This window comes from Heterodontus francisci, chromosome 33, assembly GCF_036365525.1.
Source record: "Heterodontus francisci isolate sHetFra1 chromosome 33, sHetFra1.hap1, whole genome shotgun sequence".
Classification (NCBI taxonomy): Eukaryota; Metazoa; Chordata; class Chondrichthyes; order Heterodontiformes; family Heterodontidae; genus Heterodontus; species Heterodontus francisci.
In genome coordinates, this window is record NC_090403.1 from 56,763,352 (window position 1) to 57,051,709 (window position 288,358).

A 288,358-nucleotide genomic window follows, 5' to 3' on the forward strand; every position below is an offset into this window, starting at 1 on the left:
ACTCTCACTCCCTCCATCCAGCAACACACCCTCCCTCCATTCAGTAACACTCACTCCCTCCATCCAGTAACACTCACTCCCTCCATCCAGCAACACTCATTCCCTCCATCCATCAAAACTCCCTCCCTCCATCCAGGAACACTCACTCCCTCCATCCAGCAACACTCACTCCCTCCATCCAGCAACAATCGCTTCCTCCTTCCAGCAAAATCCCCTCCCTCCATCCAGCAATACTCGCTCCCTCCATCCAGTAACACTCACTCCCTCCATCCAGCAACACTCACTCGCTCCATCCAGCAACACTCATTCCCTCCATCCATCAAAACTCCCTCCCTCCATCCAGCAACACTCACTCCCTCCATCCAGCAACACTCACTCCCTCCATCCAGCAACACTCACTCCCTCCATCCAGCAACACTCGCTTCCTCCTTCCAGCAAAACCCCCTCCCTCCATCCAGCAACACTCGCTCCCTCCATCCAGTAACACTCCCTCCCTCCATCCAGCAACACTCGCTTCCTCCATCCAGCAACACTCGCTTCCTCCTTCCAGCAAAACCCCCTCCCTCCATCCAGCAACACTCGCTCGCTCCATCCAGTAACACTCCCTCCCTCCATCCAGCAACACTCACTCACTCCATTCAGTAACACTCCCTCCCTCCATCCAGTAACACTCACTCCCTCCATCCAGAAACACTCCCTCCCTCATCCAGCAACACTCACTCCCTCCATCCAGTAACACTCGCTCCCTCCATCCAGTAACACTCCCTCCCTCCATCCAGCAACACTCACTCCCTCCATCCAGTAACACTCCCTCCCTCCATCCAGCAACACTCCCTCCCACCATTCAGTAACACTCCCTCCCTCCATCCAGTTATAATCACTCCCTCCATCCAGTAACACTCACTCCCTCCATCCAGTAACACTCACTCCCTCCATCCAGCAACACTCACTCCCTCCATCCAGAAACACTCCCTCCCTCCATCCAGGAACACTCACTCCCTCCATCCAGTAACACTCACTCCCTCCATCCAGCAACACTCACACCCTCCATCCAGCAACACTCCCTCCCTCCATCCAGTAACACTCGCTCCCTCCATCCAGTAACACTCACTCCCTCCATCCAGCAACACTCACTCACTCCATGCAGAAACACTCCGTCCCTCCATCCAGTAACACTCACTCCCTCCATCCAGAAACACTCCCTCCCTCATCTAGCAACACTCACTCCCTCCATCCAGTAACACTCACTCCCTCCATCCAGCAACACTCGCTCCCTCCATCCAGCAACACTCACTCCCTCCATCCAGTAACACTCGCTCCCTCCATCCAGTAACACTCGCTCCCTCCATCCAGCAACACTCACTCCCTCCATCCAGCAAAACACGCTCCCTCCTTCCAGCAAAACTCCCTCCCTCCATCCAGCAACACACCCTCCCTCCATTCAGTAACACTCACTCATTCCATCCAGTAACACTCACTCCCTCCATCCAGTAACTCTCACTCCCTACATCCAGCAACACACCCTCCCTCCATTCAGTAACACTCACTCCCTCCATCCAGTAACACTCACTCCCTCCATCCAGCAACACTCATTCCCTCCATCCAGAAAAACTCGCTCCCTCCATCCAGCAAAACACCCTCCCTCCATCCAGCAACACACCCTCCCTCCATCCAGCAACACTCCCTCCCTCCATCCAGTAACACTCACTCCCTCCATCCAGTAACACTCCCTCCCTCCATCCAGCAACACTCACTCCCTCCATCCAGCAACACACCCTCCCTCCATCCAGTAACACTCACTCCCTCTATCCAGTAACACTCCCTCCCTCCATCCAGCAACACTCACACCCTCCATCCAGTAACACTCCCTCCCTCCATCAAATAACACTCACTCCCTCCATGCAGAAACACTCACTCCCTCCATCCAGTAACACTCACTCCCTCCATCCAGAACCACTCCCTCCCTCATCTAGCAACACTCACTCCCTCCATCCAGTAACACTCACTCCCTCCATCCAGTAACACTCCCTCCCTCCATCCAGCAACACTCACACCCTCCATCCAGTAACACACCCTCCCTCCATTCAGTAACACTCACTCATTCCATCCAGTAACACTCACTCCCTCCATCCAGTAACTCTCACTCCCTCCATCCAGCAACACACCCTCCCTCCATTCAGTAACACTCACTCCCTCCATCCAGTAACACTCACTCCCTCCATCCAGCAACACTCATTCCCTCCATCCATCAAAACTCCCTCCCTCCATCCAGCAACACTCACTCCCTCCATCCAGCAACACTCACTCCCTCCATCCAGCAACAATCACTTCCTCCTTCCAGCAAAATCCCCTCCCTCCATCCAGCAATACTCGCTCCCTCCATCCAGTAACACTCACTCCCTCCATCCAGCAACACTCACTCGCTCCATCCAGCAACACTCATTCCCTCCATCCATCAAAACTCCCTCCCTCCATCCAGCAACACTCACTCCCTCCATCCAGCAACACTCACTCCCTCCATCCAGCAACACTCACTCCCTCCATCCAGCAACACTCGCTTCCTCCTTCCAGCAAAACCCCCTCCCTCCATCCAGCAACACTCGCTCCCTCCATCCAGTAACACTCCCTCCCTCCATCCAGCAACACTCGCTTCCTCCATCCAGCAACACTCGCTTCCTCCTTCCAGCAAAACCCCCTCCCTCCATCCAGCAACACTCGCTCGCTCCATCCAGTAACACTCCCTCCCTCCATCCAGCAACACTCACTCACTCCATTCAGTAACACTCCCTCCCTCCATCCAGTAACACTCACTCCCTCCATCCAGAAACACTCCCTCCCTCATCCAGCAACACTCACTCCCTCCATCCAGTAACACTCGCTCCCTCCATCCAGTAACACTCCCTCCCTCCATCCAGCAACACTCACTCCCTCCATCCAGTAACACTCCCTCCCTCCATCCAGCAACACTCCCTCCCTCCATCCAGTTATAATCACTCCCTCCATCCAGTAACACTCACTCCCTCCATCCAGTAACACTCACTCCCTCCATCCAGCAACACTCACACCCTCCAGCCAGCAACACTCCCTCCCTCCATCCAGTAACACTCGCTCCCTCCATCCAGCAACACTCACTCCCTCCATCCAGAAACACTCCCTCCCTCCATCCAGTAACACTCACTCCCTCCATCCAGAAACACTCCGTCCCTCATCTAGCAACACTCACTCCCTCCATCCAGTAACACTCACTCCCTCCATCCAGTAACACTCACTCCCTCCATCCAGCAACACTCACACCCTCCATCCAGCAACACTCCCTCCCTCCATCCAGTAACACTCGCTCCCTCCATCCAGTAACACTCACTCCCTCCATCCAGCAACACTCACTCCCTCCATGCAGAAACACTCCGTCCCTCCATCCAGTAACACTCACTCCCTCCATCCAGAAACACTCCCTCCCTCATCTAGCAACACTCACTCCCTCCATCCAGTAACACTCACTCCCTCCATCCAGCAACACTCGCTCCCTCCATCCAGCAACACTCACTCCCTCCATCCAGTAACACTCGCTCCCTCCATCCAGTAACACTCACTCCCTCCATCCAGCAACACTCACTCCCTCCATGCAGAAACACTCCGTCCCTCCATCCAGTAACACTCACTCCCTCCATCCAGAAACACTCCCTCCCTCATCTAGCAACACTCACTCCCTCCATCCAGTAACACTCGCTCCCTCCATCCAGCAACACTCGCTCCCTCCATCCAGCAACACTCACTCCCTCCATCCAGCAAAACACGCTCCCTCCTTCCAGCAAAACTCCCTCCCTCCATCCAGCAACACACCCTCCCTCCATTCAGTAACACTCACTCATTCCATCCAGTAACACTCACTCCCTCCATCCAGTAACTCTCACTCCCTCCATCCAGCAACACACCCTCCCTCCATTCAGTAACACTCACTCCCTCCATCCAGTAACACTCACTCCCTCCAACCAGCAACACTCATTCCTTCCATCCAGAAAAACTCGCTCCCTCCATCCAGCAAAACACCCTCCCTCCATCCAGCAACACACCCTCCCTCCATCCAGCAACACTCCCTCCCTCCATCCAGTAACACTCACTCCCTCCATCCAGTAACACTCGCTCCCTCCATCCAGCAACACTCACTCCCTCCATCCAGCAACACACCCTCCCTCCATCCAGTAACACTCACTCCCTCCATCCAGTAACACTCCCTCCCTCCATCCAGCAACACTCACACCCTCCATCCAGTAACACTCCCTCCCTCCATCAAATAACACTCACTCCCTCCATGCAGAAACACTCACTCCCTCCATCCAGTAACACTCACTCCCTCCATCCAGTAACACTCACTCCCTCCATCCAGCAACACTCATTCCCTCCATCCAGCAAAACCCGCTCCCTCCATGCAGCAAAACTCCCTCCCTCCATCCAGCAACACACCCTCCCTCCATTCAGTAACACTCACTCCCTCCATCCAGCAAAACACGCTCCCTCCATCCAGCAAAACTCCCTCCCTCCATCCAGCAACACACCCTCCCTCCATTCAGTAACACTCACTCCCTCCATCCAGTAACACTCACTTCCTCCATCCAGCAACACTCCCTCCCTCCATCCAGCAACACTCGCTCCCTCTATCCAGCAACACTCGCTCCCTCCTTCCAGCAAATCTCCCTCCCTCCATCCAGCAAAACCCCCTCCCTCCATCCAGCAACACACCCTCCCTCCATTCAGTAACACTCACTCCCTCCATCCAGCAATACTCACTCCCTCTATCCAGCAAAACTCCCTCCCTCCATCCAGCAAAACTCCCTCCCTCCATCCAGCAACACACCCTCCCTCCATTCAGTAACACTCACTCCCTCCATCCAGTAACACTCACTCCCTCCATCCAGCAGCAGTCACTCCCTCCATCCAGCAACACTCCCTCCCTCCATCCAGCAACACTCATTCCCTCCATCCAGCAACACTCACTCCCTCCATCCAGCAAAACTCGCTCCCTCCATCCAGCAAAACTCGCTCCCTCCATCCAGCAACACTCGCTCCCTCCATCCAGCAACACTCCCTCCCTCGATCCAGTAACACTCACTCCCTCCATCTAGCAACACTCCCTCCCTCCATCCAGCAACACACCCTCCCTCCATCCAGTAACACTCCCTCCCTCCATCCAGCAACACTCCCACCCTCCATCCAGCAACACTCCCACCCTCCATCCAGTAACACTCACTCCCTCCATCCAGTAACATTCACTCCCTCCATCCAGCCATACTCACTCCCTCCATCCAGCAACACTCACTCCCTGCATGCAGAAACACTCACTCCCTCCATCCAGAAACACTCCCTCCCACATCTAGCAACACTCACTCCCTCCATCCAGTAACACTCGCTCCCTCCATCCAGCAACACTCGCTCCCTCCATCCAGCAACTCTCACTCCCTCCATCCAGCAAAACACGCTCCCTCCTTCCAGCAAAACTCCCTCCCTCCATCCAGCAACACACCCTCCCTCCATTCAGTAACACTCACTCATTCCATCCAGTAACACACTCCCTCCATCCAGTAACACTCACTCCCTCCATCCAGCAACACACCCTCCCTCCATTCAGTAACATTCACTCCCTCCATCCAGTAACACTCACTCCTTCCATCCAGTAACACTCACTCCCCCCATCCAGCAACACTCACTCCCTCCATCCAGCAAAACTCGCTCCCTCCAGGCAGCAAAACTCCCTCCCTCCATCCAGCAACACACCCTCCCTCCATTCAGTAACACTCACTCCCTCCATCCAGCAAAACTCCCTCCCTCCATCCAGCAAAACTCCCTCCCTCCATCCAGCAACACACCCTCCCTCCATTCAGTAACACTCACTCCCTCCATCCAGTAACACTCACTCCCTCCATCCAGCAGCACTCACTCCCTCCATCCAGCAACATTCCCTCCCTCCATCCAGCAACACTCGCTCCCTCCTTCCAGCAAAACTCGTTCCCTCCATCCAGCAACACTCGCTCCCTCCATCCAGCAACACTCCCTCCCTCTATCCAGTAACACTCACTCCCTCCATCGAGCAACACTCCCTCCCTCCATCCAGTAACACTCCCTCCCTCCATCCAGCAACACTCCCTCCCTCCATTCAGTAACACTCCCTCCCTCCATCCAGCAACACTCCCTCCCTCCATCGAGCAACACTCACTCCCTCCATCCAGAAACACTCCCTCCCTCATCCAGCAACACTCATTCCCTCCATCCAGTAACACTCGCTCCCTCCATCCAGTAACACTCCCTCCCTCCATCCAGCAATACTCCCTCCCTCCATTCAGTTACACTCCCTCCCTCCATCCAGTAACACCCGCTCCCTCCATCCAGTAACACTCACTCCCTCCATCCAGTGACACTCACACCCTCCATCCAGCAACACTCACACCCTCCATCCAGCAACACTCCCTCCCTCCATCCAGTAACACTCGCTCCCTCCATCCAGTAACACTCCCTCCCACCATCCAGTAACACTCACTCCCTCCATCCAGAAACACTCCCTCCCTCCATCCAGTAACACTCACTCCCTCCATCCAGAAACACTCCCTCCCTCATCCAGCAACACTCCCTCCCTCCATCCAGCAACACTCACTCCCTCCATCCAGAAACACTCCCTCCCTCCATCCAGTAACACTCACTCCCTCCATCCAGAAACACTCCCTCCCTCATCTAGCAACACTCACTCCCTCCATCCAGTAACACTCGCTCCCTCCCTCCAGCAACACTCACTCCCTCCATCCAGTAACACTCATGCCCTCCATCCAGCAACACTCGCTGCCTCCATCCAGTAACACTCCCTCCCTCCATCCAGCAACACTCCCTCCCACCATCCAGTAACACTCACTCCCTCCATCCAGCAACTCTCACTCCCTCCATCCAGCAAAACACGCACCCTCCTTCCAGCAAAACTCCCTCCCTCCATCCAGCAACACACCCTCCCTCCATTCAGTAACACTCACTCATTCTATCCAGTAACACTCACTCCCTCCATCCAGTAACACTCACTCCCTCCATCCAGCAACACACCCTCCCTCCATTCAGTAACACTCACTCCCTCCATCCAGTAACACTCACTCCCTCCATCCAGTAACACTCACTCCCTCCATCCAGCAACACTCCCTCCCTCCATCCAGCAACACTCATTCCCTCCATCCAGCTAAACTCCCTCCCTCCATCCAGCAACACACCATCCCTCCATTCAGTAACACTCACTCCCTCCATCCAGCAACACTCACTCCCTCCATCCAGCAAAACCCCCTCCCTCCACCCAGCAACACTCACTCCCTCCATTCAGTAACACTCACTCCCTCCATCCAGTAACACTCACTCCCTCCATCCAGCAGCATTCACTCCCTCCATCCAGCAACACTCCCTCCCTCCATCCAGCAACACTCACTCCCTCCATCCAGCAAAACTCGCTCCCTCCATCCAGCAAAACTCGCTCCCTCCATCCAGCAACACTCGCTCCCTCCATCCAGCAACACTCCCTCCCTCTATCCAGTAACACTCACTCCCTCCATCTAGCAACACTCCCTCCCTCCATCCAGCAACACACCCTCCCTCCATCCAGTAACACTCCCTCCCTCCATCCAGCAACACTCCCACCCTCCATCCAGCAACACTCCCACCCTCCATCCAGTAACACTCACTCCCTCCATCCAGTAACATTCACTCCCTCCATCCAGCCATACGCACTCCCTCGATCCAGTAACCCTCACTCCCTCTATCCAGTAACACTCACTCCCTCCATCCAGCAACATTCACTCCCTCCCGCCTTCGAATACTCATTCCTCCATCCTTCCAATACTCGTTCCTCCATCCAGCAACACTCGTCCCTCGATTCAGCAACACTCATTCCCTCCATCCAGCAACACTCACTCTCTCCATCCAGCAACAATTGATCCCTCTATTCAGCAACACTCATTCCCTCCATCCAGCAACACTCACTCCCTCCATCCAGTAACACTCACTCCCTCCATCCAGCCATACTCACTCCCTCGATCCAGTAACCCTCACTCCCTCTATCCAGTAACACTCACTCCCTCCATCCAGCAACATTCACTCCCTCCCGCCTTCGAATACTCATTCCTCCATCCTTCCAATACTCGTTCCTCCATCCAGCAACACTCGTCCCTCGATTCAGCAACACTCATTCCCTCCATCCAGCAACACTCACTCTCTCCATCCAGCAACAATTGATCCCTCTATTCAGCAACACTCATTCCCTCCATCCAGCAACACTCACTCCCTCCATCCAGTAACACTCACTCCCTCCATCCAGCCATACTCACTCCCTCGATCCAGTAACACTCACTCCCTCCATCCAGTAACACTCACTCCCTCCATCCAGCCATACTCACTCCCTCGATCCAGTAACACTCACTCCCTCGATTCAGCAACACTCGTTCCCTCCATACAGCAACATTCACTCCCTCCCGCCTTCCAATACTCGTTCCTCCATCCAGCAACACTCGTCCCTCTATCCAGTAATACTTCTCCCTTAATTCCGCAACACTGGATAGCTGCAGGCCTGGGAATCTTGAGCTGACTGTAACCCACCCATAAAAACATGCAGAGTCACCTCTGAATTCTGTCTCATTGCTCACAGGATACACAAATGTACATTCCAACATGGTTTGCATCAGCACACTGGACTTTTGAGAACTGGTGTTATGAAGATTATTTCTTTCATTCTGGGGATGTGGTTGTCACGGGCAAGGCTGACACTTATTGCACATTCCCAGTTGCACTGAGAATGTGAGTGTGGGCCATCCTGTAGCCCTGTGTCCTTGTGATGCTGAGGCTCCCATGACAGGACTCAATGTGTTCCTTTAACTGACTGGTGGTAAAGTTATAAGACAATAAAGTTTTGACAAATGATTTTTTTTATTGAAGGTAATGGTCCTTTAAATCAGGACTAGAAATTTCCCACTGAGTCCTGAAGTCCAAGCAATGTTTTGGATGATCTGTGCTTTTCTGTACCTCATGTCACTAACAGTTCTCAAGTGAGAGAAACAGTGGGAAAGATGTTCCAAGGGAATGAGGGTGAAATTTGGTCTTTGGCAGTAATGCAAAAGGTGATGATAATGGAATGGGACTCATGTTTTACCCCCAGCCTGAGATTCCTGCGACTTCAAAGAAAATTGGGAAGCTGTATAACAGCCGATGGATTTGCCAGCTCTGTTTGAGTCACCAACAAACACCAATTTTGCCCTCGATGTGCAGTTTGTCACAGGTGTGAAATGGGGCAGTTTGTAATATTAGTGAATGAATATTTAACATTCCTCCAATCAAAAACATTAACCCAATCGGCCTGTGATAACAGACAAGACATCGAACATTCATCCACTGAGATTGCAGCTCATATAACAGAAAAATCAGGGGTCAATTGTCGACCAATCAAAGCCAATCTCAACAATATCATTTCGCCAGACTAGAAAAAGCAAAGAATTTCCATGAAGGATTTATGCTCGCTGGTGTGCAAGCTCACTGCTGAGGCTTCCCGTCACTTCATTTGCGTGGTTGATGTATGAAGGAGTTGATGTGGTGCGGAGCTGGTAATTTCTCCACACATGGCTGTGGTTTGTTGTGTGCAACTTGAGCGGCAGCTGGAGGGAAGTCCTTATCACCCTGCAGGAATAGGGAGGGAGAAACGAGGTTCAAACCAACAGCATCAGAGGTTATGATCACTCAATCTGCATTGCCTGGGATTCCACTATTTTACTATCATATTTTGCAAATATGCCTTTTCTTTCTGTGAAAACCAAAAAAATGGGATCTTGTAAATACATTGGGAACTAAAACTAAATGAGCTCCCACCACCAGAGGCAGTGTCACTGCAGGTGTTACCCTGACTCAGTGAGCAGCACACTTGCCTCTGAACCCAATAATTGTGTGTTCAAGTCCTGCTCCAGATGCATAAGCACAAAATCCAGGCTGTCAATGCAGTACTGAGGGAGTGCCGCACTCGTAGGGTCAGTACTGAGGGAGTGCCGCACTCGGAGGGTCAGTACTGAGGGAGTGCCGCACTGTTGGAGGGTTAGTACTGAGGGAGCGCTGCACTGTCGGAGGGTCAGTACTGAGGGAGCGCCGCACTGTCGGAGGGTCAGTACTGAGGGAGCGCCGCACTGTCGGAGGGTCAGTACTGAGGGAACGCCGCACTGTCGGAGGGTCAGTACTGAGGGTGCGCCGCGCTGTCGGAGGGTCAGTACTGAGGGAGCGCCGCACTGTCGGAGGGCCAGCACTGAGGCTGCGCCGCACTGTCGGAGGGTCAGTACTGAGGGAGCGCCGCACTGTCGGAGGGTCAGTACTGAGGGAACGCCGCACTGTCGGAGGGTCAGTACTGAGGGAGCGCCGCGCTGTCGGAGGGTCAGTACTGAGGGAGCGCCGCACTGTCGGAGGGTCAGTACTGAGGGAGCGCCGCGCTGTCGGAGGGTCAGTACTGAGGGTGCGCCGCGCTGTCGGAGGGTCAGTACTGAGGGAGCGCCGCACTGTCGGAGGGCCAGCACTGAGGCTGCGCCGCGCTGTCGGAGGGTCAGTACTGAGGGTGCACTGCACTATCAAAGTTACCATCTTTCAGAAGAAACATTAAACTGAGGCACTGTCTGCTCTAACTCATTTCATGTTGTTACAGGGAACAGAGACTTTCCACCCTTCTCTGTGGGTTGGATTTGAACCCAGATTTGAGAGGACAATGGGCATTTCGAGCTGGCTGCATTCAGTCAGCTAGCAAGCTACAGTTAAGTTTTCAAAAATGGGTTTGAAAGCAGTAGAGTCTTACCCTGGTGACTGCTCCAGAGATAATGATTGTTTGCTTGGGTGGGCTGGAAAGAGAAGAAACAATGGTTCAGAGGCATGGGAGCGTCACCTGGGCGGAAAAAAAAGAACTTGCATTTCTGTAGCACCTTTTACATCCTTATACTGTCCCAAAATGCTTTACAGCCAATGTCGTGCTTTGGCAGTATAGTCACTGTTATTTTGTAGAGAAACACTGCAGCCAGTTTGCTACATTTGATTCATCAATAATGTGGTGAAAACTGAATTTACACAGCGAGAGAGAGAGAATGAACCTACAGTATCTGACTCAAGAGGTGCCGGTGCTGTACCCAAGCCAAGCTAACATTAGTAAGATTAGTGTAAACATACACTCAGCTTTCTCAGTCTGTTCATTCCAGAGCATCGAGGAGGTTTTGATTGTAAAGTCGGTCAACACATCCAAGTAGGTTATTCATTGATGATGCATACTGTACCCTCCAGACTGTGCCCTATGACCTACACCTTGAGCCATGTCCCCTACACCATGCATCCTGCCCCCAGTGCCCTGCATTTCCACCCATGGCAGGGCAGACAGCTCCTTGAGGTCACTTGCAGTGGGCAATCCTAAGGGGTGATATTGAGTAGCAGTGAGTTAACGCTCAATCTCTCCACCCACTTTACCGGCTAACTACAATTGCTGAGGGGTTAACAGTGTACATCGGCGGGTGCTGGTATATTCTCATGGGTGGAGGGTCGAAGGTTATCAAGGTCAGAAAAAACAGACCACAATTACTGCCTTTCTTCCCCTGTTGCTTTGCTTTTTTAAGTTTGTGTTCTTATGAAAGTGCTTCTGCTTTTGTTAAATATATTTTTTGAGGAATTCATAGTCAAATCAGTTTTTTTTCTCGGGAGGGTCATCAAGAGAACTCTAAAAGGACTTGTTTGACAACAATAGTTACTGGTTGTCACATGACTCAAGTTAAAAATAGAACAGAAACCCTGGTAATTGGGGAAGATGTGTGCAGAGAAGTGACAGGTCAGAAGGTGGGCTTTCTGTTTCCAACTTCACTTTTGAATTGGTTGGCATTTAAAAAAAATAAAACTGAAGGACAGAACCCGTGCTCAGCCCAGCCTGATCGATCTCTTTAAAAAGCCTGCAGAAAAAGGAAGAGAACTTCCAAGGAGAGAAGAGAATTCCCAAGGAAGAAGAGAAGATCACAACCCAGCTCAGCTTTCCAGCACCTCTCTAAAAGACCCTGAGAAGTCTACTGTGTCAACTCATCTCGTCTCCTATCTTTGAAGAAAAGCCTGCTAAATTAATTCTCATTGCTGCCTGAAAAGAACTGTTCTAAAAGATCCCAATGGCAGGTCTACGTGTACTCGGAGACCAGACTGTATGCCAGTTTTGGAACACAACATATCTCACTTGTTGTTTTCTTCAGGAATGAGCAAGTATTCAGCCCAAGTGTTTTTTTTTGTCTGTAACAAAGCTCGAAACAAAAATATCTTTCATTTTTCCAGTTAACCAGTATATGTGTTTGTGTGTGGGGGGCTAAGGTAAAAAGGGAACTTTAAAATTTCAATCTGTGTGCTTATGCTTTACTTCATTACTGGTTAAGACTTGTTTTATAATAAACTGATAATTTTGTTGTTTATTAAAGAAACCTGATTAGTGTGTTTTATTCTGGGATAAAAATAGAGTCTATGATTGTATCGGTAAGTGGGAAAATTTAAATATATGTTGTGACCCGTGGAGAAGTGGAACTAGAACAAACAGTGCACTCCTCCCGTCTCGGTTGTAACAGAGTAGAAAGAATATCAAAGATACCCAATGGGATATTAAAAATTTCATGCTGAATTGCAGGATGAGGAGACACAGGATACAAACTGGGAAAAGACTGATAACAGGAATTCCCTTCAGTTCACAGAGTGAGTAAAACCCAGTCCTCGGGAACAGGAATGGAGGCAGAACTGAGGATTGCTAGGCGATCTAGATGGGCTGCTGCCACCTCTGTTAAAACCCTTCTTGAAACCCACCTCGTTGAGAAAGCCTTTGGCCAGCCCTTGCTAATGTCTCCTTCTTTGACTCGGTGTCATTGTTTTACTTGATTACGTCTCTACAAAACACCTCGGGATGTTGGTGTTATGTTAAAAACACTGTAAAATTCACATTCCTGAGTGAAATATTGGAGGCAGCTAACAACACTGGACGCCAGCCTCCAATAAAAGTTAGTGCCTTCAGGGGAGGAAGGGATAGCATTGCATCAGAAGACAGGAATGGTCTTGCTGGAAGCCTTCGTTACGGGAAGGATGCACAATTGGCATCTCACCCTCAGGTTGGGGGCAGAGCAGGCACAGACAGGCATGGTGAGATTAACAACATCCCCTGAGAGGAGTCAAACCTCAAGATCCAGCTCTTTTTGCAAAACAAATGCTAGTTCCCTGAAGGGTCTTCAGAAGTGCCGTCTGAACATTGTGTCTCAGGTAATACCACAACATTCACAGCATTCAGCTACGACCACAACAGCTCACACCGCTTGTCTTCCTGTAAATTAGCTCACTGCTGGGTAAGAACAGACCCATCTCTCCACTAGTGAAAGCCTGAATCGTGATAACCTTTATTCAATGCAAGCTTGTGGCATCAGACCGCAGTTAATAAACCAACAGCCCTGAAAGCTGGTTCCCTCAGATAGACATAGCTGCTCATTGTAAAGAACTAGGGAACAGCTGCTGGAGAAATAGCAGGGGCTGAATCATTCTTTTTCACTCACTGTGTTTTTATTCATTGATACATTCCCAGGATGTGAGCATTGCTGGCTAGGCCAGCATTTATTACCTATCCCTAATTACCCTTGAGAAGGTGATGGTGAGCTGTCTTCTTGATCTGCTGCAGTCTATCTGGTGCGGGTATACCCACAGTGCTGTTAGGGATGGGGTTCCAGGATTCTGACCCAGTGTACATGTGCAAGAACTGACACCAAGACACACATGGGCTGTATGACTGATGCACAACTCTACGCCAGCTGTACCTCCCCATCTCCCCCCCACACACACCTCCCCAAATCCCCTCCCCCACATCCTACCTCACTTCTCCTTCCTCTGCCCCGTAAAACAGGCTGAATCATTCTCGACACAAGGTGGAGTGTGAGTTGGCCGGAGCTCTGTGTAATCCAGTGTCTTCACATCCAGGGGCCTGACACCTACTCCAGTTCCTGGGAGTGCCGAGCCCCTCAGCAGAGGCCAACTCTCCACAGGAAGGGAGGAAGGAGATGGAGGAATGAAAATGGTTGCAGCATTTCTTCAGTGGAGAGAGAAGCTAAATTATCATAGCAGTTTTGTGGAAATGTATCTGGTAATCATTATTCCACAGAATGAAGCCAGCTTGTTGGTGTTTGTTCACCTGCAACTCAGAGCATGAAGGATACTGAGGCTGTTTCAGGTTAGACCTCAGTCTCTGCACCATGAAAGAGAGAGGTGAAAGAGGATAGGGGTGGAGGGGGAGGGGATGAAGGGGGAGGGTGTGGTGATGGACAGAGAGGTAGGTGGTGAAGAGGGAGGGATTCAAGAGGGAGGTGAGGAGAGAGCAAGTGGGTGGAGAGGGAGGGAGCTGGAGTGGGGTGGGGAGGGAAGAGTTGCAGAGGATATCCGACTGTAGAAGGCCTCACAGTCCTGCCTGATCCTGACCCCACCCCATGTCCAGGCACATATTCTTTGCAGCAGTGATCAGCAGATAGAGATGAGGAGCAGGAGCCCAGGTAGGTTAGGGCTTGGGTCAGGATTAGGCTCAGGGTCAGGGTCAGGTTTAGGGTTAGATCAGGGTCAGAGTCAAGGTCAGGGTTCGGGTCAAGGCCAGGGTTTGGGTCAGGGGCAGGGTTACTCCTACCTATCCCAGGTTATGAGGGAATCACAGCAACTCTGACTGCTGCCCCAAGCGAGATTGGTACAGACTGAAGCTGGGTTAATGAGTGAATGCTGCAGAGTGTTTGAATCCCAGCCTGACCTCACCTGCTGCTCTCAAAGTCCTTGCTCCCTTTCTCCTTCTCCTGGCTCTGAGCATCTCCACTGTTGTGATGCTTCTGGACAATTCTCATGCCTCCCGCTCTGACTGGGAGAAAATGACAATTAGTGGAAGACAGAAACAACAGGAGATGATGCTATAATCCTTTCCTTAGTTGATGCAGTTTGTGATCCACAATTAGCTCCATGTTCTGCTCGAAACGGTGGACACGCTGAGCAACATGAAGCACAAAATGGCTCATTCAAACCAGCTGACTGCCACAGACTGTCCAACTGTACTTCTCTAAATTACATTGAATTTACAGCACAGAAAAAGGCCATTTGGCATGTGTAGTTACCCGAACAATGGCTAAACAGGATCCGTTGTCGGAGGTAAAAGGGGCACCACAAATAGATATTCAGGCATGTGAAACCTTATTTGGGGATTTAGATAATCCAAATGAGATGTTTAACAGATTGTCTATCATTGCAGCACAGCAAGCTGATCCAGAGATCTACCAAATAGCACAGCTGGCTCTTTCAGAAGCTGAGGTGAAAGGAGTTCCGGAAGGCTATTATGTGGCAAACGGGGTTTTGAGGAGGAAATGACTGCCTCATAGACCTGCTGACGAACACTGGACAGTTGCTGAACAGATAATGGTACCACCTAAATATCGACAAAGATTATTAAGGTTAGCACACGACATTCCTTTTTCAGGACATAGAGGAATTCGGAAGACCAAATCACACATAAGCAAACATTATTACTGGCCAGGTCTTACAAAGGATGTGAGACAATTTTGTAGGGTGTGCCACTCCTGTCAAATGGTGGGAAAACCACCACCTACTATAAAACCAGGGGATGATGTTTTAGTGTTGTTACCATCGCAGGGAGAACCAGTGAAAGCACGGTTCAGTGGCCCATAAAGAGTGATCAAAAGAGTGGGTAAGGTAGATTACTTGATTGACACCCCTGATCACTGGAACAACCACTGCTTGTGCTACATTAATTTGCTCAAACCATATTACCGCAGTGAGGAGGATAAGCCAGTACAGGTATGTCAGGTAATCGGGATTGTGGAGAAGGAAAAGGATAGTGAGGATGAGGCAGAAACAGGCCGAGGAAATTCTCAGATTGAACCTCCAACTATCCAATCAGCGAATACAGAATGGCGAGGAAAATTAAACCATAGGCTTTTACACTTCGAGGCAAAACAGCGTGAAGTCCTAAACAGGGTTTTCACAATGTTTCAGAAAGTTTGTAGGGATAAGCCAGGATATACAACCTTAGCCACACATGATGTGGGTATAGGGGGAACCATTCCTTTAAATTACATCCTTTTCGCTTCGGTCCAGACAGACAGGCCTGAGTGGAAGCAGAGGTACAATGTATGCTGAAGGGCAGCTTAGATGAACCTAGTCAGGACAGCTGGAATTCGCAGATGATCTTGATGACTAAACCTGGTGGGTCGGCTCAAACTTGCATAGACTCTAGAAAAGTCACTGTGGTAAAAAAGGCAGACTCCTACCCAAATTCTCATTTAAAAGACTGTATGGACAGAGTGGCCAAAACACTGTGTCTTAAATAGACAGATGTGTTGGAAGGATACTGTCAAATTCCTTTGACACTCCAGGGTAAGAAAAAATCAACTTGTGTTACACCGGACAGGGTTTTCCAGTGTCAAGTGATGCCACATAGGTTAAGAGGTATTCGAGAAACATCTCAGAGAATAGTGAACCCAGTAGTGGTCAGTGCTCCTAGCTGTGCAGTTCACCTGGCTGAGGTGATGGACAATAGGGATACTTGGAAGGAAAACACGAAACAATTGGAAGACGATGCTTGTAAATTTGAAATGGGTTAATTGGAACAACCTTTTGAAAATTTAAAGTTGAAATGTTCGGGTGGAACTTGTTGCTGTAGTCTAAACATTTTTTTTTAGAAATGTGTATATCTGTAAATGTGTGGGAAAAAAATGTTAACGTTTTTCCAATTAGTCTTTTTTTTAACCAATTGTAATGAAATGCATTTCAGGAATGGCGTTTCATTCCGCTAGGGGGCGGAGCTGTCATGGTCCTGTAGCTTTTTTTGGGGACTATACAGTTTGCCTTTAAGGTTTTCAAGGGATCAGTATTGCTTTAAGAACCAGAAAGCTTCAGGAGTTATAGGAAGGTGCATTTTTGTTGCCCTAGAAAGAGCCATTTGGAGACTGCGTTTCAAAGGGTGCATTCTCATTACCATAGATACAGCCACTGGAAGTGTGTCTTATGCGATACATTTGTTACAATTCAGTTTTGAACTGGCTTTGAGTTGAAGACAGTTTGTTCACAGACACCGAGGACACAGCTGTGATGACAGCACCTGGAAAAAGAGCTCTCAACCATTTAAACTGGAGGAAGAGGAGTTTTAGTCTGTTTATTATTATCTCTCAAAATTCTAAAAAAAAGTCAAGCCAAAACAGAGATCTCTGGTAATTTAAACTGAAGGGAGGGAAGTTAGACTGTGACAATCTTTTATCCCTCAAAAACTCTAAAGTCAGATTGATTCTGTTGAAAGTGTTTGTAAGTCATTAATTGTTGAAATTCGCTGGAGAAGGAAAGCAACATTCTGGAGGACTTCAAGCAACATTGGACTGTAAATTTGCAAGGACTCTAATTTTTTCTATTTTAAATGTTGTTTATATCTTCATAGTGTTTAAGAATTTAGTTCTTTTAATTAAAGAGTTAATTTGTTGATTTAAAGACACCTGGTTTGGTTAGCCTCATTCAAGGTTAATAGATAGTACAATTTGGCTGGGTCTTTCTTTAATTTGGAAAGTTTTAAATGATATGTTAGCCGATCTGTGGAGTGACGGGATTGAATTATCAGTGCGTCTCTCCCACCACAATCAGAATTGTATATTTTGATTGGGGGCTTTGACTGGAGCAGTCGGTCGTAACAATACATACGGACAGATAATTGCTCAGCTCCTGTCTTGGAGGCTCCAGCTATACTGCCTATCCCCTCAAACAGCCTCTCTGCCACCTGTTGTGTGGACCCCTAACTTTAACTTTTAGAAAACTCAGTGAATGATAACTTGTCAAATATTAAGAGGGAACATTTCACTGCCTGCATTAAAGTTTTCTGGGTTGGTTTTGGTGTTCTTATTTTGTTGTGGGGTGACCCAGTTCCTTGCTTTAAGCCTTAGAGTACCAGCCTGTTCAGCTAAACTCAGTTGGGCAAAAAGTTTCCTCATTAGAAGCAGCTCTTGGGGGTTCCGATTGATGAAACAAGTCGTTCTGGGTCTTTGATTGGCTGGCGAATCAGCCAGTTTCCAGCCAATGAAAACCAACTTTGGGAAAAACAAAGGGATCTCCTGCTTTGCAAATGGAGTCTACAAGTAATTCAAATGCTTTAAACCAATAAGGAAATCTTTTGCACAAAATTTACAGAAAATTTTAAACGTACTCTGCCTGAAGTTTGTTTTCTTAGGTCCTACTCTCCCAGGTCAGTCACAACAATAACTGTTTGCAATGAAGCCAATCTGGAGCAGGGAGGAATGACAAACACTGTGAGTTGGTCATAACAACTACTTGCATTTATATAGCACCTTGAACATAGTAAAACATCCCAATATGCTTCACAAGAACATGAGCAAACAAAATGTGACACCAAACCACATAAGGAGGTGTTAGGACAGGTGACCAAAAGCTTGGTCAAAGAGGTAGGTCTTAAGGAGAGTTTTAAAGGAAAGAGAGGTGGAAAGGTTTAGGGAGGGAATTCCAGAGCCTAGGGCCCAGGCAGCTGAAGGCACTGCCGCCAATGGTGCATAATTAAAATCTGGGATGAACAAGAGGCCAGAATTAGAGGAGTTTAATGATAATGCTGTTACACTTTGATATTTCTGCTGTTACAACTGAGGTGGGAGGAGTGCACTGTTTATTCTAGTTCCACTTCTCCACGAGTCACAAGATACATTTTAATTTTTTCCCACTTACTGATACGGTCAATCATAGATTCTCTTTTTATCCCAGAATAAAACATATCAACCAGGTTTCTTTAATAAACAACAAAATTATCAGTTTATTATAAAACAGGTCTTAACCAATAATGAAGCAAAGCATAAACACACTGAATGAAATATAACAATTTTATTTTTACCTTAGCCCCTCACACACATACACACACACACCTACACAGAACACTTGGGCTGAAAACTTGCTCATTCTTGAAGAAAGAGCAGATGAGATATGTTGTGTTCCAAAACTGGCATACAGTCTGGCCTCTTGAGTACATGTAGATACATGCAGTCTGGCCTCCGAGTACACGTAGATACATACAGTCTGGTCTCTGAGTACATGTAGATACATACAGTCTGGTCTCTGAGTACATGTAGATACATACAGTCTGGCCTCTGAGTACACGTAGACGGATCACTGGGATCTTTTAGTACAGTTCTTTTCAGGCGGCATTGAGAATGAATTTAACATACTTTTCTTCAAAGATGGGAGACGAGATGCATTGATACATCTCCGGGTCTGTTAGAGAGGTGCTGGAAAGCTGAGCTGGGTTGTGGTCTTCTCTCCTTCCCCTTCCCTCCTTCCTTGGGAATTCTCTTCTCTCATTGGAAGTTCTGTCCCTTTTTACACAGTTCAACCACAACTCAAAACAATTCAAAAGCGAAACTGACAACAAGAGGTCAACTTTTTGACCTCCATTAATCTTGACCTGTCACTTCTTTGTAAACAACTTCTCCAGATGTCCAAAGTTTTCTGTTGTTTATTGAGCTGGAAGTCAGGTGGCTTCCCGGAAAGGCTTGTTGTTGTTGCTGGGAGTCAGGTGGTTTCCTGGAAAAGCTTGTTTTCCTGACAAGACCTCTCAGTGCCCCTTTTAAAAAACATTTCCAGGGACAGTTTATCAAAGTCAAGTGGTCTTTACATGACCCCCTTTGAAAACCCCAAAGTTTAACACCGCAGCCTCACAGCTCCAGCGACCCTGGTTCAGTTCTGGGTACTGTCTGTGCGGAGTTTGCAAGTTCTCCCTCTGACTGCGTGGGTTTCCGCCGGGTGCTCCGGTTTCCTCCCACAGCCAAAGACTTGCAGGTTGATAGGTAAATTGGCCATTGTAAATTGCCCCTAGTATAGTTAGGAGAATGGAGTGGATGTGGTAGGGAATATGGGATTAATGTAGGATTAGTATAAATGGGTGATTGTTGGTCGGCACAGACTCGGTGGGCCGAAGGGCCTGTTTCAGTGCTGTATCTCTAAATAAAATTAAAAATTAAAAAAACACTGTTCCGATATTATCATGTGTCAAGTTTTACTTATACTGAATAAAATTTAACCACCGCCACCAATAAGGGTTATCACTTCGAATCATTTCAGAACTTGAGAATGAAGTGGTTAAAGGGTTAATTGACTCTGATATCCTGAATTCCAACATAGGGAATGAGCAAAAACAGCGAACAGCAGTGATGACATAAGCAGAGGTAAAGTGTCTAACTTATTTTTGAATGTTTAATTTTTTTAGTGGTTTAAGGGTCTTAGCCTCATGCTTCCTGTTGTTTGTGTAGGTTTATTACTGTAATGTCAGGGATTGTTTCAATTTCACTGAGCACAGGCTGAATACAAGCAAAACTGGTCCAGCCGAGGGAGACTGGAATCTCCCCAAGGTCCCAGCAGAAAGTTCTATAAATACACAAGCTCAACAGCTGCTGAAAGATGAAAAGGCTAATTAACATTTTAGATTGGAACCTTCATCACAACAATACGCTTGTTGACAATCTAAAGATTAAGAAAACTTTCTCCAGATGGATTCTTCCTTTTAAGTGTTGAGCTACCTACATTCCAATATGTTATGGGGCTGAACTCTTGTCCTGCCTCGAACTGGCAGCTAAAGTGTGTTTTAGCCCCACCTCATAGTCCTAGTCAACTAGTCAACGTTTACAAAATTTCCCCACCTCTAAAAGCTCTCCTGTAATGAACTGAGTTCCAGTTTCTCGAGTTTCTCTTTGTAACTAAAGCCTCTCATCCCTGCTATCATCGCAGTAAATCTCTTCTGCCCTCTCTCCAAGGCCTTGACATCTTCCTAATGTAAGGCATCCAAAACAAGACACACTATTCTAACTGTGTGCTAACCAATGATTGTACAGGTTTAAGAAAGAAGAACAAAGAACAGTACAGCACAGGAACAGGCCATTCGGCCCTCCAAGCCTGCGCCGATCTTGATGCCTGCCTAAACTAAAACCTTCTGCACTTCCGGGGTCCGTATCCCTCTATTCTCATTCTATTCATGTATTTGTCAAGATGCCTCTTAAACGTCGCTATCGTACCTGCTTCCACCACCTCCCCCGGCAGCAAGTTCCAGGCACTCAGCACCCTCTGTGTAAAGAACTTGCCTCACACATCCCCTCTAAACTTTGCCCCTCTCACCTTAAACCTATGTCCCCTAGTAACTGACTCTTCCACCCTGGGAAAAAGCTTCTGACTATCCACTCTGTCCACGCCGCTTATAACATGACCTCTTTTTGTATTCTGTGTCTATTTATAAAACCTAGGATCCCGTATGTTTTATTTTGCACCTAATTCAAGAGAAACTACCCAGAGATTGGTGAGAATGTGGAACTTGCTACCACAGGGAGTGGCTGAGGTGAATAATGTAAATACATTTGAGGGAAAAACACATGAGGGAGAAAGGAATAGAAGGATACGCTGATAGGGTGAGATGCAGAAGCATGGGAGGAGGCTTATGTGGAGCATAAACACCAGCAGGGACCAGATGGGCCGAATGGCCTGTTTCTGTGCTGTACATGGTATCAAATTTGACAATTTGTGGGTCTCAAACCCCTCAGTCTCTCTGCTCCTCCCCTGCTTTATAGTTTATCTATTTAGTGTCTATTTCCTTGATTCTTACTCTTCATCCTAAAATGTATCACTTCATTTCTCTGTTAAATTTCATCTAACATGTACCTCCCAATCTATTAACCTGTCTGTTTCCTTCTGAAGTCACTTAACAGTCCTCTTCACACTTTATCATGCTTCCTATTGTTCTACCACCTGCAAATGTTGATGTTGTATTCCCTATACCCAAGCCCAGACTATTTCAAGATATTGAGAAGATGACTAGCCCCAATCCTGAGCCCTGGGGAAACCGCTCTTTCCGTCTCCTTCCGTCTGAAAAGAAAACATTAACCACCACTCTGCTATCATTGGCTAAATTCTTATTGTTGCGTTATGGTTAATATATCACCCGCTGTGCAAATCTTTACACATTCTTTGTTAACTCAGAAAAGAAACTTCAAATTCGTAAAACCAGGACAACCAGACTGGAGTCCAAGGACACTGAGAATCCACAGTGCCATCTCAGAGATATCTCCCCCCAAGGAACTGTGCTCCGTAGAGAGCTCTTCCTCATTTTAGAAGCCTGGCTGAAGGGTAAAGGATTGGAGGGAGTTGAAAAGGATTGAACTGAAGATGAGTTATAATCACTACAGAAAATAGTGACCAACTGATGGCTCAGCTTGGATTTTAACAGCCTGTACCTTGTAGGAGGGAGGGTAGAGCAAGGGTGGGAGAAGTTTCACATGTTTAAAGACCTGGGATAGAATGAGTTGAAGAAGGAAACTGTACAATGATTAACACACTGAGGATGAGGGGAAGTATTTAGGACGGGAGATCTGACAAGGAAAGAAAAGACTTGCATTTCTATAGCACCTTTCACAACCTCAGGATGTCCCAAAGCATTTTACAGCCAGTGAAGTACTTTTAAAGTGTAGTCACTGTTGTAATGTAGGAAACATGGCAGTCAATTTGCACACAGCAAGCTCCCACAAACAACTATGGGATAATGACCAGGATAAATATTGTCTTGTATTCTGGTCTTCAAAATAATGAGATATTTTATATCAACCTGAGAGGGAAGACAGGGCCTCAGCTTAACATCCCACCCAAAAATCAGCACCTCCGCCAGTGCAGCACTCCCTCTGTAGTGTACTGAGCTATCAGCCTACATTGCGTGCGCAAGTCTCTGGATGTGGAGCTGACTCAGGTGAGATACTACTACTGAGTCACAACTTTGACAAACAAGAGGTGAAATTACCTGAGTGGGGTTGATGAATGATCTCAAAAGGAAATTGGATAGCCATTTGAAGGAAATAAACTTGCAGGTCTATGGAGATCGAGCGAGGGAGTGGGACTGACAGTATAGCTCCGTGGCGAGCTGGCATGAACTCAATGGGCCGAAGGGCCTCCTTCTATGCCGTATGTGACTCTGAGTCTATAAACTAGAGAGGGAAGGGTTGTGACAGGGAGAGAGGTTGGAGACGAGAGGTGAGAGATGGATTATTGAGCAGACACAAGCATTTCTAATATTTTGCTCAGGAGTGAGAGAGAGGGTTTGTAGGTGTCTCAGGTGTATGTGTTCTGAATCAAGCAGAACTCCAAAATGTAATAAACTTGGTGTTGAACAGTGTAAAGATGCTGGTTAGAAACAGATCTCTTGTATTAGTGAGGTTGATGGCTGTCTTACGCGGTCTCACACCACAGGAAATAACTTTGGCCGCAAGGTTGTGACGCAGACCTGCTTCCATGGGCTGGAACTGGTTCTATTTTGCTCTATAAAACGAGTACAGAACAGGCAGCAAAACACAGAAACATACTCATCTCGAACAATCTCATTAAAAAAGATACTTCCCTCCAATTTTCTCCATTGTAGGCACTGACTCTTGCTGCAGCACAGCTCTACAGACAATCCAACCCGCCAGCATCTTATCCAAGTGATCAGTCCAGACATGGGCAGAGGGTAACAGCTGTACCCAATCCTGTCACCACTTGATGCTCCAAAAATGCACTTTTGAGCTGAAGAGTGATCAGACACAGCAACCCTGGCTGATTTACCCTCCCCCTCTCTAACTCAGGGAACTGAGCACAATTGCAGCTATGCAATCTCTGCCCCCTGCCTTTAGCTCCCTGCCCCCTGCATCCCTGACTCCCGTCCTGGCTGAGATGAACTCACTAAGAGTACAGTGGACAGTAAAACTGGGAATCTTCCTACTCTGGCTCAATACTGCACTGATCACCGAGGGGCATTGATAGGTTAGATAGGAAGAAACTTTTTCCCTTAGCGGAGGGATCAATAACCAGGGAGCATAGTTTTAAGGGAAGGGGCAGGAGGTTTAGAGGGGATTTGAGGAAAAAAAATTTTCATTCAGAGGATGGTTGGAATCTGGAACACTGCCTGAAGAGGTAGTAGAGGCAGGAACCCTCACAACATTTAAGAAGTATTTAGATGAGCACTTGAAACACCATAGCAGACAAGGCTACAGGCCAAGTGCTGGAAAATGGGATTGGAATAGTTAGGTGCTTGATGGCACAGATACATTGGGCCGAAGGGCCTGTTTCTGTGCTGTATAACTCTATGACTCTAAGACTCTATGATACCCAGGGTGTCTGGCAGCTTAGGAACTGGGAAAGCATCGGGTGCCATGGTTGCACTACACTTACTTCCGGGTCACTGTTAAATTCATCAGACATCCCTGGTGATGGCCTAAAGCATGGAAATGGATACTGAAGGGTCTAACATGTGTTTGGGGTCCCACTGCCAGATTGGCTGTGTCGAGTGGGGCCTGGATCGGGCCTGCTCCCCTCAGGGGATGTGGCCTAGCAGGCCTGATGTGGAGAGGGGAGGTGCAGGAGTGCAGTCCTGAGAGGTTCTGCCACGCCCATGAATGTGCCCCCCACCCCTCACCCTCTCCTAGTGTCTTCCTCCCTCCCTGGGGCATACCAGAGGCAAGCAGCCTGACATTGATCGATTGGCAATGAAGGAGCTGCCTCTGGAGGGCGACAAACATCAGCAGCTCACTCAGGTTACTGACGTGAGGCATGAGGCCCAAAACTGGGACATGAGCGTCGCTGGCTAGGCCAGCATTTATTGCCCATCTCTTATTGCCCTTGAGAAGGTGGTGGTGAGCTGCCTTTTTGAACCGCTGCTGTCCATGTGAGGTAGGTACACCCACAGTGCGGTTAGGAAGGGAGTTCCAGGATTTTGACCCAGTGACAGTGAAGGAACGGCGATATAGTTCCAAGTCAGGATGGTGTGTGACTTGGAGGGGAACTTGCAGGTGGTGGTGTTCCCATCTGCTGCCCTTGTCCTTCTAAGTGGTAGAGATCACGGGTTTGGAAGGTGTTGTCCAAGGAGGCCATTCAGCCCCTCGAGCCTGTTCCACCGTTCAATCAAATTATGGCTGAGCAGGTCTGGCAGCATCTGTGGAAAGAGAAGCAGAGTTAACGTTTCGGGTCAGTGACCCTTCTTCCGAAGAAGGGTCACTGACCCGAAACGTTAACTCTGCCTCTCTTTCCACAGATGCTGCCAGACCTGCTGAGTGATTCCAGCATTTCTTGTTTTTGTTTCAGATTTCCAGCATCCGCAGTATTTTGCTTTTAAATTATGGCTGATCTGTATCTCAACCCTACCTGCACGCCTTTGCTCAACATCCCTCAATCCCCTTACCCAACAGAAATCTATCCATCTCAGCCTTGAAAATTCCAATTGTCTCCCAACATCCACAGACTTTTGTGGGACAGAGTTCCAGATTTCCACTCTCCTTTGTGTGAAGATGTACTTCCTGACATCAGCCATTGAAAGCATAGAAATGTTACGACATAGAAGGAGGCCATTCAGCCCAACGTGTCTGTGCCGGCTGAAAAAACTAGCCACCCAATCTAATCCCACCTTCCAGCACCTGGTCCGTAGCCTTGCCGGTTACAGCATTTCAGGTGCAGGTCCAGGTACCTTTTAAATGAGTTGAGTGTTTCTGTCTCCACCACCGATCCGGGCAGTGAATTCCAGACACCCACCACCCTCTGGGTGAAAAGGTTTTTCCTCATGTCCCCTCTAATCCTTCTACCAATCACCTTAAATCTGTGCCCCCTGATAATTGACCTCTCCGCTAGGGGAAACAAGTCCTTCCTGTCTACTCTATCTAGGCCCTTCATAATTCTGTACACCTCAATTAAGTCACCCCTCAGCCTCCTCTGTTCTAAGGAAAACAACCCTAGCCTATCCAATCTTTCCTCATAGCTACAACTTTCAAGCCCTGGCAACATTCTTGTAAATCTCCTCTGTACTCTCTCCAGAGCAATAATGTCCTTCCTGTAATGTGGTGACCAGAACTGTACGCAAATCTCCAGCTGTTGCCTAACCAGCATTTTATACAGTTCCAGCATCACATCCCTGCTTTTGTATTCTATACCTCGGCCAATAAAGGAAAGCATTCCATAAGCCTTCTTCACCACTCTATCTACCTGTCCTGCCACCTCCAGGGACCTGTGGACATACACTCCAAGGTCTCTCACTTCCTCAACCCCTCTCAATATCCTCCCGTTTATTGTGTATTCCCTTGCTTTATTTGCCCTCCCCAAATGCATTACCTCACACTTCTCCGGATTGAATCCTATTTGCCACTTTTCCGCCCACTCAACCAAACCATTGATATCATTCTGGAATCTACAGCTATCCTCTTCATTATCAACTACACGGACAATTTTTGTGTCATCTGCAAATTTCCCAATGAGGCCTCCCACATTTAAGTCCAATTCCTTAATATATAGCACAAACAGCAAAGGACCCAACACTGAGCCCTGTGGAACACCACTGGAAACCACCTTCCATTCGCAAAAACATCCATCAACCATTACCTTTTGTTTCCTGTCCCTGAGCCAATTTTGGATCCAACTCGCCACATTCCGCTGTATCCCATGGGCTTTTAATTTTCTGACCAGTCTGCCATGTGGGACCTTGTCAAATGCCTTATTAAAATCCATGTAGACAACATCCACTGCACTACCCTCATCAATCCTTTTTGTTACTTCCTCAAAAAATTCAATTAAGTTAGTAAGACATGACCTTCCCTTAACAAATCCATGCTGACTATCTCTGATTAATCCATGCCTTTCTAAGTGACAGTTTATCCTATTTCTCAGAATTGATTCTAATAATTTTCCTACCGCCAAGGTCAGACTGACTGGCCTATAATTATTTGGCCTATCCCTCGCACCCTTTTTAAACAATGGTACAACGTTCGCAGACCTCCACTCGTCTGGTACTTCTCCTGCATCTAGTGAAGATTTGAAGATGATCCTCCGAGCATCCACTATTTCCTCCCTGGCTTCCTGTAACAACCTGGGATACAATCCATCTGGCCCTGGCGATTTATCCACTTTCAAGGATGCCAGACCCTCTAGTACTTTTGCTCTCATTATGCTTATCGTATTCAATATTTCACTCTCCTTTTCTTTTACTACAATGTCTGCATCATCCCTCTCCTTTGTGAAGATAGAGACAAAAAACTCATTAAGAACCTTGCCCATATTTTCTGCATCCACAAATAAGTTCCCTTGTACATCTGTGATCGGCCCTATCCTTTCCTTAGTTATCCTTTTGCTCTTACTGTACTGATAAAGAATCTTTGGGTTTTCCTTGATTTTACCTGCCAATAATTTCTCATGTTTCTCTTTGCTTTCCTAATTCCTTTTTTACTTCACCCTTGCACTTTCTATACTCCTCTAGGCTTTCTAAAGTATTAAGTTTTTTGTAACTGTCATAAGCTTTCTTTTTCTGCTTTATCTTACCCTGTAAGCTTCTGGATAACCAGGGGGCTCTAGATTTGGCCGTATCACCCTTTTTCTTTGTGAGCACATGCCTACACTGTGCCTGTAGAATCTCTCTTTTGAATGCCTCCCACTGGTTTGCCACTGATTTTCCTTCAAGTAGCTGTATCCAGTCCACTTTCGCCAGATCACCTCTCAGCTTCGTAAAATTTGCCTTTCCCCAATTTAGAACTTTTACTCCTGTTTTATCTTTGTCCTTTTCCATAATTATGTTAAATCTAAGGGCATTATAGTCGCTATCTCAAAAATGGTCGCCCACTGCGACTTCATCTACTTGCCCAGCTTCATTTCTGAAGACTAAATCTAGAATTGTGCCCCCTCTCGTTGGGCTTGTTAAGTGCTGGCTAAAAAAGTTCTCTTGAATGCAGTTCAAGAATTTTGTGCCCTCTGTGCCCTTCACACTGTTTGTATCCCAGTTGATATTAGAGTAATTGAAATTAAAATTTTAACAGGACTTGACAGGGTAGCTGCAGGAAGGATGTTCCCAATGGCGGGGGAGTCCAGAACCAGGGGTCATAGTCTAAGGATACGGGGTAAACCTTTCAGGACTGAGATGAGGAGAAATTTCTTCACCCAGAGAATGGTGAACCTGTGGAATTCTCTACCACAGAAAGCAGTTGAGGCCAAAACATTGTATGTTTTCAAGAAGGCGTTAGATATAGCTCTTGGGTTTAAAGGGATCAAAGGATATGGGGGGAAAGCGGGAACAGGTTACTGAGTCGGATGATCAGCCATGATCATATTGAATGGCAGAGCAGGCTCGAAGGGCCGAATGGCCTACTCCTGCTTCTATTTTCTATGTTTCTATGAAATCCCCAACTGTTACTGCCCTATTGTTTCTGCACTCAGAAATGTGCCTACATATTTGTTCTTCTATCTCCCTCTCACTATTTGGGGGTTTATAGTACACACCCATATACTGCCTAGCTCTAATTTTAAGGTTAAGCCCCCTTGTTCTGTGAGTTTCTGCAGTGCATCTTGTAGATGGTACACACTGCTGCCACTGTGCGTTGGTGGTGGAGGGAGTGAATGTTTGTAGATGGGGTGCCAATCAAGCAGGCTGCTTTGTCCTGGATGGTGTCGAGCTTCTTGAGTGTTGTTGGAGCTGCACCCATCCAGGCAAGTGGAGAGTATTCCATCACATTCCTCACTTGTGCCTTGTAGATGGTGGACAGGCTTTGTTGAGTCAGGACTGAGTTACTTGCCACAGAATTCCCAGCCACTGAGCTGCTCTTGTAGCCACAGTATTTATATGGCTATTCCAGTTCAGTTTCTGGTCAATGGCGACCTCCAGGATATTGATAGTGGGGGATTCAGCGATGGTAATGCCATTGAATGTCAAGCGGAAATGGTTAGACTCTGTCTTATTGAAGTTAAGATTATCAAAAAGAATGTGAATTTTTAAAGACAGCACATTATGTTGAAACAGAAATGCAAATGCTGTGGGAACACAGGAACAGGAGGAGGCTATTCAGCCCCTCGAGCCTGTTCCACCATTCAATCAGATCATGGCTGATCTGTATCTCAACTCAATATGCCTTCGCTCTACATCCCTCAATCCCCTTACCCAACAAAAATCTATCTATCTCAGTCTTGAAAATTCCAATTGACCCCCAACATCCACAGACTTTTGTGGGAGAGAGTTCCAGATTTCCACTCTCCTTTGTGTGAAGATGTGCTCCCTGACATCACCCCCGAGCTGCCTGGCTCTAATTTTCAGATTATACCCCTTTGTTCTGGACTCCCACCCAACCCCACCAGAGGAAATAGTTTCTCTCTATCTGCCCTAGCAAATCCTTTAATCATTTTCAACACCTCAGTGAGATCATCCCTCAACCTTCTAAACACAAGGGAATACAAGCTGAGTCTATGCAACTGGGGATCATAACTTAACCTTTTTAACCCTGGGACCATGCTGGTGAATCTGCACTGCACACCCTCCATGGCCAATATTTCCTTCCTGAGGTGCGGGCCCGGAACTGAACCCAGTTACTGCAGATGGGGTCTGACCAAGACTCTGTGTAACTGAAGCATCACTTCCTCCTCTTTGCAATCCGGCCCCCGGAGGTAAGACTTTACTGGGTGTGGGGAAGGAGTAACAACAGTGAGGCTGTCAGCACTGTCACCGTCAGGACACTGACAGCACCACATGGTGAGTTGCCAACCTCGCCTCTGATCTTGTAGCCTGGGTCCAAGCAGAAGTGAGAGTTTCACCATAAAAGGGAAGGAGGGCCAGAGAATAAATCACCCTGAGTCCCTGTTCTGACACTGGCCTCAGCTCATGCAGTCCAGGGACAAACTGCAGCTGTAGCCTCACCTGTAGCTCCCTCCCCCGTGGTAAAAGCACTCGATTAGTCCCCTACTGAGGCTCCCAATCAACAGCTCCCCCCAAACCCGCAACCTCTACCACCTAGAAGGACAAGGGCAGCAGATGCATGGGAACACCACCACCTGTAAGTTCCCCTCCAAGTCACACACCATCCTGACTTGGAACTATATCACCGTTCCTTCACTGTCGCTGGGTCAAAATCCTGGAACTCCCTTCCTAACAGCACTGTGGGTGTACCTACGCCCCAAAGACTGCAGCGGTTCAAGAAGGCAACTCACCACCACCTTCTCAAGTGCAATTAGGGATGGGCAGTAAATGCTGGCCTAGCCAGCGACGCCCACATCCCAAGAATCAACAAAAAAAGTCAAACCTGGAAACCAAGCATGGTTATAGGAGCTGCAGGTGTCCCATCCCAGTAATAGGTTCCTGCACTAAATACCCTAATCAGCTTTGCTTGTTTAAACACTGCATCACCGCAGTACAAAGGCTCTCTCACACTACAGATCAAAGACAAAACATAAATTGTGACTTTATAAAGGAGTGGCCTTCGCACTTCCCCTGGTGAGTCAAGCTTCCAACCTGCTGCCGGGTGTCCAGCTTTCATCTCAATCTTCTTGGGAGGGCACTGGGAGGACATTAGTCAGCCTGGTGAGGGACAGGATACACAGCAACAGATCGAAAGGGGAGTGAGGGAAGCTGGATCTTAGCCCCACAGATGGAGAGGAAGAGAGAGAGAGAGAGAGAGAGGAGAAATCTGGAGCTTCCTGTCACTCACTGCAGACTAAAAACAAAGCCATCTGACCAGGGAGATTCCAAACAGCATTGTGAGATAGGGGGACACAAAACTCTGTAAAGCTCCCTTCCCCAGCGCAGGGGTGCTTCACAGGTGAGGAGATGTCACGGGTAAGGAGACATCCTTAAAGACCCCTCAGCTTCAAAAACAGCTCAGGTCATTGTGTTACTAAACTGTACCTACCAGCTTTCCTACCAAGGCAAACAACTACAGTGTTTAATAAAATGGGTTGATCGGATGAGCTCATTGCCTGGCAGGATGTTGGTAATATCTGTGGGAGGAATCTGTCACTCTGCTTTCACTCTGAGTGGGAGGTGCCGCCTCTCAGTCTGTCCTCTCTCGGCAATGAGGATCCCACAGAATAGCTGAAGTTCCTCTCGCTCCTGCAGGGTTCTCCCGGCAATTAATGAAGAGTTAACAAAAGTGCCAACAGCTTTCATGGGCTTTCACAGTGGGCTAAATTTTTGGGCCCCACCAGGGACCAGAACGGAGGTGAATGGGGCCAAAAAAGTACCAGAGCTGGCTGGCATACTGGTTTCCTGACGCCGTTCCCAACTCCAGCCATGTTCACCGGGGCGGGGCGGGGGGGGTGGGGTATTGAGATCCTGCCCAATCCCTGATTAAGGCCAATTAAGGTGTTTGAGGAGTTCATTAAGAGCTCGTTAATGGAGACTGCTTTGAGTTTCACGGGCACGCACGGGCTGCTGGTGCTGTCGGGGGCAGAGCAGCTGAATGGAGGTGGACCCACAGTGGGGAGCCCTAGGGGATGACCCCAGATCTTTAAAAGGTTAAATGGCGCAGAGGGGGAACTCAGCCATTGACAAACGAGTGCCCTTGGCTTGCGCAGGTGGCAGAGAGAATGGGTAGTAAGCAATCTGGCAGCCTAGAGGGTTGCCACCCACCTGGCATCATGGGGGCATAAGAGCAGGGGGGCAAGACTGCCAAGGAAAATTGGAGGGCCACCTCACCACGAGGAAGGCTGCAACTGACAATGGTGGCATGGCTGTCAGAGTTTGGGCCCAGTGGCAGTGAAGAGCCACACCCTCCACAGGAAGGGCGGAGCCCTGAGCATCAGAAGAATAGAGGAGAGGAAGAGAGGCAGGAAGCACTCCGAGGCCATACTCTCAGCATAGGATCTACCGCCGAAGAAGGAGGTACCTGGAGATGACCAAGACCCAGTGCTGCAGGAGACTGCGACTCTCCAGGCAGACGGTCACTGACGTCTGTGTCCTCATTGCCGAAGACCTCACACCTCACAGCACTGGTCACCATGTCCTGCCAATGGCCGTCAAAGTCACTGTGGCCTTGAACTTCTTTGCTTTTGGCTCACTCCAGGGAACAGCTGTGGACCTTAATGGCATCTCGCAAGCGGCTGCACATCACTGCATCTCACTGGTCACTGATGCCCTCTTTGACACAGCTAGAAAGCACATTCATTTCATGAGAGAGCAGCCTCGCTTGCACAGAGGACAATGGGTTTCAGTGCCATCCCTGGATTCCCCCAGGTGCAGGACATCATCAATTGCACTCATGTGGTCTTCAAGGCACCCTGTGAGCAGCCAGTCAGATTCATCAATAGTAAGGGCTTTCACTCCCTCAACATCCAACTGGTCTGCGACCACAACAAGAGCTTTCTCCATGTGTGCACTCGCTTTCCTGGCAGCTGGCTTGACTCCTTCATCCTCCGGCAGTCCAGGCTGTCTCAGATCTTCACTCCGGCCCCTAAAATCCTTGGATGGATCCTAGGGGACAAGGGAAACCCCTTGAAGAGATGGCTTCTCACCCTTCTACAAGAGCCCCAGAGAGATGCACAAAGGCGATACAACCAATGCCACCTGATTAGTCGGACAACCATTGATCAGGCCATCAGGCTTTTCAAGATGCAATTCCAGTGCTTGGACTGGTCAGGTGGTGCCCTCTTTCCAGAGGTCTTGCCCATTGTGGTGGTCTGCTGCGCTCTCCATAACATGGCCCTCCACAGAAGCATGGACCCTGAGGATGATGAGGCCGTGGAAGGAGACAGTTCATCAGAGGAAGAGGAGGAGCAGGATGTGGAAGATGAGGAGGTGGAGGCAATGGTGGAGGATGCAGAACACCGAGGTACCTCGGCTGCACAAGGAGGTGGCTGGGCACGGCGTGGGTCTTGTCAGGATGTCATGAATGTCAAGGATCTTTTGATTTAGGAATGTTTCAGCTGAGTCCCTCTGACCCAGGACGAAGGGCATGGTAGGAAGGTTAGTCTGAGGTTCCTGTGACGATGAAGCCTGGAACAACTAAACTCTTACTGCCAATGCAGGAATCACATCTGTCCAGAGGTTTTGCCATCACCGTGAAGGAACACTTGATTTCCTTCACCAACTCAAACCTATTTCCTTGTCACACCAGCAATAAATGAAGTCTCAGACATGTGGCTTAAAGTGTCATAATTTATATAGTGCTCAGAAATGGAAAGAGTACACAGAGACAGCAAGAAGACATCCCAGTGACCCACTAACTGCTCCATGTGACGCAGTGGACTCTGCACTGGGCCACTCATATGCGGTTGTCCACTTGTGGCCTCGGAGGAGGTGGAGGCAACCTGCTCACTTGCCTCAGCTTGTGGCTGAGATGCATGTGACAGTCACCCTCATTGTGGAGGTGCCATTGGGGGCACCTCCAGAGGCAGCTTCACCTGCATCATTACTGGGGCAGCCTCCATCACTTGGCCCTGCGGCACTGTTAGAGGAGCCAAGGAGGCTGGAGATGATGAAGGTGCCCATAAGATGTGGCACCCTTGTCCTCTTCAGTGACATCCTCAGCCCTTGGTGGATGCAGTGGATGGCTGGCATCCACTCCAGACATCTCTGCGCTATCAGAACCAGTGACCGGTCAAGGCTACATAATGTGGCATACATCCTGTGAACGTCACTGAGCAGTTCCTGCATGTACTCCAGGTGCTGCTGCATTTGGCTCTCCATTTGGCCACTTGTTCAATGGAGCAGCTCAAGTGCTTAAAGCCCTGAGCCATGGTGGCACTCATGTGCTGGATGGACTCCTCCATTCTCAGCCCATGACCACGCACTGCCACAGGGAACTCGTGACATGTGGGAGCACATCTGTTGCTGCTGGTCTAGATACAGCCTCTTTTCCTGTGGCTCCTGAGGCCCTGCATCTGTACCCAACTAAGCAGGACTGTGTCTATCCTCCATCCTCTGAGGGGAACTGCCCACCACTGCCTCTTCCTCCAGAACCAGCTGCACACTAGTACACTAGTACGATGCTCCTCACCCAATGTCTGTCTAAATGTGTGCGAGGCCTCACTGAGGTGAGAGTAACTGCACTGGTGGATGGTGTGGTTGTAAGTTGTGACGATGTTTCTTCAGTTCCGTGCTGTTCTTATGGGGCAGCAGAGGGAGAGGGGGAGGGTGTCGTGGTGTGGGCGTCTGTACCTGTGGGAGACACACGAGATGATGAGAGCTAACCTAGAAGAGTAAAAGCCGCTGCAGTGCTGAGACTTCCGAATGCTACTCAGTGCTCAGTGTGGTGTTGGACAGGGTGGCATGAACTGCAACCCCTTAGTGAGCACATTGCCTCTGTATTCACCATTTTCACCATGAGTTCCCATTTTGCCAGTGTTATGACAATGCTTCTATACCTTTAAGTATTTTTTTGAGGACTTATATTTAAATTGTGAAGATTTTATAAATGCTGGACTTTGTGTTTTTTTTAAAAAGAGGTAATTGGAAGCTCTTTTAGATTTGGTTTGTAAACAACCCTTACTGGAAGTCACCTGTCTTCAAATAAGTACCTGGTGGGGTCTTTTTGACCTGGGAAAGATGTTTACAGAGAAGTGGCAGGTCAAGATTTATAGGGGGCTTGACTCGAGATATTGTTTTGTTTTCACTTTGGACAGTCAGTTGGGGTATGGACAGTGTTTTGAAAGGAGTTTAGAAATTAACCTGAAGGACAAAACAGCAGCTCAGCCTGTTCCATCTCTTTGAAATGTCTGCCAACTTTTCCATCTCTTTGAGAAGCTCTTAGAAGGGAGTGTAAGAAATAGAGAAATTGATGCTGCACTCCTCCTAAAAGGTCTGCCAAACTGATCTTCAATGTCGCCTGAAGAGAACTGTTCTAAAAGGATCCCAGTGACCCATCACTGTATACCCGGACACCAGACAAAAAAAGGACATCTGACATCTTTCTATATCTTCTCTTTTTTCTTCAAGAATTAGCAAGTATTTGGTCAAATATTCTTTTTCTGGTTTTTTTGTAACTGAGCTCTAAAGAGAAAATCTCTTTATTTTTCGGATAACCGGTGTGTGTGAAGGGCTAAAGTAAAAAGGGAACTTTCATATTTCAATCTGTGTGTTAATGCTTTGATTAGTTACTGGTTAAGACTTGTTTTTATAATAAACTGATAATGTTGTTGTTTATTAAAGAAACCTGGTTAGTTTAGTTTTTTCGGGGATAAAGAGTAGAGGAGATGATTGACCTCATCGTAACTGAGTAAACATTTAAATATATGTTGTGACCTGTGCAGAAGTGGAACTAGAAATGACAGAGTACTCTTCCCGCCGTAACATCAGGGCCAACTTCCTCCTTGTCTTCATCGCTTGGTCTTCCATTAGTGTGGTCATCTGGAAGTAAGGCACTCCTTTGCCTGTTTGTGTCCTTTCCCGGACATTATGAACTTGTTTCTCTTGCAAGGACAATAGAGATGGGTAATCTGATAGAGGTCTTTAAAATTATGAACGTGTTTGATAGGCTGTATATTAAGATGTTTTCACTTGTCGGGGAGACCAAAACTAGACGCCATAAATATAAGATAGTCACTGATAAATCCAATAGGGAATTCAGGAGAAGCTTCTTTATCCAGAGAGTGGTAGAACATGGTTGTGGTGAACAGAATAGATACATTTATGGGGAAGCTGAATAAACATGGATTGGTTGGGCTGAATTCTGTAAATGTGATGTACTATTAGGTAATGATCAACAAACAGAACTGAAGCAGTGGTTGAGATTCACTTTGGGATGAGAGTGGAACTGAGGACTGAAAGTTTGCCCATAGAGTAAAGCTTGACGAAGGGTTTAAAAGTGGGACAAAGGTAGAGAGAAGGGATTGAGGAGAGCTTTCCAGAATTCCCCTTTATTTTCTCTCCTTCCCTCTCTCTCTCTCTCTCTCTGGATCTCAGCTGTTTCACCCTTTGATCTGATGCTGAGTGTCTCAGTCACCAAGCTCTCAGCTCATCCACCACCTTCCCAAGGATGAAGTGGGGAGTTGGCGGGAGGAAGGATTTGCAGGAGGGCAGAAGTCGAGGAGTGGTGACACGGGACAGTGTGAGGAGGCTGTTGAGGGATTTGAAGAGGAAGAGGTTGGTCTGTTGAGGTATGTGAGGCCTGTCAGACTGCAAGTGTGGCAGGATGAGGATGACAGATGCTCAGAGGTTTGAAGACATGAGGAGGGAGGTCAGAGGGGTTTGAGGGAGGGTGTTGGGTTAAAATTTTACTCTGGTTTATGTACAGGCTGTGTCGGGAGAAGGGAGATTGGAAGGGGGAATGGCTTGTTCTGGCAAAGGTCCAATGAAATTACCCTGAGGCCGGAAGTCTGTCCTTGTGATTTTCAAAGTGATGAAGGGGTGGGCGAGGATTTTGTACAAATTGGTAAAAAACCAGAGCAAGTGATAACACGGCATCAGGATCTGATGGGAAACAGCCAGCTAGTGTTTCCTGAGTTGACACTTCATAGGAACAGGAGGAGGCCATTCAGCCCATTGAGCCTGTTCCACCATTCAATCAGATCATGGCTGATCTGTATTTTAACTCCATCTACCCACCTCGGTTCCATAACTTTTGATAACCTTACCCACTAAATATCTATCGATCTCAATCTTGAATGATCTGATTGATCCCCAGTATCAACAGCTTTTAGGGAGAGAAAGTTCCAGATTTCCACTATCCATTGTGTGAAGAAAGTGCGTCTGACTTTGCTCCTGAACGGCCTGGTTCTAATTTTAAGGTTATGGCCCTTGTTTTGGACTCCCCCAGCCGAGGAAACAGTTTCTGAGCAGCTGAGTATTTCCAGTGGTTTGTGATTTAAGTTCAGATTACTAGGAGTCGTGGGGCTTTTTCGTTCAGTGCCCAGAACTGATCCAGAAATGTCACTGCGCGAGTTTTGTTTTCTGTTCTCTGTTATTTTTGTGGTTCTCTCAGTTTCACTGACTCACAACTTAAAACCCACTCAGTTTGACAGAGCTTTTTATTTTCAAATTTAACTTGTTGCTTTTCTTTCTGCAGAGTTTCAGTGCTCAACTCCCGCCTGAGAATGAAACAGAAAAAACAGAGAAAAATAAAGTTTTGTAACCCACCAGTTCCAACCACGGAGAAACCAAACTACAGATTCCCAAGAAGGGTCACTGACCCGAAACGTTAACTCTGCTTCTCTTTCCACAGATGCTGCCAGACCTGCTGAGTGACTCCAGCATTTCTTGTTTTTGTTACAGATTCCCATCTGGGGGGCTCTGATGAACGGTTATTGACCTGAAACGTTAACTCTGTTTCTCTCTCCATAGATGCTGCCAGGCCTGCTCAGTGTTTCCAGAATTTTCTGTTTTTATTTCGATTTCCAGCATCCACGGTATTTTGCATTTGCACAGATTCCCCTCCTCAGATCCCTGCTATTCTGGACGCAGGCTCTACCCAGGGTCCCTGAGTCTCTCCTCAGCAGACACACTCCTGAATGAAGGGTCTTTTTAATTTGTTTGTGGGATGTGGGCGTCACTGGCTAGACCAGCATTTATTGCCTGTCCCGAATTGCCCTTGAGAAGCTGATGGTGAGCCTCTTTCTTAACCACTGCAGACCGTGTGGTGTAGGTATACCCACAGTGCTGTTAGGAAGGGAGTTCCAGGATTTTGACCCAGTGACAGTGAAGGAACGGCGATATAGTTTCAAGTCAAGGATGGTGTGTGGCTTGGAGGAGAAATTGCAGGTTGTGGCATTCCCATGCATCTGCTGCCCTTGTCCATCTAGGTAGTAGAGGTTGCGGGGTTGGAAGGTGCTGTCGAAGGAGCCTTCGTGAGTTGCTGCAGTGCATCTTATAGATGGTACACACTGCTGCCACTGTGCGTCGGTGATGGAGGGAGTGAATGTTTGTGGATGGGGTGCCAATCAAGCGGGCTGCTTTGTCCTGGATGGTGTCGAGCTTATTGAGTGTTGTTGGAGCTGCACCCATCCAGGCAAGTGGAGAGTATTCCATCACACTCCTGACTTGTGCCTTCTAGATGGTGGACAGGCTTTGGGGAGACAGGAGGTGAGTTACTCACTGTAGAATTCCCAGCCTCTGACCTGCTCTTGTAGCCACAGTATTTATGTGGCTACTCCAGTTCAGTTTCTGGTCAATGGTAACCCCCAGGATGTTAATAGTGGGGGATTCACTGATGGTAATGCCATTGAACATCAAGAGGAGATGGTTAGATTCTTTCTTGTTGGCAATGGTCATTGCCTGGCACTTGTGTGGTGCGAATGTTACTTGAATGTTACTTTGATGGAGTAAATAAGGAGAAACTGTCTCCAGTGGCAGGAGTTTTGGTAACCAGAGGACAAGGATTTAAGATAATTGGCAAAAGAACCAGAGGGGAAGATGAGGAGAATTTTATTTACAGAGTGAGTTGTTGTGATCTGGAACGCGCTGCCTGAAAGGGCGGTGGAAGCAGATTCAATAATAACTTTCAATGCGGAATTGGATAAAAACTTGAAGGTGACAAAATCTGCAGGGGTATGGGGAAAGAGCAGGGGAGTGAGGTGAATTGGATAGCTTTTTCAAAGAGCCAGCACAGGCATGATGGGCCGAATGGCCTCCTCCTGTTCTAAGGTTTTATAAATAATGGATCACGGTAACCACAAAATGAGACTGAATGAATGCAGCCTTCAGAGCCTGGTGAATATTCACTACACAATTTTACTGTAGTTTGGGAAGTACTAAAGGACTTGTGTGGGGTTTAATCGAGGTCCCCCAAACAGTTAGAATTGTCAATGCTGGACACTGTCGCTGTTGAGGTTTTCGGGCCATAGACTGTAGTTCATAACCATGTTGAAAGTAGCAGGTCACGTCTGTGGGCAGTGTGTGGTATTAATGTCGCCTCCTCTCCTCCACTTCCCCCTCTGTCTGTCGCTTTCTTTTCTCTCTCTCTCTTCTGCACCTGAATTTCTGGGCTAGGGATTTTTTGAATGGCCCTGTGGTACTTTTACAGATTTTTGTGCATAAACACTGTGATATAAGTAACACTGAGATCAATGCTCTAACTCTCCTGATTGCAGAATACTAAGGTGTATCCTCATTAGAGTTTTTGTTTCGATTCTGACCCAGTCCTGTTGCAAAATTGGGTTGCTACAGAGCCAAGTATAGCTGAGTAATCCCATCTAGCAAATGACATTCCTGGGATGATTACTGAGGATCATCCGGAATGTGAAGCATGTTCCTGTGAATCGGGGTGTGGAAATGGTTTTAGCATGTGTAAAACTATGTGAGGACCTCAGCTTCCTGCTAAAGCTGCCTCAATTCTCTGCTGTTCTGGGTACTGCCTGTGCGGAGTTTGCAAGTTCTCCCTGTGTCTGCGTGGGTTTCCTCCGGGTGCTCCCGTTTCCTCCCACATTCCAAAGAATTGCAGGTTGATAGGTGAATTGGCCATTATAAATTGCCCCTAGTATAGGTAGGTGGTAGGGAAATATAGGGGACAGGTGGGGATGTGGTAGGAATATGGAATTCGTGTAGGATTAGTATAAATGGGTGGTTGATGGTCGGCACAGACTCGGTGGGCTGAAGGGCCTGTTTCAGTGCTGTATCTCTAAACTAAACTAAACTAAACTGTACATAGCTATGAAAATCCTTTAACAAACCTGATGGAGGTGTTAACATTACAATTGATCCCAGAAACCTATCCCTGGTGCTTGTACCTCCACCTTTCATGTACAGTAAAACATCATCGCTTTCTCAGAAATCAGATCATACTCATTACAGAACTGTAGTTCTGCCCTTTGCTGCCCCTCAGCTAAATTACCAGAGATTGAAATGAATGGGCTGCTCAGTAGGTTCATGGAAGTGCTCTTCGTACTTGTCTTCATGATGATGAGTGAGATGTTGAGATATTCTGCCTGTATTATGTGCACCCCATATTTATCATCATGTCTCTTTGTCACTCTCATTGGTCTATTTTACGGGTTCCAGGTTTCTTTTCCTCCTTGCACCTACTCTCTGTAATTTCAATTCCAGCCTCTAGTCTTCCCACTTTGTCTCTTCATACGTCAATTTTTCTCTTCAGTTTCCGACATTATTGTAAAGATTGGGATGTCTCCAAAATCAGTCCAATACTTTGCCTCTGGTGTTTTCAGATCCAATGTTCTGCTTTCCCAGTTCCAGTACTAATATCAAACCAATCATGGGCAAAGATCGAAAAACGTAGAAATGCTGAGTCCCACCCATGACCTGATTCTCGCACAGATCGAGATGCAGCAATTAGGTTCCGAGGAAAGGTTAAGGAAATTGCGTTTGGTTTCTTTGAATCTAATTGGAGTTTTGAGATTCTGCAGGGTATTTGCACAATCAATCCAGGCAAGTTGTTCCGTTCAGATGAGGTAGTTAAGAGAAAGAGCAATGTGAGGGAGAATTTTCCACAGCAAGAGTAATATTTTCATGCATTATGTTACCAGGGAAGGACATTGAAGCTGTGAATGTGAGTGGGCTCTAGATGAGATTCCAGAGAAAGAGAGAGAAGGGAATGAGGGGTATGGGGAGAAGGTGTGTGGGTGTGTTGAGGGAGATGGTGAGAATGAGGACATGCAAACCATTTATTTGAGCACTGGGGTTATGTGTTAGATGCCAGCTGAAATGGCCCAACCCATGGAGCTTTTACTATTGCACATGAAACGTGTCCAAGGAGACAGACAGACTGGAGCCTTGACTGACACATCCTGCACCCACAGGGGTGGAGTTTCCATTTCAGAAGGAGTCGTCAATCTGTTGACCAGGATTATTAGCACGTTTAACCCACTGAGACTCTGTTAGTCATTTTCGGAAGAAGTTCTGTTGTTAAATTCACTGTGCTGGAGATATCTTCCCATTGGGCGATTTCTGACTGTGAGGAAACTGTTCCTCATAACACATTGTATAGAATGGAAAATAACAGTGAATCTAGAGAGTGTTATTGGATGCAATGTAATTGAATTGATCAGCTAACTTCATGACCCAGGGTGATTGAGGATTCGATTAGCTGCCCACAGAGGTTGTGATAATAGCTTCAAGGAATTACTCATTTCCTTCACATGGCCCAATTGTCTTTCCTGGAGGTGCAGACCATTTCTGGTTCCACTGACACTAATTGACATTCTCCATGTGTCATTCTGGACAGGTGGCTATTTGACCAAGGAAAGCATCACTTTTGAAGTAGGTTCTGTCCTCAGCTAACAGGCACTTTCCAGTAGGCATCACTGGGCTATAATCTGGAGGGGAACCCTAGCTCTTTTTTCCTCTCTTTACAGCCTAAGGATACTGAGGCTAACACCCACTCCATTCCCCAGTAATTGGACTGCTTTAAAGGGCTGATTGTTCTCCTCTCTGACTGACTCTGATTATAGATTCCAAGAAATGTGCAGGACAACGAACTGAACTTTGACACTTCATGCTCAGCACCACCCTATCAGCAGTTACCTACCAAACAGCTTTTATATCTGTGGTAGGTAGAACAATTTCTTGATGAAAGCAGAATGGATAATATTGAGCACCATTAAATGATGAAAGAAAATGGGCTCAAGGATAGGGGGGATGAATGAACTTGCATTTATATAGCACTTTTCACAACCTCAGGATGTCCCAAAGTGCTTTACAACCAATGGAATACTCAGTGAAGTACAGTCACTGTTGTAATGTAGGAAATGAGGCAGGTAATTTGCACACAGCAAGATCCCACAGGAATGACAACATGGCCAGATAATCAGCTGTAATGATGTTGGTTGATGGATGACAATTAGTCAGGACACTGGGGAGAACTCCCCTGCTCTTCTTCAGACCTTTGATTTAACTAACTTTATTGAGTTTTTTGATGAGGTAATAGGGAGGGTGGATGAGGGTGTTGATGTTGATGTGTATATGAACATTGAAATGGTGTTTGATAAAGTCCCACATCTTAGCCTTGTTATGCCTGTTAGGCAAAATTGAGTCTCATTGATTAAAAAGGGCAGTAGCAGCATGGATACAAAATTGGCAAAGGGATAGAAAACTGAGAGTTGTGGTGATTGGTTGTTTATCAGACTAGCGGGAGGTGTACAGTGGAGTTCCCCAAGATTCAGCGCAAAGACCACTGATGTTTTATGATATCCATTTGACTTGTGGGTATAGGGCACAATTTTGAAATTTGCAAATGACTCAAACAGTGAGGAAGATAGTAGCAGACTTCAAGCAGACATAGACAGACTGGTCAAATGGGCGGAGACATGGCAGATGAAATTCAATGCAATACGAGCAAAAATGTACAATTTCAAAGTAGGTGCAAAAACAGAGATCTGACGGTGTTTGTGAACAAATCTTCGAAGGTGGCTGGACAAGTTAACAAAGCAGTTAATAAAGGAGATGGGATCCTTGAGTTTATAAATAGAATACAAAAGCCAGGAAATTACACTAAACCTTTATATAACACTAGTCCAACCTCAGCTGGACTATTGTGTCCAATTCTGCACTCTACATTTTAGGAAGGATATCAAGGCCGTGGAGAGGGTGAGGAGGAGATTCACTGGAATGGTCCCAGGGATGGGGAACTTTGGTTAATGTGGAGAGGCTGGAGAAGCTGGGATTGTTCTCCTTAGAGCAGAGAAAGTTAAGGGGAGATTTGATAGAGGTGTTCAAAATTGTGAAGGGTTTTGATAGAGTAAATAAGGAGAAACTGTTTCCAGTGGCTGAAGAGTGGGTAACCAGAGGGCACAGATTTAAGGCAAAGAACCAGACGGGACATGGGGGGCCGGAGTTTACAACCCACCGCTGTGAGGGGTCATGGTGGGGGTGGGGGGGGGGGGGGTTGCTGGAAAATGCCTCCGGCAGAGGCCCGCCATGGACTTTGATGCCAGGAAGGCCCGGCCCAATATTCCCGGCGGCCGCGAGGCTTCATGGCAGCCTCCCCGCCGCTTGGCAACAGAGGCAAATTTAAATATGCAAAGTAATGTTAATGCTGGAATAAATTACCTACCCGCTCCCGTCGTCTGCTCCAGAGTGACATTGCTGCCAGTGGCCGGCACTCCCGCACCTTCGGGTGCTTGTCCGGGGATCTGATGTGGGACACTGGTGGGAGGGGGGAGCAGGTACGTTTTTCAGTGCGGGAGCGGGGGAGCAGGGTCAAACTCATCTGATTGGTGTAGGGGATGGTGAGCAGGGGTAAAGTTCACAGTTTATGAACTGTGAGGTGGGGGGGAGGTCAAGTGCACAAAGTCAGTATTTTGTCGGGGAATGAATTGTCTGGTTATTGGCGGACGAGGTGGGAGAGGGGCGAGCAACGTTTATTTAATTTTTTTGAATAAATTTTAAATCACTATAACTTTAAACATTTAAATTAAATGGAAGGGCTCGAAGCCCTTTAAAAATGGCGTCAGTGCCTGAGCAAAGGCTGCTGACACCATTGCCGGGGGACGGACTGCCTGCCCCCTCCATGTCATCGGGGGGGGGGGGGGAGTCCACCCCGCCATTAAATGAGCTGGGCGGATCCGCAACCTGCAGTCTGCACGGGCGTGCCGCCATTGTTTATATCCGCCACAGATTTTAGCGCAGACACCTAAAATACAAAAAGTGGTTAGGATTTGGAATATGCTGCCTGATAGGGTGGTGCGAACAAATTCAATCTGATCCCTTTCAAAAGGGATTTAAAAGAAAAAAAATTGCAAGGGTACGGGAAAAGAGTGGAGACTGGGACTAACTGGTTAGCTCTTCGAAAGAACCAGCACAGACTTGATGGGCCAAATAGCCTCCTTCTGTGTGGCACTATTCTTTGATTCTGTGATTCATGCTGTGGGATCTCTCATGTCCACATGAGAGGACAGTGTATCCTTGTTGAGGTGCTGTGCCCACAATAGAACACAATAGCCTAAATGGGGTCGAAGCAGAGTGCTATGTAAATACAACATAACTTCCTTCCCTCTGTATTGTGGCCCCTTGAGTCTTGGTTTAACCTCTCATCTGTAAGACCTCCGACAGTGCTGCACTCCCTCAGTACCACACTGGGAGGCTTAGCCTGGATTATGTGCTCAATTGCCTGAAGCGGGGCTTGAATGCACAACCTTCTGATGGAGAAGCAAGAATGACCCACCAAAGCAGGCCTGCTACTCAGATAGACAGCGTTAGAAACACAGGAGAATGTAACTAAGGTCTGATCATCAGTCCAACATGATTCAGTGCCTGCCGCGTGTTAGAACCTGTGGATACCTTCAGATACTGGGTGTCAACATGTGAGGTTTATTTCTCGTGGTTATGTAAGGATCATTGCTGCTTTGCTGGCAGACAGAATATCTGTACAGAGTCTCTCAGCCATGATTCAGGGGCCCTCTGTGTCTGATTATTACAATCCAGGCGTGTACTTTCACCACTCCTCAGTGCAGTCTTTGACCCTCAATCTCCATGTTGAATGGACACTTCAGATGATGCAGGATCAATAAACAGGGCAGAGAGAAAGTCTGTGAGAGCGTTTGCTGCTGGACATGTGAGTGAGTGATGCAATTGCATGGATGATGGTGTAGGGGAGGAAGAGCTGAGGGATAGTGTCAGACAGTAGAAAAACAGATTTTCTTTCCACTCCCAGAAGAATAATTATGCACCAAAGTCTGGTCAAATCCAACAAGCGGTTCAATTCAAAATCACACTGGCACCTGGATACAATGAAAGAGGGAAAAGTGTGAAAAAAGGTTCTCAGTGTCACCCTCATCTTCTAAAATCTCAATACTGATTGGCATATCACAGAAGACCCCCTTAACTAACACATGATGCCCCTCTGTGACCAGCTGAAAATAGCATATTGCAGTCAGAGACTTCAGTTGAGGATCGAAAATGAACAAAGTTATCAAAACATTATCCTTGATCATAAACAAAGTACCTTCCACCACATTTCCTGCAACACTGTCACAGGTTAATCATACAAATTTATTAGAAATATTTCCCAATACATTCCAATATTGGCAAATGTCTTCTCAGGACCTCAGTCTCCTGCCCTGACCCTGTTCCTGACCCTGACCTCGACCCCGACCCTGACCCCGACCCCGATCCCGATCCTGAACCTGTCCCTGGCCCTGATCCTGACCCTGACCCTGACCCCGACCCTGATCCCGATCCCAATCTCAATCCCAACCCTGAACCTGTCCCTGGCCCTGATCCTGACCCTGACCCCGACCCCGACCCTGATCCCGATCCCAATCTCAATCCCGACCCTGAACCTGACCCTGACCCTGATCCTGACCCTGACCCTGACCCCGACCCTGATCCCGATCCCGATCTCGACCCCGATCCCGATCCTGAACCTGTCCCTGACCCTGATCCTGACCCTGACCCCGACCTCAATCTCGATCCCGACCCTGAACCTGACCCTGACCCTGACCCCGACCCTGACCCTGACCCTGATCCTGACCCTGACCCCGACCTCAATCTCGATCCCGACCCTGACCCTGACCCTGATCCTGACCCTGACCCCGACCCTGACCCTGACCTTGATCCTGATCCTGACCCTGTTCCTGACCCTGACCCAGGTTTGTCTCCTATTCCAATCAAGGCTGCATGACTTCTCACACCAGGTCTCTTGCACATTCCACCTCCCCACATTGATTCTTGTTTGCTCCTCATCCTGCATCTTGAGGATTGGTCTTCACAGCCATCAGCAAAGATGCACCAAGAGAAGACACACCATCGAAATGGATTGTCTGCTGTGTGTCCATCATGTTTTGTAGATGGAAGGACGCCAACCATTCTCATCTTCACTCCTCACCAAACCTCTTCACTTCCCTCCAGTAGTCTGCATCTGAGTATCTTTTACAATTTTCCTGCTCCAGCTCTCATGACTTCGTGAGTGTGTCTGTGAGTGTCAGTGTGTGTGTGTGTGTGTGTCTGTCTGTCTGAGTGTGTCTGTGAGTGTGTGTATGTGTCTGTCTGAGTGTGTGTGTGTGTGTGAGTGTGTCTGTGAGTGTCAGTGTGTGTGTGTGTGTGTGTGTCTGTCTGAGTGTGTGAGTGTGTCTGTCTGAATGTGTCTGTGAGTGTCAGTGTGTGTGTGTGTGTGTCTGTCTGTCTGAGTGTGTCTGTGAGTGTGTGTGTGTCTGTCTGAGTGTGTCTGTGAGTGTCAGTGTGTGTGTCTGTCTGAGTGTGTGTGTGTCTGTGTGCTTGTGTTTGTAAGTATTTTTCTAAGTGTGTCTATGAGTGTGTCTGTGTGTGTGTCTGTCTGTCTGAATGTGTCTGTGTGTGTGTCTGTCTGAGTGTGTGTGTCTGTCTGAGTGTGTCTGAGTGTGTGTCTGTCTGTGAGTGAGTGTGTCAATGAGTGTGTCTGTGAGTGTGTATGTCTGAGTATGTGTCTGTCTGAGTGTGTGTCTGTCTGAGTGTATGTGTGTGCCTGTCTGAGTGTGTCTGTGTGTGTGTGTGAGTGTGTGTGGCTGTGAGTGAGTATGAGTCTAAGTGTGTCAATGAGTGTGTCTGTGAGTGTGTGTGTCTGAGTATGTGTGTGTCTCAGTGTGTGTGTGTCTGAGTGTGTCTGAGTGTGTGTCTGTCTGTGAGTGAGTGTGTCAATGAGTGTGTCTGTGAGTGTGTGTGTCTGAGTGTGTGTCTGTCTGAGTGTGTGTGTGAGTGTGTGTGGCTGTGAGTGAGTATGAGTCTAAGTGTGTCAATGAGTTTGTCTGTGAGTGTGTGTGTCTGAGTATGTGTGTGTCTCAGTGTGTGTGTGTCTGAGTGTGTGTGTGTCTGAGTGTGTGTCTGTCTGAGTGTGTGTGTGTCTGTCTGAGTGTGTGTGTCTGACTGTCTGAGTGTGTGTGTGTGTGTGTCTGTGAGTGAGTGTGTCTAACTGCGTCTATGAGTGTGTCTTTGAATGTATGAGTGTGTGTGGCTGAGTATGTGAGAATGTCTGAGTGAATGGAATGTGTTCTCACCAATGGGAAACCACGCCCCCCTGCCCTGCCCCTCCCTCTCTAATCCACATACACCCCAGGAATACATTCCCCACCTGTTCCTCCAGCTCCTCGTTTTCCAGCAGCTCTTCAGCTGTCACAGCTCAGTGCCCATTGCTCCTCTGTACAGCACCTTCAGTGTAAACTGCATAAAGCTGCTGTATGAATGAAAGCAGTCAGGCACCTGTTCCAGGCTGTAGTCCAGGGGGAGGATGGCAACATGCACAACGTGTGCATCACACAGTATGTTCCAGGCTGCTCACACTGCAGCTACCAGGAAGGAATCGTGTGAAGGCAATAACAACATCTCATAGTCACACTCTGACACCCATGGTTTTACATCACAGAATCTACAGCAATTTTTACAGAGTGCCTTGTGAGCAAAACTAAAGCCAACGGGATTAAAGGAACAGTGGTGGTGTGGATACAAAATTGATTAAGGGACAGGAAGCAAAGATTTTTGGTGAATGGTTGTTTTTCAGACCGGAGGGAGGTTTACAGTTGGGTTTGCTGGGGTTGGTATTAGGACTACTGAAGTTTTTAGTATACAGGGCACAATTTCAAAGTTTGCAGATGAGAGGAAACTCAGAAATGTAGTAAACAATAAGAAAGATAGTAACAGACTCCGGGGGACAGAGACAGACCTGTGAAACGGACATACACACGACAGATAAAATTTAACACAGAGAAGTGTGAAGTCATACATTTTGTTGGGAAGAATAAGGAGAGGCAATATAAACTAAATGGTACAATTTTAAAGGGGGTGCAGGGACAGAGAGATCTGGGGGTTTATGTAACAAATCTTTGAACATGGCAGGAGAAGTTGAGAACAAAAGCATATGGGATGTTTGGGTTTATAAACAAAGGAAGAGAGTACAAAAGCAAAGAAGTTATATTAAACCTTTATAAATCACTGGTCAGGTTTCAGCTGGACTATTGCGTCCAGTTCTGGGCACCACACTTTAGGAAGGATGTCAGGGCCATGGAGAGGGTGCGGAAGAGATTTATTAGAATGGGACCAAGATGAGGGATTTCCATTATGTGAACAGACTGGAAAAATTGGGATTGTTCTCCTTAGAGCAGAGAAGGCTAAGGGGTGATAGGATAGTGTTGCTCAAAATCAGGAAGGGTTTTGATAGAGTAAGTAAGGAGAAAGTGTTTTCACTGGCAGGAGGGTTGGTAACCAGAGGACATGGATTTAAGATGATTGGCAAAAGAACCAGAGGTGTCATGAGGACATTTTTTCACGCAGTGAGTTGTTGTGATCTGGAATGTGCTGCTTGAAAGGGCAGTGGAAGCAGATTCAATAATAATTTTCAAAAGGAAATTGGATAAATACTTTAAGGGAGAAAGAATTGCAGGGCTATGGGGGATAAAAACAGGGGAGTGGGACTAATTGGATAACTCACCAAAGAGCTAGCACAGACACAATGGATTGAATGGCCTCCTTGTGTGTTATATCATTCTATGATCCCATGACTCTGTCACTGATGGCTGGACCCCTCCTAGTCTGGAGTCCACCCGCACTGTGATGCCCAATGTGAGATAGTGAACATTCCCCTTGATCCTGACACAGGACTGATGTAGACATGGGTCAGCAGCTGCTGTTCACTGCAATGGATCTCTGAACAAAACAGTGATCTCACATCTCTGACCAATATCATGTCCTCAGCAAGCCCCTCAATGTCCAAGTACAAACATCTTGCATGAACCTTAAAATTAGAACCAGGCCGTTCAGGGGTGATATCAGGAAGCACTTCATCACACAAAGGTTAATTGAAATCTGGAACTCTCTCCCACAAAATGCTGTCGAGACTGGGGGTCAATTGCAACTGTAAAAACTGAGATTGATAGATTTTTATTAGGACACGGTAATCAGGGGTTACGAATCAGATCATCCATGATCTAACTGAATGGCGGAACAGGTTCGAGGGGCTGAATGGCCTCCTCCTGTTTGGATGGAATGGAAAACTGATCTCTGGTAGATTTGAGAAACAGCAAGATGCATCTGGGATTCAGATTTCATTGTCTGGTTTGCAGCTCAGTACAACCGCTACCCTGTGAATCTGTCATTTCAAGAACTTTGTTCTGAACCTTTTATTCTTTGTCAATGTTACTGTTTGCTTCATTGTCTTTTTCAGTTAATCTTTGCATTCAGCAATCTGATGGATGTCAGTGACTGGAAATGAAGAATCATCCATGTTTGTCAATCTCAGCATCAAACACTCCCAGGACACGGGGTTAGATACAGAGTAAAGCTCCCTCTACACTGTCCCCAACAAACACTCCCAGGACAGGTACAGCACGGGGTTAGATACAGAGTAAAGCTCCCTCTACACTGTCGCCATCAAACACTCCCAGGACAGGTACAGCGTGGGGTTAGATACAGAGTAAAGCTCCCTCTACGCTGTCCCCCATCAAACACTCCCAGGACAGGTACAGCATGGAGTTAGATACAGAGTAAAGCTCCCTCTACGCTGTCCCCCATCAAACACTCCCAGGACAGGTACAGCATGGAGTTAGATACAGAGTAAAGCTCCCTCTACGCTGTCCCCCATCAAACACTCCCAGGACAGGTACAGCATGGAGTTAGATACAGAGTAAAGCTCCCTCTACACTGTCCCCAACAAACACTCCCCAGGACAGGTACAGCGTGGGGTTAGATACAGAGTAAAGCTCCCTCTACACTGTCCCCATCAAACACTCCCAGGACAGGTACAGCACGGGGTTAGATACAGAGTAAAGCTCCCTCTACGCTGTCCCCCATCAAACACTCCCAGGACAGGTACAGCAGGGGGTTAGATACAGAGTAAAGCTCCCTCTACACTGTCCTATGAATCTCTCCAGTTTTAATTATGTGATGAAGATGTAATTTTCTGTGTTATTATTGGTGCGATGGTGTAGGAGTTTGTGTTTGATTGCTCTCTGTGTTATTTTCATTCCATCCTTACTCTGTGAGTGTGACAACATTAACCACATCTGTCAAATCCATTCTTTTCACATATTGTACAAAGAGACCTCAATCCAACTCAAATCCACCATGGAATAAATACCAGTCGTAACGTGCATTACAGAAATGTGCTGATTCCTTGATTAATGGTAATCTGCATGTGGAGGCTCATCTCTCCTGCCTGATCAATCCACTCCTGCTGTCAAAGCATATGATGAATCTTGGCATAAAGAAAACATTGAAATAATTATGAGCTACAAGGCCTGAAGTTCCTGAATGTACAGCCAGTCTCCAACATCCAGGCTGACTGAAGTTAACAAAAAAGCAAACCACAATCTGTGCTATGACATCTGATATTGGAGTTCAATCAATACTTGTGGTGTCAGTGTGTTTGTGTGTCTGTGTGTGTGTGTATGGGAGTGTGTGTGTGTTTGTGAGTCTCTGTGAGAGTTGTCTGCGGTTGCAGATATGTGTGCAGGTTTTGTGTGTGTGTTATTGAGGACCTAAATGTGGGGCATTACATTATTTTTTGAAGTGTCAGAGATATGGCTTATATTTTTCTCTGAAACATTTGCCACAGCAACAGAACTCAACATTGGGTGGAGCCCAATAAATTAGATCCAACATGTGACTGGCACTTTACAACGGCACAGTGGCGCAGTGGTTAGCACTGCAGCCTCACAGCTCCAGGGACCCGGGTTCGATTCTGGGTACTGCCTGTGTGGAGTTTGCAAGTTCTCCCTGTGTCTGCGTAGGTTTTCTCCGGGTGCTCCGGTTTCCTCCCACAAGCCAAAAGACTTGCAGGTTGATAGGTAAATTGGCCGTTATAAATTGTCACTAGTATAGGTAGGTGGTAGGGAAATATAGGGACAGGTGGGGATGTTTGGTAGGAATATGGGATTAGTGTAGGATTAGTATAAATGGGTGGTTGATGGTCGGCACAGACTCGGTGGGCCGAAGGGCCTGTTTCAGTGCTGTATCTCTAATCTAATCTTAACCCTCACCCTGCTGAATAAACAGTAACTCCATTCCCTGCAAATGGTTGAGGCAGAAACACCAGCAGCATGGAAACTTGGACGACATAGTCTGATCAAAGAATAGTTGAAGAGAGATGTGAATAGGGTGGGTAAATGTCATTTAATCTGTTTTCTCATGTCGCCTTTGTGTCTCTTGTTCTAAATATAAACCCCCCCCCCCCCTCCCCATTGCCCCCCACCCCGGACTCCTCGATTAGATTCCAGTCTGTAACGCACTCTTGGGTATCTGTTATTCTATATATAAACACCCCGAACCCCTCGATTAGATTCCAGCCTATAACTCACTCCCGGGTATCTGTTATTCTATATATAAACCCCCTGAACTCCTCAATTAAATTCTAGCCTGTAACTCATTCCCGGGTTGCTGTTATTCTATATACAGAAACCCCCTGAACCCCTTGATTAGATTCGAGTCTGTAACTCACTCTTGGCTATCTGTTATTCTATATATAAACACCCTGAACCCCTCGATTAGATTCCAGTCTGTAACTCACTCTCGGGTATCTGTTATTCTATATATAAACCCCCCGAACCCCTCGATTAGATTCCAGCCTGTAACTCACTCCTGGGTATCTGTTATTCGATAGATAAACCCCCCAAACCCCTAGATTAAATTTCAGTCTGTAGCTCACTCCCGGGTATCTGTTATTCGATAGATAAACCCCCCAAACCCCTAGATTAAATTTCAGTCTGTAGCTCACTCCCGGGTATCTGTTATTCAATAGATAAACCCCCCAAACCCCTAGATTAAATTTCAGTCTGTAGCTCACTCCCGGGTATCTGTTATTCTATACGTAAACCCCCCGAACCCCTCGATTAGATTCCAGCCTATAACTCACTCCTGGGTATCTGTTATTCTATATATAAACCCCCTTGAACCTCTCAATTAGATTCCAGTCTGTAACTCACTCCCAGGTATCTGTTATTCTATATATAAACCCCCCGGAAACTCTCAATTAGATTCCCGCCTGTAACTCACTCCCGGGTATCTGTTATTCCATGTATATAAACCCCCTGAACCCCTCGATTAGATTCCAGTCTGTAACTCACTCCCGGGTATCTGTTATTCTATATATAAACCCCAGAACCCCTCGATTAGATTCCGGTCTGTAAATCACTCCCGAGTATCTGTTATTCCATATATAAACCACCAGAACCCCTTGATTAGATTCCAGCCTGTAACTCACTCCCGGGTATCTGTTATTCTATATATAAACACCCCGAACCCCTCGATTAGATTCCAGTCTGTAACTCACACCCGGGTATCTGTTATTCTATATATAAACCCCCGAACCCCTTGATTAGATTCCAGTCTGTAACTCACTCCCAGGTATCTGTTATTCTATATATAAACCACCTGAACCCCTCGATTAGATTCCAGTCTGTAACTCAATCCCGGGTATCTGTTATTCTATCTATAAACACCCTGAGCCCCTCGATTAGATTCCAGCCTAAAACAGACTCCCGGGTATCTGTTATTCTATATGTAAAGCACCTGAACCCCTTGATAAGATTTCAGCCTGGAACTCACTCCCGGGTATCTGTTATTCCATTTATAAACACCCCGAACTCCTCGAATAGATTCCAGTCTGTAACTCACTCCCGGGTATCTGTTATTCTATATAAAAACCCCTAAACCCCTCGATTAGATTCTGGTCGGTAACTCACTCCCGGGTATCTGTTATTCTATATATAAACCCCCCGAACCCCTCGATTGGATTCCAGTCTGTAACTCACACCCGGGTATCTGTTATTCTATATATAAACCCCCGAACCCCTCGATTAGATACCAGTCTGTAACTCAGTCTCGAGTATCTGTTATCTATATATAAACACCCCGAACCCCTCGATTAGATTCCAGTCTGTAACTCACTCCCGGGTATCTGTTATTCTATATATAAACACCCCGAACCCCTCGATTAGATTCCAGCCTATAACTCACTCCCGGGTATCTGTTATTCTATATATAAACCCCCTGAACTCCTCAATTAAATTCTAGCCTGTAACTCATTCCCGGGTAGCTGTTATTCTATATACAGAAACCCCCTGAACCCCTTGATTAGATTCGAGTCTGTAACTCACTCTTGGCTATCTGTTATTCTATATATAAACACCCTGAACCCCTCGATTAGATTCCAGTCTGTAACTCACTCTCGGGTATCTGTTATTCTATATATAAACCCCCCGAACCCCTCGATTAGATTCCAGCCTGTAACTCACTCCTGGGTATCTGTTATTCGATAGATAAACCCCCCAAACCCCTAGATTAAATTTCAGTCTGTAGCTCACTCCCGGGTATCTGTTATTCGATAGATAAACCCCCCAAACCCCTAGATTAAATTTCAGTCTGTAGCTCACTCCCGGGTATCTGTTATTCAATAGATAAACCCCCCAAACCCCTAGATTAAATTTCAGTCTGTAGCTCACTCCCGGGTATCTGTTATTCTATACGTAAACCCCCCGAACCCCTCGATTAGATTCCAGCCTATAACTCACTCCTGGGTATCTGTTATTCTATATATAAACCCCCTTGAACCTCTCAATTAGATTCCAGTCTGTAACTCACTCCCAGGTATCTGTTATTCTATATATAAACCCCCCGGAAACTCTCAATTAGATTCCCGCCTGTAACTCACTCCCGGGTATCTGTTATTCCATGTATATAAACCCCCTGAACCCCTCGATTAGATTCCAGTCTGTAACTCACTCCCGGGTATCTGTTATTCTATATATAAACCCCAGAACCCCTCGATTAGATTCCGGTCTGTAAATCACTCCCGAGTATCTGTTATTCCATATATAAACCACCAGAACCCCTTGATTAGATTCCAGCCTGTAACTCACTCCCGGGTATCTGTTATTCTATATATAAACACCCCGAACCCCTCGATTAGATTCCAGTCTGTAACTCACACCCGGGTATCTGTTATTCTATATATAAACCCCCGAACCCCTTGATTAGATTCCAGTCTGTAACTCACTCCCAGGTATCTGTTATTCTATATATAAACCACCTGAACCCCTCGATTAGATTCCAGTCTGTAACTCAATCCCGGGTATCTGTTATTCTATCTATAAACACCCTGAGCCCCTCGATTAGATTCCAGCCTAAAACAGACTCCCGGGTATCTGTTATTCTATATGTAAAGCACCTGAACCCCTTGATAAGATTTCAGCCTGGAACTCACTCCCGGGTATCTGTTATTCCATTTATAAACACCCCGAACTCCTCGAATAGATTCCAGTCTGTAACTCACTCCCGGGTATCTGTTATTCTATATAAAAACCCCTAAACCCCTCGATTAGATTCTGGTCGGTAACTCACTCCCGGGTATCTGTTATTCTATATATAAACCCCCCGAACCCCTCGATTGGATTCCAGTCTGTAACTCACACCCGGGTATCTGTTATTCTATATATAAACCCCCGAACCCCTCGATTAGATTCCAGTCTGTAACTCACACCCGGGTATCTGTTATTCTATATATAAACCCCCGAACCCCTCGATTAGATTCCAGTCTGTAACTCACTCCCGGGTATCTGTTATTCTATATATAAACCCCCCGAACCCCTCGATTGGATTCCAGTCTGTAACTCACTCCCGGGTATGGGTTATTCTATATATAAACCCCCCGAACCCCTCGATTGGATTCCAGTCTGTAACTCACACCCGGGTATCTGTTATTCTATATATAAAACCCTCGAACCCCTCGATTAGATTCCAGTCTGTAACTAACTCCCGGGTATCTGTTATTCTATATATATAAACCCCCCGAACCCCTCGATTGGATTCCAGTCTGTAACTCACACCCGGGTATCTGTTATTCTATATATAAACCCCCGAACCCCTTGATTAGATTCCAGTCTGCAACTCACTCCCAGGTATCTGTTATTCTATATATAAACCACCTGAACCCCTCGATTAGATTCCAGTCTGTAACTCAATCCCGGGTATCTGTTATTCTATCCATAAACCCCCTGAGCCCCTCGATTAGATTCCAGCCTAAAACACACTCCCGGGTATCTGTTATTCTATATATAAAGCACCTGAACCCCTTGATAAGATTTCAGCCTGTAACTCACTCCCGGGTATCTGTTCTTCCATATGTGAACCCCCCCGAACTCCTCGATTAGATTCCAGTCTGTAACTCACTCCCGGGTATCTGTTATTCTGTATATAAACCCCCCGAACCCCTTGATTAGATTCCAGCCTGTAACTCACTCCCGGGTATCTGTTATTCTACACATAAACCACCAACCCCTCGATTAGATTCCAGCCTGTAACTCACTCCTGGGTATCTGTTATTCTATATATAAACCACCGAACCCCTCGATTAGATTCCAGTCTGCAACTCAATCCCGGGTATCTGTTATTCTATCTATAAACCCCCTGAGCCCCTCGATTAGATTCCAGCCTAAAACACACTCCCGGGTATCTGTTATTCTATATATAAAGCACCTGAAACCCTTGATAAGATTTCAGTCTGTAACTCACTCCCGGGTATCTGTTCTTCCATATATGAACCCCCCCGAACTCCTCGAATAGATTCCAGTCTGTAACTCACTCCCGGGTATCTGTTATTCTGTATATAAACCCCCCGATCCCCTTGATTAGATTCCAGTCTGTAACTCACTCCGAGGTATCTGTTATTCTATATATAAAACCCCTGAACCCCTCAATGAGATTCCAGTCTGGAACTCACTCCCGGGTATCTGTTATTCTATATATAAACCCCCCGAACCCCTCGATTGGATTCCAGTCTGGAACACACTCCCGGGTATCTGTTATTCTATATGTAAACCCCCCGAACCCCTCTATTAGATTCCAGTCTGTAACTCACTCCCGGGTATCTGTTATTCTCTATATATTTAAACCCCCCCGAACCCCTTGATTAGATTCCAGCCTGTAAATCACTCCCGGGTATCTGTTATTCGATATATAAACCCCCTGAACCCCTCGATTAGATTCCAGCCTGTAACTCACTCCCAGGTATCTGTTATTCTATATATAAACCCCCTGAACCCCTCGATTAGATTCCAGTCCGTAACCTGCCCCCGGGTATCTGTTATTCTATAAATAAACCCCCGAACCCCTCGATTAGATTCCAGTCTGTAACTCACTCCCAGGTATCTGTTATTCTATATATAAACCACCTGAACCCCTCGATTAGATTCCAGTCTGTAACTCAATCCCGGGTATCTGTTATTCTATCTATAAACCCTCTGAGCCCCTCGATTAGATTCCAGCCTAAAACACACTCCCGGGTATCTGTTATTCCATATATAAACCCCCCGAACCCCTTGATTAGATTCCAGCCTGTAACTCACTCCCGCGTATCTGTTCTTCCATATATGAACCCCCCCGAACTCCTCGAATAGATTCCAGTCTGTAACTCACTCCCGGGTATCTGTTATTCTGTATATAAACCCCCCGAACCCCTTGATTAGATTCCAGCCTGTAAATCACGCCCGGGTATCTGTTATTCTATATATAAAGCCCCTGAACCCCTTGATTAGATTCCAGCCTGTAACTCACTCCCGGGTATCTGTTATTCCATATATAAACCACCTGAACCCCTTGATTAGATTCCAGCCTGTAACTCACTCCCGGGTATCTGTTATTCTATATATAAACCCCTCTGAACCCCTCAATTAGATTCCAGTCTGTAAACAGCTCCCGGGTATCTGTTATTCTGTAAATAAACCACCGAAACCCTCAATTAGATTCCAGTTTGTAACTCACTCCCAGGTATCTGTTATTCTATATATAAACCCCCGAACCCCTTGATTAGATTCCAGTCTGTAACCCACTCCCGGGTATCTGTTATTCTACATATAAACCCCTGAACCCCTCGATTAGATTCCAGTCTGCAACTCAATCCCGGGTATCTGTTATTCTATCTATAAACCCCCTGAGCCCCTCGATTAGATTCCAGCCTAAAACACACTCCCGGGTATCTGTTATTCTATATATAAAGCACCTGAACCCCTTGATAAGATTTCAGCCTGTAACTCACTCCCGGGTATCTGTTCTTCCATATATGAACCCCCCCGAACTCCTCGAATAGATTCCAGTCTGTAACTCACTCCCGGGTATCTGTTATTCTATATATAAACCACCGAACCCCTCAATTAGATTCCAGTCTGTAACTCACTCCGAGGTATCTGTTATTCTATATATAAAACCCCTGAACCCCTCAATTCGATTCCAGTCTGTAAACCGCTCCCGGGTATCTGTTATTCTGTAAATAAACCCTCGAACCCCTCCATTAGATTCCAGTCTGTAACTCACTCCCGGGTATCTGTTATTCTATATATAAACCCCCCGAACCCCTCGATTGGATTCCAGTCTGGAACTCACTACCGGGTATCTGTTATTCTATATGTAAACCCCCCGAACCCCTCTATTAGATTCCAGTCTGTAACTCACTCCCGGGTATCTGTTATTCTCTATATATTTAAACCCCCCCGAACCCCTTGATTAGATTCCAGCCTGTAAATCACTCCCGGGTATCTGTTATTCGATATATAAATCCCCTGAACCCCTTGATTAGATTCCAGCCTGTAACTCACTCCCAGGTATCTGTTATTCTATATATAAACCCCCTGAACCCCTCGATTAGATTCCAGTCCGTAACCCGCCCCCGGGTATCTGTTATTCTATAAATAAACCCCCGAACCCCTCGATTAGATTCCAGTCTGTAACTCACTCCCAGGTATCTGTTATTCTATATATAAACCACCTGAACCCCTCGATTAGATTCCAGTCTGTAATTCAATCCCGGGTATCTGTTATTCTATCTATAAACCCTCTGAGCCCCTCGATTAGATTCCAGCCTAAAACACACTCCCGGGTATCTGTTATTCCATATATAAACCCCCCGAACCCCTTGATTAGATTCCAGCCTGGAAATCACGCCCGGGTATCTGTTATTCTATATATAAAGCACCTGAACCCCTTGATAAGATTTCAGCCTGTAACTCACTCCCGCGTATCTGTTCTTCCATATATGAACCCCCCCGAACTCCTCGAATAGATTCCAGTCTGTAACTCACTCCCGGGTATCTGTTATTCTGTATATAAACCCCCCGAACCCCTTGATTAAATTCCAGCCTGTAAATCACGCCCGGGTATCTGTTATTCTATATATAAAACCCCTGAACCCCTTGATTAGATTCCAGCCTGTAACTCACTCCCGGGTATCTGTTATTCTATATATAAACCCCTCTGAACCTCTCAATTAGATTCCAGTCTGTAACTCACTCCCAGGTATCTGTTATTCTATATATAAACCCCCGAACCCCTCGATTAGATTCCAGTCTGTAACTCACTCCCGGGTATCTGTTATTCTACATATAAACCCCTGAACCCCTCGATTAGATTCCAGTCTGCAACTCACTCCCGGGTATCTGTTATTCTATATATATATAAACCCCCACCGAACCCCTCTAGAGTAGATTAGATTAGAGATACAGCACTGAAACATGCCCTTCGGCACACCGAGTCTGTGCCGAACATCAACCACCCATTTATACTAATCCTACACTAATCCCATATTCCTACCAAACATCCCCACCTGTCCCTATATTTCCCTACCACCTACCTATACTAGTGACAATTTATAATGGCCAATTTACCTATCAAACTGCAAGCCTTTTGGCTTGTGGGAGGAAACCGGAGCACCCGGAGAAAACCCACGCAGACACAGGGAGAACTTGCAAACTCCACACAGGCAGTACCCAGAATTGAAGCCGGGTCACTGGAGCTGTGAGGCTGCGGTGCTAACCACTGCGCCACTGTGCCGCCCTATTAGATTCCAGTCTGTAACTAACTCCCGGGTATCTGTTATTCTATATATAAACCCCCGAACCCCTCAATTAGATTCCAGCCTGTAACTCACTCGTGAGTATCTGTTATTCTATATTAAACCCCCCGAACCACGAGATCAAATTCCAGTCTGTAACTCAAACCCGGGTATCTGTTATTCGATATATAAACCCCCTGAACCCCTCGATTAGATTCCAGTCTGTAACTCACTCCCGGGTATCTGATATTCTATATATAAACCCCCGAACCCCTCGATTAGATTCCAGTCTGTAACTCACTCCCGGGTATCTGTTATTCTATATATAAACCCCCCGAACCCTTCGATTAGATTCCAGTCTGTAACTCACTCCCGGGTATCTGTTATTCTATATATAAACCCACCGAATTCCTCGATTAGATTCCAGTCTGTAACTCACACCCGGGTATCTGTTATTCCATATATAAACTCCCCGAACTCCTCGATTAGATTCCAGTCTGTAACTCACGCCCGGGTATCTGTTATTCCTGATATAAACCCCCCGAACCACTCGATTATATTCCCGTCTGTAACTCACTCCTGGGTATCTGTTATTCGATATATAAACCCCCCGAACCCCTCGATTAGATTCCAGTCTGTAACTCACTCCCGGGTATCTTATATTCTATATCTAAGGCCCACGAACCCCTCGATTAGATTCCAGTCTGTAACTCACTCCCGGGTATCTGTTATCTATATATAAACCCCCCGAACCCCTAGATTATATTCCAGTCTGTAACTCACTCCCGGGTATCTGTTATTCTATATATAATACCCCCGAACCCTTCGATTAGATTCCAGTCTGTGACTCACTCCCGGGTATCTGTTATTCTATATATAACCACCCCAAACCCCTCGATTAGATTCCAGTCTGTGACTCACTCCCGGGTATCTGTTATTCGATATATAAACCCCCGAACCCTTCAATTCGATTCCAGTCTGTAACTCACTCCCGGGTATCTGTTATCTATATATAAACACCCCGAACCCCTCGATTCGATTCCAGTCTGTAACTCACTCCCGGGTATCTGTTATTCGATATATAAACCCCCAAACCCTTCGATTCAATTCCAGTCTGTAACTCACTCCCGGGTATCTGTTATCTATATATAAACACCCCGAACCCCTCGATTCGATTCCAGTCTGTAACTCACTCCCGGGTATCTGTTATTCTATATATAACCACCCCAAACCCCTCGATTCGATTCCAGTCTGGAACTCACTCCCGGGTATCTGTTATCTATATATAAACCCCCGAACCCCTCGATTAGATTCCGGTCTGTAACTCACGCCCGGGTATCTGTTATTCCTGATATAAACCCACCGAATTCCTCGATTAGATTCCAGTCTGTAACTCACTCCCCGGTATCTGTTATTCCATATATAAACTCCCCGAACTCCTCGATTAGATTCCAGTCTGTAACTCACTCCCGGGTATCTGTTATTCCATATATAAACACCCCGAACTCCTCGATTAGATACCAGTCTGTAACTCACTCCCGGGTATCTGTTATTTCATATATAAACACCCCGAACCCCTCGATTAGATTCCAGTCTGTAACTCACTCCCAGGTATCTGTTATTCTATATATAAACCCCCTGAACTCCTCAATTAGATTCCAGTCTGTAACTCACTCCCGGGTATCTGTTATTCTATAAATAAACCCCCGAACCCCTCAAATACATTCCAGTCTGTAACTCACTCCCAGGTGTCTGTTATTCCATATATAAACCCTCTGAACCCCTCAATTAGATTCCAGTCCGTAACCCGCTCCCGGGTATCTGTTATTCTATAAATAAACCCCCGAACCCCTCGATTAGATTCCAGTCTGTAACTCACTCCCGGGTATCTGTTATTCTATAAATAAACCCCCGAACACCTCGATTAGATTCCAGTCTGTAACTCACTCCCAGGTATCTGTTATTCTACATATAAACCCCTGAACCCCTCGATTATATTCCAGTCTGTAACTCACTCCCGGGTATCTGTTATTCTATATATAAACCCCCCGAACCCCTCGATTGGATTCCAGTCTGGAACTCACTCCCGGGTATCTGTTATTCTATATATAAACCCCCTGAACCCCTCTATTAGATTCCAGTCTGTAACTCACTCCCGGGTATCTGTTATTCTCTATATATATAAACCCCCCGAACCCCTTGATTAGATTCCAGCCTGTAACTCACTCCCGGGTATCTGTTATTCCATATATAAACCACCTGAACCCCTTGATTAGATTCCAGCCTGTAACTCACTCCCAGGTATCTGTTATTCTATATATAAACCAACAACCGCTCGATTAGATTCCAGTCTGTAACTCACTCCCGGGTATCTGTTATTCTATATATAAAACCCCTGAACCCCTCAATTAGATTCCAGTCTGTAAACCGCTCCCGGGTATCTGTTATTCTGTAAATAAACCCCCGAACCCCTCAATTAGATTCCAGTCTGTAACTCACTCCCAGGTATCTGTTATTCTGTATATAAACCCCCGAACCCCTCAATTAGATTCCAGTCTGTAAACCGCTCCCGGGTATCTGTTATTCTGTAAATAAACCCCCGAACCCCTCAATTAGATTCCAGTCTGTAACTCACTCCCAGGTATCTGTTATTCTGTATATAAACCCCCGAACCCCTCGATTAGATTCCAGTCTGTAACTCACTCCCGGGTATCTGTTATTCTACATATAAACCCCGGAACCCCTCGATTAGATTCCAGTTTGTAACTCACTCCAGGGTATCTGTTATTCTATATATAAACCCCCCGAACCCCTCGATTGGATTCCAGTCTGTAACTCACTCCCGGGTATCAGTTATTCTATATATAAACCCCCGAACCCCTCGATTAAATTCCAGTCCGTAACCCGCTCCCGGGTATCTGTTATTCTATAAATAAACCCCCGAACCCCTCGATTAGATTCCAGTCTGTAACTCACTCCCGGGTATCTGTTATTCTACATATAAACCCCGGAACCCCTCGATTAGATTCCAGTCTGTAACTCACTCCCGGGTATCGGTTATTCTATATCTAAACCCCCCGAACCCCTCGATTGGATTCCAGTCTGTAACTCACTCCCGGGTATCAGTTATTCTATATATAAACTCCCCGAACCCCTCTATTAGATTCCAGTCTGTAACTCGCTCCCGGGTATCTGTTATTCTATCTATAAACCCCCTGAGCCCCTCGATTAGATTCCAGCCTAAAACACACTCCCGGGTATCTGCTATTCTATATATAAAGCCCCTGAACCCCTTGATAAGATTTCAGCCTGTAACTCACTCCCGGGTATCTGTTATTCTAGATATAAACCCCACTAACCCCTCGATTAGATTCCAGTCTGTAACTCACTCCCGGGTATCTGTTATTCTATATATAAACCCCCCGAACCCCTCGATTAGATTCCAGTCTGTAACTCACTCCCGGGTATCTGTTATCTATATATATAAACCCCCCGAACCCCTCGATTGGATTCCAGTCTGTAACTCACTCCCGGGTATCTGTTATTCTATATATAAACCCCCCCGAACCCCTTGATTAGATACCAGTCTGTAACTCACTCCCAGGTATCTGTTATTCTATATATAAACCACCTGAACCCCTCGATTAGATTCCAACCTAAAACTCACTCCCGGGTATCTGTTATTCTATATATAAACCCCCCCGAACCCCTTGATTAGATACCAGTCTGTAACTCACTCCCAGGTATCTGTTATTCTATATATAAACCACCTGAACCCCTCGATTAGATTCCAACCTAAAACACACTCCCGGGTATCTGTTATTCTATATATAAAGCACCTGAACCCTTTGATAAGATTCCAGTCTGTAACTCACTTCCGGGTATCTGTGATTCTATATCTAAACCCCCCGAACCCCTCGATTAGATTCCAGTCTGTAACTCACTCCCGGGTATCTGTTATCTATATATAAACACCCCGAATCCCTCGATTAGATTCCAGTCTGTAACTCACTCCCGGGTATCTGTTATTCTATCTATAAACCCCCTGAGCCCCTCGATTAGATTCCAGCCTAAAACACACTCCCGGGTATCTGTTATTCTATATATAAACCCCCGAACCCCTCGATTAGATTCCACTCTGTAACTCGCTCCCGGGTATCTGTTATTCTATCGATAAACCCCCTGAGCCCCTCGATTAGATTCCAGCCTAAAACATACTCCCGGGTATCTGTTATTCCATATATAAACACCCCGAACTCCTCGATTAAATTCCAGTCTGTAACTCACTCCCGGGTATCTGTTATTCCATATATAAACACCCCGAACCCCACGAATAGATTCCAGTCTGTAACTCACTCCCAGGTATCTGTTATTCTATATATATAAACCCCCCGAACCCCTCGATTAGATTCCAGTCTGTAACTCACTCCCGGGTATCTGTTATTCCATATATAAACACCCTGAAACCCTCGATTAGATTCCAGTCTGTAACTCACTCCCGGGTATCTGCTGTTCTATATATAAACCCCACGAACCCCTCGATTAGATTCCAGTCTGTAACTCACTTCCGGGTATCTGTGATTCTATATCTAAACCCCCCGAACCCCTCGATTACTTTCCAGTCTGTAACTCACTCTCGGTTATCTGTTAATTATATATAAACACCCTGAACCCCTCGATTAGATTCCAGTCTGTAACTCACTCCCGGGTATCTGTTATTCTATATATAAACACCCTGAACCCCTCGATTAGATTCCAGTCTGTAACTCACTCCCGGGTATCTGTTATCTGTATATAAACACCCCGAAACCCTCGATTAGATTCCAGTCTGTAACTCACTCCCGGGTATCTGTTATTCTATAAATAAACCCCCGAACCCCTCGATTAGATACCAGTCTGTAACTCACTCCCGGGTATCTGCTGTTCTGTATATAAACCCCACTAACCCCTCGATTAGATTCCAGTCTGTAACTCACTTCCGGGTATCTGTGATTCTATATCTAAACCCCCCGAACCCCTCGATTAGATTCCAGTCTGTAACTCACTCTCGGGTATCTGTTATCTATATCTTAACACCCTGAACCCCTCGATTAGATTCCAGTCTGTAACTCACTCCCGGGTATCTGTTATTCTATATATAAACACCCTGAACCCCTCGATTAGATTCCAGTCTGTAACTCACTCCCGGGTATCTGTTATTCTATATATAAACACCCTGAACCCCTCGATTAGATTCCAGTCTGTAACTCACTCCCGGGTATCTGTTATCTGTATATAAACACCCCGAACCCCTCGATTAGATTCCAGTCTGTAACTCACTCCCGGGTATCTGTTATTCTATATATAAACACCCCGAACCCCTCGATTAGATTCCAGTCTGTAACTCACTCCCGGTTATCTGCTGTTCTGTATATAAACCCCACTAACCCCTCGATTAGATTCCAGTCTGTAACTCACTTCCGGGTATCTGTGATTCTATATCTAAACCCCCCGAACCCCTCGATTACTTTCCAGTCTGTAACTCACTCTCGGGTATCTGTTATCTATACATAAACACCCTGAACCCCTCGATTAGATTCCAGTCTGTAACTCACTCCCGGGTATCTGTTATTCTATATATAAACACCCTGAACCCCTCGATTAGATTCCAGTCTGTAACTCACTCCCGGGTATCTGTTATTCTATATATAAACACCCTGAACCCCTCGATTAGATTCCAGTCTGTAACTCACTCCCGGGTATCTGTTATCTGTATATAAACACCCCGAACCCCTCGATTAGATTCCAGTCTGTAACTCACTCCCGGGTATCTGTTATTCGATAAATAAACCCCCGAACCCCTCGATTAGATTCCAGTCTGTAACTCACTCCCGGGTATCTGTTATTCTATAAATAAACCCCCGAACCCCTCGATTAGATTCCAGTCTGTAACTCACTCCCGGGTATCTGTTATTCTATAAATAAACACCCGAACCCCTCGATTAGATTCCAGTCTGTAACTCACTCCCGGGTATCTGTTATTCTATAAATAAACCCCCGAACCCCTCGATTAGATACCAGTCTGTAACTCAATCTCGAGTATCTGTTATCTATATATAAACACCCCGAACCCCTCGATTAGATTCCAGTCTGTAACTCACTCCCGGGTATCTGTTATTCTATAAATAAACCCCCGAACCCCTCGATTAAATTCCAGTCTGTAACTCACTCCCGGGTATCTGTTATTCTATATATAAACACCCTGAACCCCTCGATTAGATTCCAGTCTGTAACTCACTCCCGGGTATCTGTTATTCTATATATAAACACCCTGAACCCCTCGATTAGATTCCAGTCTGTAACTCACTCCCGGGTATCTGTTATTCTATAAATAAACCCCCGAACCCCTCGATTAGATTCCAGTCCGTAACTCACTCCCGGGTATCTGTTATTCTATATATAAACACCCTGAACCCCTCGATTAGATTCCAGTCTGTAACTCACTCCCGGGTATCTGTTATTCTATATATAAACACCCTGAACCCCTCGATTAGATTCCAGTCTGTAACTCACTCCCGGGTATCTGTTATTCTATAAATAAACCCCCGAACCCCTCGATTAGATACCAGTCTGTAACTCACTCCCAGGTATCTGTTATTCTATAAATAAACCCCCGAACCCCTCGATTAGATTCCAGTCTGTAACTCACTCCCGGGTATCTGTTATTCTATAAATAAACCCCCGAACCCCTCGATTAGATTCCAGTCTGTAACTCACTCCCGGGTATCTGTTATTCTATAAATAAACCCCCGAACCCCTCGATTAGATACCAGTCTGTAACTCAGTCTCGAGTATCTGTTATCTATATATAAACACCCCGAACCCCTCGATTAGATTCCAGTCTGTAACTCACTCCCGGGTATCTGTTATTCTATAAATAAACCCCCGAACCCCTCGATTAGATTCCAGTCTGTAACTCACTCCCGGGTATCTGTTATTCTATATATAAACACCCTGAACCCCTAGATTAGATTCCAGTCTGTAACTCACTCCCGGGTATCTGTTATTCTATATATAAACACCCTGAACCCCTCGATTAGATTCCAGTCTGTAACTCACTCCCGGGTATCTGTTATTCTATAAATAAACCCCCGAACCCCTCGATTAGATTCCAGTCTGTAACTCACTCCCGGGTATCTGTTATTCTATATATAAACACCCTGAACCCCTCGATTAGATTCCAGTCTGTAACTCACTCCCGGGTATCTGTGATTCAATATATAAACTCCCTGAACCCCTCGATTAGATTCCAGTCTGTAACTCACTCCCGGGTATCTGTTATTCTATAAATAAACCCCCGAACCCCTCGATTAGATTCCAGTCTGTAACTCACTCCCGGGTATCTGTTAGCTATATATAAACACCCCGAACCCCTCGATTAGATTCCAGTCTGTAACTCACTCCCGGGTATCTGTTATTCTATAAATAAACCCCCGAACCCCTCGATTAGATTCCAGTCTGTAACTCACTCCCGGGTATCTGTTATTCTATAAATAAACACCCGAACCCCTCGATTAGATTCCAGTCTGTAACTCACTCCTGGGTATCTGTTATTCTATAAATAAACCCCCGAACCCCTCGATTAGATACCAGTCTGTAACTCACTCCCGGGTATCTGCTGTTCTGTATATAAACCCCACTAACCCCTCGATTAGATTCCAGTCTGTAACCCACTTCCGGGTATCTGTGATTCTATATCTAAACCCCCCGAACCCCTCGATTAGATTCCAGTCTGTAACTCACTCTCGGGTATCTGTTATCTATATATAAACACCCTGAACCCCTCGATTAGATTCCAGTCTGTAACTCACTCCCGGGTATCTGTTATTCTATATATAAACACCCTGAACCCCTCGATTAGATTCCAGTCTGTAACTCACTCCCGGGTATCTGTTATTCTATATATAAACACCCTGAACCCCTCGATTAGATTCCAGTCTGTAACTCACTCCCGGGTATCTGTTATCTGTATATAAACACCCCGAACCCCTCGATTAGATTCCAGTCTGTAACTCACTCCCGGGTATCTGTTATTCTATATATAAACACCCTGAACCCCTCGATTAGATTCCAGTCTGTAACTCACTCCCGGGTATCTGTTATTCTATATATAAACACCCCGAACCCCTCGATTAGATTCCAGTCTGTAACTCACTCCCGGGTATCTGCTGTTCTGTATATAAACCCCACTAACCCCTCGATTAGATTCCAGTCTGTAACTCACTTCCGGGTATCTGTGATTCTATATCTAAACCCCCCGAACCCCTCGATTACTTTCCAGTCTGTAACTCACTCTCGGGTATCTGTTACCTATATATAAACACCCTGAACCCCTCGATTAGATTCCAGTCTGTAACTCACTCCCGGGTATCTGTTATTCTATATATAAACACCCTGAACCCCTCGATTAGATTCCAGTCTGTAACTCACTCCCGGGTATCTGTTATTCTATATATAAACACCCTGAACCCCTCGATTAGATTCCAGTCTGTAACTCACTCCCGGGTATCTGTTATCTGTATATAAACACCCCGAACCCCTCGATTAGATTCCAGTCTGTAACTCACTCCCGGGTATCTGTTATTCTATAAATAAACCCCCGAACCCCTCGATTAGATTCCAGTCTGTAACTCACTCCCGGGTATCTGTTATTCGATAAATAAACCCCCGAACCCCTCGATTAGATACCAGTCTGTAACTCACTCCCAGGTATCTGTTATTCTATAAATAAACCCCCGAACCCCTCGATTAGATTCCAGTCTGTAACTCACTCCCGGGTATCTGTTATTCTATAAATAAACCCCCGAACCCCTCGATTAGATTCCAGTCTGTAACTCACTCCCGGGTATCTGTTATTCTATAAATAAACCCCCGAACCCCTCGATTAGATTCCAGTCTGTAACTCACTCCCGGGTATCTGTTATTCCATAAATAAACCCCCGAACCCCTCGATTAGATTCCAGTCTGTAACTCACTCCCGGGTATCTGTTATTCTATATATAAACACCCTGAACCCCTCGATTAGATTCCAGTCTGTAACTCACTCCCGGGTATCTGTTATTCTATATATAAACACCCTGAACCCCTCGATTAGATTCCAGTCTGTAACTCACTCCCGGGTATCTGTTATTCTATAAATAAACCCCCGAACCCCTCGATTAGATTCCAGTCTGTAACTCACTCCCGGGTATCTGTTATTCTATATATAAACACCCTGAACCCCTCGATTAGATTCCAGTCTGTAACTCACTCCCGGGTATCTGTTATTCTATATATAAACACCCTGAACCCCTCGATTAGATTCCAGTCTGTAACTCACTCCCGGGTATCTGTTATTCTATAAATAAACCCCCGAACCCCTCGATTAGATACCAGTCTGTAACTCACTCCCAGGTATCTGTTATTCTATAAATAAACCCCCGAACCCCTCGATTAGATTCCAGTCTGTAACTCACTCCCGGGTATCTGTTATTCTATAAATAAACCCCCGAACCCCTCGATTAGATACCAGTCTGTAACTCAGTCTCGAGTATCTGTTATCTATATATAAACACCCCGAACCCCTCGATTAGATTCCAGTCTGTAACTCACTCCCGGGTATCTGTTATTCTATAAATAAACCCCCGAACCCCTCGATTAGATTCCAGTCTGTAACTCACTCCCGGGTATCTGTTATTCTATATATAATCACCCTGAACCCCTCGATTAGATTCCAGTCTGTAACTCACTCCCGGGTATCTGTTATTCTATAAATAAACCCCCGAACCCCTCGATTAGATTCCAGTCTGTAACTCACTCCCGGGTATCTGTTATTCTATATATAAACACCCTGAACCCCTCGATTAGATTCCAGTCTGTAACTCACTCCCGGGTATCTGTTATTCTATAAATAAACCCCCGAACCCCTCGATTAGATTCCAGTCTGTAACTCACTCCCGGGTATCTGTTAGCTATATATAAACACCCCGATCCCCTCGATTAGATTCCAGTCTGTAACTCACTCCCGGGTATCTGTTATTCCATATATAAACACCCCGAACCCCTCGATTAGATTCCAGTCTGTAACTCACTCCCGGGTATCTGTTATTCTATAAATAAACACCCCGAACCCCTCGATTAGATTCCAGTCTGTAACTCACTCCCGGGTATCTGTTAGCTATATATAAACACCCCGATCTCCTCGATTAGATTCCAGTCTGTAACTCACTCCCGGGTATCTGTTATTCCATATATAAACACCCCGAACCCCTCGATTAGATTCCAGTCTGTAACTCACTCCCGGGTATCTGTTATCTATATATAAACCCACCGAATTCCTCGATTAGATTCCAGTCTGTAACTCACTCCCGGGTATCTGTTATTCTATATATAAACCCCCCGAACCCCTCGATTAGATTCCAGTCTGTAACTCACTCCCGGGTATCTGTTATTCCATGTATATAAACCCCCCGAACCCCTCGATTAGATTCCAGTCTGTAACTCACTCCCGGGTATCTGTTATTCCATATATAAACACCCCGAACCCCTCGATTAGATTTCAGTCTGTAACTCACTCCCGGGTATCTGTTATTCCATATATAAACACCCCGAACCCCTCGATTAGATTTCAGTCTGTACCTCAGTCCTGGGTATCTGTTATTCCATATATAAACACCCCGAACCCCTCGATTAGATTCCAGTCTGTAACTCACTCCCGGGTATCTGTTATTCTATATATAAACACCCCGAACCCCTCGATTAGATTTCAGTCTGTAACTCAGTCCTGGGTATCTGTTATTCCATATATAAACACCCCGAACCCTCGATTAGATTTCAGTCTGTAACTCACTCCTGGGTATCTGTTATTCCATATATAAACACCCCGAACCCCTCGATTAGATTCCAGTCTGTAACTCACTCCCGGGTATCTGTTATTCTATCTATAAACCCCCGAACCCCTCGATTAGATTCCACTCTGTAACTCACTCCCGGGTATCTGTTATTCCATATATAAACACCCCGAACCCCTCGATTAGATTCCAGTCTGTAACTCACTCCCGGGTATCTGTTATTCTATCTATAAACCCCCGAACCCCTCGATTAGATTCCACTCTGTAACTCACTCCCAGGTATCTGTTATTCTATCTATAAACCCCCGAACCCCTCGATTAGATTCCAGTCTGTAACTCACTCCCGGGTATCTGTTATTCTATATATAAACACCCCGAACCCCTTGATTAGATTCAAGTCTGTAACTCACTCCTGGGTATCTGTTATTCTATATATAAACCCCCCGAACCCCTTGATTAGATTCCAGTCTGTGACTCACTCCCAGGTATCTGTTATTCTATATCAAAGGCCCACGATCCCCTCGATTAGATTCCAGTCTGTAACTCACTCCCAGGTATCTGTTATTCTATAAATAAACCCCCGAACCCCTCGATTAGATTCCAGTCTGTAACTCACTCCCGGGTATCTGTTATTCTATAAATAAACCCCCGAACCCCTCGATTAGATACCAGTCTGTAACTCAGTCTCGAGTATCTGTTATCTATATATAAACACCCCGAACCCCTCGATTAGATTCCAGTCTGTAACTCACTCCTGGGTATCTGTTATTCTATAAATAAACCCCCGAACCCCTCGATTAGATTCCAGTCTGTAACTCACTCCCGGGTATCTGTTATTCTATATATAAACCCCCGAACCCCTCGATTAGATACCAGTCTGTAACTCACTCCCGGGTATCTGTTATTCTATATATAAACCCCACTAACCCCTCGATTAGATTCCAGTCTGTAACTCACTTCCGGGTATCTGTGATTCTATATCTAAACCCCCCGAACCCCTCGATTAGATTCCAGTCTGTAACTCACTCTCGGGTATCTGTTATCTATATCTTAACACCCTGAACCCCTCGATTAGATTCCAGTCTGTAACTCACTCCCGGGTATCTGTTATTCTATATATAAACACCCTGAACCCCTCGATTAGATTCCAGTCTGTAACTCACTCCCGGGTATCTGTTATTCTATATATAAACACCCTGAACCCCTCGATTAGATTCCAGTCTGTAACTCACTCCCGGGTATCTGTTATTCTATATATAAACACCCCGAACCCCTCGATTAGATTCCAGTCTGTAACTCACTCCCGGTTATCTGCTGTTCTGTATATAAACCCCACTAACCCCTCGATTAGATTCCAGTCTGTAACTCACTTCCGGGTATCTGTGATTCTATATCTAAACCCCCCGAACCCCTCGATTACTTTCCAGTCTGTAACTCACTCTCGGGTATCTGTTATCTATACATAAACACCCTGAACCCCTCGATTAGATTCCAGTCTGTAACTCACTCCCGGGTATCTGTTATTCTATATATAAACACCCTGAACCCCTCGATTAGATTCCAGTCTGTAACTCACTCCCGGGTATCTGTTATTCTATATATAAACACCCTGAACCCCTCGATTAGATTCCAGTCTGTAACTCACTCCCGGGTATCTGTTATTCTATAAATAAACCCCCGAACCCCTCGATTAGATACCAGTCTGTAACTCACTCCCAGGTATCTGTTATTCTATAAATAAACCCCCGAACCCCTTGATTAGATTCCAGTCTGTAACTCACTCCCGGGTATCTGTTATTCTATAAATAAACCCCCGAACCCCTCGATTAGATTCCAGTCTGTAACTCACTCCCGGGTATCTGTTATTCTATAAATAAACCCCCGAACCCCTCGATTAGATACCAGTCTGTAACTCAGTCTCGAGTATCTGTTATCTATATATAAACACCCCGAACCCCTCGATTAGATTCCAGTCTGTAACTCACTCCCGGGTATCTGTTATTCTATAAATAAACCCCCGAACCCCTCGATTAGATTCCAGTCTGTAACTCACTCCCGGGTATCTGTTATTCTATATATAAACACCCTGAACCCCTAGATTAGATTCCAGTCTGTAACTCACTCCCGGGTATCTGTTATTCTATATATAAACACCCTGAACCCCTCGATTAGATTCCAGTCTGTAACTCACTTCCGGGTATCTGTTATTCTATAAATAAACCCCCGAACCCCTTGATTAGATTCCAGTCTGTAACTCACTCCCGGGTATCTGTTATTCTATATATAAACACCCTGAACCCCTCGATTAGATTCCAGTCTGTAACTCACTCCCGGGTATCTGTGATTCAATATATAAACTCCCTGAACCCCTCGATTAGATTCCAGTCTGTAACTCACTCCCGGGTATCTGTTATTCTATAAATAAACCCCCGAACCCCTCAATTAGATTCCAGTCTGTAACTCACTCCCGGGTATCTGTTAGCTATATATAAACACCCCGAACCCCTCGATTAGATTCCAGTCTGTAACTCACTCCCGGGTATCTGTTATTCTATAAATCAACCCCCGAACCCCTCGATTAGATTCCAGTCTGTAACTCACTCCCGGGTATCTGTTATTCTATAAATAAACCCCCGAACCCCTCGATTAGATTCCAGTCTGTAACTCACTCCTGGGTATCTGTTATTCTATAAATAAACCCCCGAACCCCTCGATTAGATACCAGTCTGTAACTCACTCCCGGGTATCTGCTGTTCTGTATATAAACCCCACTAACCCCTCGATTAGATTCCAGTCTGTAACCCACTTCCGGGTATCTGTGATTCTATATCTAAACCCCCCGAACCCCTCGATTAGATTCCAGTCTGTAACTCACTCTCGGGTATCTGTTATCTATATATAAACACCCTGAACCCCTCGATTAGATTCCAGTCTGTAACTCACTCCCGGGTATCTGTTATTCTATATATAAACACCCTGAACCCCTCGATTAGATTCCAGTCTGTAACTCACTCCCGGGTATCTGTTATTCTATATATAAACACCCTGAACCCCTCGATTAGATTCCAGTCTGTAACTCACTCCCGGGTATCTGTTATCTGTATATAAACACCCCGAACCCCTCGATTAGATTCCAGTCTGTAACTCACTCCCGGGTATCTGTTATTCTATATATAAACACCCTGAACCCCTCGATTAGATTCCAGTCTGTAACTCACTCCCGGGTATCTGTTATTCTATATATAAACACCCCGAACCCCTCGATTAGATTCCAGTCTGTAACTCACTCCCGGGTATCTGCTGTTCTGTATATAAACCCCACTAACCCCTCGATTAGATTCCAGTCTGTAACTCACTTCCGGGTATCTGTGATTCTATATCTAAACCCCCCGAACCCCTCGATTACTTTCCAGTCTGTAACTCACTCTCGGGTATCTGTTACCTATATATAAACACCCTGAACCCCTCGATTAGATTCCAGTCTGTAACTCACTCCCGGGTATCTGTTATTCTATATATAAACACCCTGAACCCCTCGATTAGATTCCAGTCTGTAACTCACTCCCGGGTATCTGTTATTCTATATATAAACACCCTGAACCCCTCGATTAGATTCCAGTCTGTAACTCACTCCCGGGTATCTGTTATCTGTATATAAACACCCCGAACCCCTCGATTAGATTCCAGTCTGTAACTCACTCCCGGGTATCTGTTATTCTATAAATAAACCCCCGAACCCCTCGATTAGATTCCAGTCTGTAACTCACTCCCGGGTATCTGTTATTCTATAAATAAACCCCCGAACCCCTCGATTAGATACCAGTCTGTAACTCACTCCCAGGTATCTGTTATTCTATAAATAAACCCCCGAACCCCTCGATTAGATTCCAGTCTGTAACTCACTCCCGGGTATCTGTTATTCTATAAATAAACCCCCGAACCCCTCGATTAGATTCCAGTCTGTAACTCACTCCCGGGTATCTGTTATTCTATAAATAAACCCCCGAACCCCTCGATTAGATTCCAGTCTGTAACTCACTCCCGGGTATCTGTTATTCCATAAATAAACCCCCGAACCCCTCGATTAGATTCCAGTCTGTAACTCACTCCCGGGTATCTGTTATTCTATATATAAACACCCTGAACCCCTCGATTAGATTCCAGTCTGTAACTCACTCCCGGGTATCTGTTATTCTATATATAAACACCCTGAACCCCTCGATTAGATTCCAGTCTGTAACTCACTCCCGGGTATCTGTTATTCTATAAATAAACCCCCGAACCCCTCGATTAGATTCCAGTCTGTAACTCACTCCCGGGTATCTGTTATTCTATATATAAACACCCTGAACCCCTCGATTAGATTCCAGTCTGTAACTCACTCCCGGGTATCTGTTATTCTATATATAAACACCCTGAACCCCTCGATTAGATTCCAGTCTGTAACTCACTCCCGGGTATCTGTTATTCTATAAATAAACCCCCGAACCCCTCGATTAGATACCAGTCTGTAACTCACTCCCAGGTATCTGTTATTCTATAAATAAACCCCCGAACCCCTCGATTAGATTCCAGTCTGTAACTCACTCCCGGGTATCTGTTATTCTATAAATAAACCCCCGAACCCCTCGATTAGATACCAGTCTGTAACTCAGTCTCGAGTATCTGTGATCTATATATAAACACCCCGAACCCCTCGATTAGATTCCAGTCTGTAACTCACTCCCGGGTATCTGTTATTCTATACATAAACCCCCGAACCCCTCGATTAGATTCCAGTCTGTAACTCACTCCCGGGTATCTGTTATTCTATATATAAACACCCTGAACCCCTCGATTAGATTCCAGTCTGTAACTCACTCCCGGGTATCTGTTATTCTATATATAAACACCCTGAACCCCTCGATTAGATTCCAGTCTGTAACTCACTCCCGGGTATCTGTTATTCTATAAATAAACCCCCGAACCCCTCGATTAGATTCCAGTCTGTAACTCACTCCCGGGTATCTGTTATTCTATATATAAACACCCTGAACCCCTCGATTAGATTCCAGTCTGTAACTCACTCCCGGGTATCTGTTATTCTATAAATAAACCCCCGAACCCCTCGATTAGATTCCAGTCTGTAACTCACTCCCGGGTATCTGTTATTCTGTATATAAACCCCCGAACCCCTCGATTAGATTCCAGTCTGTAACTCACTCCCGGGTATCTGTTAGCTATATATAAACACCCCGATCCCCTCGATTAGATTCCAGTCTGTAACTCACTCCCGGGTATCTGTTATTCCATATATAAACACCCCGAACCCCTCGATTAGATTCCAGTCTGTAACTCACTCCCGGGTATCTGTTATCTATATATAAACCCACCGAATTCCTCGATTAGATTCCAGTCTGTAACTCACTCCCGGGTATCTGTTATTCCATATATAAACACCCCGAACCCCTCGATTAGATTTCAGTCTGTAACTCACTCCCGGGTATCTGTTATTCCATATATAAACACCCCGAACCCCTCGATTAGATTTCAGTCTGTACCTCAGTCCTGGGTATCTGTTATTCCATATATAAACACCCCGAACCCCTCGATTAGATTCCAGTCTGTAACTCACTCCCGGGTATCTGTTATTCTATATATAAACACCCCGAACCCCTCGATTAGATTTCAGTCTGTAACTCAGTCCTGGGTATCTGTTATTCCATATATAAACACCCCGAACCCTCGATTAGATTTCAGTCTGTAACTCACTCCTGGGTATCTGTTATTCCATATATAAACACCCCGAACCCCTCGATTAGATTCCAGTCTGTAACTCACTCCCGGGTATCTGTTATTCTATCTATAAACCCCCGAACCCCTCGATTAGATTCCACTCTGTAACTCACTCCCGGGTATCTGTTATTCCATATATAAACACCCCGAACCCCTCGATTAGATTCCAGTCTGTAACTCACTCCCGGGTATCGGTTATTCTATCTATAAACCCCCGAACACCTCGATTAGATTCCACTCTGTAACTCACTCCCAGGTATCTGTTATTCTATCTATAAACCCCCGAACCCCTCGATTAGATTCCAGTCTGTAACTCACTCCCGGGTATCTGTTATTCTATATATAAACACCCCGAACCCCTTGATTAGATTCAAGTCTGTAACTCACTCCTGGGTATCTGTTATTCTATATACAAACCCACCGAATTCCTCGATTAGATTCCAGTCTGTAACTCACTCCCGGGTATCTGTTATTCTATATATAAACCCCCCGAACCCCTTGATTAGATTCCAGTCTGTGACTCACTCCCAGGTATCTGTTATTCTATATCAAAGGCCCACGATCCCCTCGATTAGATTCCAGTCTGTAACTCACTCCCGGGTATCTGTTATTCTATATATAAACACCCCGAACCCCTCGATTAGATTCCAGTCTGTAACTCGCTCCCAGGTATCTGTTATCTCTATATAAACCCACCGAATTCCTCGATTAGATTCCAGTCTGTAACTCACTCCCGGGTATCTGTTATTCTATATATAAACCCCCCGAACCCCTCGATTAGATTCCAGTCTGTAACTCACTCCCAGGTATCTGTTATTCTATAAATAAACCCCCGAACCCCTCGATTAGATTCCAGTCTGTAACTCACTCCCGGGTATCTGTTATTCTATATATAAACACCCCGAACCCCTCGATTAGATTCCAGTCTGTAACTCACTCCCGGGTATCTGTTATCTATATATAAACCCACCGAATTCCTCGATTAGATTCCAGTCTGTAACTCACTCCCAGGTATCTGTTATTCTATGTATAAACCCCCCGAACCCCTCAATTAGATTCCAGTCTGTAACTCACTCCCGGGTATCTGTTATTCTATATTAAACCCCCCGAACCCCTCGATTAGATTCCAGTCTGTAACTCACTCCCGGGTATCTGTTATTCTATATATAAACACCCCGAACCCCTCGATTAGATTCCCGTCTGTAACTCACTCCCGGGTATCTGTTATTCTATATTAAACCCCCCGAACCCCTCGATTAGATTCCAGTCTGTAACTCACTCCCGGGTATCTGTTAGCAATTTTCCCCCAAGGTTTGTAAGTTTTAATTTGCCTTTTTTGCTGTCATGAAGAGTGGTTCTACAGAGCAATCGACAGATGTTGTCTGTGGGGAGACTCTGGTCTCCACTAATGCTCACAGCAATGAGTCAAGTTGCAGTTTAATACTCACCAGAATTCCTGGAGTTTCACCCAGTTCATGCAACATAGCTTCAGGAGTCAGTAAGTCTGTGCTGCTTATTTGCATCACTAACTGACCATACTAATACAACATGGGTTAGAACGTTAATGTTTGAATGGGTGAAGGAGCTGTAGATTTACTGCTACATTCCCACAGTTCTTGATAGTTGTCTCAATTGTTCTCTTTATCCAAAGCTCTGTTGGCCATGTCCTAACTCACACTACCTCCTATTCACCCATTGCCCTCGCTCTCTGACCTACATTGGCCCCTACTCTAGCAATACCTCAATTTTCAAATTCTCATTCTTGTTTTCAAATCTCTCAATGCCGCGCCCCTCCCTATCTCTAACCTCCTCCAGCCCCTCCGCCCTCCCAGATTGCTGCGTTCAACAAAAACTTGTATTCATATAGCACCTATAATGGAATAAAATGTCCCGGGGGTTTCACAGATGCATTGCGATTGATAAATTTCAGTACTGTGGTAGAGGGCGGAGTTCTGGGAAAAATGGGCACAGATTTAGGAGGCGACAACACATTCAGGAACTTTGGAAAGGAAATGAAGATGGGACAATAGTTTGCAAGGACAATGGAGTCAAGGGTGGGCTTTTTGAGGAAAGGGGTGATGGCGGCAGATTTAAAGGAGAAATGGCAACACCTGTAGAGAGAGAAACATTAACAATATCAGTTAACATGGGAGTCAGGAGGGGAAGTTGGGTAACATCTGAGCCAAGACAGTACAGGGAGGCAGGCTATTCCACATGGGGGGCATCACAGCACCCTGGCCTTGTTGACACCTACACATATGCAGTTTCTAGCCTAGGACATGGGCTAGCTTTCTGAGCCACAGTGAGACATATGACCAGTTAACTTAATGGAGCCTCAGAAATTCATAGTCTGCACGGCTTTGTGCCTTAAAGGCAACTGTGGAAGCCAAAGGGATGTGTTGAACAGGAGACTCATTACTGGATGTTTCAGGGGGCACTGGCCCTTGGCTTCCAAAAACAGCGACTGAATCCTCCAGCCTCTTTCTCCTTGCGATGACTCTTTGCTTCACAAAACACAGAAACTTACTTCAATAACTTCCCCGTCAATTCACAAATTATACACCAACACTGTATCTGGAAGATGCAATTGCCACATGACTGCTTGATTTCCATTACATCCTTGCAAACATTTTCAAGTCATTGTGTTTTTAGTGAAGTGCTAATTGTAAGTGAGAGTAGGGTAAAGTTCCTAATATTGGGAACTATACGCTAGGAAGGTTAGCAGACTGAGATTTCACCTCTGGGTTTGGAATGCAGAAAGTAGTTCAGGCAGACAGAAGGAAATTTTCTTTCTTAATTGAGGGTCAGTGTTCAAATGAAATGGATTTTTAGAAATCTCTTGGTTCTGGGTTCATTCTACATTTGAGCTGTTTCCACTGGGTCAGGCACACCATGGGGTAAAAAACAGTACATTTCCCTCTACACTGTCCCCATCAAATACTCCCAGGACAGGTACAGCACTGGGATTAGATACAGAGTAAAGCTCCCTCTGCACTGTCCCCATCAAACACTCCCAGGACAGGTACAGCACTGGGATTAGATACAGAGTAAAGCTCCCTCTACACTGTCCCCATCAAACACTCCCAGGACAGCTACAGCACTGGGATTAGATACAGAGTAAAGCTCCCCCTACTCTGTCCCCCATCAAACACTCCCAGGACAGGTACAGCACGGGGATTAGATACAGAGTAAAGCTCCCTCTACACTGTCCCCCATCAAACACTCCCAGGACAGGTACAGTACGGGGGTTAGATACAGAGTAAAGCTCCCTCTACACTGTCCCCATCAAACACTCCCAGGCCAGGTACAGTAACCCCCTCAAAGTCAGTTCTCCTCATGTTATAACTGAACAAAAATTGTCGAAATTAGCATACATGCAACAGGTATGGGCTTTAATCTCAAAGCTTGATGAAGCTTTGATTTTGAAAAGTGTTAGGTTGCTATGGTGAAAGGTTGGCTGTGTGGTGGGCGCTGTCTTGCAGTCAGAAAGGCAGTGTGTGTTGCAACATGTACCTCTGGTCTATGCTGTAAATCACTGAGGGAGTGGTTCCTTGGCTGATCTCAACTCTTCTGGCTGCAGTGCTCTTGTTTAAATCTGGCCCACCCTCTAGCAGCCACTGCAGTCATTTCTGTGGGAGGGAGGAAGCTTTAAAGGCTCTGCATGGCCACCAGGAATGTAGCATTTAACTGGGTCGTGCTTCACTAGATCAACTCCGAAACACTAACACCAGCAACAAACTCTCATTAGAGTAAAGAAGAAATTCAGCAGACACGGTTCTTCAAAGGTGAGTGTTAGGAGGTTTGTTTGTTTTTGGACAGAGTATCAGAAATTATTCAAGTCTTTTGAACCAGAAGCTCTGTGAAAGGAGAGTGAGGAATTAACACTGCACAGTTGAAATGGATGTTAAGCTTCTACCTGTCACTCTGGAAAGTGTTTAGTTTGTTTATTGAACCAGATGCGAGTTCAGGAACCTGGCAGATTTCTGTCAAAGAAAATGGTCCTAGTGATTGATTGATTGATGGTTAGTGTGAAATGTTTGAACAGAAAGCTGAATTTCAGAGCAGTCCTGATGCACAGATCGGGAGGTGTTACAATGCCAACATGATGCCCTGGTGAGGGGTAGGGATGCTGACTGGGTGTTTATAATGCCCCTGACACACTGAGTCCCTGATCTCAGCAGGGGAGGGATGGGTTTGGCTCGCATTGGTTGGGCAGTGCCATGTCATGAGGTGAAGGAGAGCAGGGGTATGAGGGGCACCTTCGAGTTGCTGCAAAGATTGAACAGCAGATTCTAGGCAGCAATGGGAGTTAATTGATTCATCTGCCTGTTCACTCTGCCCATGGAACAGGGACTGAAAACTCAAATCCTGTCAGACTTAGTCCAACAAGAAATGGAATCAATGTTTGAAATAAGAAGTGAAAAGGATGGAAAAGCAAAGCAAGGGAGAAGGATTCCTAAGGTTACTGTGGACTGGAGCTTGTGGATTAATGTCCTTTGCACAGAACTTGGTGAGACGAGTGCAGACATTGGAATTAAGGTTCTGTGATCAGCTCATTTTGTATCTGTCATTAGTGATTCAGTCAGTCTTCCAGCTTCTTTACTGCTCATTTAAAGTGGAAACTTGTTTTTCACTTACTCATGTTTGGCTAATACTTTGGAGGAAAGTTGCTGAAATAATAAAGGTTCTGTAACCAGAGGGCACAGATTTAAGATCACTGGCACCAGAGAGATGAGGCTTTTTTTTACACAGTGAGTTGTTGTGATCTGGAATGTGCTGCCTGAAAGGACGGTGGAAGCAGATTCAATAATAACTTTCAAAAGAGAATTAGGTAAACATTTCAAACGATAAAATTTGCAGAGCTATAGGTTTTGAGATTAATTGGATAGCTCTATCAAAGAGCCAGCACAGGCTTGATGGGCCAAATGGTCTCCTGTGTTTCATGATTGTATGTTTCCCTGATTCTATTATTTAAAATTCACAGGGTTGCCGTCTTTAAATCTTGGCACATGGTGACGCTTGGCTCCGAATCATTTCTAACACTTGTCTGAAAACAATTAAACTGCCCCCACTTTACACAGGCATGCACTGTAGAGTGTTACTGAATCCTGTAGCTGGAGGGATCTGACAAGTAATGCACAGTCTGTGCAGGCCAGAAGTACTGAGTGCAGGGTTTTATAAGGGTTTGATTTGGGACAGGTTCAGCTTGAGGAATCCTGCAGGAGGTTTGAGAAATTCAAGCAGATTCGCACCTGCAGTCAGTCTGATTTTTTTTATTTCCAAAATATACTTTATTCATAAAAATCTGTAAAAATTACATTGCCAAACAGTTTCCAAACAGCACCAAAAAATACAAACATTGCAAGGGAGATCAGTTTCCTTCAATACTGTCATGGGTTTCTTCCCAACCCTTCCGTTTCACAATTGTCATGTCAATTACAGTTTTACATTTACAGCAATTGAGAATATTAACGATACAGTTCGAGGGGTTTCCCATTGATCCAGCCCCTCAGTCCAGCTTGGTGGGGGAACCTTACACTGTGGTCTTTCCTTATTGAGCCTTTGCTGCGGCTGCCCCAAGCTTTAGTGTGTCCCTCAGCACGTAGTCCTGGACCTTGGAATGTGCCAGTCTGCAACATTCGGTCGTGGACAACTCTTTGCGCTGGAAGACCAGCACGTTTCGGGCAGACCAAAGGGCGTCTTTCACCGAATTGATAGTCCTCCAGCAGCAGTTGATGTTTGTCTCGGTGTGCGTCCCTGGGAACAGCCCGTAGAGCACAGACTCCTGTGTTACAGAGCTGCTTGGGATGAACCTTGACAAAACCACTGCATCTCTTTCCACACTTGCTTTGCAAAGGCACATTCCAGGAGGAGGTGTGCGACCGTCTCTTCCCCACCACAGCCAACGCGGGGGCATTGTGCAGAGGGGGCGAGACTTCGGGTGTGCATGAAGGATCTGACAGGGAGGGCCCTTCTCACCACCAGCCAAGCTACGTCTTGGTGCTTGTTTGAAAGTTCTGGTGATGAGGCATTCCGCCAAATGACTTTGACGGTCTGCTCGGGGAACCATCCGACAGGATCCACCGTTTCCTTTTCCCGTAGGGCCTTGAGGACATTCCGTGCAGACGACTGCCTGATGGACCGGTGGTCAAAAGTGTTTTCCCGCAGAAACTGCTCCACGAAGGATAGGTGGTACGGCACCGCCCAACTGCATGGAGCGTTCCGCGGCAATGTGCCCAGGCCCATCCTTCGCAACACCGGGGACAGATAGAACCTCAGCACGTAGTGACACTTGGAATTTGCGTACTGGGGATCTACACACAGCTTGATGCAGCCGCACACGAAGGTGGTCATCAGGATGAGGGCCACGTTGGGTACATTTTTCCCGCCCTTGTCCAGAGATTTGAACAACGTGTCCCTCCGGACCTGGTCCATTTTACATCCCCAGACGAAGCGGAAAATGGCTCGGGTGACTGCCACAGCGCAGGAGTGGGGTATGGGCCAGACCTGCGCCACGTAGAGCAACAACGTGAGCGCCTCGCACCTGATGACCAGGTTCTTACCCACAATGGAGAGAGATCGCTGCCCCCACATGCCCAACTTTTGTCGTACCTTGGCTACTCGCTTCTCCCATGTTTTGGTGCACGCCCCGGCCCTTCCGAACCATATCCCCAGCACCTTCAGGTAATCTGACCTGACGGTGAAGGGGACAAAGGATCGGTCAGCCCAGTTGCCAAAGAACATGGCCTCGCTCTTGCCATGGTTAACTTTGGCTCCCGAGGCCAGTTCGAACTGGTCGCAGATGCTCATCGGTCTGTGCACGGACAGCGGATCCGAGCAGAAGACAGCGACGTCATCCATGTACAGGGAGGTTTTAACCTGAGTGCCTCCGCTGCCTGGGATTGTCATCCCTCTTATGCTCGCATCCTTCCTAATAGAGTCAGCAAAGGGTTCAATACAGCAAACAAACAAGACCGGGGAGAGAGGACAGCCCTGTCTGACTCCAGATTTGATCGGGAAACTTTCCGATTCCCACCCGTTGATTGAGACTGCGCTACTGATGTTTCGCACCTGCAGTCAGTCTGATGACCACAAGGAAAGCTGTCAAACAGATTTTAATGTGCTCACTTCCTCTACACCTGCTGCCTTCTGGTTCCTGTGCTATCATTTCAAAGTGATTGAGCCAAAGAATAAAATAAAATGTAATATAAAATGTGGCAGAGGTGTCTATAAAGTGCACCTTTAGCTTAACAAGTTCCAGGTGAAACAGCCTGGGGTTTATGGCTTTAGAGTCATCTGCTTCCTGGGAGTCTCCTGTGTTTCTAAATGGATATAACTTCCTATCTGTATCTACCAGTGAGCCAGTGGGACGAATCTGCTCCATCCTCTCGGACCCCAGCCAATACACTAAAACAAAAAGCGTCTGATCCAGGGGGACATGGTGGTGTAGAAACCCAGAGGCTCAGGCTAATGCACCATGGCACCTAGTGGAATTTAAAATTCAATTAATTAATAAAAAAATCTGGAATTAAAAGCTCTTCTCAGTAATGGTGCCATGAAACTATCATTTATTGTTGCAAAAACCCATCTGGTTCGCTGATGTCATTTAGGGAAGGAAATCTGCTGTCCTTACCTGGTCTGGCCTACATGTGACTCCAGACCCACAGCAATGTGGTTGACTCTTACATGCCCTCTGAAATGGCCTAGCAAACCACTCAGTTCAAAGGCAATTAGGGATGGGCAACAAATGCTGGCCTTGCCAGTGATGCCCATGAAAGAATTGAAAAAAAACTTGTTTAATGTCATGTTGTGTAAACTATTGGAATCTATAATTTGAGACAAAACATATAAGAATTCCAAAATGCACAAGTGAATTAAGGACTGCTGGAAGATTTTTTAGAAGTTGTGTTTGACAAATTTAATGGAGTATTTTGAAGGAATGCCTGCTTGGATAGATGAATAGAATGTAATAAACACAGGGTATATTGATTATCAGAAGGTGCTTGACAATGCGTCTCACACACGTTCTTTTAGAAAAATTCCAGAATATGGTATAAGAGGAAATGTCGCAACACAGGTAGAATGTTTGTTAATAGACAAGGAACAAGGAGATGGGATAAATGGGTGTTTTTCAGACTGAGGAAGGGTTGGGAATGATGTACCCGAGGGATCAGTGCTCTAAATGAATGTAAATGGGCAGAGCAGGTGAGTGAATGGGCCGACAAATGGTAGGTGCAGTTCAGTGTGGATCAGTGTGAGATGATACATTATTGTAAAGAACAAAAAAACAAGGATTGGGAATGTACACCAACACTGAAGGATGGGAATGAACAAAGAGACCCAGGGGTACAAATACATAATTCCCTGAAACTGGGAGTGGAGGTAGATAAAGATATAAAAAAGGCCAAAAGCATTTTGTGTTTTATAAACAGAGGCACTGATGATAAAGATGTGCAACATGATAGTTAGAGACTGGGGGGAGGTTTGGAGTGCTCCTTTATAGAAAGAACGTTAAGGCCATCAATAGAGTCTGGTGTGGATTCGCTAGGCTGGTGCCAGGGATGGAAAAGGATAGTTATGAGGAGAGAATTGAGATAGTGAAACTGTTTCCACTGGAGCACAGAAGCCTGAGGAGATTTAGTAGAGACTTTTAAAATTCTGAAGAGTTTTGTTAGAATGAGTTTTCTGGTTGGGAAGTAAGTGATAAGGATCATCAATTTAAAATGATCACTGTGGAAGTGAGGAGAAAGGTTGGGAGAGATTTCTTTACATACAGAGTTACTGGAATGGTCTGGGAATAAATATTTGGAGCAGAGAAGATAAGGAGGGTATGGGGAAAACATTGGGATGCAGAATTAGTTTTGGATTGCTACAGCAAAGAGCCAGCACAGATACGATGGGTGGAATTGCCTCCTTCAATGCTGTAAGTGTCTGTCGTTCTATGGTTCTAAGTTATGGGAGGAAGTGCTACCCGAATCAAAGTTAACCAATGGTTGCACATTGGGTCCACCTCCACACACTGGGAATAAGTGGCAAAATTATTCAGTGCATCCTTGTACTGATCAGAGAGGAGGCTCTCCTTGGAATCTTTGGCACTCGATCTTCAAAATGGTAAAGTTACATTGAAGAGTGTTCAGTAAGTGACAAGAAGGATTCAGCCATTTAGATGTGTGAGTTATGTGGAAACACTACAAAGTTGAAATTGTTTTAGAGAGTTTTTTTAATGTGAGCAAGGATATCAAATTTTAAAATAAAGGGCATTGGGTTCAAATTAATAAATCTGCACAGAGACCGCGGATTAGAGATAACTTAATGACCCATTGAACTATTGAATGCATCGCAATCTCGCAGCAAAGGCAGCTGATGTTGTTCACTCCTAAAGGAACTGGATCAATTAAACCAGCCTAATGCCTATCTGCCAAACATTCAAAGGGATTGTAAAAGCTCCTATAGGTACGTAAAAAGGAAATGTTTGGACAAGACAAATGTGGGTCCGTTGCAGGCAGAGTCAGGAGAATTTATAATGGGGAATAGAGAAATGGTAGTGAAGCTAAATGATTACTTTGTGTCTGTCTTCACTGAGGAAGATACAAGAAATCTCCCAGAATTAGAGATCCAAGGGATTAGGTAGAATGAGGAATTGAAGGAAATTAGTATTAGTAACAAGGTTGTATTGGAGAAATTAATGGGGCTCTAGGTTGATAAGTCCCCAGGACCTGATATTCTACATCCCAGAGTGTTGAAAGAGGTAGCTATAGAGATAAATTCCAAATGAATATATATAAATTCTATAGATTCTGGAATGGTTCCTGCAGAGTGGAAGGTAGCAAATGTCACCCCACTATTTAAGAAGGGTGGGTGAGAAAACGGGGAATTACAGACCTGTTAGCCTTACATCAGTAGTAGGGAAAATGCTAGAATCTATACTAAAGGATATGATAAATGGACACTTGGATAATAATGATCTGATTGGGCATAGTCAACGTGGATTTATGAAAGGGAAATCATGTTTGATGAATCTGTTGGAGTTTTTTGAGGATGTTACTATCTGAATTGATAAAGGGGAGTTGGTGGACGTGGTATACTTGGATTTTAAGAAGGCTTTTGATAAAAACCCCCCTACAGGAGGTTGGTTAGCAAATTAAAGCACATGGGATAGGAGGTAATATACTGGCATGGATTAAGGATTGGTTAACAGGCAGAAAACAGAGAGTCAGGATAAACGAGTCATTCTCACATTAGCAGGCTATGACTAGTGGGGTACCACAGGGATCTGTACTTGGGCCCCAGCTGTTCACAATATATATCAATTATTTGGATGTGCGGACCAAATGCAATATTTCCAAGTTTGCGGATGACACAAAACTAGGTGGGAATGTGTGTTGTGAGGAAGATGCAAAGCGGCTTCAAGGGGATTTGGACAGACTTAGTGAGTGGACAAGAATGTGGCAGATGGAATATAATGTGGAAAAATGTGAGGTTATCCACTTTGGTAGGAGGAATAGATGCGCAGAGTATTTCTTCAATGGTAAGAGATTAGAAAGTATAGATGTACAAAGGGACCTGGGTGTCCTTATCAATAAGTCACTGAAAGCTAACATGCAGGTGCAGCAAACAATTAAGAAGGCTAATGATATGTTAGTCTTTATCACAAGAGGATTTGAGTACAGGAGTAATGAAGCCTTGCTTCAATTGTATAGAACCTTGGTTAGACAGCACCTGGAGTACTGTGTGCAGTTTTGGTCCCCTTACCTTAGGAAGGATATTATTGCCATAGAGGGAGTGCAACGAAGGTTCATCAGACTTGTTCCCGGGATGGCGGGACTGTCCTATGAAGAGAGATTGGGGAAACTGGGCCTGTATGCCATAGAATTTCGAAGAATGAGAGGTGATCTCATTGAAACCTACAAAATCCTTAAAAGGATAGACAGGGTAGATGCAGCTAAGATGTTTCCCCTGGTTGGGGAGTCCAGAACCAGGGGACACAATTTCAAAATAAGGGGGAAGGCACTTAAGACAGAGATAAGGAGAAATTTCTTTACTCTTTGCAATTCTCTACCCCAGGGGGCTGTGGAAGCTCAGTCATTGAGTATGTTTAAAGCAGAGATTGACAGATTTCTAAATACCAATGACACAAAAGGATATGAGGATAGTGTGGGAAAAAAGGCATTGAAGTGGATGATCAGCCACGATCGTACTGAATGGCGGAGCAAGATCGATGGGCTGAATGGCCCAATCCTCCTATGTTCCTACATTACAATACCTCTGCTCAGGGGTAGACTTCCAATGGGGTGAGATTTTCTCCTGCCCCAATCACAACCCCTATCCCATTTCCCTGAATTGGACAGCAGGATTCCAGTGAGATTCTAACCATTGGGAGGGAGCTAGTCAGTGTGAGGGCAGAAATAAAGCTAGCGAGGACAATGCCACAACACTAGAGGAAACAGCGAAGAACCTGTACTGGGGCAGAAGCACTTCGAAGGTCAAATGACCTGTCCCCCTTCCCTGGCATCCTGGCCAACATTTATCCCTCAACCAAATTGCAAAAAACAAATTATCTGGTCATTGATGTTTGTGGGATCTTGCTGTGTGCAAACCGGCTGGCAAGTTTCAATCACGATGAAGCATTTGGCACATCCTAGAGTTGTGAAAGGTGCTATATAAATGCAAGTTCATTCTTCCTTCGTGGGGCACACAGACGGGAAATCATCCAGGGACTTGGGCCTTGTGCCAGTCACTCTCTGCGGGTGGGAATGAGTGACCAGCAACTGCGCCAATTGGGGAAGAGAACTCCCCCTAGTTCTATTCAAAGAGAGAGGACAGCAAATGCTGGCAACCTTTGGTGATAGGGCTCGAAGGGGATGTGTTTGTGGAGGGGCTAGGAGAGATGTGTGGACAGAGGATTCTCAGGGTATTCAATGACCAGGGTTAGAGTCCATGGTATGTGGAAGGAGTAGGAATGATGGTGTAAGTGACCATATCTCCTTCAGTGTTGACTTAAGATCTCGCATTTCGAGCCATGTAAATTTGGCCAACATTAGTCACAGCCAATAGAAATTCAGGAATTGGGGCTGAGGGGAGGAGTTAAGAAGGAGCTGGATGGTGCAGCTAGAATCAGCTAAAGGCTTCTGTATCTGGATCCTGGACAGCAATCCCAAGGTGATGGGATGGGCAGCTCCTCACTCTCCTGCTTGTGAGGACATCAGAGAGATGTATTTCAGGCAGCCTCGGATGGTGTGAAGTGACGCACGTCAAAAACCTAGTATTAAATTCATCATCGGAGTGAACAAATAGACAGATTGTGAGACAACTGGAAATATCACCCTTAAAGAAATGGGATGAATGCACTTTATGGAAACAGTGTAGAGGGAGCTTTACTCTATATCTAATCTGTTTTTTTTTCTGTGGCCTTTATACCCCAGGCCCCTTTTATATATTCCATGTCGAGAGGGCCTTTATGTATCTAATCCCGTGCTGTACCTGTTCTGGGAGTGTTTGATGGGGACAGTGTAGAGGGAGCTTTACTCTGTATCTAACCCCGTGCTGTACCTGTTCTGGGAGAGTTTGATGGGGACAGTGTAGAGGGAGCTTTACTCTGTATCTAACCCCGTGCTGTACCTGTTCTGGGAGTGTTTGATGGGGACAGTGTAGAGGGAGCTTTACTCTGTATCTAACCCCGTGCTGTACCTGTTCTGGGAGAGTTTGATGGGGACAGTGTAGAGGGAGCTTTACTCTGTATCTAACCCCGTGCTGTACCTGTTCTGGGAGTGTTTGATGGGGACAGTGTAGAGGGAGCTTTACTCTGTATTTAACCCTGTTTTTTTTTTTTTTCTTTTCCCAATCCCAGTGCTGGACCTGTCCTGGGAGTGTTTGATGGGGACAGTGTAGAGGAAGCTTTACTCTGTATCTAACCCTGTGCTGTACCTGTCCTGGGAGTGTTTGATGGGGAACAGTGTAGAGGAAGTTTTACTCTGTATCTAACCCTGTGCTGTACCTGTCCTGGGAGTGTTTGATGGGGAACAGTGTAGAGGAAGTTTTACGCTGTATCTAACCCTGTGCTGTACCTGTCTGGGAGTGTTTGATGGGACAGTGTAGAGGGAGCTTTACGCTGTATCTAACCCTGTGCTGTACCTGTCTGGGAGTGTTTGATGGGGACTGTGTGGAGGGAGCTTTACTCTGTATCTAACCCCGTGCTGTACCTGTTCTGGGAGTGTTTGATGGGGACAGTGTAGAGAGAGCTTTACTCTGTATCTAACCTGTCGTAGAACACTCTCTTATTCACTTTGATTAGCACAAAACACACAAAAAATCTAACGTTGAATAAAAGGTCAATGGTGCTGTGATTTCTTCAGTTGATGGATAGGATTCTGTAATTGAGTAGCTGAAAGGAAGCCTGTGTTGGACAGTTACTTCCTGTCATTGTGACCAGATGGTTTTGGCTCACTATTAATAACAATGTGCTCGTGCTGCAGCTCGAACTAACTCTATTAACAATGACAGAGGTGGAGGAGAGCCAATACAGTACGTCAGTGAGATAAAGCTTACAGGCATGATATCAGACTGCCTCGCCCACACCCAGATGAGAAGCTGAGACAATTGCCTCTCCCACAGGAAAAATGAATCATCATTTCTATAGGAACAAGCAGGATGTACATTTGACAGAAAAAACAGTTTTTATATTGTGCTAAGGAGGCCTTTGGAAAATGAAGGTAATTGAAGAGTGAGTTCAGCAATAAACCCTGACCAAGGATTAGGAAAATCAGGCTGTAAAACTAAAACAAGAGGGCAGATCAAGGAGCAAAGCAAGAAATATTACTGAGCTCAGGGGAAAACTGCTTGTTTGTGGAGGAAAAGGAAGACATCTGCTGGGATAGAGAGTGTTCACTCACCTGCTGGTGCTGTGGGTATTTCTGTGTGTTCTGGGGGTATTTCTATAGGCTCTGTGAGTATTTCTATGGGTGCTGTGGGTATTTCTATGGGTGCTGTGAGTATTTCTGTGGGTGCTGTGGGTATTTCTATGGGTGCTGTGAGTATTTCTGTGGGTGCTGTGGGTATTTCTATGGGTGCTGTGAGTATTTCTGTGGGTGCTGTGGGTATTTCTGTGGGTGCTGTGGGTATTTCTATGGGTGCTGTGTGTATTTCTATGGGTGCTGTGGGGGGAGGAGGAGAGTTGTGGGGAGAGGGATGGGGAGGGGGGAGATTAAAGCTTTCACAACTGAGAGTGATAGATTTTTGTTGGTTACCACCAACAGACCACTCCCTGAGGCTGCTGGCTCTCACCACAGTGACTACTCCAACCATGATCTCACCCCCTCCACCCTGCCTTCACCTCATCCCTGCCCAATCTTGGACTCGTCAGCCTTGCTCCACATTGTCTTGTGTCCAGAGCAAAAGGGTTAACAAATAAATTGTGCGGAGGCCTGTGCTGTACAATACTTGTTGCTGTGAATAATCTGTTTCAGATTTTATTCATGGTTAACATCATTTCCTGAGGCAGTGTCTTCACCACATATTCAGTAGCTAGAGGTCTAGTCAGCTTCATCACACTGCCTTCTCCACCCATCGCCTGGATATAGCCAGCAGCCAAACTCCACATTCGGGTGCAAGACATCAGAGAGCATGACGTGGAAATTCATCAGGGACTGAGACTCCCAACTGGCACCTTGCCACCAGAGCTTTCAGAATACCTCACTGTGTTGCAGGAGTGACAAATCTAGAAGACACTCAGACCTGCCCCGCCTGATTGGAACATCCTGGCCTGCGGTCCATAACATAGCGACAGGAGGAGACCATTCAGCCCCTTCAGACCTATTCTGCCATTCAATTAGATCATGGCTGATCTGGTTGTGCTCTTGCAGAGATACGTCCAGGCGTTTGGACCACTGAGACTAAATTTTGAGCAGACTCACTGGAGAATTTCAAAATGATGGTGATTGTGTCTCAGCATAGCTCAGTTGTAACCTCTTTCCCCTGAGCCAGAAGATTGTAGGTTCAAGCCCCACTCCAGGAGCTGGTGCAGTTCTGCGGGAGTGCTGCATTGTTGGGAGTGCTGTTTGTTGCCTGTTCAGGTGGATGTGAAAGGTCCCAATATCTGGGAGTTCTCCCAGTGTCTCCGTAAACTTGAGATCATTGAAAACTCTGCTGCCCCTATCCTAATTCATACAAAGTCCCATTCATTCATCACCCCTGTGCTCGCTGACTTACATTGGCTCCCAGTCCTGCAGTGCTTCATTTCATTTCAAAGCCCTCCATAGCCTCACACCTCCCCATCTCTGGGGAGCCTGCAACAGCTCTACAACTCTCTGAGATCTCTAAGCTCACTTGCTGTGGGTTCCACTTCGACTTCCCAAAAGAAAGGAATTTCCAACAAGTTCAGGAGTTCCTCCATAACACCCACTTGATGTGGGGGTTGTGGGTTGAAGGTTTGCCCACCCCTGCAAACCTGATTTTAAAGGTCTGACAAGACTGGACTCCAGTCTACACTCCAGGTCCTTTTACCCAAATGGGTGGAAATGACCAACTCCCAAACCAGGAATTTCAGGGCAACAGTATTGATTGTCCATCTCAGAGTCATCTTGCCATTACATTGTTAGAATGACTATACCTGTATTCCAACAAGTATGGAAGATTAAGGGGTGATCTAATTGAGGTGTTTAAGTTGAATCAAGGAGTTGATAAGATAGACAGAGAAACTATTTCCTCTGGTGATGTGAGTCCAGAACAAGGGGGCAGAACCTTAAAATTAGAGCCAGATCGTTTAGGGGTGATGTCAGGAAGCATTTCTTCACACAAAGGGGAGTGGAAATCTGGAACTCTCTCCCCCAAAAAGCTGCTGAGACTGGGGTTCAACTGAAAATTTCAAAACTGAGATTGACAGATTTTTCTTAGGTGAGGATATTAAGGGTTACAGAAGCAAAGCAGGTAGATAGAATTAAAATGGAGATCATTCATGATCTAATTGAATGACGGAATAGGTTCAAGGGGTTGAATGGCCTCCTCCTCCTGCTAGGTTGTTCCTATGAATCTACTAAAGCTCCCTCAACAGCTTGTCATTAGCTTGTATAAAATGACTATATTTAAAATTGATTGCAAATCAATAAACATGCTTGATAATTTTCTAGATTTCTGAACATATCCTTTATTGGTCAACACTTCCCAACAACCAAGAGGACAACCCAAGAAGCAGCTATCGGAGCTTGTGAGGGCAGCTTCGATTCTCAGTCCCGGTGACAGCATCAGGCACTGATGAAGCACGGGGGTTTCCTCTCTGATGTCATGTCAAGCCACACCATTCATGTGGACAGAAGCCAGAGTACGTATGTGTCCCCTCGGATGGAGACCATCATCCTGAATGGTTCCTCCGTCAATCATGGTCAATCGAAAGTTGCCTGTCCAGGGCCTGTCTCCATTTCCCGGACAGAATCGTACAGCCACTGCCCGTCTGAGAGATGGATCTCCCAGGAGATAAGGATGTCACCCCCGATCCCCAGCTGCCAATCGCAGGGCACATCTCAGCCTGGACTGAGCAGGTCCCAAACATTCTCAGTAAAGTCCATCTCCAGCCAGAAGCCTCCCATCCATGATGGAGTCCAGCGGACACCTACTGCTCGGGTAATAGTGCACCACGATCCCCATCAGATGACAAAAACCTCTGAGCAATACTGGAGAAACACAGCAACCTCGAAACCAAACTGTACGGGAAATGATCCTTTATCTCCAAGCTTAGATGCAACGATTGAAAACCTCAACAGCCTGATTTTAGAACTGGATCCCACCTTCCAGCCAATCAACACTTGTGACAAGAAAAGCTACCTCCCGAGCAGACACCTTAATCAAAACAGTGAGGAGGCTCCACTGGATGGACACAGCCCAGGTATATCTAACATTCCAATGTACTGTGAGTTATGCTGGGCATGTTTGTGGCTGGGACATAGAATGAAAGCTTTACTGAGTGATGAGGTCCCGAGGACTGGTGCATGATGCAACCAGCACTGGATATCCTCCGTGGAGCAAATTGGTTTGGGTTTAGGAGCTACTCGATCTTTTCTCAAAGTCCTTCACTGCCTGGGACTGAGACTCGAGTTTAATTTCAGGCTGGGACTCAGTCTGGGAATGGGGATGGGGGTCGTGCTCAAGTTAGGGACCCTGCTTAGTTTAGCGGTCGCTCTCAAGCTGGGACTCAGTCTGGGAATGGGCACAGGCTGTTTGAGTGTTGAATTCCTGTGCTACATCCCAGAGGATGGTTAATCTAATTTGGGTAATCACAGACAACAGATAAAGCGCAGGAAAAAAAACCGCAAGAATATGGCGAAAGAGCGGAGGAGTGGAATTAACCGGACTGTTCTTCGAAAGAGCCGGCAATCACAGAATGGTTACTGCACAGAAGGAGGGCATTCAGCCCATTGAGTCAATGCTAGCTCTCTGTGACAGCAACTCAGTTAGTCCCACTCTCCCGCCTTTTCACTGTAGCCTTGCAAATCTTTTCTCTTCAGCTGTTTATCCAATTCCCTTTTGAAAGCCCTGATTGAATCTGCCTCCTCCACACTCTCAGGCAGTGCATTCCAGATCCTAACCACTCGCTGCATAAAAGTATTTTTCCCCATGTCGTCATTGCTTCTTTTGCAAATCACCTTAAATCAGTGCCTTTTGGTTCTCGACCCTTCCACCAGTGGGAACAGTTTCTCTCTCTCTACTCTGTCCAGACCCCTCATGATGTTGAATACCTCTATCAAATCTCCTCTCAATCTTCTCTCTTCTAAAGAGAACAGCCCCAGCTTCTCCAATCTATCCTAGTAACTGAAGTCTCTCATCCCTGGAACCATTCTCATAAATCTATTCTGCACCCTCGCCAATGCCTTCAATTGTTCTTCAAGTGTGGTGCCCAGAATTCGACTCAATACTCCAGTTGAGGCTGAACCAGAGTTTGATAAAGGTTCACCATAACTGCCTTGTTTTTGTACTCAATGCCCCTATTTATAAAGCCCTTTATTAACCACTTTCTCGACCTGCCCTGCCACCTTCAACAATTTGTGCAAATATATCCCCAGGGCCCTCTGTTCCTGCACTCTTTTTAAAATTGTGCCCTTTAATTTATGTTGCCTTTCTTCATTCTTCCCATCAAACAAAATTTGACACACCCGACATCAAGCCTTGGTATCCGTCACTCATCTCTGCAGAATACTTGAGGCGCTGCACACAGCTTGAACTGGACTGTGTTTATCACACTGTGTATATCCTGAACTGGACTGTGTTTATCACACTGTGTATACCCTGAACTGGACTGTGTTTATCACACTGTGTATACCCTGAACTGGACTGTGTTTATCACACTGTGTATATCCTGAACTGGACTGTGTTTGTCACACTGTGTATATCCTGAACTGGACTGTGTTTATCACACTGTGTATACCCTGAACTGGACTGTGTTTATCACACTGTGTATATCCTGAACTGGACTGTGTTTGTCACACTGTGTATATCCTGAACTGGACTGTGTTTATCACACTGTGTATACCCTGAACTGGACTGTGTTTATCACACTGTGTATATCCTGAACTGGACTGTGTTTATCACACTGTGTATATCCTGAACTGGACAGTGTTTGTCACACTGTGTATATCCTGAACTGGACTGTGTTTATCACACTGTGTATACCCTGAACTGGACTGTGTTTATCACACTGTGTATATCCTGAACTGGACTGTGTTTATCACACTGTGTATACCCTGAACTGGACTGTGTTTATCACACTGTGTATATCCTGAACTGGACTGTGTTTATCACACTGTGTATACCCTGAACTGGACTGTGTTTATCACACTGTGTATATCCTGAACTGGACTGTGTTTGTCACACTGTGTATATCCTGAACTGGACTGTGTTTATCACTGTGTATATCCTGAACTGGACTGTGTTTGTCACACTGTGTATATCCTGAGTTGGACTGTGTTTATCACACTGTGTATATCCTGAACTGGACTGTGTTTATCACACTGTGTATACCCTGAACTGGACTGTGTTTATCACACTGTGTATATCCTGAACTGGACTGTGTTTATCACACTGTGTATACCCTGAACTGGACTGTGTTTGTCACACTGTGTATATCCTGAACTGGACTGTGTTTATCACACTGTGTATATCCTGAACTGGACTGTGTTTATCACACTGTGTATATCCTGAACTGGACTGTGTTTATCACACTGTGTATACCCTGAACTGGACTGTGTTTATCACACTGTGTATATCCTGAACTGGACTGTGTTTATCACACTGTGTATACCCTGAACTGGACTGTGTTTGTCACACTGTGTATATCCTGAACTGGACTGTGTTTATCACACTGTGTATATCCTGAACTGGACTGTGTTTGTCACACTGTGTATACCCTGAACTGGACTGTGTTTATCACACTGTGTATACCCTGAACTGGACTGTGTTTGTCACACTGTGTATACCCTGAACTGGACTGTGTTTATCACACTGTGTATATCCTGAACTGGACTGTGTTTATCACACTGTGTATATCCTGAACTGGACTGTGTTTATCACACTGTGTATATCCTGAACTGGACTGTGTTTATCACACTGTGTATACCCTGAACTGGACTGTGTTTGTCACACTGTGTATATCCTGAACTGGACTGTGTTTATCACACTGTGTATATCCTGAACTGGACTGTGTTTATCACACTGTGTATACCCTGAACTGGACTGTGTTTGTCACACTGTGTATATCCTGAACTGGACTGTGTTTATCACACTGTGTATATCCTGAACGGGACTGTGTTTATCACACTGTGTATACCCTGAACTGGACTGTGTTTATCACACTGTGTATACCCTGAACTGGACTGTGTTTGTCACACTGTGTATATCCTGAACTGGACTGTGTTTGTCACACTGTGTATATCCTGAACTGGACTGTGTTTATCACACTGTGTATACCCTGAACTGGACTGTGTTTGTCACACTGTGTATATCCTGAACTGGACTGTGTTTATCACACTGTGTATATCCTGAACTGGACTGTGTTTATCACACTGTGTATACCCTGAACTGGACTGTGTTTGTCACACTGTGTATATCCTGAACTGGACTGTGTTTATCACACTGTGTATATCCTGAACTGGACTGTGTTTATCACACTGTGTATACCCTGAACTGGACTGTGTTTATCACACTGTGTATACCCTGAACTGGACTGTGTTTGTCACACTGTGTATACCCTGAACTGGACTGTGTTTATCACACTGTGTATATCCTGAACTGGACTGTGTTTATCACACTGTGTATATCCTGAACTGGACTGTGTTTACCACACTGTGCATATCCTGAACTGGACTGTGTTTATCACACTGTTTATACCCTGAACTGGACTGTGTTTATCACACTGTGTATATCCTGAGTTGGACTGTGTTTATCACACTGTTTATACCCTGAACTGGACTGTGTTTATCACACTGTGTATACCCTGAACTGGACTGTGTTTATCACACTGTGTATATCCTGAGTTGGACTGTGTTTATCACACTGTTTATACCCTGAACTGGACTGTGTTTATCACACTGTGTATACCCTGAACTGGACTGTGTTTATCACACTGTGTATATCCTGAGTTGGACTGTGTTTATTAGCTGGTTTTAATGCAGATTGTCAGTGCAAACATTGTTCTCCATGAACTGCAACCTGACACTGTTTGCCTTTCAGAGGGAGTGACAGGAAATCATTACAGAGCAAGCACGTGACTCTGACTCGGAGCCAAGGCTACTTGAAGTTAACCGGCTCACACTTGCATGGAGTCAGATTATGTGAACTGAACTGTTTCCAATGTCCCCACCCTGATCTCTCACAGGTGCTGACTGTGTAAAATCATGAAGGTTCTGGACAGAGTAGACAGAGAGAAACTGTTCTCATTGGTGAAAGGGTCGAGAAGCAGAGGAAATCGATTTAAGGTGACTGGCAAAAGAAGCAACAGGTACATGCGGAAAAAAGTTTTCACGCAGCGAGTGGTTAGGACCTGGAATGTACTGCCTGCGAGTGAGGTGGAGGCAGGTTCAATCGTGACTTTCAAATGAGAACTGGATAATTATCCAAAGAGAAAATATTTGCAGGGCTACGGGGGAAAAACTGAGAAGTGGGACTAGCTGAGTTGCTCTTGCAGAGAGCCGACAGGGACACGATGGGTCAAATGGCCTCCTTCTGTGCTGTATCAATTCTATGATTCTATAATGCCCCTGTGAAGTGCCTTGGAATGTTTTTCATGTTAAAGGTGCTATATAAATACAAGTTGTTGTTGTGTGCTTGAATACTGTTTGATCCTTTCTTTGATTGGGCTGCATTTCAGAACCTGCTTTACCTAAATCACATACAAAGCCCCCCATCCCCCCGTCCCCCCGTCACCCCATCTCCCCATTCCTCGGTCCCCCCGTCACCCAGTCCCCCGTCACCCCGTCCCCCGTCACCCAGTCCCCCGTCACCCAGTCCCCCGTCACCCCGTCCCCCGTCACCCAGTCCCCCGTCACCCCGCTCCCCCCGTTCCCCGTCACCCAGTCCCCCGTCACCCCGCTCCCCCGTTCCCTGTCACCCAGTCCCCCGTCACCCAGTCTCCCGTCACCCAGTCCCCCGTCACACCATCCCTCGTCACCCAGTCCCCCGTCATCCCGCTGCTCCCGTTCCCCATCTCCCAGTCCCCTGTCACCCCACTCCCCCCATTCCCCGTCTCCCAGTCCCCCGTCACCCCACTCCCCCCGTTCCCCGTCTCCCAGTCCCCCGTCACCCCACTCCCCCCGTTCCCCGTCACCCAGTCCCTCGTCACCCCGCTCCCCCGTTCCTCCCGTTCCCCGTCCCCCGTCCCCACGTCACCTTGTCCCCCCATCCCCCTGTCCCCCAGACCCGCAACCTCCTGTCACCCAGTCCCCTTGTCCCCCATCCCCCTGACCCCCTGATCCCCAATCCCCCCATTCCCCAGACCCTCAGTCACCCGTCCCCCTTGGTCCCCCATCCCCCTGAACCCCTGAAACCTGGTCCCCCCAGACCTCTGGACACCGGTCCCCCTAGTTCCCTACTCCCCTTGTCCCCCAGTCCCAGTCGCAGCCCAGTTCAGGATCCTTCCCCATCCCTGAGATCCCACTACATCTGGTTAGCTTCAGTACTTCAGCTGTCGCCACTGAGATGAATCCCCTAGAGCAATAGCATTTGACTTTTCTTCTTCTATGTCCCAGGAATTCTGATCTATGACGAATGGGATTCAAGAAGAGCAGGAAGCATCCAGAACAATGGCAGCACATCAATCAATGGTGCACACCAAGCAGTTATGCCAGAGCTGGGGTTCCACACCACTGGCGCCTCAAACACCACTCCATACTACAGCATGGTACGTGTTTGTTATGAAACTGTAACTGCTTTAGTACATTGTCTGTCTGCTAGTCCTCAGGCACAGAATGATCCTCCCTGTCACTGCTGAATCCCGTCATTAACAGTCGGCTTGTACTGGCACATTTTCCTCTTGCAAACAAATTCTCTTGCAGTTCTGGAGGGTATAGTAAATTTTGTTTTAAAAATAGACTTGCATTTCTATAGCACCTTTCACAATCTCAAGACCTCCCAAATCTCTTCACAACCAATGAAGTAATTTGAAGTTTAGGCAGCGTTGTAATCTGGGAAACATGGCAACTAATTTGCACACAGGAAGATCCCACAAACAGCAACAGATAATCTGTTTTAGTGATATTGGTTGAGTGATAAATATTGAAGCCAGACACTGGTGAGACCTCTCAGCTCTTTCTCGATGTAGTGTCGTGTGATCTTTTACATCCACCTCAGAGGGCAGACAGGGCCTCAGTTTAATGTCTCATCCAAACATGGAGGAATTCTCAAATTCCCTCCTTGTTCTCCTCCCCTCCTCCCCTCTCCAATGAGAGAAGTGCAGCAGATATACCAAGACTCACAATCCTCAGAACCAGCCAATAGAAGGCTGAATGTTGTTTGGTCACCCTGGGGTGAGCTGGTCTAATAGTGCGCGAGCCCGGGCTCCACTCACTGCATGAATCAGTGAGGACTCAGCACAGAGCCCATTCTATATGTCTGTGCACAGTATAGCTCACTCTTAGCCTCATGGCTCTGTATACACCAACTCTAGGATTCTCACTCTGCTCTGCGCTGGCTAATGATTTACACCTGAAATGCCATAGCACACAAGGCTACAGGTTAAGTGCTGGAAAATGGGATTAGAATAGATAGGTGCTTGATGGCTGGGATGAGCACGATGGGCTGAAGGGCCTGTTTCTGTGCTGTATAACTCTATGACTCTATGACACTCCCAGTAATTCTATTAATTAGTCATAACTAATGTGTTCTCTCTGCAGTTCAATATTCCCGGATGTAAGGGACTTGAAGCTGAACAGACACAATCTACTTCCACCTTCCTGCATGGTTCCCCGAGTTTACCCATTTCTTCCACTGCACAATTCCGTGCCTTGTCTCCTGGTAAGATATTGGAACATCTGGATCTTGTAAGCTCTGTCAGGGTTCTCCAACAAGAGCCCTTCAACAACAATAGCAACAACTTTCAACCGGAAGTGTATCAGCATTGCTCAGAAATCACTAGCAGAAATCTCAGAGTCCTCAGTGTCTCCTAAGATCAAAGCCCTGAGTCCCAAGGACACTGAGACCTTTCAACAAGCTCCTCTGATTGAGATAACTAGCCTGCTCTGCTGCACGGGACTGGTGTCAGTTCCAGATTGCTGGCTTGCTTTTTATCCCCATCTAACTACTATGAAGACCATCCAAAGTCATTCCTCACGGTGGTCTGTGCGACATGGGAGGTGCAGAGAGCCATGGGATCTTTTACATCCACCGAAGGGGCAGACAGGAACTCAGTTAACATCTCCTCCCACTGTGCAACACTCCCTCAGTACTGACCCTCCGACAGTGCAGCACTCCCTCAGTACTGACCCTCCGACAATGCAGCACTCCCTCAGTACTGACCCTCCGACAGTGCGGCACTCCCTCAGTGCTGACCCTCCGACAGTGCAGCGATCCCTCAATACTGACCCTCCAACTGTGCAGCGCTCCCTCAGTACTGACCCTCCGACAGTGCAGCACTCCCTCAGTACTGACCCTCCAACTGTGCAGCACTCCCTCAGTGCTGACCCTCCGACAGTGCAGCGATCCCTCAATACTGACCCTCCAACTGTGCAGCACTCCCTCAGTACTGACCCTCCGACAGTGCAGCACTCCCTCAGTACTGACCCTCCAACTGTGCAGCACTCCCTCAGTACTGACCCTCCGACAGTGCAGCACTCCCTCAGTACTGACCCTCCATCTGTGCAGCACTCCCTCATTACTGACCCTCCGACAGTGCAGCACTCCCTCAGGACTGATCCACCGACAGTGCAGCACTCCCTCAGTACTGATCCTCCCACTGTGCAGCACTCCCTCAGTACTGACCCTCCGACAATGCAGCACTCCCTCAGTACTGACCCTCCGACAGTGCAGCACTCCCTCAGTACTGATCCTCCAACTGTGCAACCCTCCCTCAGTACTGACCCTCCGACAGTGCAGCACTCCCTCAGTACTGACCCTCCATCTGTGCAGCACTCCCTCAGTACTGACCCTCCAACTGTGCAGCACTCCCTCAGTGCTGACCCTCCGACAGTGCAGCGATCCCTCAATACTGACCCTCCAACTGTGCAGCACTCCCTCAGTGCTGACCCTCCGACAGTGCAGCGATCCCTCAGTACTGACCCTCCATCTGTGCAGCACTCCCTCAGTACTGACCCTCCAACTGTGCAGCAATCCCCCAGTACTGACCCTCCGATAGTGCAGCGATCCCTCAATACTGACCCTCCAACTGTGCAGCACTCCCTCAGTGCTGACCCTCCGACAGTACGGCACTCCCTCAGTACTGACCCTCCAACTGTGCAGCACTCCCTCAGTACTGACCCTCCAACTGTGCAGCACTCCCTCAGTACTGACCCTCCGACAGTGTAGCACTCCCTCAGTACTGACCCTCCAACTGTGCAGCACTCCCTCAGTACTGACCCTCCAACTGTGCAGCACTCCCTCAGTACTGACCCTCCGACAGTGCAGCACTCCCTCAGTGCTGACCCTCCGACAGTGCAGCGATCCCTCAGTACTGACCCTCCAACTGTGCAGCACTCCCTCATTACTGACCCTCCGACAGCGTAGAATTCCCTCAGTACTAACCCTCCAACTGTGCAGCACTCCCTCAGTACTGACCCTCCAACTGTGCAGCACTCCCTCAGTACTGACCCTCCGACAGTGCAGCACTCCCTCAGTGCTGACCCTCCGACAGTGCAGCGATCCCTCAATACTGACCCTCCAACTGTGCAACACTCCCTCAGTGCTGACCCTCCGACAGTACGGCACTCCCTCAGTACTGACCCTCCAACTGTGCAGCAATCCCTCAGTACTGACCCTCCGACAGTGCAGCGATCCCTCAGTACTGACCCTTTGACAGTGTAGCACTCCCTCAGTACTGACCCTCCAACTGTGCAGCACTCCCTCAGTACTGACCCTCCGACAGCGTAGCATTCCCTCAATACTAACCCTCCAACTGTGCAGTGGTCCTTCAGTACTGACCCTCCGACAGTGCAGCACTCCCTCAGTACTGACCCTCCGACAGTGCAGCACTCCCTCAGTACTGATCCTCCAACTGTGCAGCACTCCCTCAGTACTGACCCTCCGACAGTGCAGCACTCCCTCAGTACTGAACCTCCGACAGTGCAGCACTCCCTCAGTACTGACCCTCCGACGGTGTAGCGCTCCTCCAGTACTGACCCTCCGACAGTGCAGCACTCCCTCAGTACTGACCCTCCGACAGTGCAGCACTCCCTCAGTACTGACCCTCCGACAGTGCAGCGCTCCATCAGTGCTGACCCTCCAACAGTGTAGCACTCCCTCAGTACTGACCCTCCGACAGTGGCAAGCAAGAACTTGGTTTAAAATGTGTCTACTTCAACGCCAGGAGCATCCGGAATAAGGTGGGTGAGCTTGCAGCATGGGTTGGTACCTGGGATCCTGATGTTGTGGCCATTTCGGAGACATGGGTAGAGCAGGGGCAGGAATGGATGTTGCAGGTTCCGGGATTTAGATGTTTCAGAAAGAACAGAGAAGAGGGTAAAAGAGGGGGGGGTGTGGCATTGTTAATCAAGGAAAGTATTACAGCGGCAGAAAGGACGTTTGAGGACTCGTCTACTGAGGTAGTCTGGGCCGAGGTTAGAAACAGGAGAGGAGAGGTCACCCTGTTGGGAGTTTTCTATAGACCTCCGAATAGTTCCAGAGATGTAGAGGAAAGGATAGCGAAGATGATTCTCGACAGGAGCGAGAGTAACAGGGTAGTGGTTATGGGGGACTTTAACTTTCCAAATATTGACTGGAAATACTATAGTTCGAGTACTTTAGATGGGTCTGTTTTTGTCCAGTGTGTGCAGGAGGGTTTTCTGACACAGTATGTGGACAGGCCAACCAGGGGCGATGCCACATTGGATTTGGTACTGGGTAATGAACCCGGCCAGGTGTTTGATTTAGATGTAGGTGAGCACTTTGGCGATAGTGATCACAATTCGGTTAGGTTTACCTTAGCGATGGGCAGGGACAGGTATATACCGCAGGGCAAGAATTATAGCTGGGGGAAAGGAAATTATGATGCGATTAGGCAAGATTTAGGATGTGTAGGATGGGGAAGGAAACTGCAGGGGATGGGCACAAACGAAATGTGGAGCTTATTCAAGGAGCAGCTAATGCGTGTCCTTGATAAGTATGTACCTGTCAGGCAGGGAGGAAGTTGTCGAGCAAGGGAGCCGTGGTTTACTCAAGAAGTTGAAGCGCTTGTCAAGAGGAAGAGGGCGGCTTATGTTAGGATGAGACGTGAAGGCTCAGTTAGGGCGCTTGAGAGTTACAAGCTAGCCAGGAAGGATCTAAAGGGAGGGCTAAGAAGAGCAAGGAGAGGACACGAGAAGTCATTGGCGGATAGGATCAAAGAAAACCCTAAGGCTTTCTATAGGTATATCAGGAATAAACGAATGATAAGAGTTAGAACAGGGCCAATCAAGGATAGTAGTGGGAAGTTGTGTGCGGAATCAGAGGAGATAGGGGAAGCGTTAAATGAATATTTTTCGTCAGTATTTACAGTAGAGAAAGAAAATGTTGCCGAGGAGATTACTGAGATACAGCCTACTAGGCTAGATGGGATTGAGATTCACAAGGAGGAGGTGTTAGCAATTTTGGAAAGAGTGAAAATAGATAAGTCCCCTGGGCCAGATGGGATTTATCCTAGGATTCTCTGGGAAGCCAGGGAGGAGATTGCAGAGCCGTTGTTGTTGATCTTTAAGTCGTCATTGTCGACAGGAGTAGTGCCGGAGGACTGGAGGATAGCAAATGTTGTCCCCTTGTTCAAGAAGGGGAGTAGAGACAGCCCTGGTAATTATAGACCTGTGAGCCTTACTTCGGTTGTGGGTAAAATGTTGGAAAAGGTTATAAGAGACAGGATTTATAATCATCTTGAAAAGAATAAGTTCATTTGCGATAGTCAGCACGGTTTTGTGAAAGGTAGGTCGTGCCTCACAAACCTTATTGAGTTTTTCGAGAAGGTGACCAAACAGGTGGATGAGGGTAAAGCCGTGGATGTGGTGTATATGGATTTCAGTAAGGCGTTTGATAAGGTTCCCCACGGTAGGCTATTGCAGAAAATACGCAAGTATGGGGTTGAAGGTGATTTAGAGCTTTGGATCAGAAATTGGCTAGCTGAAAGAAGACAGAGGGTGGTGGTTGATGGCAAATGTTCATCCTGGAGTTTAGTTACTAGTGGTGTACCGCAAGGTTCTGTTTTGGGGCCACTGCTGTTTGTCATTTTTATAAACGACCTGGATGAGGGTGTAGAAGGGTGGGTTAGTAAATTTGCGGATGACACGAAGGTCGGTGGAGTTGTGGATAGTGTCGAAGGGTGTTGTAGGGTACAGAGGGACATAGATAGGCTGCAGAGCTGGGCTGAGAGATGGCAAATGGAGTTTAATGCGGAGAAGTGTGAGGTGATTCACTTTGGAAGGAGTAACAGCAATGCAGAGTACTGGGCTAATGGGAAGATTCTTGGTAGTGTAGATGAGCAGAGAGATCTTGGTATCCAGGTACATAAATCCCTGAAAGTTGCTACCCAGGTTAATAGGGCTGTTAAGAAGGCATATGGTGTGTTAGCCTTTATTAGTAGGGGGATCGAGTTTCAGAGCCACGGGGTCATGATGCAGCTGTACAAAACTCTGGTGAGGCCGCACCTGGAGTATTGCGTGCAGTTCTGGTCACCGCATTATAGGAAGGATGTCGAAGCTTTGGAAAGGGTGCAGAGGAGATTTACTAGGATGTTGCCTGGTATGGAAGGAAGGTCTTACGAGGAAAGGCTGAGGGACTTGGGGTTGTTTTCGTTAGAGAGAAGGAGGAGGAGAGGTGACTTAATAGAGACATACAAGATAATCAGAGGGTTAGATAGGGTGGATAGTGAGAGTCCTTTTCCTCGGATGAGGATGGCAAACACGAGGGGACATAGCTTTAAGTTGAGGGGTGAAAGATATAGGACAGATGTCAGAGGTAGTTTCTTTACGCAGAGAGTAGTAGGGGCGTGGAACGCCCTGCCTGCAACAGTAGTAGACTCGCCAACTTTAAGGGCATTTAAGTGGTCATTGGATAGACATATGGATGTAAATGGAATAGTGTAGGTCAGATGATCGGCGCAACATCGAGGGCCGAAGGGCCTGTACTGCGCTGTAATATTCTAATCTAATCTAATCTAATCTGAACCTCCGACAGTGCAGCACTCCCTCAGTACTGACCCTCCGATGGTGTAGCGCTCCTCCAGTACTGACCCTCCGACAGTGCAGCACTCCCTCAGTACTGACCCTCCGACAGTGCAGCACTCCCTCAGTACTGCCCCTCCGATGGTGCAGCACTCCCTCAGTACTGCCCCTCCGATGGTGCAGCAGTCCCTCAGTACTGCAGTGAAGTGTCAGCCTAGATTATGAACTGGGGCTTGAACCCACAAGTTTTTGACTTTTTCTGTGAGATTACTGTCCTCTGAACCTGGATTGCCAGGTTGGGGTCCAGTGTGAGTTCTCATACACTGGGAGGATTACTGAGGGAGGGCCTGGCGTAGGAAGGGATGAATTAAAATAAAGTCTCTTGTCAATTCAATTTTAAAAAATGGTTTGTCGCCAACACACGCTGGTTTGTGCCATTGATTTGTGGCATTGTGAAGAAATGGATTTAATCCAGGGACCAAATTAGTGGGCAGGGTATCTGAGTACAGGAACCCGGTGACTGGGATCTTCCAGAGAGACTCAGGTGTTTGATCGACAGGGATTTTAACTGCACCCTACACTGATGTTAGCATCAAAACACGCTCAGAAAAGAATTAATAACTGACATGGAATATTTATAACATTTATAAAATTACTGGACCTTGTTAAACCTTGAGTGTAAATAACTCCAGCACTGTACAACATGGGCAGACATTCTGCGTAAATCCCGTTACCTCAGAAACCAGATTGTAAACAGACCTTTTCCTAATCAGATTTGACTTTTGTCTCAAACCCTTTTTTGTTGAATCAACAATATTCCTCTGTGTTGAGTGAGTTTTAACAGACGGACCTCATTCTGTATCTGTCTCATCACTTGCTCCCCAGCCAAGATTTAAGTCTATCTGAGTGTGAATCAGTGTGGGCGTGTCTCAGTCCAGGTGTGATTAATAGTGACAGCTCTCATTAAATAAAGTGCCCAGTGATCTCACTGTCAGTGAAGCCAGTAGCTGTGATATCTTCCAAGGTGACCACAAACCCACTGGGATCAACAAATGCAGGGAACAATTTATTATCCTCACTTTACATTTCCATTAACCAGGATCAGAGAGATGTTTAACAGAAAGTCGAACTGATATCACCCATTGTGTGAATTTCTGCCCTGTACAGTCCTGATCCTGAATCCTCCAGATCCTGAATCCTCCTGATCCTTAATCCTCCTGATCCTACATCCTGCTTACACACTGTGAGTTTTATCACTGTGTCCGCTGGGTTATGTTAAATGGGGTAAAACCTTTAGTAAAACACAGCACTGAGAAGAATTGGAGAGAAGGCATCACCCACAGCATTGATCGAACAGCAGGCAGCAATGTTCAGGGGGGGGGGCAGTGTGCAGGGGGGCAGTGTGCAGGGGGGGCAGTGTGTGTGGGGGGGCAGAGTGTAGGGGGGGCAGAGTGCAGGGGGGAAGTGTGCGGGGGGGGGGGGAAGTGTGCGGGGGGGGGCAGTGTGTGGGGGGGGGGCAGTGTGCAGGGGGCAGTGTACAGGGGGGGCAGTGTGCAGGGGAGGCAGTGTGCAGGGGGGGCAGTGTGTGTGGGGGGGCAGTGTGTAGGGGGGCAGTGTGCAGTGGGGGCAGTGTGTAGGGGGGGCAGTGTGTGTGGGGGGGGCAGTGTGTAGGGGGGGCAGTGTGTGTGGGGGGGGCAGTGTGTAGGGGGGGCAGTGTGTGTGGGGGGGCAGTGTGTAGGGGGGGCAGTGTGTGTGGGGGGGCAGTGTGCAGGGGGGGCAGTGTGCAGGGGGGGCAGTGTGTGTGTGGGGGGCAGTGTGTAGGGGGGGCAGTGTGTGTGTGGGGGGGCAGTGTGTAGGGGGGGCAGTGTGTGTGTGGGGGGCAGTGTGTAGGAGGGGGCAGTGTGTGTGGGGGGGCAGTGTGTAGGGGGGGCAGTGTGTGTGTGGGGGGCAGTGTGTAGGGGGGGCAGTGTGTGTGTGGGGGGCAGTGTGTAGGGGGGGCAGTGTGTGTGTGGGGGCAGTGTGCAGGGGGGCAGTGTGTGTGGGGGGGCAGTGTGCAGGGGGGGCAGTGTGCAGGGGGGGCAGTGTGTGTGGGGGGGGCAGTGTGCAGGGGGCAGTGTGTGTGGGGGGGCAGTGTGTAGGGGGGGCAGTGTGCAGTGGGGGCAGTGTGTAGGGGGGGCAGTGTGTGTGGGGGGGCAGTGTGCAGGGGGGGCAGTGTGCAGGGGGGGCAGTGTGTGTGGGGGGGCAGTGTGCAGGGGGCAGTGTGTGTGGGGGGGCAGTGTGTAGGGGGGGCAGTGTGTGTGTGGGGGGCAGTGTGTAGGGGGGGCAGTGTGTGTGTGGGGGGCAGTGTGTAGGGGGGGCAGTGTGTGTGTGGGGGCAGTGTGTAGGAGGGGGCAGTGTGTGTGGGGGGGCAGTGTGTAGGGGGGGCAGTGTGCAGGAGGCAGTGTGTGTGGGGGGCAGTGTGTAGGGGGGGCAGTGTGTGTGTGGGGGCAGTGTGCAGGGGGGCAGTGTGTGTGGGGGGGCAGTGTGCAGGGGGGGCAGTGTGCAGGGGGGCAGTGTGTGTGGGGGGGCAGTGTGCAGGGGGCAGTGTGTGTGGGGGGGCAGTGTGTAGGGGGGGCAGTGTGCAGTGGGGGCAGTGTGTAGGGGGGGCAGTGTGTGTGGGGGGGCAGTGTGCAGGGGGGGCAGTGTGCAGGGGGGGCAGTGTGTGTGGGGGGGCAGTGTGCAGGGGGCAGTGTGTGTGGGGGGGCAGTGTGTAGGGGGGCAGTGTGTGTGTGGGGGGCAGTGTGTAGGGGGGGCAGTGTGTGTGTGGGGGGCAGTGTGTAGGGGGGGCAGTGTGTGTGTGGGGGCAGTGTGTAGGAGGGGGCAGTGTGTGTGGGGGGGCAGTGTGTAGGGGGGGCAGTGTGCAGTGGGGGCAGTGTGTAGGAGGGGGCAGTGTGTGTGGGGGGCAGTGTGTGGGGGGGCAGTGTGCAGGAGGCAGTGTGTGTGGGGGGCAGTGTGTAGGGGGGGCAGTGTGTGTGTGGGGGGCAGTGTGTAGGAGGGGGGCAGTGTGTGTGGGGGGGCAGTGTGCAGGAGGCAGTGTGTGTGGGGGGGCAGTGTGTAGGGGGGGCAGTGTGCAGTGGGGGCAGTGTGTAGGGGGGGCAGTGTGTGTGGGGGGGCAGTGTGCAGGGGGGCAGTGTGTGTGGGGGGGCAGTGTGTAGGGGGGGCAGTGTGCAGGGGGGGCAGTGTGCAGTGGGGGCAGTGTGTAGGGGGGGCAGTGTGTGCAGGGGGGCAGTGTGTAGGGGGGGCAGTGTGTGTGTGGGGGGCAGTGTGTAGGGGGGGGCAGTGTGTGTGTGGGGGGCAGTGTGTAGGGGGGGGCAGTGTGTGTGTGGGGGGCAGTGTGTAGGGCGGGCAGTGTGTAGGGGGGGCAGTGTGTGGGGGGGCAGTGTGCAGGGGGGGGCAGTGTGTAGGGGGGGCAGTGTGTGGGGGGGCAGTGTGCAGGGGGGGCAGTGTGTGTGGGGGGGCAGTGTGTAGGGGGGGCAGTGTGTGTGTGGGGGGCAGTGTGCAGGGGGGCAGTGTGTGTGGGGGGGCAGTGTGTAGGGGGGGCAGTGTGCAGTGGGGGCAGTGTGTAGGAGGGGCAGTGTGTGTGGGGGGGCAGTGTGTAGGGGGGGCAGTGTGTAGGGGTGGCAGTGTGTAGGGGGGGCAGTGTGTGTGTGTGGGGCAGTGTGTAGGGGGGGGCAGTGTGTAGGGGGGGGCAGTGTGTGGGGGGGGTTTCTGTGTGGGGGGTTCTGTGTGGGGGGGGTCTGTGTGTGGGGGGGGCAGTGTGTGTGGGGGGGCAGTGTGCAGGGGGGGCAGTGTGTAGGGGGGGCAGTGTGTAGGGGGGGCAGTGTGTGTGTGGGGGGCAGTGTGTAGGGGGGGGCAGTGTGTTGTGGGGGGCAGTGTGCAGGGGGGGCAGTGTGTAGGGGGGGCAGTGTGTAGGGGGGGCAGTGTGTGTGTGTGGGGCAGTGTGTAGGGGGGGGCAGTGTGTAGGGGGGGGTTTCTGTGTGGGGGGGTTCTGTGTGGGGGGGGTCTGTGTGTGGGGGGGGCAGTGTGTAGGGGGGCAGTGTGTGGGGGGGGGGTTTCTGTGTGGGTGGTTTCTGTGTGGAGGGGGTCTGTGTGGGGGGGGGTCTGTGTGTGGGGGGGGCAGTGTGTAGGGGGGCTGTGTGTGGGGGGGGGTTTCTGTGTGGGTGGTTTCTGTGTGGGGGGGTTCTGTGTGGGGGGGTCTGTGTGGGGGGGGGGGTGGCAGTGTGTGTGTGTGTGGGGGGGTGGTCTGTGTCCCCTGGGGGCCGATTTCCTCTCAGTGATATTTCTGGTGGATTGTGTCTTTCACGAGGTGTTTCCATTTCCAGTGTTGAGGCTGCCGGAATGGTCTGGAACACCGGGATTGGGATGTGCTGTGCAGTTGAGCCGAGATGTGGCCAAGTTAGCAGCTTCCTTGGGCATGATGGGATCTTCCCGTTGCTAAAAAATTCTTTTACTTTCTGACAAAAATATATAAAGTCTCTGGGCAGAGATCAAATAATTAAAAATCCTCCACTTCCTTTTCTCTCCAGGTTCCCAGGATGTTAACATGTTCACCAGTCAACCCAACCGATCTGCAATCAGACCAGCAATGCAGCAGTGTCAATACTCGGCTCCAGTCTCTATCAACTCCATCTCCTTTCAGCATGGCTCCCAGCCCATACCAGTGCCAGCATCAAACAGCTACAGTGCTTCCAGCTCTAACCCCTTTCCGACTGTACCTCAGCAATATGGCACTTCACCCAAACACACAGGCACCCAGAGAGAAGCAGCCTCTTCCTACCTGTCCACATCTGCTGGTTCTGATAGCCTCCTCAAGTCTGTCCCCACTACTCTCACTGACAGTGCCATCTCCTTGCTGTCAACCTCTCCTGGCGGAGACACATTGGGAAGGTACAGTACCTCTTGTTAACCCTTTGACCAAGTTGGAATGTGTTAAATTAAGTATCCAATAAATGAAATGGAAATGTGCTTTGTGTTTTCTTTATCAACTCTTATCCCTCTGTAAGGTGCCAGCTGTAGCTCCCTCATGAGTCTTGAACCAAGCATTTGTGGGTTCAAGACCCATTTCTGAGACATGAGCACATAATCCAGGCTGTCACTCCCACTGCCACACTGAGGGAGTGCGGCACTGTCAGAGGTGCTGTCTTTTGGATGAGATGTTAAACTAAGGACACCTCTCAGGTGGATGTAAAAGGTCCCATGCCACCATTTTGAAGAAAAACAGTCAAGTTCTCCCCAGGATCTTGACCAACATTTATCCCTCAACCAAAATTCCCCAGATTATCACATCTGGTCAATACCACATTGCTGCTTGTGGGATCTTGCTGTGTACAAATTGGCTGCTGTTTTCCTATGCTACAACAGGAACTATTTAAGTGCTTAATTTTTGTCAAGTGCATTGGGATGTCCTGAAGTTTTGAAGTCCTATATAAATACAAGTTCTTCCTTTTCTTTAGTTCCCAGTCATTACTGAGTGATGATGGAGAAGCAGGAAGGATTTATAGGTCAGCTGGGAGCACGTACGGATCATCCGGATCATTTGTGAACTTGCAGAGCACTTACTCTGTCTCCCCCAGCTTGTACAACTGCTCATTCAGTGATCAACAACTTCATCAGGCTTCTGGTCATCCTGCGGACTACCGTACTGTGCCCCACTCCCGAAGGGCAATGAACAGCACTGTTTACCAAGCAACCTCAGGCAACATGGGGAGCAGAGTAACACTGCACCATGGAAAAACAACAAACCAGATTAAAGAACATCCCAACAGCTGCCCGCCATCTGCTGCCAGTTCCTATTCTGACATTCCAATCCTCCTAGTGAATGGTAGCACTCAATATATGGACCAAGACTTGCACAGGTTGAAGAATAAGAGACTCCAGTCCAGCTCCCCAAGTACTCTCAGCCTTCCCCTCAGTGCCTGTTCCAGTGCTGGATTCTCAAAGGCTTCAAGCACCACCTCCCTCGAAGGTAAACCATTCAAAGTCCCACTTACTTATTGCTCCCTTTCAGCCTCCATTAGCCCATCATCCTTCAATGAGTAATTTTACAATCCCAGTCCTTGTTTGCATCTCCTCCAGTCCTATGTCCCCTCCTAACCCTCTGCACTTTTACCTCTGGGCTACCACGTTCTCCCTCCCAATCGTTTCACCTGGTTACATGTCTCACTCAAAAATCTCTCCAAAACCTATTTCTTTGACCACCCCTTCGATCACCACCCTAACCTGACCCTCTTACCACTCAATGTTTAATTTATCCCTTTAAGAAGATACTTAGATGCTTTGCTGTATGAAAATCTTAACGAGAACAAGTTCTTGTTGCTGTTGATGTTGGTGCTGTGGATGCTGCAATGAAAATGCTTGTTAACCAAGGCTCCTCAGACAGCACCTTCCAAACCCATGTCCTCTACCAGCTAGAAGGACAAGGGCAGCAAATGCATGGGAACACCACCATCTGCAAGTTCCCCTCCAAGTCACACACCATCCTGACTTGGAAATATATCGCTGTTCCTTCACTGTCGCTGGGTCAAAATCCTGGAACTCCCTTCCTAACAGCACTGTGGGTGTACCTACCCCACATGGACTGCAGCGGTTCAAGAAGGCAGCTCACCACCACCTTCTCAAGGGTAATTAGGGATGGGCAATAAATGCTGGCCTGGCCAGTGACCCCCACATCCCATGAGCAAATATAAAGAATATTGATAATGTCTCTGATGTTAGTTGTTCACGGTGATGATGCACACACCTGTGCAATTTCCCACTTTGTTGTTAACCCAATCCTCTCTAACAACCTTGTTTGTCTTCTCTTACAGATCTCCCATGTGACACACAACCTACAGTTAAATTTGTACAAGACACAACCAAATATTGGTACAAACCAAATATCAGCAGAGATCAAGGTAAGGCCAATGCTCAGCACCATTAGTCGGACAATGATAAACAGTCCAGGCCCTATCTCATTCTGCACTGCATCAGATACAGCTGTTTAAATTCTCCAAACAGCTTAACATAATCCGGGATGCCCATTCTGTGCGAGAGCAACTGTGTGCTAATGAATAGTTCTGTCGACTCCTGCAATGGCTCACTAAGTGTACTGCCCAAATATGATCAATCATTCAGGAAAGCCCCAGATTCTGTCTGCAGTCTCTGGTTTGTCAGCTCAATTCAGTTCTGTTAGCAGGAGGGGCTGTGCATCTGGGGTTGTTAACTCGAGTGCAGACAATGAACCTGGTTACTGGTGCTGATCTCTAGTGTCTCCTGCTGGAAAATGCACATGTACAGGGCGATGCCCCCCATTGTTAAATAGCCTTTCAATATCGGTTACCTGGGTACCCCATCAGGAGAAGAAAGGAGATAACCGGTTAAAAAAACACAAAAATTGGAATATAGGAGATCTCTACGTTACAACAGTGATTACACTTCAAAAGTACTTCATTGGCTGTAAAATTGTGAAAGTTGCGAAAGGCGCTATAGAAATGTAAGTCTTTCTTTGTTTATTGTACAGAACTAAGTTGTGCTTCAATTTCTTGCAGCCACTGAGATGTTAAAAGATAAGAAACCGGGTTCATTCATTATCCGAGAAAGCTCCACATATGTTGGCTCATTCGGATTGGCCATGAAAGTATCTGCACCAAGCCTCAGGAATCCCGAGGAAAAGTCAGGTCTGTGCTCGATACTATAACAGGGCAAATATACAGAATATAGTATATACTATAATAGGGCAAATGTACAGAATATAGTATATACTATAACAGGGCAAATGTACAGAATATAGTATATACTATAACAGGGCAAATATACAGAATATAGTATATACTATAACAGGGCAAATATACAGAATATAGTATATACTATAACAGGGCAAATGTACAGAATATAGTATATGCTATAACAGGGCAAATATACAGAATATAGTATATGCTATAACAGGGCAAATATACAGAATATAGTATATATTATAACAGGGCAAATATACAGAATATAGTATATGCTATAACAGGGCAAATGTACAGAATATAGTATATGCTATAACAGGGCAAATATACAGAATATAGTATATGCTATAACAGGGCAAATGTACAGAATATAGTATATGCTATAACAGGGCAAATATACAGAATATAGTATATACTATAACAGGGCAAATGTACAGAATATAGTATATATTATAACAGGGCAAATATACAGAATATAGTATATGCTATAACAGGGCAAATATACAGAATATAGTATATATTATAACAGGGCAAATATACAGAACATAGTATATATTATAACAGGGCAAATATACAGAATATAGTATATGCTATAACAGGGCAAATATACAGAATATAGTATATATTATAACAGGGCAAATATACAGAATATAGTATATGCTATAACAGGGCAAATATACAGAATATAGTATATATTATAACAGGACAAATATACAGAATATAGTATATGCTATAACAGGGCAAATATACAGAATATAGTATATACTATAACAGGGCAAATGTACAGAATATAGTATATACTATAACAGGGCAAATGTACAGAATATAGTATATATTATAACAGGGCAAATATACAGAATATAGTATATGCTATAACAGGGCAAATGTACAGAATATAGTATATACTATAACAGGGCAAATGTACAGAATATAGTATATGCTATAACAGGGCAAATGTACAGAATATAGTATATACTATAACAGGGCAAATATACAGAATATAGTATATGCTATAACAGGGCAAATATACAGAATATAGTATATGCTATAACAGGGCAAATGTACAGAATATAGTATATACTATAACAGGGCAAATGTACAGAATATAGTATATATTATAACAGGGCAAATATACAGAATATAGTATATGCTATAACAGGGCAAATATACAGAATATAGTATATATTATAACAGGGCAAATATACAGAACATAGTATATATTATAACAGGGCAAATATACAGAATATAGTATATGCTATAACAGGGCAAATGTACAGAATATAGTATATATTATAACAGGGCAAATATACAGAATATAGTATATGCTATAACAGGGCAAATATACAGAATATAGTATATATTATAACAGGGCAAATATACAGAACATAGTATATATTATAACAGGGCAAATATACAGAATATAGTATATGCTATAACAGGGCAAATATACAGAATATAGTATATATTATAACAGGGCAAATATACAGAATATAGTATATGCTATAACAGGGCAAATATACAGAATATAGTATATATTATAACAGGACAAATATACAGAATATAGTATATGCTATAACAGGGCAAATATACAGAATATAGTATATACTATAACAGGGCAAATGTACAGAATATAGTATATACTATAACAGGGCAAATGTACAGAATATAGTATATATTATAACAGGGCAAATATACAGAATATAGTATATGCTATAACAGGGCAAATGTACAGAATATAGTATATACTATAACAGGGCAAATGTACAGAATATAGTATATGCTATAACAGGGCAAATGTACAGAATATAGTATATACTATAACAGGGCAAATATACAGAATATAGTATATGCTATAACAGGGCAAATATACAGAATATAGTATATGCTATAACAGGGCAAATGTACAGAATATAGTATATGCTATAACAGGGCAAATATACAGAATATAGTATATGCTATAACAGGGCAAATGTACAGAATATAGTATATGCTATAACAGGGCAAATATACAGAATATAGTATATGCTATAACAGGGCAAATATACAGAATATAGTATATGCTATAACAGGGCAAATGTACAGAATATAGTATATATTATAACAGGGCAAATGTACAGAATATAGTATATGCTATAACAGGGCAAATATACAGAATATAGTATATATTATAACAGGGCAAATATACAGAATATAGTATATGCTATAACAGGGCAAATATACAGAATATAGTATATGCTATAACAGGGCAAATGTACAGAATATAGTATATATTATAACAGGGCAAATGTACAGAATATAGTATATGCTATAACAGGGCAAATATACAGAATATAGTATATATTATAACAGGGCAAATATACAGAATATAGTATATGCTATAACAGGGCAAATATACAGAATATAGTATATATTATAACAGGGCAAATATACAGAATATAGTATATGCTATAACAGGGCAAATATACAGAATATAGTATATATTATAACAGGGCAAATATACAGAATATAGTATATGCTATAACAGGGCAAATATACAGAATATAGTATATGCTATAACAGGGCAAATATACAGAATATAGTATATACTATAACAGGGCAAATATACAGAATATAGTATATGCTTTAACAGGGCAAATATACAGAATATAGTATATATTATAACAGGGCAAATATACAGAATATAGTATATGCTATAACAGGGCAAATATACAGAATATAGTATATACTATAACAGGGCAAATATACAGAATATAGTATATGCTACAACAGGGCAAATATACAGAATATAGTATATATTATAACAGGGCAAATATACAGAATATAGTATATGCTATAACAGGGCAAATGTACAGAATATAGTATATACTATAACAGGGCAAATATACAGAATATAGTATATGCTATAACAGGGCAAATGTACAGAATATAGTATATATTATAACAGGGCAAATATACAGAATATAGTATATGCTATAACAGGGCAAATATACAGAATATAGTATATGCTATAACAGGGCAAATATACAGAATATAGTATATATTATAACAGGGCAAATATACAGAATATAGTATATGCTATAACAGGGCAAATATACAGAATATAGTATATATTATAACAGGGCAAATATACAGAATATAGTATATGCTATAACAGGGCAAATATACAGAATATAGTATATATTATAACAGGGCAAATATACAGAATATAGTATATGCTATAACAGGGCAAATATACAGAATATAGTATATGCTATAACAGGGCAAATATACAGAATATAGTATATATTATAACAGGGCAAATATACAGAATATAGTATATGCTATAACAGGGCAAATATACAGAATATAGTATATATTATAACAGGGCAAATATACAGAATATAGTATATGCTATAACAGGGCAAATATACAGAATATAGTATATGCTATAACAGGGCAAATATACAGAATATAGTATATATTATAACAGGGCAAATATACAGAATATAGTATATGCTATAACAGGGCAAATATACAGAATATAGTATATACTATAACAGGGCAAACTGAGGAGACGGTAGTATAGTGGTAATCCAGAGGCCCAGGCTAATATCCTGGAGGCATGGGTTCAAATCCAGCAGCTGGTGGAATTTAAATTCAATTAATTAATTTTTTAAAATCTTGAATTGAAAGGTAGTCTCCGTAATGAAACTATCGATTATCGTAAAAACCCATCTGGTTCACTAATGTCCTTAAGGGAAGGAAATCTGCCGTCCTTACCCGCTCTGGCCTATATGTGACTCCAGACCCACAGAAATGTGGTTGACTCTTAATTGTCCTCTGAAATGTCCTAGCAAACCTCTCAGTTGCCAAGGGTAATTAGGGATGGGCAACAAATGCTGGCCTCGTTAGTGACATCACATGAAAGAATAAAAAAAGTTATATTATAACAGGGGAGGTGTGCATTGTATATTATAAGTCAATATCATTGATACCCACATCGAATAGGAGGATACGTTTTCCAGCTGCACACAGAACAGCTGTTGTACACCAGAGTTGTATTTAGAGCCTGTGATGAACATGTCTTTAAACTTAGTGACTTAGTCTGCCTTGAAAAGGAGGTTTCTAAAATGACTCAGTGTGTTGGGTGGACCGAGATACCTCAAAGGGACAGTTTGGTGTCTTGCTTATCTTCGTGATATGTGCAGCAGTTACCTGAGACACACCTGTCAAGGATTCTGACCTACTGGGTGGAAGTATCAATAAATTTGTGTGCGCAGAGCCAATTGAAATGAATGGACGGAAAATTATAGGTCGTGCGTTCTAAACCTTCTGAAATCTGATCCCAGTCGGTGAGATTCTGTGTGCAGCTGGAAAACGTATCCTCCTATTCGATGTGAGTTGAATGGTGGATATTAAAGTAGGGTTCAGTGGTGTATTGAGTATTGCACTGAGAGAGAGAGGGAGAGAGAGAGAGAGTTGCCTCATGCTATGGTGACTCACTCTGAGCAGGACCGAGCGAGGGTCACATTACCTGTTGATGTTCTTGGGAAGTTTATGATGTTATGGGAGCACCTCACAATATTGGGGTCGCTTAATTTGCTACTCTCACTGTGAGGTCGACTTAACAACAAGTTTGTGTCCTTTGAGATGATACTAGCTGTGATCTGAGATCATGTAACAGGGTTGAGCTATAAAAAGATCATCATCATCCATTCCAATTCTGAAGGAGAGGATTTATAAATAGACAGCGAGAGGTAGAGAGATGGAGAGAGAGAGAGAGACAAAGAGATAGATAGACAGAAAGACAGACAGATAGAGAGATGGACAGAAACACAGACAGATAGAGAGATGGATAGATAGACAGACAGATAGTTACATAGATAGACTTGTATTTTTGTTCAATTCATTCGTGGGATGTTGGCTTCGCTGGCTAGGCCAGCATTTATTGCCCATCCCTAATTGCCCTTGAGAAGGTGGTGGTGAGCTGCCTTCTTGAACCGCTGCAGTCCATGTGGGGTAGGTACACCCACAGTGCTGTTAGGAAGGGAGTTCCAGGATTTTGACCCAGCGACAGTGAAGGAACGGCGATATAGTTCCAAGTCAGGATGGTGTGTGACTTGGAGGGGAACTTGCAGGTAGTGGTGTTCCCATGCATCTGCTGCCCTTGTCCTTCTAGGTGGTAGAGGTTGCAGGTTTGGAACGGGCTGTCGAAGGAGCCTTGGTGCATTGCTGCAGTGCATCTTGTAGATGGTACACACTGCTGCCACTGTGCGTCGGTGGTGGAGAGAGTGAATGTTTGTGGAGGGGGTGCCAATCAAGCGGGCTGCTTTGTTATGGATGGTGTCGAGCTTCTTGAGTGTTGTTGGAGCTGCATCCATCCAGGCAAGTGGAGAGTATTCCATCACACTCCTGACTTGTGCCTTGTAGATGGTGGACAGGCTTTGGGGAGTCAGGAGATGAGTTACTCGCCGCAGGATTCCTAGCCTCTGACCTGCTCTTGTAGCCATGGTATTTATATGGCTGGTATGAGAATGAGAGCTGCATAATTAGCCATTTAAATAAATATATGATGTAAACAGAGTAAAATGATATTTAACCTTCCTGTTTCTAATTCTCTTGCTCCTTTTGTAAACAGATTCTCCCACTGCGTTGGTCCGACATTTCCTGATTGAATTCTCCCCAAAAGGAGTGTGTCTGAAAGGTTCCCCCCAGGAGCCGTACTTTGGTAAGGAAACGTTAAGCAGGCTCCAGTTCAGGATTCACTGCAGCAGCTAGTGTCCAGTGACCTGGGCATCAGTACTCATCCCTGTCAGTCTGGAGTCACAGTCTGACCCCCACACCTCGGTTGTGGGTGTGTGGGGGTTGTGGGGGGTGTGGGGGGGGGGGCTGTGGGGGGAGTGTACGTAGGGAGAATGACATTTGACCCAGAACCACAGGTACTGCAATCCTAAATATCACCACCCTTCATCACTTTACTTTTCCATCATAATTTAAGGATGAAACAATGTCCGTGGGTGTGTGAAGAATTACAGCCTATCAGCCATGGACCAATGGCAGCTCTCTCTCCTCCGAGTCAGTGATTGCAGGTTCAAACCCGGTGCCAGAATCTCAGTGCAGAATGTAGACTGATGCTGCAGAGCTGCAGGTGTCAGAAACACCACCATATCCGACAAGATATTAAAGCAAAGTTTCTGACAGCCTGTCCCAGAATTAACTGATCCTTGCTGCAAAATGCCTGTCGTGTTTGTCCATGTGGCAATAATTGTATTTACCGTGAAATATTTGAGACGTGAGTCATTGTGAGAAATAGAACTTTTCCTTTCATTCACTGACTGAGTTCTGGAGTGTGTTCCCTTTCAAAATGAATTTAGAAATGATTGTTGTCATGTCTATGACTGTTACTGGACTGGAAGATGTCTGAACTCACACACCTGTGCTTTTTCCATGGCCATCATCAGATGAAATTATGTTGAGGTTTTTTTTTGTGATTGAGAACATTATAAGATTGCGGTAAAATTTCATGAAATACAATTGAATCAATTTTGCTGATTGCACTCGCTCTGTCACTGTGAGTTTCACATTAAAGGCGAGGATATTAATCTCACTGGCCGACAAAGTACTGAACAGTCATTGAACAAACATGCTGTGAAATGGTGAACCTGTGCTAACTGCGGCCTTTGTTCTGTTTGTCTAACAGGGAGTCTCTCAGCACTTGTGTATCAGCACTGCATCACCGCTATGAGTTTACCTTGCAAACTCAACTTGCCAAAGGAAGGTGAGGAATCAAATCATCACGATGGAGTCACCGGGGCAGGAGAGGGGTCAGACCGGGGTCAGGTTGGGGAAGGGTGAGGGATCAGGGCGAGGATGTGGTCAGGGCTGGGGATGGGGGTCAGAGGTGGGGTCAGCGTCTTAGCCTAGGTCAGGGTGAGGTCTGGGCTAGGGCCAAGGGCTGTTCAGGGGTCAAGCGGGGGTGAAGTCAGGGCCAGAATCGGGGGTCAGGGCCTACCTGCTACTACTGCTTCAAAGCTGACGAAAATTCAACAAGAACCTAATTAACCAGAATAATTCACAGCTCTCATTGGCCGACACAGAAAGAACTGGATAGTTTGCATCATTGAGACACTCTCCTCAAATACAAGACTCTCCACCCTGCCTCACACTGGCCGTTTGTTTGCCAGCTGACCCGACCAACTGGAATATATTAGAAAGCTTTCACCAAGATGCAGCATCTGACTCACTGCTGCAATATCCCACACAGTTCCTGACCTGTCTGCTCTCATTGAGATCACAGGGCTCAGATGTGTCCTCGTACAGAGGGAGAGAAAATCAAAGGCCCAATCCATGTGTAGGCCGTGCTCACTCATGTCTAACCAGACTGCTGGACAGGGGAGGACTAAAAAGTGTGGGAATGCAATAGTTATAGGGGATTCAATTGTAAGGGGAATAGATAGGTGTTCCTGTGGCCGCAAAAGAGACTCCAGGATGGTATGTTGCCTCCCTGGTGCTAGGGTCAAGGATGTCTCAGAGCGGTTACAGGACATTCTGAAGGGGGAGGGTGGTCGTGGTATACATTGGTACAAATGACATAGGTAAAAAAAAGGATGAGGTCCTAAAAGCAGAATATAGGGAGTTAGGAAGTAAGTTGAAAAGCAGGACCTTAAAGGTAGTGATCTCAGGATTACTACCAGTGCCACGTGCTAGTCAGAGTAGAAATAGCAGGATCTATCAGATGAATACGTAGCTGAAGAGATGGTGTGAGGGGGAGGGTTTCAGATTCCTGGGGCATTAGGACTGGTTCTGGGGGAGGTGGGACCAGTACAAACTGGACGGGTTACACCTGGGCAGGACCGGGACTGATGTCCTGGGGCAGTATTTGCTAGTGGTTGGGGAGGGTTTAAAATAAAATGGCAGGGGGATGGGAACCTTTGCAAGGAGTCAGAGGAGGGGGGGGGATCAAAGACAAGAGCAAAAGACAGTAAGGGGAATAAGAAAAATGATACGCAGAGAAATCAAGGGCCAGAATCAAACAGGGCCACAGTGAAAAATAGTGGGAAGGGGACAAGTAATGTTAAAAAGACAAGCCTGAAGGCTTTGTGCCTTAACGCGCGGAGTATTCGCAATAAACTGGATGAATTAATCGTCCAAATAGATGTAAACGGGTATGATATAGTGGGGATTACGGAGACATGGCTGCAAGGTGACCAGGGATGGGAAATGAACATCCAGGGGTATTCAGTATTTAGGAAGGACAGACAAAAAGTAAAAGGCAGTGGAGTTGCATTGCTGGTTAAAGAGGAAATTAACACAATAGTGAGGAAGGATATTAGCTCTGATGATGTGGAATCTGTATAGGTAGAGCTGAGAAACACTCAGGGGCAAAAAACGTTAGTGGGGGTTGTATGTAGACCCCCAAACTGTAATGGTGATGTTGGGGATGGCATTAAACAGGAAATTAGAGACACATGTGATAAAGGAACATCTATAATTATGGGTGTCTTTAATCTGCATATAGATTGGACAAATCAAATTAGTCACAATACCATAGAGGGGGAATTCCTGGAGTGTATACGGGATGGTTTTCTGGACAAATACGTTGAGGAACCAACTGGAGACCAGGCCATCCTAGACTGGGTATTGTGTAATGAGAGAGGAATAATTGACAATCTAGTTGTGCGAGACCCCTTGGGGACGAGCGACTATAATATGATAGAATTCTTCATCAAGATGGAGAGTGACGTAGTTGATTCTGAGACTAGAGTCCTGAATCTTAGTAAAAGGAAACTACGAAGGTATGAGGCGCAAGTTGTCCATGACGGATTGGGAAAGTTACTTAAAGGGATGACGGTGGAGAGGCAATGGCAAACATTTAAAGTGTACATGGATGAACTGCAACAATTGTTTATCCCTGTTTGGCACAAAAGTAAAACGGGAAAGGTAGCCAAACCATGGCTTACAAGGGAAATTAGAGATAGCATTAGATCCAAGGAAGAGGCATATAAATTTGCCAGAAAAAACAACAGACCTGAGAATTGGGAGCCATTTAGAATTCAGCAAAGGAGGACCAAGGGATTGATTAAGAAGGGGAAAATAGAGTACGAGAACAAGCTTGCAGGGAACATAAAAACTGACTGTAAAAGTTTCTATAGGGATGTGAAGAGAAAAAGATTGGTGAAGACAAATGTAGGTCCCTTACAGTCAGAAACTGGGGAATTTATTATGGGGAACAAAGAAATGGCTGACCAACTAAATGCATACTTTGGTTCTGTCTTCACAAAGGAGGACACAAATATCATACCAGAAATGTTGGGAAACACAGGGTTTAGTGAGAGAGAGGAACTGAAAGAAATCAGTATTAGTAGAGAAATGGTGTTGGGGAAATTGATGGGATTGAAGGCCGATAAATCCCCAGGGCCTGATGGTATGCTTCCCAGAGTACTTAAGGAAGTGGCCCTAGAAATAGTGGATGCATTGGTGGTCATCTTCCAAGATTCTATAGACTCTGGAACAGTTCCTACAGATTGGAGAGTAGCTAATGTAACCCCACTATTTAAAAAGGGAGGTAGAGAGAAAGCAGGGAATTATAGACCAGTCAACCTGACGTTAGTAGTGGGGAAAATTCCAGAGTCCATTATCAACGATTTTAGAGCAGATCACTTGGAGAACAGTGGTAGAATCGGACAGAGTCAGCATGGATTTACAAAAGGGAAATCATGCTTGACAAATCTACTAGAATTCTTCGAGGATGTAACTAGTAGAGTTGATGAGGGGGAGCCAGTGGATGTGGTTTATTTGGACTTTCAGAAGGCTTTCGACAAAGTCCCACATAAGAGATTAGCATGTAAAATTAAAGCGCATGGGATTGGGTGCAGTGTATTGTGATGGATAGAAAATTGGTTGGAAGACAGGAAACAAAGAGTCGTGATAAATGGGTCTTTTTCCAAATGGCAGGCAGTGACTAGTGGGGTACCGCAGGGATCGGTGCTAGGACCCCAGCTATTCACAATATATATTAATGATTTAGATGAGAGAACTAAATGTAATATCTCCAAATTTGCAGATGACACAAAACTGGGTGGGAGGGTGAGTTGTGAGGAGGATGCAGAGAGGCTTCAGGGTGATTTGGACAAGTTGAGTGAGTGGGCTAATGCATGGCAGATGCAGTATAATGTGGATAAATGTGAGGTTATCCACTTTGGTAGCAAAAACAGGAAGGCAGATTATTATCTGCACAGCTATAAACTGAGAGAGGGGAATATGAAACGAAACCTGGGTGTTCTCGTACACCAGTCGCTGAAGGTAAGCATGCAGGTCCAACAGGCGGTAAAAAAGGCAAATGGTATGTTGGCCTTCACAGCGAGAGGATTCGAGTACAGGAGCAGGGATGTCTTGCTGCAATTATACGGGGCCTTGGTGAGGCCACACCTGGAATACTGTGTGCCGTTTTGGTCTCCTTATCTGAGGAAGGATGTTCTTGCTATAGAGGGAGTGCAGTGAAGGTTTACCAGACTGATTCCTGGGATGGCGGGAATGACGTATGAGGAGAGATTGAGTCGGTTAGGATTATATTCGCTGGAGTTCAGAAGAGTGAGGGGGGATCTCATAGAAACCTATAAAATTCTAACAGGACTTGACAGGGTAGATGCAGGATGTTCCTGATGGTGGGGGAGTCCAGAACCAGAGGTCATAGTCTGAGGATGCGGAGTAAACCTTTCAGGACTGAGATGAGGAGAAATTTCTTCACCCTGAGAGTGGTGAACCTGTGGAATTCGCTACCACAGAAAGCAGTTGAGGCCAAAACATTGCATGTTTTCAAAAAGGAGTTAGATATAGCTCTTGGGTCTAAAGGGATCAAAGGGTATGGGGCGAAAGCGGGAACAGGTTACTGAGTTGGATGATCAGGTATGATCATAATGAATGGCGGAGCAGGCTCGAAGGGCTGAATGGCCTACTCCTGCTCCTATTTTCTATGTTTCTATGTTTCTATGAGGCCTGATCCCACTGCAACCCTGGACTGCAAGGAGATTTTGCCCTGTTCTCACAGCCAGAGTGGGAGGAACATTTGTGAATGGGGAGGAAGTGGAGAGAGAATTGATAAATATACGACCAGAGAAAAGCTCCAAATCTTTGGTACGGAGAGAGGACCCTCATCTGCTGCCTTCCTTGACATACTGTTTGTTCATTTTCCAGAATGTTTAAATGATAAGAGTGAAGAAAGCAGTCCTGACTCGACAGACAGCATCAAATCACCTCTGAGAAAGCAAGGTGCAGGTTAGTGGCCTCGCAATCTGTGCTAACATCAATGAGTACATTTCCGCAATGGAGCATGGGACACTGTTGTGAATGGACAAGGCATTTTCAATTTGAGCAGTAGAGTTAAACAGCTGATATTGTAACAGCTCCCCATCAGACACTGATGGAAATTAAAGTGGGGACAAGGAGTATAACGGTCACAAACAAAAACAAGAAATGCTGGATTCACTCAGCAGGTCTGGCAGCATCTGTGGAAAGAGAAGCAGAGTTAACGTTTCGGGTCAGTGACCCTTCTTCGGAGTATAATGGTCATCTCATTTGATAATCCTGCTCTACTGACCGAGATCAAAATGACCCAGATTGTGTGTCTCTTAGGATCTAAACCTCCTCCAACTTTATATCAAAGCTTTGTGGAGACATTTGCAGCTATTGTGTTGACACTGTTAGTGTTGAGGGCTTTCCTGAGACCCCTATTTAGATTTAATAAAGGTTAACAATTTTTCATTAAGGTGCTACGGGGAATAGTTACTATCGCAGCTGCAGAACTCCCCCCTTTCATCATCACCATGGTAACAGTCAGGCTTCTCTGGGATGTTTATGTTACCCCCCCCCCCTTCCTTATATACAGTAAATCTATTTTGTCACAGACACACTCATGTTTCCAGCCAAGCAGCTGTTGGATTGTTCCCTAGAAAACTGCCTCTTCCCAGAAACTGTTCCTTCCACATCTTTCAGACAAGACTTTAAACCAAGGCCCCAACCGCACTCCCAAGTGGACACAAAAAAAATCACACGCCCACTATTTCAAAGACCAGCTGGGGAGTTCTCCCCAGTATTTCAAAGACCAGCTGGGGAGTTCTCCCGGGGTCCTGGGGCCAATATTTGTCCCTCAACCAAAATCACTAAAGCAGAAGATGTGGTCATTCGTGCATTGCTGTTTGTGGGAGCTTGCTGTGCACAAATCAGCTGGTGCCATTCCTACCTTACAGCAGTGACTACACTTCAGAAAGCATTTCATTGGCTGTCCAGTGCTTTAGAATGTTCTGTGGTTGTGAACAGCTCTATATAAATGCAAGTCTTTCTGAAGCAAGATGTTAACTGATGTTCCTTCATTTCACAGCATGTTCTGTTCTGTATTTGAACTCTGTGACCATGGAGTCTTTGACCGGACCGCAGGCTGTCCTTAAAGCAGTTTCCTTCACCCTGGAAAAAGAGCCACTGCCTCAAACCATCATTGTCCAGTTCAAAGTGTCGGACCAAGGCATCACACTGACCGACAGCAAGAGAAAGTAAGCAACTGTGGTTACATGGTCTAATGGGATAAAGATCACTTTGTGTTGGGGGTTGCTGCCTGCAGGAGAGTTTTAGCAGAGCTTTAACTCGGGAGGGACTTGTGTTTGAGGGGAAGGAAGCGGGAGGGAGCAGGAAAATTGGATGGGTGCAGAGTGAAGCCAGGCTCTTATCTCCTGCACCTCATCTTAATTTTTGCACAGTAGAATCCCAATTGAAGCTGATATGCGGGAGCAGGAAATCAATTTCAGTGAGGAACCCATGGAGACTGTCCCCAGTACAGTGAGTGGCGTGGGAGGGGCTGTGGTGGACACAGGAAAAGGATGCCCAAGGGTTCCATGTGGAGCCTCCACAGAGGGGTAAATATCCCTGCACCTCCTCCTGGCTCCTCTCACATGGACCTTCAGAGAGGTCTGAAGCAGCACGAACTTGGGTCGCTTTTTTGAACCCTTGACCTCTCTACACATGCCTCCAGTCCAATGCTACCTGGGTGACTTAACTTAGGGTGTTACTCACAACCCAAGAACAAAGACTACCTCCTGATCTGGGGAGTTAGTTGATCCAACACCAGTGTAAACTTTAGTTAGCCTCAGTGCCTCGGCCTAGGAATGGAGAACAGCTAATCTCAGATCCCAATCACCATCCAGTGAGCTCAGAGACCTGCCTGGGCACTGGGGCCGAAGGTCAGGGCCAGACGCAGTGGGTGGGACTTCCATTCTGGGGTCGGGAATCTGATGACAGGACCAGTTCTGGGTTCTGACCCCGTACTGCCTGTTCCTGACACATTCATCTCAATTTTTGAAGTGTCAGCCAATTAATGGCCAGGGAGTGGGCTCGCCATCCAATTAAGGATGGCAGACAGGTTCCCGAGGCTGGTGGGCCAATGGGAGGCCCTCCAGCACTGACACATCAGCAGCCCCACCAGCCAAGGCAGGAGCTGTCAATTTGTAATGGAGAGAGATAGGGCACCTCAACATGGAGGCAACTCCTCCACAGGACAGCAAGTGGCTGCAGCTGCGGCCAGGCAGCCATGGCGGGTGCGGATGGGGGAGGTGCCCTCCTGGGATTAATCATAACCCCCACTTTCCCACCATGAGGTTGCCTGGATGCCCTGGTCATGTTTCAGTCCGATGTACAAAGCCTGCATGTCAATTGGAAATCCTAGTCGCTGTGGGAAATGGGTCTTACTATCCACCATGCTGGAGTGTAGCCATTCTGCGCCTGACCGGGCCTCTCTAAAAATGGCTTGGGGTCAGGATCATGGTGCCAAACTGACAAGATGGCCAGCGGTGCGCGATTGCTGGTCCGCCAACCTCCGATCCCAACCCCACCTCAGACTGATAATCCCGGCCAGAGTCTGGGCTCCTATGTGATGTTGACCATTGCAGCAGGATCCCAGCCAGGAGAGAAGGCAATTGCTGCTGATGCCATTGAAGTATACCCATCCCTAACCCCATACGGCCAACAGTGACCGATAATGACCAATAGACTCCTGTCTGCCCTACCCATTGCTTCCCTGGCACTGTGGGTCAGATTTTAGTTTCCTGAACCAGAGAATGGTGAGTCAAGGATGGGCAATAAATGCTGGCCTTGCCAGCGATGCCCACATCCCATGAATGAATAAACAAAACCTGAAATGTGGGAACTTATTTTTGGAGTTTAAATTGAGAGTTTATGTTAAGGTGGAAAATGAGGAAATTACCCAGAGTTGCGGGGATTACATTGGTTTTGGGTGTTAGACAGTGGGAAAGGAAATTGGGGCAAGGAGTGACATGGGTGGTGAATTCACTGTCTTCTGTTTAATGCTACTACCAGCAGCCCCCCTCTCCAACCCTGGGGATCAGTAGCTGGAGTGAGTCGCCATAGAGAGTGAGGGAAGCTGGGGGACTGGCAAAGGGAGGAGAGACTAGGACCCTGAGGAGGAGGTCCACTGGGCTGAAGGAGCTCTTCATCCAAACCTGCCCTTAGTTCTTCAGCTCATTCTTCAGCGGAGATTTCACCAGCTGCCTTTTCAAGGGGTTAATTGGCAGAGCGCTGATTATTTTGGCTGTTTCGCTGAAATGATCAGTTAGTGTTCGAGCTGACGTGGAAGCTGTATTAAATCCTCTGCTTTTCCTTTATAAAAGGCTTTTCTTCAGGCGACATTATCCTGCCAGTTCCATCAATCACTGTGGCCTGGATCCCCTGCAGAGGAAGTAAGTTGATCATCCGCAAATTTGTGTGGGAGCAATGCAGCTGCAAAGTTAGTGATCAGCACGGGCCGCACCCCACCTCACCTCAGCTGAACGCTAAACGCCTCTGGGAATAGCCAGATATGGGATCCAAAGCACCAATCACTGACCTTGATAGGATGGAAGAACCATATATGGGCCGAGGAAGCTGTGGTTCAATGCTGTTGCTGTGTTTGAAGAGAGTTAAATATGTTGCTGAGCATAGTGAGGCGGGTTTGTACATGGAACTGAGGTGATTGCAAGGACTATGCCCTGGAGTAATGACTGTACCTTGGCTGAGGCCCAAACACCTCGTTCTGACAAACTCGCCAGTAGTGTTCAAATTGAAACCATTTCAAGATGGGGAAATTCCTTTTTGAAGCGGCTTAAGCAGAATTATGGATGAGGTAGACAGCTAGGCCTATCCCACTCACAAGGAAGCTGGCAGTGAGTAATCGGTGTATCACTATTGATAGTCCGTCCACCCTGGGGAAAGAGGCACATCCTTCACTAGTGAAAGAAAGACTTGCATTCCTATAGCACCGATCACAACTGCAGGACATTCAAAAGCATTTCACAGCCAATGAAGCACTTTTTGAAGTGTAGTCACTGTTGTAATGTAGGAAACACAGTAGCCAATTTGCACACAGCAAGATCCCACAAACAGCAATGTGATAATGAGCAGATAATCTGTTTTAGGTGTTTGTGATGGATAAATGTTGGCTGCAGGACACTTGGGTGAACTCCCCTGCTCTTCTTCAAATAGTACCATGGGATCTTTTACATCCACAGTGGTCAGTGCTCTCTCCTTACTGCACTGGGGATATCTGCCTAGATGTTGGGTTTAAATCTCTGAGGTAGGACTTGAACCCACAATCTTTGGATTAAAGAAGAGAGCATTCTCCACACTGAGTCACCGCTGGTAAGTGGTGAACTTGATATGATAGAGTGACTGTCACATACCTTGTGGTGTAGAGACCACAGTCTGTTTCAGAGAACATAGTTACAAACATATCAACACAAGCTGCTCCCTGTCCATCATGTACATCCCATAGATTGGTGGTTTTAACAGAATTTATTTTTAAAAAGTTGATGTGTGCAGGGAGATAAAATTCTTAATCATCAAATGCTGGAAGATTTTTCTCTGCCTTTTCCATCAGTGAGTTGTCTGCTTTGTTTAATAATCCATAGAACAAAGGAATTTCTAGATTTAAGAAGATCAGGATCCATCCAATTCACCCTCTACCATTGGGCAGTCACATGATACAATGATAATGGAGTTTGTGACCAATCACAGTGATCAGTCTCTATCAAGGAAAACCCCCAGTCGAGGAGAGCTTTGGGAACCAGAGATCCAAACTCGCCTGTTCCTCCTGAGCACTCACCACACATGTCCCAAATTACTCATATACTCCATCCTAAAATGTTAATTTCTGAAAGAAAACTGCATTATAATGAATCAGTGATGTCCAACTGTCTCCTTGGGGAACCTGTTCTAGAGATTGACCACTCACTCACTGAAATATTGTTTCCATAGATTAGTTTTAATGCATAGAGTTTCTGATGGGTAACAGTGTCCACAACCCCCGTCCCCCTCCCAGCATTCTGTCAACTTGGCTCAATTAGCAGGAAACTACATCAAGCCATTTCAGTCAATATAACCTCGAAATTCTCAGTTGTGGAAAGGCAGGTTTGTTTGATATTCTTTGACCTGCTCTTACAGTGGAAGTGTTAACAAGTTTCAGTGAAGTGAACATTTAATGGCCTGTGTTCCAATATCAGAAAGAGAGACGTGGAACAAACCTAATGTTTTGTTCACTAACATTGTCAACGTGAATATTTCTCAACCAACCCCAAATGTAGATTAACTGAGCATTGAGCACATTGCTGTTTGCGGGATCTTGCTGTGCTCACAATGACGGTTGCATTTGTCTACACAACAATAGTCACTGATTTCAAAGTAATTCATTGCATTGAAGTGAACCTGCTAAGTAGCAACAGAATTTATGAAACAATATAGAGACTCAGAGATATTTACATATTTACGTTTTGCTTTTTCCAGATGGCGGAAAGATAATGAACCTTCCAGGTAAGAATCTGTTTCTTGTAACAATCACAGATGATTGGACACATCAGTGCAATCAATCTTTTATCCGCAGATCTGAAGCTAACCTGACCAATGAGGCTGGGAGCGGAGGTCTGGGTCAGTTTTGCACCCTGTCCAGTTTTACGCTCGATTCACTTCGCTAGACTGGGTAGGGTGTAAATCAGACCTGAACCCCATCCTTACCCTAGCATCATTCCTGCCAGAGGGGTCACTTTAAGGTCACAACATAGGATCTCTGTTCAGATGAAGTGTTAGTGAATTGACAGCAACGATTCATTCCGCGAAGCAAACTGACTATCAAGGGCGGCTGATTCACTCTCACAGTAATTGTAAAACCCATTAGAGGGAGCAATGGAGAATATTCTGCTCTGAGTGCTGTCCAAATTGCTGAGAAAACACCATCCCGCCAGTGCAGACCATCTCTGAGTGACAGTGGGTGTCTGTGCTGCTAAACTGGGGACAGGTATGAGCCCTCAGTCACATGGGTTATCTTCTCCCCCCCGCCCCATTGCTAAACCTCCTCCCAAGTCCCGAGCAGCTTTTCAACCAAACTTACCTTCCTGCCATGAGTGAGTCAGCAGTGAGACCACTGGGTCAGCAGTGAGACCACGGGCTCAGCAGTGAGACCACGGGCTCAGCAGTGTGACCACTGGGTCAGCAGTGAGACCACGGGCTCAGCAGTGAGACCACTGGGTCAGCAGTGAGACCATGGGTTCAGCAGTGAGACCACTGGGTCAGCAGTGTGACCACTGGGTCAGCAGTGAGACCACTGGGTCAGCAGTGTGACCACTGGGTCAGCAGTGAGACCACGGGCTCAGCAGTGAGACCACTGGGTCAGCAGTGAGACCACGGGCTCAGCGGTGTGACCACTGGGTCAGCAGTGAGACCACTGGGTCAGCGGTGAGACCGCGGGCTCAGCAGTGAGACCACTGGGTCAGCAGTGTGACCACTGGGTCAGCAGTGAGACCACTGGGTCAGCAGTGAGACCGCGGGCTCAGCAGTGAGACCACGGGCTCAGCAGTGTGACCACTGGGTCAGCAGTGAGACCACTGGGTCAGCAGTGTGACCACTGGGTCAGCAGTGAGACCACGGGCTCAGCGGTGTGACCACTGGGTCAGCAGTGTGACCACTGGGTCAGCAGTGAGACCACGGGCTCAGCAGTGTGACCACTGGGTCAGCAGTGAGACCACTGGGTCAGCAGTGTGACCACTGGGTCAGCAGTGAGACCACGGGCTCAGCAGTGAGACCACTGGGTCAGCAGTGAGACCATGGGTTCAGCAGTGAGACCACTGGGTCAGCAGTGTGACCACTGGGTCAGCAGTGAGACCACGGGCTCAGCAGTGTGACCACTGGGTCAGCAGTGTGACCACTGGGTTTCGACATAACTCTTCATACTTTTACCCAACAAAAATCCATCAAAATCTTCCTTCCAAGAAAGTTGTGAGCAGCACTTTTAAAGGGGCACAAACAGGAGGAAATTCCTGGCCCTTTAATCCCCCTCCCAGTGCTGTGGTAAAAGTTAGGATCAGCCTCTGTTAAAACAGAGTGAGTGTTTGTATGAGAGGTTTAAAGGTTCGAATTAGAATGACAGAGATTGGAGTTTTCTGACATGGAGTGAATGGGAGATAGCAGGAAGCTGGGAAATGGGTTGGGATTAGAGAGCATCTCTGTGCAATTCACTGCCCCTTTAAATATATTCCACCAATCTGGGGAATTGTGTAACTAGATTTTGTTAAATTTCTGTGATTTTCCTTTAGCAGAATGCAATCTGTTTGTTAATTATAAATAATACAAAGTGTTGGCAGATTAGACACTCAGATATTCCATCACTTTACTCACTTATTTTTTAAGATGATTTTGAGTTGATTTTATTTTAAATGCAGGATGTTCCTAGGATTAATTTTTAAATTTTATTTTCAGGATCTTTGCCTTTGTGGCAAAAAAACAAGGCAGCCCTTCGGAAAATGTCTGTCACCTGTTTGCGGAGTTTGAGAGGGATCATTCCTCTCACTTAATCATCAACTTGGTATCTAAGGTTCTAGTCGAACCACAGAGGATGTGACTGGACAGATAGATGGCAGAGAATTTCAAAGATCCTCCAAGTGTACGTGGCCTCACTGGAAACCTGGTCTGGGAAGTGCTTTAACTGTGCTGGTCCTGCTGGGACGCTGACAATCATTGCCAATCCATGTGACTCAGTTCTGGAGCCTGACGCACAGCTGTCATACTGTTAACACAAGGCCATACTCGCGATATGGAGAGACTGAGACACAGATCACACTGAGTATGTCAGGACGCATCCATTGACGGCTCCCAGAATTCCAGCTGTTGTATCCTGCTTAATCGCTATGGAATAACACTGAGGGAGTCATTGAGAGATCTGTCAGTGAGTTAGGCCTTAGACCCTCTCTGTACAATAGACTATGAGAGGATGATCTTCCATTGCTGCTCTGTATCAGTGCATGGAATGTGTGCAATGTTTTTCACTGCCTCTTCTTTATAATGGAGTCACATCCAAACTGCAGCATCTGTTTCCTGCCTTGTAGCCTTGTTTATGTAACGTGTACCTGATAAAACTGGTCCTTCTAGGTGGTAGAGGTTGTGGGTTTGGGCAGTGCTGTCGTGGTGAGTTGCTACAGTGCTGGATATCTTGATCTTGTTCAATCACTGTTCCTGGTTTCCCTCATTTTCTCTCCCACTCCATTTCACTTTGATACACTCTGGCATTCTGGGTCCCTCAGCCCCGTCACCCTAGTTGCTCAATTCCTGACAGTGATAAGTGATATTTATAAAATATAAACTTGCACTGTGTGTCAGGGTGTGTTGGTATTGTTTGATTGGAGCAACTGGCGACCAGAGTGGGACTCAATCTCGGCTCAGGAGCCTGAGAGGTGGCAGAGCTGCAAATTGGCAGAGTGCTGTCATGATAGAATAATAGAATCGTAGAATGACAGCACAAAGGAGGCCATTCAGCCCAACGTGTCTGTGCTAGATCTTGGAAAGAACAATCCAGTTAATGCCATTTCACCACTCTTTCCCCATAACCCTGTAAATATTTTTCCTTCAAATATTTACCTAATTCTCTATAGAGCAGAGCATTCCAGAGCACAACAGCTCACTACATAGAAAAACATCCTCATGTCACCTCTGGTTCTTTTGCCAATTACTTTAAATCCACGTCCTCTGGTTACTGACCCTCCTGCCCCTGGAAACAGTTTTTCCTTATTTTCTCTATTAAAACTTTTCATGATTTTGAACAACTCTATTAAATCTCCTCTTAACCTTCTTTGCTGTAAGAAATACAATCCCAGCTTCTCCAGTCTCTCCACATTAACTGAAGTCCCTCATCCCTGGGATCATTCCAGTAAATCTCCTCCACACCCTCTCCATGGCCTTAACATCCTTCCTAAAGTGTAGTCTCCAGAATTGGGCACAATATTATAGCCCGGGTTTAACCAGTGATTTATATTTAGAGGGGAGGTGGTGGTGTAGTGGTATTGTCACTGGACTGGTAATCCAGAGGCCCAGGCTAATGTTCTGGGGACTTGGGTTCGAATCACACCACGGCAGAAGGTGGAATTTGAATTCAATTAATAAATCTGGAATTTAAAGCTAGTCTAATGGTGCCATGAAACCATTGTCGATTGTTGTAAAAACCCATCTGGTTCACTAATATCCTTTAAGGAAGGAAATCTGCTGTCTTTACCTGGTCTGGCCTACATGTAACTCCAGACCCACAGCAATGTGGTTGACTCTTAAATGCCCTCTGAAATGGCCTAGCAAACCACTCAGTTCAAGGGCAGTTAGGGATGGCCAATAAAATGCTGGCCTAGTCAATGACGCCCACATCCCACAAACGAATACAAAAAAATTATAAATGCTGAGTGTAACTTTGTGAACCCCCCAAGTTCCTGCACCCCCTTTTAAACTGTACTATTTCATTTATATTGCCTCTCCTCATTCTTCCTTCAAATGAGTATCATTTCACACTTCTCTGCATTAAATTTCATCTGCCGTGTGTCTGTTTACTAGGTTTCGGAGTTATCTGCAAACTTTGAAATTGTGCCCTGTATACCCAGGTCCAGGTCATTAATATATATCAAGAAGTGCAGTGATTCTTACACTGACCCCTGGGGAACACCACTAAATACTTCCCTCCAGTCTGAAAAATGACCATTCACCCTACTCTCTGCTTCCTATCCCTTCGACAATCTTGTACCAATGCATTACCCTCATCCATCCTCTTTGTTATTTCATCAAATATTTCAGTTAGTCAAACACGATTTGTCATTAACAAATGGTTCCTACCATTTAATTCATTGCAAGCTGCTTATTGTTTGAGATAATGATTGTCTCATTTCTCTCGATCATTCTGTAGTGCATAACTCCTCGTTTCTAAGAATTTACAACGTTGTTTAAAGTATGTAACTCTACAATTAATATTGGCTCCTCATCATTTTAAATATTGTAATTAAAAAATAAAAGATTTCGGTCTGAGATCAAACACTGGAAAGCAGTTTTTTTAAAATTCACACTCTCACAGTTGAGGCAGGCTCTGTCCTGTGTCCCCACTCACCCCATCCTCTCCGTAATACATGACCATCCGACTCAGAGGCAAGTGACTGTGTTATAGCCAAAACTATCATTGATATCAGCCTGGCTGCCAGGTACTGAACACAATACCAGGGGCCTTCGGTATGAGCAAAGACCCTGAGACTTGCCCGCACTTTGTCTCAGTCCCACCCACAGCTGTGCCGCTCACCCAGTCAAACATTCCAATCCAGAGATTCCTTCCTTATTTCCTTCCTTTGAGATCAGTAATCTGGGAGAGATGTGAGAAAAAACTCTGAAATGTTTTCAGCATTGTGTGTGTGTGTTTTAGGTGGGGGTAACAGTAGGAATTGTTGTGTTTCCAGCATTGATTATAGTGGTGAGATTGGCATGTGGGAGATGTGGGAAAGGCTATCAGGTAATGTTGACAGCAACCACTGAGGCACAGATCACCCTGGAATTTGGAGGTTGGTTCAGGTGGGTGGGGAGCTTTGATGCTCTTCAATGAGACGATAATCAGATGCAGCAACAGAAGGAATTCAGTTAATTAAAATAATGGAGGCAGCTCTGATTAGGGGAGACACCCTGTCTCATTTCCCACCTCCTCTCTCTTATTAGTCCCACGTTACAATAGTCAGCATCACTAACAGCAGGAGCCTTATTAGAGTCACAGAGAGATACAGCACTGAAACAGGCCCTTCGGCCCATCGAGTCTGTGCTGACCATCAACCACCCGTTTATACTATTCCTACATTAATCCCATATTCCCTACCATATCCCCACTTTCCCTCAATTCTCCTACCACCTACCTACACTAGGGGCAATTTACAATGGCCAATTTACCTATCAACCTGTAAGTCTTTGGCTGTGGGAGGAAACCGGAGCACCCGGCGGAAACCCATGCAGTCACAGGGAGAACTTGCAAACTCCGCACAGTACCCAGAACTGAACCTGGGTCGCTGGAGCTGTGAGGCTGCGGTGCTAACCACTGTGTCACTGTGTGAAAGAGAGATTTTTTGATGTCAGGAACCATTAACAATCTGTGGATTGACAGCTACTCTCAGTTTAAACTGATTCTGAGCCTGTTTCTGTAGATGTACAAGGTGAAGGTTTAATATGAGCACAGTTTGCATCAATAAGGCTTGTATTACCTTCAATATAAATTAAAGAATGATCTGATCGAGATGTTTAAGATGATTAAAAGAGTTGATGGGGTCGATAGAGAGAAACTATTTCCTCTGGTGATGTGAGTCCAGAACAAGGGGGCAGAAACTTAAAATTCGAGCCAGGCCCTTCAGGGATGATGTCAGGAAGCACTTCTTCACATAAAGGGGAGTGGAAATCTGGAACTCTCTCCCCCCAAAAAGCTGTTCTTCCTGGGGGTTAATTAAAAATTTAAAGACAGAGATTAAATAGATAGGAACATAGGAACAGGAGTGGGCCATTCAGCCCATCAAGCCTGCTCCGCCATTCAATACAATCATGGCTAATCATCCACTTCAATGCCTTTTTCCCCACACTATCCCCATTTTTTTTTTTTATTCATTCATGGGATGTGGGCATCGCTGGCTAGGCCAGCATTTATTGCCCATCCCTAATTGCCCTTGAGAAGGTGGTGGTGAGCTGCCTTCTTGAACTGCTACAGTCCATGTGGGGTAGGTACACCTACAGTGCTGTTTTTTTTTATTGACTTTGTAGCGGTTAGGTACAACTGAGTGTCTTGCTAGGCCATTTCAGAGGGCATGTAAGAGTTAACCACATTGCTGTGGGTCTGGAGTCACATGTAGGCCAGACCAGGTAAGGACAGCAGATTTCCTTCTCTAAAGGACATTAGTGAACCAGATGGGTTTTTACAACAATCGACAATGGTTTCATGGCCATCATTAGACTAGCTTTTCAATTCCAGATTTATTAATTGAATTCAAATTCCACCTTCTGCTGTGGTGAGATTTGAAGCCATGTCCCCAGAGCAATACCCTGGGTCTCTGGGTTCCTAGTCCAGTGACAATACCACTACGCCACCACCTCCCCTATATCCCCTTTATGTCATTTGTATTTAGAAATCTGTCAATCTCTGCTTTAAACATACTCAGTGACTGAGCTTCCAGAGCCCTCTGGGGTAGAGAATTCCAAAGATTCACAACCCTCTGAGTAAAGAAATTTCTCTTCATCTCTGTCCTAAGTGGCTTCCCCCTTATTTTGAAATTGTATCCCCTGGTTCTAGACTCCCCAACCAGGGGAAACATCTTAGCTGCATCTACCCTGTCTATCCTTTTCAGTATTTTGTAGGTTTCTATAAGATCACCTCTCATTCTTCAAAACTCTAGAGAATACAGGCCTAGTCTATTTAAAAAAGGAGGTAGAGAGAAAACAGGGAATTATAGACTGATTAACCTGACATCAGTAGTGGGGAAAATGCTAGAATCCATTATAAAAGATGTAATAGAGCATTTGGAAAACAATGACAGGATCGGACAAAGTCAACATGGATTTACGAAAGGGAAATCACGCTCGACAAACCTACTGGAATTTTTTGAGGATGTAACTAGTAGAATAGATAAGGGAGAACCAGTGGATGTGGTGTATTTGGATTTTCAGAAGGCTTTTGATAAGGTCCCACATAAGAAATTAGCGTGCAAAATTAAAGCACTTGGGATTGGGGGTAAGGTACTGACATGGATAGAGAACTGGTTGGCAGACAGGAAACAAAGAGTAGGAATAAACAGGTCAGTTTCCGAGTGGCAGGCAGTGACTAGTGGGGTACCGCAGGGATCAGTGCTAGGACCCCAGCTATTCACAATATATTTTAATGATTTAGATGAGGGAATTAAATGTGATATATCCAAGTTTGCAGATGACACAAAGCTGGGTGGAGTGTGTGCTGTGAGGAGGATGCAGAGAAGCTCCAGTGTGATTTGGACAGGTTGAGTGAGTGGGCAAATACATGGCAGATGCAGTATAATGTGGATAAATGTGAGGTTATCCACTTTGGTGGCAAAAACAGAAAGGCAGATTATTATCTGAACGACGATAGATTGGGAAAGGGGGAGGTGCAGCGAGACCTGGGTGTCCTTGTACACCAGTCGCTGAAAGTAAGCATGCAGGTGCAGCAGGCAGTTAAGAAGGCAAATGGTATGTTGGCCTTCATAGTGAGAGGATTTGAGTACAGGAGCAAGGATGTCTTGCTGCAATTATACAAGGCCTTGGTGAGACCACATCTGGAGTATTGTGTGCAGTTTTGGTCTCCTTATCTGAGGAAGGATGTTCTTGCTATGGAGGGAGTGCAGCGAAGGTTCACCAGACTGATTCCTGGGATGGCAGGACTGATGTATGAAGAGAGATTGGGTCGATTAGGCTTGTATTCGCTAGAGTTTAGAAGAATGAGGGGGGATCTCATAGAAATCTACAAAATGCTAACAGGACTGGACAGACTAGATGCAGGAAGGATGTTCCTGATGGCGGGGGAGGCCAGGACCAGGGGTCACAGTCTAAGGATAAGGGGTAAGCCATTTAGGACTGAGATGAGGAGAGATTTCTTCACCCAGAGAGTGGTGAACCTGTGGAATTCTCTACCACAGAAAGGAGTTGAGGAAAAATCCTGAAATATATTCAAGAAAGAGTTAGATATAATTCTTAGGGCTAAAGGGAGCAAGGGATATGGGGAGAAAGCGGGAACAGGTTACTGAGTTTGGATGATCAGCCATGATCGTATTGAATGGCGGAGCAGGCTTGAAGGGCCGAATGGCCTACTCTTGTTCCTATTTTTCTATGTTTCTATATTTCCCCAATCTCTCGTCATAGGACAGTCCCACTATCCCGGGAACAAGTCTGATGAACCTTCATTGCACTCCCTTTATGGCAAATAATATCCTTTCTAAGGTAAGGAGACCAAATCTGCACACAGTACTCCAGGTGCGGTCTAACCAAGGTTCTATACAATTGAAGCAAGACTTCACTACTCCTCTACTCAAATCCTCTTGCAATGAAGACCAACATACCATTTGCCTTCTTAATTGCTTGCTGCACCTGTATGTTAGCTTTCAGTGACTTATTGACAAGAACACCCAGGTCCCTTTGTACATCTACACTTTTGAATCTCTTACCATTTAAGAAATACTCTGCACATCTATCCTCTGACCAAAGTGAATAACCTCACATTTTTCCACAATATATTCCATCTGCCACGTTCTTGCCCACTCACAAAGTCTGTCCAAATCTCCTTGAAGCTGCTTTGCATCTTCCTCACAACACACATTCCCACCTATTTTTGTGTCATCCGCGAACTTGGAAATACTACATTTGGTCCCCACATCCAAATCATTGATGTGTATTGTGAACAGCTGGGGCCCAAGCACTGATCCCTGCGGTACCCCACTAGTCACAGCCTGCTAATGCGAGAATGACCCGTTTATCCTGACTCTCTGTTTTCTGCCTGTTAACCAATCCTTAATCCATGCCAGTATATTACCTCCTATCCCATGTGCTTTAATTTTGCTAACCAACCTCCTGTGGAGGACTTTATCAAAAGCCTTCTGAAAATCCAAGTATACCACGTCCACCAACTCCCCTTTATCAATTCTGTTAGTAACATCCTCAAAAAACTCCAACAGATTCATCAAACATGATTTCCCATTCATAAATCCATGTTGACTATGCCCAATCAGATCATTATTATCCAAATGTCCATTTATCACATCCTTTAGAATAGATTCTAACGTTCTAGGTTTTTGTTGGGTAAGGGTATCGAGGGACATGGAGCAAAGGTAGGGAATTGGAGTTCAAATACAAAATCAGACATGAGGGAATTGAAAGGCGGAAGACCTTCGAGATGCCGAATAGCCTCCTCCTGTTCCCCGCACGTCAGAGAAGCGATGCTGAACCAAGAGGCAGATGTTGCTCAAACACACAGTGGCCACAAGAGGGAGGCAGTCCCCATACCTTGGCTCACAACCAGTGAACTGCAAAGAGCTCAAACAAATTTACCTTGGGATAGAATCAAATACATTCCATTTATTCTGCTTTCACACACTTATTTATGCAAAATTCATCACCTGAAACCTTCAGAGAATTGGTATTATTAACAGGGCAACCAAGTGACCCAAATAAGACTCAGGCCGAAAGCAACACAATTTTGCCCAACTCCACTGCTTGTTTGCTCCAGTTTCCCTCAGAACGCAGAGTCTCTCTGGAGTGTGTGTGGAACTAGACACCAGTGAGTGTCAGTGTGTGTGGAACTGTAATCCAGTGAGTGTCAGTGTGTGTGGAACTGGACACCAGTGAGAGTCAGTGTGTGTGGAACTGGACACCAGTGAGTGTCAGTGTGTGTGGAACTGGACCCCGGTGAGTGTCAGTGTGTGTGGAACTGGACACCAGTGAGTGTCAGTGTGTGTGGAACTGGACACCAGTGAGTGTCAGTGTGTGTGGAACTGGACACCAGTGAGTGTCAGTGTGTGTGGAACTGGACACCAGTGAGTGTCAGTGTGTGTGGGACTGTACCCCAGTGAGAGTCAGTGTGTGTGGAACTGGACCCCAGTGAGTGTCAGTGTGTGTGGAACTGTACCCCAGTGAGAGTCAGTGTGTGTGGAACTGTACCCCAGAGAGAGTCAGTGTGTGTGGAACTGGACACCAGTGAGTGTCAGTGTGTGTGGAACTGTACCCCAGAGAGAGTCAGTGTGTGTGGAACTGGACACCAGTGAGTGTCAGTGTGTGTGGAACTGGACACCAGTGAGTGTCAGTGTGTGTGGAACTGTACCCCAGAGAGAGTCAGTGTGTGTGGAACTGGACACCAGTGAGTGTCAGTGTGTGTGGAACTGGACACCAGTGAGAGTCAGTGTGTGAGGAACTGTACCCCAGTGAGTGTCAGTGTGTGTGGAACTGTACCCCAGAGAGAGTCAGTGTGTGTGGAACTGGACACCAGTGAGTGTCAGTGTGTGTGGAACTGGACACCAGTGAGTATCAGTGTGTGTGGAACTGGACACCAGTGAGTGTCAGTGCCTGTGGAACTGTACCCCAGTGAGAGTCAGTGTGTGTGGAACTGGACACCAGTGAGTGTCAGTGTGTGTGGAACTGTACCCCAGTGAGAGTCAGTGTGTGTGGAACTGGACACCAGTGAGTGTCAGTGCCTGTGGAACTGTACCCCAGAGAGAGTCAGTGTGTGTGGAACTGGACACCAGTGAGTGTCAGTGTGTGTGGAACTGGACACCAGTGAGAGTCAGTGTGTGTGGAACTGTACCCCAGAGAGAGTCAATGTGTGTGGAACTGGACACCAGTGAGTGTCAGTGTGTGTGGAACTGTACCCCAGTGAGAGTCAGTGTGTGTGGAACTGGACACCAGTGAGTGTCAGTGTGTGTGGAACTGGACACCAGTGAGTGTCAGTGTGTGTGGAAGTGTACCCCAGTGAGTGTCAGTGTGTGTGGAACTGGACACCAGTGAGTGTCAGTGTGTGTGGAACTGGACCCCGGTGAGTGTCAGTGTGTGTGGAACTGGACACCAGTGAGTGTCAGTGTGTGTGGAACTGGACACCAGTGAGTGTCAGTGTGTGTGGAACTGTACCCCAGAGAGAGTCAGTGTGTGTGGAACTGGACACCAGTGAGTGTCAGTGTGTGTGGAACTGTACCCCAGTGAGTGTCAGTGTGTGTGGAACTGTACCCCAGAGAGAGTCAGTGTGTGTGGAACTGGACACCAGTGAGTGTCAGTGTGTGTGGAACTGTACCCCAGAGAGAGTCAGTGTGTGTGGAACTGGACACCAGTGAGTGTCAGTGTGTGTGGAACTGGACACCGGTGAGAGTCAGTGTGTGTGGAACTGGACACCGGTGAGAGTCAGTGTGTGTGGAACTGTAATCCAGTGAGTGTCAGTGTGTGTGGAACTGGACACCAGTGAGTGTCAGTGTGTGTGGAACTGGACCCCAGTGAGAGTCAGTGTGTGTGGAACTGGACACCAGTGAGTGTCAGTGTGTGTGGAACCGGACACCAGTGAGTGTCAGTGTGTGTGGAAGTGTACCCCAGTGAGTGTCAGTGTGTGTGGAACTGGACCCCAGTGAGAGTCAGTGTGTGTGGAACTGGACGCCAGTGAGTGTCAGTGTGTGTGGAACTGGACACCAGTGAGTGTCAGTGTGTGTGGAACTGGACACCAGTGAGTGTCAGTGTGTGTGGAACTGGACACCAGTGAGAGTCAGTGTGTGTGGAACTGGACCCCAGTGAGAGTTAGTGTGTGTGGAACTGGACACCAGTGAGTGTCAGTGTGTGTGGAACTGGACACCAGTGAGTGTCAGTGTGTGTGGAACTGTACCCCAGTGAGAGTCAGTGTGTGTGGAACTGGACACCAGTGAGTGTCAGTGCCTGTGGAACTGTAATCCAGTGAGTGTCAGTGTGTGTGGAACTGGACACCAGTGAGTGTCAGTGCCTGTGGAACTGTAATCCAGTGAGTGTCAGTGTGTGTGGAACTGGACACCAGTGAGTGTCAGTGCCTGTGGAACTGTAATCCAGTGAGTGTCAGTGTGTGTGGAACTGGACACCAGTGAGAGGCAGTGTATGTAGAACTGTAATCCAGTGAGTGTCAGTGTGTGTGGAACTGGACACCAGTGAGTGTCAGTGTGTGTGGAACTGGACACCAGTGAGTGTCAGTGTGTGTGGAACTGGACACCAGTGAGTGTCAGTGTGTGTGGAACTGGACACCAGTGAGTGTCAGTGCCTGTGGAACTGTAATCCAGTGAGTGTCAGTGTGTGTGGAACTGGACACCAGTGAGTGTCAGTGCCTGTGGAACTGTAATCCAGTGAGTGTCAGTGTGTGTGGAACTGGACACCAGTGAGTGTCAGTGCCTGTGGAACTGTAATCCAGTGAGTGTCAGTGTGTGTGGAACTGGACACCAGTGAGTGTCAGTGCCTGTGGAACTGTAATCCAGTGAGTGTCAGTGTATGTAGAACTATACCCCAGTGAGAGGCAGTGTGTGTGGAACTGGACACCAGTGAGAGTCAGTGTGTGTGGAACTGGACACCAGTGAGAGTCAGTGTGTGTGGAACTGTACCCCAGTGAGAGTCAGTGTGTGTGGAACTGTAATCCAGTGAGTGTCAGTGTGTGTGGAACTGGACACCAGTGAGAGGCAGTGTGTGTGGAACTGGACACCAGTGAGAGTCAGTGTGTTTCTACCTTGTCCCCTTTTACCTGCCTTGGCTTCATATCCCTCTATCCGCTCACTCAACAAAAATCGATCAATGTCAGTTTTGTAATTTTCACTTGACCCCCAGTCTGAACTATTTTATCAGGGAAAGAGTTGCAGATTTCACTTCCCTTTGTGTGAAATGCTTCCTGACATCACCCTGAACAGCCTGTCTCTAATTTTAAATTTCTGCCCCTTTGTTCTGAATTCCCCTTCCACCAGAGGAATTAGTTTTTCCTCTCTCTACCCCATCAAATCCTTTAGTCATCTTAAACTCCTCAGTTGGATCATCCTATATTCGAGGGAATACAAGACTGATCAATGCACCCTGTCCTTTTAATGTAACCCTTTTAACCCCGGGACCATGCTGGTGAATCTGTACTGCACCCTCTCCAAGGTCAATATATCCTTCCTGAGGTGCAGGGGCCAGAACTGAATAGCTACTCCCAACAGGGTCTGACCAAAATGTAGTCTAACAAAAAACATGCAACTCTCTGTGGAACCTGCTGCCTTTTGCAGAAACTATCCAAGTTTTTCCACTGATTTTAATCGGGGGATTTGCACAGGGGGTGTGTGATTGCAATGCCACTTTCACCTCCCAGCAACAAGTTAAAAATTTACCCACACAGTAGCTGCAAATTGAGTTGGTGAATATTGGTGAGGGACATGACTGAGAGCTAAGAGAGATGATCGAGAGCTGTGTTTGCCAAACTCTGGGCCTCCCCCGATGGATTGTAGTCCAAACCCTCTGTTCAGTCTCCATTCTCGGGATCTTTTCCTTCCAGTCACTGTCATCCTTTTCCCCCGTTTGCTTGATCAGCTGTTGCAGAACTGCCAACAAGTGTCCTTGTGTTCTGTAAAACATTTCCCAATGTCAGAGATCAGCATTATACCCACAGATTGAATATACAGAGAGTTGATGTAATGTCATGTTAAAATGAACTTGATTTTCAAATCCCTCCTTGGCCTCGCCCCTCCCTATCTCTGTAATCTCTTCCAGCCCCACAACCCTCCGAGATCTCTGCACTCCTCCAATTCTGGCCTCTTGCTCATTCCTGATTTCCATCACTCCACTTCAGTTACCAAGGCCCTAAGCTCTGGAATTCCCTCCCTAAACCTCTCCATCTTGCTTTCCTCCTTAAAGACAACCTTTAAAACTTCTCTTTGTACAAACTATTGGTCATCTGTCCTAATATCTCCTTATGTGGCTCGGTGTCAGTTTTTGTTTTATATGCTCCTGTGAAAGGCCAGGAGATGTTTTACTACATTATTGATGCTATATCAATACAAGTTGCTTTTTGTTGTTGGCGCCTGTTTATAATCTGCCTGACTGTTTCATGATAATGGAATAAAGACAAATTCTGTTGCTTTTGCACGATCCTACAATTATTACTGGTGTTTGGGAGATTGTGTTCCACCAATCTCTGCAGTTTACTGTGCAAACCACCAACTCACTGTGGCTGCGTTACTGTTCCTGACAGTGAGGGAGAGGGCTCAGGACCAGAAACCACTGCTGCCTCTGGTTAAAGCAGGAGGTGTGACCAGGAACTCGGCAGTCAGATAAATTTGGGTGCAATCATTTGAAAAAAGATGGTCTCCGGGCCAGGCAACCGTTTACTGGAATGGTTCCAGGGATGAGGGACTTCAGTTAATGTGGAGAGACTGGAGAAGCTGGGATTGTTCGCCTTACAGCAGAGAAGGTTAAAGGGAGATTTAATCGAGGTGCTCAAAATCATGAAGGATTTTGATAGAGTAAATAAGGAGAAACTGTTTTCAATGGTAGGAGGGTCAGTAACAAGAGGACACAGGTTTAAGGTAATTGGCAAAAGAATCAGAGGCAAAGATGAGGAAACATTTTCTTACCCAGCGAGTTGTGATCTGGAATGTGCTGCCTGAAAGGGCGGTGGAAGCAGATTCAATAATAACTTTCAAAAGGGAATTGGATAAATATTTGAAGAGGATAAATGTATAGGGGAATGGGGAATGTGTGCCGGGGTGTGGGGCGGAGCAGTGGTGGGGAGCAGTGGGACTAATTTGATGGCTCTTTCAAAGAGCCAGCATGGGCATGATGGGCTGAATGGCCTATTGCTGTACCATTCCCTGCAGAACCCCTCCGCCCTCACACATTGTGCGATTCCTCAGACTCTGGGCTGTGTGTCTGCCAGGGCTTCTTGTGAAGGGTCCTGTACACAGACCCTATTCCCATCACTGCCTCGAACCCGACTCTACCCATAAACCTACAGTGACACCATTAGACCCCGGTGTGGGCCTTTAACTTCTCGTGTGCCTCCAGAACTGTCACAGTCACACAAACAGTCCGGCCTGAACAATCCTGACATGTGGCAGTGATTTTTTTTATTAAACTGCTGTCCTTCAGTTTTAAACACTTTGTTTGCTGCCAAAACCCCAAATGAAACATTGGAGATAGTCTCAGTATTCTACTGAAGCCTCAGTGACCTCCGCAGACAACAGCGCTACACCCCTACACCCCATCGGCTCTACACCTCATCACCCCTACACCCCATCACCCCTACACACCACCACCCCTACACCCCTACACCCCATCGTCTCTACACCTCATCACCCCTACACCCCATCACCCCTACACACCACCACCCCTACGCCCCTACACCCCATCGGCTCTGCACACCTACACCCCATCACCCCTACACCCCATCACCCCTACACCCCTACACCCCATCGGCTCTACACCTCATCACCCCTCCACCCCATCACCCCTACACCCCATCACCCCTACACCCCATCACCCCTACACACCACCACCCCTACACCCCTACACCCCATCGGCTCTACACCTCATCACCCCTACACCCCATCACCCCTACACACCACCACCCCTACACCCCTACACCCCATCGGCTCTGCACCTCATCACCCCGACACCCCATAACCCCGACACACCATCACCCCTACAGCCCTACACCCCATCGGCTCTACACACCTACACCCCATCACCCCTACACCCCATCACCCCATCACCCCTACACCCCATCACCCCTACACCCCATCACCCCTACACCCCATCAGCTCTACACCCCATCAGCTCTACACCCCATCGGCTCTACACCCCATCGACTCTACACCCCATCGGCTCTACACCCCATCGACTCTACACCTCATCACCCCTACACCCCATCACCCCTACACACCATCACCCCTACAGCCCTACACCCCATCGGCTCTACACATCTACACCCCATCACCCCTACACCCCATCACCCCATCACCCCATCACCCCTACACCCCATCAGTTCTACACCCCATCAGCTCTACACCCCATCAGCTCTACACCCCATCGGCTCTACACCCCATCAGCTCTACACCCCATCGGCTCTACACCCCATCACCCCTACCCATCAGCTCTACACCCCATCAGCTCCACACCCCATCAGCTCTACACCCCATCAGCTCTACACCCCATCAGCTCTACACCCCATCGGCTCTACACCCCATCAGCTCTACACCCCTTCAGCTCTACACCCCATCAGCTCTACACCCCATCAGCTCCACACCCCATCAGCTCTACACCCCATCAGCTCCACACCCCATCAGCTCTACACCCCATCGACTCTACACCCCATCAGCTCTACACCCCTTCAGCTCTACACCCCATCGGCTCTACACCCCATCAGCTCTACACCCCTTCAGCTCTACACCCCATCAGCTCTACACCCCATCAGCTCCACACCCCATCAGCTCTACACCCCATCGACTCTACACCCCATCGGCTCTACACCCCATCGACTCTACACCCCATCAGCTCTACACCCCATCGGCTCTACACCCCATCAGCTCTACACCCCTTCAGCTCTACACCCCATCAGCTCTACACCCCATCAGCTCTACACCCCTTCAGCTCTACACCCCATCAGCTCTACACCCCATCAGCTCTACACCCCATCGGCTCTACACCCCATCGACTCTACACCCCATCGACTCTACACCCCATCAGCTCTACACCCCATCAGCTCTACACCCCATCGACTCTACACCCCATCAGCTCAACACCCCATCAGCTCTACACCCCATCAGCTCCACACCCCATCAGCTCTTCACCCCATCAACTCCACACCCCATCAGCTCTACACCCCATCAGCTCTACACCCCATCACCCATACACCCCATCACCTCTACACCCCATCAGCTCAACACCCCATCAGCTCCACACCCCATCAGCTCTACACCCCATCAGCTCCACACCCCAACTCCACACCCCATCAGCTCTACACCCCATCAGCTCTACACCCCATCACCCATACACCCCATCACCTCTACACCCCATCACCTCTACACCCCATCACCCATACACCCCATCACCTCTACACCCCATCACCCCTACACCACATCACCCCTACACCCCATCACCCCTACACCCCATCAGCTCTACACCCCATCGAATCTACACCCCATCAGCTCTACACCCCATCGAATCTACACCCCATCGACTCTACACCCCATCAGCTCTACACCCCATCAGCTCCACACCCCATCAGCTCTACACCCCAGCAGCTCTACACCCCAGCAGCTTTACACCCCATCAGCTCTACACCCCAGCAGCTCTACACCCCATCAGCTCCACACCCCATCAGCTCTACACCCCAGCAGCTCTACACCCCATCGACTCTACACCCCATCAGCTCTACACCCCAGCAGCTCTACACCCCATCACCCCTACACCACATCACCCCTACACCCCATCACCCCTACACCCCATCAGCTCTACACCCCATCGAATCTACACCCCATCACCCCTACACCCCATCACCCCTACACTCCATCACCTCTACACCCCATCACCCCTACACCCCATCAGCTCTACACCCCATCACCCCTACACCACATCACCCCTACACCCCATCACCCCTACACCCCATCAGCTCTACACCCCATCACCCCTACACCCCATCACCCCTACACCCCATCAGCTCTACACCCCATCGAATCTACACCCCATCGAATCTACACCCCATCGACTCTACACCCCATCAGCTCCACACCCCATCAGCTCCACACCCCATCAGCTCTACACCCCAGCAGCTCTAGACCCCATCGACTCTACACCCCATCAGCTCCACACCCCATCAGCTCTACACCCCATCGACTCTTCACCCCATCGGCTCTACACGCCATCAGCTCCACACCACAGCCGCTCCACATCCCAGCAGGGGCACAGCAGCTCTGCACCTGAGCAGCTCCACACCCCAGCTGCTCCACATCCCAGCAGAGGCACAGCAGCTCTACACACCATCAGGGGAACAGCCGCTCCACATCCCAGCAGGGGCACAGCCGCTCCACATCCCAGCAGGGGCACATCCGCTCCACATCCCAGCAGGGGCACATCCGCCCAACATCCCAGCAGGGCCACAGCCACTCCACACCCCAGCAGGGGCACAGCAGCTCCACACCCCAGCAGGGGCACAGCAGCTCTACACCCCATCAGGGGCACAGCAGCTCCACATCCCAGCAGAGGTACAGCAGCTCTACACCCCAGCAGGGGCACAGCAGCTCCACATCCCAGCAGAGGCACAGCAGCTCTACACCCCAGCAGGGGTACAGCAGCTCCACATCCCAGCAGAGGTACAGCAGCTCTACACCCCAGCAGGGGCACAGCAGCTCCACACCCCAGCAGAGGAACAGCCGCTCCACACCCCAGCAGCTCCACACCCCAGCAGAGGCACAGCAGCTCCACACCCCAGCAGGGACACAGCCGCTCCACACCCCTGCAGCTCCACACCCCAGCAGAGGCACAGTTGTTCCACATCTCAGCAGGTGCACAGCAGCTCCACACCCCAGCAGAGGCACAGCAGCTCCACACCCCAGCAGAGGCACAGCAGCTCCACACCCCAGCAGCTCCACACCCCAGCAGAGGCACAGCAGCTGCACACCCCAGCAGGGGTACAGCAGCTCCACATCCCAGCAGAGGCACAGCAGCTCCACACCCCAGCAGGGGCACAGCCGCTCCACACCCCAGCAGGGGCACAGCAGCTCCACACCCCAGCAGGGGCACAGCCGCTCCACACCCCAGCCGTTCCACATCTCAGCAAAGGCACAGTCGTTCCACATCTCAGCAGAGGCACAGCAGCTCTACACCCCAGCAGCTCCACACCCCAGCCGTTCCACATCTCAGCAAAGGCACAGTCGTTCCACATCTCAGCAGAGGCACAGCAGCTCCACACCCCAGCAGAGGCACAGCAGCTCCACACCCCAGCAGGGGCACAGCCGCTCCACACCCCAGCCGTTCCACATCTCAGCAAAGGCACAGTCGTTCCACATCTCAGCAGGGGCACAGCAGCTCCACACCCCAGCAGAGGCACAGCAGCTCCACACCCCAGCAGGGGCACAGCCGCTCCACACCCCAGCCGTTCCACATCTCAGCAAAGGCACAGTCGTTCCACATCTCAGCAGGGGCACAGCAGCTCTACACCCCAGCAGGGGCACAGCAGCTCTACACCCCAGCAGGGGTACAGCAGCTCCACATCCCAGCAGAGGTACAGCAGCTCTACACCCCAGCAGGGGCACAGCAGCTCCACACCCCAGCAGGGGCACAGTCGCTCCACACCACAGCAGCTCCACACCCCAGCAGAGGCACAGCCGTTCCACACCCTAGCAGAGGCACAGCAACTCTACACCCCAGCAGCTCCACACCCCAGCAGGGGCACAGCAGCTGCACACCCCAGCAGGGGCACAGCCGCTCCACACCCCAGCCGTTCCACATCTCAGCAAAGGCACAGACGTTCCACATCTCAGCAGGGGCACAGCAGCTCTACACCCCAGCAGGGGTACAGCAGCTCCACATCCCAGCAGAGGTACAGCAGCTCTACACCCCAGCAGGGGCACAGCAGCTCCACACCCCAGCAGGGGCACACCCCAGCTGAGGCACAGCAGCTCCACACCCCAGCCGTTCCACATCTCAGCAAAGGCACAGCAGCTCCACACGCCAGCAGGGGTACAGCAGCTCCACATCCCAGCAGAGGTACAGCAGCTCTACACCCCAGCAGGGGCACAGCAGCTCCACACCCCAGCAGGGGCACACCCCAGCTGAGGCACAGCAGCTCCACACCCCAGCCGTTCCACATCTCAGCAGGGGCACAGCAGCTCCACACGCCAGCAGAGGCACAGCAGCTCTACACCCCAGCAGAGGCACAGCAGCTCTACACCCCAGCAAGGGCACAACAGCTCCACACCCCAGCAGAGGCACAGCAACTCCACACCCCAGCAGCTCCACACCCCAGCAGAGGCACAGCAGCTCCACACCCCAGCAGAGGCACAGCAGCTCCACACCCCAGCAGGGGCACAGCAGCTCCACATCCCAGCAGAGGCACAGCAGCTCTACATCTCAGCAGGGGCACAGCAGCTCCACACGCCAGCAGAGGCACAGCAGCTCTACACCCCAGCAGAGGCACAGCAGCTCTACACCCCAGCAGGGGCACAACAGCTCCACACCCCAGCAGAGGCACAGCAACTCCACACCCCAGCAGCTCCACACCCCAGCAGAGGCACAGCAGCTCCACACCCCAGCAGAGGCACAGCAGCTCCACACCCCAGCAGGGGCACAGCAGCTCCACACCCCAGCAGAGGCACAGCTGTGCCACACGCCAGCAGAGGCACAGCAGCTCCACACCCCAGCAGGGGCACAGCAGCTCCACATCCCAGCAGAGGCACAGCAGCTCTACATCCCAGCAGGGGCACAGCAGCTCTACACCCCAGCAGCGGCAGAGCATCACAGTTGCTCACACCAGGTTTTGTTCCCCTTCGGTGTTTCACATATCGGGAGTCAAGAAATCGTAAACCAGTCACTACGTTATCGTAACCTCGAGCAAACTGTCGTCAACTGTTGTGACTTCTCCTCCCTCTCGCCACAAGCACATCAGGAAATACCATGTGGAAACCATTTAACTTTGCGTGTGTTTTATAGTCACAGGGACTGTCCCATCTGTTCTGCTGAATAAGGCTGAATTTTAAAGTTCTCGCCCTTTTTCAAATCCCTCCATGGCCTCAACCCTCCCTATCTCTGTAACCTCCTCCATCCCCTACAACCCTCCCTATCTCCGTAACCTCCTCCAGCCCCACAACCCTCCCTATCTCCGTAACCTCCTCCATCCCCACAACCCTCCCTATCTCCGTAACCTCCTCCAGCCCCACAACCCTCCCTATCTCTGTAACCTCCTCCAGCCCCTACAACCCTCCCTATCTCCGTAACCTCCTCCAGCCCCACAACCCTCCCTATCTCCGTAACCTCCTCCAGCCCCACAACCCTCCCTATCTCTGTAACCTCCTCCAGCCCCTACAACCCTCCCTATCTCCGTAACCTCCTCCATCCCCTACAACCCTCCCTATCTCTGTAACCTCCTCCAGCCCCACAACCCTCCCTATCTCTGTAACCTCCTCCAGCCCCACAACCCTCCCTATCTCTGTAACCTCCTCCAGCCCCACAACCCTCCCTATCGATGTAACCTCCTCCAGCCCCACAACCCTCCCTATCTCTGTAACCTCCTCCATCCCCTACAACCCTCCCTATCTCTGTAACCTCCTCCACCCCCTACAACCCACCCTATCTCTGTAACCTCCTCCAGCCCCACAACCCTCCCTATCTCTGTAACCTCCTCCATCCCCTACAACCCTCCCTATCTCTGTAACCTCCTCCATCCCCTACAACCCTCCCTATCTCTGTAACCTCCTCCATCCCCTACAACCCTCCCTATATCTGTAACCTCCTCCATCCCCACAACCCTCCCTATCTCTGTAACCTCCTCCATCCCCTACAACCCACCCTATCTCTGTAACCTCCTCCAGCCCCACAACCCTCCCTATCTCTGTAACCTCCTCCATCCCCTACAACCCTCCCTATCTCTGTAACCTCCTCCATCCCCTACAACCCTCCCTATCTCTGTAACCTCCTCCATCCCCTACAACCCTCCCTATATCTGTAACCTCCTCCATCCCCACAACCCTCCCTATCTCTGTAACCTCCTCCAGCCCCTACAACCCTCCCTATCTTTGTAACCTCCTCCAGCCCCACAACCCTCCCTATCTCTGTAACCTCCTCCAGCCCCAACAACCCTCCCTATCTTTGTAACCTCCTCCAGCCCCACAACCCTCCCTATCTCTGTAATCTCCTCCAGCCCCACAACCCTCCCTATCTCTGTAACCTCCTCCAGCCCCACAACCCTCCCTATCTCTGTAACCTCCTCCAGCCCCACAACCCTCCCTATCTCTGTAACCTCCTCCAGTCCCGACAACCCTCCCTATCTCTGTAACCACCTCCATCCCCTACAACCCTCCCTATCTCTGTAACCTCCTCCATCCCCTACAACCCTCCCTATCTCTGTAACCTCCTCCATCCCCTACAACCCTCCCTATCTCTGTAACCTCCTCCAGCCCCACAACCCTCCCTATCTCTGTAACCTCCTCCAGCCCCACAACCCTCCCTATCTCTGTAACCTCCTCCAGCCCCACAACCCTCCCTATCGATGTAACCTCCTCCAGCCCCACAACCCTCCCTATCTCTGTAACCTCCTCCATCCCCTACAACCCTCCCTATCTCTGTAACCTCCTCCATCCCCTACAACCCACCCTATCTCTGTAACCTCCTCCAGCCCCACAACCCTCCCTATCGATGTAACCTCCTCCAGCCCCACAACCCTCCCTATCTCTGTAACCTCCTCCATCCCCTACAACCCTCCCTATCTCTGTAACCTCCTCCATCCCCTACAACCCTCCCTATCTCTGTAACCTCCTCCATCCCCTACAACCCTCCCTATATCTGTAACCTCCTCCATCCCCACAACCCTCCCTATCTCTGTAACCTCCTCCAGCCCCTACAACCCTCCCTATCTTTGTAACCTCCTCCAGCCCCACAACCCTCCCTATCTCTGTAACCTCCTCCAGCCCCAACAACCCTCCCTATCTTTGTAACCTCCTCCAGCCCCACAACCCTCCCTATCTCTGTAACCTCCTCCAGCCCCAACAACCCTCCCTATCTCTGTAACCTCCTCCAGCCCCAACAACCCTCCCTATCTTTGTAACCTCCTCCAGCCCCACAACCCTCCCTATCTCTGTAACCTCCTCCAGCCCCACAACCCTCCCTATCGATGTAACCTCCTCCAGCCCCACAACCCTCCCTATCTCTGTAACCTCCTCCATCCCCTACAACCCTCCCTATCTCTGTAACCTCCTCCATCCCCTACAACCCTCCCTATCTCTGTAACCTCCTCCATCCCCTACAACCCTCCCTATATCTGTAACCTCCTCCATCCCCACAACCCTCCCTATCTCTGTAACCTCCTCCAGCCCCTACAACCCTCCCTATCTTTGTAACCTCCTCCAGCCCCACAACCCTCCCTATCTCTGTAACCTCCTCCAGCCCCAACAACCCTCCCTATCTCTGTAACCTCCTCCAGCCCCTACAACCCTCCCTATCTTTGTAACCTCCTCCAGCCCCGACAACCCTCCCTATCTCTGTAACCTCCTCCAGCCCCGACAACCCTCCCTATCTCTGTAACCTCCTCCAGCCCCAACAACCCTCCCTATCTCTGTAACCTCCTCCAGCCCCACAACCCTCCCTATCGATGTAACCTCCTCCAGCCCCACAACCCTCCCTATCTCTGTAACCTCCTCCATCCCCTACAATCCTCCCTATCTCTGTAACCTCCTCCATCCCCTACAACCCTCCCTATCTCTGTAACCTCCTCCATCCCCTACAACCCTCCCTATATCTGTAACCTCCTCCATCCCCACAACCCTCCCTATCTCTGTAACCTCCTCCAGCCCCTACAACCCTCCCTATCTTTGTAACCTCCTCCAGCCCCGACAACCCTCCCTATCTCTGTAACCTCCTCCATCCCCACAACCCTCCCTATCTCTGTAACCTCCTCCATCCCCACAACCCTCCCTATCTCTGTAACCTCCTCCAGCCCCAACAACCCTCCCTATCTCTGTAACCTCCTCCAGCCCCTACAACCCTCCCTATCTGTGTAACCTCCTCCAGCCCCGACAACCCTCCCTATCTCTGTAACCTCCTCCAGCCCCAACAACCCTCCCTATCTTTGTAACCTCCTCCAGCCCCACAACCCTCCCTATCTCTGTAACCTCCTCCAGCCCCTACAACCCTCCCTATCTTTGTAACCTCCTCCAGCCCCGACAACCCTCCCTATCTCTGTAACCTCCTCCAGCCCCGACAACCCTCCCTATCTCTGTAACCTCCTCCAGCCCCAACAACCCTCCCTATCTTTGTAACCTCCTCCAGCCCCACAACCGTCCCTATCTCTGTAACCTCCTCCAGCCCCGACACCCCTTCCTATCTCTGTAACCTCCTCCAGCCCCAACAACCCTCCCTATCTTTGTAACCTCGTCCAGCCCCACAACCCTCCCTATCTCTGTAACCTCCTCCAGCTTCTACAACCCTCCCTATTTCTGTAACCTCCTCCAGCCCCTACAACCCTCCCTATCTCTGTAATCTCCTCCAGCCCCACAACCCTCCCTATCTCTGTAACCTCCTCCATCCCCACAACCCTCCCTATCTTTGTAGTCTCCTCCAGCCTCACAACCCTCCCCATCTCTGTAATCTTCTCCATCCCCTACAACTCTCCCTATCTCTGTAACCTCCTCCAGCCCCTACAACCCTCCCTATCTCTGTGACCTCCTCCATCCCCTACAACCCTCCCGATATCTGTAACCTCCTCCAGCCCCACAACCCTCCCTATCTCTGTAACCTCCTCCATCCCCTACAACCCTCCCTATCTCTGTAACCTCCTCCATCCCCACAACCCTCCCTATCTGTGTAACCTCCTCCAGCCCCTACAACCCTCCCTATCTCTGTAACCTCCTCCAGCCCCACAACGCTCCCGATCTCTGCAACCTCCTCCAGCCCCACGACCCTCCCTATCTCTGTAACCTCCTCCAGCCCCAACAACCCTCCCTATCTCTGTAACCTCCTCCAGCCCCAACAACCCTCCCTATCTCTGTAACCTCCTCCAGCCCCACAACCCTCCCTATCTCTGTAACCTCCTCCAACCCCGACAACCCTCCCTATCTCTGTAACCTCCTCCAGCCCAAACAACCCTCCCTATCTTTGTAACCTCCTCCAGCCCAGACAACCCTCCCTATCTCTGTAACCTCCTCCAGCCCCACAACCGTCCCCATCTCTGTAACCTCCTCCAGCCCCTACACCCCTTCCTATCTCTGTAACCTCCTCCAGACCTACAACCCTCCCTATCTCTGTAACCTCCTCCAGCCTCTACAACCCTCCCTATATCTGTAACCTCCTCCAGCCCCTACAACCCTCCCTATCTCTGTAACCTCCTCCAGCCTCTACAACCCTCCCTATTTCTGTAACCTCCTCCAGCCCCTACAACCCTCCCTATCTCTGTAATCTCCTCCAGCCCCACAACCCTCCCTATCTCTGTAACCTCCTCCATCCCCACAACCCTCCCTATCTTTGTAATCTCCTCCAGCCCCACAACCCTCCCCATCTCTGTAACCTTCTCCATCCCCTACAACCCTCCCTCTCTCTGTAACCTCCTCCAGCCCCTACAACCCTCCCTATCTCTGTGACCTCCTCCATCCCCTACAACCCTCCCTATATCTGTAACCTCCTCCAGCCCCACAACCCTCCCTATCTATGTAACCTCCTCCAGCCCCAACAACCCTCCCTATCTTTGTAACCTCCTCCAGCCCCACAACCCTCCCTATCTCTGTAATCTCCTCCAGTCCCACAACCCTCCCTATCTCTGTAACCTCTTCCAGCCCCTACACCCCTTCCTATATCTGTAACCTCCTCCAGCCCCGACAACCCTCCCTATATCTATAACCTCCTCCAGCCCCGCAACCCTCCCTATCTGTGTAACCTCCTCCAGCCTCACAACCCTCCCTATCTCTGTAATCTCCTCCAGTCCCACAACCCTCCCTATCTTTGTAACCTCCTCCAGCCCCACAACCCTCCCTATCTGTGTAATCTCCTCCAGCCCCTACAACCCTCCCTATCTGTGTAATCTCCTCCAGCCTCACAACCCTCCCTATCTCTGTAACCACCTCCAGCCCCTACAACCCTCCCTATCTGTGTAACCTCCTCCAGCCCCTACAACCCTCCCTATCTGTGTAATCTCCTCCAGCCCCACAACCCTCCCTATCTCTGTAACCTCCTCCAGGCCCACAACCCTCCCGATCTCTGCAACCTCCTCCAGCCCCACGACCCTCCCTATCTCCGTAATCTCCTCCAGCCCCACTACCCTCCCTATCTCTGTAACCTCCTCCATCCCCTACATCCCTCCCTATCTCTGTAACCTCCTCCAGCCCCTACAACCCTCCCTATCTTTGTAACCTCCTCCAGCCCCGACAACCCTCCTTATCTCTGTAACCTCCTCCAGCCCCTACAACCCTCCCTATCTTTGTAATCTCCTCCAGCCCCACAACCCTCCCCATCTCTGTAACCTTCTCCATCCCCTACAACCCTCCCTCTCTCTGTAACCTCCTCCAGCCCCTACAACCCTCCCTATCTCTGTGACCTCCTCCATCCCCTACAACCCTCCCTATATCTGTAACCTCCTCCAGCCCCACAACCCTCCCTATCTATGTAACCTCCTCCAGCCCCAACAACCCTCCCTATCTTTGTAACCTCCTCCAGCCCCACAACCCTCCCTATCTCTGTAATCTCCTCCAGTCCCACAACCCTCCCTATCTCTGTAACCTCTTCCAGCCCCTACACCCCTTCCTATATCTGTAACCTCCTCCAGCCCCTACAACCCTCCCTATATCTATAACCTCCTCCAGCCCCGCAACCCTCCCTATCTGTGTAACCTCCTCCAGCCTCACAACCCTCCCTATCTCTGTAATCTCCTCCAGTCCCACAACCCTCCCTATCTTTGTAACCTCCTCCAGCCCCACAACCCTCCCTATCTCTGTAACCACCTCCAGCCCCTACAACCCTCCCTATCTGTGTAACCTCCTCCAGCCCCTACAACCCTCCCTATCTGTGTAATCTCCTCCAGCCCCACAACCCTCCCTATCTCTGTAACCTCCTCCAGGCCCACAACCCTCCCGATCTCTGCAACCTCCTCCAGCCCCACACCCTCCCTATCTCTGTAATCTCCTCCAGCCCCACTACCCTCCCTATCTCTGTAACCTCCTCCATCCACTACATCCCTCCCTATCTCTGTAACCTCCTCCAGCCCCTACTACCCTCCCTATCTTTGTAACCTCCTCCAGCCCCGACAACCCTCCTTATCTCTGTAACCTCCTCCAGCCCCTACAACCCTCCCTATCTTTGTAACCTCCTCCAGCCCCACAACCCTCCCTATCTCTGTAACCGCCTCTAGCCCCGACAACCCTCCCTATCTCTGTAACCTCCTCCAGCCCCAACAACCCTCCCTATCTTTGTAACCTCCTCCAGCCCCGACAACCCTCCCTATCTCTGTAACCTCCTCCAGCCCCAACAACCCTCCCTGTCTTTGTAACCTCCTCCAGCCCCTACACCCCTTCCTGTCTCTGTAACCTCCTCCAGCCCTACAACCCTCCCTATCTCTGTAACCTCCTCCAGCCTCTACAACCCTCCCTATATCTGTAACCTCCTCCAGCCCCTACAACCCTCCCTATCTCTGTAACCTCCTCCAGCCTCTACAACCCTCCCTATTTCTGCAACCTCCTCTAGCCCCTACAACCCTCCCTATCTCTGTAATCTCCTCCAGCCCCACAACCCTCCCTATCTCTGTAACCTCCACGATCCCCTACAACCCTCCCTATCTCTGTAACCTCCGCCAGCCCCTACAACCCTCCCTATCTCTGTGACCTCCTCCATCCCCTACAACCCTCCCTATATCTGTAACCTCCTCCAGCCCCACAACCCTCCCTATCTATGTAACCTCCTCCAGCCCCAACAACCCTCCCTATCTTTGTAACCTCCTCCAGCCCCACAACCCTCCCTATCTCTGTAATCTCCTCCAGTCCCACAACCCTCCCTATCTCTGTAACCTCCTCCAGCCCCTACACCCCTTCCTATATCTGTAACCTCCTCCAGCCCCTACAACCCTCCCTATATCTGTAACCTCCTCCAGCCCCACAACCCTCCCTATCTATGTAACCTCCTCCAGCCCCGACAACCCTCCCTATCTCTGTAACCTCCTCCAGCCCCACAACCCTCCCTATCTCTGTAACCTCCTCCAGCCCTGACAACCCTCCCTATCTCTGTAACCTCTTCCAGCCCCACAACCCTCCCTATCTCTGTAACCTCCTCCAGCCCCTACAGCCCTCCCTATATCTGTAACCTCCTCCAGCCCCTACAACCCTTCCTATTTCTGTAACTTCCTCCAGCCCCTACACCTCTCCCTATCTCCGTAACCTCCTCCAGCCGTGACAACCCTCCCTATCTCTGTAACCTCCTCCAGCCCCTACATCCCTCCCTATTTATGTAACCTCCTCCAGCCCCGACAACCCTCCCTATCTCTGTAACCTCCTCCAGCCCCTACACCCCTCCTTATCTCTGTAACCTCCTCCAGCCCCACAACCCTCCCTATCTATGTAACCTCCTCCTGCCCCGACAACCCTCCCTATCGCTGTAACCTCCTCCAGCCCCACAACCCTCCCTGTCTATGTTGCCTCCTCCAGCCCCACAACCCTCCCTATCGCTGTGACCTCCTCCAGCCCCACAACCCTCCCTGTCTATGTTGCCTCTTCCAGCCCCACAACCCTCCCTATCGCTGTAATCTCCTCCAGCCCCACAACCCTCCCTGTCTATGTTGCCTCCTCTAGCCCCGACAACCCTCCTTATCTCTGTAACAAACTCCAGCCCCACAACCCTCCCTGTCTATGTTGCCTCCTCTAGCCCCACAACCCTCCCTATCGCTGTGACCTCCTCCATCCCCTACAACCCTCCCTATATCTGTAACCTCCTCCAGCCCCACAACCCTCCCTATCTATGTAACCTCCTCCAGCCCCAACAACCCTCCCTATCTTTGTAACCTCCTCCAGCCCCAACAACCCTCCCTGTCTTTGTAACCTCCTCCAGCCCCTACACCCCTTCCTGTCTCTGTAACCTCCTCCAGCCCTACAACCCTCCCTATCTCTGTAACCTCCTCCAGCCTCTACAACCCTCCCTATATCTGTAACCTCCTCCAGCCCCTACAACCCTCCCTATCTCTGTAACCTCCTCCAGCCTCTACAACCCTCCCTATTTCTGCAACCTCCTCTAGCCCCTACAACCCTCCCTATCTCTGTAATCTCCTCCAGCCCCACAACCCTCCCTATCTCTGTAACCTCCACGATCCCCTACAACCCTCCCTATCTCTGTAACCTCCGCCAGCCCCTACAACCCTCCCTATCTCTGTGACCTCCTCCATCCCCTACAACCCTCCCTATATCTGTAACCTCCTCCAGCCCCACAACCCTCCCTATCTATGTAACCTCCTCCAGCCCCAACAACCCTCCCTATCTTTGTAACCTCCTCCAGCCCCACAACCCTCCCTATCTCTGTAATCTCCTCCAGTCCCACAACCCTCCCTATCTCTGTAACCTCCTCCAGCCCCTACACCCCTTCCTATATCTGTAACCTCCTCCAGCCCCTACAACCCTCCCTATATCTGTAACCTCCTCCAGCCCCACAACCCTCCCTATCTATGTAACCTCCTCCAGCCCCGACAACCCTCCCTATCTCTGTAACCTCCTCCAGCCCCACAACCCTCCCTATCTCTGTAACCTCCTCCAGCCCTGACAACCCTCCCTATCTCTGTAACCTCTTCCAGCCCCACAACCCTCCCTATCTCTGTAACCTCCTCCAGCCCCTACAGCCCTCCCTATATCTGTAACCTCCTCCAGCCCCTACAACCCTTCCTATTTCTGTAACTTCCTCCAGCCCCTACACCTCTCCCTATCTCCGTAACCTCCTCCAGCCGTGACAACCCTCCCTATCTCTGTAACCTCCTCCAGCCCCTACATCCCTCCCTATTTATGTAACCTCCTCCAGCCCCGACAACCCTCCCTATCTCTGTAACCTCCTCCAGCCCCTACACCCCTCCTTATCTCTGTAACCTCCTCCAGCCCCACAACCCTCCCTATCTATGTAACCTCCTCCTGCCCCGACAACCCTCCCTATCGCTGTAACCTCCTCCAGCCCCACAACCCTCCCTGTCTATGTTGCCTCCTCCAGCCCCACAACCCTCCCTATCGCTGTGACCTCCTCCAGCCCCACAACCCTCCCTGTCTATGTTGCCTCTTCCAGCCCCACAACCCTCCCTATCGCTGTAATCTCCACCAGCCCCACAACCCTCCCTGTCTATGTTGCCTCCTCTAGCCCCGACAACCCTCCTTATCTCTGTAACCTCCTCCAGCCCCACAACCCTCCCTGTCTATGTTGCCTCCTCTAGCCCCACAACCCTCCCTATCGCTGTGACCTCCTCCATCCCCTACAACCCTCCCTATATCTGTAACCTCCTCCAGCCCCACAACCCTCCCTATCTATGTAACCTCCTCCAGCCCCAACAACCCTCCCTATCTTTGTAACCTCCTCCAGCCCCACAACCCTCCCTATTTCTGTAATCTCCTCCAGTCCCACAACCCTCCCTATCTCTGTAACCTCCTCCAGCCCCTACACCCCTTCCTATATCTGTAACCTCCTCCAGCCCCTACAACCCTCCCTATATCTATAACCTCCTCCAGCCCCGCAACCCTCCCTATCTGTGTAACCTCCTCCAGCCCCTACAACCCTCCCTATCTCTGTAATCTCCTCCAGTCCCACAACCCTCCCTATCTTTGTAACCTCCTCCAGCCCCACAACCCTCCCTATCTCTGTAATCTCCTCCAGCCCCACAACCCTCCCTATCTCTGTAACCACCTCCAGCCCCTACAACCCTCCCTATCTGTGTAACCTCCTCCAGCCCCTACAACCCTCCCCATCTCTGTAATCTCCTCCAGCCCCACAAACCTCCCTATCTCTGTAACCTCCTCCAGCCCCACAACCCTCCCGATCTCTGCAACCTCCTCCAGCCCCACGACCCTCCCTATCTCTGTAATCCCCTCCAGTCCCACTACCCTCCCTATCTCTGTAACCTCCTCCATCCCCTACATCCCTCCCTATCTCTGTAACCTCCTCCAGCCCCTACAACCCTCCCTATCTCTGTAACCTCCTCCAGCCCCTACAACCCTCCCTATATCTGTAACCTCCTCCAGCCCACAACCCTCCCTATCGATGTAACCTCCTCCAGCCCCGACAACCCTCCCTATCTCTGTAACCTCCTCCAGCCCCAACAACCCTCCCTATCTTTGTATCCTCCTCCAGCCCCGACAACCCTCCCTATCTCTGTAACCTCCTCCAGCCCCAACAACCCTCCCTATCTTTGTAACCTCATCCAGCCCCACAACCCTCCCTATCTCTGTAACCTCCTCCAGCCCCTACAACCCTCCCTATCTTTGTAACCTCCTCCAGCCCCACAACCCTCCCTATCTCTGTAACCTCCTCCAGCCCCGACAACCCTCCCTATCTCTGTAACCTCCTCCAGCCCCAACAACCCTCCCTATCTTTGTAACCTCCTCCAGCCCCGACAACCCTCCCTATCTCTGTAACCTCCTCCAGCCCCAACAACCCTCCCTGTCTTTGTAACCTCCTCCAGCCCCTACACCCCTTCCTATCTCTGTAACCTCCTCCAGCCCCACAACCCTCCCTATCTCTGTAACCTCCTCCAGCCTCTACAACCCTCCCTATATCTGTAACCTCCTCCAGCCCCTACAACCCTCCCTATCTCTGTAACCTCCTCCAGCCTCTACAACCCTCCCTATTTCTGCAACCTCCTCCAGCCCCTACAACCCTCCCTATCTCTGTAATCTCCTCCAGCCCCACAACCCTCCCTATCTCTGTAACCTCCTCCATCCCCACAACCCTCCCTCTCTTTGTAATCTCCTCCAGCCCCACAATCCTCCCCATCTCTGTAACCTCCTCCATCCCCTACAACCCTCCCTATCTCTGTAACCTCCGCCAGCCCCTACAACCCTCCCTATCTCTGTGACCTCCTCCACCCCCTACAACCCTCCCTATATCTGTAACCTCCTCCAGCCCCACAACTCTCCCTATCTATGTAACCACCTCCAGCCCCAACAACCCTCCCTATCTTTGTAACCTCCTCCAGCCCCACAACCCTCCCTATCTCTGTAATCTCCTCCAGTCCCACAACCCTCCCTATCTCTGTAACCTCCTCCAGCCCCTACACCCCTTCCTATATCTGTAACCTCCTCCAGCCCCTACAACCCTCCCTATATCTGTAATCTCCTCCAGCTCCACAACCCTCCCTATCTATGTAACCTCCTCCAGCCCCGACAACCCTCCCTATCTCTGTAACCTCCTCCAGCCCCACAACCCTCCCTATCTCTGTAACCTCCTCCAGCCCTGACAACCCTCCCTATCTCTGTAACCTCTTCCAGCCCCACAACCCTCCCTATCTCTGTAACCTCCTCCAGCCCCTACAACCCTCCCTATATCTGTAACCTCCTCCAGCCCCTACAACCCTCCCTATCTCTGTAACCTCCTCCAGCCCCTACAAACCTCCCTGTCTCTGTAACCTCCTCCAGCCCCGACAACCCTCCCTATCTCTGTAACCTCCTCCAGCCCCTACAACCCTTCTTATTTCTGTAACCTCCTCCAGACCCACAACCCTCCCTATTTATGTAACCTCCTCCAGCCCCGACAACCCTCCCTATCTCTGTAACCTCCTCCAGCCCCTACACCCCTCCTTATCTCTGTAACCTCCTCCAGCCCCTACAACCCTCCCAATATCTGTAACCTCCTCCAGCCCGACATCCCTCCCTATTTATGTAACCTCCTCCAGCCCCGACAACCCTCCCTATCTCTGTAACCTCCTCCAGCCCCGACACCCCTCCCTATCTATGTAACCTCCTCCAGCCCCGACAACCCTCCCTATCACTGTAACCTCCTCCAGCCCCACAACCCTCCCTGTCTATGTTGCCTCCTCTAGCCCCACAACCCTCCCTATCTATGTAACCTCCTCCAGCCCCGACAACCCTCCCTATCGCTGTAACCTCCTCCAGCCCCACAACCCTCCCTGTCTATGTTGCCTCCTCTAGCCCCACAACCCTCCCTATCGCTGTGACCACCTCCAGCCCCACAACCCTCCCTGTCTATGTTGCCTCTTCTAGCCCCACAACCCTCCCTATCTCTGTAATCTCCTCCAGCCCCACAACCCTCCCTTTCTCTGTAACCACCTCCAGCCCCTACAACCCTCCCTATCTGTGTAACCTCCTCCAGCCCCTACAACCCTCCCTATCTCTGTAATCTCCTCCAGCCCCACAACCCTCCCTATCTCTGTAACCTCCTCCAGCCCCACAAACCTCCCGATCTCTGCAACCTCCTCCAGCCCCACGACCCTCCCTATCTCTGTAATCCCCTCCAGCCCCACTACCCTCCCTATCTCTGTAACCTCCTCCATCCCCTACATCCCTCCCTATCTCTGTAACCTCCTCCAGCCCCTACAACCCTCCCTATCTCTGTAACCTCCTCCAGCCCCTACAACCCTCCCTATATCTGTAACCTCCTCCAGCCCCACAACCCTCCCTATCGATGTAACCTCCTCCAGCCCCGGCAACCCTCCCTATCTCTGTAACCTCCTCCAGCCCCAACAACCCTCCCTATCTTTGTAACCTCCTCCAGCCCCGACAACCCTCCCTATCTCTGTAACCTCCTCCAGCCCCAACAACCCTCCCTATCTTTGTAACCTCCTCCAGCCCCACAACCCTCCCTATCTCTGTAACCTCCTCCAGCCCCTACAACCCTCCCTATCTTTGTAACCTCCTCCAGCCCCACAACGCTCCCTATCTCTGTAACCTCCTCCAGCCCCGACAACCCTCCCTATCTCTGTAATCTCCTCCAGCCCCACAACCCTCCCTATCTCTGTAACCTCCTCCATCCCCACAACCCTCCCTCTCTTTGTAATCTCCTCCAGCCCCACAATCCTCCCCATCTCTGTAACCTCCTCCATCCCCTACAACCCTCCCTATCTCTGTAACCTCCGCCAGCCCCTACAACCGTCCCTATCTCTGTGACCTCCTCCACCCCCTACAACCCTCCCTATATCTGTAACCTCCTCCAGCCCCACAACTCTCCCTATCTATGTAACCACCTCCAGCCCCAACAACCCTCCCTATCTTTGTAACCTCCTCCAGCCCCACAACCCTCCCTATCTCTGTAATCTCCTCCAGTCCCACAACCCTCCCTATCTCTGTAACCTCCTCCAGCCCCTACACCCCTTCCTATATCTGTAACCTCCTCCAGCCCCTACAACCCTCCCTATATCTGTAATCTCCTCCAGCTCCACAACCCTCCCTATCTATGTAACCTCCTCCAGCCCCGACAACCCTCCCTATCTCTGTAACCTCCTCCAGCCCCACAACCCTCCCTATCTCTGTAACCTCCTCCAGCCCTGACAACCCTCCCTATCTCTGTAACCTCTTCCAGCCCCACAACCCTCCCTATCTCTGTAACCTCCTCCAGCCCCTACAACCCTCCCTATATCTGTAACCTCCTCCAGCCCCTACAACCCTCCCTATCTCTGTAACCTCCTCCAGCCCCTACAAACCTCCCTGTCTCTGTAACCTCCTCCAGCCCCGACAACCCTCCCTATCTCTGTGACCTCCTCCACCCCCTACAACCCTCCCTATATCTGTAACCTCCTCCAGCCCCACAACTCTCCCTATCTATGTAACCACCTCCAGCCCCAACAACCCTCCCTATCTTTGTAACCTCCTCCAGCCCCACAACCCTCCCTATCTCTGTAATCTCCTCCAGTCCCACAACCCTCCCTATCTCTGTAACCTCCTCCAGCCCCTACACCCCTTCCTATATCTGTAACCTCCTCCAGCCCCTACAACCCTCCCTATATCTGTAATCTCCTCCAGCTCCACAACCCTCCCTATCTATGTAACCTCCTCCAGCCCCGACAACCCTCCCTATCTCTGTAACCTCCTCCAGCCCCACAACCCTCCCTATCTCTGTAACCTCCTCCAGCCCTGACAACCCTCCCTATCTCTGTAACCTCTTCCAGCCCCACAACCCTCCCTATCTCTGTAACCTCCTCCAGCCCCTACAACCCTCCCTATATCTGTAACCTCCTCCAGCCCCTACAACCCTCCCTATCTCTGTAACCTCCTCCAGCCCCTACAAACCTCCCTGTCTCTGTAACCTCCTCCAGCCCCGACAACCCTCCCTATCTCTGTAACCTCCTCCAGCCCCTACAACCCTTCTTATTTCTGTAACCTCCTCCAGACCCACAACCCTCCCTATTTATGTAACCTCCTCCAGCCCCGACAACCCTCCCTATCTCTGTAACCTCCTCCAGCCCCTACACCCCTCCTTATCTCTGTAACCTCCTGCAGCCCCTACAACCCTCCCAATATCTGTAACCTCCTCCAGCCCGACATCCCTCCCTATTTATGTAACCTCCTCCAGCCCCGACAACCCTCCCTATCTCTGTAACCTCCTCCAGCCCCGACACCCCTCCCTATCTATGTAACCTCCTCCAGCCCCGACAACCCTCCCTATCACTGTAACCTCCTCCAGCCCCACAACCCTCCCTGTCTATGTTGCCTCCTCTAGCCCCACAACCCTCCCTATCTATGTAACCTCCTCCAGCCCCGACAACCCTCCCTATCGCTGTAACCTCCTCCAGCCCCACAACCCTCCCTGTCTATGTTGCCTCCTCTAGCCCCACAACCCTCCCTATCGCTGTGACCACCTCCAGCCCCACAACCCTCCCTGTCTATTTTGCCTCTTCTAGCCCCACAACCCTCCCTATCTCTGTAATCTCCTCCAGTCCCACAACCCTCCCTTTCTCTGTAACCACCTCCAGCCCCTACAACCCTCCCTATCTGTGTAACCTCCTCCAGCCCCTACAACCCTCCCTATCTCTGTAATCTCCTCCAGCCCCACAACCCTCCCTATCTCTGTAACCTCCTCCAGCCCCACAACCCTCCCGATCTCTGCAACCTCCTCCAGCCCCACGACCCTCCCTATCTCTGTAATCCCCTCCAGCCCCACTACCCTCCCTATCTCTGTAACCTCCTCCATCCCCTACATCCCTCCCTATCTCTGTAACCTCCTCCAGCCCCTACAACCCTCCCTATCTCTGTAACCTCCTCCAGCCCCTACAACCCTCCCTATATCTGTAACCTCCTCCAGCCCCACAACCCTCCCTATCGATGTAACCTCCTCCAGCCCCGACAACCCTCCCTATCTCTGTAACCTCCTCCAGCCCCAACAACCCTCCCTATCTTTGTAACCTCCTCCAGCCCCGACAACCCTCCCTATCTCTGTAACCTCCTCCAGCCCCAACAACCCTCCCTATCTTTGTAACCTCCTCCAGCCCCACAACCCTCCCTATCTCTGTAACCTCCTCCAGCCCCTACAACCCTCCCTATCTTTGTAACCTCCTCCAGCCCCACAACGCTCCCTATCTCTGTAACCTCCTCCAGCCCCGACAACCCTCCCTATCTCTGTAACCTCCTCCAGCCCCAACAACCCTCCCTATCTTTGTAACCTCCTCCAGCCCCGACAACCCTCCCTATCTCTGTAACCTCCTCCAGCCCCAACAACCCTCCCTGTTTTTGTAACCTCCTCCAGCCCCTACACCCCTTCCTATCTCTGTAACCTCCTCCAGCCCCACAACCCTCCCTATCTCTGTAACCTCCTCCAGCCTCTACAACCCTCCCTATATCTGTAACCTCCTCCAGCCCCTACAACCCTCCCTATCTCTGTAACCTCCTCCAGCCCCTACAACCCTCCCTATATCTGTAACCTCCTCCAGCCCACAACCCTCCCTATCGATGTAACCTCCTCCAGCCCCGACAACCCTCCCTATCTCTGTAACCTCCTCCAGCCCCAACAACCCTCCCTATCTTTGTATCCTCCTCCAGCCCCGACAACCCTCCCTATCTCTGTAACCTCCTCCAGCCCCAACAACCCTCCCTATCTTTGTAACCTCCTCCAGCCCCACAACCCTCCCTATCTCTGTAACCTCCTCCAGCCCCTACAACCCTTCTTATTTCTGTAACCTCCTCCAGACCCACAACCCTCCCTATTTATGTAACCTCCTCCAGCCCCGACAACCCTCCCTATCTCTGTAACCTCCTCCAGCCCCTACACCCCTCCTTATCTCTGTAACCTCCTCCAGCCCCTACTACCCTCCCAATATCTGTAACCTCCTCCAGCCCGACATCCCTCCCTATTTATGTAACCTCCTCCAGCCCCGACAACCCTCCCTATCTCTGTAACCTCCTCCAGCCCCTACACCCCTCCTTATCTCTGTAACCTCCTCCAGCCCCACAACCCTCCCTATCTATGTAACCTCCTCCAGCCCCGACAACCCTCCCTATCACTGTAACCTCCTCCAGCCCCACAACCCTCCCTGTCTATGTTGCCTCCTCTAGCCCCACAACCCTCCCTATCTATGTAACCTCCTCCAGCCCCGACAACCCTCCCTATCGCTGTAACCTCCTCCAGTCCCACAACCCTCCCTGTCTATGTTGCCTCCGCTAGCCCCACAACCCTCCCTATCGCTGTGACCTCCTCCAGCCCCACAACCCTCCCTGTCTATGTTGCCTCTTCTAGCCCCACAACCCTCCCGATCTCTGTAATCTCCTCCAGCCCCACAACCCTCCCTTTCTCTGTAACCTCCTCCAGCCCCTACAACCCTCCCTATCTCTGTAATCTCCTCCAGCCCCACAACCCTCCCTATCTCTGTAACCTCCTCCAGCCCCACAACCCTCCCGATCTCTGCAACCTCCTCCAGCCCCACGACACTCCCTATCTCTGTAATCCCCTCCAGCCCCACTACCCTCCCTATCTCTGTAACCTCCTCCATCCCCTACATCCCTCCCTATCTCTGTAACCTCCTCCAGCCCCTACAACCCTCCCTATCTCTGTAACCTCCTCCAGCCCCTACAACCCTCCCTATATCTGTAACCTCCTCCAGCCCCACAACCCTCCCTATCGATGTAACCTCCTCCAGCCCCGACAACCCTCCCTATCTTTGTAACCTCCTCCAGCCCCGACAACCCTCCCTCTCTGTAACCTCCTCCAGCCCCAACAACCCTCCCTATCTTTGTAACCTCCTCCAGCCCCACAACCCTCCCTATCTCTGTAACCTCCTCCAGCCCCTACAACCCTCCCTATCTTTGTAACCTCCTCCAGCCCCACAACCCTCCCTATCTCTGTAACCTCCTCCAGCCCCAACAACCCTCCCTATCTTTGTAACCTCCTCCAGCCCCGACAACCCTCCCTATCTCTGTAACCTCCTCCAGCCCCAACAACCCTCCCTGTCTTTGTAACCTCCTCCAGCCCCTACACCCCTTCCTATCTCTGTAACCTCCTCCAGCCCCACAACCCTCCCTATCTCTGTAACCTCCTCCAGCCTCTACAACCCTCCCTATATCTGTAACCTCCTCCAGCCCCTACAACCCTCCCTATCTCTGTAACCTCCTCCAGCCTCTACAACCCTCCCTATTTCTGCAACCTCCTCCAGCCCCTACAACCCTCCCTATCTCTGTAATCTCCTCCAGCCCCACAACCCTCCCTATCTCTGTAACCTCCTCCATCCCCACAACCCTCCCTCTCTTTGTATTCTCCTCCAGCCCCACAATCCTCCCCATCTCTGTAACCTCCTCCATCCCCTACAACCCTCCCTATCTCTGTAACCTCCGCCAGCCCCTACAACCCTCCCTATCTCTGTGACCTCCTCCATCCCCTACAACCCTCCCTATATCTGTAACCTCCTCCAGCCCCACAACCCTTCCTATCTATGTAACCTCCTCCAGCCCCAACAACCCTCCCTATCTTTGTAACCTCCTCCAGCCCCACAACCCTCCCTATCTCTGTAACCTCCTCCATCCCCTACACCCCTTCCTATATCTGTAACCTCCTCCAGCCCCTACAACCCTCCCTATATCTGTAACCTCCTCCAGCCCCACAACCCTCCCTATCTATGTAACCTCCTCCAGCCCCGACAACCCTCCCTATCTCTGTAACCTCCTCCAGCCCCACAACCCTCCCTATCTCTGTAACCTCCTCCAGCCCTGACAACCCTCCCTATCTCTGTAACCTCTTCCAGCCCCACAACCCTCCCTATCTCTGTAACCTCCTCCAGCCCCTACAACCCTCCCTATATCTGTAACCTCCTCCAGCCCCTACAACCCTTACTATTTCTGTAACTTCCTCCAGCCCCTACACCCCTCCCTATCTCCGTAACCTCCTCCAGCCGTGACAACCCTCCCTATCTCTGTAACCTCCTCCAGCCCCACAACCCTCCCTATCTATGTAACCTCCTCCAGCCCCGACAACCCTCCCTATCTCTGTAACCTCCTCCAGCCCCGACAACCCTCCCTATCTCTGTAACCTCCTCCAGCCCCTACAACCCTTCTTATTTCTGTAACCTCCTCCAGACCCACAACCCTCCCTATTTATGTAACCTCCTCCAGCCCCGACAACCCTCCCTGTCTCTGTAACCTCCTCCAGCCCCGACAACCCTCCTTATCTCTGTAACCTCCTCCAACCCCTACAACCCTCCCAATATCTGTAACCTCCTCCAGCCCGACATCCCTCCCTATTTATGTAACCTCCTCCAGCCCCGACAACCCTCCCTATCTCTGTAACCTCCTCCAGCCCCTACACCCCTCCTTATCTCTGTAACCTCCTCCAGCCCCACAACCCTCCCTATCTATGTAACCTCCTCCAGCCCCGACAACCCTCCCTATCACTGTAACCTCCTCCAGCCCCACAACCCTCCCTGTCTATGTTGCCTCCTCTAGCCCCACAACCCTCCCTATCTATGTAACCTCCTCCAGCCCCGACAACCCTCCCTATCGCTGTAACCTCCTCCAGCCCCACAACCCTCCCTGTCTATGTTGCCTCCTCTAGCCCCACAACCCTCCCTATCGCTGTGACCTCCTCCAGCCCCACAACCCTCCCTGTCTATGTTGCCTCTTCTAGCCCCACAACCCTCCCTATCGCTGTAATCTCCTCCAGCCCCACAACCCTCCCTGTCTATGTTGCCTCCTCTAGCCCCTACAACCCTCCTTATCTCTGTAACCTCCTCCAGCCCCTACAACCCTCCCTATCTCTGTAACTTCCTCCAGCCCCGACAACCCTCCCTATCTCTGTAACCCCCTCCAGCCCCTACACCCTGCCTTATCTCTGTAACCTCCTCCAGCCCCTACAACCGTCCCTATCTATGTAACCTCCTCCAGCCCCTACAACCCTCCCTATCTCTGTAACCTCCTCCAGCCCCTACAACCCTCCCTATCTCTGTAACCTCCTCCAGCCCCGACAACCTCCCTATCTCTGTAACCTCCTCCAGCCCCACAACTCTCCGAGATCTCTGCATTCCTCTAATTCCAGCCTCTTGGATATCCTTGATTTTATTCAGTCTATCATTGGTGACCGTGTCTTCAGCTGCCTGGGTCCTAAGCTCTGGAATTCCCTCCCTCAACCTCTCCGCCTTGTTTTCTCTCTTTCCTCCTTTAAGACGCTCCTTAAAATCTACCTCTTTGACCAAGCTTTTGGTCACCTGTCCTAATATCTCCTTTTGTGACTCGGTGTCAAAGTTAAATGGATAACTCTCCTTTGAAGCCCTTTGAGAAGTTTACCATGTTAAAGGTGCCATATAAAACAAGTTGTTGTTGTTGAATGTTCACTCATAAAATCAGAGAATGATAGAGTATACAAGGTTGGCCATTCGGCCCATTGTGCCTGTGTCGGCTCTCTGAAAGAGCTCTCCGATTGGTCCCACTCCCCTGCTCTTTCTAGTAGCCATTGTGTCCTGATTTTTTAAAGCAGGGAAGAGAGAAGCAATTTCTAACCTCTGGCTTTTTAATAGCTTTTTCTTTGTCTCAGCTCCAGCTTAGCACCGTTTCTGTGTCTTCAGGTTAGGGAACCTTAGCAGCAGCTGCTGGGCCTGCACCACAAAAGTCTCTCTCTCTCTCTCTCACTCTCTCTCTTTCTTGTTCCCGATCCACTGCAGCGCCTGGGGTCCATGTGAAAGAAGAAGCTGAATAAAGAGCTGTGATCATGCCCCACGTGACTTAGTGGCTTCTCTGATCTTTCTTAGGTCCAAAGGGAATGACCTTACATTTCTCCACATTGAACTCCATCTGCGAGAATTGTTTTGCCCACTCGCTTAATCTATCAGTGCGCCTTTGCAACTTTCTGTTCTGTTTGTGCTGTAGTTCGTGTCTGATCCTTTGACTCTTTCCGTTAACGCAAGAGTTCCCAGGGCTCTGTGCTCCAACTCTGTTCCACATTAATAACCTCCTTCATTCATCATCAACCCATTCTCCACTATCCTGCCGATAACCCACTCTACACTGAGCTCCCTTCCGATCCCAGGCCCCTCGGTGCAGCAGCTGAATTATTACATCTCCTTCAGTGAGATAATAAACCTCTGTTTCTTTAACTCTTCAAAGACACACATTTGCTTTGAGTCTCACACAGCTCGAACCAGCAGCTCCTGCCTCTGCTGCTTTGATGGTTTCTTCCTTCATCTGGTAACAACCTTGTCCTCACTCTTGCCTCTGCTCACAGCTGAAGCTCACACACAATCTGCATTGCTAACACTGCTCCACAAAGCTCAGTTTCCACTTCCTCATCTGATTGACATCTTGTCAGTTACAACTGGCCTGATTTTAACTGAGTGGGAATTCCTTCACTGTCACTGGGTCAAAATCCTGGAACTCCCTTCCTAACAGCACTGTGGGTATACCTTCTCCAGATGGACTGCAGCGGTTCAAGAAGGCAGCTCACCACCACCTTCTCAAGGTCAATTAGGGATGGGCAATAAATGCTGGCCTAGCCAGCGACGCCCACATCCCAAAAATGACTTTAAAAAATGACATTTCTGCTGCTGTTTTCCATAAGTAAACGCTGACCATCAAATTCAAAACAGCATAGTATTTCCTCTTTGTCCTTTGAATGGATTAACAAGAGCTGCCATCAAGCAGGAGAAACTGAGTTCGTTATCCTGAAATTATAAGGAAATATTAACAAAACAATGAAGCCACCAGGTACAGTCAGCATTCCAGTTCTACAGAGCCAAGGACTAAGCTTGCCAGCTCCACAGAGCCTGGGAACAGATATACCAACCCCACAGAGCCTGGGAACAGATATACCAACCCCACAGAGCATGGGAACAGATATACCAACCCACAGAGCCTGGGAACAGATATACCAACCCCACAGAGCCTGGGAACAGATATACCAACCCACAGAGCCTGGGAACAGATATACCATCCCACAGAGCCTGGGAACAGATATACCAACCCCACAGAGCCTGGGAACAGATATACCATCCCACAGAGCCTGGGAACAGATATACCAACCCCACAGAGCCTGGGAACAGATATACCAACCCCACAGAGCATGGGAACAGATATACCAACCCCACAGAGCATGGGAACAGATATACCAACCCACAGAGCCTGGGAACAGATATACCAACCCACAGAGCCTGGGAACAGATATACCAACCCACAGAGCCTGGGAACAGATATACCAACCCCACAGAGCCTGGGAACAGATATACCAACCCCACAGAGCCTGGGAACAGATATACCAACCCACAGAGCCTGGGAACAGATATACCAACCCCACAGAGCCTGGGAACAGATATACCATCCCACAGAGCCTGGGAACAGATATACCAACTCCACAGAGCCTGGGAACAGATATACCAACCCACAGAGCCTGGGAACAGATATACCAACTCCACAGAGCCTGGGAACAGATATACCAACCCACAGAGCCTGGGAACAGATATACCATCCCACAGAGACTGGAAACAGATATACCGACTCCACAGAGCCTGGGAACAGATATACCAACCCACAGAGCCTGGGAACAGATATACCAACCCACAGAGCCTGGGAACAGATATACCAATCCACAGAGCCTGGGAACAGATATACCAACCCACAGAGCCTGGGAACAGATATACCAACCCACAGAGCCTGGGAACAGATATACCAACCCACAGAGCCTGGGAACAGATATACCATCCCACAGAGCCTGGGAACAGATATACCAACCCCACAGAGCCTGGGAACAGATATACCAACCCACAGAGCCTGGGAACAGATATACCAAACCACAGAGCCTGGGAACAGATATACCAACCCACAGAGCCTGGGAACAGATATACCAACCCACAGAGCCTGGGAACAAATATACCAACCCACAGAGCCTGGGAACAGATATACCAACCCACAGAGCCTGGGAACAGATATACCAACCCACAGAGCCTGGGAACAAATATACCAACCCACAGAGCCTGGGAACAGATATACCAACTCCACAGAGCATGGGAACAGATATACCAACCCACAGAGCCTGGGAACAGATATACCAACCCACAGAGCCTGGGAACAGATATACCAACCCACAGAGCCTGGGAACAGATATACCAACCCCACAGAGCCTGGGAACAGATATACCAACCCACAGAGCCTGGGAACAGATATACCAACCCCACAGAGCCTGGGAACAGATATACCAACCCCACAGAGCCTGGGAACAAATATACCAACCCACAGAGCCTGGGAACAGATATACCAACTCCACAGAGCATGGGAACAGATATACCAACCCACAGAGCCTGGGAACAGATATACCAACCCACAGAGCCTGGGAACAGATATACCAACCCACAGAGCCTGGGAACAGATATACCAACCCACAGAGCCTGGGAACAGATATACCAACCCCACAGAGCCTGGGAACAAATATACCAACCCACAGAGCCTGGGAACAGATATACCAACCCACAGAGCCTGGGAACAGATATACCAACCCACAGAGCCTGGGAACAGATATATCAACCCCACAGAGCCTGGGAACAAATATACCAACCCACAGAGCCTGGGAACAGATATACCAACCCACAGAGCCTGGGAACAGATATACCAACTCCACAGAGCCTGGGAACAGATATACCAACTCCACAGAGCCTGGGAACAGATATACCAACCCACAGAGACTGGGAACAGATATACCAACCCACAGAGCCTGGGAACAGATATACCAACCCACAGAGCCTGGGAACAGATATACCAACCCACAGAGCCTGGGAACAGATATACCAACCCCACAGAGCCTGGGAACAAATATACCAACCCCACAGAGCCTGGGAACAAATATACCAACCTACAGAGCCTGGGAACAGATATACCAACTCCACAGAGCATGGGAACAGATATACCAACCCACAGAGCCTGGGAACAGATATACCAACCCACAGAGCCTGGGAACAGATATACCAACCCACAGAGCCTGGGAACAGATATACCAACTCCACAGAGCCTGGGAACAGATATACCAACTCCACAGAGCCTGGGAACAGATATACCAACCCACAGAGACTGGGAACAGATATACCAACCCACAGAGCCTGGGAACAGATATACCAACCCCACAGAGCCTGGGAACAAATATACCAACCCACAGAGCCTGGGAACAGATATACCAACCCACAGAGCCTGGGAACAGATATACCAACCCCACAGAGCCTGGGAACAGATATACCAACCCCACAGAGCCTGGGAACAAATATACCAACCCACAGAGCCTGGGAACAGATATACCAACCCACAGAGCCTGGGAACAGATATACCAACCCACAGAGCCTAGGAACAAATATACCAACCCACAGAGCCTGGGAACAGATATACCAACCCACAGAGCCTGGGAACAGATATACCAACCCCACAGAGCCTGGGAACAAATATACCAACCCACAGAGCCTGGGAACAGATATACCAACTCCACAGAGCATGGGAACAGATATACCAACCCACAGAGCCTGGGAACAGATATACCAACCCACAGAGCCTGGGAACAAATATACCAACCCACAGAGCCTGGGAACAGATATACCAACCCCACAGAGCCTGGGAACAAATATACCAACCCACAGAGCCTGGGAACAGATATACCAACCCACAGAGCCTGGGAACAGATATACCAACCCACAGAGCCTGGGAACAGATATACCAACCCCACAGAGCCTGGGAACAGATATACCAACCCCACAGAGCCTGGGAACAAATATACCAACCCACAGAGCCTGGGAACAGATATACCAACCCACAGAGCCTGGGAACAGATATACCAACCCACAGAGCCTGGGAACAAATATACCAACCCACAGAGCCTGGGAACAGATATACCAACCCACAGAGCCTGGGAACAGATATACCAACCCCACAGAGCCTGGGAACAAATATACCAACCCACAGAGCCTGGGAACAGATATACCAACTCCACAGAGCATGGGAACAGATATACCAACCCCACAGAGCCTGGGAACAGATATACCAACCCACAGAGCCTGGGAACAAATATACCAACCTACAGAGCCTGGGAACAGATATACCAACCCACAGAGCCTGGGAACAGATATACCAACCCACAGAGCCTGGGAACAGATATACCAACCCCACAGAGCCTGGGAACAAATATACCAACCTACAGAGCCTGGGAACAGATATACCAACCCACAGAGCCTGGGAACAGATATACCAACCCACAGAGCCTGGGAACAGATATACCAACTCCACAGAGCCTGGGAACAGATATACCAACTCCACAGAGCCTGGGAACAGATATACCAACCCACAGAGACTGGGAACAGATATACCAACCCACAGAGCCTGGGAACAGATATACCAACCCACAGAGCCTGGGAACAGATATACCAACCCCACAGAGCCTGGGAACAAATATACCAACCCACAGAGCCTGGGAACAGATATACCAACCCACAGAGCCTGGGAACAGATATACCAACCCCACTGAGCCTGGGAACAGATATACCAACCCACAGAGCCTGGGAACAGATATACCAACCCCACAGAGCCTGGGAACAGATATACCAACCCACAGAGCCTGGGAACAGATATACCAACCCACAGAGCCTGGGAACAGATATACCAACCCCACAGAGCCTGGGAACAGATATACCAACCCACAGAGCCTGGGAACAGATATACCAACCCACAGAGCCTGGGAACAGATATACCAACCCCACAGAGCCTGGGAACAGATATACCATCCCACAGAGCCTGGGAACAGATATACCAACCTACAGAGCCTGGGAACAGATATACCAACCCCACAGAGCCTGGGAACAGATATACCAACTCCACAGAGCCTGGGAACAGATATACCAACCCACAGAGCCTGGGAACAGATATACCAACCCACAGAGCCTGGGAACAAATATACCAACCCTATGGCGCATGGAAACAGCTTCAGCAGCTCCTGATATCTACGAATATCCTTGCCAGCTGCAAGCAGCCTGGGAACTGCCCAGCAAGCTCTGCAATTATTGTGCGTCCAACACAGAATATTCCTGGTCATCAGAATCGTGAACATTGGTCCACTTACTGGCAGTCCTTTCAGTTAGTCCTGAATGACTTTGCCAGGACTTGATTTCAGTTCCTGCTCTGCTGCCCTGTTTCATGGACAATAATAATTAGAGGCAATGATGTTGCTTCATAAACCCGTCTGACTCAATAACATGTCTTACTTTCCGTGTGTTTGTCCAGGGATCAAGTACGAACATTCAGCAGGTACTTTACTGAGGAACACTTTGGATGAAAGGCCAGCGTTAAACGTTCATATTTACAACACTAGCTTCTTATTTTAAGAGAAAGTTAAAGGTCTGCATAGAAACAGTTTCTCTGCCCAGACTTTGCAAGGCAACAATACTCTAATTCCAGAGAATCTGAATGCTGTTCATTAGGAATTTGGACGGTGATAGGTATTCAAATATATTTCAGATTTCAGCGAGGAGTGATCCATGGGATCCAGATACTAACCCACACACTGACCCACACACTGACCCACACACTAACCCTCACACTATCCTACACACTGACGCACACACTGACCCACATAATAACCCACTCACTGACCCAGATACTAACCCACACACTCACAAGGCAGTTGAAGCATGGGTTAGATACAAAGTGATCACCCTATGTGACAGTCAGTGTGTGTGCAAGTGTACCCCAGTGAGAGTCAGTGTCTGTGGAACTGTACCCCAGTGAGTGTCAGTGTGTGTGGAACTGTATCCCAGTGAGAGTCAGTGTGTGTGGAACTGTATCCCAGTGAGTGTCAGTGTGTGTGGAACTGTACCCCAGTGAGAGTCAGTGTGTGTGGAACTGCACCCCAGTGAGAGTCAGTGTGTGTGGAACTGCACCCCAGTGAGAGTCAGTGTGTGTGGAACTGTACCCCAGTGAGAGTCAGTGTGTGTGGAGCTGTACCCCAGTGAGTGTCAGTGTGTGTGGAACTGCACCCCAGTGAGAGTCAGTGTGTGTGGAACTGTACCCCAGTGAGAGTCAGTGTGTGTGGAGCTGTACCCCAGTGAGTGTCAGTGTGTGTGGAACTGCACCCCAGTGAGAGTCAGTGTGTGTGGAACTGTACCTGGGTGAGAGTCAGTGTGTGTGGAACTGTATCCCAGTGAGAGTCAGTGTGTGTGGAACTGTACCCCAGTTAGAGTCAGTGTGTGTGGAACTGCACCCCAGTGAGAGTCAGTGTGTGTGGAACTGTACCCCAGTGAGTGTCAGTGTGTGTGGAACTGTACCCCAGTGAGAGTCAGTTTGTGTGGAACTGTACCCCAGTGAGAGTCAGTGTGTGTGGAACTGTACCCCAGTGAGAGTCAGTGTGTGTGGAACTGTACCCCAGTGAGTGTCAGTGTGTGTGGAACTGCACCCCAGTGAGAGTCAGTGTGTGTGGAACTGTACCTGGGTGAGGGTCCGTGTGTGTGGAACTGTATCCCAGTGAGAGTCAGTGTGTGTGGAACTGTACCCCAGTGAGAGTCAGTGTGTGTGGAACTGCACCCCAGTGAGAGTCAGTGTGTGTGGAAATGTACCCCAGTGAGTGTCAGTGTGTGTGGAACTGTACCCCAGTGAGAGTCAGTTTGTGTGGAACTGTACCCCAGTGAGAGTCAGTGTGTGTGGAACTGTACCCCAGAGAGAGTCAGTGTCTGTGGTACTGTATCCCAGTGAGAGTCAGTGCCTGTGGAACTGCACCCCAGTGAGAGACAGTGTCTGTGGTACTGTATCCCAGTGAGAGTCAGTGTCTGTGGAACTGCACCCCAGTGAGAGTCAGTATGTGTTTGGAACTGTACCCCAGTGAGAGTCAGTGTGTGTGGAACCGTATCCCAGTGAGAGTCAGTGTGTGGAACCGTATCCCAGTGAGAGTCAGTGTGTGTGGAACTGTAACCCAGTGAGAGTCAGTGTTTGTGGAACCATATCCCAGTGAGAGTCAGTGTGTGTGGAACTGTATCCCAGTGAGAGTCAGTGTGTGTGGAACTGTAACCCAGTGAGAGTCAGTGTTTGTGGAACCATATCCCAGTTAGAGTCAGTGTGTGTGGAACTGTCTCCCAGTGAGAGTCAGTGTGTGTGGAACTGTAATAAAAACAAGAAATGCTGGAATCACTCAGCAGGTCTGGCAGCATCTGTGGAAAGAGAAGAAGAGTTAACATTTCAGGTCAGTGACCCTTCATCGGAACTGACAAATATTAGAAAAGTCACAGGTTATAAGCAAGTGAGGTGGGGTGGGGCAAGAGATAACAAAGGAGGTCTAGATTGGACCAGGCCAAAAATCCCAGTGAGAGTCAGTGGGTGTGGAACTGTACCCCAGTGAGAGTCAGTGTGTGTGGAACTGTATCCCAGTGAGAGTCAGTGTGTGTAGAACCGTATCCCAGTGAGTGTCAGTGTGTGTGGAACTGTACCCCCGTGAGAGTCAGTGTGTGTGGAACTGTACCCCAGTGACAGTCAGTGTGTGTGGAACCGTATCCCAGTGAGTGTCAGTGTGTGTGGAACTGTATCCCAGTGAGAGTCAGTATGTGTGGAATTTACCCTAGTGGGAGACAGTGTGTGTGGAACTGTACCCCAGTGAGAATCAGTGTGTGTGGAGCTGTACCCTGGTGAGAGTCAGTGTGTATGGAACTGTACCCCAGTGAGAGTCAGTGTGTGTGGAGCTGTACCCTGGTGAGAGTCAGTGTGTGTGGAACTGTACCCCAGTGAGAGTCAGTGTGTATGGAACTGTACCCTGGTGAGAGTCAGTGTGTATGGAACTGTACCCCAGTGAGAGTCAGTGTCTGTGGAACTGTACCCCAGTGAGAGTCAGTGTGTGTGGAACTGTATCCCAGTGAGTGTCAGTGTGTGTGGAACTGTACCCCATTGAGAGTCAGTGTGTGTGGAATCTACCCTAGTGGGAGACAGTGTGTGTGGAACTGTACCCCAGTGAGTGTCAGTGTGTTTGGAACTGTACCCTGGTGAGAGTCAGTGTGTGTGGAACCGTACCCCAGTGAGAGTCAGTGTGTATGGAACTGTACCCCAGTGAGAGTCAGTGTGTGTGGAACCGGATCCCAGTGAGAGTCAGTGTGTGTGGAACCGTATCCCAGTGAGAGTCAGTGTGTGTGGAATCTACCCTAGTGGGAGACAGTGTGTGTGGAACTGTACCCCAGTGAGTGTCAGTGTGTTTGGAACTGTACCCTGGTGAGAGTCAGTGTGTGTGGAACCGTACCCCAGTGAGTGTCAGTGTGTGTGAAACTGTATCCCAGTGAGAGTCAGTGTGTGTGGAACTGTATCCCAGTGAGAGTCAGTGTGTGTGGAACTGTACCTCAGTGAGAGTCAATGTGTGTGGAACTGTACCCCAGTGAGAGTCAGTGTGTATGGAACTGTATCCCTGTACGAGTCAGTTTGTGTGGAACTGTACCCCTGTGAGAGTCAGTGTGTATGGAACTGTATCCCTGTACGAGTCAGTTTGTGTGGAACTGTACCCCTGTGAGAGTCAGTGTGTTTGGAACTGTATCCCAGTGAGAGTCAGTGTGTGTGGAACTGTATCCCAGTGAGAGTCAGTGTGTGTGGAACTGTATCCCAGTGAGAGTCAGTGTGTGTGGAACCTTACCCCAGTGAGAGTCATTATGTTTGTGACTGCACTCTGGAGTATCAGTGATTTCAGGATAGGAGATTTAATACAAATAAGAGCCTCAGTAATATGATTGGGACTGGCCATTCGGCCCCTCAAGCTCTGCTCTGTCAGTTAATAACTTCATGGCTGATCTTTGACCTCAACTCCACTTTCCCGCCCTATTCCATCTCCCTTGATTCCCTTAGAGTGCAAAAGTCGTGAATCTTTGCCTTAAATATACTCAATGATGGAGCATCCGCAGCCCCTGGGATAAAGAATTCCAATGATTCACAACCCTCTGAGTGAAGAAACTCCTTCTCATCCTCGTCTTCAATGGCCGACCCCTTAACCTGGGACTGTGACCCCTGGTTCATTGTGCCCCCTTCATGTTCCAACATTCAAATTTAGAGTGAGCTGCAGTGGAATTTTTTTTATTGCATTTCATTTTCACAGATGTCCTTCGGATAACCCTGCAAGATTGCATTATTCTGATCCAAGACCTTGGGCTTCATTTCTACTCTTAGAGATGATCAGGCTGCATAATCAGAATGATTCTTTACAGGAAATTATCCACTATTGCCACACACTTTGTTATTCTAAGACAGCTGTGATATTTTATTTTTCACTGTCTCTCCTTCTGCGACCAGCTCCTGTAATCCTGTGCCTAACTCTGGTGTCTGACCCACCTGGGATAGAAAACACGGAGCTGGGAATGTCAGTCATGAAAATAAATTATTGGCAACTGTTCCTTAATTTGCAGTAAATTACTCTACAAACCCTTCCCCATCAATCAGTGTCAATATAATACTGCCTGAATGTCTCTGGATTAGATTGTTAAAACAAAATGAAAGTTCTTGCACAATTCTTGGTCGTAAATCTAACAGAAATAAAGAAAAAAACTGCACAAGTTTTCTTTGCTGTGGAAGGTTATTTTTATTCATGACATTTCTATTCGACTCTGGGAGTCTCAGCTCTGGATTCTGGGAACAGGAGGAGGCCATTCAGCTCCTCGAACCTGTTCTATCATTCAGTTCAATCATGGCTGATCTGTATCCTAACTCCAGCTGCTCTGCTGGGATGGGCTGTTTGGGTCTGAGCAAATCTGAACTCTTCATATTATGCTCTGGGAGTCCAGGTGTTATTAGTTTTGGGGTTTGTGAGTCTCTGGTGTGCGTGTTCAGCCATCCTGCGAGTGTATATAAAGTTAAATTCTCATTCAGAACCAGTTTCACAAGATGAACAAATCAGAGATAATCCTCTTGCATTCACAAATGTGAGAGATTGTTTCATCTTAGTGTGTGAGACTGGTACAGGCAAACGCGTTAATTTGGACAATCGGAATTAAAAGGGATCATCAGCCAAGGAAGTGAAGGTCACGACTCAGACAAATGATCCAGTTGCTATTTATGTGTTGGTTTGTATCATGAACCCAGCCACAATACAGGATCAGCCTCAATAGTTTGGAAAATCTCAAGATTTTGAGCTACATAGTCTCCTGGTTCACCAAGGCCTTAATTTACAAATTCTCATCCTCCTGTTCAACTCCTTCCATGGCCTGAGTAATCTCCTCCAGCCTTAAAACCTCAAAGACCTCTTGCTCTCCTCCAACTCTGCTCTCTTGTCTATCCCCACTCCCTTTGCCCCATTATCGGCGACTGTGCCTTCAAAAGCAGTTGAGGCCAAAACATTGTAAGTTTTCAAGAAGGAGTTAGATATAGCTCTTGGGTCTAAAGGGATCAAAGGGTATGGGGAGAAAGCGGGAACAGGTTACTAAGTTGGATGATCAGCTATGATCATAATGAATGGTGGAGCAGGCTCAAAGGGCTGAATGGTCTACTCCTGCTCCTATTTTCTATGTTTCTATGCTGTGCTCCTAAGCTCTGGAATTCCCTTCCTAAATCTCTCCACCTCGCTATCTCTCCCTCTGCCTTTAGGATGATCAAGAATAACCTCTTTGACCAACCGTTTTGGTTAATTGTCCCAATATCTCTTGTTTTGTCTCAGTGTCAATCCTTCATTAATGTCACTATTTAAAGACAAGCTTTTGCTTTTGTTGAATACAGCTGCTTTCCAGTCATAGGACAGGATGTTGAGAATCGATTTCAGTCAGACTCGATTCTCCATCCAAACCCTCTGATGGAGATGATAGGAATGAGTTTGCCTCCCTTGGCAGCTCTCTTACTTCTAGTTAGAAATCTAGAAGCAGGAGCTCATGATCCAGGTGAGAGTTCAGCACAGTACTGAAGGATTGCAGCATTTCCAGCTACACGGACTGTACAGCGCAGACACAGGCCATTCAGCCCAACATGTCCATACTGGTGTTTATGCTGCACTCGGGCCTCCTCCCATCTTATTTCATCCCACCATATCAGCAATCCTTCTATTCCTTTCTGTCTCGTGTTTATCTAGATTCCCCTTAAATACATCTGTGCTACTTTCTGTGGTAGTGAGTTCCACATTCTCACCACTCTCTGGGTAAAGAAGTTTCTCCTGAATTCCCTCTTGGATTTATTAGTGATTGTCTTATATTTATGGTCTCTTAGTTCTGGTCTCCTCCACGGGTGGAAACATCTTCTCTATGACTACCCTATCAAACCCTTTCATAATCTTAAAGACCTCTATCTGGTCACCCTCAGGCTTCTCTTTTCAGCCTGTTCAGTCTATCTTGTTAGTTGTAACTTCTCAATTCTGGTCTCATAGCTAAATAATGTCCTTTGGGTGAGATGTGGAAGTCTAGGTGCAGGCAGGCCTGAAAAACGCCTCAGCACTATTGAAAAAGCAATAGTATTCCTCCCTTAACCAACATCATCAAAAACAGGTTAAGTAGCTAGGAACAAGAGGAGGCCATTCAGCCTCTCATTTCTGTACTACCATAGTTAACAGGCCATTCATCTCATTGATGTCTGTTAGTATGTAATGGTTTCTGTGGCTACTGGAGAACCGTCAGTGCATGGTAAGATGATTCATTACATGAAGCACTTTGATGCATTTCAGCACAATATAACGTAATGCAAACACATGATGGTTTTGGGGTAGGAGAGCGCGAGACAGGTTGTCCCATGGTGGAAAATATCTAAGGAACAGGAGGCCAAAACATTCCATGGAGGTGGACTTTACAGACAGCCCAGAGCCATTAAAAGTTAACATGCAGGGTACAGCAAGCAATTAAGGAGGTAAATGATATGTTGGTCTTTATTGCAAGGCAGTTGGCATACAAGAGTAAGGAAGTCTTGCTGCAATCGTACAGGGCATTGGTAAGACCACACATTGAGTACTGTGTGCAGTTCTGGTCTCCATATTTAAGGAAGGATATACTTGCATTGGAGGCAGCAGACTGAAGGTAATAATTGTACCTGCCAAGGCTAGAAAGTGGAGGATTTTTGAGTAAATTTTAAATCAGTCAGATGATTTTCAAATCGCCTTGACCAGTTTTTTAAAATACTTTCATGGGATGTGAGCATCACTGTCAAGGCCAGCATTTGTTGCCCATCCCTAATTGCCCTTGAGAAGATGGTGGTGAGCTGCCTTCTTGAAACACTGCAGTCCATGTGAGGTAGGTACACCCACAGTGCTGCTAGGAAGGGAGTTCCAGGAATTTGACCCAGTGATAGTGAAGGAACAGTGATATAGTTCCAAGTCAGGATGGTGTAGATGGTACACACTGCTACCACTGTGCGTCGGTGGTGGAGGGAATGAATGTTGAAGGTGGTGGGTGGGGTGACAGTCAAGCGGGCTGCTTTGTCCTGGATGGTGTTGAGTTTCTTGAGTGTTGTTGGAGCTGCACCCATCCAGGCAAGTGGAGAGTATTCCATCACATTCCTGACTTGTGTCTTATAGATGGTGGACAGGCATTGGGAAGTCAGGAGATGAATTACTCGCTGCAGAATTCCCAGCCTCTGACCTGCTCTTGCACCACAATATTTATATTGCTGGTCCAGTTAAGTTTCTGATCAATGGTAACCCTCAGAATGGGAGAATTCAGCGATGGCAATGCCATTGAATGTCAAGGAGAGATGGTTAGATTCTCTCTTGTTGGAGATGGTCATTGCCTGGCACCTGTGTGGCGCGAATGTTACTTGCCTCTTATCAGCCCAAGCCTGAATGTTGTCCAGGTCTTTCTGCATGCAGTATCTGAGGAGTCGCAAATGGTACTGAACACTATGCAATCATCAGCGAACATTCCCACTTCTGACCTTATGATGGTGGGAAGGTCATTGATGATGCAGCTGAAGATAGTTGGGTCTAGGATACTACTCTGAGGAACTCCTGCAGTGATGTCCTGGAACTGAGATGATTGATCGCCAAATACCAGAACCATCTTCCTTAATGCTCGGTATGACTCCAACCAGTGGAGAGTTTTCCCCCTGATTCCCATTGACTACAGTTTTGCTATAGCTCCTTGATGCCACACTCAGTCAAATGCTGCCTTGATGTCAAGGGCAGTCACTCTCATCTCACCTCTTGAATTCAGCTCTTTTGCCCATGTTTGGACCAAGGCTGTAATGAGGTCAGGAGCTGAGTGGCCCTGGCGGAATCCAAACTGAGCATCACTGAGCAGGTATTGCTGTGTAAGTGTTGCTTGATTGCACTGTCAATGACATCTTCCATCACTTTGCAGATGATCGTGAGGAGGCTGATGGGGCAGTAACTGGTTGGATTGGATTGGTTTTGCTTTTAGTGGATGGGACATACCTGGGCAATTTTCCACATTATCGAGTAGATGCCTGTGTTGTAGCTGTACTGGAACAGCTTGACTAGGGGCGCGGCTAGTTTTGGAGCAAAGTCTTCAGTACTACCACTGGGACATTGTCAGGGTTCATAGCCTTTACAGTATCAGTGCCTTCCGCCATTTCTTGATATCACGCGGAGTGAATCGGATTGGCTGAAGACTGGCATCTGTGATGCTGGGGACTTCAGGAGAGGCCGAGATGGATCATTAACTCGGCACTTCTGGCTGAAGATGGATGCAAATGCTTCAGCGTTATCTTTTGCACTGATATGCTGGGCTCCCCCATCATTGAGGATGGGGATTTTTGTGGAGCCTGTCAGTTCAGCCATGAACTTATTGAATGGCGGAGCAGGCTCGAGGGGTCCAGTGGCCGACTCCTGCTCTTAATTCGTGTGTATGTTTAATTGTCCACCACCATTCACGATTGGATGTGGCACGACTGCAGAGCTTAGATCTGATCAGTTGGTTGTGAGATCACTTAGAGCTGTCTGTCACATGCTGCTTCCACTGTTTAGCATGCATGTAGTCCTGTATTGTAGCTTTGTCATGCTGGCATCTCAGTTTGAGGTAAGCCTGGTGCTGCTCCTGGCATGCTCTCCTATACACGTCATTGAACCAGGGTTGATCCCCTGGCTTGATGGTAATGGTAGAGTGGGGGATATGCCGGGCCATGAGGTTACAGATTGTGATTGAGTACAGTTCTGCTGCTGCTGATGGCCCACAGCGCCTCATGGATGTCCAATTATGCATTGCTAGATCTAGTTCTGAGTCTATCCCATTTAGCATGGAGGTAGTGCCGAACAACACGATGGAGGGTATCCTCAGTGTGAAGACAGGACTTCATCTCCACAAAGACTGCGGTGGTCGATCCTACCAATATTGTCATGAGTAGATGTATCTGTGACAGGTAGATTAGTGAGGATGAGGTCAAGCAAGTTTTTCCCTCTTGTTAGTTTGCCCACCACCTGCTGCAGACCCAGTCTAGCAGCTATGTTCTTCAGAACTCGGCCAGCTCAGTCAGTAGTGGCACTGCCATGCCTCTCTTGGTGGTGGACATCGAAGTCCCCATCCAGAGCACATTCTGTGCCCTTGCCCTCAGTGCTTCTTCCAATCGGTTCTCAACATGGAGAAGCACTGATTCATTAGTTGAGGGAGTGTGGTAGGTGGTAATCAGCAGGAGGTTTCCTTGCCCATGTTTGGCCTGATGGCATGAGACTTCATAGGGTCCAAAGTTGATGTTGAGGACTCTCATGGCCACTCCCTCCTGACTGTACACCAGTGTCACCACCTCTGGTGGGTCTGTCCTGCCGGTGGGACAGGACATACCCAGGGAGGGTGATGGGGGAGTCTGGGTCATTGGCTGTAAGGTATGATTCAGTAGAAATGACTATGTCAGGCTGCTGTGAAGATGAGAAAGGGAAAGAGCAAAGATTCTGGACAAGACTGGGCAATGTGCAGAAAGTGACACAGTAGCAGCAACGGAATCCATTGTCTCAGCATTTATTACATTTCCAATACTTTACAAAAACACGCTCTAACATTGTATTTTAAAAAGATTTTGAATATCACAGGTATTAAAGATTGTCACCAGTAAGTGTAATATATAGATCTGATGTGTTGGTAATCAGCTGACCCCAGTATTTGTAGATTTGAAGGTAACATCATTAGTTTTTGATTCTTTTCTTTGCTCACAAGTTGCTGCAGTGTTCCCATTTCTCCCACTGTCCAATGAAACTGAGGGGTTTTTTGCACATCAGATTTCTCAACAAATTAAGTTCTAGCCTGCTCCCCATTCAACAGCATAAAATTACCTTGAATTTTCATTGACATTTTGCCCAGATGGAAAGAGTAGAGCCTGGTCGAAGGGAATACTGGAGGAGTCTGATATTCTGCTAGAGGGGTCCAGTCACATGCTCCTCTCCTGGAGTGAGCAGGGTCATGCTCTGCTTTGTGGGCTCCCAGTAATCTTGTAACAAGGTGACAGTGCTTGACTACACTCTGGCAACACTATTGTGTGCAAGTGTGCAGATTACAGACAAGCCTAGGCTGCACAGAATTAGGCATAAGGTCAGCCTCTTTGTCAGGCAGCATGCATGGTGGCCCCTCACCCCAGCTGGTATGCTGGCTGCCAATTTCTCATACAAAGTGTGAAATAGGTTTCAGGATAAGGAAGCCTTTGAGGAGATAGAAGGCTGCTCCATTAATGCCAAGACCAAAGGCTGGGCCTGAAATTTTAAAGGTTCGAAACAGTGAAATGGCGTGACAGAAACAAGATACAACATCATCCATTAGGAGACCTGTGGTAGGAATCTATTCCCAGCGGCAGTGGGACCTCTATCCACTGGTGACCTCACCATAACCAGGGTCAAAGATCACTTGGCTCCCAGCATGACCAAAGAGGATAATTCTGCTGCTGCAACACAGGAAGAGACAGGAGCTGCATTAAAGGATCAGAGAGATCCCAAGGATTGGAATATGTATCCCATGGAAGGTATGAACCAAGACTGAGACCTTGAACAGGCAGCAATGTGGCATCATTCCCACCCTGGCCAACCAGTGCCCTCTGTAAGTACAATTGCTAATTGAGTGCTGAATGGTGAGCAGATTTGTGCTCTGGGCTTACACCCTCCAGGAACAGGTTTCAGACTGACTAAATAAAAATCAGTATGGACACTGATTGCCAGTATAGAAAGAGGCAGGGAAAGCATCTTCTTGGCCCCTGTGTTTACAATCTTTTCTCTTGGACATCAACAATTTGAACTCAGCTACATTCAATCGACATTTGATGGGAGCTCCAGCTTCTGAGTGAGAGATAAACAGTAGCAACGGGGAATGAGACGATATTCACTCCTTGCAGCTGCCTTGACAGTTTCTCCTTCCTACCTTCCCTCGAAATGAACGCTAATTTGTTGAAAGTTTTCCAGATGCTTGATCGACTTTGCTCCATAAGTTAGGGATTCAGTGTGACGTTGGATTGTGTTCAGTTTCTCATTGTGTGTGGGGCTTGAGGCTTTCACTTTATTATCCTGAGCCTCTGAACCATCAGCAGTTGCAGTTTAGGAGGCAGTTTCTGTCTCTTTATTCAGCAAGAAATTGATATCCAACTGGGAGATGGTGAACTTGAATCATAAAGCAGTCTGTGATGCCAATGTGTCAGTTCCTTACTAGACCCCAGAGGTGTCATATGGCAGAGATTTCACCTCATTGCCGGGGAAGGACGAGGTGAAGAATGCACCCAACAAAATGTGACGTATTCTTTGGCACAAACATTCCCAAAGAATTTTTTTTTTTTAACAAAGGCAGAATCACCTTCTTGGTTGCAGACAGAAAAACACTGAAGGAGTATGAAGCTCAACCCCCAGGAATGGGGAAATGTGGACTGTCCCAGTCAATCAGTTGGTGACAATAGACAAATCCAATTGGCCAGGTGGGGTGGATGGACTAGTCCAATTACCCATTTGTGGGAGATGGGCTAGTTCAATCTTCCAGTTGGGGGGGGGGGAAATTTTATTATTCACAATCTGACAATTACATAGAATCTAGACCACAGAAACAGGCCATTCAGCCCAACTGATCCATGCTGGTGTTTATATTCCAGCTAAGCCTCCTCACACTCTAATTATCTCTTTCCACCCTGCCCCATATACCTCTATTCCCTTCTCCCTCATTTATACATCAAGCTTCCTGCTCTCTGCTTCAATCACTCTACATGGGCCCCACAGGCTGGGGGTTGATGTGTAACTGTGAGCTGCCTAGTTATGGGCGGCACAGTGGCGCAGTGGTTAGCACCGCAGCCTCACAGCTCCAGGGACCCGGGTTCGATTCCGGGTTCTCCCTGTGTCTGCGTGGGTTTTCTCCGGGTGCTCCGGTTTCCTCCCACAAGCCAAAAGACTTGCAGGTTGGTAGGTAAATTGGCCATTATAAATTGTCACTAGTATAGGTAGGTGGTAGGGAAATATAGGGACAGGTGGGGATGTTTGGTGGGAATATGGGATTAGTGTAGGATTAGTATAAAAAATGGGTGGTTGATGTTCGGCACCGACTCGGTGGGCCGAAGGGCCTGTTTCAGTGCTGTATCTCTAATCTAATCTAATCATAACGTAGGGAAAATTTATACACAATGATATTCCTTTGCAATCCCATTGGTTGGAATTTCTTCTATTGAAATGAATTAATGAAGCACTGAATATTCAACTTGTTGTAATGGAACAGTTTCAATAGACTTTCTCGGGCTACAATGCTTCATACATCTGAAAATTGCTGCTCTCTTCCTAACTAGGACCAACAGGATCCAAACATCGCTAAGCACCAGAGACTCTCCCGATGCATGATGAGGAAAGAAAAGAATGTCAGACCATTCAATGCTCAACTTGTGAATCAGGCTGTGGTGCCTTGAGAACGACCGAATGGGGGTTAACTCCGGGTGTGGCAGGAAATCAGAAAGCAAGATAGACAAACCAGGAAATTTCTCCTTGACCGCCCTGAGGCAGTAGACCATGGATGCCCATGGTCAATCATTAGATAATTTTAAACTACCCCTCCCCCTGTTTGCTTAGGGACCATGGCCTGTACAGCAGCAGAAACACCCAACCATCTCCGTCCAGTGACCTGGGTCACAGACTACTTACCCCTCATTACTTCTGGTACCCTGGTGCCCTCCCACTTTTAAAATTTCTAACATCCTCCGCTTTCCACCTTCTCCCTGATTCGATTATCCCCGTGTTAGTAGCCCCTCTCCCCGCATCTGGGAGAGATAAATCACCCCCCCCCTCATGTAGATTATAGACCCATGAGGACTATGACCATTGGGTAACGGGGAATGTGCCCCTCACCTCCTTTTGAGGGCTTAAACTCTGCCATCTGGTTTGACCTCGATGAGTACCAGCCCCAGTCCTGCTAGATGTTGTAACCTGCTTCCCTCCATCTCTTCCTTGTCAGATTGTCAATGGGTGTCTATAATTTGCTGTTTTTTCCTGAAAACGTATGTTAAACATGCAGGCTTGTGACATGATGAAAGCATTGAGGGTTTAATGAATAATTAAGAGATTAAACAATGGACCTTTCCAAGAAATTTATAAATGCTGAACGAGAGGCCATGGGGTTGATTTTAACTGTGAATGGACATTGGGCAGATGAGTAGCATGACCACATCATTGTGAGTGCAGAACTCCCTATCCATATTCCCTCTGAGCAATGGTCCAACACTGACATGCTCAGGATTGCAAGGATTATGACTAAAGACAGAAGGTTTCTGTGCAGCCAGGAGGGCCCTTTCAAGGACTCTTGGTTGGGCTACTCAACACCAGCTACCAATGGGCACAGTGCACACTACACCCATTGGCACCTCAACATTGTATCAGGGTTCCAGATACCATATTGTAAATAGGCTCCCGCTTGAAACAGACAGATGCCTGGGTTGCCCAATGCCCATTAAGAGGTCTCAACCCAAATGGCAGTAATGGAAAGGGAATGAGGCAGTAAGTGAGATGCGGTGATTTTCAGGTCATTAATGCCCTATTCCCACCAGGTAGAAGGAGTTAATATTGTCAACCAGACCCCATCTCTCTAATAGTTGAACTTTCAGTGCTGTTTTTCAGGGATAGGGTGAGACTCTTTAACACCAGGTGCGCTGGGAGGAAGCTACTAGTTTATTTTCGTGGTTGGAAGCTGAACAATTTTGTTCAGGCTGCTCAGGGAGCTACACAGGAACACATTTTCCACCAGACTAGACTGGCACGTAGCTGGGGGAGGAAGTATCCAGCCATTCATGTTCTTTACTTTCTACTACATTACACCCTAGCATGACATCCATCCCCTGCCTGGCTCACAGTCTGGCCACATTCCACAGGAAAAGTGTCACATTCACACTTGTTGCAGGTGCTTAGATACTGGCTGAAGTGTGAGTTTCACATAATAAGTAAAACAGCTCCAAATGGAGCAAACCTATAGGAACAAGAAAGAAGAACGTGGATATGACTGTCAGAAAAAAACATCAAAATTGGAAGACTTTAGACAACAGAAAAGCCTCTTTTGGGTCAGATGTAAGGTCAGAAAGACTCTGTGATCATCCAGGTAGACTTTGGAAGGTTTGAATGGGCTGCACACTTCTGCATCTCACAGCATTGATTCAACTTGTGGTAGTTTCCGCTCTTCACTTTGCAAGGACAGCATCAGAAAGAAAATTGGATTTTTTGGGAGAATGGTGAAGAATCTTTCTGCCGGAGGTGCCAATGTTTACTCCTTTGCCTGCTCCATGAGGAACTGGTGGCAGTCAATGTCTCCTTTCACCTCTGGAGATCCTATGAGTTTCACCCCGGTCTTTGGCTCAACACACCAGCACTTTCCACGTTGTCCATCCAGTGATGGGTGACACTGTGGAGAAAAACAAAGAGGAAATGAGTTCCAACAATTCATCAGCCGTGATGTGCGGATTCCACAAAACAGCAGCTCAAACTCATACGGTCACTTCTGAATTCAGCAAAGCAAGGACTGAAGTTCTCAACATCCAGAACCTTCAAATGATCAAAGCGCTCCTGTCAGAGAGAATAGTCTGGGAGCAAACTCAGCACAATAGCTGTTGGAAAAAATATTCTAAATTCATCATTGGTACTAATTTATCAAAATCAGAAAGCCCAAATGATGCCTCTATATCAAACCCATTTTTTTTATAGGGAGCTTTACTCTGTATCTAACCCCCGTTTTTTTTTCTTCGGTTTTTTTTATATAAGGTGGCCTTTATACCCCAGGCCCCTTTTATATATTTCACGTCCAGGGGGCCTTTATTCCTCAGGCCCCCTTTACATACATATTTACAGTTTTGAAATAACTTTATTAAAACCAGATAAATAAACAAAAAACTCAAATTAAAATGCCATTCTCGGCGTCAACGATGCACTCCAGTCCCTGCGGTGCCCACCGGTCGCGGAAGGCCTCAAGCGTACCGGCGGACACCACATGCTCCTTCTCCAGGGACACCCGGGCGCGAACGTAACCGCGGAAGAGGGGCAGACAATCGGGGAGGACGGAACCCTCGACTGCCCGCAACCTGGACCTGTGAATTGCCACCTTGGCCGGGCCCAGGAGCAGACCGACAAGGAGATCCTCCTCCCGGCCCAAGCCCCTCCGCTCCGGGTGCCCAAAGATCAGGAGCGTGGGACTGAAGTGCAGCCAGAATTTGAGGAGCAGCCCCTTCAGATACTCAAATAGGGGCTGCAACCTCGCACACTCCGTATAAACGTGGAACACGGACTCGTCGAGGCCGCAGAAAGTACAGGCGGACTGGGGGTCCGTGAACCTACTTAAAAGCCTATTGCACGGGACTGCTCTGTGCAGCACCCTCCACCCCAGGCCCCCGATGTAAAGGGGGAAGACTCCCGCGTAGAGAGACCTCCATCGGGGTTTCCCATCGCCGCCAGATGGCAACGCGGACCGCCAGGGCGTGTCCAGCCGGCTGACGAGGGCGAGGAAGTGGAGAGTGTGCACGAGCAGCCCGTACAGGAAACCACTCCGCGCCAATTGGAATGGCACGGAGGGCATTTCTGAGAGGTGGCTCGGGTTGTGCTGGACCGGCTCCCGAGGAGGGTTTCGGGGCCTGGGTCCGATGAGCAGTTCTGGCCGAGCGGGGGTGAGCTCGGCCGGAATCGCTCCGCACTCCCGAGCCCCCTCGCCACCCGCAGTGAGGGGCGTCCCGGGGGCTTCGGCTACTCCTCTGCCCACCGGACCGTCCCCTGAGTCGGCCGCCCGGACAGCCGAGGCGCTCTCCTCCGCCAGAGGGGGAGCACCCTGACTGGAGGCAACCATGTTCCAGACTCGGAATAGATCCCGGTAAAAGACACGCAACTCCCTCAGAGAGGCGCGGCTAACAGACTCCACCGGGAGCTGCGTGTCGTCTTGAAGGCAGTGACACTGGCGGAAAAAATACGTCGCCAGCGCACACCATCTGGGAGGACACTCGACGTACAGGTATCTCTGCAGGGTCCGAAGGCGGAGAGTCGCAGCCTGGGTGCGGACGCACACCAGTGACTGGCCGCCCTCCTCGATCAGGAGACTCAGGACCGCGGCAGAGACCCAGTGTTTCCTCTTGCCCCAGCAGAAATCGACAAGTTTCTTCTGGATCTTGGTGGCAAATACAGGGGGCAGGGCCAAAGTGACCAACCGGTACCACAACATGGAGGCCACCAGTTTGTTTATGACCAGCGCTCGGCCCCTGTAGGAAAGCACTCGGAGCAGTCCTGTCCAGCGCCCCAGCCGAGCGGTGACTTTCGCCTCCAAATCCTGCCAGTTTGCCGGCCAGGCTTCCTCAGCGGGGCTAAGGTGGACTCCCAGATAGAGGAGGTGCATGGTGCTCCACGCAAAAGGTGTCATCTCCTCCGGCAGGGAGTCCACCTGCCACTGACCCACCAGGAGTCCGGAACATTTTTCCCAATTGATCCTCGCGGAGGACGCGGCAGAAAAGGTCTGCTGGCAGTCGCGCATCCTCCGCAAGTCTACGGGATCTGTGACCGCGAGGAGTACGTCGTCGGCGTAAGCCGAGAGGACGACCCGCATGGCTGGCTCGCGCAGAGCCAATCCCGTCAACCTCCTGCGAAGCAGGCACAGGAAGGGCTCCACGCAGATGGTATACAATTGACCGGACATGGGGCATCCCTGACGCACTCCTCTCCCAAAGCGAAGGGGCGCCGTCAAGGACCCGTCAACTTTGACTAGACACTCTGCGGCGGCATATAAAAGTCGGACCCGGGCCTCGAAATGCGACCCTAGTCCGAAAGCGCGCAGAGTCCCGAAAAGGTATTCGTGATCCACCCTGTCGAACGCCTTCTCCTGATTGAGGGAGAGAAAGGTGACCGACTGACGAGTCCTCTGGGAAAGATGGATCAGGTCCCGGACCAGGTGGATGTTATCCTGGATGGACCGGCCCGGGACCGTGTAGGACTGGTCGGGGTGGATCATGTGGGCCAGCACGGAGCCCAGGCGGGTCGACATAGCCCGGGCAAAGATCTTATAATCCGTGCTGAAGAGGGAGACCGGACGCCAGTTTTTAAGCAGGCAGAGATCGCCCCTCTTCGGCAGCAGGACGATGACCGCCCTGCGCCACGAGAGGGGCATCTCCCCGGTCGCCAGGCTTTCCCCCAGGACCCGCGCGTAATCGTCCCCCAGGACGTCCCAGAACGCCCTGAGGAACTCCACGGTCAACCCATCCAGCCCTGGGGATTTGCCCCTCGAGAGCTGGTGGAGGGCGCCAGTCAGCTCCGCCAACGCGAGCGGAGCCTCCAATCCTTCAGCGTCCTCCGGGCTGACCTGCAGCTGGTCCTCCCACAAAACTCTGCGCGCATCCTTGCTGGACGGATCCGGAGAGAACAACGCACTGTAATAAGTATGGACCAGGAGGCCCATTCCCTCCGGATCTGTGATGGAGGATCCGTCGTTGGCCAGCAGCTCGACGAGCTGCTTACGGACCCCCCACCATTTTTCCAGCGAGTAGAAGGGTGAGGCGCGGTCCAAATCTTCCAGGATCTGGATCCGCGACCTCACGTACGCGCCTCGGGACCCTATGAGCTGCAGGTCCCTCAGCGCGCCCTTCTTCTCTTTGTACGCCTGCCACAGGGCCGGGTCCACGACGGCATGACCGAGGCGGGACTCCAAGTCGAGCACCTCCCTCTCAAGGCGTCTGATCTCGGCTTCCCACCTCTTGGTCGACCCCTTCGCGTACTCCTGACAGAAGACGTGGATGTGAATCTTGCCCACATCCCACCATAGCCTCAAGGAGGGGAAGCCCCCCTGCTTCCTTCTCCAGTCGGCCCAGAATCGACAGAACGAGTCCCGGAATCGCTCGTCCTCCAGCAGCCGGTTGTTAAAGTGCCAGTATGCGGACCCCGCCCGCGAGCGGAGTGGAGTGAACTCCGCCCACACCAGGTGGTGGTCTGAGCACTGCACCAGCCGCATGGAGGCCGCCGAGACGCGGGAGACGTACGCCTGCGAAAAGTAGAGGCGGTCGATTCGCGACCCTCCTCCTCCAGACCTCCACGTGAAGGCGCTGGAGTCGGGATGGAGATTCCGCCAGACGTCCACCAAGTTAAGGGAGCTGATCAGTCCCCTCAACTTCTCCACCGACGCTTGGCTGCGCTGGGGACCGGAGCGATCCCCCACCTCGAGGGTGCAGTTAAAATCCCCCCCGAGGATGATGCACTCGCCGCTATCGATGGAGCTCAAGAGAGCGGACACTTCTTCAAAGAAGCGCGCTTGCAACGCACCGGGCCTGGGCGCGTACACGTTCACAAAGTGGAGCGGCACGCTACCCAGGCGAACGGCGAGGTGGAGCAAGCGGCCCGGCACTAGCTCCTTGACCCCCAAGATCTCCGGCTGAAAAGTCGGGGCCAACAAGATAGCCACCCCACTAGAAATAGGGGTGAGGTGACTCATGTAGACCCCACCCTGCCACTCCAGGAGCCAGGTGGCTTCGTCTCCCGGAACGGTGTGGGTTTCCTGCAGAAAGCTCACCGTGTATCTCCCTTCCCTGAGGACTGAGAGATTGTGAAATCTGCAGTGAGACCCCCCTGCTGCCGTTGATGTTGAGGCTGGCTATGGTTATCTTCATGTCAAAGGTACTTAAAACCCGTCACCAACAGCTCACTGTGAGGAGGGAGTGGAAGTGCACCTGGCCTTCCACTCCCCCAGCAACCCATTGAAGAACACATTAAAACGGCACCTCTCAACCAGTTTCACGCCCGCGCGCTTGCCCGCTTTCTTGAGGGCAGCACGGACGGACTGTATGATCAGCGCCAGATTCGACCAACGGCCGAGGGCCAGCTGAACTTTATCGCGGCAACCCCTGCAAGCTGCGAGGAAATCCCGGAGTTCCGTCGTGGGGATGAGAGGAGATTCGGTGGGAGGCACGAGGGACTCCACCACCTCACTGGCGATGGAATCAAGATCATCCTCCGTGCCCCACACCGAATCCCCATCCTCCTCCGGGTCGCCACCGCCAGCGGCCGACACATCTACCACACACTGTGGGGCGGACGTCCTGGCCGCGCCAGCTGGTCCCGCCTCCGTCACGATCCCACCCCCAGGATCGATGGTGGAGGAGTCCTCTCTGGGTTCTGTTGTGAAACTGGAGTCTGTGGGTACCAGCAATTCAGGACCCCCCTCCACCTCCGTCCCCAGGCCAATGAGTGGTCCAGGGCAGACAGAAGTTCCCGACTCCAGAAATCCAACCGGAGCCGAGACCGGAGGCGGGCAGAGGAGGCCATCACCCGCTCCGCCAGCACTCACAGGCCCAGCAGATGGGGCAGCATTCTCGGTTATAACCGGGTCGGGTGTCTCCTGGTTGGTGGTGGACTCCGGCTGGGAGGGCCGACCCTTTGGGGCCCCGCCCTCCCCTCTACTCAGGGCACCCGACCCAGTGGCAGTGGCAGAATGGGCAGAGTCCCCAGGCTCCCCCCACAACAAGCAGGGCTCCACTGGCTTCTCCTGGAGGGGCCACACGTACAGGTGTCTCCCCCTCCACTCCATCCTGAGGAATAGGGAGCTCCTGCCCGGACTTTGCAGCCTTGATGTTGGTGGTGGTGGTAGGGGAAACCTGGGGACCTGAAACAGGAGACAGCTCCCCTCCAACAGATGGACCCTGCGCCTCAGGGCCCCTTGTCACCTCTGTGGAGGGGTGCCTTCTCCTCTTTTTCCCAGTTGGGTGCAGAGGCTCAGAGACCTCCATGTCATCAGAGGCCTCCGCCTCCGCACTCTTTTTTCTTATTCACCCTGGGCCTGAGCCCAGCCCTGGGGCAAGTTGACTCCCCGAGATCGGGCTTTGTGCTGAGCTCAGACTCGGGTTGTGTCAATATGTCCAGGGGACACGCCTCTCGACGTTTATTTTTCCTCCGCGCCTTCCTTCCACTTGGATGGGCACCCTCCTCCCAGCCTCCGGTACCGACTGAATGGTATCTGGTGGAGGTGTAGGGGGGGTGGGAGGAGGTGCAGCAGTGCCACCCTGGGCCGCCGAGTTGGAGTTGGCAGCCGGGAGGTTGGGGCAGTTTTTACGAACATGCCCCACCCCCTTACAGACATGGCACCGCACCCCATCCAAGGTCCAGAAGACGCGGTAGGCCGTCCCCTGGAACTCTGTATTGAAGTGGCCCTCTGTAACCTCCTCCCGCGCCAGCTGCATGAATAGCTGGCGGCGGAAGGTGTACACATGCCGGAGGCTGTTCTCCCGAAGACCGAGCGGGACTGGGGTGAGCCCAGTCTTTACCTCCCCCAGATGGTGCAGGTGGGGAAGGAGGAGCTCACCAGGAATGAAGGGCGGGACTTTGGATAAAATGACCCTTTGCGCAGTGGCCTCCAGGGGGTCCACTGGCAGAAAGGTCCTGCCCACGGTGAGCCCCTTGTTCAGAGCCAGGGACACCGCCCGCTCGGTCTTCAGGAATAACACTGCCTTCCCGTACATTTTAGAGGCTGCAACAATGGCCGAAGGGCTGACAACCTCGGCCATTGCTTTCACACATGCCTCTATCGTCATGTTTGGGTGGACGTAACTCTTGACCCCATGCTTCGATGTTATTAATGCAAACGGTGACGGGGCAACAGGTGCAGCTGCAGCAGCCGCAGCAGCATATGTACGGGAAGGTCCCGCCACCGGCGAAGGAGAGCTTGCCATGGGGTCTAAGAGCCACGTCCACCCCCAAGAAACAAAGCAATTTTACACAATTGAAACAAAACAAACAAACTTTAAACAAAGTGGAGTGGGAGTACAGGAGGATAGGGGTAGGAAGGTAAAGGAAAAAGGGGGGATAGGTGACTGAGGCGACTGAGTGGAGGAAGGGAGAGAAATGCTGAAAGGGATGTTTGTTCCAACAGCCAGTTGGAGCACCTTTATCACAATTAGTCCAAAACTATTTGCTGCCTTCCAGTTGGGGGAGGCTTCTTCGCCCGGGATGGCAGGAGCCGCCCGGTACTCTCCTCTTCTGCTTTTAACAAGACAGTCTTCACCCGGGCAACTCCAGCTGTCCCGAGCAGGCAGTTGGGGTGGGGAGGGAGCTCCCTGTGTGCAAGCACCAATACAAATACAGAGGTCCCCTACTGGATTTGGCTGCCCCACCCAAGTCTTCCGGCCTCTACTCCCTCCCCCAAACAGTTCAAACTTAAGAGTTCTTCAGGTGCCCTGACACCCACCTCTCCAAAACAATTGCAGCCTTCCTTGATGGTTTCTCTCCACTCTGCATTCACCTCTCTCCACTTTCTCCAATTACTCCAGTCTCCTCTCCCCAGTTGGTGCAGCTGCTCCCCCTGATTGCTGGCAGGAAGTGTTCCAAATTGCCCAGCCAATCCCAGTGCTGTACCTGTCCTGGGAGTGTTTGATGAGGACAGTGTGGAGGGAGCTTTACTCTGTATCGAACCCCCGTACTGTACCTGTCCTGGGGAGTGTTTGATGGGGACAGTGTAGAGGGAGTTTTACTGCCCTGCTGTTTGGTGAGACGCTGAGACACACAATATCAGCAGCAATAACTCTGCCTCCAATATTCGGTTTGTCTATGAGAAGAATTGCTGGGCATCTTTTCAGGGTGAAGTTGATGAATACAGGATCTGAGCCCGTGAGTTAAAAGGAATCTTTGCTGTTGCATTTCTTGACAATCGCTAATAAAATACAAACCTGCTTTGGATGATAAAATCCCTTCTTGTCACAGTTGGGGATAGGAATATGGTACAAATTTTCATGCGTCTGACTCAGTGACATCGCAAATCTCTCCAGTGCTCGCTGTAGCTCACCATGGCAGGGTCCCTAAAGAACAGGAACAGTTAGAAGAACAGAGATCAGCCTGCTTTACCTCACAGCCAGCCAGCAAGGGATGCCCCGAGTAAAATGGAACTCAAAACCTTAACAGTTTAATTGATGGAAATAAGAGAATTATCTTTGTGAAAGGAAGAGGCTGAAGGGAAGCTGAGAAGTTTAAACGCTTCAGTCTGGACTGAAGATGGTTCAGAGTGGAGCTCAGAAAGGATATAAAACAATAAAAGCAATCGATAAAACATTATAGTGTCATAATCTGGAAGAGTGGAGATAAGAAATCAGAGCAGGAGTAGACCATACCGCCCATCAAGCTGTAGAACCAGAGGACAAAGACATAAACAGGTGGAAAGTAATTAAAAACAAAAAAAATCAGGGAAAAAAAATATCTGAATTCATTGAGGGGGAAATATCTGGAAAAATTGACAGGAGAAGTTAACGACGACAAACATTAGAGTGATTTCAGAATAAAGTGGGAAATAGAAAATTAGGGTATTGCAGGGATGGCTTCAATAGGATTGTATTCTTTAAAACATTTTTCACACTGAAATAGTTGTAAAAATACGCATTACACAGCAGGCGTGTCAGCACTCAATAGAGGGGCTCAATCTAAATCATTGTCAGACCCAACAGAGGGAAATCAGAGAGAAAAAGACAGGTTAAGGATTTGATTTGCGACCCTCTGCTGGGTCTGAAGAAAGAGTGAATGATTCAGATTGGGACTGCAGACCTACTGTGCATTTCTAGAGTTTGTGTTTATGTTTCCTCATTGTCTGGGAAGTAGACATCCCAGAGCCCATACTCTTCTACGAAGAATGGGAGTGCATGATTGTGAACGGCAGCTCGATTGCAGCACTGGGCCTTGGCTTGGATCAGGCTGTCAGGTCACCGAGCTACCCAGGAAATAGCTGGCAGAGGAAAAACAAAGAACTGAAGGGAGGATAAAAGTAATCAATTAAATTTGCTGTGGGAGACCATTCATCAGAGTCAGCTGCAGAACTTCACAGGACCGTATGGTGACTGACCAAATGTCTGCCAATTATTTCCAGGGTCCTCAGAAGTCAGTCCGAGCCTTTAAACCAACTCCAGCCATGGTCATGATGCAGCTAGCCCAGTGTGGCAAAACAGCTACTATTCCTCATCTCTCTCCTCTCTCCCTGGCCTCCTTGTCTTGGGAGACAATGGATAAGCGCCTGGAGGTGGTCAGTGGTTTGTGAAGCAGCGCCTGGAGTGGCTATAAAGACCAATTCTAGAGTGACAGACTCTTCCACAGGTGCTGCAGATAAAATTGGTTGTCACGGCTGTTTCGCAGTTGGCTCTCCCCATTCCTCATCTACACAGAGTTAAAGAACAGCATTTATACATAACATCCCAAAACACTTTGCAGCTAATGAGATGCTTTTGAAGTGTACTGTTGTAATGTAGAAAACACAGCACCCAATTTGCACACAGCAAGATCCCACAAACAGCAAGCTGATAACGACCAGATCCTATAATTTGGTGATGTTGGTTGAGGGATAAATATTGTCAGGACACTGGCAAGAACTCCCCTGCTCTTCTTCAAAATAGTGCCATGGGATCTTTTACATCACCTGAGAGGGCAGACAGGGCCCGTTTTAATATCTCATCAGAAAGACGGCCCCTCTGACAGTACGGCACTCCATCAGTATTGCACTGGCAGTGTCAGCCTAGATTTTGTGCTCAAGTTTCTGGAGTGGGACATGAATACACAACCTTCTGACTCCGAGGGGAGTGGGTGACCCAGTGAGACACAGCTGACACCTTCACTAGTTAAAATCTTTTATTTGTTAAAACAGAATAACATCTTAGCTCCTGAAATCCCTCTGAGCAGCCTGTACAATCCTATTCTGCAGCTTTACTCCTTTCTGTACTGAATTCCCTGAGTGCCCAGAGCTTCAATTCACAGGCACAGAGGGAAGGAGGGTGAGGATATAACCATGGTCCCAGCGATGCCTGATACACAGAAAGTACAGCACAGAAACAGGCCATTCGGCCCAACTGGCCCATGCCAGTGTTTATGCTCTACACAAGTCTCCTCCCACCTGTTTCATCTCGCCTTCTGTCATTCTCCCCTTATGTTTTTTTAACCCTTGAATGTATCTCTCACATTGTGGGAGGAAACAGACACAGGTTAGTCTGCAGAGCAGTGAGTGCCAGGAGAGAAGACTGGTGGGAAAAGGAGCTAGAGAGAGAGAGAGAGAGAGAGATGGCAGGAGCTGGTCAATCCATTAAATATCAGATGCTAAGTGATTTCTCCTGAACAAGATCAGATATTTTTTGATAGTTTGTAGGATAACCAGACTCTCATCGTTTCGGAATGTATAGAATCGGAGTCTGCAATCCAGTATGTCACTGATTAAAGATGTTACAATGCTGGCACCAAACTCACCATTATCCGTGGCTCGTCCCGAATATGGTTGTGCTTGTTCTTTGACCTCCCATTATTGTGCGTCTTCTCGCGAATCCGAGCATAGTGTTTGGCAATGCATTTTTTGTCATAGGAGTGGCACGGGATGTGGCTGCTCTCTGGGTACTCCAGTTCCCAGTAATCATCAATTTCTGCAGATAACACAATGAGTTTCAGCCTCCAGAGGGAAGAGAAAACACACACACCTTCAAACCCACGTCAGTTAATCAGCTCACTCCAAGAGCCATCAGGTAGATCACACCCTCGGGGTGGGGAGTGGGTGACCTTACCTGTTCCACGTGAACATACTGCCATTTTATACCCAGTTAAAAGGAGGCAGCCACACTGTAGAGCTGTTCTGCATTTCACTAGTGAATACACACCAGTCAAACACTCATCACTCCAGTTGCTGGGTGTAATTCACTGCAGCATGAATCTATTTGAATTTTTAAATAATTTTTTAAAATTCTGTTCAGGACATTATATTTTGCACCTCTAAACATTTCGAGAAAGATGGAAGGAATGGTACAGCATTGCATGGAATGGAATGGAAACCATCAGCTGTGGCCCAGTGGGTAGCCTCTTGCCTCTAAGTTAGATGGTTGTGGGTTCACATCCCACTTCAGCAGCGAGGGAGTGCAACACTGTTGGAGATGTTGCCTCTAGGATGAACTGTTAAACCAAGGCCATTTCAGGTGTACATAAAAGATCTGATGGCACTATTTCAAAGAAAAGCAGGGGAGTTCTTCCCTGGGGCCAATATTTATCCCTCACTCAACATCACTAAAACAGATTATCTGCTCATTATCAAATTGGGTAGTCTGGAGCTTCCTGTGTGCAAATTGACTGCCATGTTTCCTACATCACAACAGTGACTACACTTTAAAAGTACTTCATTGGCTGCGAAGCACTTTGGGACTTCCTGAGGTTGTAAGGCAGCATATTTAAGATGTAAGGCCTTGATTTTTATAGTATGACTAATTTGATGAAATTGGTTCATTGAAAAATAAAAGTTTGGAATATGTGGCATTGACTGGACCCGGAAGAGGTCAGGATTATACAACCTGCCACTCAGTCACATGAGCTTTCGGGATCTTGCTTTGCCATGGGCTTTCACGGTGAGATGTTGCGTGCTTCCTATGAATGGTTGGAAGCAGGTCAGTGGTCCCATTACTCCCCAGAGCAAGGGTGATTAGGGGAATCCCTCTACCCCCAAGGCAAGGATTTGAATCTTTGCCATTAGTGGATAAAGAAAAACACATTTTAAAACATTACACGGCACCATCTGTGGGCAAAAGTCTTCAAATAAAATATTAAATCTTTGGCCTCCTAAAATCCATTCCCACTGACACACAATATAACAGCTCGCCTTCCAACCAATGAGTGACCAAAGTGATCAAGTGTGTCACAGCCTCTCCCTGCAATTGGTTCTTTCTGTACCATGCCTGTCACATGATTCAGCCCTGCTCATAATATTGGTTCAATGACATTAAAGTTTCCTGCACTGAAACTGATTAAATAGATGTAACAGATTAATTTTTACAATGGGGCGGAGTCCCTGCACAAGACATTAACTAGAAAAATAACCTAAATTGCAGCCACTCACGGTGTCTGTGACCCCAATCGTTGCAGCAGCAATCTAACATCTGTGGTGGGAAAACTACAAGAGATCATTGTTAAGGCCAAAATTAATCTTACTTGGAAAAGTATGGGTTAATAAGGGACAGTCAGCAGGGTTTTATTAAAGACAAATCATGTCTGATTAATCTGATTGAGTTCTTTGATGAAGTAATAGATGAAGAAGGTTGATGAAGAAGGTACAGCACTAGATGCTGTATATATGGACTTCCAAATGACATTTTATTAAAAACTGCATAATGGACTGATTTGGAAAATAGAAGCACGTGGTATTAAGGTAACTTGGCTAAAGATGGAGGCAGAGAGTAGTGGGGAATGGATGTTTTTCTGACTAGAAGGAATTAAGCAGTGGGGTCTCCCAAGGGTTGGTATTGGGACCATTGCTTTTCTTGTAATAGATAAAATGACCTGGACTTGGGTATAGGGAGCGCAATTTCAAAGTCTGTGGCTGATACTAAACTTGGCAACAAAGTGAATAGTGAACATGAACAGTTTCAGCCTTCGGGAGGACATCGACTGCTGAAATGGGCAGACGCATGACAGATGCAATGTAATGTGGATAAGTGTAACATGAGGCACTTTGGAAGAAACAATATGGGAACAGTATCGTCTAAGTGGTATTGTTTGGAGGGGGTTGCAAGAGAAGACAGACCTGGGGGTATATTCACAAATTCTTGAGGGTGGCAGGGCTCTTTGAAAAGCAGTTAAGAAAGCGTATGTGATACTTAGCTTTGTAAATGGGAGCATTGATTACAAAAACAAGGAAGTCATTTTAAACCTTTATAAAACACTGGGTTAGGCCCCCACTGGAGTATTGCATCCAATTCTGAGCACCACAATTTAGGAAGAATGTGAATGGTTGGAGAGCGTGCAGAGGAAATTTACCAGAATGGTTCCAGAGATGCAATCAAGCATCATCCAATCAGGTAATTAAAAGCTGGTTTGCCTTCCGATTGGCTATGGCAAGGTGGGGTCCGCAAGGGTGGACATATCAGGCAGCCAATGGCAGAAGAGCGGGGCAGGGCAGTTGGAGACAGCAGACATTGTGATGAAACCTCCAGGACTCTGTCCTGTCAGGAGATGGCACACCCAGAATTCCTTGATGCCCAGAACATTCCTTCACAACGACCAGACTGGAACAAGTCAATTGCAAGTATCTCACCACGTTCGTACAAGTGGTGGCTAATGATCACTCTCACTGTCCAAGTGAGGCAGGTCAGAGACTCTGACATTCTTCAATCAACAATCACAGACAACTTCACACATCACTGCTGAAGTCTGATGTGACCCTTTGTGATGTTACTGGTTCTCTGTCCTGTTGCCAAGGCTGGAAATGGGTTAAATGGGATGAAATGTTTATTATTGCTGATGTGGTAATACACCAGGGCTCTTGGATCTGCAGAGAAACACCAGCAGCAGCCCAGCAAGTCCTCATCATAGAACTCAATCACTATTATAAATGGCTCAATTCAATCTCTGGCTTGTAAATGGGGGGTCTAAGGATTTTCATGAACAGCCACTTGGTTTAGATAGAAACAGTAACTAGCACTGATTGTCACTGCACCAGGTCTAAAGTAACACAACAGTCTAAAGTAACAACCCAGGCAGCATGCTGACAATGTGACGTGTAAGTCACTCAGCCTTGCTGGTATTTTCTTCACTTCAAAAGTTCTTGATTACAAACCCACAGACTGTCTTTTGATTCATCTTTCCCCTTTCATTCACTCATCTGCCCCTTCCGTCCCCCTTTTCCCTTATTTTCCCTTGCCCCCTCACTCCTCTCTCTCTTCCCCCATTCTCTCAATCTCTCTCTCACACCCAGCACCACCCTACAGAGAGCTGAAGGGTTAATTGAAAGGCTTTCCTTGGTGCCAGCTCCAACTGCAGTTAATGAGATCCCAATTCCAAAAATACACCAAAGTTAACAAGCGGAGATGGAATCAGTCACGTATTCCAACACTCGCCAGGAAATTCTTTCAGGAGCTGCATCATTAAAGCAACTCTTGTCCTTGCCCACATCAACAGATTTTTACAGCTCTCAGTCCTTCAATAAAATTAACTATTTATTGTTTGGTGTTCAAATGTAATGGGTTTTCTAAGGAAACCCCTCGCACGCTCTGTGCATCCCCAAAAAACAATCACATACTCTCCTGGGGGGAGTCCAGAACAAGGGGGCTGACCTTAAAATTAGAGCTAGCCATTCAGGAGTGATGTCAGGAAGCACTTCTTCACATAAAGAGTAATGGAAATCTGGAACTCTCTCCCCCGAAAAGCTGTTGAGGCTGGGGGTCAATTGCAAATTTTATGTCTGAAATGATAGATTTTTGTTGGGTAATGGGATTAAGGGATTTGGAACCAAGGTAGATAACTGGAACTGAGATACAGATCAGCTATGATCTGATAGAATGGTTGAACAGGCTCAAGTGGTTGAATTGTCTCCTCCTGTTGTTATCATAGATGAATACAGCACTGAAGGAGGCCATTCGGTCCATCATGCCTGTGCTGGCTCTTTGGTAGAGCCGCTCTTTCCCCATAGCCCTGCAAATTTTTATTTGTCCATTTATCCAATTCCCTTTATGAAAGTTATTATTGAATCTGCTTCCACCACCCTTTCAGGCAGCGCGTTCCAGATCAGAATAACTTGCTGTGTAAGAAAATGTTTCCTCATCTTGCCTCTGGTCCTTTTACCATTTCCTATGTCTTAAATTGTTTAGTTTGTTTAAAACTAGTGCATTTCCTTTGGCAGTGCTGATGAGGGACCTTGTGTCCACAGCTCGGTACTGATGTTTAACCTGTCCCTGTCCCTTGGCAGCCTCTGTCCAGGCATACTCTGGGCAGAAGTGGCCTAACTCGGCGATCCAGGTATTTCGGACAATGAACCCTGAGGTCAATTAGACATATCCATTTCCAGAGGTCCTGACACTGGGACAAGGTCAGGTTAAAGGTCAGTAAAGAAAACAGCAGGAAATGACTGGCTTTCTTAACTTTCTGTTTTAATATGTGTGCTTCTCTCCAATGTGATTAATGCACATCTGACTGAAGATGTTACACAGAATAGTTTGAAAAAAGCATTTTAATAAGGGTCCTAATACCTCTATTTCAGTCTTGTGTTGCAGTAAGAAGTAATAAAAGCTTCAAACACATGGTCCTCATGAGGTGAGGCACTAGGGGATAATTAACTACCCTGTTTAGCGCAGAGAGTATTTCAGATCCTCTTGTACACCAAGCCAGGTGACCCTATTATACCAGCTGATTAGTTTAACATTTTCGCCACATTTCATTGGCTCGAAAAAGGATCCTGTCATGCTGCAATTCATGTCTGGCAGGGCAGACGGTGTCTGCAAGAGTGTTGGTGTCTGAGAATGACTGGAACCTGCGTCTGTCTGAGAGTAACTGTAACCTGCGTCTGTCTGAGACAGACTGTAAACTGCGTCTGTCTGAGAGTAACTGTAACCTGCGTCTGTCTGAGACAGACTGTAACCTGCATCTGTCTGAGAGTATCTGTAAACTGCATCTGTCTGAGACAGACTGTAACCTCCATCTGTCCGAGACTAACTCTAACCTGCATCTGTCTGAGAGTAACTGTAACCTGCATCTGTCTGACAGTAACTGTAACCTGCATCTGTCTGACAGTAACTGTAACCTGCGTCTGTCTGAGAGTAACTGTAACCTGCATCTGTCTGAGAGTAACTGTAACCTGCATCTGTCTGAGACAGACTGTAACCTGCGTCTGTCTGAGAGTAACTGAAACCTGCGTCTGTCAGAGAGTAATTGCAACCTGCGTCTGTCTGAGACAGACTGCAACCTGCGTCTGTCTGAGAGTAACTGTAACCTGCGTCTGTCAGAGAGTAATTGCAACCTGCGTCTGTCTGAGACAGACTGTTACCTGCGTCTGTCTGAGACAGACTGGAACCTGCGTCTGTCTGAGAGTAACTGTAACTGCGTCTGTCTGAGAGTAACTGTAACCTGCGTCTGTCTGAGAGTAACTGTAACCTGCGAAGCCTGAGAGTAACTGTAACCTGCGTCTGTCTGACAGTAACTGTAACCTGCGCAGCCTGAGACAGACTGTAACCTGCATCTGTCTGAGACAGACTGTAACTGCGTCTGTCTCAGACAGATGCATGTTACAGTTACTCTGAGACAGACGCAGTTACAGTCTGTCTCAGACAGATGCAGGTTACAGTTACTCTCAGACACACGCAGTTACAGTCTGTCTCAGACAGATGCAGGTTACAGTCTGTCTCAGGCTGCGCAGGTTACAGTTACTCTCAGACAGACGCAGTTACAGTTACTCTCAGACAGACGCAGGTTACAGTTACTCTCAGACAGACGCAGGTGACAGTTACTCTCAGACAGACGCAGGTGACAGTTACTCTCAGACAGACGCAGGTTACAGTTACTCTCAGGCTTCGCAGGTTACAGTTACTCAGACAGATGCAGGTTACAGTTACTCTCAGACAGATGCAGGTTACAGTTACTCTCAGACAGATGCAGGTTACAGTTACACTCAGACAGACTCAGGTTACAGTTACTCTCGAAGAGACGCAGGTTACAGTTTGTCTCAGACAGATGCATGTTACAGTTACTCTGAGACAAACTGTAACCTGCGTCTCTTCGAGAGTAACTGTAACCTGAGTCTGTCTGAGTGTAACTGTAACCTGCGCAGCCTGAGACAGACTGTAACCTGCATCTGTCTGAGACAGACTGTAACCTGCGTCTGTTTGAGAGTAACTGTAACCTGCGCAACCTGAGAGTAACTGTAAACTGCGTCTGTCTGAGAGTAACTGTAACATGCATCTGTCTGAGACAGACTGTAACCTGGGTCTCTTCGAGAGTAACTGTAACCTGCGTCTGTTTGAGAGTAACTGTAACCTGCGCAACCTGAGAGTAACTGTAAACTGCGTCTGTCTGAGACAGACTGTAACCTGCGTCTATCTGAGACAAACTGTAACCTGCGTCTATCTGAGACAAACTGTAACCTGCGAAGCCCGAGAGTAACTGTAACCTGCGTCTGTCTGAGAGTAACTGCAACCTGCACAGCCTGAGAGTAACTGTAACCCGCGCAGCCTGAGAGTAACTGTAACCTGCGTCTGTCTGAGAGTAACTGTAACCTGCATCTGTCTGAGACAGACTGTCACCTGTGTCCGTCTGAGAGTAACTGTAACCTGCGTCCGTCTGAGACAGACTGTAACCTGCGTCTGTCTGAGAGTAACTGTAACCTGCGTCTGTCAGAGAGTAATTGCAACCTGCGTCTGTCTGAGACAGACTGTAACCTGCGTCTGTCTGAGAGTAACTGAAACCTGCGTCTGTCAGAGAGTAATTGCAACCTGCGTCTGTCTGAGACAGACTGTAACCTGCGTCTGTCTGAGACAAACTGTAACCTGCGTCTGTCTGAGAGTAACTGTAACCTGCGTCTGTCTGAGAGTAACTGTAACCTGCGTCTGTCTGAGAGTAACTGTAACCTGCATCTGCCTGAGACAGACTGTAACCTGCATCTGTCTGAGAGTAACTGCAACCTGCGTCTGTCTGAGAGTAACTGTAACCTGCGTCTGTCAGAGAGTAATTGCAACCTGCGTCTGTCTGAGACAGACTGTTACCTGCGTCTGTCTGAGACAGACTGGAACCTGCGTCTGTCTGAGAGTAACTGTAACTGCGTCTGTCTGAGAGTAACTGTAACCTGCGTCTGTCTGAGAGTAACTGTAACCTGCGAAGCCTGAGAGTAACTGTAACCTGCGTCTGTCTGACAGTAACTGTAACCTGCGCAGCCTGAGACAGACTGTAACCTGCATCTGTCTGAGACAGACTGTAACTGCGTCTGTCTCAGACAGATGCATGTTACAGTTACTCTGAGACAGACGCAGTTACAGTCTGTCTCAGACAGATGCAGGTTACAGTTACTCTCAGGCTGCGCAGGTTACAGTTACTCTCAGACAGACGCAGTTACAGTTACTCTCAGACAGACGCAGGTTACAGTCTGTCTCAGACAGATGCAGGTTACAGTTACTCTCAGACAGACGCAAGTGACAGTTACTCTCAGACAGACGCAGGTGACAGTTACTCTCAGACAGACGCAGGTGACAGTTACTCTCAGACAGACGCAGGTGACAGTTACTCTCAGACAGACGCAGGTTACAGTTACTCTCAGACAGACGCAGGTTACAGTTACTCTCAGACAGACGCAGGTTACAGTTACTCTCAGGCTTCGCAGGTTACAGTTACTCAGACAGATGCAGGTTACAGTTACTCTCAGACAGATGCAGGTTACAGTTACACTCAGACAGACTCAGGTTACAGTTACTCTCGAAGAGACGCAGGTTACAGTTTGTCTCAGACAGATGCATGTTACAGTTACTCTGAGACAAACTGTAACCTGCGTCTCTTCGAGAGTAACTGTAACCTGAGTCTGTCTGAGAGTAACTGCAACCTGCACAGCCTGAGAGTAACTGTAACCCGCGCAGCCTGAGAGTAACTGTAACCTGCGTCTGTCTGAGAGTAACTGTAACCTGCATCTGTCTGAGACAGACTGTCACCTGTGTCCGTCTGAGAGTAACTGTAACCTGCGTCTGTCTGAGACAGACTGTAACCTGCGTCTGTCTGAGAGTAACTGAAACCTGCGTCTGTCAGAGAGTAATTGCAACCTGCGTCTGTCTGAGACAGACTGTAACCTGCGTCTGTCTGAGACAAACTGTAACCTGCGTCTGTCTGAGAGTAACTGTAACCTGCGTCTGTCTGAGAGTAACTGTAACCTGCGTCTGTCTGAGAGTAACTGTAACCTGCGTCTGTCTGAGAGTAACTGTAACCTGCATCTGTCTGAGAGTAACTGCAACCTGCGTCTGTCTGAGAGTAACTGTAACCTGCGTCTGTCAGAGAGTAATTGCAACCTGCGTCTGTCTGAGACAGACTGTTACCTGCGTCTGTCTGAGACAGACTGGAACCTGCGTCTGTCTGAGAGTAACTGTAACTGCGTCTGTCTGAGAGTAACTGTAACCTGCGTCTGTCTGAGAGTAACTGTAACCTGCGAAGCCTGAGAGTAACTGTAACCTGCGTCTGTCTGACAGTAACTGTAACCTGCGCAGCCTGAGACAGACTGTAACCTGCATCTGTCTGAGACAGACTGTAACTGCGTCTGTCTCAGACAGATGCATGTTACAGTTACTCTGAGACAGACGCAGTTACAGTCTGTCTCAGACAGATGCAGGTTACAGTTACTCTCAGGCTGCGCAGGTTACAGTTACTCTCAGACAGACGCAGTTACAGTTACTCTCAGACAGACGCAGGTTACAGTCTGTCTCAGACAGATGCAGGTTACAGTTACTCTCAGACAGACGCAAGTGACAGTTACTCTCAGACAGACGCAGGTGACAGTTACTCTCAGACAGACGCAGGTGACAGTTACTCTCAGACAGACGCAGGTTACAGTTACTCTCAGACAGACGCAGGTTACAGTTACTCTCAGACAGACGCAGGTTACAGTTACTCTCAGGCTTCGCAGGTTACAGTTACTCAGACAGATGCAGGTTACAGTTACTCTCAGACAGATGCAGGTTACAGTTACTCTCAGACAGATGCAGGTTACAGTTACACTCAGACAGACTCAGGTTACAGTTACTCTCGAAGAGACGCAGGTTACAGTTTGTCTCAGACAGATGCATGTTACAGTTACTCTGAGACAAACTGTAACCTGCGTCTCTTCGAGAGTAACTGTAACCTGAGTCTGTCTGAGTGTAACTGTAACCTGCGCAGCCTGAGACAGACTGTAACCTGCATCTGTCTGAGACAGACTGTAACCTGCGTCTGTTTGAGAGTAACTGTAACCTGCGCAACCTGAGAGTAACTGTAAACTGCGTCTGTCTGAGAGTAACTGTAACATGCATCTGTCTGAGACAGACTGTAACCTGGGTCTCTTCGAGAGTAACTGTAACCTGCGTCTGTTTGAGAGTAACTGTAACCTGCGCAACCTGAGAGTAACTGTAAACTGCGTCTGTCTGAGAGTAACTGTAACATGCATCTGTCTGAGACAGACTGTAACCTGGGTCTCTTCGAGAGTAACTGTAACCTGCGTCTGTCTGAGAGTAACTGTAACCTGCGCAGCCTGAGAGTAACTGTAACCTGCGTCTATCTGAGACAAACTGTAACCTGCGTCTATCTGAGACAAACTGTAACCTGCGAAGCCCGAGAGTAACTGTAACCTGCGTCTGTCTGAGAGTAACTGCAACCTGCACAGCCTGAGAGTAACTGTAACCCGCGCAGCCTGAGAGTAACTGTAACCTGCGTCTGTCTGAGAGTAACTGCAACATGCATCTGTCTGAGAGTAACTGTAACATGCATCTGTCTGAGAGTAACTGTAACATGCATCTGTCTGAGAGTAACTGTAACATGCATCTGTCTGAGACAGACTGTAACCTGCGTCTGTTTGAGAGTAACTGTAACCTGCGTCTGTCTGAGAGTAACTGTAACCTGAGCAGCCTGAGAGTAACTGTAAGCTGCGCAGCCTGAGAGTAACTGTAACCTGCATCTGTCTGAGACAGACTGTCACCTGTGTCCGTCTGAGAGTAACTGTAACCTGCGTCCGTCTGAGACAGACTGTAACCTGCGTCTGTCCGAGAGTAACTGTAACCTGCGTCTGTCTGAGAGCAACTGTAACCTGCGCAGCCTGAGACAGACTGTAACCTGCATCTGTCTGAGAGTAACTGGAACCTGCATCTGTCTGAGACAGACTGCAACCTGCATCTGTCTGAGAGTAACTGCAACCTGCATCTGTCTGAGACAGACTGTAACCTGCATCTGTCTGAGACAGACTGTAACCTGCATCTGTCTGAGGGTAACTGTAACCTGCATCTGTCTGAGATAGACTGAAACCTGCGTCAGTCTGAGACAGACTGTAACCTGCGTCAGTCTGAGAGTAACTGTAAACTGCGTCTGTCTGAGAGTAACTGTAACCTGCGAAGCCTGAGAGTAACTGCAACCTGCGTCTATCTGAGAGTAACTGTAACCTGCGCAGCCAGAGTGTAACAGGAACCAGCGCAGCCTGAGAATAACTGTAACCTGCGATTGTCTGAGTGTAACTGTAACCTGCGTCTGTCTGAGAGTAACTGTAACCTGCGTCTGTCTGACAGTAACTGTAACCTGCGAAGTCTGAGAGTAACTGTAACCTGCGTCTGTCTGAGAGTAACTGTCACCTGCGTCTGTCTGAGAGTAACTGTCACCTGCGTCTGTCTGAGAGTAACTGTCACCTGCGTCTGTCTGAGAGTAACTGTCACCTGCGTCTGTCTGAGAGTAACTGTCACCTGCGTCTGTCTGAGAGTAACTGTCACCTGCATCTGTCTAAGAGTAACTGTAACCTGCATCTGTCTAAGAGTAACTGTAACCTGCACAGCCTGAGAGCAACTGTAACCCGCGCAGCCTGAGAGTAACTGTAACCTGCGTCTGTCTGAGAGTAACAGTAACCTGCGTCTGTCTGAGAGTAACAGTAACCTGCGTCTGTCTGAGAGTAACTGTAACCTGCGTCTGTCTGAGAGTAACAGTAACCTGCGTCTGTCTGAGAGTAACAGTAACCTGCGTCTGTCTGAGAGTAACAGTAACATGCATCTGTCTGAGACAGACTGTAACCTGCGTCTGTTTGAGAGTAACTGTAACCTGCGCAACCTGAGAGTAACTGTAACCTGCGTCTGTCTGAGAGTAACTGTAACATGCGTCTGTCTGAGACAGACTGTAACCTGCGTCTGTTTGAGAGTAACTGTAACATGCATCTGTCTGAGAGTATCTGTAACCTGCATCTGTCTGAGACAGACTGGAACCTGCGTCTGTCTGAGAGTAACTGTAAACTGCGTCTGTCTGAGAGTAACTGTAACCTGCATCTGTCTGAGACAGACTGTAACCTGCCTCTGCCTGAGAGTAACTGAAACCTGCGTCTGTCTGAGAGTAACTGTAACCTGCGCAGCCTGAGACAGACTGTAACCTGCATCTGTCTGAGACAGACTGTAACTGCGTCTGTCTCAGAGTAACTGTAACCTGCATCTGTCTGAGACAGACTGTAACCTGCATCTGTCTGAGGGTAACTGTAACCTGCATCTGTCTGAGATAGACTGAAACCTGCGTCAGTCTGAGACAGACTGTAACCTGCGTCAGTCTGAGAGTAACTGTAAACTGCGTCTGTCTGAGAGTAACTGTAACCTGCGAAGCCTGAGAGTAACTGTAACCTGCGTCTGTCTGAGAGTAACTGTAACCTGCGAAGCCTGAGAGTAACTGCAACCTGCGTCTATCTGAGAGTAACTGTAACCTGCGCAGCCTGAGAGTAACAGGAACCAGCGCAGCCTGAGAGTAACTGTAACCTGCGATTGTCTGAGTGTAACTGTAACCTGCGTCTGTCTGAGAGTAACTGTCACCTGCGTCTGTCTGAGAGTAACTGTCACCTGCGTCTGTCTGAGAGTAACTGTCACCTGCGTCTGTCTGAGAGTAACTGTCACCTGCGTCTGTCTGAGAGTAACAGTAACCTGCGTCTGTCTGAGAGTAACAGTAACCTGCGTCTGTCTGAGAGTAACTGCAACCTGCGTCTGTCTGAGAGTAACTGCAACCTGCGTCTGTCTGAGTGTAACTGTTTCCTGCATCTGTCTGAGACAGACTGTAACCTGCGAAGCCTGAGAGTAACTGTAACTTGCGTCTGTCTGAGAGTAACTGTAACCTGCTTCTGTCTGAGAGTAACTGTAACCTGCTTCTGTCTGAGAGTAACTGAAACCTGCGAAGCCTGAGAGTAACTGTAATCTGCGCAGCCTGAGAGTAACTGTAACCTGCGTCTGTCTGAGAGTAACTGTACCCTGATTCTGTCTGAGAGTAACTGTAACCTGCATCTGTCTGAGAGTAACTGTAACGTGCATCTGTCTGAGACAGACTGTAACCTGCGAAGCCTGAGAGTAACTGTAACTTGCGTCTGTCTGAGAGTAACTGTAACCTGCTTCTGTCTGAGAGTAACTGTAACCTGCTTCTGTCTGAGAGTAACTGAAATCTGCGAAGCCTGAGAGTAACTGTAACCTGCGCAGCCTGAGAGTAACTGTAACCTGCGTCTGTCTGAGAGTAACTGTACCCTGATTCTGTCTGAGAGTAACTGTAACCTGCATCTGTCTGAGAGTAACTGTAACCTGCGTCTCTGAGATAAACTGTAAACTGCGTCTGTCTGAGAGTAACTGTAACCTGCATCTGTCTGAGAGTAACTGTAACCTGCGAAGCCTGACAGTAACCTTAACCTGCGTCTGTCTGAGAGTAACAGAAACCTGCATCTGTCTGAGAGTAACTGTAACATGCATCTGTCTGAGAGTAACTGTAACCTGCATCTCTGAGATAAACTGTAAACTGCGTCTGTCTGAGAGTAACTGTAACCTGCATCTGTCTGAGAGTAACTGTAACCTGCGAAGCCTGACAGTAACCTTAACCTGCGTCTGTCTGAGAGTAACAGAAACCTGCATCTGTCTGAGAGTAACTGTAACATGCATCTGTCTGAGAGTAACTGTAACATGCATCTGTCTGAGAGTAACTGTAACATGCATCTGTCTGAGACAGACTGTAACCTGCGTCTGTTTGAGAGTAACTGTAACCTGCGTCTGTCTGAGAGTAACTGTAACCTGCGCAGCCTGACAGTAACCTTAACCTGCGTCTGTCGACAAGTAACTGTAACCTGCGTCTGTCAGAGAGTAACTCTAACCTGCACAGCCTGAGAGTATCTGTAACCTGCATCTGTCTGAGAGTAACTGTAACCTGCGTCTATCTGAGAGTAACTGTAACCTGCGATGCCCGAGAGTAACTGTAACCTGCATCTGTCTGAGAGTAACTGTAACCTGCGTCTATCTGAGAGTAACTGTAACCTGCGATGCCCGAGAGTAACTGTAACCTGCATCTGTCTGAGACAGACTGTAACCTGCGTCTGTCTGAGACAGACTGTAACCTGCGTCTGTCTGAGAGTAACTGAAACCTGCGCAGCCTGAGAGTAACTGTAACCTGCGAAGCCTGAGAGTAACTGTAGCCTGCATCTGTCTGAGAGTAACTGGACCTGCAAAGCCTGAGAGTAACTGTAACCTGCGTCTGTCTGAGAGTAACTGTAACTTGCGAAGCCTGAGAGTAACTGTAACCTGCGTCAGTCTGAGATGAACTGTAGCCTGCATCTGTCTGAGAGTAACTGTAACCGGCGTCTATCTGAGAGTAACTGTAACCTGCGTCTATCTGAGAGTAACTGTAACCTGCGTCTATCTGAGAGTAACTGTAACCTGCGTCTATCTGAGAGTAACTGTAACCTGCGTCTGTCTGAGAGGAACTAACCTGCGAAGTCTGAGAGTAACTGTAACCTGCGAAGCCTGAGAGTAACTGTCACCTGCATCTGTCTGAGAGTAACTGTAACCTGCGTCCGTCTGAGAGTAACTGTAACCTGCGTCCGTCTGAGAGTAACTGTAACCTGCGTCTGTCTGAGAGTGACTGTAACCTGCGTCTATCTGAGAGTAACTGTAACCTGCGTCTGTCTGAGAGTAACTAACCTGCAAAGTCTGAGTGTAACTATAACCTGCGTCTGAGAGTAACTGTAACCTGCATCTGTCTAAGAGTAACTGTAACCTGCAAAGCCTGAGAGTAACTGTAACCTGCATCTGTCTGAGAGTAACTGCAACCTGCGATGCCCGAGAGTAACTGTAACCTGCGTCTGCCTGAGAGTAACTGTAACCTGCGTCTGCCTGAGAGTAACTGTAACCTGCGTCTGTCTGAGAGTAACTGTAACCTGCATCTGTCTGAGAGTAACTGTAAGCTGCGTCTGTCTGAGTGTAACTGTAACTTGCGTCTGTCTGAGACAGACTGTAACCTGCGAAGCCTGAGAGTAACTGTAACCTGCATCTGTCTGAGAGTAACTGTAACCTGCGAAGCCTGAGAGTAACTGTAACCTGCATCTGTCTGAGAGTAACTGTAACCTGCAAAGCCTGAGAGTAACTGCAACCTGCGTCTGTCTGAGAGTAACTGTAACCTGCATCTGTCTGAGAGTAACTGTAACCTGCATCTGTCTGAGAGTAACTGTAACCTGCGAAGCCTGAGAGTAACTGTAACCTGCGTCAGTCTGAGATGAACTGTAGCCTGCATCTGTCTGAGAGTAACTGTAACCGGCGTCTATCTGAGAGTAACTGTAACCTGCGTCTATCTGAGAGTAACTGTAACCTGCGTCTATCTGAGAGTAACTGTAACCTGCGTCTGTCTGAGAGGATCTAACCTGCGAAGTCTGAGAGTAAATGTAACCTGCGAAGCCTGAGAGTAACTGTCACCTGCGAAGTCTGAGAGTAACTAACCTGCGAAGTCTGAGAGTAACTATAACCTGTGCAGCCTAAGAGTAACTGTAACCTGCGTCTGTCTGCGAGTATCTGTAACCTGCATCTGTCTGAGAGTAACTGTAACCTGCGATGCCCGAGAGTAACTGTAACCTGCGATGCCCGAGAGTAACTGTAACCTGCAAAGCCTGAGAGTAACTGTAAGCTGCGTCTGTCTGAGAGTAACTGTAACTTGCGTCTGTCTGAGTGTAACTGTAACCTACGTCTGTCTGAGAGTAACTGTAACCTGCATCTGTCTGAGACAGACTGTAACCTGCGAAGCCTGAGAGTAACTGTAACCTGCATCTGTCTGAGAGTAACTGTAACCTGCAAAGCCTGAGAGTAACTGTAACCTGGGTCTGTCTGAGAGTAACTGTAACTTGCGTCTGTCTGAGAGTAACTGTAACTTGCGTCTGTCTGAGAGTAACTGTAACCTGCGTCTGTCTGAGACAGACTGTAACCTGCGAAGCCTGAGAGTAACTGTAACCTGCATCTGTCTGAGAGTAACTGTAACCTGCAAAGCCTGAGAGTAACTGTAACCTGCGTCTGTCTGAGAGTAACTGTAACTTGCGTCTGTCTGAGAGTAACTGTAACCTGCATCTGTCTGAGACAGACTGTAACCTGCGAAGCCTGAGAGTAACTGTAACCTGCATCTGTCTGAGACAGACTGTAACCTGCGAAGCCTGAGAGTAACTGTAACCTGCGAAGCCTGAGAGTAACTGTAAGCTGCGTCTGTCTGAGAGTAACTGTAACTTGCGTCTGTCTGAGTGTAACTGTAACCTACGTCTGTCTGAGAGTAACTGTAACCTGCATCTGTCTGAGACAGACTGTAACCTGCGAAGCCTGAGAGTAACTGTAACCTGCATCTGTCTGAGAGTAACTGTAACCTGCAAAGCCTGAGAGTAACTGTAACCTGCGTCTGTCTGAGAGTAACTGTAACTTGCGTCTGTCTGAGAGTAACTGTAACCTGCATCTGTCTGAGACAGACTGTAACCTGCGATGCCTGAGAGTAACTGTAACCTGCATCTGTCTGAGAGTAACTGTAACCTGCAAAGCCTGAGAGTAACTGTAACCTGCGTCTGTCTGAGAGTAACTGTAACTTGCGTCTGTCTGAGAGTAACTGTAACCTGCATCTGTCTGAGACAGACTGTAACCTGCGAAGCCTGAGAGTAACTGTAACCTGCGTCTGTCTGAGAGTAACTGTAACTTGCGTCTGTCTGAGAGTAACTGTTTCCTGCGTCTGTCTGAGAGTAACTGTAACCTGCGTCTGTCTGAGAGTAACTGTAACTTGCGTCTGTCTGAGAGTAACTGTTTCCTGCATCTGTCTGAGACAGACTGTAACCTGCGAAGCCTGAGAGTAACTGTAACTTGCGTCTGTCTGAGACGAACTGTAGCCTGCATCTGTCTGAGAGTAACTGTAGCCTGCATCTGTCTGAGAGTAACTGTAACCGGCGTCTATCTGAGAGTAACTGTAACCGGCGTCTGTCTGAGAGTAACTGTAACCTGCGTCTGTCTGAGAGGAACTAGCCTGCGAAGTCTGAGAGTAACTGTCACCTGCATCTGTCTGAGAGTAACTGTCACCTGCGAAGTCTGAGAGTAACTGTAGCCTGCGTCTGTCTGAGAGTAACTGTAGCCTGCGTCTGTCTGAGAGTAACTGTAACCTGCGCAGCCTGAGAGTAACTGCAACCTGCGTCTGTCTGAGTGTATCTGTAACCTGCATCTGTCTGAGAGTAACTGTAACCTGCGATGCCCGAGAGTAACTGTAACCTGCGTCTGCCTGAGAGTAACTGGAACCTGGATCTGTCTGAGACAGACTGTAACCTGCGAAGCCTGAGAGTAACTGTAAGCTGCGTCTGTCTGAGAGTAACTGTAACTTGCGTCTGTCTGAGTGTAACTGTAACCTACGTCTGTCTGAGAGTAACTGTAACCTGCATCTGTCTGAGACAGACTGTAACCTGCGAAGCCTGAGAGTAACTGTAACCTGCATCTGTCTGAGAGTAACTGTAACCTGCAAAGCCTGAGAGTAACTGTAACCTGCGTCTGTCTGAGAGTAACTGTAACTTGCGTCTGTCTGAGAGTAACTGTAACCAACGTCTGTCTGAGAGTAACTGTAACCAACGTCTGTCTGAGACAGACTGTAACCTGCGAAGCCTGAGAGTAACTGTAACCTGCGAAGCCTGAGAGTAACTGTAACCTGCATCTGTCTGAGAGTAACTGTAACCTGCGTCTGTCTGAGTGTAACTGTAACCTGCGATGCCCGAGAGTAACTGTAACCTGCGTCTGCCTGAGAGTAACTGTAACCTGCATCTGTCTGAGAGTAACTGTAACCTGCATCTGTCTGAGAGTAACTGTAACCTGCATCTGTCTGAGAGTAACTGTAACCTGCGATGCCCGAGAGTAACTGTAACCTGCATCTGTCTGAGACAGACTGTAACCTGCGTCTGTCTGAGACAGACTGTAACCTGCGTCTGTCTGAGACAGACTGTAACCTGCGTCTGTCTGAGACATACTGTAACCTGCGTCTGTCTGAGACAGACTGTAACCTGCGTCTGCCTGAGAGTAACGGTAACCTGCGTCGATCTGAGAGTAACTGTAACCTGCATCTGTCTGAGAGTAACTGTAACCTGCAAAGCCTGAGAGTAACTGTAACCTGCGTCTGTCTGAGAGTAACTGTAACCTGCGAAGCCTGAGAGTAACTGTAACATGTATTTGTCTGAGAGTAACTGTAACCTGCGTCTGTCTGAGAGTAACTGTAACCTGCGAAGCCTGAGAGTGACGGTAACCTGCGAAGCCTGAGAGTAACTGTAACCTGCGTCAGTCTGAGATGAACTGTAGCCTGCTGCTGTCTGAGAGTAACTGTAGCCTGCGTCTGTCTGAGAGTAACTGTAACCTGCGTCTATCTGAGAGTAACTGTAACCTGCGTCTGTCTGAGAGTAACTAACCTGCAAAGTCTGAGAGTAACTGTAACCTGCGTCCATCTGAGAGTAACTGTAACCTGCGTCTGTCTGAGAGTAACTGTAACCTGCGTCTGTCTGAGAGTAACTAACCTGCGTCTGTCTGAGAGTAACTGTAACCTGTGCAGCCTAAGAGTAACTGTAACCTGCGCCTGTCTGAGAGTAACTGTAACCTGCGTCTGTCTGAGAGTATCTGTAACCTGCATCTGTCTGAGAAAAACTGTAACCTGCGCACCGTGAGAGTAACTGTAACCTGCGTCTGTCTGAGAGTAACTGTAACCTGCTTCTGTCTGAGAGTAACTGAAACCTGCGAAGCCTGAGAGTAACTGTAACCTGCGTCGATCTGAGAGTAACTGTAACCTGCATCTGTCTGAGAGTAACTGTAACCTGCAAAGCCTGAGAGTAACTGTAACCTGCGTCTGTCTGAGAGTAACTGTAACCTGCGAAGCCTGAGAGTAACTGTAACATGTATTTGTCTGAGAGTAACTGTAACCTGCGTCTGTCTGAGAGTAACTGTAACCTGCGAAGCCTGAGAGTGACGGTAACCTGCGAAGCCTGAGAGTAACTGTAACCTGCGTCAGTCTGAGATGAACTGTAGCCTGCTGCTGTCTGAGAGTAACTGTAGCCTGCGTCTGTCTGAGAGTAACTGTAACCTGCGTCTATCTGAGAGTAACTGTAACCTGCGTCTATCTGAGAGTAACTGTAACCTGCGTCTGTCTGAGAGTAACTAACCTGCAAAGTCTGAGAGTAACTGTAACCTGCGTCCATCTGAGAGTAACTGTAACCTGCGTCCGTCTGAGAGTAACTGTAACCTGCGTCTGTCTGAGAGTAACTGTAACCTGCGTCTGTCTGAGAGTAACTGTAACCTGCGTCTGTCTGAGAGTAACTAACCTGCGTCTGTCTGAGAGTAACTGTAACCTGTGCAGCCTAAGAGTAACTGTAACCTGCGCCTGTCTGAGAGTAACTGTAACCTGCGTCTATCTGAGACAGACTGTAACCTGCGTCTGTCTGAGAGTAACTGTAACCTGCGCAGCCTGAGAGTAACTGCAACCTGTGTCTGTCTGAGAGTATCTGTAACCTGCATCTGTCTGAGAAAAACTGTAACCTGCGCACCCTGAGAGTAACTGTAACCTGCGTCTGTCTGAGACAGACTGTAACCTGCGAAGCCTGAGAGTAACTGTAACCTGCATCTGTCTGAGAGTAACTGTAACCTGCGATGCCCGAGAGTAACTGTAACCTGCGCCTGCCTGAGAGTTACTGTAACCTGCGTCTGCCTGAGTGTAACTGTAACCTGCATCTGTCTGAGACAGACTGTAACCTGCATCTGTCTGAGACAGACTGTAACCTGCATCTGTCTGAGAGTAACTGTAACCTGCATCTGTCTGAGACAGACTGTAACCTGCGAAGCCCGAGAGTGGCTGTAACCTGCGTCTGTCTGAGAGTAACCGTAACCTGCATCTGTCTGAGACAGACTGTAACCTGCGAAGCCCGAGAGTAACTGTAACCTGCGTCTGTCTGAGAGTAACTGTAACCTGCATCTGTCTGAGAGTAACTGTAACCTGCATCTGTCTGAGACAGACTGTAAACTGCGAAGCCCGAGTGTAACTGTAACCTGCATCTGTCTGAAACAGACTGTAACCTGCGTCTGTCTGAGAGTAACTGTAACCTGCGTCTGTCTGAGAGTAACTGTAACCTGCGAAGCCTGAGAGTGACTGTATGTAACCTGTGTCTATCTGAGACAGACTGTAACCTGCGTCTGTCTGAGAGTAACTGTGACCTGCATCTGTCTGAGAGTAACTGTAACCTGCAAAGCCTGAGAGTAACTGTAACCTGCGTCTGTCTGAGAGTAACTGTAACTTGCGTCTGTCTGAGTGTAACTGTGACCTGCGTCTGTCTGAGAGTAACTGTAACCTGCATCTGTCTGAGACAGACTGTAACCTGCGAAGCCTGAGAGTAACTGTAACCTGCGAAGCCTGAGAGTAACTGTAACCTGCATCTGTCTGAGAGTAACTGTAACCTGCATCTGTCTGAGAGTAACTGTAACTTGCATCTGTCTGAGAGTAACTGTAACCTGCGATGCCCGAGAGTAACTGTAACCTGCGATGCCCGAGAGTAACTGTAACCTGCGTCTGCCTGAGACAGACTGTAACCTGCGTCTGCCTGAGACAGACTGTAACCTGCGTCTGCCTGAGACAGACTGTAACCTGCGTCTGCCTGAGACAGACTGTAACCTGCGTCTGTCTGAGACAGACTGTAACCTGCGTCTGTCTGAGACAGACTGTAACCTGCGTCTGTCTGAGACAGACTGTAACCTGCGTCTGTCTGAGACAGACTGTAACCTGCGTCTGTCTGAGACAGACTGTAACCTGCGTCTGTCTGAGACAGACTGTAACCTGCGTCTGTCTGAGAGTAACTGTAACATGCGTCTGTCTGAGACAGACTGTAACCTGCGTCTGTTTGAGAGTAACTGTAACCTGCGTCTGTCTGAGAGTAACTGTAACCTGCATCTGTCTGAGAGTAACTGTAACCTGCATCTGTCTGAGAGTAACTGTAACCTGCATCTGTCTGAGACAGACTGTAACCTGCGAAGCCCGAGAGTAACTGTAACCTGCATCTGTCTGAGACAGACTGTAACCTGCGAAGCCAGAGAGTAACTTTAACCTGCCTCTGTCTGAGAATAACTGTAACCTGCGTCTGTCTGAGAGTAACTGTAACCTGCGAAGCCTGAAAGTAACTGTCACCTGCGTCAGTCTGAGATGAACTTTAGCGGGCATCTGTCTGAGAGTAACTGTAACCTGCGTCTATCTGAGAATAACTGTAACCTGCGTCTGTCTGAGAGTAACTGTCACCTGCGAAGCCTGAGAGTATCTGTAACATGCATCTGTCTGAGACAGACTGTAACCTGCGTCTGTTTGAGAGTAACTGTAACCTGCGTCTGTCTGAGAGTAACTGTAACCTGCGCAGCCTGAGAGTAACTGTAACCTGCATCTGTCTGAGAGTAACTCTAACCTGCGCAGCCTGAGAGTATCTGTAACCTGCATCTGTCTGAGAGTAACTGTAACCTGCGTCTATCTGAGACAGACTGTAACCTGCGTCTATCTGAGACAGACTGTAACCTGCGTCTGTCTGAGAGTAACTGTGACCTGCGCAGCCTGAGAGTAACTGAAACCTGCGAAGCCTGAGAGTAACTGTAACCTGCGCAGCCTGAGAGTAACTGTCACCTGCGTCTGTCTGAGAGTAACTGTAACCTGCGAAGCCCGAGAGTAACTGTAACCTGCGTCTGTCTGAGACAGACTGTAACCTGCGTCTGTCTGAGAGTAACTGTAACCTGCATCTGTCTGAGAGTAACTGTAACCTGCATCTGTCTGAGACAGACTGTAACCTGCGAAGCCCGAGAGTAACTGTAACCTGCGTCTGTCTGAGAGTAACTGTAACCTGCATCTGTCTGAGAGTAACTGTAACCTGCATCTGTCTGAGAGTAACTGTAACCTGCATCTATCTGAGACAGACTGTAACCTGCGATGCCCGAGATTAACTGTAACCTGCATCTGTCTGAGAGTGACTGTAACCTGCGTCTGTCTGAGAGTAACTGTAACCTGCGAAGCCTGGAAGTAACTGTAACCTGCGAAGCCTGAGAGTGACTGTATGTAACCTGTGTCTATCTGAGACAGACTGTAACCTGCGTCTGTCTGAGAGTAACTGTAACCTGCGTCTGTCTGCGAGTAACTGTAACCTGCATCTGTCTGAGACAGACTGTAACCTGCATCTGTCTGAGAGTAACTGTAACCTGCAAAGCCTGAGAGTAACTGTAACCTGCGTCTGTCTGAGACAGACTGTAACCTGCGTCTGTCTGAGTGTAACTGTAACCTGCGTCTGTCTGAGTGTAACTGTAACCTGCGAAGCCTGAAAGTAACTGTAACCTGCGAAGCCTGAGAGTGACTGTATGTAACCTGTATCTATCTGAGACAGACTGTAACCTGCGTCTTTCTGAGAGTAACTGTAACCTGCGTCTGTCTGAGAGTAACTGCAACCTGCATCTGTCTGAGAGTAACTGTAACCTGCAAAGCCTGAGAGTAACTGTAACCTGCAAAGCCTGAGAGTAACTGTAACCTGCGTCTGTCTGAGTGTAACTGTAACCTGCGAAGCCTGAAAGTATCTGTAACCGGCATCTGTCTGAGAGTAACTGTAACCTGCGAAGCCTGAGAGTAACTGTAACCTGCGTCTGTCTGAGAGTAACCGTAACCTGCATCTGTCTGAGACAGACTGTAACCTGCGAAGCCCAAGAGTAACTGTAACCTGCGTCTGTCTGAGAGTAACTGTAACCTGCATCTGTCTGAGAGTAACTGTAACCTGCATCTGTCTGAGACAGACTGTAACCTGCATCTGTCTGAGACAGACTGTAACCTGCGTCTGTCTGAGAGTAACTGGAACCTGCGAAGCCTGGACATCACTGTAACCTGCGAAGCCTGAGAGTGACTGTATGTAACCTGTGTCTATCTGAGACAGACTGTAACCTGCGTCTGTCTGAGAGTAACTGTAACCTGTGTCTGCCTGAGACAGACTGTAACCTGCGTCTGTCTGAGACAGACTGTAACCTGCGTCTGTCTGAGACAGACTGTAACCTGCGTCTGTCTGAGACAGACTGTAACCTGCGTCTGTCTGAGAGTAACTGTAACATGCGTCTGTCTGAGACAGACTGTAACCTGCGTCTGTCTGAGAGTAACTGTAACCTGCATCTGTCTGAGTGTAACTGTAACCTGCATCTGTCTGAGACAGACTGTAACCTGCGAAGCCCGAGAGTAACTGTAACCTGCATCTGTCTGAGACAGACTGTAACCTGCGAAGTCAGAGAGTAACTGTAACCTGCGAAGTCAGAGAGTAACTGTAACCTGCCTCTGTCTGAGAATAACTGTAACCTGCCTCTGTCTGAGACAGACTGTAACCTGCATCTGTCTGAGACAGACTGTAACCTGCATCTGTCTGAGACAGACTGTAACCTGCATCTGTCTGAGACAGACTGTAACCTGCATCTGTCTGAGACAGACTGTAACCTGCATCTGTCTGAGACAGACTGTAACCTGCATCTGTCTGAGAGTAACTGTAACCTGCGTCTGTCTGAGAGTAACTGTAACCTGCGTCTGTCTGAGAGTAACTGTAACCTGCATCTGTCTGAGAGTAACTGTAACCTGCATCTGTCTGAGACAGACTGTAACCTGCGAAGCCCAAGAGTAACTGTAACCTGCATCTGTCTGAGAGTAACTGTAACCTGCGAAGCCTGGACGTAACTGTAACCTGCGAAGCCTGAGAGTGACTGTATGTAACCTGTGTCTATCTGAGACAGACTGTAACCTGTGTCTATCTGAGACAGACTGTAACCTGTGTCTATCTGAGACAGACTGTAACGTGCGTCTATCTGAGACAGACTGTAACCTGCGTCTATCTGAGACAGACTGTAACCTGCGTCTATCTGAGACAGACTGTAACCTGCGTCTGTCTGAGACAGACTGTAACCTGCGTCTGTCTGAGAGTAACTGTAACCTGCGTCTGTCTGAGAGTAACTGTAACTTGCGTCTTTCTGAGAGTAACTGTAACCTGCGTCTGTCTGAGACAGACTGTAACCTGCGAAGCCTGAGAGTAACAGTAACCTGCGAAGCCTGAGAGTGACTGTATGTAACCTGTGTCTATCTGAGACAGACTGTAACCTGTGTCTATCTGAGACAGACTGTAACCTGTGTCTATCTGAGACAGACTGTAACCTGCGTCTATCTGAGACAGACTGTAACCTGCGTCTGTCTGAGACAGACTGTAACCTGCGTCTGTCTGAGACAGACTGTAACCTGCGTCTGTCTGAGAGTAACTGTAACTTGCGTCTTTCTGAGAGTAACTGTAACCTGCGTCTGTCTGAGACAGACTGTAACCTGCGAAGCCTGAGAGTAACAGTAACCTGCATCTGTCTGAGAGTAACTGTAACCTGCGATGCCCGAGAGTCACTGTAACCTGCGTCTGCCCGAGAGTAACTGTAACCTGCGATGCCCGAGAGTCACTGTAACCTGCGTCTGCCCGAGAGTAACTGTAACCTGTGTCTGCCTGAGACAGACTGTAACCTGCGTCTGTCTGAGACAGACTGTAACCTGCGTCTGTCTGAGACAGACTGTAACCTGCGTCTGTCTGAGACAGACTGTAACCTGCGTCTGTCTGAGACAGACTGTAACCTGCGTCTGTCTGAGACAGACTGTAACCTGCGTCTGTCTGAGACAGACTGTAACCTGCGTCTGTCTGAGACAGACTGTAACCTGCGTCTGTCTGAGACAGACTGTAACCTGCGTCTGTCTGAGACAGACTGTAACCTGCGTCTGTCTGAGACAGACTGTAACCTGCGTCTGTCTGAGACAGACTGTAACCTGCATCTGTCTGAGACAGACTGTAACCTGCATCTGTCTGAGACAGACTGTAACCTGCATCTGTCTGAGACAGACTGTAACCTGCATCTGTCTGAGAGTAACTGTAACCTGCGTCTGTCTGAGAGTAACTGTAACCTGCATCTGTCTGAGAGTAACTGTAACCTGCATCTGTCTGAGAGTAACTGTAACCTGCATCTGTCTGAGACAGACTGTAACCTGCGAAGCCCAAGAGTAACTGTAACCTGCATCTGTCTGAGAGTAACTGTAACCTGCGAAGCCTGGACGTAACTGTAACCTGCGAAGCCTGAGAGTGACTGTATGTAACCTGTGTCTATCTGAGACAGACTGTAACCTGTGTCTATCTGAGACAGACTGTAACCTGTGTCTATCTGAGACAGACTGTAACGTGCGTCTATCTGAGACAGACTGTAACGTGCGTCTATCTGAGACAGACTGTAACCTGCGTCTATCTGAGACAGACTGTAACCTGCGTCTGTCTGAGACAGACTGTAACCTGCGTCTGTCTGAGAGTAACTGTAACCTGCGTCTGTCTGAGAGTAACTGTAACTTGCGTCTTTCTGAGAGTAACTGTAACCTGCGTCTGTCTGAGACAGACTGTAACCTGCGAAGCCTGAGAGTAACAGTAACCTGCGAAGCCTGAGAGTGACTGTATGTAACCTGTGTCTATCTGAGACAGACTGTAACCTGTGTCTATCTGAGACAGACTGTAACCTGTGTCTATCTGAGACAGACTGTAACCTGTGTCTATCTGAGACAGACTGTAACCTGCGTCTATCTGAGACAGACTGTAACCTGCGTCTGTCTGAGACAGACTGTAACCTGCGTCTGTCTGAGACAGACTGTAACCTGCGTCTGTCTGAGAGTAACTGTAACCTGCGTCTGTCTGAGAGTAACTGTAACTTGCGTCTTTCTGAGAGTAACTGTAACCTGCGTCTGTCTGAGACAGACTGTAACCTGCGAAGCCTGAGAGTAACAGTAACCTGCATCTGTCTGAGAGTAACTGTAACCTGCGATGCCCGAGAGTCACTGTAACCTGCGTCTGCCCGAGAGTAACTGTAACCTGCGATGCCCGAGAGTCACTGTAACCTGCGTCTGCCCGAGAGTAACTGTAACCTGCGTCTGCCTGAGACAGACTGTAACCTGCGTCTGCCTGAGACAGACTGTAACCTGCGTCTGTCTGAGACAGACTGTAACCTGCGTCTGTCTGAGACAGACTGTAACCTGCGTCTGTCTGAGACAGACTGTAACCTGCGTCTGTCTGAGACAGACTGTAACCTGCGTCTGTCTGAGACAGACTGTAACCTGCGTCTGTCTGAGACAGACTGTAACCTGCGTCTGTCTGAGACAGACTGTAACCTGCGTCTGTCTGAGACAGACTGTAACCTGCGTCTGTCTGAGAGTAACTGTAACCTGCGTCTGTCTGAGAGTAACTGTAACCTGCGTCTGTCTGAGAGTAACTGTAACCTGCATCTGTCTGAGACAGACTGTAACCTGCGAAGCCCAAGAGTAACTGTAACCTGCGAAGCCTGGACGTAACTGTAACCTGCGAAGCCTGAGAGTGACTGTATGTAACCTGTGTCTATCTGAGACAGACTGTAACCTGCGTCTATCTGAGACAGACTGTAACCTGCGTCTATCTGAGACAGACTGTAACCTGCGTCTATCTGAGACAGACTGTAACCTGCGTCTGTCTGAGAGTAACTGTAACCTGCGTCTGTCTGAGAGTAACTGTAACTTGCGTCTTTCTGAGAGTAACTGTAACCTGCGTCTGTCTGAGACAGACTGTAACCTGCGAAGCCTGAGAGTAACAGTAACCTGCATCTGTCTGAGAGTAACTGTAACCTGCGATGCCCGAGAGTCACTGTAACCTGCGTCTGCCTGAGACAGACTGTAACCTGCGTCTGCCTGAGACAGACTGTAACCTGCGTCTGTCTGAGACAGACTGTAACCTGCGTCTGTCTGAGACAGACTGTAACCTGCGTCTGTCTGAGACAGACTGTAACCTGCGTCTGTCTGAGACAGACTGTAACCTGCGTCTGTCTGAGACAGACTGTAACCTGCGTCTGTCTGAGACAGACTGTAACCTGCGTCTGTCTGAGACAGACTGTAACCTGCGTCTGTCTGAGACAGACTGTAACCTGCGTCTGTCTGAGACAGACTGTAACCTGCGTCTGTCTGAGACAGACTGTAACCTGCGTCTGTCTGAGAGTAACTGTAACATGCATCTGTCTGAGACAGACTGTAACCTGCGTCTGTTTGAGAGTAACTGTAACCTGCGTCTGTCTGAGTGTAACTGTAACCTGCATCTGTCTGAGAGTAACTGTAACCTGCATCTGTCTGAGAGTAACTGTAACCTGCATCTGTCTGAGACAGACTGTAACCTGCGAAGCCCGAGAGTAACTGTAACCTGCATCTGTCTGAGACAGACTGTAACCTGCGAAGTCAGAGAGTAACTGTAACCTGCCTCTGTCTGAGAATAACTGTAACCTGCGTCTGTCTGAGAGTAACTGTAACCTGCGAAGCCTGAGAGTAACTGTCACCTGCGAAGCCTGAGAGTAACTGTCACCTGCGAAGCCTGAGAGTAACTGTCACCTGCGAAGCCTGAGAGTAACTGTCACCTGCGAAGCCTGAGAGTAACTGTCACCTGCGTCAGTCTGAGATGAACTGTAGCCTGCATCTATCTGAGAGTAACTGTAACCTGCATCTATCTGAGAGTAACTGGAACCTGCGTCTGTCTGAGAGTAACTAACCTGCGAAGTCTGAGTGTAACTGTCACCTGCGAAGTCTGATAGTAACTGTAACCTGCGTCTGTCTGAGAGTAACTGTAACATGCATCTGTCTGAGACAGACTGTAACCTGCGCAGCCTGAGAGTAACTGTAACCTGCATCTGTCTGAGAGTAACTGTAACCTGCGTCTATCTGAGACAGACTGTAACCTGCGTCTGTCTGAGAGTGACTGTAACCTGCGCAGCCTGAGAGTAACTGAAACCTGCGAAGCCTGAGAGTAACTGTAACCTGCGCAGCCTGAGAGTAACTGTCACCTGCGTCTGAGAGTAACTGCAACCTGCGTCTGTCTGAGAGTAACTGTAACCTGCATCTGTCTGAGAGTAACTGTAACCTGCGTCTGTCTGAGAGTAACTGTAACCTGCATCTGTCTGAGACAGACTGTAACCTGCGTCTGTCTGAGAGTAACTGTAACCTGCATCTGTCTGAGACAGACTGTAACCTGCATCTGTCTGAGACAGACTGTAACCTGCGTCTGTCTGAGAGTAACTGGAACCTGCGAAGCCTGGACATCACTGTAACCTGCGAAGCCTGAGAGTAACTGAAACCTGCGAAGCCTGAGAGTAACTGTAACCTGCGCAGCCTGAGAGTAACTGAAACCTGCGAAGCCTGAGAGTAACTGTAACCTGCGCAGCCTGAGAGTAACTGTCACCTGCGTCTGAGAGTAACTGCAACCTGCGTCTGTCTGAGAGTAACTGTAACCTGCATCTGTCTGAGAGTAACTGTAACCTGCGTCTGTCTGAGAGTAACTGTAACCTGCGTCTGTCTGAGACAGACTGTAACCTGCGTCTGTCTGAGAGTAACTGTAACCTGCATGTCTGAGAGTAACTGTAACCTGCATCTGTCTGAGAGTAACTGTAACCTGCATCTGTCTGAGACAGACTGTAACCTGCATCTGTCTGAGACAGACTGTAACCTGCATCTGTCTGAGACAGACTGTAACCTGCATCTGTCTGAGAGTAACTGTAACCTGCGCAGCCTGAGAGTAACTGAAACCTGCGAAGCCTGAGAGTAACTGTAACCTGCGCAGCCTGAGAGTAACTGTCACCTGCGTCTGAGAGTAACTGCAACCTGCGTCTGTCTGAGAGTAACTGTAACCTGCATCTGTCTGAGAGTAACTGTAAACTGCGAAGCCCGAGAGTAACTGTAACCTGCGTCTGTCTGAGACAGACTGTAACCTGCGTCTGTCTGAGAGTAACTGTAACCTGCATGTCTGAGAGTAACTGTAACCTGCGTCTGTCTGAGAGTAACTGTAACCTGCATCTGTCTGAGACAGACTGTAACCTGCGAAGCCCGAGAGTAACTGTGACCTGCGTCTGTCTGAGAGTAACTGTAACCTGCATCTGTCTGAGACAGACTGTAACCTGCGAAGCCCGAGAGTAACTGTGACCTGCGCAGCCTGAGAGTAACTGTCACCTGCGTCTGAGAGTAACTGCAACCTGCGTCTGTCTGAGAGTAACTGTAACCTGCATCTGTCTGAGAGTAACTGTAAACTGCGAAGCCCGAGAGTAACTGTAACCTGCGTCTGTCTGAGACAGACTGTAACCTGCGTCTGTCTGAGAGTAACTGTAACCTGCATGTCTGAGAGTAACTGTAACCTGCGTCTGTCTGAGAGTAACTGTAACCTGCATCTGTCTGAGACAGACTGTAACCTGCGAAGCCCGAGAGTAACTGTGACCTGCGTCTGTCTGAGAGCAACTGTAACCTGCGAAGCCTGAGAGTAACTGCAACCTGCGTCTGTCTGAGAGTAACTGTAACTTGCGTCTGTCTGAGAGTAACTGTAACCTGCGTCGATCTGAGAGTAACTGTAACCTGCATCTGTCTGAGAGTAACTGTAACCTGCATCTGTCTGAGACAGACTGTAACCTGCGAAGCCCGAGATTAACTGTAACCTGCATCTGTCTGAGACAGACTGTAACCTGCGTCTGTCTGAGAGTAACTGTAACCTGCGAAGCCTGGAAGTAACTGTAACCTGCGAAGCCTGAGAGTGACTGTATGTAACCTGTGTCTATCTGAGACAGACTGTAACCTGCGTCTGTCTGAGAGTAACTGTAACCTGCGTCTGTCTGCGAGTAACTGTAACCTGCATCTGTCTGAGACAGACTGTAACCTGCATCTGTCTGAGTGTAACTGTAACCTGCGTCTGTCTGAGAGTAACTGTAACCTGCGTCTGTCTGAGAGTAACTGTAACCTGCGTCTGTCTGAGTGTAACTGTAACCTGCGTCTGTCTGAGAGTAACTGTAACCTGCGTCTGTCTGAGAGTAACTGTAACCTGCGTCTGTCTGAGTGTAACTGTAACCTGCGAAGCCTGAAAGTAACTGTAACCTGCGAAGCCTGAGAGTGACTGTATGTAACCTGTGTCTATCTGAGACAGACTGTAACCTGCGTCTGTCTGAGAGTAACTGTAACCTGCGTCTGTCTGAGAGTAACTGCAACCTGCATCTGTCTGAGAGTAACTGTAACCTGCAAAGCCTGAGAGTAACTGTAACCTGCGTCTGTCTGAGTGTAACTGTAACTTGCGTCTGTCTGAGTGTAACTGTAACCTGCAAAGCCTGAAAGTATCTGTAACCTGCATCTGTCTGAGAGTAACTGTAACCTTCGTCTGTCTGAGAGTAACTGTAACCTGCATCTGTCTGAGACAGACTGTAACCTGCGAAGCCTGGACGTAACTGTAACCTGCGAAGCCTGAGAGTGACTGTATGTAACCTGTGTCTATCTGAGACAGACTGTAACCTGCGTCTGTCTGAGAGTAACTGTAACCTGCATCTGTCTGAGAGTAACTGTAACCTGCAAAGCCTGAGAGTAACTGTAACCTGCATCTGTCTGAGAGTAACTGTAACCTGCATCTGTCTGAGACAGAGTGTAACCTGCGAAGCCCAAGAGTAACTGTAACCTGCATCTGTCTGAGACAGACTGTAACCTGTGTCTGTCTGAGAGTAACTGTAACCTGCGTCTGTCTGAGAGTAACTGTAACCTGCGAAGCCTGGACGTAACTGTAACCTGCGAAGCCTGAGAGTGACTGTATGTAACCTGTGTCTATCTGAGACAGACTGTAACCTGCGTCTGTCTGAGAGTAACTGTAACCTGCATCTGTCTGAGAGTAACTGTAACGTGCAAAGCCTGAGAGTAACTGTAACCTGCGTCTGTCTGAGAGTAACTGTAACTTGCGTCTGTCTGAGTGTAACTGTAACCTGCGTCTGTCTGAGAGTAACTGTCACCTGCATCTATCTGAGACAGACTGTAACCTGCGAAGCTTGAGAGTAACTGTAACCTGCGAAGCCTGAGAGTAACTGTAACCTGCATCTGAGAGTAACTGTAACCTGCGTCTGTCTGAGAGTAACTGTAACCTGCATCTGTCTGAGAGTAACTGTAACCTGCGATGCCCGAGAGTAACTGTAACCTGCGTCTGTCTGAGAGTAACTGTAACCTGCGATGCCCGAGAGTAACTGTAACCTGCGTCTGCCTGAGAGTAACTGTGACCTGTGTCTGCCTGAGACAGACTGTAACCTGCGTCTGTCTGAGAGTAACTGTAACATGCATCTGTCTGAGACAGACTGTAACCTGCGTCTGTTTGAGAGTAACTGTAACCTGCGTCTGTCTGAGAGTAACTGTAACCTGCATCTGTCTGAGAGGAACTGTAACCTGCGTCTGTCTGAGAGTAACTGTAACCTGCGTCTGTCTGAGAGTAACTGTAACCTGCGTCTGTCTGAGACAGACTGTAACCAGCGAAGCCCGAGAGTAACTGTAACCTGCATCTGTCTGAGACAGACTGTAACCTGCGAAGCCTGAGAGTGACTGTATGTAACCTGTATCTATCTGAAGTGACTGTACCTGTGTCTGCCTGGCTCTCTGACTGCGAGTTCCGTAGCAGCAACAAAACTCAAGAGGAAATGAATGAAGTTTGTGAAGAGCTCCATGGCAGCAAAGAGCAGTTTCAGAATGTAGCAATGGATGCTCATGTCCAAGGATGGATCTGCCAGTGTTCTTTATGGTTTGCCTCAGGTCTGGAGAGCAGCTGTGATGTTTAGCTGAAATCCTTTCCCCTTTAAGCCACTGCTCTGAATAGCAAATTCCTGTAACCATAGTCTTACAAACTGTTGGAGTCGGAGTGTAGGTGTAAATTTCAGGCTTCAGATCAATCACTGACTTTCCCTTCTGGAACAAAGTCCCAAGGGTTGATTTTCAACTTATTGAATCGGTGCATCAGTCACCAGTGTCAAACCTGTCCAAAATCAAAACTGCAGCAGGTTCATGGGGGTTAGTCACAGGTACACACACCTGCACACTCTTCCACCCACTCATTAACTCACACCCACACCTACACGTACACATTCACTCTCACACCCACACACACTCATTCACAACCGTTCAATCACTCTCACACTCACTCACACTCAGAGCTCACTCTCTCTGACAGACACTGCCATCTTGTGCATCACTCTCCGTAGCCGCTGGAATTGCCAGTATCTGGTAGCTGTCCGAGTAAAGTCCCTTCAGTCAGTTACACCAGTTCCCCCAGGAACCAGGAGAGCACATGGTCACAAGGCAAAGGCACACATGAGACAGCTGAAAAAAAATCCATTCTGTAACACGTGCTGAAACCTGTCGACTGTTCCCTGGATTGTCACTGGGTCACCTCAGGCCTCGGTCAGTCTGCTCCCATTATACTTTCGGCTCAACCATTCATTCCGGTGCTTATATTCCACATGAGCATCACCTCATCCTATTAGTAGATCCTTCTATTCCTTTCTCCCATAAGTACTCATCTATATTCTCGTTAATCTGTGTACCAGCTCTGAAACATACTGGTGAGGTTTCTAGCCAGTGTCATCGCCTGCAGTGTTACTGTCTCTAAACTGTCAGACTCCTTGTCCAACATCCAGTACTGGATGAGCAGAAAGTTCCTCCAATTAAAGTTTGGAAAGAGCAAAGCCATTGGGGGTGAAACTAATTTCAGCCAGTGGCACAAAACCAGCTCACAACGAATCATTAGCCTGTTATTCACCACGCCACTCTTTATTTGCCATTGACCTGGAAAAGATTACAAAGATTTTTAAATACTAACCAAGTAAAAGTGACAGTGAGATTGGGAAATGAGTCTCCAGAGAGTTTGAACCATCATTCTGTGAACTTCAGTGGAAAGAAGATCAGGAGCAATGAGCTGCCAAGTTGCTATGAATCCGTTTTGCACCAATAGTGTAGATCAATATTAGCCCTATTGTCTTCGACACCCACTCCAAACTCCGTTTCCTCGCTACCAACTCCATCCCTCTCCCTGGCAACTGTCTGAAGCTGAACCATCTGTTTGCAAACTCAATGTCATATTTGACCCTGAGATGAGCTTCCAACCACACAAAAACACCCATTTCCACCTCTCACCCGACTCCACCCCTGCCTCAGCTCATCTGCTGCTGAAACCCTCATTCAGGCCTTTGTTACCTCTAGACTTGACTATTCCAACGCCCTCCTGGCCAGCCTCCCACCTCCCAAAACTTCAGCCCATCCACAGCACTGCTGCTTGTGTCCTAACGCACACCAAGTCCCATTAGCTTCTCTTTACCATCATCACCTGTGCTCACTGCCCTAAACTTACTCCCAGTTAAACACCACCTCGATTTTACAATTCTCATCCTTGTTTTCAAATCCCTCCATGGCCTCACCCCTCCCTATCTCTGTAACCTCCTCCAGCCCCACAACCCTCCCTATCTCTGTAACATCCTCCAGCCCCACAACCCTCCCTATCTCTGTAATCTCCCTCAGCCCCACAACCCTCCGAGATCTCTGAGCTCCTCTAATTCTGGCCTCTTGAGTATCCCCGATTTTAATGGCTCCACCATTGGCGACTGTACCTTCAGCTGCCTGGGCCCTAAGCTCCGGAATTCCCTCCCTAAACCTCTCTTTCTCTGTAGCTCACTTTCCTCCTTTGAGATGTTCCTTAAAACCGACCTCTTTGATCAAGCTTCTGGTCACCTGACCTAATATCTCCTTATGTGGCTCGGTGTCAAACTTTGGTTGATATTGTCCTTGGAAGCTGCTTGATGTGTTTTACTATGTGTACAGTGCTATATGAATGCAAGTTGTTGTTGTTGGCCTGTGCCTGAGTGAGTCTGACCACTGCTGGGTTATGGGAGGTCACAGGGAGCTGCCATCAAGCATAGCTTCAGTAATGTAACCTGTGTGAGCAGCTGGAGAGCCTGAAATGCACGGAAGCCCCTCATTGTGCGCAAAAATTTCCAAACCAAGTTCCTGAGGACCTAGTGGAGGCAGAGCCACAGTCTGTCCCATAGATCTCTCCCTGTACAAACACACCCCTCCCTGTGCCAGGGCGGCACAGTGGCGCAGTGGTTAGCACCGTAGCCTCACAGCTCCAGGGACCCGGGTTCGGTTCCGGGTACTGCCTGTGTGGAGTTTGCAAGTTCTCCCTGTGTCTGCGTGGGTTTTCTCTGGGTGCTCCGGTTTCCTCCCACAAGCCAAAAGACTTGCAGGTTGATAGGTAAATTGGCCATTATAAATTGTCACAAGTATAGGTAGGTGGTAGGGAAATATAGGGACAGGTGGGACATGTTTGGTAGGAATATGGGATTAGTGTAGGATTAGTATAAATGGGTGGTTGATGGTCGGCACAGACTCGGTGGGCCGAAGGGCCTGTTTCAGTGCTGTATCTCTAATCTAAACACCACACTTCACCCACAGTTTAGATACAGGCCTCAGAGTGCTAAGGGCAGTGCCAAGGATAATGAGTGCCTGGTGCAGACACCAAGTGCTTGGAATGGAAAATGTTCACAAACGTAAACTTTATAAAGTAATAAACATCTGTGCGTGTTATGAGGGAATCTGAAAAATCATTCCCACTTTCCTTTGCTAGTCGCATTCACTGTGGATCACTCCATTCTTAAACCTGGTGCTGTTCAGTGTAGACCAGTCACACAAAGTACTTTACAGAAAATTACAGACAACGTACAGCACAGGAACAGGTCATTCGGCCCATCCGCTCTGTGCTGGTGTTTCTGCTCCACATGAGCCTCCTCCCACCCTACTTCATCTCACCCTATCACCATATCCTTCTATTCCTTTCTCCCTCGTGTGTTTATGCAACTTCCCCTTCAATGTATCGATACTATTCACCTCAACCACTCCCTGTGGAAGTTAGTTCCACATTCTCACCACTCTGGATAAAAGATATTTCTCCTGAATTCCCTACTGAATTTATTAGTGACTATTTTAGATTTAAGGCCCCCTAGTTCTGGTCTCACCCACTCGTGGAAACATTTTCTCTATGTCTAACCTATCATTGTCTTTCAGAATTTTAAAGGTCACTATCAGGTCACCTGAGTCTTCTCTTTTTGAGAAAAAAAGACCCCCCAGCCTGTTTAGTCTTTCCTCTCAGTTATAACCTCTCAGTTGTGATAACAGCCTGGCAAATCTTTTTGCTCCTTCTCTAGTGACTCAATATCATTTGTGGAATACTGAGAGTAGAGTGTGGAGATATTCCCCATCTCCCTCATCCCATTCTGCACCTGGTGTTCTTTAGCCTGGCTCAGTCACACTGTAATATATACTGACACTGGAAGTGTCGGTGTGTGGGTGGAGGGTACAACAGTGCCACTGACCAAGATGCCTGCATCACTGGATGTTTACGCAGAGAGACTGTGATTTTTCCACATTACAGATGGCGTCAAATTCAGGTGCATTTCTGGGATGGAAAACACTGCAGACTTTCAGAGTTGAGGATCTGTGTCAGGGCGAATCCTTCCTCACTGGTTTTATTTCTCCCCTCACCAGAATGGGAAATGAACGAAAGACACAATGGAATTTCAGTGATTTACACCAGCAAGAGGTATAGGATTCTGTTGATCTTATCGCTGGAGATTGGTCTGAAGTTAAAAATTGACAGATATATAGGGAGCTAGTTTGCAGCCAATAAGATTAGGCAAAAGGGTCACTGTAGAACTGAACGGAAATGTGAACCCAAGTCTTTGCTTGTTAATGCAGAGCTGGAGTGATTAGACTGATCAAGATAAATAAAAGAGAAAGAAAACAGCAGGAAGCCCTCCACCAGTGGACATGCAAACACTCTATGCTCCAACAGACTTTATCGAGTGACACTTTAAACCTGCCTTGTGTGTTTTGAGTTCAGTTTTTTTTTTAGATAAATCTGTTCGGAGCTTGTGGTCAAACTTTACAAAGCAAAACTGGAGTCAAACCTGTTCCAGAGAGTTTGAGCCCAAAAAAGGGTCTCACTGTTTGAATTCGCCACAAGAGAGAGCTGGAAATCCTGGGGAAGCTCACAAGGCAGAGAGAGAGCAGAGAGGGAAGGGCGGATTCCAAAGCTGGCTTTTAATTTTGAGACTTGACACTTTCTCCATTACAAACTCACTTTTCCATTTGACTCTTTATTCTCCCAGATTTCATTTCCTCTCCTGAAGACTGGGGAACAAGTTCCACAGATATGAGCATCGCTCTGGCTGCTCACCAAGGACCATTGTTCATCAGTAACCCCAGACAGTGCAAAGGATCACAGCTAAGCCTAATTCTGTCTTCACTCAACAACTAGCGAGACAGAGAAAGAGAGGAAAGAGAGAGAGACACACAGATACACACACACACATCCAGAGACACAGTTACACACACACACACACATCCAGAGACACAGTTACACACACATATATACAAAGACAGGCACATTTACAGCAGGGGGTCACTGGATAATGATCAGACTGGCGCCTGGCTGATTTTCCTCCCTCTAACCTGGGGCACTGAGGCTAGTTTCAGGCTAGTCTTCACTGTTGTTTCAGCTAATGAGGCACAGATGGGTCTGAATGGCTCGGCACCAACTGCTAACTGTCAGACAGCAGTTCTCACTGTCTCCTTGGCCAGTGCAGTGCTGAGTAAGACACGTCAGAAGATGCAAGATCTCCTTCTCCAGTTTGTGCACGGTTACCAGTCTTTGCACTGCAGATTTGAAATCAGCCTCCGGGTCCTGGGATAGAGGGCACAATGATGTGCCAAAATACACCAGCAGCTTCAGGACAGAGTCAAGGAAAATCCCGGAACCTCAGTCAGACACCAATCAGATCAGCAGCAGAACAGCAAGAGCAGCAATTCCAACCAACAGTCAGTCGCTTGCAGACTCGGGGCAGGCTCTTACAAACATTTCCCCAGGTGAACAACACTCCTCACGCAGCTAACCCATCATTTTCTACAGCAGTCCGTTTCCAGTCCAATGAGAAAGGAGGCACTGCTAGACCTGGTTCTTGGGGATGAGGTGGGTCAAGTGGATGAAGTGTCAGTAGGAGACTATTTAGGGGACAGTGATCATTGTATCATAAGGTTTAGGCTGACTATGGAAAAGGACAAAGAACAATCCAGAGTAAGAATATTTAACTGGGGGAAAGCCAACGTCAATGGCGTAAGAATGGAGCTGGGGCGAAGTTGGCAGGAAAACCAGTAGCTGAACAATGGGCTAGCTTCAAAGAAGAAATAGTTCAGGCATAGTCGAGGTAGGTAGGGCAAACAAATCCAGAGCTCCCTGGATGACAAAAGAAGTCAAGATTAAGATAAAGAAGAAAATGTGCGCTTATGACAGATGCCTGGTAGAAAATACTATTGAGAACCAGGTTGAATATAGAAGGCCCAGAGGGGAAGTGAAAAAGAAAATAAGAGAAGGAAAGAGAGCATGAAAAGAGACTGGCAGCTATCATTAAAGCAAATCCCAAAGTTTTCCATTGACATAAAAATAGTAAAAGGGTGGTAAAAGGAGAAGTGGGGCTAATTAGGGACCAGAAAGGGGATTTACACATGGAGGCAGAGGGCATAGCTGAGGTATTAAATGAATACGTTGCATCTGTCTTTACCAAGGAAGAAGATACAACCCAGGCAATGGTAAAAGATGAGCTAATTCAGACACTAAGAGGGTCTAAAATTGATAAAGAGGATGCATTAGATAGGCTGTCTGTACTTAAAGTGGATAAAACACAAGGACCGGATGAGATGCATCCAAGAATACGGAGGGAAGTGAGCGTGGAAATCGCAGAGGCACTGGTCTTAATTTTTCAGTCTTCCTTAGACTTGGGGTGGTGCCAGAGGACTGGAGAATTGCAAACATTACATCCTTGTTCAAAAAAGGGTGTAAAGATAAGCACAGCAACTACAGGCCAGTCTGTTTAACTTTGGTGGTGGGGAAACTTCTGGAAAAATAATTTGGGAAAAAAGTAACAGTCACATGGACAAATGCGGGTTAATTAAGGAAAGCCAGCATAAATTTCTTAAGGGAAAATCATGTTTAACTAACTTGCTGGAGTCTTTTGAAGAGGTAACAGAGAGGGTTGATGAGGGCAATGCTGTTGATGTGGTGTACATGGACTTTCAAATGGCATTTGATACAGTGTGACACACAACAGACTTGTGAGCAAAGTTATAGCTCATGGAATAAAAGGGACAGTAGCAACATGGATATGAAATTGGCTGAGTGACAGGAAACAGAGAGTAGTGGTTAATGGATGTTTTTTGGGTTGAAGGAAGGTTTGTAGTGGAGTTCCCCAGGGGTCAGTGTTGGGACCCTTGCTTTTTCTGATATATATTAATAACCTAGACCTTGGTGTACAGGGCACAATTTCAAAGTTTGCAGATGATATGGAACTTGGAAGCCTTGTGAGCTGTGAGGAGGATAGTGTAGAACTTCAAAATGACATAGACAAGTTGGTGGAATGGGCAGACAGGTGGCAGATGAAATTCAATGCAGAGAAATGTGAAGTGATTCATTTTGGTAGGAAGAACATGGAGAGACAATATAGAATAAAGGGTATAATTCTAAAGGGGGTACAAGAGCAGAGGAACCTGGGTGCAGATGTGCATAAGTTATTGAAGGTGACCGGGCAGGTTCAGAGAGTGGTTAATAAAGCATACAGTATCCTGGGCTTCATTAATAGGGGCATAGAGTACAAGAGCAAGGAAGTTATGTTGAACTTGTGTAAGACACTAGTTTGGCCTCAGCTGGAGTATTACGTCTAGTTCTGGGCACCGCACTTTAGGAAAGACGTGACAGCATTGGAGAGAATACAGAAAAGATTCACGAGAATGGTTCCAGGGATGAGGAATTTCAGTTATGAAGATAGATTGGAGAAGTTAGGACTGTTTTCCTTGGAGAAGAGAAGGCTGAGAGGTGATTTGATAGAGGTATTCAAAATCATGAGGGGTCTGGACAGAGTAAATAGAGAGAAACTGTTCCCACTCATGAAAGGATCGAGAACAAGAGGGCAAAGATTTAAAGTATTTGGTAACAGAAGCAAAAGTGACATGAGGAAAAACTTTTTCACGCAGCGAGTGGCTAAGGTCTGGAATGCACTGCCTGAGAACGTGGTGGAGGCAGGTTCAATTGAAGCATTCAAAAGGGAATTAGACAGTTATATGAAAAGGAAGAATGTGCAGGGTTACGGGGAGAAGGCAGGGGAATGGAACTGTGTAAATTGCTCTTTTGGAGAGCTGGTGCGAATATGATGGGCCGAATGGCCTCCTCTGTGATTCTTCTGTAATCAAACCACCACTGCGCACATAGCTCACCTATCTAACTCCTCCTCATGTGTCAGGAACCTGGGCTACTGTGTCACTGCAAACAACAATCCCTCCCCTGGGAGCTGCAGCACAGGGCACTATTAGTGTCTAAAGTAAAGATCAGACAGGGAGAGATGGGAGAACGAAAAAGATAGAGAGGTACAAGGAAGCTGCTGAGGCTGGGGTTCAATTGAAAATTTCAATCCTGAGATTGAGGGATTTTTGTTGGGTAAGGATATTAAAGTTCTGGAATCAAAGCAGGTAAGATGGAATAAGATAAAGATCAGCCATGATCTAACTAAATGGTGGAAATGGATTGAGGAGCTGAATGGGCTCCTCCTATTCCGAGAGAGAGAGAGAGAGAGAGAAAGAGGCAGGCAAATGGAGACAGAGAGAGAGAGAGACAGGGGAAGTGTGAATGTGCTAAAAACAGGCCAACACAGTAAAAGAGAGCAGATAAAGAACCATCACAGGGAAGCCAGTATCTTACAGCAAATCATCCGATATTTTGGTGAAACTGGGGTAAATGGACTGATTGGATTGCTCTGCAGAGAGTCAGCGTGGACACGATGGGACAAATGGCTTCTCCTGTGCTTTTATAACTCTCTGACTCATCATTGGAAAAGGAGAAATTACAACTTTGATGAGAATATTGTTGTAATTAAATATTCACAGAATGAAACTCAATCACAGACTCTGTCCTTAACACTCAAAGTCCTGGAATGTTTATCCCATGTATGTCTGTCTGTTCCCATAGATACCTGGGGTGATTGATGGCTGACTCCAGGCACCGTACTCTGGTATCAATCGTGTTAAACGTGCAGTTCAGGTGCAGTGTTGACAAGGTGCTGGGTTCAGTCAGACTGCTAGATCCTTTCTCCTCAGATCCTATCCCAAAACTAGTCAAACTGCCCGAGGACAGCTTAGGTTGTGATTTAAAGGCTTTTCAATACCCGGCCTCAGGAAACAATTTACTTCAGAAACAGATTTGGCACAAATTCCTGACGAAAGTCCAGAAACCCCTGAATTAAGGGGTGGGAGACAGTGAGTAGCACAGGGAGGTGTCCTGCCTTATTAGATAGTCAGATCTCCTGAAATCCAGCAACATCTGGGTGAACCTCTTGCTCCTATATAATCAGCACCCTGCCGAGAATAAACCTCCTTCTACACTGTCCCCTTCAAACACTCCCAGGACAGGTACAGCAGAGAGTGGGTAAAGATAAAAAAAACGGGGTTAGATACAGAGTAAAGCTCCCTCTACACTGTCCCCTTCAAACACTCCCAGGACAGGTACAGAACGGGGGAACAAAAAAAAGAAGAAAAAAAAACAGGTTAATGTGGAGTAAAGTTTCTGTGCTCAAGAGAATACAACTCTAAGCTATGCTCATAATTTAAAAAAAAACGGAGGTTAGAAAAAAAAACGGGGTTAGATACAAAGTAAAGCTCCCTCGACAGGTCCCCTTCAAACACTCCCAGGACAGGTACAGCACAGGGTGACGCCTCTTGTAGTCGAATGGCTCATCCCCCCCGAAAAAGGAATTAGATACAGAGTAAAGCTCCCCAAAAAAGAAAAAAAGGAGAAAAAAAAGAGAAAAAAACGGGGTGAAACACAGAAAAAAAAACTGGGTTAGATACAGAGTAAAGTTCCCTCTATACTGTCCCATCAAACACTCCCAGGACGGGTACAGCATGGGGTAAAAAAAAAATTTTGAAAAAAGCAAAAAAAAAAAACGGAGTTAGATTCAGAGTAAAGCTCCCTCTACACTGTCCCCCATCAAACTTTCCCAGGGCAGGTACAAAACAGGGTTAGATACAGAGTAAAAAGAAAAAAAAAGAAAGTAATGGGGTTGGCTGCTGCCTAATTGGGATCACTGACTGCTGGATGCACAACGAGTCTCAGCTGACTGCTGATTGTGGACTGGGAGTTGGAAGCTGGAGGCTGTGTGACTGATGCCTTGAAATAAGATCTGCAAAGAAACTGATTCCTCCTGGCCTTCCTCTCCTTCAGCCTCTCTCCCCTGTGATAACCCTCCAGCAAAGTATTTGTGGGACAACTTGTTTTTTTTTGTCTCTCTCAAACCCTATTTTATTCAATGGTGGGTGTGACTCTTCAACCCCATGGCTTCACAGTCCTCTCCGGTGCTGGAGCCTTCCTATTCTGCTGCAGCCATCCCTATATCCCCATCACCATTTAAAACCTTGACACCAAAGCATGGGGTGTAGTGTTACACCCAGCCAACCACGATTACTGAGGCTTGCGATAAGGTGATGGTCGAGGTTGTCGGCCCCTCAGCCATTGTTGCAGCCTCAAAGATGTACGGGAAGGCAGTGTTTTTCCTGAAGACTGAGCGGGTGGTGCCCCTGGCCCTGAGCAGGGGGCTCACCTTGGGTGGACCTTTCCTGCCAGTGGAGCCTCTGGAGGCCACTGCATAGCGTGTGATTCTATTGAACGTCCCGCCCTTTATTTCCAATGGGCTCCTCCTCCACCACCTGCATCATCAGGGGGAGGTGAGTTCGGGGATCACCCCAGTCCTGCTCAGTCTTCAGGAGAACAGCCTCCGACATGTCTACTCCTTCCACCGCCAGCTATTCATGCAGCTGACGTGGGAGGATGTCACGGAAGGACATTTTGCTGTTCAGTTCCAGGGCACGGCCTACCATGCCTTCTGGACCTCAGACGGGGCGCGGTGCCATGCCTGCAAGGGGGTGGGGCATGTTCGAAAGAACTGCCCCAACCTCCCAGCTGCCAATTCCACCTCGTCGGCCCAGGGTGGCGCCGCTGCACCTCCTCCCACCCCCACTACACCTCCAACTGACACTGCTCAGGTGGTTCCAGAGGCCGCGGAAAAAGAATAAGCATCGAGAGGTGCGTCCCCTGGATATGTGGCACAACCCGAGCCTGAGCTCAGCCCAAGGCCCGATCCCGGGGAACCGACCTGCCCCAGGGCTGGACTCAGGCTCAGGGTAACCAAACAAAATCAGGATGCGGAGGCGGAGGCCTCTGATGACATGGAGGTCTCTGAGCCTCCGCGTCCTAGTGGGAAAAAGAGAAGGCACCCCCTCCACAGAGGTAACACAGGGCCTGGATGTGCAGGGCCCATCTGCTGGAGAGGAGCTGTCTCCTGATTCGAGTTCCCAGGTTCCTCCTGCCACCACCACCAAGGCAGTAAAGCTTGGGCAGGAGCTCCCTACCCCTCAGGTTGGAGGGGAGCGGGAGACCTCTGTACATGCGGCCCCTCCTGAGGGAGTGAGTGGAGCCCTGCTTGTGGTGGGGGAGCCTGAGGACGCTCCTGGAGAAGCCGCCCATCTGACACTGGGTGGGGTGTCCTGAGCAGACGGGAGGGTGAGGCCCCGAAGGGTCGGCACTCCCAGCCAAAGTCCACTCCCAACCAGGAGAAACCTGACCCTGTTATGGGTGAAAATGCTGCCCTGTCTGCTGGGCCTGTGGGTGCTGGCGGGGGAGGGAGATGGTCTCCTCTCGCTGCCTCCGGTTTCGGCTACGGCTGGATCTCCGGAGGCGGGAATTACCGTCTCTCCAGGGCCACTCATGGCCTGGGGACGGAGGTAGAGTGGGGTCCTGAACCGCTATCACCCATAGGCTCCAGTTCCACGAAGAACCCAGAGAGGACTCCTCCACCATCGATCCTGGGGGTGGGATCATGACGGAGGCAGGTACAGCTGGCGCAGCCGAGGCCTCCACCTCACAGCGTGTGATGGGTGTGTTCGCTGCTGGCGGTGACAACCCAGAGGCGGCGGCGGACACACTCGTGCCTCCCACCGCGTCTCCTCTCATCCCCACCGCGGAACTCCGGGATTTCCTCGCAGTATGCAGGGATTGCCGCAATAAAGTTCAGCTGGCCGAGTTTGGGACTGATCATCCAGTCCGTCTGTGCCACCTTCAAGAAGGCAGGGAAGGGTGTGGGCGAGAAAGTGGTTGAGAGGTGCCGGTTTAAAGTGTTCCTCAATGGGTTGCTGGGGGAGTGGAAGGCCAGGTGCACTTCCACTCCCTCCTCACAGTGAGCTGTTGGTGACGGGTTTTAAGTACCTTTGACATGAAGATAACCATAGCCAGCCTCAACATCAACGGCAGCAGAGGGTCTCACTGCAGGTTTCACAATCTCTCAGTCCTCAGGGAAGAGAGATACGCAGTGAGCTTTCTGCAGGAAACCCACACCATTCCGGGAGACGAAGCCACCTGGCTCCTGGAGTGGCAGGGTGGAGTCGACATGAGTCACCTCACCCCTATTTCTAGTGGGGTGGCTATCTTGTTGCCCCCAACTTTACGGCCAGAGATCTTGGGGGTCAAGGAGCTCGTTCCGGGCCGCTTGCTCCACCTCGCCGTTCGCCTGGGCAGCGTGCCGCTCCACTTTGTGAACGTGTACGCGCCCAGACCCAGCGTTTGCAAGCGCGCTTCTTTAAAGTGTCCGCTCTCGAGTTCTATCGATTGCGGGGAGTGCATCATCCTCGGGGGGTGGGATTTTAACTGCATCCTCGAGGTGGGGGATCGCCCCGGTCCCCAGCGCGGCCAAGCGTCGGTGGAGAAGTTGAGGGAACTGATCAGCTCCCTTAACTTGGTGGACGTCTGGCGGAATCTCCATCCCGACTCCAGCGCCTTCACGTGGAGGTCTGGAGGAGGAGGGTTGCGAATCGACTGCCTCTACATTTCGCAGGCGTACGCCTCCCGCGTCTCGGCGGCCTCCATGCGGCTGGTGCCGTGCTCGGACCACCACCTGGTGTGGGCGGAGTTCACTCCACTCCGCACGCGGGCAGGGTCCGCGTACTGGCACTTTAACAACTGGCTGCTGGAAGACGAGCGATTCCGGGACTCGTTCTGTCGATTCTGGGCCGACTGGAGAAGGAAGCAGGGGGGCTTCCCCTCCTTGAGGCTATGGTGGAATGTGGGCAAGGCTCACATCCGTGTCTTCTGTCAGGAGTAGGCGAAGGGGTCGACCAAGAGACAGGAAGCCGAAATCGGGCGCCTGGAGAGGGAGGTGCTCGACTTGGAGTCCCGCCTCGGTCATGCCGTCGCGGACCCAGCCCTGTGGCAGGCGTACAAAGAGAAGAAGGGCGCGCTGAGGGACCTGCAGCTCATAGGGTCCCGAGGCGCGTACGTGAGGTCGCGGATCAAGATCCTGGAAGATTTGGAACGTGCCTCACCCTTCTTCTACTTGCTAGAAAAATGGCGGGGGGACCGTAAGCAGCTCATCGAGCTTCTGGCCGACAACGGATCCTCCATCACGGATCCGGAGGGAATGGGCCTCCTGGTCCGTACGTATTACAGTGCGTTGTTCTCTCTGGATCCGTCCAGCGAGGATGCGCGCAGAGTTTTGTGGGAGGACCTGCCGAAGGTCAATCCAGAGGCCACCGGAGAAGAATTGGAGGCTCCGCTCACGTTGGCGGAGCTGACCGGCGCCCTCCACCAGCTCTCGAGGAGCAAATCCCTGGGGCTGGACGGGCTGACCATGGAGTTCCTCAGGGCGTTCTGGGACGTCCTGGGGGACAATTACGTGCGATTCCTGGGGGAAAGCCTGGCGACAGGGGAGATGCCCCTCTCGTGGCGCAGGGCGGTCATCATCCTGCTGCCGAAGAGGGGCGATCTCCGCCTGCTTAAAAACTGACGTCCGGTCTCCCTCCTCGGCACGGATTATAAGATCTTTGCCCGGGCTATGTCTACCCACCTGGGCTCCATGTTGGCCCACATGATCCACCCCGACCAGTCCTAAACGGTCCCGGGCCGGTCCATCCAGGAGAACATTCAACCGCGTCGGGACCTGATCCATCTTTCCCAGAGGACTGATCAGTCGGTCGCCTTTTCTGGACTCTGCGCTGTCGGACTCGGGCCGCATTTTGTGGCCGGGTCTGACTTTTATACGCCGCTGCAGAGTGTCTAGTCAAGGTTAACGGGTCCGTGATGGCATCCCTTCGCTTTGGGAGAGGAGTGCGTCAGGGATGCCCCATGTCTGGCCAATTGTATACCATCTGCATGGAGCCGTTCCTGTGCCTGCTTCGCAGGAGGTTGATGGGATTGGCTCTGTGCGAGCCGGCCATGCGGGTCGTCCTCTCGGCTTATGCCGACGACGTGCTCCTCGCGGTCACAGATCCCGTTGACTGGCGGAGGATGCGCGACTGCCAGGAGACCTTTTCTGCCGCGTCCTCCGTGAGGATCAGTTGGGAGAAATGTTCCGGACTCCTGGTGGGTCAGTGGCGGGTGGACTCCCTGCCGGAGGAGTTGACGCCTTTTGCATGGAGCACCACGCACCTCCTCTATCTGGTAGTCCACCTTAGCCCCGCTGAGGAAGCCTGGCCGGCAAACTGGCAGGAGTTGGAGGCAAAAGTCACCACTCGGCTGGGGCGCTGGACAGGACTGCTCCGAGCGCTGGTCATAAACCAACTGGTGGCCTCGATGTTGTGGTATCGGTTGGTCACTTTGGCCCCGCCCCCTGCATTCGCCACCAAGATCCAGAAGAAACTCGTCGATTTCATCTGGGGCAAGAGGAAACACTGGGTCTCTGCCACGGTCCTGAGTCTCCCGATTGAGGAGGGCGGCCAGTCGCTGGTGTGCGTCCGCAGCCAGGCTGCGACTCTCCGCCTTCGGACCCTGCAGAGAAAACTGTACGTCGACCATCCTCCCAGATGGTGTGCGTTGGCGACGTATTTTTTCCACCAGGGGCACTGCCTTCAGGATGACACGCAGCTCCCGGCGGAGAACATTAGCCGCACCTCTCTGAGGGAGTTGACTGTCCTTTACCGGGATCTATTCAGAGTCTGGAACATGGTCGCCTCCAGTCAGGGCGCTCCCCCGCCGGCGGAGGAGAGCGCCTCGGCTGTCTCCAGGCGGTCGGCTCCGGGGATGGACCGACGGGTGGAGGAGTAGCCGAAGCCCCCGGGATGCCCCTCACTGTGGGTGATGAAGCGGCTTGGGAGTGCAGAGCACTCCTGGCCAAGCTGACCCCCGGTCGGCCAGAACTGCTCATCAGACCCCAGCCCGCAAAACCCGAGCCGCCTCTCGGAAATGCCCTCCGTGCCATTCCAAACAGCGTGGAGGGGTTTCCTGTACGGGCTGTTCCTGCACACTCTCCACTTCCTCGCTCTCGTCAGCCGGCCGGACACGCATTGGCGGTCCATGTTGCCATCTGACGGCAAGGGGAAACCGTGGTGGAGATCTCTCTATGTGGGAGTCCTCCCCTTTACTACTGGGCCCTGGGGTGGAGGGTGCTGCACAGGGCAGTCCCGTGCAATAGACTTTTAAGTAGGTTCACGGACTCCCAGGCCAGCTGTAATTTCTGCAGCCTGGATGAGTCCGTGTTCCATGTATATATGGAGTGTGCGAGGTTGCAGCCCCTGTTCGAGTATTTAAAGGGGCTGCTTCTCAAGTTTTGGTTGCACTTCAGCCCCACGCTCCTGGTCTTTGGGCACCCGGTGAGGAGGGGCGTGGACCGGGAGGAGGATCTCCTCGTCGGTCTGCTCCTGGGCCTGGCCAAGGTGGCAATTCACAGGTCCAGGCTGCGGGCCATCAGCTGGTCCATCCGCCCTGATTGCCTGCCCCTCTTCTGCGGTTACGTTCACGCCCGGGTGTCCGTGGAGAAGGAGCATGCGGTGTCTGCCAGTACACTTGAGGCCTTCCGCGACCGGTGGGCACTGCATGGACTGGAGTGCATCATTGATGCTGAGAATGGCATTTTAATTTGAGTTTTTGGTTTATTTATCGGTTTTTAATAAAGTTATTTTAAAATGTATATAACGAGGGCCACCATAAGAAAAAGAAAAAGATAAAGAAACGGGTTAGATACAGAGTCAAGCTCTGTCACAGACCGCCCCACCTTCCTGCACATTTCCCTGCCCAACAGCATCTGCATTACAGTATTGCTGAGACTGTACCCCCTCCAACGCCAACCCCCTGCCTGCCTATCTAGGATTATACTCACCGACCTCAGACTGGGTTTGGATGAAGGCTGAGAACCGTGGGACCCTCACCCTACGGAGGGTCGGCACCTTCAGGACAGGAGTGGAGGAACAGGACTAAACAGAGGCTGAAGCCTAATTGTGAAAGCAGCTGAGGTTTAATTGAGCAAATTGTAAGGTTGCTGCCAAACAAAACGAAAACCATCCTGTGTTTTCTGGGCAGGTCAGGCTGCAATGAGGATATTTTAGGAGGAGATTTCAATGCTGACCCTCTTAAGCAGCCGATCGAAAGGGCAGAGAAAGAAATTCTTACACAATGGGAGCCCTGAGAGATCAAAGCACTAGCATTGGGCCAGGCTCGTTCAGCTGTAACTCAGCACAGTCTGGTTTTCTGTTAAACTTCACTGAGCCCCGTGCCTAGAATTCCCAAACAATTGTTAGTTGGAGGTAAAATCAGTTTCATGTGGTGGGAAATTGTATGTTTATTACTGGACAGGCAGGGAGCACAGAGTTCATCACAGAGCTCACTATTCCAAATTACTGGAGCTCAGAGCACAACTCCCCAACAACCCCCTCCCCCCATTCACCACCCGGCTACCCCACCCCCACTCCCCCCCTAAACTCACCCCCACCCCAGCACACCCCCACTCCCCCCCAAACTCATCCCCACCCCCACTCACCCCCCCAAACTCACCCCCCCCAAACTAACCCCCAACCCCACTCACCCCCCCAAACTAACCCCCACCCCCACTCACCCCCAAACTAACCCCCACCCCCAAACTAACCCCCCAAACTCACCCCCACCCCCACTCACCCCCCCACCCCCACTCACCCCCCCAAACTAACCCCCAACCCCACTCACCCCCCCAAACTAACCCCCACCCCCACTCACCCCCAAACTAACCCCCACCCCCACTCACCCCCAAACTAACCCCCACCCCCACTCACCCCCCAATCTACCCACCATCCCCACTCACCCCCAAACTAACCCCCAACCCCACTCCACCCCAAACTAACCCCCAACCCCACTCACCCCCCAAACTAACCCCCAACCCCACTCACCCCCCAAACTAACCCCCAACCCCACTCACCCCCCAAACTAACCCCCACCCCACTCACCCCCCAAACTAACCCCCACCCCACTCACCCCCAAACTAGCCCCCACCCCCACTCACCCCCAAACTAGCCCCCACCCCCACTCACCCCCAAACTAACCCCCCAAACTAACCCCCACCCCCACTCCCACTCACCCCCCAAACTACCCACCACCCCCACTCACCCCCAAACTAACCCCCAACCCCACTCACCCCCCAAACTAACCCCCAACCCCACTCACCCCCCAAACTAACCCCCAACCCCACTCACCCCCCAAACTAACCCCACCCCCACTCACCCCCCAAACTAGCCCCCACCCTACTCACCCCCAAACTAGCCCCCACCCTACTCACCCCCAAACTAGCCCCCACCCCCACTCACCCCCAAACTAACCCCCACCCCCACTCACCCCCAAACTAACCCCCATCCCCACTCACCCCCAAACTAACCCTCCCCGGCTGCCCTCTCCCCAAACTTGCCAACACCGCCCTCTGCCCTCCACACCCACTCAACCCTCCTGTCCCACACCCCCTCCCCCACTACCAGCCTCACATCCACCCTCCCGTGACTCCAGACACTATCTCCTCAATGCCTGTTATATTTCCCGCTAATCTCGGTTCTTTTAAAATAGGAAGATTTGCAATGGAGTCACAGATCGGCCATAATCTCACTGAATGGTGGAACAGGCTCGAGGGGCTGAATGGCCTGCTCCTGTCCCTATTTCTATATCACCTTTCACTACCTCAGGACATCCCAAAACGCTTTACAATCAATGAAGTACTTTTGGTGTGTTGTCACTGTTGTAATGTAGGAAATTCAGCAGCCATTTTGTGCAAGGCAAGATCCCACAAACAGTAATGTGATGATGACCAGATAATCTGTCTTTTACTGATGTTGGCTGAAGAATAAATATTTACCGCAGGACACAGTGGGGGGGGGGGAACGCCCCTGCTCTAGCAATAGTTCTACTGACATCAATAGAATTAAGAAGCAAATGGATGGATAACTGGTGTTTGATGTGATGCCACCTAAGCCTGCACTTGGATTCTGGGAGAAGCTGATCCTTGGGACTTATCGTGAGGAGACACTGATCCATCCTCAAGGAGCTGCCACTTCTGCCAGAATCTCTGCAAACCTGCTCTCTGCACTTCCCCCTCCCCACCCCAGTACCATAGCTGATCCAACTGGATCAGAAACACAAACAATGCCAAGGAACAACTGGCAAACGGTACCTGTATCACCATCAGCATCTGGCAGACGGTACCGGTATCACCGTCAGCAGCTGACAGGAAGATGGGAACCATCTCCGGTAGATTCAATCACTGTTTTAACATGGGCTAAAAGGGACAGTCCCATTTAAAATATCCTCCCAAACGCTAATATCACTACTAAACCATGTGGCCCCTTTAAAGGATAGTGTGACCAAAGCCATTCATTCTCCAGTGCTGGGCATGTTTGAGACTCAGCTCCAGCTCAGAGCTACACCGGAAGGTTCTGATGATGGTTTCACAGCAAATCAGCACTGATTCTCATGTCAACTGCACCACTGTGTTGCAGGGTTTAATACATGCATGTTATTAAAGGCCCGCCTTCTTTAAAGGGCCCTCACCCCGGGGTTCTGAAAAACAGATGTTCCCCACAAAACACTCACACCCCACTTTTTATTTCAGGTTTGCTCTTTGGAAGAATAAATTCTACCACCTGCCTGACCGAGGCCGACAGAGACACACAGACAGAGGGATGCGGACACATCAGCAGATAAACACAGACAGAGAGACGCTGACACACATCGACAGAGAAACAGTGAGAGAGACATACAGAGGCACACAGACAGAGACAGAGAGACACTGACACACAGACAGATACACACACATAGCACTTGGTGAAAATTGAATTCAATTAATAAATCTGGAATTAAAAGCTAGTCTAATGATGACCATGAAACCATTGTCAATTGTTGTAAAAACCCATCTGGTTCACTAATGTCCTTTAGGGAAGGAAATCTGCTGTCCTTACCTGGTCTGGCCTACATGTGACTCCAGACCCACAGAAATGTGGTTGACTCTTACATGCCCTCTGAAATGGCCTAGCAAGCCACTCAGTTGTATCTAACCGCTACGAAGTCTATAAAAAGGAATGAAACCGGACGGGCCACCCGGCATCGACCTAGGCACCAGAAACGACAAAGGCAAACCCAGCCCTGTTGACCCCACAAAGTCCTCCTTACTAACATCTGGGGGCTTGTGCCAAAGTTGGAAGAGCTGTCTCACAGACTAGTCAAGCAACAGCCTGACATAGTCATACCCACGGAATCATACCTGTCAGACAATGTCCCAGACACCACCACCACCATCCCCGGGTATGTCCTGTCCCACCGGCAGGACAGACCCAGCAGAGGTGGTGGCACAGTGGTATACAGTCGGGAGGGAACTGCCCTGGGAGTCCTCAACATCGACTCCGGACCCCATGAAGTCTCATGGCATCAGGTCAAACATGGACAAGGAAACCTCCTGCTGATTACCACCTACCACCCCTTCTCGGCTGATGAATTAGTGCTCCTCCATGTTGAACAGCAATTGGTGGCAAAGGCACAGAATGTACTCTGGGCGGGGGACTTCAATGTCCAACATCAAGAGTGGCTCGGTAGCACCACTTACTGACCGAGCTGGCCGAGTCCTGAAGGACATAGCTGCTAGACTGGGAACCAACAAGAGGGAAAAACCTACTAGACCTCGTCCTCACCAATCTACCTATCCCATATGCATCTGTCCATGATAGTATTTGTTGGAGTGACCACTGCACAGTCCTTATAGAGATGAAGACCCGTCATCACACTGAGGGTACCCACCATTGTGTTGTGTGGCACTACCACCGTGCTAAATGGGATATATTTCAAACAGATCTAGCAAATCAAAACTGGGCATCCATGAGGCGCTGTGGGCCATCAGCAGCAGTAGAATTGTACTCAGCCACAATCTGTAACCTCGTGGCCCAGCATATCCCCCACTCTATCATTACCATCAAGCCGGGGTCCAACCCTGGTTCAATGAAGAGTGCAGGAGAGCATGCCAGGAGCAGCACCAGGCATCCCTAAAAATGAGGTGTCAACCTGGTGAAGCTACAACACAGGACTATCCGCGTGCCAAACTGTGTAAGCAGCATGCGATAGACAGAGCTAAGCGATCCCATAACCAACAGATCGGATCTAAGCTGTGCAGTCCTGCCACATCCAGCCGTGAATGGTGGTGGACAATTAAACAACTAACAGGAGGAGGTGACTCCACAAATATCCCCATCCTCAATGATGGGGGAGCCCAGCACATCAGTGCGAAAGATAAAGCTGAAGCATTTGCAACAATCTTCAGCCAGAAGTGCCGAGTTGATGATCCATCTCGGTCTCCTCCTGAAGTCCCCAGCATCACAGATGCCAGACTTCAGCCAATTCGATTCACTCCACGTGTTATTAAGAAATGGCTGAAGGCAGTGGATACTGCAAAGGCTATGGGCCCTGACAATATTCCGGCAACAGTACTGAAGACCTGTGCTCCAGAACTTGCCGCGTCTCTAGCCAAGCTGTTCCAGTACAGCTACAAAACTGGCATCTACCCGGCAATGTGGAAAATTGCCCAAGTATGTCCTGGCCACAAAAAGCAGGACAAATCCAACTCGGCCAATTACCACCCCATCAGTCTACTCTCGATCATCAGCAAAGTGATAGAAGGTGTTGTTGACAGTGCTATCAAGCGGCACTTGTTTAGCAATAACCTGCTCACTAATGCTCAGTTTGGGTTCCGCCAAGGCCAGTCAGCGCCTTGACCTTATTACAGCCTTGGTCCAGATCGGGACAAAAGCGCTGAACTCCAGAGGTGAGGTGAGAGTGACTGCCCTTGACATCAAGGAGCCCGAACAAAACTGGAGTCAATGGGAATCAGGGGGAAAGCTCTCCACTGATTGGAGTCATACCTAGCACAAAGTAAGGTGGTTGTGGTTGTTGGAGGTCAATCATCTCAGTCCCAGGACATCACTGCAGGAGTTCCTCAGGGTAATGTCTGAGGTCCAACCATCTTCAGCTGTTTCATCAATGATCTTCCCTCCATCATAAGGTCAAAAGTGGCAATGTTCACTGATGATTGCACAATATACAGCACCATTCGCGACTCCTCAGATACTGAAGCAGTCCGTGTAGAAATGCAGCAAGACCTGGACAATATCCAGTCTTGGGCTGATAAGTGGCAAGTAGCTTTCGCGCCACACAAGTGCCAGGCAATGACCATCTCCAACAAGACAGAATCTAACCATCTCCCATTCAATGGCATTATGATCGCTGAATTCCCTACTATTAACATCCTGGTCACCATTGACCAGAAACTGAACTGGTCCAGCCATATAAATACCATGGCTACAAGAGCAGGTCAGAGACTGGGAATTCTGTGGTGAGTAACTTACTTCCTGTCTCCCCAAAGCCGGTCCACCATCTACAAGGTACAAATCAGGAGGGTGATGGAATATTCTCCACATGCCTGGATGGGTGCAGCTCCAACAACACTCAAGAAGTTCAACACCATCCAGGACAAAACAGCCCACTTGACTGGCATCCCATCCACCACCTTCAACATTCACTCCCTCCACCACTGATGCACAGTGGCAGCAGTGTGTACCATCTACAAGATGCACTGCAGCAACGCACCAAGGCTCCTTAGACAGCACCTTCCAAACCCACAACCTCTACCACCTAGAAGGACAAGCGCAGCAGACTCATGGGAACACCACTACCTGCAAGTTCCCCTCCAAGTCACAAACCATCCTGACTTGGAACAATATCGCCGTTCCTTCACTGTCGCTGGGTCAAAATCCTGGAACTCCCTTCCTAACAGCACTGTGGGTATACCTACCCCACATGGACTGCAGCGGTTCAAGAAAGCAGCTCACCACCACCTTCTCAAGGGCAATTAGGGGTGGGCAATAAATGCTGGCCTAGCCAGCGATGCCCACATCCCATGAATGAATAAAAAAGAGACACAGAGAGACACTGACACACATCGCCAAAGACACACAGACAGAGAGAGAGAGAGAGACAGACAGAGATAGTCAGAGAGACAGAGACACACTGTGACAAAGACAGAGGGAGACACAAAGACAGAGAAGGACACAGAGAAAGGTAGAGACACACACAGATAGACACACACATAGACAGAGGCACACCGACCGAGACACACACATAGACTGAGACAGAGTTACACAGACATAGATAGTCACAGAGAGAGAGACAACACTGTGACAGAGACAGAGGGAGACACAGGACTGAATTTCCCTGCCCGTGAGGATATATGAACATACAAACATATGAATTAGGAGCAGGAGTAGGCCACTCGGCCCTTCGAGCCTGCTCCGCCATTCAATAAGTTCATGGCTGAACTGATTACTCCACATTTCTACCTACCGCCGATAACCTTCCACCCCCTTGCTTATCAAGAATCTATCTACCTCTGCCCTAAAAATATTCAAAGACTCTGCTTCCACCGCCTTTTGAGGAAGAGAATTCCAAAGACTCACAACCCTCTGAGAGAAAAAAGTTTCTCCTCGTCTCTGACTTAAATGGGCAACGACTTATTTTTAAACAGTGACCCCTAGTTCTAGATTCTCCCACATGGTGAAACATCCTTTCCACATCCACCCTATCAAGACCCCTCAGGATCTTATATGTTTCAATCAAGTCGCCTCTTACTCTTCTAAATTCCAACGGATACAAGCCTAACCTGTCCAACCTTTATTCGTAACACAACCCACCCATTCCAGGTATTAGTCTAGTAAACCTTCTCTGAACTGCTTCCAACACATTTACATCCTTCCTTAAATAAGGAGACCAATACTGTACACAGTACTCCAGATGTGGTCTCACCAATGCCCTGTATAGCTGAAGCATAATCTCTCTACTTCTGTATTCAATTTCCCTCACGATAAACAATAACATTCTATTCGCTTTCCTAATTAAGTGCTGTACCTGCATTCTAACCTTTTGCGATTCATGCACTAGGACACCCAGATCCCTCTGCATCTCAGAGCTCTGCAAACTCGAACTGGGTTGGAGGTTGGGGGGTTGGTGAGGGTTGGTAAACGGGCCCAGAAAACAAGGATGAGCTGGGTCGGGATGGCTCCCTGACTCATTCCTGCCTCCGGGAGACTTACCCAGGGTCCAGGATCACTTGCTCCCTCCACGGAGGCAGGAAGACCATTAGGACAATTGAAGCCCCATTCTGGGGCCATTTTGCACAGGTGCTGGTATTTTCCTGCTGCCGTGTGCGGAGCCACCAGTTCAATCAAGGCAGTGTCCCAGGGCAGGCCAGTGACCATCAGAGCTGGAGGCTGCCTGCCCCAATGACAGGGCTGCAAGGATCAAAGGTCCCGACTGTCTGTCACTCGTCCTGCGGAGGAGTTTCCCCTCCACCTCAATGGCCCGACCAACTTCGGGCCTCTTTACTTGTTGACTTCTCTGCAGGCAACTGGAGGCGCCCTCACGGTCTCCGTCTGTCTCAGCAGCGCCCACCCCTCCCAATGGGGCAGCTAGCCAGATATAGCTGCGAGTCTCCTACTGGGCCCCTGATTCCCTGGTCAGTCCACCATCCATAACTGAACAGGGCTCCCAGAGGCACCTTCTTAATAGACTGCCAAAACTAAAAGGCTCTGTATCTGAATGCACATAGCATTCAAAACAAAACAGATGTACTGATAGCCCAAATAGAAATAAATACGATCTGATAGCCATTACAGAGACATGGCTGCAGGATGACATAGATTGGGACCTGAATATTGAAGGATACATGACATTTACGAAGGACAGGAAGCCCGGAAAAGGTGGAGGGGTAACTCTGTTAATTAATGATGGCATTAGCACAATAGAGAGGGATGACCTAAGTTCAAGCAACCAGGATGTAGAAGCGGTTTGGGTCAAGATGAGAAATGATAAAAGCAAAAAGTCACTTGTGGGATTTGTGTACAGGCTCCCTAACAGTAACCACATGGTAGCACTGGGTATAAAAGGAAGAAATAATGGGTGCTTGTCAGAAAGGTATGGCGATAATCATGGGGGATTTTAATCTACAAATAGACTGGAAGAATCAGATGGGCAAAGGTAGCCTAGATGAGGAGTTCATAGAATGTTTTCAGGATAGTTTCTTAGAACAACACATTCTGGAGCCAACCAGAGAGCAGATTATACTAGACCAGGTATTGTGCAATGAGATAGGATTAATTCATGATCTCATAGTGAAGGCGCCCCTAGGCAGCAGTAATCTACCACATCTGGAGTACTGTGTACAGTACTGGTCTCCTTATTTAAGAAAGGATGTAAATGCGTTGGAGGCAGTACAGAGAAGGTTTACTAGAGTATTACCTGGAATGGGTGGGTTGTCCTACGAGGAAAGTTTGTACAGGCTAGGCTTGTAACCGCTGGGGTTTAGAAGATTAAGAGGCGACTTGACTGAAACATATTAGATCCTGAGGGGTTTTGACAGGGTGGATGTGGAAAGGATGTTTCCTCTTGTGGGAGAATCTAGAACTAGGGGTCACTGTTTAAAAATAAGGGGTCACCCATTTAAGACAGAGATGAGGAGAATTTTTTTCTCTCAGAGGGTCGTGAGTCTTTGGAATTCTCTTCCTCAAAAGGCAGTGAAAGCAGAGTCTATGAATATTTTTAAGATAGAGGTAGATAGATTCTTGATAAGCAAGGGGGTGGAAGGTTATCGGGGGTAGATGGAAATATGGAGTAATCAGTTCAGCCATGAATTTATTGAATGGCGGAGCAGGCTCGAAGGGCCGAGTGGCCTACTCCTGCTCCTAATCCATAATTTGTATGATTGAATTTTACATTCAGTTTGAGGGAGAGAAGAGTGAGTCTAAGATGACTATTTTAAACTTAAATAAGGGCAATTATGAGGGCATGAAAGCAGAGCTAGCTAAAGTGAACTGACAAAGTAGGTTAAAGGATAGGTCAATAGAGATGCAGTGACAGACATTTAAGGGGATATTTCAGAATACACAGAATAGATACATTCCAACGAGAAAGAAAGACTCCAAGAGGAGGACCCACCATCTGTGGTTAACTAAAAAAGGTAAAGATTGTATCAAACTTAAAGAAAAAGCATATACTTGTGCAAAGATGGGAGGCAGGTCAGAAGATTGGACAGAATATAAAAAACAGCAACGAATGACTAAAAGATTGATAAGGAGGGAAACATTAGAGTATGAGAGAAAGCTGGCTAGAAGTATAAAAACAGACAGTAAGAATTTGTATAGATATTTTAAAAAGATAAGTTGAGCATCGGTCCTATAGAAAGTGAGTCTGGGGAATTAATAATGGAAAATAAGGAGATGGCAGATGAATTGAACAGATATTTTGCATCGGTCTTCACTATAGAGGATACAGGTAATATCCCAGTATTAGCTGTAAATCAGGAAATGGAAGGGAGGGAGGAACTCAAGAAAATTAAAATCACCAGGAAAGTGGTATTGAGCAAATTGTTGGAGCTGCGGGCTGACAAGTCCCCGGGTCCTGATGGACTTCATCCAAGGGTCTTAAAACAAGTGGTCGGTGAGATAGTTGATATGTTGGTTTTAATTTTCCAAAATTATTGGAAGTTTCCATTAGATTAGAAAATAGCAAATGTAACTCCTTTCTTAAAAAGGGTGACAGAAAGCAGGAAACTACAGGCCAGTTAGCTTAACATCTGTCTTGGGGAAAATGTTAGAAGCTATTATTAAAGACTATTATTAGCTGGGCATTTAGAAAAATTCAAGGTAATCAGGTAGAATCAACATGGTTTTGTGAAAGGGAAATCATGTTTAACCAATTTATTGAAGTTCTTTGAAAGAGTAACATGTGCTGTGGATAAAGGGGAACCAGTGAATGTATTGTACTTAGATTTCCAGAAGGCATTTGATAAGGTGCCACATCAAAGGTTATTGTGGAAAATAAAAGCTCATGGTGTAGGGGGTAATATTTTGGCATGGATAGAAGATTGGCTAGCTAACAGGAAACAGAGAGTAGGCATAAATGGGTCATTTTCTGGTTGGCAAGATGTAACGAGTGGTGTGCCACAGGGATCAGTGCTAGGGCCTCAACTTTTTACAATTTCTATAAATGACTTGGATGAAGGGACCGAAGGTATGGTTGCTAAATTTGCTGATGACACAAAGATAGGTAGGAAAGTAAGTTGTGAAGAGGACATAAGGAGGCTACAAAGGGATATAGATAGGTTAAGTGAGTGGGCAAAGATTTGGCAAATTGCATATAATGTGAGAAAATGTGAAATTGTCCATTTTGGCAGGAAGAATAAAAAAAGCATATTATCTAAATGGTGAGAGATTGCAGAGCTCTGAGATACAGAGAGATCTGGGTGTCCTAGTGCATGAATCGCAAAAGGTTAGTGTACAGGTACAAACAAGTAATTAGGAAAGCTAATAGAATGTTATTGTTTATCACGAGGGGAATTGAATACAAAAGTAGGGAGGTTATGCTTCAGTTATACAGGGCATTGGTGAGACCACATCTGGAGTACTGTGTACAGTATTGGTCTCCTTATTTAAAGAAGGATGTAAATGTGTTGGAAGCAGTTCAGAGAAAGTTTACTAGACTAATACCTGGAATGGGCGGGTTGTCTTATGAAGAAAGATTGGACAGACTAGGCTTGTATCTGCTAGAATTTAGAAGAGCAAGAGGCAACTTGATTGAAACATATAAGATCCTGAGGGGTCTTGACAGGGTGGATGTGGAAAGGATGTTTCCCCTTGTGGGAGAATCTAGAACTAGGGGTCACTATTTAAAAATAAGGGGTCGCCCATTTAAGACAGAGATGAGAAATTTTTTCTCTCAGAGGGTTGAGAGTCTTTGGAATTCTCTTCCTCAAAAGGCGATGGAAGTAGAGTCTTTGAGGTTATTGGGGGTAGGCGGGAATGTGGAGTTAAGGTCACAATCAGATCGGCCATGATCTTGTTGAATGACAGAGCAGGCTCGAAGGGCTGAGTGGCCTACTCCTGCTCCTGTATGTTTGTACGTCAGGAAAATCAGGACCGATGTCCCACCATGGCCACACCCGGAATTGAGGCTGACATCGGGATTGCAACCCAACCAGAAAAATCCAGCCCACAGAGAGAGAGAGAGAGAGAGAGAGATAGAGACAGAGAGAGAGAGAGAGAGAGAGAGAGAGAGATAGATAGAGAGAGAGAGATAGAGAGAGAGAGAGATAGAGAGATAGAGAGAGAGAGAGAGATAGAGAGAGAGATAGGGAGAGAGAGAGAGAGAGAGAGACAGAGACACAGAGAGAGACAGACAGATACGCACAAAGACAGACACAGAGACAGTGAGATAGAGAGAGAGAGAGAGAGACTGAGACGACCAGCACTGCCAGTGATTTCTTAAAGCTCATTTCCTCGAGTAAGGGAGAGGGTCATTCTTACACCCCAACCCCGCCGCACAGCAGATCTGTCCACTAGCTGGAGAGTTGAGTGCATTGGTCAAAAGTGCTCCTGCTCCCAATCTGTCGCTGCCTCGAGTGAGGTATCACAGGCGCAGAGGAACTCAAACACATCCTGTGACAAGCCAAACAATGGCAACTGTCAGGAGAACTGAAATTAGGTTAAAATCAATCCAGGAATGTTTAAATTATTCAAGACATGCTCAAGAAAAAAGAATTGATAAATAAAAAGGACAGACTGTAAACTCATTACAGCAAAATCTTGGTTCAGGCCCAAGGCTGATTTCCCCATTTAATAAGTTCCAGGTGCAGGTTTGGACTGTTCTCGATTACGTGAGCAGCAGAGTGTGGGATTAGTTTTCTGAATAAAGGGGATGAAGGGGAGTCTGCAGAGCTGCTCCCCCACCCCTCTCCAGGCACCCACTGATGTAGCAGGCCCATCAGCAGTACTGAGGCCCACGGTACAGGGCAGTGTCACTCTTTCTCTGGTCTAACCTTGGTTCCACTGATAGTCACCATACATTATCACCTCTTTGACCTGGTTCATGTGTGACTGAGGGAATCAGAGATTGCTCTACTCAAAGCATAGTGATAAACTGTCATTAGAAAGTGTTAATAAATAATCATTTGTTCATTGAGTTGACTACCTGAGAGCAACTCCTCCCCATCCCCAAGCACGGACTGGCTGCATCCCAATTAGCAGGATGTAGCTCCAAGTTCTGGTAAATTGGTTTCACTGCTTCTCGAGTCTGAATGGAGAACCATAAGGGCAGCAGACCCTCCATCTCAGGGGAATTACAGAGCCCAAGGACATCTGCCACTCAGCCTGACATAGTCATACTCACAGAATCATACCTTACAAACAATGTCCCAGAGACCAAAATCACCATCCCCGGGTATGTCCTGTCCCACCGACAGGACAGACCCAGCAGAGGTGGTGGGACAGTGGTATACAGTCGGGAGGGAGTTGCCCTGGGAGTCCCCAACGAGACCCCATGAAGTCTCACGGCATCAGGTCAAACATGGGCAAGGAAACCTCCTGCTGATCAATCAGTGCTTCTCCACGTTGAACACCAATTGGAGGAAGCACTGAGGGTAGCAAGGGCATCGAATATACTCTGGGTGGGGGACTTCAATGTTCATCACCAAGAGTGGCTCGGTAGCACCACTACTGACTGAGCTGGCCGAGTCCTAAAGGACATAACTGCTAGACTAGGTCTGCAGCAGGTGGTGAGGGAACCAACAAGAGGGTAAAACCTACTTGACCTTGTCCTCACCAATCTACGTGTCGCAAATGCAACAGTCCATGACAGTATTGGTAGGAGTGACCACTGCACAGTCTTTGTGGAGACAAAGTCCCATCTTCACATTGAGGATACCCTTCATCGTGTTGTGTGGCACTACAACCGTGCTAAATGGGATGGATTTCCAACAGGTCTAGCAACTCAAAACTGGACATTCATGAGACGCTGTGGGCCATCAGCAGCAGCAGAATTGTACTCAATCATAATCTGTAACCTCACGGCCTGGCATATTGCCCACTCTACCATTACCATCAAGCTGGGGGATCAACCTTGGTTCAGCGAAGAATGCAGGAGGGCATGCCAGGAGCAGCACCAGGCATACCTCAAAATGAGATGTCAACCTGGTGAAGCTAGAACACAGGACTACCTGCATGCCAAACAACGGAAGCAGCATGCAATAGACAGAGCTAAGCGATCCCATAACCAACGGATCAGGTAAAAGCTCTGCCACATCCAATCGTGAATGGTGGTGGACAATTAAACAACTAACTGGAGGAGGTGGCTCCACAAATATCCCCATCCTCAATGATGGGGTAGCCCAGCACATCAGTGTGAAAGATAAGGCTGAAACATTTGCAACAATCTTCAGCCAGAAGTGCCAAGTGGATGATCCATCCTGACCTCCGGAGGTCCTGAGCACCACAGATGCCAGTCTTCAGCTAAGCTGAAGGCACTGGATGCTGCAAGGTCTATGGGCCCTGACAACATTCCAGCAATAGTACTGAAGACCTGTGCTCCAGAACTAGCTGCACCCCTAGCCAAGCTGTTCCAGTATAGCTACAACACTGGCATCTACCCAGCAATGTGGAAAATTGCCCAGGTATGTCCTGTACACAAAAAGCAGGACAAGTTCAACACAGCCAATTACCGCCTATCAGTTTACTCTCGATCATCAGTAAAGTGATGGAAGGTTTCATCGACAGTGCTATCAAATGGCACTTGTTTAGCAATAACCTGCTCAGTGACACTCAGTTTGGGATCCACCAGGGGCACTCAGCTCCTGACCTCATTACAGCCTTGGCCAGAACATGGATAAAAGAGCTGAATTCAAGAGTTGACTGCCCTTGACATCAAGGCAGCATTTGACCGAGTATGGCATCAAGGAGTCCTAGCAAAACTGGAGTCAGTGGGAATCAGGGGGAAAACCCTCCGCTGGTTGGAATCATACCTAGCGCAAAGGAAGATGGTTGTGGTTGTTGGAGGTCAATCATCTGAGCTCCAGGACATCACTGCAGGAGTTCCTCAGGGTAGTGTCCTAGGCCCAACCATCTTCAGCTGCTTCATCAATGACCTTCCTTCAATCATAAAGTCAGAAGTGGGGATGTTCGCTGATGATTGCACAATGTTCAGCACCATTCATGACTCCTCAGATACTGAATTAGTCGTGTCCATATACAACAAGACCCGGACAACATTCAGGCTTGGGCTGATAAATGGTAAGTAACATTCACATCACACAAGTGCCAGGCAATGACCATCTCCAACAAGAGAGAATTTAATCATCTCCCCTTGACATTCAGTGGCATTACCATCGCTGAATCCCCCACAATCAACATTCTGGAGGTTACCATTGACCAGAAACTGAATTGGACCAGCCATATAAATACTGTGGCTACAAGAGTAGGTCAGAGGCTGGGAATTCTGTCGTGAGTAACTCACCTCCTGTCTCCCAAAGCCTGTCCACCATCTACAAGGCACAAGTCAGGAATGTGATGGAATACTCTCCACTTGCCTGGATGGGTGCAGCTCCAACAACACTCAAGAAGCTCGACACTACCCAGGACAAAGCAGCCCGCTTGATTGGCACCCCATCTACAAACATTCACTCCCTCCACCACCAACGCACAGTGGCAGCAGTGTGTACCATCTACAAGATGCACTGCAGCAACTCACGAAGGCTCCTTCAACACCTGCGACCTCTACCACCTAGGGGACAAGGGCAGCAGATGCATAGGAACACCACCAACATGCAAGTTCCCCTCCAAGCCACACATCATCCTGACTTGAAACACTGAAACAGGCCCTTTGGCCCACCGAGTCTGTGCCAACCAACAACCACCCATTTATACTAATCCTACATTAACTCCATATTTTATTTATTTAGAGATACAGCACTGAAACAGGCCCTTCAGCCCACTGCGTCTGTGCCGACCAAGAACCACCCATTTATACTAACCCTACAGTAATCCCATATTCCCTACCACCTTCCTACAATAGGGGCAATTTACAATGGCCAATTTACCTATCACCTGCAAGTCTTTGGCAGTGGGAGTAAACCGGAGCACCCGGCGAAAACCCACACGGTCACAGGGAGAACTTGCAAACTCCGCACAGGCAGTACCCAGAATCGAACCCGGGTCCCTGGAGCTGTGAGGCTGCGGTGCTAACCACTGCGCCACTGTGCCGCCCGACTTGGAACTATATCACCGCTCCTTCACTGTCACTGGGTCAAAATCCTGGAACTCCCTTCCTCACAGTACTGTGGGGGTACCTACACCACGAGGACTGCATTGGTTCAAGAAGGCAACTTATCAGCACCTCTCAAGGGCAATTAGGGATGGGCAATAAATGCTGGCCTAGCCAGCAACACCCACATCCCATGAAAGAATAAATAAAAACCCCCAAGACCCTGCCTCCCCTCAGAACTCATCCTGAAGCATCATCCACCCCTCCCCCCAGCTTGACCGCTGCTGGACGCTATGCCCTGGTCAAGCACTCCCCAACCCCCACCTGGAGAACTGTGCAGTGCGAAGACACCTCAACTTCCTGAAAATGAGTTGGGGTAGTAACTAGGTCTGTGAGCCAAGGTAGTAATGAGGAGGAGAAAAGGGACCAGGAGACGGGCCTGACTCACCACTCTACCTTCTATCTCCCTCATTCCCAACAAGCTGCAGTGTATCATTTTAGAACACAGTATATGAGTAATTTGGGACATGACGTGTAGCGAGTGCAGCATGCTCGGGAGGACCAGGCGAGTCTGGCTCTCTGGTTTCCAAAGTTCTCCCCAACTGGGAGTTTTCCCCACCTCATATCTGGGTCTGTTGTTGACTCCTTGATAGAGATTGATCACTGTGATTGGTCAAAAACCCTATTATCATTGTATCATGTGACTGCCCGATGGTAGATGAACTAAATGAACCCTGGTATTTTAATGTCCAGGAATTCCAATGTTCCTCAGTTCCTTGTGCAATCTCAGTGAGGCCCTTCTATCTGTCTGTCTCCCTCTCCCCTCCCTCATTACAGTCTATATAATTACTCAGTGTACCGTCTGCTTTGTATCGCTATGCTGTACCTGTCCTGGGAGTGTTTGATGGGGACAGTGTAGAGGGAGCTTTACTCTGTATCTAACCCCCGTGCTGTCCCTGTCCTGGGAGTGTTTGATGGGGACAGTGTAGAGGGAGCTTTACTCTGTACCTAACCCCGTGCTGTACCTGTCCTGGGAGTGTTTGATGGGGACAGTGTAGAGGGAGCTTTACTCTGTATCTAACCCCCGTGCTGTCCCTGTCCTGGGAGTGTTTGATGGGGACAGTGTAGAGGGAGCTTTACTCTGTACCTAACCCCGTGCTGTACCTGTCCTGGGAGTGTTTGATGGGGGACAGTGTAGAGGGAGCTTTACTCTGTACCTAACCCCGTGCTGTACCTGTCCTGGGAGAGTTTGAGTGATGATGGGAGGGAGCTGGATTAACATCTGTAGAGATAAATCGGGTAATATTAAAAGGATTGGATGATTCTATTGCAATTGGGTCTCAGAGAATCTCGGGGTTGTTTATAAAACAGGCAAGAATGAACAGAGTTCCAATCCCTTACATATGTTAGCAGGAGACTGGTCTTCCTGCAGGATGTATGTTTATGATCGAGTGTCCCATTAATGTAGAGGAATGCCTCATATATCTGGGGGCTGATATTGCTGACTTGGAGTGCTGGGGAACATGTTCCATTGTGTTCATTAACAGGATCCACCGTGACCTTCAGCAGCACAAATAGAATCCAAATATAAAATAGAAATGGGAACCAGATGTGGAAATGTTATTGCAAACTGAGGGCTCATTAGGAAATCTTGTATTTAACCCCCGAGGTTCTGTGCCTTCCTGTATATCACAGCTGAATCCCATTCTCACACTGTTAAAATGCTGCCTTCCCCATGCTGCTCACTGACACTCAGTTCAGAGGTACTGGAGAAGCTGCAAAAAAATTTACAAGGGTGATCCCAGAACTGAGAGGTTATAATTACCAGGAAAGATTGAACAGGCTGGGGCTCTTTTCTCTAGAAAATAGAAGGCTGAGGGGTGACCTGATAGAAGTCTTGAAGATAATGAAAGAGTTTGAGAGGGTAGGCGTAGAGAAGATGTTTCTGCGAGAGCTAGGGGTCATAAATATAAAGCAGTCACTAATAAATCCAAAAGGGAATTCAGGAGAAATCTCTTTACCCAGAGAATGGTGAGAATGTAGAACTCGCTACCACAGAGTGGCTGAGGCGATAGTATAGATACATTCAAGGGAAGCTGGATAAACACATGAGGGAGAAAGGATATACTGATAGGGTGAAATGAAATAGGGGTGAGAGGAGGCTCATTTTTATTTATTTTATTTAGAGATACAGCACTGAAACAGGCCCTTTGGCCCACCGAGTCTGTGCTGACCAACAACCACCCATTTATACTAATCCTACAGTAATCCCATATTCCCTATCACCTCCCTACACTAGGGGCAATTTACAATGACCAATTTACTGATCACCTGCAAGTCTTTGGCTGTGGGAGGAAACCGGAGCACCCGGCGAAAACCCACGCGATCACAGGGAGAACTTGCAAACTCCGCACAGGCAGTACCCAGAATTGAACCTGGGTCGCTGGAGCTCTGAGGCTGCGGTGCAAACCACTGCGCCACTGTGCTGCCCTAAATGTGGAGCACAAACACCAGCAGGGACCAGATGGGCAGAATGGCCTGTTTATGTGCTGTACATTTGATGCAGTTATTCGATAGTAACACAGAGTTCAGAAATTCCAAGGCTGACAGACAACAAAATCATGGAGAGAAAAAGATTGTTTATTTTGTGAATAAGATTGTAAAAAGTCAGCAACATAAGGGTGGGTCTGGTTTCCAGTTGATCATCTCACAACAGCAGACAGTGTTCACCGAACCATCAAAACATTGGATAAACATAACTCTCCATCCAAGCTTGGCTCACAGCACATGCTCAGTCCAGCTGCCCTCATATTCTATTAAGTTTCCTGGCACATCAGTTCTGCAGCTGGCGCTGGGTTCCCTTCCCCTCACTACAGTGCAGCCTGGACACAAGCTCAGTCTCCACACATGCACTTTCTTCAACTTCTATTGTCTCTTTGCCCAACTTGACTTTGTTTCCTGGCACCAGATCGTAATCCTGTCACAGGTCCTGACTTAGTGTTGGGATAACTGGACCTTATGATCCTTTCCCTGATTAACAATAGATGCCTTTAAAAAAAAATGACAAAATCTCCTCCTCAATCTGGCAGCCTTTCTCCGAAGGCTAAGTTTATCTTCTGGCGATGAAATGCTGGTCTACGTCAAAGATTAGTTATCAGTAATCACCAGCTGCTCCTGATTTGTTGCATTCACTCACCAAGTTAAAGTGAAGTTACCACCGAGTTTGACAGGGTTGCAGCTGCACGTAAGGCAATTCACTGCAAGACAAAGCGCATTATTTTTCCCTTGTACAAGAATTTATTTTATTATTGATTCATTCACAGGATGCAAGTGTCGCTGGCTAGGCCAGCAATTGTTGCCTGTCATTAATTGCCCTTGAGAAGGTGGTGGTGAGCTGCCTTCTTGAACCGCTGCAGTCCATGTGGGGTAGGTACACCCACAGTGCTGTTAGGAAGGGAGTTCCAGATCTTGACCCACCATTGATGAAAGAATAGTGGTGGAGGGAGTGAATGTTTGTGGATGGGGTGCCGATCGAGTAGGCTGCTTTGTCCTGGATGGTGTTGAGCTTCTTGAGTGTTGTTGGAGCTGCACCCATCCAGGCTAGTGGAGAGTATTCCATCACACTCTTGACTTGTGCCTTGTAGATGGTGGACAGGCTTTGGGGAGTCAGGTGGTGAGTTACTCGCCACAGGATTCCTAGCCTCTGACCTGCTCTCCTTGGGTTGAATCTTCTCCACTATCAAAATGTTCAGGTGTTGGAACCATTTGTGGGTCCAAACCCTGCTTGTGGCAGAGATGTGCCCCACAGCATCATCTTACGGGAAGCAACTAATTAACAGCCGCCTTTGCGTTCACCATGCAAGTAAGGACAGTAAGCAGGACACGGACTCGGCAGTCCCAATGGGAGGGTCCGCAGGAGTAGCAGGACACGGACTCGGCAGTCCCAATGGGAGGGCCTGCAGGAGTAGCAGGACACGGACTCGGCAGTCCCAATGGGAGGGTCCGCAGGAGTAGCAGGACACGGACTCGGCAGTCCCAATGGGAGGGCCTGCAGGAGTAGCAGGACACGGACTCGGCAGTCCCAATGGGAGGGCCTGCAGGAGTAGCAGGACACGGACTCGGCAGTCCCAATGGGAGGGCCTGCAGGAGTAGCAGGACACGGACTCGGCAGTCCCAATGGGAGGGTCCGCAGGAGTAGCAGGACACGGACTCGGCAGTCCCAATGGGAGGGCCTGCAGGAGTAGCAGGACACGGACTCGGCAGTCCCAATGGGAGGGCCTGCAGGAGTAGCAGGACACGGACTCGGCAGTCCCAATGGGAGGGTCCGCAGGAGTAGCAGGACACGGACTCGGCAGTCCCAATGGGAGGGCCTGCAGGAGTAGCAGGACACGGACTCGGCAGTCCCAATGGGAGGGTCCGCAGGAGTAGCAGGACACGGACTCGGCAGTCCCAATGGGAGGGCCTGCAGGAGTAGCAGGACACGGACTCGGCAGTCCCAATGGGAGGGCCTGCAGGAGTAGCAGGACAGGGACTCGGCAGTCCCAATGGGAGGGTCCAAAGGAGTAGCAGGACACGGACTCGGCAGTCCCAATGGGAGGGTCCGCAGGAATAGCAGGACACGGACTCGGCAGTCCCAATGGGAGGGTCCAAAGGAGTAGCAGGACACGGACTCGGCAGTCCCAATGGGAGGGTCCGCAGGAATAGCAGGACACGGACTCGGCAGTCCCAATGGGAGGGTCCGCAGGAGTAGCAGGACACGGACTCGGCAGTCCCAATGGGAGGGCCTGCAGGAGTAGCAGGACACGGACTCGGCAGTCCCAATGGGAGGGTCCAAAGGAGTAGCAGGACACGGACTCGGCCGTCCCAATGGGAGGGTCCGAAGGAGTAGCAGGACACAGACGCGGCAGTCCCAATGGGAGGGTCCGCAGGAGTAGCAGGACACGGACTCGGCCGTCCCAATGGGAGGGTCCGAAGGAGTAGCAGGACATGGACTCGGCAGTCCCAATGGGAGGGTCCGCAGGAGTAGCAGGACATGGACTCGGCAGTCCCAATGGGAGGGTCCGCAGGAGTAGCAGGACACGGACTCGGCAGTCCCAATGGGAGGGTCCGCAGGAGTAGCAGGACAGGGACTCGGCCGTCCCAATGGGAGGGTCCGAAGGAGTAGCAGGACACAGACGCGGCAGTCCCAATGGGAGGGTCCGCAGGAGTAGCAGGACAGGGACTCGGCAGTCCCAATGGGAGGGTCCACAGGAGTAGCAGGACATGGACACGGCCGTCCCAATGGGAGGGTCCGCAGGAGTAGCAGGACATGGACTCGGCAGTCCCAATGGGAGGGTCAACATGAGTAGCAGGACATGGACACGGCAGTCCCAATGGGAGGGTCCGCAGGAGTAGCAGGACACGGACTCGACTGTCCCAATGGGAGGGTCCGCAGGAGTAGCAGGACACGGACTCGGCAGTCCCAATGGGAGGGCCTGCAGGAGTAGCAGGACACGGACTCGGCAGTCCCAAAGGAGGGTCCGCAGGAGTAGCAGGACAGGGACTCGGCAGTCCCAATGGGAGGGTCCGCAGGAGTAGCAGGACAGGGACTCGGCAGTCCCAATGGGAGGGTCAACATGAGTAGCAGGACATGGACACGGCAGTCCCAATGGGAGGGTCCGCAGGAGTAGCAGGACATGGACACGGCAGTCCCAATGGGAGGGTCCGCAGGAGTAGCAGGACACGGACTCGACTGTCCCAATGGGAGGGTCCGCAGGAGTAGCAGGACACGGACTCGGCAGTCCCAATGGGAGGGCCTGCAGGAGTAGCAGGACACGGACTCGGCAGTCCCAATGGGAGGGTCCGCAGGAGTAGCAGGACACGGACTCGGCAGTCCCAATGGGAGGGCCTGCAGGAGTAGCAGGACACGGACTCGGCAGTCCCAAAGGAGGGTCCGCAGGAGTAGCAGGACAGGGACTCGGCAGTCCCAATGGGAGGGTCCGCAGGAGTAGCAGGACAGGGACTCGGCAGTTCCAATGGGAGGGTCCGCAGGAGTAGCAGCCCTACTGGGAGAGTTAGCCAATGTGAGGCCACGTCCAATGTATTGCTGAGCTCCTGACATAGGGCACAGCCTGGCCGCCTCCTGCAAGATTGCATTGCTGCGCACAATTAAGGGCTAATTGCCCTTTTAAATAGCTTGTTTGGTTACCCATCACAGACAGGCCGGCATTCTGCTTCTGGGAAAACCTCCCGGAGGCGGGAACACGTTGGCGAGTGGACCCGATGCACCTCGGTCTGATTTTCCACCCCACTAACAACCAACCCCCTTCCCCGCACCACCACTCGAGCCTTCAAGGCCACCTCCACGGGGTAGGGAAGATTCCACCTGTATCCACAGTGTTGATGTGGCCAGTCCAGTTATGTCTCTGATGAATGGTGGCCCCATGATGTTGAAGGTGGAGGACTCAGCGAAGGTAATGCCCTTAAATGTCATAAGGACATGGTTAGATTCTCTGTTGTTGGAGATGGTCATTGTTTAGGCCTCAATTCAAATACTGTGTCCATTTTTGGACTCCTCACATGGTGGGTGATATTGGAATGGTGCAGAGGAGGACCACTGGATGAACTCCAGCATTGCATCTTAATTACCCATATAGGCTCACTGGACTGGGACACGACACCACAAGCATAGGCTCAGAGTTATGTAGTCAAGGTGGATAAGCTGATGAAGGGAGTAGACAGTTTGTTCCAATTAATTAGGTTAGGGAGGACGAGGGGTCACAATGTGAAGTGTGCAAGGCCAGATCAGCTGGTGTTCCTGCTGCTCATCACCATTCAGTGATCAGCTGATTTCCAGAATGTTCTTGGGCCTGGGTTTTGTCACCTTGTTCCACTGCTCTCTGAGTGTGACTAGCAAATCGATTCCTCTAATTTCCCCTGCTGGGGCTGGAATAGAAGACAATAGAGAGAGAAACTGGGGTGTGGGTGGGGAATGGACAGGGGGGGAGATAGTGAGGGAGAAAGGGAGAAAGGGAGAAAAAGAGAAAGAGAGAGAGAGAGAGAGAGACCAGAGCACAATAGAAAAACAGTATATGTTTATGATAATCACGTGTTGCCATTGACTATGATGCCATTCTGCTGAGGTTGGGTGTTACATGTTCAGTGACACCAGATACAGGCCCCATGATCACAGAGCCTGCTGGTAATCAGTGAGGGGCTCTCACACACCCCACACAAAAAACACACACACAACAGACAATGACTGGCTGCTTGAGTGAGACACCAGTGTGCAATTGCACCCCTTGCAGAACCCTCGTCTTCATCAGGAGAAGCAGAACAACCCGGTTAACCATAGCGTGCGATCTCTATTGTGTGACAATCAAGTCCAGTGTCTCTGGACACAGAATGAGCAGAGAAACCCATGGTCAGCTCAGTCCAGTCTCATTACAGACAACTGGAGCACGGGGACAGGTGCTGGCCTCACATACTCTGGAAAGCAGCAACTGTAATGTCTGCTACCACAGGCTCAGCTTTACCCCACCCTCGCACACTCCTCTCCCTCTCTCCCCCACCCTCACACTCCTCTCCCTCTCTCCCCACCCTCAGAGGCATCTCCCTCTCTCCCCCACCCTCACAGTCCTCTCCCTCTCTCCCCCACCCCTCACACAGGCCTCGCCCTCTCTCCCCCACCCCTCACACAGGCCTCGCCCTCTCTCCTCCACCCCTCACACAGGCCTCGCCCTCTCTCCTCCACCCCTCACACAGGCCTCGCCCTCTCTCCTCCACCCCTCACACAGGCCTCGCCCTCTCTCCCCCACCCTCACACAGGCCTCGCCCTCTCTCCCCCACCCCTCGCCCTCTCTCCCCCACCCCTCACACAGGCCTCTCCCTCTCTCCCCCACCCCTCACACAGGCCTCGCCCTCTTTCCCCCACCCTCACACAGGCCTCTCCCTCTCTCCCCAACCCCTCGCCCTCTCTCCCCCACCCCTCACACAGGCCTCGCCCTCTCTCCCCCACCCCTCACACAGGCCTCTCCCTCTCTCCCCAACCCCTCGCCCTCTCTCCCCCACCCCTCACACAGGCCTCTCCCTCTCTCCCCCACCCCTCACACAGGCCTCTCCCTCTCTCCCCAACCCCTCGCCCTCTCTCCCCCACCCCTCACACAGGCCTCTCCCTCTCTCCCCCACCCCTCACACAGGCCTCGCCCTCTCTCCCCCACCCTCACACAGGCCTCGCCCTCTCTCCCCAACCCCTCGCCCCCTCTCCCCCACCCCTCACACAGGCCTCTCCCTCTCTCCCCCACCCCTCACACAGGCCTCGCCCTCTCTCCCCCACCCCTCACGCACGCCTCTCCCTCTCTCCCTCCCCCGCCACTCACACACACCTCTCCCTCCCTCCTCACACACACCTCTCCCTCCCTCCCCCCTCACACACACCTCTCCCTCCCTCCCCCCCCCTCACACACACCTCGCCCTCCCTCCCCCCCCCTCACACACACCTCGCCCTCCCTCCCCCCCCCTCACACACACCTCGCCCTCCCTCCCCCCCCCTCACACACACCTCGCCCTCCCTCATCCCTGGAGGTTTGTGAAAGTGTGAATGCTCCAAACTTTTACCAGAATCAATTTCCCGAGCTCGAATATGGTTTGTAGCTAAATCCCATTTTTCTGGACTTGGAACCCAGCAAATCCCAACGATTTCAGGTGTTATGATTTTTGACCTTACCTCAAACACTTGACTAAAGATCAGGGTTTGCACTGTCGGATTGTAATGCATTAACTTTGTCAGGAAGGTGTGCCAGAAAATATTTATTTTAAGAAAGGATCATGACTTTAAACTCAAACAAAGCCTCAAAATGCAGCCAACCACCAAAGGATCAACTTGGAATTTTATTTTCCCAAAGCTTAGAAAGTTAAATCTCGATGGGAAGGCAGTACAGGATAAATCACTCACCTGGACTTTACTGTACACACCCAGGTGTTTGTAAGCTGAGGCAATCATTAACGTCTTTAAGCAGTTTTCTAGCAATGCTGCAATGTCCTGTCAGGCATAGAGATTTGGAACAATAGTTTCCTCTCATTTCATACAAAGACAACTCTGTCGGTAACAGAAGCAGGCAGGATAGAGACAGCTCCCTGCTGCAGGTGGGGTTGGTCACCAGGCAGCTAGTCGGAACCGGCCTTTGGGATGTTTCTCAAAGGTGCTCTTTACCAATATCACTGCAACATGCTTACTGAATGTCACTAAAACTAAAGTACGTCAGCATTTGTACATTAAAACATAAAACAAGAACAAAACCATAACCCTTTAATTGTTGTGGAATTTTCATGTTGAGATAGAGAGCACTCTGAACAGGGGAGTCTGGACTTGGATTTGGACAAAAGCAGGTATTGTGGCTTCTCTCCTTCTGAGAAATGGACTGCACATGCTCACACCCAAATGGAGCTCCCACACAAAACAGAGCAACAGCTCATCCCCAAACCTCACCAGGGTATGTGTCCCAACCCAGTTGTTCACTACCTCCAACACCCACCCCCCTCCCCCACAAAACCCCCCTTCCCCATGTCATAGCCTTGCTAAATGTTCAAACTACATGCTTCAGCTGCCAACAGAGAGAGCCCCATGTATAGAGCACCTTTCAAAATGTCAGGAGGTCGCAGAGTATTTCACAGCCAATGAGGTGCTTTTGAATTATGGAAACATGACAGCCAATCTATGTACAGCAAGATCCCACAAACAGTATGGTGGTAATAACCAGATAGTCCATTTTTTCAGCTTTGCTGAACACTTTGGTTCAGTTCACCACCCTGACCCCGAGCTTCCAGTGGCTTCACTTTTTAATTCTGCACCCCATTCCCATTCTGATCCCTCTGTCCTCGGCCTCCTACACTGTTCCAAAGAAGCTCAGCAGAAGCCCGAGGGACAGCATTTCATGATGGAAAGGATATGATGTTGGAAGCTCAGTTCAGAGTCAAATTAGATGTCGAGGTTATGAACACTATGGTTCAGCCAGAAACACTGACCAGGGAGAGAGATGGAGTTGATGGCGAGGACAGTGGGTTCGGTCTTCCCAAACTTTAACTGGAGGAAATTGCAGCTTATCTAGGACTGGATATTGTTATGCTAGGCCCCCACATGCCAAGAATGAGGCACACTAATTTTGTCATGAACATTGATATTAAACTGTTACTGGAGTGAGGAAAGGACTTGTTAAACCGATCAGCCATGGCTGGAAAAGGCATTTGCTTATTAACAGACAGTGATTAATATGAAGGACAAATGACCATTCCCTGACACATTCAACCCACAATGGACCTTGATCACCAGGTATTGTGTATAAGAGGAGCATTCCAGGGACTGCTAAGGTGATACAATCCAAGACATGGTCAGACCAGTGAGTCACATGACTAACCTGCTTGGAAACCTGGGTTTTTCTGAATTGTACAAACAGTTTGAACTCAGAAAGACTGTTTGCTCCTGGACTGAGAAAATCTCTCCTGTCTGCTCCCATCTGTTTCTCACAAGCCTCTAAATCCACATGAACCCCAAGATAGAAAAGTCTCCTACAGCGAACAAGGTTTAAGAAGAATACTGGGCCTCAATGAAAAGCAAGATCTACCTACAATCAAGGACTCTACAGTGACTCGACGAACTGTAACAAAAACCTTCAGATATTGCCTCAAACTTTTCCACTTTATTTTTCTTCTGCTCTTTTCTGTCTCTATCTGCATGTGTGTATCGCGTATGCATGCTAGCGTGGGGCTCGCGTGTATCCGCAGGCGTTAACCGAATTAGAGTTTAAGTTTAATAAATTTCAACTTTAAACCTAAGAAAGCCTGTTTGTGCTGGTTTCTTTGCCTTATAATTGGAAAGTGGTGAACAGGAATTCACCAAGGGGGAGCTAAAAACACTGTTTGTTTAAAATTAAATACTTGCGGTAAGAGCAGGTGACGGCTGAGAGGGAACCCTAGACACCTGTCTCACCTGGTCGTAACAATATGCTGTTTGACATTATGAAGTCAGTGGAGTGGTCAATGGTGGTGGTGGTGGTGGTGGAGAGATAGAACTGGGCGATGGCAGAACACATGTGGAATTTGACATGTTTTTGGATGATGTCACTGAGGGAAGCATGTTGATGAGAAATAGGAAGGAGCCAAAGATAGATCCTTGGGGGTCACCAGAGGCAACAGTGTGGGAAGAGGAAGAGAAGCCACTGCAGGAGATTCTCTAGCTAGGATTAGTTAGATAAGAATGGAACAAAGTGAGAGCAGTCCCCGCCCAGCTGGATGACAGAGGAGAGGTATTGGAGGAGGATGGTGTGGTCAACCATGTCAAAGGCTGCAGACTGGTGAGAAGGACAAGGAGGGTTAGTTTACCTTTGTCACTCTCACATAGGATGTCATTTGTGACTTTGACAAGAGCTGTTTCGGTACAGTGGCGGGGGGAAACTTGATTGGAGGGATTCAAATATGGAGTTCTGGAAAAGATAGGTACAGATTTGGGAAGCAACAACATGCTCAAGAACTTGAGAGGAAAGGGAGGGGGAGGTTAGAGAGGGGGAAGTAGTTTGCAAGAACAGAAATATCAATGGTGATTCTTTTTGGGGGGGGGGGTGGAAACAGAGCTGCTGACGGCAGAATTGAAAAGGGAGGGGGACAATACCTGAGGAGAGGGAATCACCAACAACATCAAAACATGAGGGCAAGGAAGTGAAGTTGGATGATTAGCATTTAGCATCTTGATGAAGTATCCTTTCAATACTTGGCAACAATAGCTCAGAGAATGGAGGCTGAGTGAGGGGAGGAACACCATACAGCCCAGCGATAGGGTTACTAGTTTAGAGAGTTAAAACTTTTGTGGAATTTTTATAGCATTCTGCAAGCTGTCAACAGTTACCCAGTAAAAGAGGCCATGTGACCCTAAGCATTTAAGCGAGGCAGTATTCTACACTAAAGTGACAGAAAGAGAATGACTGAAATCATAGTGCACAGTGAGTGGGTTAACATGTACTGTCAAAATTCCTCTCTTTTGAAATACAATGAAGAGTTGACACCTTTTAGAGTCATAAGTCATCGAATCATAACAGCACAGGAGGCCATTCAGCCCATCAAGTCCCCTCTCTGTAAAGCAATCCAGTCAGTCCCATTCCCCTGCTCTATCCCCCAAACACTGCAGGTTTGTTTCTCTCAAGTGCCCATCCAATTTCCCTTTGAAATCATTCATAGTTTCCACTTCCACCATCCTTGTAGGCAGCAAGTTCCAGGTCATTATCATTTGATGTGTAAAAACGTTCTCCCTCACACCCACCTGCATCTCTTGCCCAAAACCTTAAACCTGTGTCCCCCTAGTCCTTGTACCATCAGCTAATGGGAACAGTTTTTCTTTGTCTACTTTATCTAAACCTGTCACAATCCTGTACAACTCTATTAAATCTCCCTCAATCTCCTTTGCTCCAGGGAGAACAAATCTTGTAACTAAAATCCCTCATCCCTGGAACCATTCTGGTAAATCTCCTCTGCACCCTCTCAAGGACCTTCACATCCTTCCTAAACTGTGATGACCAGAACTGGATGCAACACTCAAACTGTGGCCTAACCAAAGCTTTATAAAAGTTCAACATAACTTCCCTGCTTTTGTACTCAATACCTCTATTTCTGAAGTCCAAGATCCCATATGCTTTGCTAACTACTTTCTCAATATGTCCTGTCACCTTCAAAGATGCGAATGAACCCCCAGGTCCCTCTGTTCCTGCACACTCTTTAGAACTGTGCTATTAAGTCTGTATTGCCTCTCCCTATCCCTTCTGCCAAAATGCATCACCTCACACTTCTCTATTAAATTCCATCTGCCATCTCTCTGCCCATTCTGCTAGCTGATCTATGTCCTGTTGCAGGTGGTTTATGTCATCCTCACTGTTTGCCACTCCTCCAAGTTCGGTGTCATCGGCAAATTTTGAAATTTTATTCTATATTCCAATATCCAAGTCATTTATATACATCAAAAAAAGCAGTGGTCCCAGCACTGACCCTTCGGGAACACCACTGTCTACTATCCTCCTGTCTGAAAAATAACCATTTACTACGACTTTCTGTTTTCTGTCCTTGAGCTAAGTTTTTATCCAAGCTGACACTGATCCTCCTATTCCAAGAGCCTCAATTTTGTTAACCAGCCTTCTATGTAGTACTCTGTCAAATGATTTCTTAAAATCCATATAAGACAACATCCATTGCTTTCCCTTCTGAGTTCTGAAGGGTCACTGACCTGAAACATTAACTCTGCTTCTCTGTCCACAGATGCTATCAGACCTGCTGAGTATTTCCAGCATTTCTTGTTTTGATTACTCTGTTGCTTTTTTCCCCCCCTGATTATTGTTTCTAAAACTTTACCCACCACTGATGTTAAACTGACCAGCCTGTAGTTACTAGGAATGTCCTTACACCTTTTCTTGAATAAGGGTGCCACATTTGTCACTCTCCAATCATAGAATCATAGAAAGTTTACAGCACAGAAAGAGGCCGCTAAGCAGATATCACCCTCTTTGTCCTGAATAGGCTCCACTCCATCTCTTACTACCCGCTTACTATTTACCTGCTGGTAGAAGATTTTTGGGTTCCCTTTTATGTTAACTGCCATTCTATTCTCATTTTCTCTCTTTGCCAGTTTATTTTCCTCTTCACTTCCCCTCTCCACTCATCATATTTGGTCTGGTTCTTGCTTGAAGAATTCACCCGACATGCATCATACACTCTCTTTCTTTGTTTCATCATATTTTCCATCTCCCTCATCATCCAAGGAGCCCTGGCTTTGATTCCCTTACCTTTCGTACTAGCCTGTAGCTGAAGCAACTCCTCCTTAAAGATCACCCATTGTTCAGTTACAGTTTATCCTGTTAATCTTTGGTTCCATTTTATCCTGGCTCGGTCCCCTCTCATCCCATTGAAGTTAGCCATCTGCCAATTTAGAAGCTCTACTTTAGATTGTTCCTTGTTCTTCTCCATTACTAATCTAAACATTATGATGCAATGATCACTCTTACCCAAGTGCTCCCCCACAGACACTTGGTCCACTTGGCCCACCTCATTCTCCAGCACCAGATCCAGCAATGTCTCCTTCCTAATTGGACCGAGAACATACTGGTCAAGGAAGTTCTCCTGAACAGATGTTAGAAATTCCTCCCCCTCCTTACCCTTTACTCTAACATTATCCCAATTGATATTTGGGTAATTAGAGTACCCCAATATCACCACTCTTTAGTTCTTGCACATCTCTGTGATCAGACCTTTTTTGCTTCTAAACTTCAACCAAATGGATTGTGTCTTTGTCCCCTCAAGGGCATCCTCCCTTTCCAACACTACAATCTCTTCCCCAAATCAGTACTGTCAACCCATCTCCCTTTTTCCCTTCCCTATCTAGTCTGAATACTTTGTATCCTTGAATATTAAGCGCCCAATCCTCAACATTTTAAGCTACATTTCCCTTATTGACACTACATCATATTCCCACATGGCTATTTGTGCTTGCATCTCACCAACTTTATTTGCCACACTTGGTGTGTTTACATACATGTACTCTAAACCTGTCTTTGTATTCCTCATAGACATTCCTAGTCGGTCCTATCTAATATGGCAGTACTTCCTTCTCTAGTACTATCCAACATTCTTACTCCTTTACAAACCTTATTCTTCCTTTCTACTTCCAAATGCTGCTGCCCACCCCATGCCAATTTAGTTTAAACCCTTGCCAGCCACACTAATATACATCCCTGCAAGACCATTTGACCTCAACAGGACTAGAACCAACCAGACCCTTTTGAACAGGTGCATCTTACCAAAAAGAGCAGAACAGTTTCATACCAACATATTTCTACCAATACAATACAACCCGTTACTGACCCCGCACCGATTGTTACTAATACAGTACAACCCGTTACTGACCCTGCACCGATTGTTACTAATACAGTATAACCCGTTACAGACACTGCACCGATTGTTACTAATACAGTACAACCCGTTACTGACCCTGCACCGATTGTTACTAATACAGTGCAACCCGTTACAGACACTGCACCGATTGTTACTAATACAGTGCAACCCGTTACTGACCCCGCACCGATTGTTACTAATACAGTACAACCCGTTACTGACCCTGCACCGATTGTTACTAATACAGTGCAACCCGTTACTGACACCGCACCAATTGTTACAAATACAGTACAACCCGTTACTGACACCGCACCAATTGTTACAAATACAGTACAACCCGTTACTGACACCGCGCCAATTGTTACTAATACAGTACAACCTGTTACTGACCCCGCTCTGATTGTTACTAATACAGTACAACCCGTTACTGACCCCGCACCGATTGTTACTAATACAGTACAACCCGTTACTGACACCGTGCCGATTGATACTAATACAGTACAACCCGTTACTGACACCGCACCGATTGTTACTAATACAGTACAACCCGTTACTGACCCCGCACCGATTGTTACTAATGCAGTACAACCCGTTACTGACCCCGCACCGATTGTTACTAATACAGTACTACCCGTTACTGACCCTGCACCGATTGTTACTAATACAGTACAACCCGTTACTGACACCGCTCCGATTGTTACTAATACAGTATAACCCGTTACTGACACCGCAATTGTTACTAATACAGTACAACCCGTTACTGACCCCGAACCGATTGATACTAATACGTACAACCCGTTACTGACACCGCTCCGATTGTTACTAATACAGTACTACCCGTTACTGACCCTGCACCGATTGTTACTAATACAGTACAACCCGTTACTGACACCGCTCCGATTGTTACTAATACAGTATAACCTGTTACTGACACCGCACCAATTGTTACTAATACAGTACAACCCGTTACTGACACCGCACCAATTGTTACTAATGCAGTACAACCTGTTACTGACCCCGCTCCGATTGTTACTAATACAGTACAACCCGTTACTGACCCCTCACCGACTGTTACTAATACAGTACAACCCGTTACTGACACCGCACCGATTGTTACTAATACGTACAACCCGTTACTGACCCCGCACCGATTGTTACTAATACGTACAACCCGTTACTGACACCGCACCAATTGTTACTAATACAGTATAACCCGTTACTGACACCGCACCGATTGTTACTAATACAGTATTACCTATTACTGACCCCACACCGATTGTTACTAATACAGTATAACCCGTTACTGACCCCGCACCGACTGTTACTAATACAGTGCAACCCGTTACTGACCCCACACCGATTGTTACTAATACAGTACAACCCGTTACTGACCCCGCACCGATTGTTAATAATACAGGGTTACTCACCCTGCACCGATTGTTACTAATACAGTACAACCTGTTACTGACACCGCACCGATTGTTACTAATACAGTACAACCCGTTACTGACCCCGCACCGATTGTTACTAATACAGTACAACCCGTTACTGACACCGCACCGATTGTTACTAATACAGTACAACCCGTTACTGACACCGCACCGATTGTTACTAATACAGTACAACCCGTTACTGACCCCACACCGATTGTTACTAATACAGTACAACCCGTTACTGACACCGCACCGATTGTTACTAATGCAGTACTACCCGTTACTGACCCTGCACCGATTGTTACTAATACAGTGCAACCCGTTACTGACACCGCACCAATTGTTACTAATACAGTATAACCTGCTACTGACACCGCACCAATTGTTACTAATACAGTACAACCCGTTACTGACACCGCACCGATTGATACTAATACAGTACAACCCGTTACTGACACCGCTCCGATTGTTACTAATACAGTATAACCCGTTACTGACACCGCAACAATTGTTACTAATACAGTACAACCCGTTACTGACCCCGAACCGATTGATACTAATTCGTACAACCCGTTACTGACACCGCACCAATTGTTACTAATACAGTATAACCTGTTACTGACACCGCACCAATTGTTACTAATACAGTACAACCCGTTACTGACACCGCACCGATTGTTACTAATGCAGTACAACCTGTTACTGACCCCGCTCCGATTGTTACTAATACAGTACAACCCGTTACTGACCCCGCACCGATTGTTAATAATACAGGGTTACTCACCCTGCACCGATTGTTACTAATACAGTACAACCCGTTACTGACCCCTCACCGACTGTTACTAATACAGTATAACCCGTTACTGACACCGCACCGATTGTTACTAGTACGTACAACCCGTTACTGACCCCGCACCGATTGTTACTAATACGTACAACCCGTTACTGACACCGCACCAATTGTTACTAATACAGTATAACCCGTTACTGACACCGCACCGATTGTTACTAATACAGTATTACCTGTTACTGACACCGCACCAATTGTTACTAATACAGTATAACCCGTTACTGACCCCGCACCGACTGTTACTAATACAGTACAACCCGTTACTGACCCCACACTGATTGTTACTAATACAGTATAACCCGTTACTGACCCCACACCGATTGTTACTAATACAGTACAACCCGTTACTGACCCCGCACCGATTGTTACTAATACAGTACAACCTGTTACTGACCCCACACCGATTGTTAATAATACAGGGTTACTCACCCTGCACCGATTGTTACTAATACAGTACAACCTGTTACTGACACCGCACCGATTGTTACTAATACAGTACAACCCGTTACTGACCCCGCACCGATTGTTACTAATACAGTCCAACCCGTTACTGACCCCGCACCGATTGTTACTAATACAGTACAACCCGTTACTGACACCGCACCGATTGTTACTAATACAGTACAACCCGTTACTGACACCGCACCGATTGTTACTAATACAGTACAACCCGTTACTGACACCGCACCGATTGTTACTAATACATTACAACAAATTGCTGACCCCGCACTGATTGTTACTGATACATTACAACCTGTTACTGACACCGCACCGATTGTTACTAATACAGTACAACCCGTTACTGACACCGCACCGATTGTTACTAATACAGTACAACCCGTTACTGACACCGCACCGATTGTTACTAATACATTACAACAAATTGCTGACCCCGCACTGATTGTGACTGATACATTACAACCTGTTACTGACCCCGCACCAATTGTTACTGATATAGTACAGGTTGCATTAACACTGCACAGATCAGCATTAAGTGTGCTCATTATTTTCATTTGATTCAGTACTGATAACACACCTCTCAATACTGGCACCACACAGCTCAACTGCATACCAAATGATAAGTAATATTCTTTCAAAAATGACCGCAATTGCATTTCCTTTATAGTATAACCAAAAAAAAAGTTTAAAACTTGCAAAGTATAACTTTTCATTTCAAATCATCCTTAACCTTCTGGCGTTAGTCTGTGTTTTTGTGTGTTAGTTGGCATAGCAACAGGGTGTAGCCGGAGGCAAGTGTAAGGAGGACAGGAGCCACATAAGTCTGCCCTTGGTGATTGCACAAAGCTGAAGTAATAATTGCAACAAGCACCAACATCAACCAGGGAGTCTCAGATTCCCCTCAGCACAAAACAGTCTCAGCAATATTTAACTTTCGTTGAACTTCAACAGACCAGAGACAGGCATTTCCTTTTCAAATTTTTTTTTAATTTCTTAACCTTCTCCTTTCACCTCCTCTTCAGGATGGGGTCTGTGCAACAAAGGTTCAAGCTATTTTTTTGAGCTGTTCTATTTTAGCTTTGTGAACTTCTCAGAGCTTAACAACTAAATCAACATGGGAGAATTCCCAGCAGTCCATGTTACAAAGTGTAGACTGGCCAGATCCAAGCTCACTGTTTGGGCCTGATGTCTGGCCCCTGGCCACAGTGCCTTTTCGGTATGCTCACTGACCGATGGGTTAAATTTGCACCAGTGAGGTTTGTGAAATGCCTGTGATTCTACTGGGAGATTTTGCACCTGGCACCGAGCTTCATCATATGTGAGTGGATCTGGAAATTTGGAAGGGAAATCAGCTCATTCCAGATGATTTTCCCTGAAAACCTGAATTCCTGAAATGTGCCAACTCTACACCAGGTGTGATCATTTGGAAATGAACTTTGAGTGGCTGTGAAGTCGAGTTAGTCTGGACATTTAAGAGAGAATTCGATAAATTTTTGAAGAAAAATATTAAAAAGGTTCAGAGGGGAAAAAGAAACAGGAAAATGGAATTGGAGTATTCAGCTCTGGTGTTGAGGTAGCACTAGTACAAGGCTCGCCTTCTGCACTGGAATTTCAATGATTAAATGCTTCAATTTTCCATGTGTTTAACAAAGCTGTAAACCTGTTTAAATGGATTAAGCATTCAGTTAAATATTACCAGAGGAATTTGATTTAAGCAGTTCTATTAATGTCACAATCGGGACCCTAGGGGCACATCCTAACACCTAATGAGCGACAATAGACAACACTGCTCTCGGACTCACTCCTAAAATCCCCAAAGCTTTACCTTTCCCAATATTAACTTTGTCCCTGGTTCCTTCCTTTTCATAAACTGCTGCCTAAATTAATTTACAAAAAGGGGAAAGGAAAATTACTCAAGGCAAATACAAGGAAACCCAAATTCCATTCACAATCACTTTCCCATTTCAAAGAATCAACTTATTGACTTCTATGGCTTCTTCTACCTTTATTTTGTATCGCACTGTCACCCCCTCGCCCACTCCTCCAGCCCCCCTCGCCCACCACACCCTCGCCCACTCCTTCAGCCCCCCTCGCCCACTCCTCCAGCCACCCTCGCCCACTCCTCCTCCATCACCCCTTCCTCCACCCCCTTCCACCACTCCCTCCTCCTCGTCCCCCCTTTCACCAGCGCCCCCCTTCCACTGCCCCCTCCTCCTTGCCCCCCCTTCCACCCCCCTCCTCCTCCTCCTCCTCTCCCCCCACCCCCTCCTCGCACCCCCCCCTCCTCCTCACCCCCACTTTCACCCCCTCCCCTTTCCACCGCCCCCCTCCTCCTCCCCTCTCCCCTTTCCACCGCCCTCCTCCCCCCCCCTTTCCACCGCCCTCCTCCCCTCCCCTTTCCACTGCCCCGCTCCTCCTCCTCCCCCCCTTTCCACCGCCCCCCTCCTCCCCCCCTTTCCACCGCCCCCTCCTCCTCCCCCCCCTTTCCACCGCCCCCTCCTCCTCCCCCCCCTTTCCACCGCCCCCTCCTCCTCCCCCCCCTTTCCCCGCCCCTGCTCCTCCTCCCCCCCCTTTCCCCGCCCCTGCTCCTCCTCCCCCCCCTTTCCCCGCCCCTGCTCCTCCTCCCCCCCCTTTCCTCCCCCCTGCTCCTCCTCCTCCCTGCTCCTCCTCCTCCCTGCCCTCCCCTCTGCTCCTCCTCCTCCCCCCCCCTGCTCCCCTCCCCTTTCCACGGCCCCGCTCCTCCTCCTCCCCTTTCCACTGCCCTCCTCCCCCTCCCTATCCCAGACCCTCACCCTCCCTATCCCAGACCCTCGCCCCCCCTATCCCAGACCCTCACCCTCCCTATCCCAGACCCTCGCCCCCCCTACCCCAGACCCTCACCTCCTCCTCCTCGCCCCCCCTACCCCAGACCCTCACCTCCTCCTCCTCGCCCCCCCTACCCCAGACCCTCACCTCCTCGCCCCCCCTACCCCAGACCCTCACCTCCTCGCCCCCCACCCCTGACCCTCACCTCCTCCTCCTCGCCCCCCACCCCTGACCCTCACCTCCTCCTCCTCGCCCCCCACCCCTGACCCTCACCTCCTCCTCCTTGCCCCCCACCCCAGACCCTCACCTCCTCGCCCCCCCTTCCACAGACCCTCACCTCCTCGCCCCCCCTACCCCAGACCCTCTCCTCCCCTACCCCAGACCCTAACCCCCCCTGCCCCTCGCCTCCCCCCTACCCCAGACCCATTGCCTCTTCCTCCCCCCTACCCCAGACCCTCGCCTCCTCCCTACCCCAGACCCATTGCCTCCTCCACCCCCCTACCCTCACCCTCTGCCCCCGGTGCCTACCTGTCCGGGGCAGGCTGCCCTGGATCCTCTCGATCTCCGCCACCTCCATGCAGACCCCCTGCCCGTGCATGAGGGAGTGAAGCGGCCGTTCGCAGCCTCGGCGGGGGAAGCAGCGGAGGCCGGAGCCGCAGCGGGGGGTGTAAACCCCGCAGCGCCGGCCCTTGGCCAGGGCACAGGTCCCGCAGCATCCACAGCCCGGCTCCCGGACCAGCTCCTCGCAGCCGTGCGGCACCTTGCAGCCGGCTCGCTTCTCCTCGGAGCACGGGGGGCAGCGGATCGGCCGCTCGCCCACCGGCAGCTCGGCCACGGCCAGCAGCGCCCAGCCGCCGGCCAGCAGCAGCGGGAGCCGGGGCGGCAGCATCGGGACGCGGATGGGCGGAGGGACAGCGAGTCGGCGGCCGGTGGAGCAGCTGCCGCTCCGGGGATGAGCCGAGTCTGGAGCCCCGGCACCCGGCAGCAGGAGCTTTATAGCCGGCCAGGGACACGCCTCCAGCCCGGTCCAGGGAGGGACCCAGGGACCCCCCACCCCACCCCACCCCACCCCACACACACACACACACCACCCTGCTCCCGCCGGACGGGGCAGGGGTTTAACCCCCCTGGGCTGGGGCTGGGGCTGAGAGCAGGTGAACTGTCTGGGATCCCCTGGGGGTGGGGCTGATATTGTCCAGGAATCAGTTACCCCCACCCCCGGCGGGTCCTGGCTCCCCATCTCTGTGTTAACCCTGGGGAGAATCCCAGTCTCCTTCTCCCTTCCTCACATCCCAGTCTCTGCTATGGAAATCATTCCAATCCCCCTCCCCACACATCCTCTACCCCCCTGTCTTCAAACAAGAGGGGCAACTGCAACCTGTGCTGGGGGGAATTCAGGAGCGCAAGACGGGCAACAGGGAATTGGCCGAATTATCTCTCCGTTCAAATTGCAAAGGAAAGGCAGGAAGGTTGTTTAACAAACAAGTTCACACCTTGAGCCTGACTTTGCTCTCAGAATGCGGGGGATGCTGCATTTACCGACAAAACTCAGCACGCCATCTCCCACAGGTTAAGGCAACAAATCGCGTTTATTTACTTCCAAAAATAACAACAAAATACGAGACATGCCGTTTACCAATTGCACACTTCTGGTGTAAAGCTTCATGCTGGAAGAAATTAGAAAAAATTACAGCCCACTGTGAAAATGAATGGGAGGAACATCATGAACTGCCGGTGTGAGATTTCCAAATTCGCACATCCCACAAAGCGAGAAGCTGCAAAGAGTCGGAACAAAACTTGTGATGGGTTAATTCCCCTTTAATAAACTAAAACACTTGTTCAGGTTGAAAATAAAGGTTTCTGATTTGGAGAAATAAATGGTGAATTCAGCCAGTCCCGCTTTCTCATAAAATGCTTTCGTACAAAGTATCAAGTCAACCCTTCAAGAAGGAAATCCAAAAGGACTTTTCATTTCAATTAATTATCAGAATTTTGGAAGAGCCGCTAAGCTGCTGAAGTCTTTTGTTTTTTAACTTCCTAATTCTTTTGAAGACAGGTTTTCAAATTGATTTATCCTTATATGGATAGAGACAACTGACTGCTATAATTGGGTAAATGTAGGAATAGATTAAGCAATGCATTTTCACAGGATTTTTAGCAAATAGTTCAGGAGAACAGAAGAGAAATTCCTGAAAACCCATTGCAGGAAGAGGGTCGCCCCGCAGCGACAGAGAATTCAGGAGGAGAGGAAGTGGGTGGTTATCGGGCAGGGAAGGAAGAGGCAGACAGTGCGAAATCGTCCGGGAGTGTGGCTGGCACCAGATAGTGAGTGTGACCTGGGGAAGGGGGTGTGCAATGAGCAACAATCTAAGCTTGGTTTGGAGTCCGTCACTGCCACTGCACGGATCAAGGTAAATAAGGTTGGTGAGCTGCAGGCACAAGTCATCACATGGGATAGTGGTAATAACAAAGACCTGGTTCAAAGAAGGGGGATATTTGGGAACTTAATATTCCTGGATACAAAGTATTCAGGAAAGATTGGGAGATGGAACAGGAGGAGAAGTGTGGCAGTATTACTCCAAGAAACTAGTATAGTAATGGAGAGGGGTGGTGTAGTTTCAGGGGTCAAATTAGAATTAAGGAACAATAAAGGAGCTACTATGCTACTGGGTGTATAGTATCTTCTTTGGCCTCCTCATCTCGAGAAACAATGGGGAAGCACCTGGTGGTGGTCAGTGGTTTGTGAAGCAGCGCCTGGAGTGGCTATAAAGGCCAATTCTAGAGTGACAGACTCTTCCACAGGTGCTGCAGAGAAATGTGTTTGTCGGGGCTGTTACACAGTTTGGCTCTCCCCTTGCGCTTCTGTCTTTTTTCCTGCCAACAGCTAAGTCTCTTCGACTCGCCACACTTTAGCCCCGCCTTTATGGCTGCCCGCCAGCTCTGGCGAACGCTGGCAACTGACTCCCACGACTTGTGATCAATGTCACAGGACTTCATGTCGCGTTTGCAGACGTCTTTAAAGCGGAGACATGGACGGCTGGTGGGTCTGATACCAGTGGCGAGCTCGCTGTACAATGTGTCCTTGGGGATCCTGCCATTTTCCATGCGGCTCACATGGCCAAGCCATCTCAAGCGCTGCTGGCTCAGTGGTGTGTATAAGCTGGGGATGTTGGCCGTCTCGAGGACTTCTGTGTTGGAGATACGGTCCTGCCACCTGATGCCAAGTATTCTCCGGAGGCAGCGAGGATGGAATGAATTGAGACAAAGCTCTTGGCTGACATACGTTGTCCAGGCCTCGCTGCCATCGAGCAAGGTACTGAGGACACAGGCCTGATACACTCGGACTTTTGTGTTCCGTGTCAGTTCGACAATTTCCCACACTCTCTTGGCCAGTCTGGACATATCAGTGGAAGCCTTTCCCATGCGCTTGCTGATTTCTGCATCGAGAGACAGGTTACTGGTGATAGTTGAGCCGAGGTAGGTGAACTCTTGAACCACTTCCAGAGAGTGGTCGCCAATATATAGTATAGGGTGTATAGTATAGACCACCAAATACTGGGAAGGAGACAGAGGAGCAAATTCTAGAATCATACAATGGTTACAGCACAGAAGGAAGCAATTCAGCAAGTATGTCTGGCTCTCTGGAAGAGTTATTCAGCTAGTCCCACTCCCTGGCCTTTTCTCTATAACCCTGCAAATCTTTTGTCTTCAGATAACTATCCAATTCTCTGTTGAAAAACATGATTGAACCTGCCTCCACCACATTCTCAGACAGTGCATTCCAGATCCTAAACACTCACTCAACCTGCCTCCACCACACTCTCAGACAGTGCATTCCAGATCCTAAACACTCACTCAACCTGCCTCCACCACACTCTCAGACAGTGCATTCCAGATCCTAAACACTCACTCAACCTGCCTCCACCACACTCTCAGACAGTGCATTCCATTTCCGAAACACTCAGTGAACCTGCCTCCACCACACTCTCAGACAGTGCATTCCAGATCCTAAACACTCACTCAAACTGCCTCCACCACACTCTCAGACAGTGCATTCCATATCCTAAACACACACTGAACCTGCCTCCACCACACTCTCAGACAGTGCATTCCAGATCCTAAACACTCACTCAACCTGCCTCCACCACACTGTCAGACAGTGCATTCCATTTCCTAAACACTCAGTGAACCTGCCTCCACCACACTCTCAGACAGTGCATTCCATATCCTAAACACTCACTGAAACACCTCCACCACACTCTCAGACAGTGCATTCCAGATCCTAAACACTCACTGAACCTGCCTCCACCACACTCTCAGGCAGTGCATTCCAGATCCTACAAACTCACTGAAACTGCCTCCACCACACTTTCAGACAGTGCATTCCAGATCCTAAACACTCACTGACCCTGCCTCTACCACACTCTCAGGCAGTGCATTCCAGATCCTAAACACTCACTGAACCTGCCTCCACCACACTCTCAGGCAGTGCATTCCAGATCCTACAAACTCACTGACCCTGCCTCCACCACACTCTCAGGCAGTGCATTCCAGATCCTAAGCACTCACTCAACCTGCCTCCACCACAGTCTCAGACAGTGCATTCCAGATCCTAAACACTCACTGAAACTGCCTCCACCAAACTCTCAGACAGTGCATTCCAGATCCTAAACACTCACTCAACCTGCCTCCACCACACTCCCAGACAGTGCATTCCAGATCCTAAACAATTACTGAACCTGCCTCCACCACACTCTCAGACAGTGCATTCCAGATCCTAAACACTCACTGAACTTGCCTCCACCACACTCTCAGGGAGTGCATTCCAGATCCTAAACACTCACTGAACCGGCCTCCACCACACTCTCAGGCAGTGCATTCCAGATCCTAAAAACTCACTGAACCTGCCTCCACCACACTCTCAGACAGTGCATTCCAAATCCGAAACACTCACTGAACCTGCCTCCTCCACACTCTCAGACAGTGCATTCCATTTCCTAAACACTCACTGAACCTGCCTCCACCAAACTCTCAGACAGTGCATTCCAGATCCTAAACACTCACTGAACCTGCCTCCACCAAACTCTCAGACAGTGCATTCCAGATCCTAAACACTCACTGAACCGGCCTCCACCACACTCTCAGGCAGTGCATTCCAGATCCTACAAACTCACTGAACCTGCCTCCACCACACTTTCAGACAGTGCATTCCAGATCCTAAACACTCACTGACCCTGCCTCTACCACACTCTCAGGCAGTGCATTCCAGATCCTAAACACTCACTGAACCTGCCTCCACCACACTCTCAGGCAGTGCATTCCAGATCCTACAAACTCACTGACCCTGCCTCCACCACACTCTCAGGCAGTGCATTCCAGATCCTAAGCACTCACTCAACCTGCCTCCACCACAGTCTCAGACAGTGCATTCCAGATCCTAAACACTCACTGAAACTGCCTCCACCAAACTCTCAGACAGTGCATTCCAGATCCTAAACAATTACTGAACCTGCCTCCACCACACTCTCAGACAGTGCATTCCAGATCCTAAACACTCACTGAACTTGCCTCCACCACACTCTCAGGGAGTGCATTCCAGATCCTAAACACTCACTGAACCGGCCTCCACCACACTCTCAGGCAGTGCATTCCAGATCCTAAAAACTCACTGAACCTGCCTCCACCACACTCTCAGACAGTGCATTCTAGATCCTAAACACTCACTGAACCTGCCTCCACCACACTCTCAGACAGTGCATTCCAGATCCTAAACACTCACTGAACCTGCCTCCACCACACTCTCAGACAGTGCATTCCAGATCCTAAACACTCACTGAACCTGCCTCCACCACACTCTCAGACAGTACATTCCAAATCCGAAACACTCACTGAACCTGCCTCCACCACACTCTCAGGCAGTGCATTCCATTTCCTAAACACTCACTGAACCTGCCTCCACCAAACTCTCAGACAGTGCATTCCAGATCCTAAACACTCACTGAACCTGCCTCCACCAAACTCTCAGACAGTGCATTCCAGATCCTAAACACTCATTGAACCGGCCTCCACCACACTCTCAGGCAGTGCATTCCAGATCCTAAACACTTACTGAACCTGCCTCCTCCACACTCTCAGACAGTGCATTCCATTTCCTAAACACTCACTGAACCTGCCTCCACCACACTGTCAGACAGTGCATTCCAGATCCTAAACACTCACTCAATCTGCCTCCACCGGACTCTCAGACAGTGCATTCCAGATCCTAAACACTCACTGAACCTGCCCCCAGCACACTGTCAGACAGTGCATTCCAGATCCTAAACACTCACTCAAACTGCCTCCACCACACTCTCAGACAGTGCATTCCAGATCCTAAACACTCACTGAACCTGCCTCCACCACACTCTCAGACAGTGCATTCCAGATCCTAAACACTCACTCAATCTGCCTCCACCACACTCTCAGCCAGTGATATTCCAGATCCTAAACACTCACTCAACCTGCCTCCACCGGACTCTCAGACAGTGCATTCCAGATCCTAAACGCTCACTGAACCTGCCTCCACCACACTCTCAGACAGTGCATTCCAGATCCTAAACACTCACTCAATCTGCCTCCACCACACTCTCAGCCAGTGATATTCCAGATCCTAAACACACACTCAACCTGCCTCCACCGGACTCTCAGACAGTGCATTCCAGATCCTAAACACTCACTGAACCTGCCTCCACCACACTGTCAGACAGTGCATTCCAGATCCTAAACACTCACTCAAACTGCCTCCACCACACTCTCAGCCAGTGCATTCCAGATCCTAAACACTCACTCAACCTGCCTCCACCGGACTCTCAGACAGTGCATTCCAGATCCTAAACACTCACTGAACCTGCCTCCACCACACTCTCAG

At 48.4% G+C, this 288,358-nt stretch overlaps 4 protein-coding genes across 6 annotated transcripts; 2 read left to right on the forward strand and 2 right to left on the reverse strand.

Moving 5' to 3' along the window:
- Nucleotides 1–8,918: 8,918 nt before the first annotated feature.
- Nucleotides 8,919–30,562, reverse strand: LOC137348256 (death-associated protein 1 homolog). Of its 2 annotated transcripts, XM_068013676.1 has the most exons (5): nucleotides 30,353–30,562; nucleotides 22,877–23,060; nucleotides 14,812–14,911; nucleotides 10,832–10,874; nucleotides 8,919–9,681 (listed from the first exon to the last, which is right to left on the reverse strand). In XM_068013676.1, exons 2-5 carry the CDS (start codon nucleotides 23,001–23,003, stop codon nucleotides 9,562–9,564), a joined length of 390 nt encoding a protein of 129 aa, XP_067869777.1. In that variant the 5' UTR covers nucleotides 23,004–23,060; nucleotides 30,353–30,562; the 3' UTR covers nucleotides 8,919–9,561. The 2 variants fall into 2 exon arrangements, with proteins under 2 accessions (XP_067869777.1, XP_067869778.1); XM_068013677.1 differs by lacking the exon at nucleotides 22,877–23,060 and having other exon boundaries at nucleotides 30,353–30,559.
- Nucleotides 15,396–132,988, forward strand: LOC137348255 (tensin-4-like). 2 transcript variants are annotated; one of them, XM_068013675.1, is made up of 15 exons: nucleotides 15,396–15,494; nucleotides 91,264–92,015; nucleotides 97,366–97,517; nucleotides 98,509–98,629; nucleotides 108,516–108,876; nucleotides 109,443–109,954; nucleotides 110,796–110,882; nucleotides 111,516–111,644; nucleotides 117,316–117,405; nucleotides 118,378–118,455; nucleotides 122,871–122,951; nucleotides 124,054–124,222; nucleotides 126,350–126,418; nucleotides 128,496–128,522; nucleotides 130,461–132,988. In XM_068013675.1, exons 2-15 carry the CDS (start codon nucleotides 91,388–91,390, stop codon nucleotides 130,600–130,602), a joined length of 2,646 nt encoding a protein of 881 aa, XP_067869776.1. In that variant the 5' UTR covers nucleotides 15,396–15,494; nucleotides 91,264–91,387; the 3' UTR covers nucleotides 130,603–132,988. The 2 variants fall into 2 exon arrangements, with proteins under 2 accessions (XP_067869776.1, XP_067869775.1); XM_068013674.1 differs by lacking the exon at nucleotides 15,396–15,494 and adding an exon at nucleotides 78,786–78,927.
- On the forward strand, nucleotides 31,731–32,749 carry LOC137348006 (putative nuclease HARBI1). Its single transcript, XM_068013077.1, has 2 exons — nucleotides 31,731–32,071; nucleotides 32,230–32,749. Exons 1-2 carry the CDS (start codon nucleotides 31,731–31,733, stop codon nucleotides 32,747–32,749), a joined length of 861 nt encoding a protein of 286 aa, XP_067869178.1.
- A 51,442-nt stretch (nucleotides 132,989–184,430) lies between the features above and the next one.
- On the reverse strand, nucleotides 184,431–282,424 carry LOC137348257 (insulin-like growth factor-binding protein 4). The gene is made up of 4 exons (XM_068013678.1): nucleotides 281,980–282,424; nucleotides 199,134–199,303; nucleotides 196,589–196,717; nucleotides 184,431–189,318 (listed from the first exon to the last, which is right to left on the reverse strand). The coding sequence occupies exons 1-4, from the start codon at nucleotides 282,338–282,340 to the stop codon at nucleotides 189,181–189,183; spliced, it is 798 nt and encodes a 265-aa protein (XP_067869779.1). The 5' UTR covers nucleotides 282,341–282,424; the 3' UTR covers nucleotides 184,431–189,180.
- Nucleotides 282,425–288,358: the final 5,934 nt, after the last annotated feature.

Bases quoted from the DNA above. Each gene is read 5' to 3' on its own strand.
- LOC137348257 (XM_068013678.1), bottom strand. From the start codon at position 282,340: ATGCTGCCGCCCCGGCTCCCGCTGCTGCTGGCCGGCGGCTGGGCGCTG. The intron at 199,304-281,979 runs GTAGGCACCGGG...TGTTATCTGCAG, and splicing joins GGGCAGCCTGCCCCGGACAG to AAATTGATGATTACTGGGAA. The intron at 189,319-196,588 runs GTTTGTATTTTA...TTTTCTCCACAG, and splicing joins GATTTTATCATCCAAAGCAG to TGTCACCCATCACTGGATGG.
- LOC137348006 (XM_068013077.1), top strand. From the start codon at position 31,731: ATGACCAAGACCCAGTGCTGCAGGAGACTGCGACTCTCCAGGCAGACG. The intron at 32,072-32,229 runs GTGCAGGACATC...CTTTCCTGGCAG, and splicing joins CCATCCCTGGATTCCCCCAG to CTGGCTTGACTCCTTCATCC.
- LOC137348256 (XM_068013676.1), bottom strand. From the start codon at position 23,003: ATGCCAGCTCGCCACGGAGCTATACTGTCAGTCCCACTCCCTCGCTCG. The intron at 14,912-22,876 runs GTAATTTCACCT...ATTTTCTCCCAG, and splicing joins CATTCATCAACCCCACTCAG to TCAGAGCGGGAGGCATGAGA. The intron at 10,875-14,811 runs GTGAGGTCAGGC...TTCTCTTTCCAG, and splicing joins AAGGACTTTGAGAGCAGCAG to CCCACCCAAGCAAACAATCA.
- LOC137348255 (XM_068013675.1), top strand. From the start codon at position 91,388: ATGAAGCACGGGGGTTTCCTCTCTGATGTCATGTCAAGCCACACCATT. The intron at 118,456-122,870 runs GTGAGGAATCAA...TTCATTTTCCAG, and splicing joins ACTCAACTTGCCAAAGGAAG to AATGTTTAAATGATAAGAGT. The intron at 124,223-126,349 runs GTAAGCAACTGT...CCTTTATAAAAG, and splicing joins CTGACCGACAGCAAGAGAAA to GCTTTTCTTCAGGCGACATT.